Source organism: Salarias fasciatus, chromosome 18 (genome assembly GCF_902148845.1).
Source record: "Salarias fasciatus chromosome 18, fSalaFa1.1, whole genome shotgun sequence".
In the NCBI taxonomy this organism is placed as follows: Eukaryota; Metazoa; Chordata; class Actinopteri; order Blenniiformes; family Blenniidae; genus Salarias; species Salarias fasciatus.
Window position 1 is genome coordinate 29,291,065 of NC_043762.1, and position 288,358 is coordinate 29,579,422.

The 288,358-nt window shown below is 45.9% G+C and overlaps 11 protein-coding genes across 15 annotated transcripts; 7 read left to right on the forward strand and 4 right to left on the reverse strand.

The window, feature by feature from the left end:
- Window positions 1–590: 590 nt before the first annotated feature.
- si:dkeyp-68b7.12 (rho GTPase-activating protein 30) lies at window positions 591–10,019 on the forward strand. Of its 3 annotated transcripts, none has more exons than XM_030115831.1 (15): window positions 591–614; window positions 1,181–1,546; window positions 2,476–2,578; window positions 2,668–2,812; window positions 2,902–2,984; window positions 3,294–3,401; window positions 3,632–3,750; window positions 3,862–4,033; window positions 4,137–4,234; window positions 4,641–4,712; window positions 4,798–5,547; window positions 6,501–6,694; window positions 6,779–7,299; window positions 8,071–8,227; window positions 8,324–10,019. In XM_030115831.1, exons 2-15 carry the CDS (start codon window positions 1,459–1,461, stop codon window positions 9,344–9,346), a joined length of 3,633 nt encoding a protein of 1,210 aa, XP_029971691.1. In that variant the 5' UTR covers window positions 591–614; window positions 1,181–1,458; the 3' UTR covers window positions 9,347–10,019. The 3 variants fall into 3 exon arrangements, with proteins under 3 accessions (XP_029971691.1, XP_029971690.1, XP_029971689.1); XM_030115830.1 differs by having other exon boundaries at window positions 8,071–8,155; window positions 8,204–10,019; XM_030115829.1 differs by having other exon boundaries at window positions 8,071–10,019.
- Window positions 10,020–10,730: 711 nt separating this feature from the next.
- LOC115406141 (tripartite motif-containing protein 16-like) lies at window positions 10,731–12,407 on the reverse strand. Its single transcript, XM_030116044.1, has one exon. The coding sequence runs from the start codon at window positions 12,405–12,407 to the stop codon at window positions 10,731–10,733; it is 1,677 nt and encodes a 558-aa protein (XP_029971904.1).
- Window positions 12,408–12,769: 362 nt separating this feature from the next.
- retreg1 (reticulophagy regulator 1) lies at window positions 12,770–30,154 on the reverse strand. Of its 3 annotated transcripts, none has more exons than XM_030115925.1 (9): window positions 29,977–30,154; window positions 29,376–29,482; window positions 28,796–28,826; window positions 17,878–17,995; window positions 16,825–16,909; window positions 16,419–16,541; window positions 16,093–16,163; window positions 15,825–15,948; window positions 12,770–15,715 (listed from the first exon to the last, which is right to left on the reverse strand). In XM_030115925.1, the coding sequence occupies exons 1-9, from the start codon at window positions 30,123–30,125 to the stop codon at window positions 15,237–15,239; spliced, it is 1,287 nt and encodes a 428-aa protein (XP_029971785.1). In that variant the 5' UTR covers window positions 30,126–30,154; the 3' UTR covers window positions 12,770–15,236. The 3 variants fall into 3 exon arrangements, with proteins under 3 accessions (XP_029971785.1, XP_029971784.1, XP_029971786.1); XM_030115924.1 differs by having other exon boundaries at window positions 28,796–28,829; XM_030115926.1 differs by lacking the exons at window positions 28,796–28,826; window positions 29,376–29,482; window positions 29,977–30,154 and adding an exon at window positions 22,223–22,532.
- Window positions 30,155–45,041: 14,887 nt separating this feature from the next.
- rnf182 (ring finger protein 182) lies at window positions 45,042–46,004 on the forward strand. Its single transcript, XM_030115493.1, has 2 exons — window positions 45,042–45,577; window positions 45,611–46,004. The coding sequence occupies exons 1-2, from the start codon at window positions 45,150–45,152 to the stop codon at window positions 46,002–46,004; spliced, it is 822 nt and encodes a 273-aa protein (XP_029971353.1). The 5' UTR covers window positions 45,042–45,149.
- Window positions 46,005–51,448: 5,444 nt separating this feature from the next.
- Window positions 51,449–74,162, forward strand: ranbp9 (RAN binding protein 9). The gene is made up of 14 exons (XM_030115097.1): window positions 51,449–52,092; window positions 54,624–54,735; window positions 56,148–56,200; window positions 60,192–60,359; window positions 62,273–62,295; window positions 64,832–65,016; window positions 66,508–66,620; window positions 67,067–67,175; window positions 69,184–69,338; window positions 69,470–69,620; window positions 70,323–70,444; window positions 70,827–70,978; window positions 71,065–71,176; window positions 71,254–74,162. The coding sequence occupies exons 1-14, from the start codon at window positions 51,876–51,878 to the stop codon at window positions 71,382–71,384; spliced, it is 1,803 nt and encodes a 600-aa protein (XP_029970957.1). The 5' UTR covers window positions 51,449–51,875; the 3' UTR covers window positions 71,385–74,162.
- A 1,253-nt stretch (window positions 74,163–75,415) lies between these two features.
- On the reverse strand, window positions 75,416–78,163 carry nol7 (nucleolar protein 7). The gene is made up of 8 exons (XM_030115266.1): window positions 77,388–78,163; window positions 77,165–77,225; window positions 77,013–77,068; window positions 76,890–76,915; window positions 76,712–76,793; window positions 76,454–76,572; window positions 76,053–76,130; window positions 75,416–75,622 (listed from the first exon to the last, which is right to left on the reverse strand). Exons 1-8 carry the CDS (start codon window positions 77,561–77,563, stop codon window positions 75,549–75,551), a joined length of 672 nt encoding a protein of 223 aa, XP_029971126.1. The 5' UTR covers window positions 77,564–78,163; the 3' UTR covers window positions 75,416–75,548.
- Window positions 78,164–88,028: 9,865 nt separating this feature from the next.
- On the forward strand, window positions 88,029–90,781 carry epdr1 (ependymin related 1). Its single transcript, XM_030114825.1, has 3 exons — window positions 88,029–88,337; window positions 89,249–89,457; window positions 89,632–90,781. The coding sequence occupies exons 1-3, from the start codon at window positions 88,099–88,101 to the stop codon at window positions 89,823–89,825; spliced, it is 642 nt and encodes a 213-aa protein (XP_029970685.1). The 5' UTR covers window positions 88,029–88,098; the 3' UTR covers window positions 89,826–90,781.
- Window positions 90,782–91,267: 486 nt separating this feature from the next.
- Window positions 91,268–98,048, forward strand: znf622 (zinc finger protein 622). Its single transcript, XM_030115825.1, has 7 exons — window positions 91,268–91,380; window positions 92,514–93,098; window positions 93,840–94,127; window positions 94,375–94,537; window positions 95,379–95,494; window positions 97,395–97,538; window positions 97,626–98,048. The coding sequence occupies exons 2-7, from the start codon at window positions 92,543–92,545 to the stop codon at window positions 97,754–97,756; spliced, it is 1,398 nt and encodes a 465-aa protein (XP_029971685.1). The 5' UTR covers window positions 91,268–91,380; window positions 92,514–92,542; the 3' UTR covers window positions 97,757–98,048.
- A 5,405-nt stretch (window positions 98,049–103,453) lies between these two features.
- marchf11 (membrane-associated ring finger (C3HC4) 11) lies at window positions 103,454–123,491 on the forward strand. The gene is made up of 4 exons (XM_030115189.1): window positions 103,454–104,173; window positions 109,460–109,615; window positions 122,892–123,084; window positions 123,169–123,491. Exons 1-4 carry the CDS (start codon window positions 103,790–103,792, stop codon window positions 123,489–123,491), a joined length of 1,056 nt encoding a protein of 351 aa, XP_029971049.1. The 5' UTR covers window positions 103,454–103,789.
- A 2,022-nt stretch (window positions 123,492–125,513) lies between these two features.
- Window positions 125,514–213,872, reverse strand: myo10 (myosin X). Its single transcript, XM_030114890.1, is given in 44 exon segments — window positions 125,514–127,826; window positions 128,415–128,443; window positions 128,446–128,481; window positions 128,484–128,535; window positions 128,537–128,602; window positions 128,675–129,154; window positions 129,231–129,351; window positions 129,434–129,570; window positions 129,779–129,989; window positions 130,072–130,369; window positions 131,276–131,399; window positions 131,467–131,624; window positions 131,719–131,910; window positions 132,118–132,260; window positions 132,563–132,618; window positions 133,160–133,253; window positions 133,404–133,499; window positions 133,694–133,937; window positions 134,203–134,323; window positions 134,405–135,367; window positions 135,857–135,896; window positions 136,348–136,551; window positions 136,632–136,738; window positions 141,609–141,723; window positions 141,923–142,047; window positions 151,240–151,320; window positions 152,134–152,242; window positions 152,486–152,568; window positions 152,736–152,804; window positions 153,613–153,705; window positions 154,577–154,643; window positions 155,347–155,447; window positions 155,946–156,092; window positions 157,055–157,173; window positions 157,674–157,803; window positions 158,149–158,252; window positions 158,362–158,446; window positions 158,587–158,600; window positions 159,023–159,147; window positions 159,225–159,359; window positions 168,539–168,726; window positions 180,335–180,493; window positions 187,262–187,360; window positions 213,468–213,872. Coding segments are annotated over 44 exon segments (6,252 nt in total). The 5' UTR covers window positions 213,489–213,872; the 3' UTR covers window positions 125,514–127,715.
- A 10,171-nt stretch (window positions 213,873–224,043) lies between these two features.
- On the forward strand, window positions 224,044–260,045 carry basp1 (brain abundant, membrane attached signal protein 1). The gene is made up of 2 exons (XM_030114757.1): window positions 224,044–224,192; window positions 257,924–260,045. Exon 2 carries the CDS (start codon window positions 257,940–257,942, stop codon window positions 258,576–258,578), a length of 639 nt encoding a protein of 212 aa, XP_029970617.1. The 5' UTR covers window positions 224,044–224,192; window positions 257,924–257,939; the 3' UTR covers window positions 258,579–260,045.
- Window positions 260,046–288,358: the final 28,313 nt, after the last annotated feature.

A 288,358-nucleotide genomic window follows, 5' to 3' on the forward strand; every position in this document is an offset into this window, starting at 1 on the left:
CCTTTCTCAGTGGTGACTGACAACTTAAAGCCTCTTCAGACTTTCGGATGTAGTTTATGTTTATGTGGTTCCTTCATTGCTGTCCATGCCTACTGGCTGTGGGACAAGCTTATGTGAGCTCATCTGGTGCTGTGATTTGAAGTAGCTTTTATTCCAGGTGTGATTTGTTTGTTTTTTGATCCTCAGCACACTATACATTACTACACACTACTTGCTTGGTTTTGGAATCTGTGAGGCAGATTGTAGTTTTTAGTGATACTTCTAAGGTAATAACAGGGATCATGTGTGTTACTGTGGAATGTAGCGTTGATGTGAAACTGTCAAAAGAAATCAGATGAAATTTGCTCCCTTTGCCCTAAAGATCAACGTCCTCCCATCACATCAGACGCTGCTCACTCCACAGAGAGTACAAAGCACATGAAGTAAAATGAATGCGGCGTACAGACACAGTGAACTGATTTCCCTGCTCAATCAGCAGAGGCGGAGAAACTGTGGGCCACGCATACAGATGAACACACGAGAAGGAGAGACACTCAGGAAGTTAACAGGGGAAGTTTAGTGGTTACTTGCGTCATCATTTTATGCTGCTACTTGTGTGTCGATGCAGAGTGAAGGTAGGAACAACTGGTTTGAGCTTTTTAACGTATTTCTTACCCCTTCACACCTCAACTTTTCCTCAACAGTGTTAAAAGAGGAAGGTATGGCGGGTAGAGAGGGAGCAGCGGCAGGTGTAGGGAAGATGGAGAGGGTGGAGAGAGAGTTTGAATGTTTCTGTGAGGCTGTACGTGCAGACTTCAACAGCGCTTGACTTCCGCTGCACTGACAACGGGGCTGAAATGGCCATGGCGTGCGGCAGGCAGGACGAAGCGGGCCTGCGGCGAGCTGTCCTCAGGACGGGAGCAGAGACTGGAGGATACATTGTGTCGGCCACCTGTGGGGAACATAATGTGTGATCGGAGCGCAACATTTAAGAGGCTCCTCTGTCTGAATAGTGAAGCATAGGGGCAAGGGTGTGGCCTTTCATTCGAAAATAAAGTCAGTGCATCAGGGGGAAGTGGTGAGCCGCTCGTGCACAGAGAGAGGATTCAGTGCAGCCTGCTTCATATTGGGGGGAAATTGTTGCATGCAATATGTAGCTGCAGTTTCCACAAAGAAACATTTGTCGTTTCTGGTTTCGCAGGGTGGAAGACACAGCAGAGTATGTCCCAATACCGCAGCTTTTAAAGACCAACCCCGGTGCAACACTTCCTACAGAGGAAACATCCTGCACCCAGCAACATGCACTAAAGCCAAGGAAACCGAAGCAACACATCTCTGAAATGGGCAGCGCGTCTGTGACGCCAAAGTCACATTAACCTGCTTGGTCGGCACGGCAGAACAGACAAGACGGTCTGTCTGCGGCAAACGAAACAGAACGGACCGGTACGGATGTGAGGTGGAAAGAGCAGACAGGAAGAGATGCGCAGGGTTCGACGAAAGGGCGGAAACAAGGAGAAGGTGTTTGGATGTGACCTGCTGGAGCACCTCAACGCCTCCTCTCAACAGAGTAAGTGTGGTGTCTTCACTCCAAAGCACACTCTCTGGTCCAGGAGCTCGTTCCTGTCGTATTCCCATCCCTGCAAGCAGCGCAACATCCTGTGAATACAGTTGAAACAATCACATTCTAACTATCATACAAAATGTGTAAATCTGAGCCAGTGTGTCTGAAAAAAATAAAGCTAACATGCATCTTCTCACAAGTATCTTTTGTAACATTCAGCAGCAATTAATACAGATGACAGGAGCATGCCTCATGTTTTAAAATGACTTGGTTTCTCTTTGGGTCGTTCTAATTGCAACTTTGATTCAAGTCTGGTTTGGGCCTGGAGACCAGTGCAAGCCCTGCGTACAAGCTTATCCCTCCTGGAGCGGCGCTTTTCCTCCCTGATCCCAGAAAGCTACTGTACAGTGTGTTTGAGATGAAACACACTAACACACCCGGCTGTAGCGAACGACTTGTCAGGTTTTCTGTGATCATTTTGGAAGAAGGGCTTGTTTCAGGGTGGCATCTTGAACGGGCCCTTTATAGAAAAAACAGCATGGATGACAGCGACTGCATTCATGCTTATGGTCATTTGCCCTTTGATGGACTGGTGCTTATTGACCTCGCTCATATTTGTTCGTTTTGTATTTGAATGGCAGCAATGTTTCTCAAAAAAACTTGAGACAGGAAGCTTTGGTGGTGATCGGTAGGTGGATGCTTGTCCACTTTAGACTGCAGGTGGAGGGGAACACTCCGGAAACACCAACATAATAAGATAAATACACTAAGTGCCTGTTACTAGCGCTGTTTTGATTCTACATGCACTTGATTGACGCAAATGAACTTCCACATCTCCACAAAATAAAAGAAGAGGTGGTAACAGCAAAATGAGAGCAAGGCTGATTCTTAGGAAACAAAAACTAAAAGTTGGTGATCACTTTTCATTCCCACAGTTCCCCAGGTTTTGCGGTGCTGCAGCGAGTTTGTTGAGCACAATGGGATTGTGGATGGAATCTACAGATTATCTGGGGTCTCTTCCAACATACAGAAGCTGAGGTGCGTCTTGTCTTGTGTGATGTGATTCGATGGCTTTAATAATGATTTCACCGCTGTCTCAAGTCAACGGTGTGTTTGCATCAAATCAGGGGCGAGTTTGAAAGCGACGGCGGTCCAGATCTCAACAAAGATGTGTACCTGCAGGACATCCACTGCGTCAGCTCTCTGTGCAAAGCTTATTTCAGAGAGCTGCCAAACCCCCTGCTCACATACCAGCTGTATGACAAGTTCGCGGTGAGTAACCCAGACTCAAAGCAGAAACAATAACTCCTATTTTTTTGGAAAGGGAAACAAAAAAACAAAGATAAACTGTCGTCCTCCAGGAGGCGGTGGCCATCCAGCTGGAGGAGGAGAGGCTGGTGAAGATCCGAGATGTGCTGAAAGAACTGCCAGAGCCACATTACAGGTTACAGGACTGTTACTTTGAGTAGAGAACCCGTACAGATGAGACAGAACGAGAGGAAAGACCCTCCTTACACATTTGTTTGAAGATCCTTGCTTATTATACAGTTATAAAGGATATAGTGACCATGTCTACGGCTCAGATCCGGGTAGGGATTGGGCTCCTTTATGTGTAGTTTGCATGTTCTCCTTCTCCCATATTCAGTTGGGCTCCAACAACAGAATCTGTATTGTCGGAATCTGCTCTCTGGTTTTGTTTTCTTTGGTTTCTACAACCTGGAGCGTAGCAGGTGACGATATGTCTGTGCTGCAGGACTCTGGAGTTTCTGATGCGTCATCTTGTCAGAATGGCTTCGTTTTCCTCGCAGACCAACATGCACTCCAGGAACCTGGCCATCGTCTGGGCGCCCAACCTGCTCAGGTGAGATCATTCCTGACGCCATTCACAAGATCACGTTTTCTCCATTTACTTTTCACTGACATTCTTACTTTTGTGAGATGCACCTGCAGTGATGCAGAATTTTTAATCTTTATGTTCAAAACCACAAACTTCCCCCCTTTTGCCACTTTCTTTCCATGTAACCTTTTCATTCCCTCCATTTATTCTCTCCTTTTCTACTAACATAGCTAATCCCTCCGTCTTTCTATCAGGTCAAAGGACATCGAGGCGTCGGGCTTCAACGGCACAGCAGCTTTCATGGAGGTGAGGGTCCAGTCCATCGTGGTGGAGTTCATCCTCACACACGTCCCGCAGCTGTTTCCCGAACAAGGTAAAGACACTCAGACGTAAACGCTGGTCTCCTTTCAGGAAAAAGCCAAGTGACGCTTGGCATTCAGGTAAGACCAACCTTTGCCTCATCTCTTGGCTCTCCCTCGCCCAGGTGTGTCAAACCAGAGGCGGAAGTCCCTCCCCTCGCCGTCAGCGACGCCCACTCAGGAAGGCTTGTTTAATCCGGTGCCCACTCCGTGTGCCGCCAGCTTCGGGAACATCAGTCCTGGAGACGGCCCTCTAGCTATGAGACCCTACCATGCCATCATTGAAGGCACAGACAAGTGAGTCAGGCGTCCTCACCTTTTGAAAAACCAGTTGGTTTGGATATGAATATTAATTATAATTCCATTTTGTTGTTGTTGTTGTTTTATCTGCTGACCACAGGAGAAAAGGCTCTCTCAAAGGGAGGAAGTGGATGTCCATCTTCAACATCGGGGGCCGGTTCCATGACCAGCGCCGGAGGCACAAACACTCAGCCAAAGGTGCAGAATGTTTACACAGAAATTAGTTCTTAGTTGGAGTCGATTCAGTACAAAGACTGATGCCTTTACTGCACCTTAAGGCTTTTTCTTTGTTTTTTGATTCCACACTCTCATGCGCTACACTAACCTGACTACAATAGAACCCTCATTATGAAGCCGTCTCTCTGTTACAGCCTCATATTTGGAAAAATTGTTTTCAGACCTAAATTGTTTCAAAGGAGACTTGAATTTCGCAGCTGTTGTTAATGTTAATACTCAGTGTTTTCCTCATAGAGACCTCAAGCATTGTTGATTGTGCTCCAGCTATCGCTGCACTCTGCTCCGGTTCCTCCTGCTGCTCCCATAATGTGTCGTCCTCACCGTTATCACGGTATTGTCTTTTTGACAGTATTTCATTTCATTTCAGAGAAAGAAAGGTCTGCTTTGAGACCTGCCAGGAGCATGGACTCCCTCAGCACGCCGTCCTACCCCAGCGAAGGTGCCGTCCTCTCAAACACTTCACAGTTCGTAGATGTTTCTAGTTCCTTCACTGAGACGGAACGGTTCCCTCTCTTGTATTTCAGGTGCGAGGGTCCCTGCTCAGCGGCCCCCCTCCACTCACACGCCCCCCGCCCCTGCCCCCACGCCCCCGTCCGGCTCAGACGCCGCAGCGTCCACCGGCACCATCGGGGCCAGCGAATACGCCGTGACCTACCGCCGGGGCACGGGCTTGGTCAGCGGCGGCGGAGGCACCCAGGGTACCTACACCCCTCTGGATCCAGAGGGCCTGTCGGGGAGCGAGGCTCTTCAGTCCAGATCCCCGGGAGTCTCTACCAAAGTCGGCCGGAGAGCAGCCATGCACATCACCGGCCCCACCATGGTGACCGTGCCTCTGCACATCACCTCCACCCTGGCTGTGGGCGTGCTGAAGGGGGGCGACAGGGTCATCCACCGCGGCAGAGACAAGGACGGAGGGCAGAGGGCGGAGCTGAAGGAAGGAGGTGCGAAGGTAGAGAAGAAGCAAATCAATGAAATACAGCCGAAAGTGGAAGAAGGCGGAAAGGCGGAGGGGAAGAGCGACGGCCATGAGGAGAAAAACAGACGAGAAGCCGTAGAGCTGGAACGCAGCGCAGCGGATCAGGAAGACACTGACGGAACGGGCGTGGCCACAGAGGAAGACCAGGATGAAGAGGCGCCAAGAAATTCAGAGCAGGGGCCAGTGATGAGTTCTGAAAGTGAGACGGCAGAGCCAGGAGAAGACAGCCTCAGTTCAAACTCTGAAGACGACCAGGACCAGAATGAAGAAGACGCTGATACTAACAGCGACTACATAGGTAACGCCCTCTTTTTTATTCAAAAAGATTCAATGTATTCAAATACCTCGGTTTCTAGGAATGATTGCACTATTATTTTTTGTCTTTTGAGCAGCTTGTGTCTTAAATCATTCTTCAGCTTGAGTTCAGACTGAACTCTATTTCTCTCAGGAACTACTTTAAAATTTGCACATTTTATTTAGTCACGTGACAGTGACTGGAAAGACTTAGCTGATCAAGAAATTCACTTCACATTTTTACGGTGGACATGACCTGATCCCACTACTTTGTTCCATGTTCCTCACTTCTAGACCCCGATAGATCAAAAATATGGTCACTGTGATGTTCAAGCTTTGCCTTTGGTGATGAAATAGTTAATTTTTAGGAAAAAAAAAATCAAAATTTTTACAGCTTTCTTTATAATAGTCAGGAGAATAAAGCAAACAAATGACATGAATTTGGTATTGTTCACAATGTAGGCATTCCAATATACCGCCATATGGTTCAGGTTAGGGTTAGGGTTAGGGTTCAGGTTAGGGTTCAGGTTAGGGTTAGGGTTAGGGTTAGCCCAAGCACAAACCAGTCGTCCGGAACCTGAAGCACTGAATTGACTCATGGCGTCACAAGGAGTTATTATAAATATATTAACGTCACAATTGAGGCTTGGACCAGACTGTTCCACTATTCCACATGAAATACTGCAGAATATCGGGAAAATCAAAGGTTTCATGGCCCTGGTCTTAAAAGCAGAGTTTAAAAAGCAAAACTAGTGTTTTCTTATTACTTTTAACACGTGCAACCAGGAAAAACACTTTTATCCCAGGAGCAGAGACAGGTTGAAATTTTCCTATTAGCTGTGAGCTTTACTCTTCTCTTTTTTTTCTTGTCTCAGTTTAAGGTTTAAGGGTTTTGCGGCCAATAAAATGTCATGTCACCAACCTTAACCCATCTCTGAACTTCAATGTTGTGTGTAGTGATGAGCGCAGCGGAGCGTTACCATCCTGAGCAGCGAGGCGACGGCTGGCCGGAGCCTCCTGACCTCCTCAGCTCCACCGGGCTGGAGGAGGACGACCAGGCGTTGTCCGGCTACGTTCAGGATAACTTTGACTTCCTGGACCAGATGGACTGCAGCGGCCTGGAGCACATGGACTGCAGCGCTCCCTATCAGGTGTGTGTTGTCTCTCACACTGAGGCCCTGTGAGCCGGGGGCTGTTCTGCACTCCATTTTATCATCTTTCTCTTCAATTTTCAGGTGACCGAGTTCTCAGTTGAGCCTCCTGGTCACTCTGACGAGGAGTACGAGATGATGCACCCGTCCTCCCAGCAGCCCGGCCCTGAAACACACACCGAGCCGAAGCCGCACAGGCCGCTCAGCCTCGACTTACACAGTCGACACACTAAATCCCTCAGCCTGCCCCAGATGGTGTCTCCCTGCCACGGGCCGGACGAGCCCAGCTCCGAGGACGACAGCGACGCCACGGAGTCCAGCTTCGAGGACGACGAGGGCATGTTTGTCAAAAGCCTCCCGGCGGATTACTTCCTGAACTCTCTGAGCGGGTTCGAACAGGACGCCGACACAGAGGACAGTCCTGTCGGAGGTCCTGCTCGTCCCCTGCTCGTCCCCTCCGGTCCAACAGAGAGCCAGTCAGCAAACCGTGGACTTCCTGTCTGCATAGGAGGCAAAGACAAAGATCGACCTGAAGAGAAGGCAACAGGAAAAGATGAAGAGGACGACCAAGTTTACCAAGAAGAGCCGGACAACAACGCACAGAGGTGAGAATTTTCCCCTTCCTCAGTTCAGCCTTTCAAACGGCCTGTTCCTGTGTGATTCTGGTCAGTTTTATAGTGAAAACTGGGCGTATTAAGATGTTGATTTAAATCCAAGAAGTGACAAAAATTCTCTCGTCAAATAGAAATCTGCATTTACCAATTGACTCCTGTCCTCTTCTTCTTTTCCTAACTACTCATTACTGCTGAGTATCTCACAATATAACACTTCTTTTTAGTCCCTTTTTAAATATAGCGCTAAACACAATACAGTCACTTCAGGCACTTTTACAGAGAAAACCCAACAGTTCCACATGAGCGAGCAAAAGCAGCTGTGGAAAGGAAAAACTCGATTCTTTTACATTACAGGCGAAATATTAATATGATGATGGCTCAAATTTCTCATGACATTATTGGCAAATCATTGCATTATTTGCTTTGTCACCTTATTGGCTGTTAAACACATTCAAGTGAAAAAGTCAAGAATAGACTTACTGGAGACGGTGGACTGTTTCCCCCTCTCTCTGGAATACTCCAAAAAATAGAATATCAGTTAAAAAATTCAGTGTCTTTGTCAGTGAATTCCTCAGTTTAATTTCTACACTCACAACTCATTATTCATTTAAAGATTCAGTCTTTTTTTTTTTTATTTAGATTGTGAAATTGTGGATATACTTTTATTTAAATATTTGGATATTGTCAAGTTTCATCAGGTTTTCTCAGTGTAACCCGCCTACTGGCTCTACGGGGGTTTAACCTGGCTCTTTCAATTCACAGTCAAACAACAGAGGAGGATTCAAAGTCCGTGACTGATGCTGGAGGTGCAGAGCCTCTGTCTGCAGAGACGGCGCCCTGCGGCGAGGACCTCCCACCGCCCTGCGATGAGGACCTCCCACCGCCCTGCGGCGAGGACCTCCCACCGCCCTGCGGTGAGGACCTCCCACCGCCCTGCGGCCAGGACCTCCCACCGCCCTGCGGCGAGGACCTCCCACCGCCCTGCGATGAGGACCTCCCACCGCCCTGCGGCGAGGACTTCCCTCTGCCCAGCGGCGAGGACCTCCCACCGCCCTGCGGCGAGGACAGTGTGGAGGAGAATCTTCACCACGGATCCACACGCGCTGCAGAGGAAGGCACGTCTGTTACATTAACAGAGCATCAGAGTGACGTTAGAGAGGATCCACCAGACAGAGGCGGCCACCAGAGAGAGGACGCCCGTCACCAGTTTGTTCCGGTGTCAGAGAACAACAGTGAGAACATGTGTGAGGAACCCGTCCAGAGGATGAGTGAAGCTGACGGAGCTCATGGGTGGGACGGTGCGGCTGTCTGGGATGAGCGAGAGGATGCAGAGGTGGAAACTGAGGATAGAGCTGAGGCCTCAGGGGCGAGAGCGCAAGAAACAGAGCAAGGAAGGAAAAACAAAACGGGGAGGAAGAAGGGAGGAAACCCCACTGAGCCAGAGGCGCAGAGAGACTTTGTAAAACAAGAGGCAGATTCAGCAAAGAGGTGTGAGTTTGAGAAGGGAAGCCAAAAGGAGACCGCCATCAGCAGAGAGGTGCAGGATCCCAGCAGAGGAGAAGTTACAAAACAGCCGGAGAAGCAGAACCAGGCGCCTCCGGTCCCGTCGGGTTCAGGTGAAAAGCTAAAAGAGGCGAGGGAGTCAGCGGAGGGCAGGCGGGCCGGCGTGAGTCCGAGCAGGGCGGAGGGCGTCGGGAGAAAGCTGGTGGTCACCAAACACCCCAGGGTGTACCAGGTCAGAGCCGTGCCGGTGGTTCCCCCGAAGCCGCACCACTGCAGAATCACCGCCCTGACCCTGCGGCAGCAGGAGCGAGAGAGGAAGGACGCCGACCGAGGCAGGGAGAAGGCGGGCGACGCCCCGGCCGACCGGGACGCCGCCGGCGAGGACGACGGCGCCGACAGGAGAGAGATCAGGAGGAGGGATGTCCCCGACAGGAACAGCCCGCTCAGCATGTGCTTCGACGAGGCCGTCGCCATAGCAACCATGAGGCGAGAAAAAGAGAGGCGGGAAGGAGAGGCAGAGGCCGAGGGAAAGTAAACTCATTTAAACTGGACTTTCTGTACATCGTTGCATAAAATGCTACATAAGGCTCTTTTTTCTTACATAGGTAGAATATTTCTTTCAACATAAAGTAAAACGGTGTCGTCTGTCTAAAAAGGAAGGTTTCTAGGAGGTAGATCTTTATTGTTATTCTGTTTGAGTTGTAGAGAGCTGACATCAAATGGATCGACAGCTGAAGTCTGGATGCTTCTGCATTCATGTGTCTGAAAACCGGGGTTTCTTCGTCAGATAAAGATGTATGCTATTCTGGGATCAATATTGAGTTTACTAAAACTGAAACACTGGGAGTGAAGATGACAAATCATCTTATGTGGAAAGGCATGATTGGTCTGTTAAAATACAGAGTGAGCTCAAAGATTTGACTTCAGTCTTGCTTACAAACACTGGTAATATACCAAACAGTTTTTTTTTTTTCCATTTTCAAACGTCATGCCAGTCAACTGAATAAAGTATAGTTCTTTTAACATGCAGGTGAAAAGATGAATGAAACATGAGGCGAGTGTGGAAAAGACTGGCAAAACAGTAGTGCTGTCAATTTTAATCGCGATTAATCCACTGAGGTCTGCCAATTGGGTCAAAGAAAAGAACTAGAGGATAATAGTGTTTTTTCCTGACATTGGGACTGATTTATGAGGATTAGATTCTTCATTGCAATTAATCTCAACTTTAAAAAAGTTAATTGTTGACAGTTCTCCATGAATTAATCACGATTAATTGCGATCAATGCGATTAAATTGCGATCAATGCGATTAAAATTGACAGCACTACAAAACAGATCAATGGCTGAATGGATAATGTTCGTCTTAGTTTGAGGGATTATGTGAATAAAAAAAGTTTTAATAATTGTCTTTGTCTAATTTTTTTCCTCTGGCCAACAATAACAGCAATCTTTCAATGACTGTTTTTCCAAACTTTATTGTCGCACATATAATCCAACAGAGACACACTGAAGAGAAGCAGGAAGTGCAGGTGAGGTATAAAACCAGAGAGAATCCCATCTTAATAAACCCAACTGAAAACCCACACCAGATTAAGACTAACCACAAAACTAAAGCTCAAATTAAAAACACAAGTTGACCATCCATTCCAGTTGGACATAATCTGAACATTTTACCGATATTCATCCACACCATCCAATTAAGAGCCGCTAATCCTATTAGCTTGCAAACGAATGAGTATAATCACAGCTGAAGACATGGAACCAGTTTCTCTACAGATATGAACATTGTTATTCCTTATAGTTTCTGTTTAAGCATCATATAAACTCCATTTTAAATTTCCAGAGAAGACGAACTGTGAGCACAACGCAAAGAAACGCAGCTACTCTGCCGTTTTAAACCAGAACCAGAGTCACTCTGGTCTATTCCAGTTTGCGGATCTCAGCAGTTCCTGACCGCAGCTGGCCGTGAAGCCCGAGCCCAGCGAGCAGCGGCGGAGGGAATCTGGCATGGACCCTGTGGAGGAGGGTCATGGAGTCCGAGATGTGGAAGAAAGACAGAGCGCCCGCTCGCTGATCCAGGTACACTCCTACTTTGAAGGCAGGAAAACGAGAAACCTCGGTTTTGATGCTGTTGTACCAGAAGAAACAGCCACTGTAGCCACAATATAAAGCCCAGGATTTGTCGTTCCAGCCAAAGTTGCACTTTTCTTCGCTTCCCACTCGGTCAGCGTTCTTGCTCGCCACTGCGACCGAGACGTTCTGCCCTCTGCACTCCACCTCCCAGTAACAACGCTCGCCTAAACGCTCTCTGCTCAGGACCTGGGGGCTCTCAGTGAACCGCTCTGCACTGAGAGGATGTAGCTGGAGAAGCTTAGCGGTGACCTTCCGGTTGCTGTTCGATAGCATCAGGTTGTTGTGCGCAGTGTTCACGTCCAGCGTGATTTCACATGAGTATTTTAAGAAGTCCTCTCTGGTCACCGGCGCTGGAGGCGACAGCAGAACGTCCACTTCAGCCACCGTCCCCGAGGTGATGGTGCAGTCCTCACTGACCAGGGCCTGGAGGTGATCTCTGAGCCCCGACACGGCGGCCGTCACGGCCTCAAAGTACCTGAGAGGCCGCGGTTTGAAGCCGGGGGATGGCGGGGACTGGCCAAGTGGCGGCGGTGAGGGGTAGCTTCGTAGAAACTGGGTGTGGTCCTCCATGTGCGTGAGCCGCTCCAGCTCAGCGTCTTTGCCTCTGAGCTCGGAGATCTCCTGCTTCAGCTTCTCCTGCAGCTCTCTGGCTCGATTCACTTCCGTCTCCTGCTGGGATCGGACGAGCCGCCGCACGTCGCCGCTTTTCCTCTGGATGACTTGGATCAGCTCGCTGAAGATCCTCTCACTGCTCTCCACCGTCTGGTCGGCAGAGCGATCGATGGCCTCCATCTCCCGCTGGAGCAGATCCACATGGTCCTCCCTGCTCTGGATTCTCTCCTTTACTTCCTCTCGACTCGCCCAGAGCTGCTCCTGCCTCTCAGTCCATTCCGCTTCGGCCGAGACGGCGTCGTGGCGTCTGTGTTTATCCACGAAGCAGAGGTAGCAGATACACACCCGGTCAGTCCGACAGAACATCTTGATGAGCTCGTTGTGCCGGGAGCAGACGTTCTCCTGCAGCGTCTTGGAGGGCTCCACCAGCTTGTGTTTCTGCAGCGGAGCCACGTCGTGGTGAGGCCGGAGGTGTTTCTCGCAGTACGAGGCCAGACAGGACAAACAGGACTTGAAGGCTTTCAGTTTCCTCCCAGTGCAGAAGTCACAGGTAACATCTTCCGGTCCGGCGAGGCAGCCGTCGGCAGAGGCAGCCAGCACTGCAGCTTTCCTCAGCTCGTCCATGAACACGGCCAGCAGGCTGTTCTTCACCAGGACAGGCCTCTGGGCGAAGGTCTGGCGGCACTGAGGGCAGCTGCAGGCTCTGTCCTCACCTTCTTCCTCCCAGAAGCCTCTGATGCAGGCCATGCAGTAACTGTGTCCGCAGGGAATGGAGACAGGATCCTTCAGCAGATCCAGGCAGACCGGACAGGAGAAGGTCTCCGAGTCCAGATGAAGTCCTCTGCTCTCCATGTCAGCTCTCAGCACCACACACTCTGCAACTGCAGCCTTCCCAGGAGACTAACGAGCTTGACCTCTGACCTATAAATGCTGTGTCTTCTTCTTCTTCCGATTGGATTTCGGCAGGATGCATGCAAGGAAGCGTAACGCTGCCCTCCACAGGCGGGAGGGCCATTCATTACTTAAATTAAACTCATTAAATTGCTTCAGACCTTGAGTTAGTGTGTCCCCAGAAACACTCCTCATTTCTAACGGCTGAAGATGAACGTCAGACACTTTATAGATCAGCTCGCTGCAGAAACAATCCCGGTACCACTGAGCTGGAGGACAGTGCATGTTCACAGCTGCAGACCAAATAAATTAAAGGCTGCTTTGCAACATTTTATTGACATCGATTTTACATAAAATTACATATTTAAAATGCTTAATGGTTCTGACCCTTAACATGTTTTTGCACCAGCTGTTGAAAGGCTTTCTCACCTTCATGCATCTGCACAGAGACAACCATAACGCACATCAGGAAAATGACAAAGACGGAAAAAACCTGAATAAATATCTTTACAGCACTTTATTTAGTGAAGCCTAAAACTGCCTCAGAACATTCATTCTCTTATGATTATTGTCATTACATTAGAGCTAAAATTACGGTCACTTCAAACTCCTCTTAGGCACAGATGAACAGATATTTCCATCGTCTTACAATAAAATGTCTCATATGATTAATTCAAGAAGGTACATCATACATTGCAATGTGTCTTCATTATAAGATCAAGTACAGGCTAATTTATATGTGTCCACCCAGTAAACGCCTCTATGTAGGCAAAAAGACAGCCTGACCTTCCTTCAGTGTATTAAAATCAAATATTGCGTTCGGAGTCCGACCATCTTCCAGCGTGAAGGGCTGAATGTGAGCTGCAGACTGGCTGCAGCATGAGAACCGGCGTGGGTCTTCACTGAGACTTTTAATGAATTTAGCTTAAAATGAACAGAAAATAAGAGAAATACTTTATTTGATGAGAGATATTCTGGAAATATTAGAGGTTTTTATCCATAGATGTTTTGTCCTCACATTTCAGTAGCTGTCAGCAACGAAGTCGTCAGTGTTTGTGTTAAAGGGGCTTCTCACAGTAACCCTTTTACTTAATTATCAGAAAGAAATGTTTTGATTGCAGGATGCTGATGTATTTATTCACAGAGAGCTGGAGGAGAGGGCTCTGCTGGATGTGCTGTAACGAAAAACAGATGAATGTTTATGGGATTATGATTTCCTTGACAGGGACTGTTTGGAGTGTAGGACGGGAACTTTTCACCCTCTAGTGGTTACAATCTGTGGTTTTGGTATCTATCAAATTCATATTAAAGTAAAAAAAAAAAAACTTGCAAATTTACAGGGAAACAGAGTGAACCATTAAAAAATGCTATTTAAAAACACGAATGAGCGTCATTTTAAGTGACTGCAGCAGTGACACCAGTCCAGAGTTTCTGCTGATCAGACCTGCACAACGTCCAGGAGGGATTTTAAATCGTTCAAATTACAGCAAATTTGCTGACTGTGCATAACTGGAGACTGATCAATACTCTTCCAGATGACTTTATAACACCTCTGTGAATGCAATGGTTTGTATCTCAGATCGCGTTACCATTCACATCAGAGCCCTGCAGAACTAGAACATTTCAAGAGGTTTAAAATCTTTCTTTTGCGTCGTAGCTCCACATATCAGTAACTGCAATTTTAATCATGAAACAAACCTCAGAAGAATAAATTGTTTTTCCAAGTTTGACCTGGTACTGGATGATCCAGATGTGAACTCACCAACTTACCTGTGACCCTCAAGTCCACAATGAGAGAAAAGAAAATATTCAGATTTACCATATTTATGTCTCATAATTTAGATTTCCAGTCAGGATACTCTGAGACGCATGATGAAATAAAATAAAACTCAATCAACTAGGCTACATGAATGTTTAATGAAAAAAAAAAACAAGTGCATAAAAAACTGAACAAAAAAGAAAAAATTAAAAAAAATGAAAAGAAAAGAGGTTTCCTTTTAAATAATTAAAGTCTACAAAGCAACCATAAGCGGTTTTTAAGCGTTGAAGTTGATTTGATTGCCTTCTGGATGTCATTTGATTCAATGCCTGCTGAATTCTGGGTACTGTAATAAGAAGTGGCATCGAGGTGAGTGTTAGCTGTTTGTGTTGCAGAGTTTTGCAGTTATAGTGGATTATTAATGCGTAACAGTCAGTTTAACAGATTTTACTGCAGTAATGTGCTCTCAAAGAAGCAATATAAATATGCATACGTTCACGTTTCTTCACGTGTTTCTGACTCGCTGATACGTTCCAGAATTTGTGGAACGTTGAGCCATTTATCATTGTTTTGCACAGTGATTGGAAAACCATAATTTCAACCTCTTTTTGCCATTGATCAAGGTTCAATGGTTTATAACAAATGATAATTTTGCTATAAAATGATTAAAAAAGATGCAAATGTTTAAGTATGCTCATTTTCAAAGAACTAAACATTTTAATTGTTTATATGATGCTATAAACAGTAAATGAGCCTGTGAGCATGTCAGATGGAACCACGGAAACCGGTTAAAATTAATCAGTCGTCAGCTTTTTTTTTGCAGAGATCAGACAAAACTGTAACTCCCGGCTGATCTCGGCATTAATCTGAGCTGATGAACTCCCATTTCTCTTCTTTCAGATCAGTCAGGTACTGCAGCTAACCGGGAAAAGAATGAACCGAAAACACGACTTCCTCGAACCCCAACGCTCCTGCCGGCCCTCCACATGTCCCCGACCAGCCCTCTGCTTCCCCCGCCGGACTCTTCGTCATCAGTGGCGTCTGAGGAGTTTGGAGAAGAACCCCGACGACCCCGGCTTGTCGCTCTGGGCGTCCTTCCCCTTGCCTGTGTCTCCTCCCAGCCCCAGCTCCCCCTCCAGCTGTTCCAACTCCGACTGGTCCAGCAGCTCGAAGTCCTCCGCCTCGCTGTCGGACTCCTCGGCCAGCTCCAGCAGCCCGGCCGCCCCCGGCACGCCGCTCGGCGCCGCCAAGCCCACCGCCGCCTCTATCCTCTCCTGGATGGCGGCGGTGACGGCGGCGGTGATGACGTCGCCCGCCATCTGGTTCACCAGCTCCAGGGCTCTGTCGGCGGGCGGGGCTCTGTGCGCGGCCGGCTTCTGGGGCTGAGGAGGAGGAGGAGGAAGGCCGAGGCTGAGGTCGTCGTCGTCGTCATCGCCGTTGGTCGTCGCGCCGTTGTCAAGAGAAGGGAACTCTGGGAGGCCGCCGGCAAAGACCTCTTCTCTGTCCAGGTCTGGAAACAAAAACCTCCATGAGTATCCAAGACACGAACGAACTGCTTCCTGCTTCCATACACTCTCGGTTTTCGCTGAATCGACACAGTGCGGAGGTGACCAACGCACCGTCGGAGTTCTCCGTCTGCGGCGTGTGTCCCTCCGACAGGTTGAACGTCCCGTTGTCCGTCCACGTCACGTCAGACACCTCCGTGTCGGACACCGACATCTCTTTACACGCCGCAGAGTCGAGCTGAGGGAGGGAAACACAGGAGGCGTCAGACACACTGACAGGTGGCAGAAACAGAAAGATGGACGGTTCGGATCTCGATGCTGATGTGGACCACATGTGCTGAGCGTCAGTCGATGAAGGTGTAGTTAGAGGAGAGATGCCAACCTTGGGGAACATGGAGGAGAGGTCTGACTCGATGCCCTCTTTCTCCATCTGAGACTGAATGATTCTCCTCTCTGGATGAAAACAAACATCCACGTGAGACAAATTCAGTTTCCTAATGCAGCATAGAACTAAAAAGACGACAACTCTCAACTGATAAAACAAGCTTCAGCTGTGAGTCTTTGATGTTACTATATACACATAAAAACACATTTTGTGAACAGATTTGTAAATCTGTGCAATCAGCACACGACTCCTAACATCTCATAACTCACATCCGCCTTCAATGGTCACCTGGAGTTGAATGTTTCTCTCTGCGTTCCACTCACCGTGGTTCTCTCTGACCTTCTGAAGGAAACCTCCGATGCCAAAGTCCAGCTTCTGCAGAACTGGCTTCAGCCACAAACCAACCTCATGGGAGGATACCAAAGGCCACAGGAAGACGCTGAGCACTGCAGAGACCAGCCAAGGGTTTATATGAGGATCCATTACAGACAATAACCTACCGGCTGAAGTAGTACACCAAGTAATGTCACCTGCATTTACACAGTCATGTGTATCAAAGTCATATCTCTGCAGATCTACAGTAATGGTAAAAATGTAGAACTATACTGATGACACACACCTGTATATTTAAATCAGCTACGTCTCGTAAACCGGTTTACATATCATGGAAACAGGCTGAGAGAAGGCCAGTTCTCCGATTGAAATGATGCAAAAAGAGTGTTTTCCTACCTAAAACATACGAGATAACGATCCCTGGAATGTAGCGTCCCAAGACGGCGAAGAAAGTGCACAAACTGCAAACCAGCAAGCAAAACTGCAGAAGACAGAATGCAACAAGAAAAATATGATTAGCTACTGTCTTCATAATCTCAATTACAAATATTCCTCTTAAGCCAGTTCACTGTCCCAGAACCACACAAAAAGTTGTTTCATTCATTTCATTAAAAAAAAAACAATGAAAATAAGAAAAAAGCAAACATTTCCCCAAAATATTGATTTGTTTAATACATAAATGCATTAATAAAGTATGAGTAATGCATTATGTCCAAATCTTTTATTACTCCTAAAGGTGCATTAAGGAGTTTTTCAACTTTAAAAATACTTATTTTCCACCATAAATATGTTACACATTTTTAATGATGTGTACAATGTGCCCTGACATATTCATTACCAGAACCTCTAACAGCGCTAAACTGTCACTTGAAAGTCACAGTGCCGGTCCGGCACCACAATTTTTTTTGGGGAGAATTTGAAAGGAATGACGTAATGCGCGCTCCGGCTGGTTAGGTTTCGTTTTGTCCGCCATTACTCCGCCAGATGCTTAGTGAGCAACAACTGAGCAGGATCTTCCAGAAAGTCAGAACAGACTGGCTTCTAGCACTGCCACAGCTCCACACAGACCCACCAGGGAGAAGAAACTTAAATCTTACTGGAGCGCTACTAAACGAGCGAGGAAGGAGTCCCCCTCTTCCGTGCATGCGAGCCACAGGGACGAGTTTTTCACTAAGCTGCATTACGCCCAAGGCCTGCAGGGGGCGCTGTTTCGCATAAAACGTGCAAACTCCTTAATGCACCTTTAAAACAAAGTTTTCCAGAAATCTTTGAGTAAATTCAGTATAATTCATATCAAACGCTTCCAGATGTTCCACCTACAGATTATTCTCTAAAATAAATTTTTACAGCAGAAAAAACAGTCGCCATAACATCTGCTCTGGTCTGAAGCTACATATGTGTTGAACTCTGAATAAATTAAAAGTCACCGGCCGGCTTCCTCTTGCTCACCTTTCCGGGGTTTTGCTGTTTAAAAGCCGACGTCTCCTGCAGGAAAACTCTGAGGGAGTCGCTGAGCTGAAGTCCAGGACCAGACCGGCCGCTCTGGCCCGAGTCAATGATCTCCCAGCTGCAGGAAAACACACACACAGGCACACGCACGCACACACACACACACACACACACACACACACACACACACACACAGCATTAGTCTAATCTGCACCGTGAATCCTCGATTCTGTTCTGTCCGCTGATGACAGAAGAAACCAGAAGACCATCATAATTAAAATAAAGAATTCATATCTACTTTCACATTCAAAGAGGTTCCAGTGCAAGACTAGCCCAAATGATCAGTCTCTCAATCAACCTTTGTGGCCATAGCCTCTTCTAAACAATAAGATATGACTGAAGTGCTTCACATGGACGAGCCAAAAACACTACAAGTAAAAACACACAGAAAGAGTTATCCTGCTGCAAATGGCTTTGGGCTGAAACTGATGAGATTCAGTGTATATTTGTGTTTTGACTTAAGCATTAAGAACAAAATTTTCCTTTTGAATCTTTTACATATATTCACACACACTCGCACACTCAGGTGTAAGTCTATGTAAGGTATCGATCACCAGAAACTTGACATAAATACAGTATAGAATGATTAGTAGAGATATGTTCTCAAAAATAATTGAAACAATAATCATAAAAATCATAAAAAAATAATCATTTCTTCTTTAGGTCCTGAGGGACACGAAACTTTCAAATGTAAAGCTTTAAAACCGGACGTGTCTTTGTCCAGCAGGCTGGCCTGACAGACAGCTGGCCACCTTGTAATCACTGACATAATAAACAGTGAGTCTGCATTAAAAATAGGATCAACATTTCAGTACTTGGTGGAAGGTCTTTGATAAAATTAATCCGCACAAGTACACACAAGTACACACTCCAGCGCAAATGTCATCCGTCTAAATTAAGAGGCCCGCAGGAAGAGTGGCCAGATGACTAAACAGACAGGTGTGGGATGGGAATAGGGGGGTGAGAGTACTCTGAATACTATGGCACTGCTGGAAATACTGGGTCACCTGACGAGACACCACACTTTCCCCCACAGCGAACGCAGGGGCTTCCCAAACACCAGCATCTTCTCCGCGCCGCCTTCAGCCGTGCGTGTCCTCTCACATGAAGCCCGAGGCTCATGTGACGGGGTGTATCGATGGAAGCATGAAGTCAGAACCCCTCTCTGAGATACTTGACAGGATCAGCAGATTGTTTTTGCCAGTTTCTTCTTGTAATTTGAGGATTTTGTTGTTGAAAATGAATTCCAATACCTGCTGGACAAACTCCATTCACCCATTCATCCATCCATCCGACCATTAATCCCTCCATCCATTCATCCACATGCCTTTTGATTCTGTAATCAAGGAACCTGGAGAAACTCCACACACGCAGGGAAAACATGCAAACTTTGTCTTTTCATGGAGGAGAGTGCCACCCATTACCCGAGTTAAAAGAGTTTATACAACAACAGACCCTTCTACTACCATGTGGAGCCTTAACGTACAGTATGTCACAATTGGCATCATAAATATGTCATTTCTGTATTTAACTGCACTCTGTTTTGGTTTTGGGAAACAAACTAAGAAAGAGAATCAAGGTGTTTTCTGGAAACACGCTGCAAACACTGAGCTTCATATGCTAGAACAACTAATGAGAGAAGAGGCACATGAGCAACAACAGATACGGAAAATCAATGGAGTGCAGGGAAAAAACAGGAAGAAGGGGAAATGCAATAAAGAACAAATCATGAGCTGAAAGAAAAAAAAACAATGTCTGTCTCATATAGGAAAAACTAACGGCCTCATCAGGGTTTGTGACATTAAATGACAATATACTAAAATTAAATCCAGCTGAGGATGGAAACACACACCCTGTGAACGCAGCTGTCCTGGAAACAAGCGGTGTGAAGATCAGTTTACCACAACAGCAAGCAGGTCGCTTCCAGCCCGCCCGCCAGGCTTTTCCATTATCACAACATCCTGTACGATCACACACATCTATGGCAGGACAGCTGAAGCCGTATTGTTCTGTTTTTAACGATGGTGCAGTCTTCAGTATAGAGTCACGGAGCAGCTATTTCAATCAGTGTGTGTGATGCTTCGGCATCTTTCAACCTGTTACGGCCTGAAAAGTGACTGCAGGCTAAAACAGGCTTCATTAGATTCCTCTGGAGGAATCAAAGCAAAGACCACATCAACTGATTACGACACAGATGTAGAAATGCTTCAGAGTTCAGGCTTCTCATGCATTGTGAAAGGATTATACATTATATGTGAACTTCTTCATGATAAAGAAAAATGCCTGAGATCAGACTGTGTTGAACGCGGCTCCAAAAGTCAATATTTAGTCCTGTAAAGTAACATACTCGTAATTATGACCCAACCAAGCAGTGACCGTTTGGGAATGTAGTGAAAAAAAATGTTTTTAAAACTATGAGAATGAAAATTCAGTCTGTCACTTTTTTGTTATTCTCTGTCCAAGTATTTCATTTCTACTTTGTCTTTTTTTAAATCTTTTTTAATAAATAATCAATGTGTAGGTGAACAGAAACTGACTTGCAGATTTCGCTCTGTGCTATTTTGTACGTTATCAAAACAAGTATTACTGCATTTCCAGGAAGAGTTGTGTGTTGTGTGTTGTGTGTTGTGTGTTGTGTGTGTTGTTCCTGACACACTCCAGATTTAATCCCTGTCACTGGCAGGTCCTCAAGCTGAGATCTGGCAGCTAAAACGCTGCAAACAGGCATTTGTTGGCAGCTGCGAGTGGCTGGACTCCCTGCTATGCTTCGTCCTGATTCCTCCATGTCACAAAACTTCAGATGGAGCTGCTCCGTCAGCCACAACATTACAACCACCTGCCTGATATGGTGTAACTCTGTCTTTGTTCTGAGCTTTTGAGGCACAGTCTTCACTTTTTACGCAGTAACGTTATAAACTAAATTGCTCACTGATTTTTCCTTCCATCTACGCTCCATCTTCGCTTTCACAGCAGCCAGACTTTCCTCCCATGACGTCTGGTGTCAGCTGAGCGGCTGGCTGGAGAGGCCGCCAGAAGCTACAGTATCTCTTATACGCCCGCCTGACCTAAACATCCGGCCGCTCTGACGAACCGCCATATGACGACAGATCAGGTGTCTGTCCCCCTCTCCACTTCCAGGCACATGCCCGGGAGCAGGGCTGCTTTCCAGAGAACATGGACGGGCCGGACATGTGACAGCGATACCGTGAAGCAATAATAGCAGCAGCGCGGGACGGAGACAGTAAGCAACCTGTTCCCCGAAACGCCGGCGTCTCCCCGAGAAGTGATGCAAGTCTTCCTGCGTGACAGACTGAGGCTTCATGGCGTTCACGTCTCAGTCTGTTGTGTAATTCACACAGGCTGCCGGTGACCGTCACCGTCAGTCAGGAAACAATACCGTCAGCACTCAAACTGAAACACGTCCCAGTATCGACAGAGCCCGACGACTCGGCCGAGGGCCGGAGCGGGGGTCGACGGAGGGAGCGGACCACCGGCAGCTGTCGGAGGGACGTCACTTTTTACCCAATCGGTAATCTCTGAGACAACACAGGGAGCGGCGCGTCTGAGCCTCTAACGAGGCCGGGGACGGCGCCGTAAAAATAGAGCGAGACAAACAATGCAAGGAATGGCGGCAAACATGTCCCGGCTCTTCACTTGTGATCAGGAAGGAGGGGTCAGGGGGCAAATATGTTTACCCACCTGTCTGAGTGAGTATCTGCCGCAAAGACGTTGAACCTGAAGTGACTAATGCCTGTTTATGTTCTGCTAACAGACACATGGACTGCGACGGCGAGGGAGCAGAACCCAACAGTCTATAGAAAGGCCTGCTGGCGCGCGTGTGTGTGTGTGTGTGTGCGCGCGCCAGCCAGGAGCCTATAAGTAGAATAAGACACAATGTATGAAATGGGCGTGGGCAGACGGGGTTACAGGGCTCAGATGTGCCAAACCTTCATTACAGCAGCATGAACAAACTTTCCACATCAAACTCAAATCAAGCCCTTCAACAACAAAAGAAGGCTGAAATATATGAAAACATACAAATCTGTGAACTGCTTGAACTGCAAGTATTAAGCCAAAATTAAACATGTCATGTATATTGATGCTAATTCTCAGGTTATACTTTTAAAACACAGAAACATTTTCTATTTGACTCTGTCATCAATCAGTATGAAAAAAGAGCAAACTGTTACAAAACATAAAGCAACGGGATAAACAAACCCCAGACTAAAGCATCCGTCATGAAGCCTTTCTATCCCAGCATCCTCCCCGGGACACACCGCCGTACCTCAGTCCTGCCCCATGATCTTCAGGTGACATCTCCAGAGCTCCAGGTACCTTCAGAGAGGCGTGACGGCGCGACTACCGGCGGCCGAAAACAGATGACAAGTCAGGGGAGGACTTTGAAGATGGAAGAAAGGAGCAGGTAAAAAGTGAGTGTTAAAAAAAACAAAACAAAACAAAGACAACCCAGGCTTCAGTCAAACTCAGGTTTATCAGGGACGCACTGTTTGTGAGGCGCTTGTGTTTATCCACACCAAGCCCCGGCCCGAGTATTTCAAGAGGCCTGGTCTAAAAATAGCCGGGTCACACTACATTCCACCCAGCAGCCACCAGGAGCACAGAGGAGCGGGGCTGGAGGTGGTGAGGGCAGAGAGAGCCCCCCCAGCGCCCCCACCCATCCCACCCCAACACCTGACACCAGCAGCCTCCCGAACACACCCCGCCTCTGCCAGAGACATGGACGGACAGGCGAGACAGACATGTGCATCTGGAGCCGACTCACCGACGTTCACATGGCTGCTGGTACGGCCATGACATGATCTGAATAGTTATCAAGCATTGTAGCAAAAATAATAATAAAAAATATATATATAATAATCTAGTGATAAAAAGGTCACACGTTTGTCTTGGCCATCGTATCCCACAAGCTGACAGCCATCCTGAAACATTCAAATCAAGCCACCAGCACTCATCAGACGGTCATTCTGGAGGATGACTCAGCCTAAAGATCAACTGAAGCTTTCAGAAAAAAAAATCTGCCTGTACAGTCAGTCGCATCTTCCCAAGATTCATTTCACCTGGACAAAAAACAGAAGCTTTCTTCAAGATCGAAACTGTAATTTCCATATTCTACAAAGACTTTTAGTGCCTCGCATGGTTGCATCACAATGACACAACGACTTTCTTGGAAGCTGCACAGATCCTGTTTCTGGACTGCCACACAGAGTGTGTAGGATTAGTTTTATGATCACGAAGACGTCCAGGACAGCGGAGAATGTTGTGCTGAAATAATGATGAATATTTACATGCTTTGTTTTTGCCATCAGTGCCGCTGATGATTCAGTTGTTGATCACGAAAATTCAAAATCTCTGTTTGCAACAGTGACGCCTGTCTCAGAGTAACCTTGACAAATATGTATTATAATAAACATTTATCTTGTTCAGTTGACAAACATAGAGAATTAGATATGACACTTATCCAAAGAGTTGGCTTAAATTTCATTTAATTTCATGAACCGTCACTTAATCAGTTACCAATACTAGTGTTAGTCAGACTGCATGTATGAAAAGTGGCAGTTCAATCAGTTGATTTATTTTTGTTACCAACGATGAAAAGGACAGAAGTGGAATTTCTTTGTGTTATCCCCATATTTAAATTAGGTTGTGGAGAAACAGCTCTGTGGCCTGATGCCGGGCGCTGACCTGTGAGATCCGGCACATAGCGCCGACATTTCCAGTCGCTTCCTTTGTTAGTATTCACAGAGTCATTACTCAGTGTTCAGTCATACACACTAGTGAACGCACTCTAATTAAACTTTGTTATATTGTCAACAAAAAGGATCTAAAAGGAACAGAATTGATCTTATTGCCGGTCCTGACATTGATTCAGTGGTTCCAGATTATTAGAAACCCTTCATGTAAATGAGTTTCTAGTTTGTTTCATATAACTGTGAAATTTTCAGCAAGGTTGTGGAAGTTCTACAACGTGAAAATATTAAAAACACTGTCATATATTCTGGCACAACTTCAAAAATATTGGCTGTACCTGGTAAACGTGAGATAAAGACAAACTACATGACATCCATGATCGGTGGAAAACCCATAAACACTTCAGGTTTTGACGGGATGGAGTCAGATGCTCTGCTGAGACGCTGCTCGCTGCTCCGCTGTCTTGTTTTCCTCACAGACCAATCTGGGGTCACGCTGATCCACACCCCCCGAGTCAAAGGATGCCATTGGCTCCTCTGCTTCGAGAGGAAAGAGCTGAGTCACACACACACACACACACACACACACACACACACACACACACACACACACACACACACACACACACACACACACACACACACACACACACACACACACACACACACACACACACACACACACACACACACACACACACACACACACACACACACACACACACACACACGCTCAGTCTTGTATTTCTATCCTTGTGGGGACCGTCCATTGACTCCCATTCATGTCTAGCCCCTAACCCTGACCCTTACCCTAACCCTAACCCACACCACAACAAAGCCTAACCCTAAAGAAATGTTTTTGCACTTTTACTTTTTTCAGTAACAACAACATGGTCAAGAAAACACCGTTTCTCCTACTTAGGACCGGAAAAAGGTCCCCACAAGGCACGTCGTTCCACGTTTTGCTATCCTTGTGGGGACATTTGGCCCCGACAAGGATAGAAATACGAGAACACACACACACACACACACACACACACACACTCAGGTTTCACAACTCTGAAGACACTTGGTGTTTGTTGTGGGAACGCGGTCGTACACACAGCCAGCTTTTCCTGGGAGCCAACCAGTCATGTGACGTTTGTCCATTTTCACTTCGATCAATCATTTGAAGGAAAACATTTAATTTTTTTGTAATGCATACACACCATACATACTATGAGAATCACAGCAACAAATGTAATTGTGTGTTGACATTACAGGACATTAGCTGGACAGCTGACACTTAAAGGGTCTATGATGTAATCTACTTTCACAATTAAATATATGAGCTTTGTTGGAAAAATGCGTATTCATTGATTCACAAAACCATATCTGAGTATGGTTTCTTTTTTTTAAAAAGAAATATATTCAGCTCTGTTTTTTTTAAACTAATATACAGCATCCAGCATGGGAGGTGAACTTCAGAGTTTTGAAAACATTTATTAATCTTTGCTGATTATCTTCCATCTGTTTGGGCTTACTGCCACTGCTTAATATGGGCTTGAGATGAACGTGACACATTTTCATACAAAGCTCTCACTGATTAAAATCAGTAACTGTTTAATACTGTTTAATATACTTCCCAAAAAATACAAACACAAGTATTTTCTCTTGACATGAAACATAATGTCAGCTGTGTTAAAGGTGAACTTCATCATAGAGAAGAAAATTAAGATTTATCATCCCAAAGCTGTTGCAATAATAGAGTCAACACAGACCATCACCCACAAACGTGTGTATACAGAGAGCGCAGGTGTGTGTTCAGGCTGTAGTGCGAACACTACGTCACTCTGCTCCTAAAAACAAGCGTAGAGAATCCATAGAGACGGGCCCGAGCTGCTCCTGGGTGGCCGAGCACGCTCTCTTTACGAGTGCGTGGAGTTTCTATGGGGTCTCATATTTCCCACCAAAGTCCTGAAACACGTGTTGAGGGCCAGGTGTTGACTCTCAGTTACTGTGTGTGTGAATTCCTGTCCCTTGATGATGGACTGGTGAACTACCCAGACTGCAACCTGCCTTCACCTGTACCGCAGTCAGCTCGGACTCAGGTGAACTGCACCGGCCCAAAAACCCCAGAGGGTTAGGAAAAGGAACAGAAGATGGAGAGAAATGGTTCTTTATCAGACTCAGAACTAAACACACCTGCAGAAGAAGGTGTGAAAATAACAACAGCGGATGTGACTGTCATCCTGATGGTCACCAAAATGTACATTCCACGAAGAGACTCTTGCTTTTTGGTGAGATTCAGAAAAAATGTTCCGGCCACACCGTCATCCAGACTCAACCATGATTCAGGTATAGACTCTCCATCCATCCATTTAATCCTCGAACAAAAACAGCTTTTCTTGGGACTTTCACCTGCTAAACATATTTTTTCATGTAAATATCACTAATCATGCACACATCTGTCATGTGTGTGGAAGTTTTAGCAGAACACACCAGCAGCCTCCATAATGTGACTTGCCATGTTGATACTGCTGATTCAAACTTGCCATCTTCTTGGTGCTGCCCCCAAGTGGCCAAAGCCAGCATCCAGGAAAAAACAGCACCGTCATCGTAAAACATATCATCCATCCTTCTTCTAAGCTTCTTCATATAGTCCAGGTGTCTACAGGTGAAATATACCGGTAAAAAGAAAAATCTAATAGTTATTTCACTGCTGTGTTGTAGACAACACACACACACAGGCATACATACACACACACACACACACACACTAACTGGACAGCTGGCTCAAGCGCCCAGCTGTCAGCTCGCATTTTGGGTCAGCAGTTAATCTCCTGCAAGCCTTTACTTCAGACTTGCTCTTACACACAAGACACCTCGGACAGACAACAGCAGGTGGCAACAACACAATCCCACACCGCCGGCCAAATGTCACACACACACACACACACACACACACACACACACACACACACACACACACACACACACACACACACAGGGAGCCGGCGGAAGACAGATGGCGAAAGCAGACACTCAGGGGCGCTACACACGCACGTTTAGACACATGGAAAAAGTAATGGCACGCACATTTTTACAATTTACAGGTTTTGGTTCTCACTACAGGCGACGACTCGTACGACGCCAGCACGATGTTGGGCTCGTTGAAGACTGCAGGAGTAGCACGTAACTCACTTTCAGTTCGAGCCATTTGTCAGTAGTTTGTTCAGCTCAATGCATATTTGTGAAACTTGTATCCGCTTTCCTGTGCATTTCCAAAACATAAGTCCTAAAAAGCATAAAGCAGAACTCCTATGGTTCAGGTCTCCTGCTGTGAATCGCCCCTGACCCCGACTCACCCAGCTACCAGTTATATAACTCCGATGTGTTGCATCCAGCCTGGCGCCCACAAATCCCTGTCACCTCTTCTGAATCCCAGCGATCCTTCACAACTGGCCGCAGCGTCAGGTGACGGTCCACAGCCACTCCTCACACCAACACACACACATACACACACGTACACATCACAACAGAGCACACAGTCGCTTCCAAAATGAGGGCAGGAGTGCCAACGAGTCGACCAATGCGACTCCCCGACAAAGCAGGCCGAGTCAGCCAAATGGGTCACAGCGCTCGACATTAGGAAGCATAAAGGTATTACGCTGTGGAGACTGGAAGTCTGAGACCACAAGTCCAAACACTTCTGCTAAATATTTGTGTTGAGCTTTCCTTTCATGGCTGCTTCAACACATTCCGCTTTAACAACAGCGTACAGCTGAACTGGATTGAGTTTGTTTTGTCTGAACAAGAAATAATAATCAGAAATGAATTTTCTGGACACAAACTAATCCACCATTTCTAAGGTTTTTGATTTGGGACACAAGGTGAGTCAGCACTCATGATTTTAGTGATGCAGAAACTGCATGATTCCTGCTCACAGGGGCGATATGAGCTGGAGGATTAGATTATCTTAGATTAGTCATAAGTGACCAATCAGCTCTTCAGGGCCATGGCCAAGACTCCGGAAGAGATCCTGCTTGTTTACAAAGTTTGTGTGAGCATGTCATTGTGTTCGATTTGTTTGTGTGTAATACAGTTTGTGTAAAGGCCCTGTGTTTGATGAACTTACATTATATAGATTCATGTATATAGAGGGTTTTGTTACCCTCAGCGTGGGCTTGCAGGCTTTTGTTGAGCTAATTCCTATCAAGTTTCTCTAATATAATGTTAAGTTTGTAAACGCTGAACTATATCTTTGCTGAACTGCTACTACAGCAAAGAAGACAAGAAACAACAAAAGCCTGACGACAGTACGCCTGCCAGTCCACTCTGAGGGCAAATGAACCTGCAGCGACTGACGGATCTCTGTCATGACAGTAGAGAAAAGTCCGTGAAATGAATCTGGCCGAGAGGCCTGTGTGTAGTGGAGGTGAAGACAGAGATATTTACAGGTCTCATTCTGCACATACCCAAAATATAACTCACACACAAACGATGATATGAACATAATAATCTGTGTAATCTGTGTCTTTGCCATGTTGAGTTCTGTGTGTTGTTAGGCTGCAGCTGTCTAAAAATATCTGAAAGAAAATCGTGGCATGTTGTGTACATATTCAAACACGAAACTGTGCTACTTTCACACAGCGATTATAAGAGGCGCACTGGAGGACTCCTGTGAAAGAGCTGTCTGTCCTCAGCCAGGGACTTACAGAAGAGCCACTCTACGGCCGAGCAAACGCTAATGGACCAGACTGTTTCCTCTCCAGATGATCACGTAAAATCAATTCCTGGAGTCTTGTGCTTCCTCTTCAACATTTCTCATGTGAGAGAAGCATTTTGAATCAGTACCTTTGAGATTTGAGCCAAGTAGCCTGGAAAACCACTGAAAGGTTGGTGAAAAGGTCAGATTGTCTCTTTCCCTATTTTTTTTTTTACTTTACTGTTTTCACATACATTGAGGTCAAATAAAATATCATGGGTTTCATGAAAAAGCTTTATTTTTACATTCTTTTTCAGAAGGCTTGTACCAAATTTGAGCTTTCCCAGGAAATGAAATTAATTATTAAATTTTGATTTAAAACCAAAACCTCATGTCTGCACATGGCACTCATCAGTAAAAACAAACAGCAGAAACCCACGTCACGTGCATGATAGCTTCCTACCTTGTTGTCATGCTGCGCCATAAATTCAGTCCTGCTGGGAAAGAAATGTTGTTCATCACCATCCAGCCAGTGGCACCAGCAAAAACCATCCGGGAAAATGAATGGAAAAAAAGAAAAGGCTTTAATTTTGACTTATATTAATCTAGGTCACAAACAAGTTCACTTTGAAATATTTAATAAAACAGAAACATGCCTGTCAGCCACCAAGCAACACATCTGATAGTTTTCAAAGGAAAAACTCCTGCGACACTTTAAACAAGATCAAAATCCTCACGTATCACTTCATGTTTAGCAAAAACTTAATTACTTCTTAAAATTGTGCTCGGAAACTGTGTGATATGTTGTGTGAGATGTTTCAAAAGTACCAAAAGACCAGTGGACACTGGCAAAGAGAAGCAATAAAAATCCCCCAAAATAACATTATAAATTATATTTAAGGGAAAAATCAATGGTGAGGACCAGCTGCTGGAAACTGTGCTCTGCAGAGCTTTATCTGAGACAGAATGCCATCTTTACATGTATTAGATATACTGTTGATTACTGTTAGAGTAGCAGATGATATTCGGTGGCTGAGGGTTACCTGCTGATCTGGACCGAATGATTTCTCTGGCAGTGGCAGTGACGACCAGCAGAGCCATCAGGATGGACAGGAGGCTGTAGATCCGAAGAGAGCCGGAGGCAACAAACCTGCAGGAAAACAGTTTGTCACGACACACACCACAGCCTCACAGTCAAGCTCAGATACAGCGTGATCAGACACTTATCATTTTTACTCACTAATTTCACTACAAACACTTTGGAAAGCCTCTTCATCAGCTGCTCTATGTTCTGTCTGAACATCTCAAAGAAATCAGTATGCTCGGCGGTTTGCATGGTTCATGCTCAGTATTTATGCATGTTTTATCTAATAATAACGAATCAAGTTGTGATAAACAAACTGAACACGTGCTGTTGACATGCACCCCCTGGGGGGTCAGGGCCTGATGTGGTCCTCAGGCTGGACAAGATCCTGAGCACTGTCTGCAAATCACCACCAACTGCAAATATTTAACACAAACGCACAGATCTCTACATTTCCAGCCTGGAAGTAATTGTTCCTTCATGTTAAACTGCAGAGGGCAGCCTGCAGGGAGGCCGGCCGGGCAGAGGTGTGATTCCCTGCGTCATGCTGCCGTGCTCACCACCACACGGCGTTGGCTGCAGCGAACAGCGCTGAAGTCCTGCACGGCCTCCGCCTCCAGCTGACCAGGCTCCCCGTCCCCTCCCCGCCGCCCGGGCGGCCGGCCGCCTCCCCGCAGCCCGCGGCTCCTGCGTCCCGGATCCCCGGCATCGGAAAGTGAGCGGGGTCCCTCCGCTCCGGCGCTCCGCTCCTGCGGCTCAGCGGGCGGTCAAGGCGGCGCAGCTGCTCCCGCCACTGCTTCCGGTGTGGGGTTTACAAAACACATCAACAGCAACAAGTCCCAACACCGCGCTGTCACCTTCTCACTGTTTCACACTCCTGGTGATTGATAACCAATATATGTTGGGTTCACCAGTTTCAGGACTGCGGGAGGAAATCTGGAGAACCCCGAGGAAATCAACACACAGGGAGAATGTGCAAACTCCACACTCCACACACCCGGCCAGTAGCTGAGGCAGAAGCCCAAACCAACACGCCACCAAACAGTTCCTCAATCAATCCAATTTGTATAATAAATGGCAGTCAAATCAGAAATGAAGTTTAGTAAAACAAACACAACTGCTTAGAAACAGAACACTGCAGGGACAGTACATATGTTTTATTGGTGACTGTTGACAAACCCTGCATTCAATGATCCATGCATATCAAATGAAAAAAAAACAAACTGAAAGCAACATGTGATTGAAAAAACCCTTTTTCCTAAACGAAGATACATATTTTGTCAAATAAATGTGAATATACACACGTAGCCTAAAGCCTTCATTTCTTTATGTCTAACTGTGTAATCAGTTCACTAGAAAGTTTTCAGCATCTGAAATAAAATAATCTCTTTAATTTTGACGACTTCAGTATGTTGTTTTTAATTTTTTTCTCAGTGGAGGAACTACTATTTTGAAAGGCAGACTCTCCAGACTTCCTGTCTGAATTGAAGCAGCTTCACTCCACTGCTGCTCCTGCTGCCGCCTGTGCTACTCAGTGACGTCAGTGTGTGTGTGTGTGTGTGTGTGTGTGTGTGTGTGTGTGTGTGTGTGTGTGTGTGTGTGTGTGTGTGTGTGTGTGTGTGTGTGTGTGTGTGTGTGTGTGTGTGTGTGTGTGTGTGTGTGTGTGTGTGTGTTACCTGGCTTTAACCTGTTTCCCTGGAGAGATTAAAGGTTAAAGGTTAGGCTACCTGTCATGGAGCTACTTGTAAAATTGGATGTTTAACCTTTTTGGATTTTTGTTTCACTTAAACAGAAAAGAAAACAACAAAAAGTTTAATAATACCTCTAAATATGAAGCCAATCTCCGAAAACCTTTAAAAAGTTCCACTTTTGAAACACTACTGAGTGCTTCAGCCTAAATTTATTTATTTATTTATTTATTTATTCACTTATGTTACTTATGTATTTATTCACTCATTTATTCAATGTATGTTTAAAAAAAGTGCATTCTGTACTGTGTTGTGACTGTTGGGTCAGTGTACTGAGTAGGCTCTTTGACACAGTCAAGGTCCTTAATGTTAAATTTGCAACCCTGCAACTACATGCTATGCTGATAGACACAATGGAAAAAAAAGAGTCAGAATGGGGTGAAGAAATTCAAATATTTAGTAGGTGGAGATAAATTTTGTTCAAAGCATACTGTGGGCAAGGCAAACAGAGAAACAGATGGTCAATTAAGGATGCCAACTGGATTTCACTTCGTTATATTCACTCATTCATACACCAATGCACGACACTCAGTCTATCCGTGAAAGCAATTTGGGGTGCAGAATCTTGCAGAAAGACACTTTAACAGAAGGACAGAGGGGAGCAGGACTCGTAGCCACCAGAGCACACGGATGAACCCACACACAGGAAAAACATGTATACTGAACTCAGGAAGCCTGAACTTGAAAATGGCGATCTCCTTACTATGAAGCAACCACTGCTATTTATAATCTTCTATATCAATGTTGGCTTTGTCAAATTCAAGAAGTTCAAGTAATCACACATAACTGGCAAATCATCCTGAGTTCAATAACGACTTAACCCAGTGCAGCCATTTGTACATTTCTACTAAGAAACTTGCGTTCAAAAACACTGGAAAGTACTCACAACTTTAACACAAACATGCAGAGATAAAAAAAAAAAAAAAAGTTGATTCTGGTGTTTCAGATCATTTCATAAGACTTGTGTGACTTTTAATGGGCAGTTGCTGTTATTGCTGCCACTCGTCACACATGACAGAAACAGAAAGAAGCCGACTTGGGGAGCAGCGAGGGAAAACTCCCAACTACAAAGAGATGATGACCCATTTTGCACTGCTGCCCTCGCGCCGCTCTGGCCATGCATCAATATCCCAGCTCTCTGCCAAACCGTGATCCCCAACAATGACGTGCTCTACTTTTCGTTTCTGGGATCACTGCTTATGTCACACCAGTTCACCAACCGCTGCTAAATTTACATCAGTGGGCCACTGCTCAGGTCAAATTCTGAGCCAAGGTATAAACATTTTTGTTATTTTTGAAAATGCTGTGCTGACTTTGGGTTCGCGCAGAGACCTGTTGGCTAATTCCATTTTCATCAGTGTAACAATGACTGACAAATGCATGACTCAGTGGCTTAGCAGAGCTGCAGATTCAGCTGCTAATCCTGCTCAGGAACAAGGCCCGGAGTGGCTGACCGGCGGGCGTGGAGGACCCAGAGCTGGAGTTTCTTCAATAGAAAAATCAATCACAATGCACACCAGCAACCAGGAATGTTTACAAAGGAAACTCTGTAGCCGATGTATCCCCATGATGATCCACCATGGACATGTGACAAAATAAATACCGTATTGGCCCGAATATAGGACAATGTTTTTTTTTAGAGAAATTGAATTCTCCAAAATGGGGTCTTACTATCATCGAGGACTAGATTGTTGTTACACATCAGCGCCGCTAAATGGAGCCAAAGTACCAGTGACCAGGACGCAAATGGAAAGTTACACAGTGATCTGATGAAAAATGGAGGAAGGTGACCATCTGGAACGAAGGAGCTGGAACGCAACAAGTGAGCAAACAACAGAGGAGAAGTTTAAACTGATGGTTCAACACAGCAGAGTCAACAAACAACTGCCAAGCAGCCAAGATATATTAGACTGAATTATTAATGCTCATGAAGTTGAATAGAACTTGAATTTGATGCTTATAAAGTTATTTACATCATTAATGCAGTTGTTGAACCTTTGAGGTTCTTATTTGTTGCTTATTCACTGAGTCACAGCCTCAGATTCTGAGAAAGAGAATGTAGTTTATTTAATACTGCAGTAACATTTCTTGCTCTTAAATCACATGAAATGTTTTATCTGTTGTGAGTTTTACTAGAATAATTGTACAATAAACACAATAAAAAAAATTATGAGTAACCTTATTGTCTTCAACATATTTTTATTTTCACAAAATGATATTTGAAAAATCGGGGTTGTCTTATAATCAGAGTCGTACTATAATCAGGCCAATACGGTGCTCTCACTCAAGACTTTGGAACTTGTAAAACATATTTGGAAGGCAAAATGGAGGAAGTGTGTGTGTGTGTGTGTGTGTGTGTGTGTGTGTGTGTGTGTGTGTGTGTGTGTTATGTCAATGACCAATATATTTTATGAGAAAGGCTTTAAGCCTCACAAAACTCATTGTGTAAAAACAGGTGGAGACACATTTGTGGATGAGTTGCTTTTGTTTGACGCTCATTTACAAATAAAATGTCACTACACCATCACTCAAGGCAACTTGTTAGAAACTGTTTCTTCCAGCTGCGCAGTGTTGCTGAGCTCAGACCCATGGTGTCAAAGAACGAGCTTGAAATGATCCTTCATGCGTTCATATCCTCACGGCTGGACGACTGCAGCAGCCTGTTCACTGCCTCAACCAGAAAGAGCTGCTCGTCTTCAGTACGTCCAAAACTCAGCTGCCAGGCTGCTGACCAGCGCCAACAGGAGGTCCCACATCACGCCTGTTTGAAAATCTCTCCACTGGCTCCCTGTTATTCCACAATGCATTAACAGACACATCTTCATCACTTCATCTGGCTTCATCCCTGTAGAAAAAGAGAAATGTGTTGTGAGCAACTGAGCTTCACAATTCGACAGCCACACAATGAAAGACCAACAATGCCAGTGTAGGGTCATTCCATTAAGAATGAGCCAAAACTCTATCAAGAGATGGACACACATCTGTCCAGAATTGTTCCCAACAAACTGATACTGAACTACAAAATGACATGAACATTGGACTGATTGCAGGACTGCTGTAATATCCTATAGTTTCAGCTCATAAGCTATGACATACAATCTAAAACACAGAACGACAGAAACGTTTGAGCAACTTACTACAACAATGTTGACTCGGTCAACGTGGCAGCATCTGCAGGGTCAGAGGTAGAGTCCAGATGTTTGGAAGCTGCTGCTGAAGAGCTGTCCTCTAATGGATCATCGCCCTGCTCCAGATCCTCCTCCAGGTCCACAACACATCTCTCTGAAGGTCTCTTTACTGCTGCTGCTGAGGAATACAAAAGCTCTGCAGCGGATGGCCCAACACTAAATCCTTGCAGGACGCCGTGGCCTGGACACCTGTAAGCAGATAGAATCTTCACTACAGAAAGTCCACCCATGTGACACACAAAGACAGCCATAAAGTACACTGCAAGTGAAAAGTATTACAACACAAAAATGATTCCAAATGATTCCACTTCATCACAAATAACTGTAGTCAGGGTGGCTCCAGACCTGCTCCTCTCAGATGAGGCTGAAGAATCCTCAAGGATAGCTGTGTGCTCACAGAGGGGGTCTGCAGGGGGCCGATCTGCCATGAAACATCCCTGGATGCTGGAAACTGTGTGGATGCACCGCTTCGGCTGGCCTACAAAGACAGGACAGAGCTGACACCAACATCTTCTCAAATATGGACTCACAACAGCTACCAGAAGTGCAAAAATTATGAAAACAAACAGACACAATTGTAAAAAGTGAAGGGTTACAAAGACTGTTTCACTCCCAGTGTAAATTATATTGTAACATAGCCAAAGCTTGTTCATCCAATAAACGTCACCAGTGCAAAATGTGTATTGTATCAACCTTCCACTTATTTGCTGCTGTGACCTATAGGTGAGACTCCAAAGCCCTATTCACACGGCAGTATGAATACCTCAGGACCAATGATGATTTGTAAGCATTGAGAAAGATGTTTGTGATCTTGAGCCCAATGCGCAAAGTGTGTCATTTGTAAAGTCAAAACACCGTAAATGACCTGTCATATTTCACCAAACACCACCGTGAGAATGTGCGTATCAGTGATTGGGACTGGTCGTTGCCGCTGTTTGACAGCAGAAATAATGAAGCACACAAACAAAGTTGTCTTGAAGTCCCGCTGATATTATTTAGTGTTGAGTATTACACTTTTTCTCCAGTGGTTTGGCTCATTTCTTGAAACAGAAATTACTTTCTCAAAACAAAATGGATAAATCTCCAAACTAACACAGTATAATGAAGCAATGCTAGCAACAGTAGCTAACATTAGCTGCCATGCTAAAAGCACATTGAACAGGCTAAGGTGCTGGAAAGCTGCCAAATTTGCCTTTTTTTTTTTCATGGACCTCGATCGTTGTGAATAATAACAATAAAATGAAAAACACACATGATGTATAACAAGTGCCTTTCTATTTCATCCCTACTGACCGCCAGAGGCGGTGCTTAAAGCACTGGAATGTTCCCTTCGCGCATGCATAGTTCGAGTATGTATACTAACAAAGTCACTCGTGACCCCTGGGTGACCCAGGAACTGTATAAGTTCAGGGCTCCACCCACAATCGTCTCCTATTTCTCTTCTCGTGTTCAGTTCGTGTACACCTGACGGGACGAGCCTGTATGGCGTCGTGATGCACCGTCACTGGGAGCCTTGTGACCTTCGAGGTCGGAGCTGCTTTATGCCCTCCAAAGGCTGTGATGTGTTGTGGTCCCGTTCATCTGATTCTGCGGCGCTGCGCGTCGCCTGCGGTGAGAGATTCATTCATACCTCCGGCAGACGGTAAGGTTGCTGAATCTACTATTCCTCATGTTGAGTGCATGTTTACATGACGACCGCGGCCGTTGCGACGTGGTCGGTGGTAACTTGGGGCGCAGGGACGCTGCTCGCGTTCCTCGCCTGGCTTCAGGGAGCGATTTGGCTGGTGTGATGCTGTGCTTCTGACTGTTGTGGAGCCGCATTGAGCCCCCCGCCGTGCGGGGCTCGCCAAGACCGCTGGCTTGGCTTCTGATTGCACCGATGAGCGCGGCTGCAGCATGCGGGGTGCCCCCGCCCCCGCCGCCGCGGAGCACGGCACTAGCTCGGCTAGGCAGCTAGTCAGTGAGGTGTGTTGTATGTCGGAGGATCAGCCTCCTCTCCCACCGGCTGCTGCGTTCTTTCTGATTGTTACGTATCAGCTGCTCAGGCAGGTGACGCCGCTGCTAGCAGGCGGGTGGGGCCCGCCGTTCCCGCTGCCACTGCGGTGGCCTCGGGGATAGCATGCGGCCGCAAGCGTGTCTCGGCTGAGCGGCCAGTCAGTGTTGTGTGTGGCGGGCAGAAGGCACAGCCATACCCCAGCTACTACATGCTCTGGGTATCACGTGCACCCCCGCTCTGGCGGGGGACGCCGCCGCTAGCAGGCGGAGGGAGTCGCTGCACTCCTTCTCGTAGCATTCTCTTTCATCTTCATTGTAGTGCGCTGTAGCGGTGCTTACGCTGGTTGCGATGTTTCCGCTGTTGCTGCGTTATGCTGGTTGCGGTGGTTCCGCTGTTGCGGCACGTATGCTGGTTGCGGTGGTTCCGCTCTTGCAGCGCTTACACCGGTTGCGGTGGTTCTGCTGTTGCGGCGCTCACACTGGTTTCCGCTGTTGCGGTGCTTATGCAACGCCAGGTTGCGGTGTTTCCGCTGTTGCGGCGCTTACGCAACGTCAGGTTACGGTGTTTCCACCAGGTTGTGGTGTTTCTGCAACGCCAGGTTACGGTGTTTCCACCAGGTTGCGGTGTTTCCGCAACGCCAGGTTACGGTGTTTCCACCAGGTTGCGGTGTTTCCGCAACGCCAGGTTACGGAGTTTCCGCAACGCCAGGTTACGGTGTTTCCGCAACGCCAGGTTACAGTGTTTCCGCAACGCCAGGTTGAGGTGATTCCACTGGATTGCTTTGTCTCCGCCAGTTGCAGCATCTCCGCTAGTGAGGTGTTACGCTATTGCACTGTCTGCACTCTTTGTGCAGTGAACCGCTCCGTGTTCTGCGCGAGCGGCGGCATAGCCTTCTGTTGTTTGTGCTAAGTAGCGGACATTGCTGTGCAACCGGTGTTCCGGCCTGCTGCCCTGTCCTTTTCCCCACACCTGTTGCTCGGTGTGTGGAGCCGCTCCCGCGGGAGCAGTAGGGTGATTGTTTTCCCCCCCGCACCCACTTGGTTTGCCATGCAGGCTGCGTATATGACCCTTCCCTCGGCTTACCGCACCACCGTCCCGGGCACCTGATACTCTGATTGATGGCACCACTGCGGAGCAGTGAGGAGCAGGTGTCCCTGGTCAACTGTTTTTTTCCATTGTGGTGCTGCCCGTCTGCTAGCTTAAAGCTAGAGTCGACGATCTTGGAAAACTAGCATGTAGCACGAATGTAGCATCTCCCCAAGGCTCCGCCCAGCTCCCACCCCATTGGAGGAGCTCCCGTTGGCAGCGAACGCACTGGACGCGGAAGTGCCGAACGCGCGCGCGGAAGCGCCACGCGCATGGAGTTTGTGATCACCTCCAATGATCGCCTCCAATGTTACGCCTCCTTTCTGATTGCCCGCACACAACGCGCACAGGAGCGCAGCGCGCCTGCTCCGCTTCGTTCTATTTTTCACGCGAGCTGCGAGCGCCAAGAGTGCCTTGGTAGCGCGCACGCACGCTCTGAACCAGAGCCAGTGCACGCCATTGAAATGAACGCGCAGGGGGCTGGTAGAACGGCGAAGGGATTTGATTGGTTTCTTAAGATCGGTTCGTGCGATACGATTGGTCAGAGTTTTTACACTCCTGTGGCCGCTACAGTGGTCAGATTTTTTCTGCACCTTTTTCCGTCCACATAATGTATTGACTTCTCCCAGGGGGCAAGGAGCATTTCACTCAGTATGACAAAAAATGCTTTTGGACAACATCGTCTACCCTAACTTTAACACTCTGCGTTTGCCGTGCAGGCAGCATATGCCCCCTTCCCTTGGCTTACCACGCTAGGATCTCCTACTCCGGGCGCCCGGTCCTCCGATGGGCTCAGCTGCAGTGGCTGTGCAGTCAGCTTCTGCGCTGCTATTATTTTGACTGGCTGCATGCGCGTGGCACTGCGATCAGGCAGGAGGAGAGAGAGCAGCCGCCTGGTGGCCGCTCTCTCTGCTGGTCATGGATGGTGTCTGGTTTGGTTGTGCAGGCGGCGTGCGCCCCCTTCCCTCAACCTCCATGGACAGGATGTGATATGAGGTGGGAGAGCCGCGTGTTTGGCGATGGATGGCTCTCAGCGCGGGGTTGCCTGGGGAGCCCCCCCCTACAGGCGGATGATGGCCGCGACCACTGTCCCAGTTGTCTTGGTCCTGTTCACCTCAGGGAGGCGCTGTTGTACAACCTCTGCATGGCCAGTGGCTACATGCAATGGGCGCAGCGGGCTGGCTGGCTGGCGCTGGTCTCTTCTGCTGCTGGGGGTGCCCCCCCGCTCTCCCCCCTTCTGAGGGCTTGGGGGTGTACTTTGGCTGCTGTGCCTGGTGCGCCTGCGGCCGGCCTGGAGCATATGCCAGATGTGGGGCCGGCTATAGCGTCCCTCAGCTGATCACACTACCATTGTTCTGGGCTACTGCACGCACCCACCCTGGCTGTCGGGTGGCGTGGTGGCAGACGGTGGAAGGAGCTGTCGAGCTTCCCGTCCTGGATGGCCTGGTATTCTGCGTTGCTTCGCAGGCGGCATACCCCCCCTTCCCTGCAGTTTCCCCCCTTCACTATTGGTGGCGGGTGTGCGATGCACGCCCCCGCTTCTGTTGGGTGGTGCCACTTTGGAGGCTGTTGAAGGAAGGAGCTTCTGGGCAGCCGTTCCCTCTCCTTGACGTGGCCTTAGCTGGGACCTTGGCCGGTGGTTAGCATTTGCTCTGCAGGCGGAGTGGGCTGCCTTCCCTCAGCTTACTGCATCTTTGTTGTCCTACTGCCTTCTGGGTGCTGTTTGCACACACACCCCCCTCGCCCCTGGCAGTGGACCTAGTAGCAGCTGATGGAGGGGGGCTGCCGGGGGCAGCCGTCCCTCTCCGGGATGTGACTCTGCCGGCTTGCTGGCCGGTGATTGAGGTTGATTGTGCAGGTGACACACTCCTCCTCCCTGTGCTTCTTGTATGCTGCTGTTTCTTCTGGTACCGCTCTAACAGCACAGCAGCGGGGGTGACGCTGCGCAGCTGTCCCCTCTCCAATGTTCATGGGCTTGATCACACGGCGTCTGCTGTGCAGGCGGCGTCCGCCCCTCCCCCAGCGTGTCACACTACCGTTGTATCGACTTGTTGGGTGCACCCACCGTTCCCGGCGGGTGGCACCGCGGGGCAGGCAGACGGTGCAGGCGGCTGCTAAGCACTCTGCCTGGGTTGGCTCTCTGAGCTGCTAGCCCAGTGATTTGCGCTGCTCCCCCGCTCTATTGGGTGGCGCTACTGTGGGGGCTGATGGAGGAGGGGGCTGCTGAGCAGCCGGTCCCCCTCCTGGATGGAGCTCTGTTCATGCGCGCCTCGCTTGGCTTGTCGGCATGATCTTTGCTGATTGTGGTAGGGCTAGCGTTGGCTGGCTCTCAGTTATGGGCCGCATGTGCTGCTTCCCCTGCGATAGGACCCCGCGGTGGCGGTCACCACACGATGAGTGTTGGTATGGGTGTTGCCAGTGGAAGTGCTGTTGTATTCTTCTGGCTTATTGGTGCCTGCTTTGGAACATTGCACCTCTGGCGAGGGGGCAGGAGGGACAGGGCACTGCTGTGCCACCGTTCCCTCCCTTGAGCGTAGTGCAGCTACCCCTTGTTGGCCTTGCTGTTGTGCACCGGCTGGGTAGGCGGCGTATGCCCCCTTCTTCAGCATATTGCACAAACCTTGTCTCCTGACCCTCTGACCGACACTGTGGGTGTTGGTTCGGTTGTATCCGCCCCTGCCTCATTCCCAGCAAGTGCCGTCTGGTGAGACAGAGGGGAGTGGGGGCCGCCATGCGGCCGCTCCCTCTCCCAGATGTGGCTCCGCTACTTTGCTGACGTGGTGATGTTGCATCGACTGTGCGGGTGGCGTGCGCCCCCTTCCTGCAGCTTCTTGCCCTGGCCCCGTCTTGTCCTACCGAGCCGCACTCCTGGTGTCGGCCCAGAGCCTCTAGCTGGTGACGGCAGTGCTTCGCCCAGCTTAGGGCGGGCACTGCAGCCACCGCCCTAAGCTGGCCTCGTAACACTACAAGCAGGGTCTGTAGAAGCCTAGGAAAAGGCTGGGTCCATTCCTCTACTGGGCATAGCATCAGCCAGGCTTCGTGGGCAGGCCCGTCTGGTGATGGCAGACCTCCCAGTGGCGTTGTGGACAGTTGGCATCCTGTCTGGTCGGCCTGGAGGTCGTGTACCTGCAGGGGCCTCAACGCGTTGACGGACTCCCTCTCCTGTTGGAATCCTCCACCAGGGGGGTGGGGCCTCCATGGCGGATATGTGCACTGGGTGCTTGGGAGGTAGCCACTTTCCTCCTAACCCCCCAAGAGCCGCTGGCCTCTGGGCCACTAAGCGCTCGCGCACTCTTGGCCACAAGTCCTTCGGTGGACGTTCCCGCCGGCCCCTCTCCTTGGACGACGCCCATCAGGGTGCTTCAGAGGGGCACACACCCACACACACACACGGCCCCCTACTGGCCAGCGCGAGCTTGGCTTCCTCTGCTCCGCCGGTTGTTCCGCGGCAGACCATGGCGCCTTCTCAGCAGGACGGTTCTGCTGTCTCAGCGCGGTGGCTGGGTGGGGCACCCCCGTCCTCACCGTCTCTGTCTTGCGACTGAGGGGCCCGACTCGCTGCTGAGCAGCTGGTCGGAGCCTGTCGGGTGAGTCGCCTCGGGTGCTAGGGCGGCCTCTACCGGCGGCTGTAGGATAGTGGTGGAGGTTGGTTGCACGGTGGTGCAACAACCATGGGGAGGACCCGGTGCCCTGCTCGGTCCCCCGTGGTCCTGGACTTTTGTAGTCTTTGGACATAGCCCTGTCCCCGTTCACCCTGGGGGTGTGTGTGGCGGCAGGCCAGCCCACCATGCATGGTTGCAGGTGGGGCGATTGGGGACCACACTCTGGTGTGGGCTTTCCTCAGGGGGGCTCTGAGGTCCACCCCCCCGGAGCCTGCGGGCACCCACCTCGGATCTATATCTGGTGCTGGAGAGCTTGTGTCAGCCTCCCTTTGAACCTCTGGCAGCAGCAGAGCTGCAGTAGGTGTTATCTAAGACGGCGTTTAAGCTGGCCATTACCACAACGTAGCGTGTGGCTGCGCGCTCTGTCTATTCGCCCGGCATGCCTCCGGTGGTGCCCAGATGGGGCGGGCGGCGCGCCGGCCAGAGCTCTTGTGTCCAGTCGGAGCTCTGAGAAGCTACATGGTTGCTGCGGCAGATGTGCGGACATCTGACCAGCCTGTTGTCCACTACAAAGGCCCTAGTCGGGGCTCTGCTCTTTCTAGGCAGTGCCTGTCCCAGTGGGTTGTGGACACCATTTGCATTCCTATCAGGCCGCAGGGCGGCCTCTGCCTGAGGGTGTGCATTGCCACTCCACCTGGGCGGTGTCCATGCCATGGGTCGCCCTGAAGGGGGTGCCCCTGGGCAAGCTAGGGGCTGTCGCCATTGGGATGATGCCTGACACCTTTTCCAGGTCCTACAGGTTGGCCATTGTGCCTCTGCATCCACTGCGGTTGGTACTGGATCCTGCAGAGGCTTTTCAGTGGGATTGGTCTCTGGGATTCCTCGTGACCAAGTTGGCATATATCATTCCAGTGCTTTAAACACCGCCTCTGGCGGTCAGTAGGGATGAAATAGAACGAAAGTTACGAATGTAACTATGGTTCTATGAATCCCGGATGACCGCCAGAGCACTCTGTCAGTCGGAATCCTCGTGGTAACGCGAGAAGATTCCGTAGGAGACGATTGTGGGTGGAGCCCTGAACTTATACAGTTCCTGGGTCACCCAGGGGTCACGAGTGACTTTGTTGGTATACATTTTTTTGTTTTGGTTTTTAGTTGCATGTTTGTTGTAGACATTGCTACAGAAGACAGTGTAGTTTAAAAAACAGGATGGTGTAAAGAATGTGTGTAAAATTAGCCCCCGCAGAGTAGCTCTGTGGTCCTACAGTGGTTCATGTGTGTCGCCATCGTGTTGCAGTGGATCAGTGTCTATGCTAATGCGGGAACCAAACTCGCTACCCTGCAGTCCCAGGCCTGTGTTGCTAACCCCAAGGCTACACTGCGGGGGCCCAGTAGAACAACGACAAAGTGCGTATTTAAGCCTGCTTACGTCACGAGGATGCGTTAGCCTCCAGTGCGCATGCGCCAAATCCCAGTTCATTTGAACATACTGTTTGCTGCATAAAACTCCATGTTCAGCTTAATATAAAAACACACCGAAAACCAACTAACAAATGTCACCTACAGTTTCAGAGCAGAAATAACTAAAACATCCCTGAAAAAGGGCCCAATCCTTTGCTCTCATTTCTCTGTGCCACCCCACTGGGATCCTCTCCTCGTCTCTGCAGACATAACTAATCAGTTGGGAGTGGCTTTTCACAGGCTCAACAGGTAGATGGCAGATAAAGTCCAGTATTATTGCAGGAAGGGCAAACCAGGCATTTGCCTGGGGCCCCCTAGCTGACAGACCGGGTGCTAATCCATGTACTGCACAGAAACGTCAAGAATGGGCATTTACGATGCAATTATGAAACCACGAGGTAGCAAACCCCCATACTTTCAGCACTCTCTGCGTCAATCAGCGCGAGCCGTGAGGTTTTTTTGTATAATAGAATTATTGATAAGCAGGGCTTTCATGGACTTCTGTTGACCCTGGACCTCACTTTGAGAACCCCTAATCTCTTCTTTTAGATTAGGGGTTCTCAAAGTGTTTCAGTATACATGTCAAATGTCCCAGAAATTGTTTGCAAATAAAGATTTTTTTTGGGGGGGTTGCACGGATGGGGTGGGGGCCGATGAATTTATTGCTGAGAGCCCACAAGGACCCTTGCCTCGCCACTGATTTTCTACCACTTTGTTGTGCAACCGCAAGTCTGATTTGTGTGACTGAGTCACCACTGATGCCGGGTTCGGTGTACCTGCTCCATCTGAAACACGTCCTGGAAATACTCGATGGTTTAATCATCTCATAAACAAAGTGGCAGCGGCCAGAGCACGGCTCAGGTGCTTTTTAATGTTAAAGGGTTGGCCAGGTTTCTTTGAAAAACAGATGGTAGTGTTATGAGGAAAAAACATTCTTTATTTTCTAAATCTAATATTTTTATTTCATTTTTAAGGTTTGGGCATCTGTTAACACATATTTGAAATATAGATGATTAAAAAAGATGTGTTGTATAATATGTTGATGCACTTGTGTTGAAATAAATTTGCATTATAGCAACCCTTACTTGAAATTAATTTGAAATGTTTTAGAAAAGGCTTTACAGAACATTGGTGTTGTAGATTTAACATGTAAGATTATAATCACATGATTTCAGTAGGAGGGATCTAAAGTAGGCCAGTCTGAGGTCTGAAACTCCAGGGCTGAAAATGAGACCCACTCCAGCCCTGTCAGGGACCACACCTGTTAGATATGATTTAATAAAACCAATTAGTTTTGAGAAAACAAATAATCAAATGCAATCAGTTATTTACTCTGAAAACTATTTTTTAAGCAATATTTTGTTGTGTGCATGCTTTTGAACAGACCCCAAACAGGGACTGTATGCAATCTGTATACATTCATGAAAGAGCACATGAAAATTTTAACTATGTGATGCAGATACACTCTGGTGTAATTTTACTCATTTTAATCACATTCCACTGTCAGAGCAGGCTGGTTTTGGTGAATTTCCTCAGTCACCTGCTCCGTTTGGTCTTCTGAGAGGCTGCATGAGATGACTTTATCTCTGAAGTCAGGAGTGTGTCACAAAAAGTGCACAAACATATCAGTTTTATTTGTGGCTCTACAGTCCTGTCCATCACACAGAAGAGCTGTGAAGAGAATTCAGACAGTCAGCTCTGGCTGTGAAACGACCGCTGAGTGGTCAACTGAGAGGCGAACATTCTTACTACTGAATGCCAATCTAGAGGCTTTCAGTTATATATGGTTGATTGCAAATGTCTTGGTGTGAATGAAAACTGCTGTTTCATTGATGAAAACTGATTATGGATAGTTTTGGTTTGTTTCTTCCTTTCTTTTTTTGTGCTTTCATTCCTTTAAGAAGCATTTTATCATTTTTGTGTCTTGTTTAAGCCCTCTCTCTCTGAGAGAGAGAGAGAGAGAGAGAGAGAGAGAGAGAGAGAGAGTGTGTGTGTGTGTGTGTGTGTGTGTGTGTGTGTGTGTGTGTGTGTGTGTGTGTGTGTGTGTGCGTGCACACATCAGCTGCTAATTGGACTGAATTTCACTGAGCAACAAAAGATCAGACTCGAAAATTCCAGCTCTGGTTTGTACAGGCTCTGCTTTGTTGTCCTTTTGCCTCTGTGTGCTGTGTTAACAGTTATCCCTCTCTCCCTCACTCTCTTCTGTTGGTCTATTTTTCTGTCTCCCTCACTTTTTCCCTTTTTTTTTCATGCACAGAACATGAAAGGTTTTTTTTTTTTTTTTTGCCCCAAACGAAGCAGAGTCACCCCAACTGCTAAGTAGCAGGCAAGCTCAGAGGCCAGAATTTGCGAGTCGCTTCCCTTAATCTCTCTCTCTCTCTTTCTCTCTCTCTCTCTCCCTCTCTCTCTCTCCGTCACTGTCACACACGCACACACACATACACAGAAACACACACACGGTCACATACACTGGGCAGGAGCGGGTTGGACAGCCACAATGATCTCTAGACCCTCAGCAGAGCAGATCTTTGTTTCCATCTCCATCTGCAGGACTTCAGTGGTGTCCCTCAATGCCAAGCCTGGACTTATTTTTTCTTTCTTTTTTAATGATTTTTCTGTTGATCTCTTAGAGGTATAAAGTTTGCGAACAGGATGATGCTGGAGCTGCAGAGCTCCGATGACTGCAGCAGCTGTGGTGGTTGTAGTCGTGTAGACATACAGAGCACTGAAGAGCTGGAGTGTAAGATCTGCTACTGCAGCTACAACCTGGCCAGTCGGAGGCCCAAAGTGCTGGAGTGCTGCCACCGCCTGTGTTCCAAATGCCTGACCAAGATCCTGGACCTGGGTGAGTCGCCTCCCAATGTGCTGGTGTGCCCGTTCTGCCGTTACGTCACCACGCTGCCGGGAGAGGCCGTGAGCAACCTGCCGGACGACTGCAACCTGGTTTCATCGCTGGCCCTCCAAAGCCGAAACCAGAGGAACCTCCAGTTCCACCAGGATGCTCCAGCCGAGCTCCTGCTCAGCCCCAGGCGCCTCAGCTCCATCGTGAGCACCAACTCACCGGTGACGCCCTCCTCGGCGTCTTCCCCCACCGCTTACTCCACCATCCGCAGCTCGCCCAACTTTGTGGTCATCACCATCATGGAGCCTCCTCCTGCAGCCACGCCCAGCCGCGACCTTCGTCCCCAGCGCCAGCCACACGTCTCTCACGCGTCAGACAGGAGCTACCGCTCGTCCAGTCTGGACTCCATGGCATCCATGACGCAGAGGTGGACGGTGTGGAACTGCGCAGCCCTCCTGTGCCAGACCTCGGCCCGGGTCCTGGTGTGGGTGCTGGGGCTCCTGTACTTCAGCTCGCTGCCGATGGGAGTGTACCTGCTCATCATGCAGAGGACCACCGTCGGGGTGCTGCTTGTGAGCCTGGTTCCGGCCAGTCTGGTCATGATCATGGTGTACGGTTTCTGCCAGTGTGTCTGCCATGAGTTGTGGGACTGCATGCCATCATAATGGGACCAAGTGAATCTGCTTTGGTAGATGTCCAGAATCACCTAAAGGCCGTGTTACTGTGGAACTAACCATGTGAACAGAAACGTGATGGCAGAACAATTCCCCTTTACGTTTCTGGAGAGGAGCGGAAGAATACTACTTAGATTAGAGGTGAAGCTCTTTGTTGAAGTTTTTCAATATACATGTTCATTTGTGGATTTCGTACGGTTGATATCCAACTAATAATGCAAGTGTAAGTTAGACTTATGATTAAATGTTGCTTCTAGATGAATCAGCTAAATTTGATGTGTAGCTTTGCTGCAGGAAAAAAACTGAGAAAACTATCGGGAGTAAATGATCACTGTCATTTGTGGGTTTGTTATGAAGTGTCATTGTCAAACTTTTCTGATTGTGTCTCTGCTATAGATGCATCACAACTGAACAGAAACATCACCTGTGAGTTTTTTTATATTTTAATTTTCACAAGCAAAAGGATACTGCAAAAGGCCTCATATAGTTACAGCGAAATATGAATGTTTTCTCACAGAACAGTAATCAAATGGAAAATATTAGACAGGAGACTGACAGAAATAAAACACTTTAAATTACAGAGTTATTGTATAACAGAGGATTTTTATTTCTGTACAGAAAAGAGAATGCTTCAGTTCAAACTCAGGCTTAGGGTGTGGTATGCTGGATGGAGAGAGAGTGTAACCTGGACAGGTTGCCAGTTCATCACATGAGAAATACTAAGTGATAGACAGTCACACTCACACACACTCTCACATTCACACCCACAGATTCACCTGTTCAGTACAAGAGTATGTTTTCGAGTGGGAGGAAGCCAAAATACCTGGACAACACTCATGCAGAGTGAGCAACTACCTTCAAACGTATACTTTTGGACTGTGGGAGCTTGTGGCACAAACTCAAACATGCACAGGGAGAACATGCAAATTCCACAAAGACAGACCCCGAAGCCTGGAGTCAGCCATATGAAGGCCTGTTAGGTGAGAGAGCTTACTACAATAAAACTGTTCCCCCACTGAGTGAAAACACAGGAGAGTTTGACCCTTTTGGAAAAGGAATCAGTGATGTGTGCTGGTTCTGTTGTAGGACTGCTTTTATATAACAAAGGGAAAAAACAGACATGTGAATGTATTGAAATTAATTGTAAAATTGTATGTTAAAAAAAAACAGATAAAAACAACAAATAGAGATGTAAAAGATGAGAGTAGAAACATAAAACAAATCTGTACCAGATAGAAGAAAGTCAGAGAGGAACAGGGACAGTTAAATGATCTCTGCACTGCTCACTAGAGGGTGCTGTGACTGTCAGTCCTTCCCTGCTGAGAAAACACTGGTTTAACAACAACAGCCAAAATCTGGTGAGTCTCACAAGCTCTGAATGAACTTTAGGCCTTTACATGTCAGACAGCGTTCCTGTTTCTTGATGGATGGACCTGAACCAAAGGCTGCACGAGTGTTGAGAGAGTTCATCTGAAAATCAGATGAAATTACACAGACTGTCTCACAAATGAGCAGAGCATTTTGTTGATAATTGGTCTTGATCTAAGGAGAGCAAAATCAGAAAATTGTAATGATGAAAGATGTTTATACTCATCAAACCAAGATTTCCATTGCAAAACCATCAAGCCTTGAGACTGGAGACACATCGAACATATATAAATACAGAAGCAAAGCTGCAATCACATTATGATTGATATACACAGATTGATATACACATTACTCATTACAGAAGTCTAGAATAAACGTCTAATAAAATCTCATCTGAGCTTGACCATTAACAATGCTAGAGGTTTACAGACAAATGTTGGACTCGTTATCAGCTGTATTAATTGCAGTGGTGTTATCTACACCATGCTTCTTTAGTTAAATCTTTTAGAGTCAAAGCCCTGGGGTGGTATCAGCCTGTTGAGCCTGACGAGCATTCCATAGGGCCCCCATCTGGTGGTCATTGGGGCCCTGTGCAACTGCATTGGTTGCATATTTGTTCTTGTTTTTTAGCCTCACAGAGTTGATGGTAGTGACGCCCGGTCTGCTAAAGTCTCACCTCTCAGGTTCTTCTGTCAAGACCCCCGGCTACAGACACTCTGCATTCCGTAGTCTGAAGGTGAGACCCCCTGCCTTCCACAGCGATCACCGTCAGCTCACTCTGATGGACAGAACTCCAGCTTCGACAGCACTGACCAGCTGGTGTCTGGTTCTGAAAGTGGTAAGTTCGTAATTACTTTATTATTTTGAATGACTTTTAAATTCAAATGATGCTAATGATACAGATTAATGTACGGCTTCATTCCTCATCTCACAGAGTCAGCAGGAGTGAAACCCGTCATCCCAGACTCGACCGCCACGTCTCTGGACCTTCCAGACTCTGCAGTGGAGACACCCTGCTTTGCAGACTCGACAGTAGACACTCCCAGCCTCAGAGCCTGCAGCTCTGACACCCAGCCTCCCACTTCGGTCACCATCCGCTCACTTTGATCAGCAGTACTACAGTTTGGACACCACTGACCAGCTGGTGTCTGTCTGTGACATAAACACTGTCTAAAGAAGTCAACCATCTTCACTGAATGATGTGTGGATTATAGGCACCGATCGTATCGGACTGCATTGAAGACAGCGAGGCTGGGGATTTGAGGGGAGGTACGAGCAGCCTGCTTGCAGTATCATGGACCCCTCCCTCACTGAGCAGTGTGATCATCATCACAGCCATCCTATTGGATGAGTCCCATGCCGTCCCTTCAGGGTGGGCACTGTGATAATTACCTGTTTTCCTGTTTTGTGGATGGACTCCTGTGAATGATCCACAAGTTGAATAAAGTTGGATTTTTTTTTTTTTTTGGCAGATCTTGAACAGTTTGATCTCTGCAACTGAGCCTCTGATCTGCGTTCATCATCATAGTATTGTCTTCAATGCAGCTTCTGGAAGTCATGATGTCTCAAAGAGTCCCAGCTGAGTGAGGCGGGGTACACCCTGTACAGGTCGCTAGTCTATCAATGGGCACACACACACACACACACACACACACACACACACACACACACACACACACACACACACACATCACAGGGCAATTTAGGATCCTCACTGTCAGAGGAAAGCCATGGGGAGAACATGCAGCTCCACACAGAAAGGCCCAGCCAGTATTTGAACCCACGACAATCTTGCTGTGAGGACAGAGCAAACCACTGCTCCACTGTGTGGCAGGCTTGTTCTCAGGGATTGACAAAGTGCTCAAACTGTTTTTAAATACAAGTAAAAGCTCTGAAGGGAAAAAATAATACTTAAAAACAATTCACAATATCAATAACTTTAGACTGGATTTAAATGCATCACTGATAGCAGGATTTCATGTCAATTCGTTTGTATACAATATAATATGTTCAAAGCACATTTCTCAAGCAACCAATTAAGTATTTATATAAAAATCACCCAATAAGTCTTTGGTTTGTATGGAAATGCAAATGTGAAGTAAGCACTTTCTTCCACATCAAAAGGTATTTCAGTAAAAACTGGGTGTACTCAGAGGTGAATTCAGGTTGTTTTCAGATGATTTTAGAATCAGTTAAGCAAATTTGTAAATTGTACTCTAAGCACAAGAACTGCAAGTAAGTTTATATCATTACAAAACAGAAAAAAACTGAAAATCGCAAGTGCCCCAAAATTCACTATCAAAGAATTTATTCCCCCCACACCAAGGACTCATTTTTAACCATTTTCTTGTTTACCACCGAGTGAAGAGCAGCCATATTTCACTTTGTCTTTTCAAATCAAATTATCATCATTTGAATGAGATTTAGCCTATAAGTACATATCTGTTCAATGCACACATTTAATGTTCACAAATGTAAAGAAAGAACTCCTCACTGTTTAAAACAAGCATATCTGCCAACATCTTCTCATTCATTCATTATTCCAACACACAGACACACACACATGGGTGTGACTGATCTTGTCCTGAAATGAATCCACTGCAGTTATTACAGCGTCCTGTTCTATCACTGTCACGGTTGTCACGTGGTTTCCTAATTGGGGAATAAACCAAACATTCAGAAACTGTTCTTACTACAATTTGCCCCTGACCCTCCTCTGAAACACTCATCTTACTGATGAAAAGCAGTCCAGGCCTTCCACTGTTTGTCTCTTCCAGTCGCCTTGATGTGAAACTGAGGAAGTGCTTCCCAACAGGGAGTATAACATCGTTTCAGATTCCTTTTCACTGATGCAATAAACATTCCCACATGCTCGCGTGAGGAACATCCACAGGCCAAACTAAAAAAAAAACACACCAAAAACAACAAGAAAACTTCTGCTTCAGCTTGCGCTTCACTTCATAGCTTTCATCAGAGCTGTAGGAAACTGAAACAACGTTCCGACCCAGTTAGAATTAGAAGACTACAATAAGAAAACTCCAATAATGTGACAAAGTGCATGTGACAGTTACCCCGACAGTATGTTTCAGAGAGCTCTCATGTCTTCAGACTCCTGGTGGGCTTGAGCTGGAGCTGAAACTTCAGATATTTTAAAAAATATTAGATATGGAATCAAAATGAAGTGAGTTTACCAGATTCCTGCAACCTGTGGGTCATGTATATATACGACTAGCAAGACACAACTGTGTTTTTTTGTTTTCTGTCTTCGGCATGCTTTCACAAACTGTAGTACTAAAACATGAGACACACGACTGACTTTCAGTCACTTGGCTACCCTTGAAGTCCCACGGTCCAGAAAACATGTTTGTGAGGTTCATTGGTGGCCTTAAATTGTTTCTAGGTTTGAATGTGTGTGTGTGTGTGTGGTTGTCTGTCTCTTTGTGTTTGCAGGGGCAGAACCTGATCCAGCCTTCAGGAATGACGGCTTTGTGAACACACCTGCACAATTCAACATTACTATTTGACTTAACAAGTAGGTCTTTAGATTGAACCCATGCAGGAGGGGAGAACATGCAAACTCTACACAGTCAAACTTGGATCACCTTTGTGTGAAGCGACTGTGATCATTCAAGATCACCCGATGCTGGTGAAACAGTATCACTGAATTGTAAAGTCATGAAAAATACGTGAATTATATTGAGGGATCTCAGAGGCAAAACTACACAAGCTGCACTGAACTGAACTGAACAAATACTGAAATTCAACGTTTGGCATAATTTTAAAAAACTGAAATGTATCTTGAAAAATTAAACTAGGGGAGGACAGGAAATTTAATATATAACCGTCAGTGGATATTCATTTTGAAGCTGGAGAGTAGCAACTCCCAGAATGGATGATTGGGATGTGATGGTGATTGTCAATTCACTATCTGACTACTTCTATACAGTTAAAGGACTGATTACTTAGTTTTCCAATCCACTTTCTGTGCTCTCACTGCTCATTCTGTTTATTCGCATTCCCATAGGAAGTGAGTGGACCTGCTCTCAGCCAATCAGATCTGCGGATGAAGCTCCGACAACAAACAAAAGATCGAGGCTAGCCGAGCTCGTTATACTTTGTCCCATCGTCTCGCCTAACGTTTCTACTTAGTTTTCTCTCTACGCCGACCGGCTCGTCTGCCTTTTAACTACTTTCATTGGATCTCGAGCGATAAATAGCGTCCCCGCTAGTGTCTCTATTTATGGATTTGTGTCAGCTAATGTCAACCTGAGCCATTTCGCCGAGCGCTTCGCCTTTGCTGGCCGAGCTAAACGCGTTAGCCAGGCTAGCTGCTCGGGGAACCAGCTCTGGCTGCTTCTCAAACAACCAGCGAAGCCAGTTAGCTTAGCCTGCTAGCTAGCTTTGCTAACACCCTTAAAAACCAGACACTGACGGGCACCAGTGGCTTTGGCTTGTTGTTAACAAGCCATTCCCCCCAAAACTCGTGCCGTAGCCATGTCTGGACAGTCTTCGGGCTGTGGGTTTCTGATGTCGGTTGTTGTACACGGAGACTCGGCTCTCAACGAGCAGGAAAAGGAGCTCAACCAGCGACTCCGACGGCTCTATCCAGCCGTTAACGAAAACGAGACGCCACTTCCTCGGTCCTGGAGCCCGAAGGACAAGTTCAGCTATATCGGGCTATCGCAGAACAATCTCCGTGTACACTATAAAGGTATGACAAAAAGTCACACTCGAGTTCAGCACTTTTATTCGCCGATGCTAACGACAAGTTTGCTAATGTTAGCTTAGTTTCATGGTTAGGGGATCAAAGCCAGCTGCCGTTGTGGCTAAAAACAAAGTAGGCTAGGCTAGTCGCTTCATCAACAACAAGGCAGAGGACATCTTGCAACCCGACCAGCTGGCGAGGTGTATCCACAGCCAAAACTGACCTACTAGCTCGTTAGCTCCCCTTGTTCCCGTGTTAACCAGGTTTTCAGCCCCCCGAGCTGTTTTCCTGAAGCTTTCAGGGAACAACTTGACATGCTATCCTTCTCAATATATCAAATCGTACATATAGTTCTGAAAATCAAGCAAAACTGTGGCTGACTTGACTCGATTTGATTCTCCAAATTAGACCGTGCAACGTTAGCCAAAAGGACTGAGGTTAGATCTACCCCCGGGTAGGCTAATGTAGCATTATTAAGCATTTTAATGGCAGGAAAGACACTGGTCAAAAATCAGAATTGGCCTGAGCTACTCATAGAATTGGGCTTCCAGTGAAGTAGCTGGCGATGGCAGGAGAGACAAAGATATAGTATCATCAGCTTGGTTTTTGATATTTAGTGTCTTGTTGAACTGGAGGGATTTTGGTGTGGAGGCCTTCTAGAAAAAGCGAGTGTTAAAAAGGTGTCACTGTGCTTCCTGGGTGTGTTCTATTATTCTGGGTTTCACTGGCCCTCTGCACCCTCTCTTCCTTGTTGTAACTACAATGTTTCGTCTTTGTACTTCATATTCATCTGAATCTGGCCTGGCTGAGTATGCAGATGCCTTTTGAACTTTAACAATCCAACGCCACTGCAACGAGATTCTCTCGTATCCAGCCGGTTGTAAGCTGTATGTAAGATGCAGGTCGTGTGAGTAAGCAGGCTTAGCCAGGGAAAGTGCTACAGTGTGTGCGTGCTAACCAGTCTGACTCAGATCTTGTCATCCACATAACCTGTGCCTTTTTTTCTTCTTAGTATCAGATGGTTAATGTTGATCCTGAAAAGAATCATCCATTGTTACTACACTATAAGTAAATATTACTGTTTAACCCTCCTATTGGAGAAACTCTCTGGGCTTTCAGCATATTACTCATTTGTACAATGCTGAAAAGGAGTTGAAGGTACAAGCATATCATTAAGTGCTGGTTTTTAAATACATCAGTGCTAAAAACAGAGATAAGATTGAATTTAGGACTATTGACACACAAAATTAAATGTACTTAATGACTACCTATCAGATCTTTTCAGACAGTAAAGTATCATAGCCATTGTCCATGTTTCCAGAAATGGGTAAATATTTTATTTAGTCTCTAAATAGAAAATATTTTCTTCTCATTTCAGCTTGAAATAGGACCATTTCTATGAAAATATTGGGTTGTTTTTTAGTGAGATGACTCATCCTAAGTTTGATTGGTGGCTACTGGTACCACATACGAATATTATAAATCTGACCTTCAAGGCTGGACTTCACTTTTTGACCAATATTGCAACTCATATTTATTCTGTAATAATTAATTGTAGATTAAGCACCTTCCAGATATTGAAGTCTGCAGAGGTTTCTTTCTATCTGGAAATAAACGTAGTTCTCTTTCATTTCAGCTCCTTTTTTTCTTCTCCGTTGCCTGACATTAGATAGCATTTCCAATTATACTTGTGTGTAGAGATTTGTTGATAAACCCAGCCCTGTGATTCACATGTTGTCGCTTATTCACTGCTGTCGGGGAACGTTCAAGCATGTCTGGTACATGACTCCTGATAATGCTGTGAGCAGCTTTGCGCTATAGCTGCATGACCTCATGCTGGTTTTAAGGTCTGACTGGATGAACCTGGAGGACGAGAATCTAAGTACTTAAGTTTCTATTTAACCGTTGATTAAATGTATGTGTATACATACATTTAATCAACGGTTAAAAAGAAACTTCAGTGCCTATAACTGTGGCAGTTATATGCACTTTCTGAAGAAGCTGTTCTTTTTTTTTCTTTTAAATTTACTGGAAATACGGGTCAGTATCAGCTTTTTACCAAATTCATCAGGGAAATAAGTCATATTTCACATGACCGATTCCTGTCAAATGTGACAAATAACGGTGATACATTGAAATGTATCCAGTTTTATTGTTTTGCATTATCTGCCATACTATTGTCTTCGAAGACAAATGCATTTGCAGAGTCTCCATGATGCGCCGTTTCTGATGGAATTTGATGCTCATTTTGACGTGATTTTCTCATAATAGTGTTCTTTTTATTAAGGGATTCACCTGCTTAGTATGAATGATGTTCCTTCTTGATTTAAACATTTGGCCACAGAATCTGTCCTCGTGTTATCTGTATTATCTACTTAACTGGATTGCAAATCAAAGTTAGATACAAGGTCATCAGCATAAGAAGCTGCGTGAATGTCTCTGTCCTCACACTCAGCACTTTTCTCCCATTTGTGATGATATAAAGATCCATAATCTTCGATACTTATCACTTTCTTTTTTTTTTACCCTACTTCAAGGTCATGGCAAAACCCCTAAAGATGCAGCATCTGTGCGGGCCACACACCCCATCCCGGCTGCCTGTGGAGTCTACTACTTCGAGGTGAAGATCATCAGTAAAGGCCGAGATGGGTAAGAACACAGCGCAGCACTTCAGCTTCAGAACAAACTCGATAAGCATCACCTCTTGGTAAAGGATGACCGTTTCAGAGGGCCTTTTATCCATTAACTTGATTGCTTAAGCGTGCTGTACTGTATTGTTTTATATCATTAAATTGATTGGCTACATAGTAAGTGAAAGTTTTCATTAGTATAAGGGACCAGGGTTTGGATCCAACATAAGAAAACTAGCCAACCCTGCAGTTTAAGGGTGTGGTGAGTTGCTGTGAATGTAAAAGAGAGCATCTAAATACATCATCGATATGATTGCATGTGATCGTGTTGATGTATCAGTGTTAATATTCAAATTGACACCAGTGGTCCTGATAACAAACACACACTATAGTTAAAACCCCTGAGGTGTTGGGGGGTGTGGGGGGGACTTCTTTCTGGTGTATCATAAATGTAATCCTCAGGGGGACTGTTGCAGTCATCAATCATATGAACAGCCTTCAAACTCAATTATCATAACTAATAAGAAGCTTGTGTTTTTCCTGAGGTGGTGGGGGTATTGAAAGTATAAAGTCCAGGGGACTGACGACTCTAATCTGGATTTACATGCACTGTAATCCGCCAGCGTTTTGAATCTCATTGCCGTTCTTGTTATATAGGACCGTCGTGCATCATGATTTCACCAGCAGTGTTCAGTACTATTAATTTTGTTCTAACTGATCAAATTTACTTTTTGTTCTAGTGGAGAAAGCAGTTTCTTCTACAGTTGTATTCTAGTGGAGTTTTGAGTATTCTTGATTGAGATTTGTCTGAAGCTGATTTAATGTCTTTTTTATTAATACTGGTATTTCAAAGTGCAGATCACTATCAATGAAATTGTCATCTGTTTTGCTTCGTCAAATTTAGTATGAATAGCCCCTGGTGGGGCGGTTCTCACAAGACCGCTTTCCACAACAAAGTCGAGTAAACGTAAGCACAGCGCAAATCTTCATGGGGCTTGAGGCCAATTCATAATCCAGTTTATAGAGTTTAATTTTATAAAAAGCCTCAATTTACAGTGAAGGAGTCACAAGTCGCATGACTTCAGGAGTTGTGTTTTAACCAGTTGACCCTCTTTGACCAAAGATGATGAAATGTTTTTGAATGTTTTTTCATGGATTGTTTAACTCTTACTTGACTTTGTTGTGCTAGCCTGCGTCAGTCAGAAGCCAAAAAATGTTGAGGTGAAGTAAACAAAACTATACAAAATCAGCCTGACAGCAGTTGTGCCACAAGATAAGAAATTCAGTTTAGTTAAAATGTAAAAGCTCATGTAACCGTGGCACGGACTGATACACAAAAGCCAACGTCTTTGGCTTGGAGCCGTGATAGATCGGAGACATTGTGACATGTAATGTGATCGCAGTTTTTCTTTGTTTCACGCCTCCCCACAGGTACATGGGCATCGGCCTCTCAGCTCAGGGTGTGAACATGAACAGACTCCCTGGTAAGATGACACACTATTTGATCACTTTACAGTGTCTGTCAGTGCTTTCTTTGGGTGTGGTGGGAAGAATTTGTCTGTTGGCGTCTGACATCGTCTCCATCTTGTCTATCGTCAGAACTCTTTTGTGTTGTATGTTTGAGAGTGTCATTTTGCCCATGAGATGATTTACAATCTGGAATAACCAGGCTTTAGACAAAGAAATATCTGTTGCTGTGTCTATCTTCAAAAAAAGTTCAAGTACAGGATTATTGCAGGTTTGATTACTATATTAACCATTGATTGATTTTCTGAATTACATTATAGTTATCACAATTTTGTATTGTAAATGAAAGTCTTAGCTGTTTATGCTACAGCTACTGCCTAATGGCTGAGCCAGATACAGGTCAGGACCATGCAGTGATGATCGGTGATCATCCCGGCAGGGCGACAGGCCGGCTACAGGGACTGGACCTTGTTGTAAGCAATGCACTCAAAGGCTTTCAGATGCTGCATCTCAGACATTTTTGATGGCGTGAAGGACGATATGGGAGCCTTGGAAAGAGCATACAGAACAGGAGTATGAGATGAGTGCAGCCCGCACAGCAGGAGATTAGAAATAAATAGCCTTTCAAAATCAGGTTTGGTGTGATAGAACCTTTTAAACAAATATGAGAGTCATTTTCGAGATGATCTTAAATTCAGACCAATGTGATGTTGAAAAAAAGTTTTCACTTTTTGTTTAGCCTTTAATTTATACCTCTTTCCACTTAATGTTGACAACTTAAAAAGCAAATTCTCTGACATATATTTATAGTTTTGGAAAGCCTTTGCATTCATACATCGTTACAGGTTCAGAGTTGTGCCTAAAAACCTCTTTGGTGATTGCACTGCACTAACTCATCAGCTTTCACATGAATGATGCCGCTTCATGTTGGAAAGAAACTGCAAACACTAATAACACAAGCTAATAGTCAATAAATGTTCATCTTGTCATTAACATTTCCTTAGCGGTCTGTTAAGTTTCGGTGCTCAAACTGTGATTTCCTAATATAAGGATGCAGTTTTCTACCACGGGGTCTTTACCATGGCGGGGCCATCAGTGTGGAAAGACGTCATCGCCGCTGCTCCTTTTCAAGGTTATCAGGCCAAACAGGAGCTGTGACACTCCTCCACATGTCTCAGAAGTGGACCCACCCAGGAGCTTCACTCTCCTCGTGTAAAGATAACAGGAGGCTGCGAGTAAACTGCAGAGTCTAAGCTGATGGAGAGATGCTAATGAAAATTCACTAATTGGGAAGAACTATTGCCAGACTGCTGCAGAGTTGAGTGCTACGTGCCAGTGATGAATGTGGCAGTGGCAGGATTCATTCTGCAGCTCAGCAGTAACTCACAGGATCCTGCCACTTGCTTTTTAACGTTAAAACAGCCCCGGGGCTGCTGGTGGTGCAGTGGAGGCATCCCCTCGTTCTCCGTGAAAAACACACACAAAAAGCACAAATGGTCTCTGCACTCATGCAAGATTTCAAAGTATTTTTAAAGCACAGTTTGGTTTAATAATGAAAACTCATCATGCTTGTTTATTTTAAGGATATCCCAACATATGAAAGGATAATAATCAAAAATAGAAATTCATGAATAAACAGTCAAAGTTCAAAACAAAGCAAAAGAAAAAAGAAAAACAGGATTCTGGGAGGATATCCAGCTTCCTGCCAAAAGTGAGTGTGCCATGTAGGGTTGGGCGGTAATAAGGTAATAAGGTATACCGGCGGTGTCTTTCAAAAGCAACGGTATCAGTTTCAATACTGTCATTGAAAGAAATGGCAACGCACTTATATAGAAGATAAGGATTAAATATAAAATATCATTTATTCAATGCCTAAAAATGATTCTTTGTCCAGCAGCACTTATATGTGGTTGAATTTTCAGTTTTACTTCCACAGTAGTTTAATTTTGGAGACGTTTGATGAAGTTTTTGAACATGACGTCATCATCATGACGTGAGAGAGCGGGAGCGAGAGACGGAGGGAGAGAGAGCGGGAGAAAGATGGCGAGTCACGCACCGAGTGACCTGGTCCCAAAGAAGACCAGGACTGCAGCGGACCGGCAGTATTTTGGTTCAGAGCTAACGAGAAGGGAGAGCGGTATACTGACGAGGCAGTTTGTAAATTGTGCAATACGAAGGTGATTGAATTTAATTGATGTGTGCGCGGCGCATTCTGCGCAACAGCTGCTCTGGATGGTCAGGTTAGTTTAACTGTTTGACTGTTGTATTTACACCTTTTTAAAAGCTGCTCTTTTTTGTTATTCAAAGTTGTTCAGGTTGTGATTTTAATTTAATTGATGTGTGCGCGGCGCATTCTGCGCAAAAACTCTTCTGGATGGTTATGCTGATTGTTGTATTTGCACTTTTTAAGCTGTTGCTAATAAGTTGTTAATATTTTGCACATTATGTTGTTATTGTTTCATTATTAGTGTTTGGTATTCAGCTTCTGAACGGTGTAGGGACAAGACAACAGTTTGGTGATGCTGTCTGAGCCTTGAGTTGTATTTTTTTAATTAGTTATGGTAATACCGTATACCGGGGTAAAATGTGGAGACAGTATGACGGTATCAAAATTTGGATACCGCCCAACCCTAGTGCCCTGTCATTGAAATGTTTTTAAAGCAGAACTATACAACTTTTTTACCTCAATAAATGTGTTTCAGAATCCCTGTGGGGGTAAACAAAGACTTGTCTCGGTGATTGGCCGGTCCCTCCACTCCCCCCGGGGTCTGTGTCCTGAAAACAGCGCTTGCAATTTCAGAGGATCGACCCGACTACATCTGAGAGAACAAACCTGCTTTACAGCACTCTTATGGGATTACAAGTATAAAAGCTGTTGGAGTGCGAGATCTGTCGTTGTGTTGCAATAGACGATCTTTGCATGATGTGTTGATTGGTTCTAATTTCTGTTTGGTAACTGAAAAATAAGGAGGAGTGGCACCTCCTCTGGTAGAAGTGAGCGTGAGTGAGTTCGCTGCACTGAGCTGAAAGCAGCATGTCTGAGTGTGTTTGTTTTCCAATAAGTTTGAGTGTGCGAGGCAGGCATGTCTACGACAGAGGGAGAACCGGAGGAAGTTCCCAGGCAGAGCGAGGAACTGCCGCTGCAGAAGATTTACCAAAAGCGCGTAAAACAAACATGAAACCCTCGCTAGCGTTAGCAACGCCACCCTGAGGTGCTCACGGATGATAGAACCAAAAAGACAGAAAAAACTTTGTCTAACGAGAGAAAAAAAGGAATGCTCTCTGGGGGCGGGGTGGGAGAGGGGGGGTGATACGAAGGACGTTTATGACAGTGAGCTTTCACAGGAGACCAGTATGGGGAGCGCTAAAGCAAATCTTGCATAGTTCTCCTATAAGTAATTGAAAAGACTGTGCCGCTGTTTTTTTTTTCTTGCGTCAGTTGTCCTAGAACTGTATTTTAGCGAAGCCCCCAAAGGTTTCTGCATCCCAGATTAACAGTGGAATGAGGATGTGGTTATATTCATGGTACCACAAAAGTGATGATCGATGGAAGTATTTAATACTTTGGGGGGAAAAAAAATCCTTTTCATCTGTCCCTCATAACTGTAGTAGGACCAAAGGGGTCATCAAACTAAGAATTTCAGAGTTTAAGCTTCTAAAAACTCTGCATAAGGGAACCTCATGGAGAGAACTTAATTTTGATAGTTTTCAGTGTAGGTTTGTCTTGATACAACTCTGAAAAGGGGTTGAAGCTGTACTTCAGGATTTATTTTACTCCCGTGCTTTAATGGTTGAGCTGAAGCGTTTGTCCTCCTGAGCAGCCTAAACGTATTGAAACATCTGAGTTGCTTGACTTTGTGTGTTTTGCTGTTTTTTCACTGAAGTTGAGCCGGCAAAGGCAAACCGGTGTCCATCGTGCTGTATTGCCTTTGTGGTGATGTTTTTTTTTTTTCTAATCGCTTCGCTGCTCTTCCCTCATGGTTGTGCACTGTCATTCACATCTCTTAGGCTGGGACAAACACTCATATGGTTACCATGGAGACGACGGGCACTCCTTCTGCTCATCTGGCACTGGCCAACCGTACGGACCTACGTTTACAACCGGCGATGTGATTGGCTGCTGCGTCAACCTCATCAACAACACTTGTTTCTACACAAAGAACGGCCACAGCTTAGGTAAGCACCTGTGCAGCTGAAGTGATGTTACAGTGCACACAGTGTATGGCAGGAACGTCAAACTTCGATCTCTATGGGGAACAAGAAAATTTAGTTATTAAATTGGCCAAATTGTGACTGAGTACATCTGTGACAAAGATTTAACTGAATTATAATCATTAATTTAGTGAAAACAACTGCTTGTAGCTCCAATTCTATTAAAAAGCTTGTATTTTATGTTTTTATCCTGAAATAAACTCAGTAATCTGCTTAAAAAGACCACCATCTTACCATTACCCATGATGCCGATCATTTTGTAATTTAGAGAAACTGGCTGTCGAGTCACAAAGTAGGAGTTCTTGTGCGTTAAAAGCACAAGAAAAGCAGCCTTTGCAGTCCTATGCGCGCAGGCGTTGTGGACTCAGTGACACGCTGTTTTATAGCGGCTCGTTTTCATGAGCAGTGGAGTTCCTTGTATTGCTGAACCCCTAACCTGCTGGATTTCCTTAAAAAATGTCCTGTTAGACTCTTTTTTTAAAAAAACTACGTCAGTCTTGGGTGTCCTGGTGGAACATTCAGAGCATGCTTTCAGATAAAATACATCAACCAGCGTCATTTTCACCCCGACACAGCAGGCTGTCCTCAGGTGCAGTCCTCCACGTCACACCCACACACTCACAACTGTCACACACACACTGCGGTTTACCAAGTAAGAATGAAGATACTTTCTCAAGAAATTACAGGCTGAAGCACAACATTAAGAGTGACGACAGAGCAGCTACTTGGCCTCAAGCTAAGTAGAAGCTAACTGGCAAATAGTCCCCAAAAATTTAAGCGTTGATGTTTAACAAACACTCTTAAACTCTTCATTTGTGTCTTTGTTAGATTTTAATCAACTTAAAGGAATACTCCGAAGATTTTGGAGCCACGCCCTATCCCTATCATTTACAAAGTGAGATACGCTCATAAATATCTTTTTTGTGTCTGTGCGTCCAGTGGCTGGATCCCAGCTGTTAGCATCGTAGTTAGCTTAGCTCAACTGCTGGAGGTGAAGAGGAGACAGAGCCGGACTGACAAAAGTGGACAAGATAGTCCTTCCAGTGGTCCAGGGGACGGCATATTAGCACGTGGAGTAAATCCGAATTGTTATAAAACATTTTAAAAGACGTGTTTTCTTTTCAATCCGTTAAAATAACGTTTTGATACACAGATCTGCACAAGCATAGTGCTCCGCGGAAGGATATACCGGAGCACAGCGGCTGAGTCTCTGGCTGCTACTGCTGTGCTCCGGTATATCCTTCCGCGGAGCACTGCGCATGTGCAGATCTGTGTATCAAAACGTTATTTTAACGGATTGAAAAGAAAACACATCTTTTAAAATGTTTCATAACCATTCAGATTTACTTCACGTGCTAATACGCCATCCCCTGGACCACTGGAAGGACTATCTTGTCCACTTTTGTCAGTCCGGCTCTGTCTCCTCTTCACCTCCAGCAGCTGAGCTAAGCTAACTACGATGCTAACAGCTGGGATCCAGCCACTGGACGCACAGACACAAAAAAGATATTTATGAGCTTATCTCACTTTGTAAATGATAGGGATATGGCATGGGTCCAAAATCTTCGGAGTATTCCTTTAACAAGTTGTTGTTTGTGACAGGGCTACAGCAAATGTACTTTAGTCTGATTATGATGCTAGCTTTCAACTAGCATTGAGATTTTTCCTTGCTATGTCCCCTGTAAACATTAGGACTTAAATTTCCTTAGGGACGCTGTCTGTCTTGTTTTGTTATACTTCTGATTGAGGCTGCAGCAGAAATGTGATATTTACCAGATAATCTCAGCATATATAAACAGACTGGGTTCTCCTGTGTAAATAGAAATAGAAATAATTCCTCGCCTTCACACTGATCTTTTTTTCCTCTTCATCTGTAGGTATTGCCTTCACAGACTTACCAGTAAGTATCTGCATTTTTCCTACTTTTGCACCATAAGGTAATCTTTCTAGTTTCTGTAATTATGTGCTTAGTAACTCAAGACTATTAATAGATTTTTTTATTTATTTAGTTTTTTTAATTTTTGATAGCTGAAGTTGACATTATCCAGCTGGTTTCTGAATATGAGAGTTATTGCCACAGTGAAATGATATAAAACTGGAGGAGTCTCTTGTTGAAATCTCATGTCAGTTTTTTCTTGAAAATTCCAGAAACATTGCAGCTTGCTTCTAGTAAACTGTTAGAACTCATTGTGGCTCACGTTACCATATCCACTGTCGGACCAAACCTTTGAAACCGCTACAAGAATGTCACTCTGTCAGTGAGGAGCAATATTTTTCTATGAAATGTCTTACCATAACGTCAAACAAGACATACGTTGAATTGGAGGAGCCATTTTGGGTACTTGTTACCTGGTTAATAATACTGCTATTACTAACAGGTTCACTGTGAAATGCATGTCCAAAGCCCTGGAATGGAATTCCTAGTTTGTTTGGAGCAGCCAGTTAAAAGTCTGGCTTGTGTAACGGTTTAGTGTTTTTCAGTGTCTTTGAACAAGGATAGCGGCCTTCACAATCCAGACAGTTCATTTGAACTTAAACTATGATACATATCACTCCACATGGTTTACTACATTGTGATCTCCATTTTTGCCATATCACACAGCCTGAGCTGTAATTCAATCATATGACTGATATATAATAGTCATATTCTTGTTGGCATGCACGTCCAGCTGTTCTCTAGGAAGAACTTGAGTCTTCGCCACAACAACAATCCATTGAGTAAGAAAACAGACTTGGCTGTGAGCCAGACGTTCATGTTCCTCCAGAGTCGTGTTGTGAAGTGCGTCACCTCGGCACAGCTGACCTTTCTGGTTATTGGACTATGACAAAGACGACTGTGAGACACAGACACTCACGGCTTTGTGGCTCTGTTCTTAATCAGCTGTGTTTATTCCCTCTTCCTTCACCTAATCTTAGCTGTAATTTAAATAAGTTTTGTTACTCTGAAGTATTGCTGGCCTTTATTCCCAGCTAAGCCCGTTCTTCTTTGTTGCCTCTGAATCTTAATTCCTGCCCCACTTCATTGTATGGGAACTATTTTGAAGCATCAAATTGTGGAAGGAGGATTTTGAAATTTCACTTTGAGGATGTGTGTCCAAATCCAAGCACATTGCAGGTGTAATTCCTCTTTCCAGGCCACATCCTAACAGTTACAGCATTCTGTTCATTTACTTTCATCAGTGTGTTTATCTTCTCACCCCGTCATCGCCCATGTCGTCATCAGCGGGGACTAAAAAAACAGGCCTTTCAGAGCTGACGCACTCCTAACCTTTTGACATTGTCATGCAACATATCAACAACTTGCATGATAACGTAGCAGGTCACTAATTCCAGTCTCATCCGTGCGCCTAGTTTTGCTGGAGCTGTCTGCACGCGTGTCCAAGTCCAAAGAAAGGGGAAAGAAAGACTATTGAATTCTAAATTAATTGTGTGAACAGTCATTTGAATTTTACCTGCTGTACAGGCCTATTAATTACCTAAAGCCTTTAAAACCTGAAAACAAACACATCCACCTTTACCTTTGACCCAGATCAGAGTGTTTTCTGAGTGATGCTGATAAGTCAGTGAGAGGCGTGTAGATAAGTTGGAGCCACAGCATCGAGTATAGAGAAAGGGCATCTGTCAGCTGAAAGAGCTGAAAGGGATGAGAGGTGTTGTGATTTGACTTGTGAAGCTCTCAGCAGGGACTGTCAAAACAACAGCGGAGAGCTGCAACGTTTCAGCAAATAAGTAGGGACATAAAACAAAAATCAAGACTTGTGTTCCATTGTCTTTTTTTAGTGTGGCTGGCTAAACATTTTGATGATTTCCCTTAACTGGATTCACTTAAAAGAAGAGACTATAACCACTCTGTATGTTCTGTCTTCAACATGTAAATCCACCATGTTTCCATTTTACTTGACTCTTCGGTCTGTAGCTGTAAACCAACCTGGAGTTTCTTCTGATTGAACATCTGATCCTCTTGGTTCTGTAAGAGAGGAAAGTGCAGTAATAGTGTTACCTTAAAACAGTAGATTGTAAGGTGGAGTGCCAGAGCTGGAAAGAATTGATTTAGAGTGTAAGATTTTAGTATCTAATGACACACTCACCCAGTCATGAGCTGTGATGAGCAGAAGCGTCGGTGTGAGCGATGCCTTCAGGCCCGGTGGGGCAGTAAAAGCTGACGTCACGTCCTCCCAATGCCACAGGAGCTTGAACCTCGGCTCGTCCCGTTAAAGATGCCACATTAGCCTGCTAGTCGGCGGTTTTGTTTTAAGTGTTGTTGGCCCGTACAATACTTCTTTAAAGAGCTAATTGGAGATAGAGGTTTGTTTCCTGAGGATCTCAGTTTTCCTGTTTGCTCCCATTATTTCCTGTTTTGATTTATTGTCCAGATTACATTCCAAGCCCGGTTTCCTCCATCGCCTCCCTTAACTCTGTCTCTGCCTGTTCCGCAGCCTAACTTGTACCCGACCGTGGGCCTTCAGACTCCAGGGGAAGTGGTTGACGCCAACTTCGGCCAGCACCCGTTTGTGTTCGACATCGAGGATTACATGCGGGAATGGAGGACGAAGATTCAGGCCCAAATTGACCGCTTCCCCATCGGAGAGCGCGAGGGCGAGTGGCAGTCCATGATCCAGAAGTAAGAGGATTTGGAGGCTGAATTCTTCCTGTTTAAACTGCTATGCTGAAGGCGCACAGAGGGGGTGGTGAAGTGTGGATGTGAGTCCAAGCAGGGTTTTGGTGACTGATGTTTTGTTTCACTCACATTTCAGACATTGGATAAGTTAACAGTTTAGTTTGGTTTTATCTGAAGAAGTTGAGGGTTTTAAAAGAGAATTTCTGTGTTTAGCACAAGGAATATTGGAAGTGTGAAATATTGTAGGCAGGACATGAGCATGAAGAGGATCAAGGCCCAGATGGACGACTTCCTCATCAAAGAGCCGAAGCCATGATCCAGAAGTAAAAGCCGTGGAGCTGGGTTTCTCTTTATGCCATGCCCTGATGGGATTAGCTCTCTGTTGCTATGATTACTTGTCCTGAATGGATTTATCTTCATTTGATGGGGATTTGGAGGAGAGGGTGGGGTTGAATGGAGCCATCGCCAGTATATGGAAAAGTCTCACAGCTTGAGATGAAAACAGGAAGTCTTTAAGCTCACACCACAGCGATTACACCCAGATAGCCCCCCCCTTTTTTTTTAAAAATAAAAGTAATATAGCGATGAAGTGGTGAGAGGCCTCCTACTAATTTTTCTGTTTACGGTATTCACAACTTCACAAGTTGATTTTGTGAAAGAAGTGAGTCTAGACTAAAATAAGAAAATGCTGCTATCATCAATGTAACACTGAAGGTGGTGAGGCCTCATCTAAAGTCTCAACAAACTTTGTAAACTTTTGTTTTTACACGTAATTTTGTATTGCCAACAATAAACCTTCATATTTACGAATACAAGTATGAGAAGCTTAAAGTTATCCTCCAACATAATATTGGTTCATTCTTGGCAGAATCAAATAAACAACTTACTGTTGTGAAGGAAGTGGCTTTTAGCTTTTGCTCATGTCAGTCTGTGCACTTCAGCAGTCTTAGGTTTTGCAACTGGCAGTCTCAAAGTCGTATAAACCCTCATTAACTCCTCAGCTGAGTCGAGGGTTCTCCAGTCTGATCCTGGTCAAATGACGCTCTCATCCATATTTGTTTGGGCATGAAAATTTAAATCAGACCTGTTAGCTTCAGTTTGACTCAAACAAACCATTTGTTAGATGATTTGCTTACATCATTTGGTTTCTAAAGTATGGCTTTTCTCATTGCGGGGAAAAAGAACAAAGGTGTTAATATAGATTTTGGACTGATTTATTGTTGGTAATTATTTAAGTACTATTATTTAAGTAGTATTATTTAAGTTTTACGTTTTCTTTCATCACCTTTTGCTACAACACCAATATCTGTGTTTTACCCATGTTTTTACAGAATCAGATGCATGCCTGATGAAGTTAGTTTCATTGTTAAAAAAGGTAGTAAAATACAGACAAATGAACTGTTTTTGTAATTTTGCTTTTGTGTGAGGTTGTGTTTGATGTAATTTCACCTGCTGCAGCCTCCTACTAGCTGTTTTTTTTCCTTGTCTCGTTAGAATGGTGGCTTCTTACTTGGTGCACCACAGTTACTGTGCCACAGCCGAAGCGTTTGCCAAATCCACTGATCAGGCTGTGCACGAGGAGCTGGCTTCTATCAAAAACCGACAGAGTGAGTTTCCGTGTGTGCGTTTTGTTTGTGATCGATTTTAAAAAAGGGAACCTGTCTGTTTTTTGTGGGAATGAATCGGGCCACAGTCTAAATTCGAGCCACTATGAACAGAGGGACGTCGGAGTTGGTCTGTCAGTGTATGTTGGTTTCAGTGCACTAACTGCATTAAGTGAACACTGATTGTTTTCTAACACACATGAGGGGAGCAGCTGGGTTTTTTTTCTTGACATTGCGATTCATATATTTTCTATGAGTGGCTCCAAAGAGGGTTGACTGATGAAGTTGGGTTATCTTTGGTATATTTATAGTAAATGTCCTATTTGTACAACCCAGTTAAAGTAGTTTGCTCTTTTAAAACATAAGTAAATATTAAAGTATTTAGCATAAATCATGTTAAATAGCAGCAAAGGAATGTTGGTCATCGACTTGTTGCTGTGGGCCTGCAGAGATCCAGAAGCTGGTGTTGTCAGGCAGAATGGGCGAAGCCATTGAGACCACCCAGCAGCTCTACCCCAACCTCCTGGAGAGGAACCCGGACCTTCTATTCATGCTCAAGTAAGACTGTGGAGTCTCAAACCCATCACAGACTCCGAATGAGGACGTAATGTAACGGATGTCTCGGGCCCAATCTGTCGTAATACTTGAGTGTTTTTTCCTAACCAATGGTTTTCCTTTAGTTGATTCTAGAGGTGTCCCCGACTAAGAATTTCCATAGTCGAATCTGAAGTGTCGGTAACTCTAAACATCAAACAAATGAAGTATAGTTCAAATGACCAGAACCAAACCCACTTCTAACAAACGGGCTGAAGCATGTTATTTATTTATATCTATAAGCTCTGCAGATAAGCTCACATTTTTTGGCTAAACAGTTTCTCACATTATCTGCTCAAATTAAATGAAATGCTTAATTGCACTGTGTCGGTCCGTTTCGCAGCACAACATCCACGCAAAAACAAACACTAAATTAAATAGAATGAGCCTTTTAGATAAATAAAAATAATAATATAATAATAACCTAAAATATTACAATTAAATGAAATAAAAGTCAGCATTAAAAATGAGAATTGAGTAACAGAACCGTCTTTTAATAGCCCAATTATCTGGCTACTGACCCGTTTAAGGTGGAAAGCCATGTTGTTGTGAAGTGATATGAAAGGACACAATTTGCATTTGACTTTTTTTGGATCATCTTTGACTTGGTCTGAAGTTCTGTTTTTTTCCGACATTGTAAGACTTTTAAAGTTCAGCCAAATCACCACCGAGATGCTGCTCTGTGACGGAGCTCTGCGCAAAATGGGATTGTGCCACTCACCATGGTGGTTGATTCACAGACACTAAATAGATAGAATATTGAATAAAACTACAAGTTAAGTAAATTTTTCCACAGTATATTTGATAGGCTAACATGTATATCAAATAGGCTTTATATCATGTTTATTTGGGGAAAAAAAGCAAGCAATTCTATGTAAAATCAGTCATTCAGCACCCCCATACAGCTGTAATGGAATGGTCCTCGTTTAATAATCACATTTTTTCGATGCTTCGACTGCGTGATTGGCAGTCGAATCAGGCCCCTTCGAACGAATCGTCGAATCGTCGACTATCTGAGGACACCCCTAGTTCCATCCATCCATCCATCCATTTTCTACCGCTTATCCGGGGCCGGGTCGCGGGGGCAGCAGTCTCAGCAGGGATGCCCAGACTTCCCTGTCCCCAGACACTTCCTCCAGCTCCTCTGGGAGGATCCCAAGGCGTTCCCAGGCCAGCCGAGAGACATAGTCTCTCCAGCGTGTCCTGGGTCTTCCCCGGGGTCTCCTCCCAGTGGGACATGCCCGGAACACCTCCCTAGGGAGGCGTCCAGGAGGCATCCTAAACAGATGTCCGAGCCACCTCAGCTGGTTCCTCTCGATGTGGAGGAGTAGCGGCTCTACTCCGAGCTCCTCCCTGGTGACTGAGCTCCTCACCCTAGCTCTAAGGGAGCGCCCAGCCACCCTACGGAGGAAGCTCATTTCGGCCGCTTGTATCCGGGATCTTGTCCTTTCGGTCATGACCCAAAGCTCATGACCATAGGTGAGGGTGGGAACGTAGATTGACCGGTAAATCGAGAGCTTCGCCTTTCGGCTCAGCTCCTTCTTCACCACGACGGACCGATACAACGACCGCATCACTGCAGCCGCTGCACCGATCCGCCTGTCAATCTCACGCTCCATCCGTCCCCCACTCGTGAGCAAGACCCCAAGATACTTGAACTCCTCCACTTGGGCTAGGGTCTCTCCACCAACCTGGAGGGGGCAAGCCACCTTCCTCCGGTCGAGGACCATGGCCTCGGATTTGGAGGTGCTGATCCTCATCCCTGCCGCTTCACACTCGGCTGCGAACCGCCCCAGTGCATGCTGTAGGTCCGGGTTCGATGAAGCCAACAGGACAACATCATCTGCAAAAAGCAGAGATGAAATCCTGTGGTTCCCGAGCCTAGTTGATTCTCTTATTTCGTCTTGGCGCGGTTTCTAGTTTTGGTCTCGTGTTGTTCTTGTTCTTCACATCTGGCCGCCGCTGTCCTCAGGGTGAGACAGTTCATCGAGATGGTGAACGGGACGGACAGTGAGGTGCGGTGTTTGGGAGGCCGCAGCCCGAAGTCTCAGGACAGCTACCCCGGCTCCCCCCGGCCCTTCAGCAGCCCCAGCCACAAAGCCAGCAGCTCCCAGCCCTACCTCACAGGTACGCCCCGGCTGTGCTGCTTACATCCCGACGGCCAGCAGGGAGCACCGGAACGCACCAGTATGTGTCTGTTTCGGGATGTCATGGTTTCTTTTCTCTCTCGTAAACGATAGTCTGTTGCTCCCTTGCAGGGTTCGACAGCAACTGCTGTAACGGTGTGACATCCAATAAGAGCCACAGCTCCCCTCACAGTCACAAGCCGTGTCCTCCAGGCTCTGCCTCCATTCTCCCAGCATCGGACGTCAGTCTCAACGGGAGCCGCAGCCAGCAGCCCGTCACCAGGTACCCAGGAGCGCCTCCGCATGTCGCTCAGGATCAGCCTAAAGACACCTTTTAATGAATTTATTTCAAGGAAGGCTTTTCACTTCACGTGGACAATTCCTACTCTGAGCAGTGTGAGGGGAAAGAGTGTTGTGGAGAAGAAAATGAGGTCAAATGACTCACATGGACATTCTCTGTTCTTTCTTATTTTTATGAATAGCATCACTATTTAGTAATTAGTCCGTTTGTCATCTTGCATGATATCAGTTTCTCTCTTGATTTGAGGCCAACATAGAAACTGGAATTAAAAACAGTCAAAGAAACAAAATCGGACTTCACGTCAGCTGTTGGACCGGCTGTCAACTGTTGAATTCTCAGCCCACGAGAAATGAACACTTGCCTGATTGTTGAATTTCTGGAGTGTGGTTGTTTTCTGTAAGTGGGAGCACACAGGTCTGGTTTGCCTGAAGATCACAGAGAGCTTCACTTAGTCTTTTCATCACACAGTCGTCCTACGTCTCGTCACAGAGGGCAATAGATAACTGAGGGAAACACTCGAACAGTTTTAGAATGCTGGACGATGTTATACTAAAGAGCTGTGAATTGTGCAAAGCAAGTTTCCAACTGGATTATAGAGTTATAAAAGAAAGTGTATTTTACTCATGTTGATTGAAAATCAGATTTTTGACCACTCAGTTGCATTTCCCTCTTGTCTTTCCGCAGTAATGACGTGGATATGGAGGTCGACCACGTCAGCAATGGAGTCACAGAATCATCCTCCAATGGTTTCCTCAACGGCACCTCCAAACATGCCCCAGAGCCCGAGGACTGCGACGCAGAGATGGGTGGGTACAGCCAGTGACGTCGGTGTGCGTTAGTGCCTCACTTAAAGCCGAATGCAGCAGCTGCTGGGTGTGTTTTACCAGTCTGAAGGTGAATCTCTGAATAATGCACTATAAGTCACATCTGTAGAAAAATGCAGCTTTGGCCAGGCTTTGAGCCCATGATTCGCCTGCTTTGACAAACTTGTGAGATGCTGGTCAAATGACTAAGAAGTGGAGGTTTTAGTGTGGAAACTACAGTAGTTCAGTTTCATGTGCCAGGAAGAAAAGGCCTTGTTTGATAAGTTTAATTTTTATTCTGCTGTGACGTTGATATTCTCGATGAGCACTGCTAATGCCTCGGCGTTTGGAGCCAGTCTGTAAGAAGCTGCTGCTGTGCCTGCAGAGGTGGAGTCGGCCCAGTCCAAGAGGCAGCTGTGCGGCGGGAGCCAGGCGGCCATCGAGAGGATGATCCATTTTGGCAGGGAGCTCCAGAGCATGAGCGAACACCTCCGCCGCGAGTGCGGCAAGAACTCCGCCAACAAGAAGATGCTCAAGGTAAGACCAAAAGCAGCTCGCTCCCGCAGCGTGCCGCATTAAAGCGCGCAGTGATGTGACGAGCGTGGGCCTGTCTCCCGCTGCAGGACGCGTTCAGCCTGCTGGCCTACTCAGACCCCTGGAACAGCCCGGTCGGCTACCAGCTGGACGCCATCCAGAGAGAACCCGTCTGCTCCACTCTCAACAGTGCAATATTAGGTGGGTCTGGAGCAGAGAGCATGTTTTAGGAGAGCTCTTGACCCTAACTCTTCCTTTCTCTTCGTCTGCCCCTCCAGAGACTCACAACCTGCCCAAGCAGCCCCCCCTGGCCCAGGCGGTGGGCCAGGCCGCCCAGTGCCTCGCCATCATGGCTCGAACTGGCAGCGGCTCCTGCGCCTTCGCCTCTGTGGACGATTACCTGCACTAGCCCCACGTGCACGCGTGCACACACACCCGCACCCTGACGGGCGGTCCAGAAACGCCTCCCTGCACGTCCTCAATCAGTGTAGTCGTATATTAGCTGAGGGGACGCTCCTCCGCACAAAGTAATGAAAGTTAACCATCTCACTCGCTTCCTGTTCTGCTTCTACTGATCGGCACCGACACCGCTGAGGGCCGGGAGCCGTTTCTGGACCCATCTTCAGAGCGCAGCCGCATATATTCAACCCCTACTTTTCCATGGTAAATAAGAAATGATCCTCTACCTTGGTAGCTCCTGCTCCCCCCCCCCCCCCCCCCTCCAGCCCCCCACCCCCCTCCAGGGCTCTTCTGCATCTTCCTGGCAGTGTGGAGGGGCGGCCAAGAACTGCCGACAGGAAAATACTTCGCAAGTCAAACTTGTGTGGACACACAATAAATACTAAGCCCCCGATTACCTGGGACCTGAGGCCAGGGCGGGCAGACTGACGGAAGAGAAGCAGCCCCGCCCTCCAGCCCTGCTCAGACAGATGGGATAGTCGGGGGTGGGGGGCGGCCCAGACGAGGCCCCCGGTGGCTGACCACCACCTGACGTGGTCCCTGGAACCTGCTTTACCAGGCATATGTGCACTCACACATAAACGCACCTGGACCCAGTCCCCAGACCGAGTCCCTCCGGCGTGAGGCTCCGTTATGGACAACCTGATCCCCCCCCACCGCCGCCTCCCCCGCCTCCCACGTCTCTCCATCAGCCAAGAACTCTGTGACGCATGTGGACCGGAGCCTCTGAGGAAAACCAGAGACAATCTGCAGTTTCGACTCAATGTTCCCTGTTTTTAATCTTCTGTTCACTTTTTGTTTTCCTCGGGTAAACTGTGGGGCGGGCGGGGGGCGTGTTTCCTTGGCTCTTGTTTCATTTTAAATTTTTTTTTGTTTTTTTTAGTTTTTTTCCCAGGTTTACAAGGCATGGTGCAGAAGATGACAATTATTAATAAATATTCTAATTATCGTTAATTATTGTTACTTGCATTCACATTACGTTTGTTGAGCCCCAGCAAGAGCGAGTTCCACCAACTTACTATAATAAAAATCCCAGTTTCACCGACCCCAGTGAAGAGCGTGTGTACATGTTAACGTTTGTATAAGAATTTAACCAAATGAAGTTATATCAATAGAGCAAGTTATTTAGTTATCAAATGAAAGGAAGTCAATGGGGGGGGTGGAAATCCTTTACTGTTTTTCTATTGATGCTAGTGACCCCTGGAGTGTGCTGGTTGTTATTTAGCCTGTACAAATATTTCTGTTTGCTGTTTGGCACCAGGGTTCCTACACAGGGGAAATGTGAGAAACCTGTCCTGAAGTTGAATTAGGCTTGTCCAAGAACTTGTGTGTTTTTACGGCTCTTACTGCACCAAAGCTGGATTGAAAACTGTGTAGGAACCCTGCAGTGAACTCTGATCCCGTTTTATTTGTTAACCCCCCCCCCCCCCCTCCCCCCCCCAGGAACAAAAACAACAAAAAAACTGAAAAACAGAAAATGAAAAACTCCCACCGGCGCAGCGAGTTTGATGCAAACATTGAAACTTTAGTCTTTATTTTTGTAACACTGTCTATGCTAATCTTTATTTCACAAAGAACTCAGGAGCCAAAATGAAGTCCCTCAGTTCATCCCTGTTGGTTTGGCACAGTCAGGTCCTCGCAGGAAGCCGACGGCCCCCCCTGACCCCTGACCCCCCTCCCGCCCCGCCTTGCCTCAGACCAGACAGTGGAGCTGGTGTGAAGTCGGCCTTTCGACAAACTCAGCAGCTGGTTTGAAGTCGAGCTGCAGTTTGAATCACTGGAGTGAAACTTTATTCGACCCCAAAACACGTTCTGACAGCGGATGCCAACGTGTCCTCTGCTAAATCCAGCTGGAGTTCTAGAAAAGTGAGCAAGTTATGGCTGCATGTGAGCAGAGTTCCATCAGCAGAAGAGAACTTAAGACATTTCAGACGGCACTACTTGACAATCTAACTTTAACCTCCTTGCTTGGATCTCTTCAGTCGTATCTACCGGCATGTTTCGTATTTCTGGAGAAATAAAAATGTCTGACAGGCACGCTATGTTGGAGCGACAAATGTTCGCTCAACATTCAAATTCCAGCTCGACTTTTACGTCGGGTAGCAGAGAAAAGACTTTCCTGTCCATCTTTTCAAAGCCTGGACTCCAGATTCATCTTCTGTAGAGCTTTGCTGATCTTTTGAACCTGGTTTCCCTCTCGCTGGAGCTCCCTCCTCTGGCATTAAACTGAGAAAAGCAGAAATGGTGCAAAAAAAAAAAAAAGTAAAGGTCTGAGAAAGCGACAGAAAGCATCCAGTATTGAGCGACCACACCGCTGCTCCTGTCTGCTCGCCCTCATCACTTCAACACAAACGTTGAGGCATCTTCTTTTTTTTAAACCCCTGTAGTTTTTCCCTCCAAGCGTCAGGAAATGACTTTTATCCTCACGGTGGAACCAAGCTTTTCTGTACCTTTTTTTTTTTATTTTTTTAATTTGTTTTCCCTTTCTTGGCAGGTTGCGAGCAGTCACGGCATCATTTAGAAAACTTCTTAGACAAAGTGTCTGTTGTCTCTTTCTGAGTAAGGTCTGAAACCTATGCATGCCATAGTAAAGTGGTGGTAAGATCAAGTTAGATGTCTTTTGATTTTTGGTTTTCCTTTCTCCTTCTTTTAGCCAGTTCAGTGTATAAGGAAGATGTCAACCAGTAAGCTGTCCACTGCTGACTGTGTGTCCATTTGGAGAAAAAAAAAAAAAGATGTGCAATTTGTGTGAGGGTGAAAAGATTTATATTAAAAATGACAAATGCTGATAGACCTTGTGTGGCTGCTGCATGACGCCGGGAGCCGAAGAGTGTGTCCTGCTTCACAGTGAACCTGTGGGCTCAGTTTGATTGGATTGCTTGCCTTCAAAATTATGTAATAATTTGAACAGATTAGAACCAATGCAAATTTTAAATAATGGAAAGAAAAACATTTGATAAGGTTTAAAACTTGTTAAAACATAATTTGAGTTTGTATAATTTTACAAAGGTTATGCTCTGAATTGGGGATTTTGGGGAGAGATGATGTTAATGGATTATCTGAATCTTTACCTGTGTTTTGCTCTGAGACACAATGTTCGTGATCAGCCTTCACTAGTTTACTGTAACCGAGGAGGATTGAAAGAGAATTTGAGAACAAGCAAGCATTTCTTTGGATAATTGAAGGAACCCTGGGAAAAATAACGCCATGCGCACCACCCCACACTAGAGTCAACTTTTAATCAACTCTATGGGTTCCTTTCCATTTTCCCCCCTACTTGTGTTTAAGAAATGCCAGACCCCACAACCACACACACAAAGAACTAAATGATTCATTGCAATTCTTTATTTTAAAAAATGAACATCTGTTTGAACCTTTGTGCTGGGTACGCTATAGTGATTTTATATTTACATGTATAAAATATGATTAAGATAACCTCAAAGACAAAGCCTCGAGCGCCCCCTGTGAATTCTGGCACCGGTTAACACAACTGCTACTAACTGTACTGCCAACGTGTTTAGAGATCGAAAGAAAGTGACTTCAATAATACACTGCTGGTAATTTGTAAGAGAAGTACAGTAACCACCAGAAACAGACTTTAAAAACAGTTTAGATTCAAAACTGTTTGCTGGTATCTGGTCAAACCTGGAATAAGCTAATAGAACACAAAGATCTCTACAGATGGTATAAGTAGCTTTATTCCCTGAGGACGTGCGGACAGGGGACGTTAGTCCCTCGTCATACCGTCCCGTGTGGCAGTGCGGACACACACTGCCTCTACACTCTGGCGTTTCCACGCCCGATTGGTGAAGTCTGAACGTGAGTCGGCTTCCATACAGCTCGATAAACAGATGTCATGAGGCCCGTTGGCTTTTTATTCAATGTTTCAAATACATCTTGATCTTATGCTCACATATCAAGTGTTCCACTTAACAAAAAAAAAGCAGCCTTGTACTTAAACTTGACAAAGATCCTGTCCTGTGGGTGTTGCTTCACTCAGTCTTGGTGAAGACCTGAAGAGTCCAGGCTGCAGCAGCGTTCTCATTAAGTCCGCTCCTCCATTATGACGGCTCCGTTCAGCACTCTGATCAAAGTGTTCATGACGTTGTTCTGGTCAACAGGTGGCAAGCTTCTGTTTGTGGATCCACCTCTTCTTCTCCTTCTCTGCTTTGGCTTTTTGTTTACAGGCTGGAGGAAAAGGAAAGACACCATGAGAACCTTTTTCACATCAGGAGTGTGTTGAGCTCTGCTTTATCAGTCTGTCTCACAGCGGTCCACAGGGCAGAGCTGCTGCTGCTGGCTTCAGACTGATTGATTTGCAGAAAAGCCCTGATGTAAAACACTGATATTATAGTGTTAATTTAAGTAGTGGGGGTTAAAACTAACAGTTCACCTGTGCTGATTCTCATGTGACTGTGGGCTGTTTGAAATACCTTTGAAGAATATGTTCTTTCCTTTAGTTGATATGAGCAGCTTTCATTTCTAACCCACCTTCTGCAACCACTTGTGAGACAAACACGTGTTTGAATTTGCTTTCAGAGGAAACTCATATTTGCTCTGAGTGTGGCAGTGAGCTCAGATAAAATCCACTGGTCTGGACCGGTCTTGCTGAACATACCCCAGTCCTTCTTGACAAACTGCACCGCGGCAGTTTTGTTCGGCGCCTTCTTGTTCTGGAGGGAGAGCATCTCGTTATCTGCGGCAGAGAGACGATGTGTTAAAGCGGAGCTGCAGATCAGGGTGAAAGCTGCAGGTGTTGCCACCGTCCTCCCAGCAGGACGCCCGGGACAGCGGGCGCCTCCACGGGACAAGATGGACTGTCACTGTAGCAAAGCTCAAATTGAGGCAGATCAGAGTCTTTTCAGACTATCGCCACAGAGTGTAGCTTGCAGTTGTTGAGACCCTGTACATATGAGGTAGGTTTGAGAACTGGTTTAGATGAACGGTATTTGGAAAAACTTTCTGCTCACTAAGCAGGGAAGCGTCACTGTGTAAACAGATCTGTGCTGCAGTTCTTACTCGTAGTCCGGCAGCTTCCTGGTCCGTACAGTCGGGACTGGATGAAGTCTGCAGCCGCCTGCTGCTGGAATGACGTCGTTTGTGCCTTTGTTGTCGTCACTGTGTAGCTTCCTTTAAGACTGAAAAACAAAATGAAACAAGAGTCAGGAGCTGCTCAACTGCTTTCCAGTGCTGCTCCATTAATATATATCTGAAGCAAGTAATTGCAGATCCATAAGATAAAATCATGAAAAATAATATAAAGTATATAAAGCATACTTTCTGGAATGTGGACTTTTCCTCTTTTTTTTCTTCCTTCGCTGTTCTGTCTCCTCTCCAGCCTCCTGCTGCTTCTCTTCAGCTGAAACCATATCAATCAAGTCAGAAATATCTCAACACCACTCGGATGAAAATCACCTGAATGTTTAAAAATCACACACAGACATATTTTCTTTACCTTCACTTCCAGAGGCTTTGTGTTTCCTGGAAAACAACCCAGTTTTAAACCTCGACAGAACAAAGCTGGAGGCGAACATATGAAATCAACAAGCCGCAGTGAGAATCAGACAGGCGGACTAACTTTGAGGGAGACGAGTCAATTTCTTCCAGCACATCAGCAGGCAGCAGTTTTCTTTTCTGTGGGGAAAATAATGCGCAGCTAAATCAAAGACTTCAGATTTAAGGACCTGTATTTGTAACATAAACAGGCGTTTAGAGGAAACATGCACACACCTTTTGCTCCTGGAACAGCTCCTGCCTTTTCCTCCTCTTTTCCTTGAGCAGCTCTTTCTCTCTGTAGAAACGAACAGGCTTTACTGACTACCTGCTATCTCACTCACCAGATCAACACATGATCAAAGCAAAACGTACTAAATCTTAAGATGTGATGAATGCTTCTATTTTAATCATTAGCGGTAAAACGTGTGTTAGCTCGTGGGCTAGCTGCATTAGCTACCTCCGGACTGTTTCTATGGCCCTCGCCATGCTCCGTAAGGCCTGAGCCTTGGAGTCTTCGAAGGTGACCTCGTCCGGCGCCTCCTCGTCACTGGAATCGTTGAAATGTGCAGCGTGTTCTTCGCGGTCCATGTTTTTCGGGGACGAATCTGTCTTACCACGTTGCTTCTTCACCATGTTGGCTTGCGTAATGACGTGATGACGCACGGGTTAGGTGAGCAGTGATTGGCTGTCCGCGATAGGGACGGAGCCATTCTTCTTCTTCTGTGCTGTTTAACGGCGGATGGCACCATTTCAACAGGCGCACTACCGCCTCCTATCGCTGAAGAGTGGGATCAGAGAACAATCTAAATTCTATTTACAGTAACCAGGTATGAGATTAATAAATTCCGACTATAATCAAAAAGTATTTATGGAGAACTCATGAATTCCTTCTCTACTTAACTCCTCTTTTAAAATTGACCTTTCATTATAGTAATGAGAGCAATTAAAAAAACATGCAAAACAGTTTCTTGAGAATTATTGTTGCATTTCTCACAAAACCCAGTCACGTGCTTTCCGATTAGATGCAGACTACTATTTAAATAAATGTGACCCAACATTATTCGATTGACTACTGTTTGCTCTGTTCTTGTTCTTCCTATGCTTGGAACTGATTTTAACACACTGTTGATAATAGTGAATAGAAGTCTTCCCCGAGTTTCTCTCCTCCATCTAATTTGCCATTGTTCCATAACCTTGGACCATATCAGTGATTTCCCCTCGTTCTTACATAGAGATAAATTTACATCAATGTTGTTCTTAAAAAGAGCGCCCGTTGTCACCCTATTTTGTAATTCATTTCCGATGAAGCCCATATGACCTGGAACCCACGTGAATGTCACAGACATCCCTCACTGAACAAGAAAAGTATATAACTGTAGAGCTTTAAACAAAATATCTTGCCTTGCAGATTTATCAGAAAGGCTTTTTAGGACTGACACAGAGTCTGAACATATTAAAAAGGCAGTTTGTCTGGCTTTGCTAGCCCATTTTAAAGCTTTCACAAAAGCTAATAACTCAACTGTATATACAGACAAATAGTCTGTAGCTCTGGGACCCTCTGAATATTTATACTCTACAGCGAAACTGGACCTCTGCTTATCAGGGTCTTTGGATCCATCAGTAATTTGCACACAGTCGGAATACATTAGCTCAACCCTTGAAGAGAAAGCAGTCAACAAATCTGTTTCCCCTTGCCTTAAAGCTTTAAATCTAATAAATAGAGATCCACAAAAGGAGATTTCATTGCCCATGGTGGCATTTCTGGTATCGTAACAGCTGGGCAAAAACTTATAAGACTTATAAGACTAATACCCAAATTTTGTGCATATTCTGTACTATAGGTCCCAAATCTGTTAACTTGTCACGCTTCCTCCCAATATGGCTCAAATACAGATATTGCTGGATGTTGTTCACTGTGATCCTTCAAATTTATTCAGTTGTTAGCCACAAGTTGCATTCTTCTCAGATCAAGGTACAATTCTTTGGCCAAAACTAGGAGAGCTGGAATAGTAAGTTGTAAGTAACATCATGTAGGTTCCCGGATGTGTCCCTCCCACTGGCACTGCCACAACTCCAGCACAGACCCCACCAGGGCAAAAGAAACTTACATTTTACACGAGCGCTACTTATAAAGAACGAGGAGGGAGTCCCCCTCTTCCGTGTATGGCACGAGTGTTTCAAGGCCTGCAGGGGGCGCTGTGTCGCATAAAACGTGCAAACTCCTTAATACACCTTTAAGTAAATATTTCTTACACAACAAAGTTTCTTTGCTTGTTATAAGCAAATTTTCTTACATTTTGGACTATTTTTCTAGTTTTAAGACACATTATGGTCTTAAAGTGGCTAGATTTATAGTCTAGTTTTAATAATTCTAGCCAAGTAAATTTTGCTTACCCCATTGGCAGATTGTTTTGCTCAAAACAAGAAAATTTGCCCAGATTTAAGAATATTTAGATTTAAAAATATTTTATTGGATAATCAAGAACAGAGAACGTCTCTATGCACCCGGTTGGCAGCTGGCATGGCTAAAATTGTGGATAGAACAGCACACGTTGTGACATCACATGCATTTACCTTGGGGAGCCCGAGACAAAGCAGGATCCTTAAAACTCTAACATCTCCAAACATTCAATACTCACATGAGGGAATAAACATGGCAGACCAAGCGTTGGAGGGACCTCCACACAACTGTGTACAGAAGTCTGAAGAGGATAACCAGGTGTCAGGGAAGTTGAAAAAGGGACAGTTGCAGGGACAGGATGTTGAGCAACTATTCACTGATGGTTGTTGTTTCAGGGACGACAAGGGATGGCTTCAATCTGCATGGGCAGTGGTGAGACGAGTTGGTGATACTTTTGTGCCCGTATATAGTGGGAAATTGCATGGGAAACAATCAGCTCAAATGGCCGAGATGACGGCTATGATAAAAGCATTAGAATGGGCTGAGGGGGAGAGAGTGAACATTTACACTGACTCAGCCTATGTGGTTTCTGTTGAACATACTGAACTTGCTCAATGGGTGTGAACTGGATTTTTAACAACTGCCAAGACTACAATCAAGCATGAAGACGAAGCAAAAAAGCTTCTCCTGGCACTCCAACTGCCTGAAGAAGTCACTGTAAATAAAGTACCAGGTCATGCTAAAGCACAGACAATGGAGGCGAGAGGAAACGCAGCAGCAGATGAAGCAGCAAAGAGAGCAGCCGGATACCTACCGACAATGATGATTCAAACAGAGGACAACGGGAATCCGGAAAGAAAGACTGAACCGATGAGACTGAGGCACCAGACGGAAGTGTCTACTGAAGAATTGGATCGGCTGGTGAAAGAAGCCCATTCCCCTGCTCATGTAAATAAGAAGGAGGTGCTGCAAAGATTAAAGAGGTATTGGCATCCCCAGAAGAGGGACATTAGAAATGCAGTTGTAAATAAATGTGAAATTTGTGCTGGATGGAACCAAGGAGTAACACAATGATGTTCTCCTGGACAGTTTAAACCTCACCTGGGACCAGGTGATGAAGTGGTAATTGATTTTACTGACATGGGAGAGAAAGTTGGAGGTAAAAGATACCTACTGGTCATGGTGGATGCATACACCAGATGGCCAGAAGCGTATCCATGTGCTAAGGAGGATGCAGTTTCAGTGATTAAACATCTAGTGAACCATTACATCCCGACACATGGCTTTCCCAAACTGATTAAATCAGATAATGGGTCTCATTTTCAAAATAAACATCTACAAGAGGTGGAGAGAATGTTGGGGCTAACTCATAAATTTGGCTCAATTTACCATCCTCAGCCTCAAGGGAAGGTTGAAAGGATGAATGGAAATATCAAACAAAAGATTGCAAAAACTCAACAACATCAACAGTGCACTTGGTTGACAGCTTTGCCCATAGCTTTGCTTAACATCAGATCTGCAGTTTGTCAACCTACAGGACTGACCGCGTTCGAAGCAGAGAGCGGGAGACCATTTCCAGGACCGTGGGGAGCTATGTCTTCGGAGGGAAAAATCAACCGGAACACTGAGATCAGACAGAAGGTAAGTGCATATGTAAATAACCTGTCTTTTGATATTCCCCCAGAGGTTGATCCTAAACGCCCTGAACCTGAACATCCGGAGGAGGACGTGAATCCAGGATTTGTGGATCTACGCAGACTCAAGAGGGGGTGGACAGAGCCACGCTGGGATGGACCGTTCCAAGTGACAGCCCGGACGACCCATGCTGTCAGACTGAAGGAGAAAGGACCAAAGTGGTATCACATTTCTCACACACACCTCTCCAGGTTGAAGAGCTCCAATCCTGGTAGGAGAGGAGGAGGGGATCCACCTGCCCCCTAACCTGAAGAGAGCACGATACACCAGGAAGACATCAGGACTGTGGGAACTGAGCTGTCCATAGAGGCAGTTGAGTATCAACACTCCAGAACATTTTCTCCACAGAGACTCACTGTTTTATAGACATTAGTTTAAAAGACTCTGCATTAATTGACCATTGGCCATTAGCGGAATACGGCGTGGTCTGGGACATCAGACGTTTAAGGTGCATAGGGGGCAATTCACGGGTTCCCTAGAGAGCAACGGCAACAGTTGGACCAACAATGGGGGACGAGGAGACTCCTGTGAAAGACAGGGACAAAGGGAAGTGTTCGTTTATTCGTTTCTTAATTTCCTTTATTCTTGTTATCTCTTGTGCCTGTTGGATGTGGGAAGGACAGGGGTTAACAGGAGCTATAAATGGTGACCACAGACTCACCGGAGACGGGACCCGACTTTTGACTTTGACAAAACGACAGATTGCATACATGAGGATTTCCTCATGGTTGTTGGACAAAAACCCTGAGACTAGGTTTCACACTAATCTCTGGTACAGGTATGCTGTATGGATGGCAAAATCGGAGAACAAGAGTAATTGTTACGTGTGTACAAAAATGCCGACATCTGCTGGACATTCCGGGGGGAAGGTGATGGGTGTCCGAAATGACTCTGACCTTTGGCCTGACATACTTGTCTCGCGGACTAACGAGTGTGCCCCCTGTCAGAAGACGAATGCGGGTTATAATAGGAGTATGGAAAGGGTGCCAGCTTGGAATGGACGTAACGTCACCAAATACATGCCCCTTAATTGGACATCAAACAATGTTGTTATGTCCGGAGTACCCATTCCACACGATGCTGATTTGACATGCTATTCCACTAAGGTGTCACTCTCCCGGAGCAGGACAACCATGGGATTCATTCCTCTAAGATTCTGTAATCGAGTGTTGTCCCCGTGTTTTAAGTTGGCCAATGGATCATACAACACATCCCAAGCCGGGTACAACACCACGTGTATCTCCCTTTGTCAGGGACCAGATTTTTTGGGAACACTAGCTCAGTCTGATTTTTATTGGCTCTGTGGTCACACGGTCTTTGTCAATTTGCCGGTTAACTGGGAGGGCCGATGTGCACCGGTCACCCTGTCCGAAAACTCGTACGTTGTGACTGGGGTGCCCCGGCCTCCCTCTACTTCGAGTAGGCGGAAAAGAACCCTCAAAATACCTCCACATGACTCGGTGTGGGGCACCGATGTCCCCGATCAATTTAAGATTTGGTCCGGGGGACAGAAGGTAACTCTATCGCTGTTCCCGTGGTTGGGGGTTGGTAAAGTTATGCTAAGGATGGAAACCATGGACTACAGGATGTCGCTGTTTGTTAACTCTACCGTGTCTGCAGTGTCTGGACTGACAGAAGAAGTAAATGCCTTGAGACTGATGGAGTTACAAGACCGGATGGTGTTGGATCTGATTACAGCTCCACAGGGTGGAGTTTGTGCTATTGTTGGTGATTCCTGTTGTACCTGTATCCCAGACAACACAGGGGATGAAGGGATGGTAACCCAGGCAGTCCAGAACCTAACGGCTCTGGCCACGGCTTGGTCCACTGATTTTAGACATAACGATCCTGCATGGGATCTGTTCTCTTGGTTCACTTCAGGAGCTTGGTGGCAGATCTTAATGAAGTGTTTGATGCCGGTGGTAGCAACGCTGTTGATATTTTGTGTTTTCATGGGTTGTGTTTTGCCGTGCTTGAGGTCTATGGTGGTTAGGATGATTTCGGGACAGGTGAAATAGACTATGCTTCAGAAGGCTGGCCCATCGACTGATGACCCTGAACGACAGGACTGCGACTATGACCCGGATATGTTTTCAGGCTATGCAGAAATGTATGTTTTGCAGGAATATTAACATTGTTGGCCTAAAATTTGTTTTAGGCCAAGAGGGGGAATTGTGGGAATTTATTTTAGTTTCAATATTCTTATTCTAATACTTGTTTGCTCACATATGATACTCAGGGAAAAATATTACAATATAATATGCATTTAACTTTGTTTTGCAGCTGCTTATGTATTTCTTAATGATTTGTAACCTTAACCATGAAAAAAGCACAGGAGGTCCCGGGAAGTTTTTCTCGTCTGAGCTCTTGCAGGTAACACTTGAGGGAGTGAAGGACGGAGACTGTCGGGGCGACATAACCCGGGATGCGAAACCTGGGAGATCCACGTGCCTGGGAGAGAGGACGATGGAAAACTACCGAGAACCACTGTTTGAGAACCCCGCCTGCGAGCGAGGGATCAGAAATACAAACACACACAGATAGACATCGCTTTTTGCCTGCTGGACGCTACTTACGGGTAGACCAGGGACTCACAGACTAGAATTCCTTGTCAGGGAAACAACATCTTTCTGTAATAAATTCACACACTAAACAGCCAGAAGTTGTCAGGTCCTTATGGGAATGGCTAGTGTGACGTCACACGTCACTTCCGGGTCCAAGGCTTCTAGCGCGCAATGTAAACACAATGGCTGTTGCCAAAGAACCGGTCACTTTTTTCATGGTAACAGTGAATTTTGCTGACTTTCCAAAGTCAGTGAAGAGGGGTTTAAATCCTTACAACTCAAACCGAGTTGTAATTGTTTCTGTGGTGACAGGTGGAAGTCTGAAATGGAAAGTACAGGCTTCAATGAAAAACAACATTTACGAGGTTGAGGTGAGTGATTAAGGGGCTAGCTAGCATTAACACGAGGGTGTCAGTCGTCGCATCAAGCTGTGTAACTTAACTATTAATTAATTATCTATGTTAGAATCGGGTACTGTCTGTCTGCGGTTTGTGGACAACTTACAGTTTATTCATCCAGGGAAATAATTTTAAACCAAACCTCAAACACGCCATAAAGCAGAAGCAGCACACATTCAGTACAGGTTAAAAAGTAAAATAATAACAATAATAATAATAATAATAATAAAAAAGCCCTTACAGAATATCTAATAATATCTCCCCTTGTGGGATTAATAAAGGATTAATAACTTTGGATAACTCCGCTGGTCCATCCTGCCGGAGAGGAGGCAGTTTTAACAGTGAGAGAAGACACACAGCTGCTGCAGAGCAGCTTCAGATCCAGCGGGGGGCGCTGCTGTTCAGCCCTGAAAAGATGTGGGATTTTATTTTGTCCTGTGCTGTTTTACACCATATTGTTGTGGCCGATAGAGTTACTTTTGATGCGCCGGCGCCACGAGAGGAGCTGATGTGGGAACCAGCAGGACCTGAAGAACCGCGACTGACATGTAAATAAACTGTAAAGTTTAGCAAATGATTTATTTAATCAGTGATGTGATGCCAGCAGCCTAGAAAATAATATCAGCTAAAGGGAGATTAAATACAGACAGAGGACGTTTAGCCAAAAATTTTATTTAGACTTCTATAAATTGTCTTTAATTAATTTAAGCAGCACCGGGAACGCGCCGCCCTCGTGGACTGAGTCCCGATCCGCTCCGTCCTGTGTCCTGCTCGGTCCGGGGTCCTGCTCAGGACCGGGTCCGGTGCTGGGTGTGTGTGTCTCGGTGGGACCGTCCCGCTGTGGGGAGGAGACCTGGCGGCGGTGCCGCTGCTGTCTGGCTCAGAGACATAATTAAATGAAACAATAAAAATCTGATCTATATAACGTGAGTCTGCCTCATTATTTGTAATATCAGTAAAAAAATTATAATGATGTAATATCAGAGGAAAGCAGTAGTAGGATATGGTTTTGTTGACATCGTTCCTGTTGTTACAACACGGGACACAGCACTGCACCATCGCACCTTTGGACACGGAAGTGACGTATTCAGCTTCGATGACGTAGCTACTAGCCATCCCCATTGTACACCTTGGTATTGGGATCCAAAAAGGCTCTGTGGGATCGAGGCGTGATTGGAGGGGAAGCCTCGGCTGGAGCGGCCTCATGGAGACGGGCTGAAGATTCTACACCTCGACAGAATCCATTAAATTTTGGTGTTGATCCGGATCACTGTCTGGATCCAGGATTTTTTTAAAGGATTCTTTATCATTGAGAGATAGGGAGTCTTTCACATGGTTGGGCAGGCCCGCCGACAGGGGGGACAAACGCCTGGTTCACAGGACGCGCCGCTTCCGACGCGGAAGTGGAAAGCGCCGCGCACCGACTGTCAGATCGGCGCCCCTGTTAACCTATCTGACGGTTCATACAGGAGGCGTGGGACAGCGCCGTGTGCGTAGCGGCTCGCGCCGTGGACCGTGGCACTCCGCTCCTCTCTATTTTCTCCGCGAGCTGCGCGCTGTGGACCGCCAGTTGTAAAGCTGGACAGAGCAGATCGCACCACACAGGAAGTCGGGAACGGAAAATACGAGAGAATCCGGTCAATTTTCAAATTAAAATGAAGTAAAATAACATAAATTATGTTGCTTTTCAGTTTTCCTTTTCAGATAAACACACACACAGGGAGAGAGGGCGACAGGGCGACAGACAGAGGCACCGCACGCTGCGGCGCTCTGCTCCGATCACACCCCGATCACAATGTTGTGTGATTATATCTGGTGTTCTTATGGTTGTTGGTGACTGATTTGAGCTGTGGCGGAGGTCTGCGCTGTTGACTAATTTATCAGTTTCAATCCCAATCCTTCAGCAGTAAAAGGATGTTCATGCTTGAACCTCTGAACATTCATACTTCTGTCAGAAACAGAACAACAGGGACAGCAGAAGGTTCAGTTTCATGATAATGGCAAGATACACAACTGGGAACATGCCAGATAATCTGCACCAAGAAAAATAACATCTGACAAATGAACATCTTGGTAAGGTACTCACGTTAACTGGAATTCTGGGAAATTACGTAGCTTGTGTATTTGGCCTGCTTTAGCCGTAGTGTTCTTTACATACTCTTGATTTATGAAACTCTGTCACACAGCAACAAAGTGTTGTACATGGGAATTATGATTTACAGTTTTTCTCCATTGGTTTGGCTCATTTCTTGAAACCGAATTTACTTTCTCAAAACAACATTGACAAATCTCCAAACTACGCTGTAACTGCTCTCAACAGAACGGTATTTCTCATTCATTTCATCACATTGGAAATGTCTTAGTACATGTCTCAGTGTCTCAGATCACCTTTGCAAATGAATAAGCACAATAAGGAAAGATTTAGTACAATTTCCAAGTGAATATGTCATGTTGATCTAAACCGATTGATCGATTCTCAGTCTAATGGTTGTTCTCTTTAAAATATATCAGCATAATTTCATTGTATCAGTCACCGACTGAACATAATCAACTGTTCAACTGTCAAAATTAGGCAATAACACACTTCAATACCATGAATACCAGGCATGAATCTGTTTACAAGAGAGTGAGGAGGGGGACCAGTGAAGAAGGGAGCTGTCAAACTCCAGCTTCATTTACAGCGCATACAATTTTCCTTTTTTGTTGTGTTTTTGTGTTTATTTTACATTATATTGAACTCTGATGGATGGAAGTGACTTTGTGAGTGAATAAAAATTACAACAGTTTCCTTGGAAATATGAGAGCAATCAAAACTTGAAGGTTCTTCTTACTGTAAAAGGCATTTTTTTTTGTTCATTTTATTATACAATATGTTTTCTGTTAGCTAAACAACCCAAAGGAGAAAATAGAAACTATCACAGGAACCATTATGAATGAAGGACTGGGCTCAGACAGAATGGTAGATTGGGAATATTTCAATGGTCTTCTGCCCTTAATGAATAAACACCAAACATTTTGACTTGCAGTGCTCACACGATGCCAAAAGGACAAAGCACTTTGAGGAAACTGACCATTTTTTTGAGGAAGAAATTAAGTTTTGCCACCTCAGTGAACTGTTTTGGAAGAGATCTGAGCTTTGACAGGTGAACTGTGGTTCTGCTGAACCGTCCAGGTGGTTTTTGACAAGAGAACAAACAGATTGAGAACGTCCGGTCTGTTTCGAGAAATGAGCCGAAGCTGTTGAGAAGGATCTTTACATTTTGGAGGCTCTGACTGTTTCTATGGGAAAAAAATGTAGCTTTGAAACATGTGTGAACAGTTGTGGGAGAGAGATGAGCTTTTGCAAGTGAACTATGGTGTTGAACTGAACTGTAAGACCCATTTTGCTAAATGATCTTAGAGTTTTAAAAATGTAATTTTGTTTTCAAGAAATGAGCCAAACTAATGGAGAAAAACTGTTAAACATTAGGAATAGCACAAAACAAAATTTGTTTCCATCACATCAGGGCCAATCAGGAGCTGGAGAAGTTTGCAGGTTTGAATTCCACAGTGAACATGTCACCATAGTAGGTCCCTGAGCATGACCCTTGACCCCTACTGCCAGTGGTATCTAGAAATAGGATAGGTCAATGTGGAGAAAGGAATTTCCCCAAAGGGGTTACGAATGTATGTTCACTTTAGTTTAAATCCTCCTCTGCCTCATTTATGTATAGAGGGATAATTCACAAATATGTTGGCGAGTTGACAAATGAAGAGGTATGAGAGAATTCCGGAATAAACTAATATTTAGAATGAGGGGAAAAATGTAACACACAACTACCAATACTTGCAGGTGATGTGAGCAACAACAACAACAAAAACAGACAAAACAAGAGTGTTCTGTAAGTTTTGAATAATTATCAGTCTTTGTGAGCGGAGAGGCGCAGAGGAGCAGCTGGCCTGCCCTCTAGTGGCGGACAGAAAAACGACATGGACACGCCTTTCAAAAAGTAGGCAGGCTTTTATTTTGAACTGTGAACAGGAAGCCGCTTCCGGTCGTCATTGCCGTGTGCTGCTCATCGCGCGGAGCAGGTGTGCATCAGTAACGGGCCCGCAGCCTCCAGAGGAAACATGTACCGCCTGCTCATCGTGCTCGTGGCCGCGGCCGGGGCGTCCGTGCTCGGCTTCCCGGGGCAGGGCGGCTCCCGGGCGGCGGCCGGGCCGTGCGTCGCCCCGCTGCAGTGGGAGGGTCGCTGGGTGATGTACGACCACAGCACCGGCAGGAACAGCCGCGCCGCGGTGTCCTACGACGGCCTGAACCAGAGGGTCCGAGTCCTGCAGCAGCACAAGAAGCACACCCCGTGCCAGAGGTACGCTGCGAGCATCTGCTCCATATTTCAGAGGAATAACCAGTGTTTTCCCACTCATGCTTTTATTTGTTCCGTTATAAACGCAGGTGTTTAATAATAACCTGCTGTGCACACGCAGCACATCCACCGAGACTCTGGACTGAAATCTGCAGTGTGGAAATATTTTCTGGCCGGTAAACAAGGTCACAGCCTGGTAATCTCAGCTGGCCTGTTCACTTTGGATTTAACTCGATCCCGCTGTACAGAAAGCAGAATAAATGACCTGGCAACATTATACAGACGCCACTGCCCTCTGACTCAGATTCAGTGAAAAGATTCAACAAAGACCAAACTTGTTTGTGAAAGCAGAATTAACGGGGATAGAGTGTGTGGTTGTATTGAAACATGATTTCTTTGTGCCTGTTCAATCCAGTTCATACTTAACTTCTGCTGAGAGCACTGGGGATCTGCAGGGGTCAAGGGTCGTGCTCAGAGACTCAGTGTGTCCACCTAAAAATAATCAAAAAAGAAAAGATAAAAACTCACTCATTTTATTATCTTTTAAACCGCCTGATAAGAACGAAGCAAAGTTCCCGGGTCATGGTGCAGAAGGTAAAGTAAATAAACAGAGATAGGATAAAATAAATACTAAAGAGGTAGAATAAACTCAGCTCATTTATAAATAGAATAAATGAAGATATGATCACATGTGCTATATACAGTATTACAATCCCACAGCTGCAACAGCAGCTTAAACATATATGTGGCGGTATATTATGTGTTTTCTGTCCAGATAGGTCATGTCAATAATGATCAATAATCCAAGATTACCCACTCAGGGGAGCTTCAGTCACATCAGAAGACCTCCACTGCTCGTCTTTAAAGTCAGCCTTTAACCTGCCGGCCCTGCTGCCCTCTGCTCTCTGCTTCAGGTTTTATGAGTACATTTACCTGTACCAGAGCATGGTGATGTTCCAGATCGACCAGAAGACCAAAGACTGCTCGAAGCTGGCTCTGACCGACTCCTTCGACCCCTTCGACATCCCGGACAACTCCACCTTCGAGGACCAGTACTTCATCGGAGGCCCTGACGACAACGTGGAGGTTCAGGAGTGGTCGGACAGGAAGCCGGCACGTCAGCGTGAGTCCGATCGTCTGTAAAAACTTTAGAAAATGATGATAAGAGGACGTGCTTCTCTGCACAGTGTTCTGTTAATGCTTCTTCGTGACTTTCAAATATGAAAACAAGTTGAATTTGTTCAAACCATCGTCTTTTCCTCTGAGCCGCTGTACCGTCTTCACGCCTGTCCTGCAGATGAGACCTGGGTGGGGGTTTACACCAAGAAGGACTGCTACCCGGTGCAGGAGACCTACACCAAGAACAGCAGCGTGACCACCTCCACCCGCTTCTTCAACCTCCAGCTGGGCATCAGCGACCCCGACATCTTCAGCCCGCCCAGCACCTGCCAGTCCGCCCGCCTGGAGAGGATGGCTGAGACTGTCTGCTGAAGTCCTGCCACGGCTCAGTCTCACTCATTCACCTCACTCTGATTGAAAATGTCTTCCTCACTGATGACTGAACACTCAGTGTGGGAAGAAGATTAGGCTTGAGCAGCGGTAGAAGAAGTCGCTTTTGTGTAACTAGAAGTCTCCTAAAGTTAAAAAACACATTCTTCACTGTCTGTGTGGATGACTAGTATATGGCTGATACAGTTTCCACCAGTAATAACTCTCCTTTACATCACTTCTATATGTGTATCAGTGCTTAAATGCAAGAAAAAAAACATTATTCATATTATTATCCTTTCTGTTCAGAAATAAAAGCTAATAATGATAATAAAATAAAATGTTTGCTGAGGCTGCTCATCTACAATATGTGTCAAAATCTAAATGTCATTAACCAATCAAAGCACTACAAGAGAAAATGGAGAGTTTTGCTTTTCCAGAATGTTTCATAGGAACATAATGGTGTGCACAGTGGTACTTTTGTTTGTGTAAAAGTGCACTACTATATACTGTAACATTTAACCTCCAAACAGAATCCACACAGAGGGTGAAGTGAGTGGAGACTGATTGAAACCAGTCATTTTGAACTCAGTTTACATAACTTAGTTTTTCCTTTTCTTTCTATTTACACAGCTAAAAACATCTCGGACCAATTCGCGCTGCTCTCTTTAAACTCATAAATAACAGCACCAAAGGGTTGTTTCTCAGTTTCAAGCTAAAATGACACTAAATTTATTTTTGCTTAAATCAGGTAACTTTAACATGTAATTATTCCATAACACAAATAAAGTGCCTCACATAAATGATCTTTGCACATGTAATGATCCGTTTGAGGTTGTCCTCTCAGTTATAACGCTGCGGGTTTCTCAGTCTTTGTTGAAATGCCACAATGACTTCACACATTGTTTGGACATTACAGATTGTTTCAGTAATAAACCAACTGTTTGGGACTGTTAAAATGACTGCATTTCACTTCTTTCATCAAGTTCTCTGAATAGGTCTTTATGCCACTGTAAATAACTCTTTGTGAAGCGTTTTTTTTTTTCTGCTGAATTGGAGTTTCTCTGAAAACATAAAGATGACATCCTTGAAGGAAACATTCCCACATCACAAAGACGATTTGTCAGTATATTAGTAATCAGTTAGGTCGACTGACTGCTCAACCGAGCAGTGTTGTAGGGTTTTTTTTTTTTACATTTACCAGTAACATTATTTGAATTGACTTCAGCCCTACCAAAGGTTAAATTGTTGTGCGTCTGCTAATGCTGTTATTGAGTTAAATTGTTTTCATGCATTTGAGTATTTGCAACATTTTTTTCCCAATACGCAATACGTGTATTCCTAGATGAATAAAGAATTCGAGTTCGGCTTGGAGCCAAATAAATACCATCCAAAGCCACAGGTAGCAGCAGAGCGTTAGATACACGTCGCAGCTGCCGCGAATCCACCCACGAAGAAGACGCGGGTCAAAGTTGACCCTCGTGTGTTGTGCTCGAGCAGGAGGTCCGGCAAAAACAGGAGCGAACTCAGTTTTACAAGAAGTCAGTTTTCTGAAAAGGTGAGTGGCCGTGTGAGGGAGATGTTGGGTTATGCTGAAGGTTTTTTAATTCGTAAATACGATTGAAGGGTTGTCGTTTCTATCCTGTAACTGGCGGTGTTTACACCGGTGTTTAGGATGAAGTGGTTTCCCTGTTAACTGGTGACTGGCTCTTGTTGCCTGGTCGTTGCCGCACTTATCAGTGGCAGATGTCGAAAATGACTGTTAAAATGGTTCTAGACTTATTGTAAATGCGGTTATTATGACAGATACGGATTTCAGACGACATTTAACATCTGCTTTAAACGCAGCAGCACCGGACGTTGCAGGAAGTCGGTCACCAGTTGACAGGGAAACGAGTTGTTCGGAAACACCGGAGTGTTAGCCGGGTGCTATCAGCTCACGGCAGTGTTGTGGCGCAGCTCACGATTAATCAGGTTACAGTTTGATTCTGAGACTTTACACAATAACTCTGAACATTGGTTACAACCTAGTCTGCAACTAGCTTAGCTACACTGTTTGTGATCTTTTATTTCACACTTAAATGATTTTGAAGTTATGTAACAGTGACATTTACACTTTTTACTGTCACTGACATACTAGGCTATAATCAGATCAGTATCACACGAAAGGAGCAATCATGGTTTTGTTTTATTGGATTCTTTTTAAACTCAAAATGTCAAGTTCTGGAATTGTTTTTCTAAATAAATGGGTTCATATGTTCATGATTTCGAGGCAGTGTGATCAAGACATCAGTGGTAACCCCAGTCAAGTATCAGATTATTTTATTTAAGATGCCCTACATTAATCTTGTGTTAACGTTAATAAAACTTTATTTTCATTTAGAATCAATTGCCATTCGGTGCTGTCCTCTCCTAGACATACAGCTAGACTGGATCGTTTTCTTCAGATGCTAATTTCCTCATCTATATGCTCCGTTTATTTCAGGTTTATACAATCACTCATTGCAGTAAATCTTTAGACAGACTTTAAATTTGAAGGCAGGTGTGTCTTTGTTCACCTTATGGGCAATAAAACTGACTCGGGATCAGATTTATAGCTGAAACTTGTAAGAAAAAATCTTTTCATATCAGCAGCTGAGTGGAATAGCTGTGTCATTGTGATATCTTTCATTTTTCTGCCGTTTTCTCTAGATATCCTGTTTTCATCCTTTAAAGCCACAATGGCCTCCTACACGTGCATCAGTTGCCGCGTGGCATTTGCAGACGGTGAGGTGCAGCGAGCGCACTACAAGACCGACTGGCACCGTTACAACCTGAAGCGTAAGGTGGCCGACATGCCTCCCGTCACTGCCGAGAACTTCCAGGAGCGCGTCCTGGCCCAGAGGGCCGCCGCCGAGAAGCAGCTCTCCGACGCCGCCACCGTGGAGGGATGCTCCGCCTGCAACAAGAAGTTCTCCAGCGTCAACGCCTATCAGAACCACCTGCAGTCCCACAAACACCAGCAGGCAGAGAAGCAGGCCCTGCTGGTCGCCCAGAGGAAGGTGGAGAAGATGAACGAGAAGAATCTGGAGAAGGGGCTCGGCGATGAGAAACCAGACCACGACGCGAGAAACGAGGCCCTGCAGCAGGCACTGAGAGAGCAGCAGAGGCCGAGTCCCGCCAAGCCGGGAGGCAGCCAGACACCACAGCAGAGGGCGGAGAAGCCACCCAGGATGATGTGGCTGGAGGAGCAGGCCCGCCGGCGAGAGAGAGAGGAGGGCGCCGGAGATGAAGAAGGTACATGGTTCAGCTCAGTGCGTTTCAAAGGTAGTTTAGATTTCTGGTTTTCAAAGCAAAGCAAGATCAGCAAGAACCTCCTGGTTCCTCTCCTCCCAATTTTCCTGCATGTCTGACGCCAAGTAGTTGTTTTTGGTAGAATAGTGGAATGTAAATGTTTTCCCAGTGATGGCGTCCATACGCACTAAAAGCAAAACCCTGTTCCAGGTACATTCACACTGGTTTCATTTAGTCTCGGACTGTTTTCACAGTTAATCTCTCAGTCTTTGATTCTAATTCATCTTCTCCTCTGAATAAATTCTTTTCTAAAAATGATTATTGTGCTGACGTAGGTAATAATTTTCTCCTCTATTTATTCCTTTTCATGATAATATGTTTTTAAATTATGAGAAGAAAATTATTCTGGGGAAAGAAACCTCACTGATTGGAGAGTGATCCAGCTGAGTCAGTCCCTCCTGGGGGGGAACTGGCGCACAGATTAAGACAATTTAGCAACATCTTATGATTTTTAAATGCCTTTTGAAATGTAGGTCACAACTCCTCCAGCGGGACGTAATGTTCTGTATGAATATATAAAGAAATCTGAATTAATATGTGTGATTATTAGAGCTGTGTCCTGTATCATTGAGATATACATTTATAAAATAAATGTATATGTTTGTCTAGTTCAGACTTGACTGATGTATTAAAAGAAAAAATATGTGTTAGTTTGTTGTAATGTTTCCCATGAAAATCTTGCAGAAGAATGGGAGGACTTCGATCAGGATGAAGATGACGACGACGACGACGACATGGACGAAGATGCTGATGAGGAGGAGTCCGTGGACCCGGAGGACGGCAGCGCGGCCGGCCTCCCAGACTCGCACGCCGCCGCCCTGCCTGGCTCCATCCCCGTCACCGACTGCCTGTTCTGCTCGCACCACTCCAGGTCGCTCCTGAAGAACGTCGCCCACATGACCAAAGTCCACAGCTTCTTCATTCCTGACGTGGAGTTCCTGGTCGACCTCAAGGGCTTCGTTCAGTATCTGGGTGAGTCGGCGCCACGACTTCAATCTTCTGTCTCTTTCAAATTACTGTGGAGTTGAGACACACCCTGTCCTCTTTCTACCGTTTTATTAAACGATGGAGTTGAATTGGAGTCGGTGTGAAATGAAATCAAGACTTGTTTTTGAGGATGTCAGGCAACAAGGATTGGACCGCGTGGAAACATTGTCTAAAAACGTGTTTGTCGTTTCTGTGATCCTGACTGACATCTTGTGTGTGTTTCTTGTTACAGGTGAAAAAGTCGGTGCTGGAAACGTGTGTCTGTGGTGTAACGAGAAGGGACGCTCGTTTTACTCCACAGAGGCAGTACAGAGTCACATGACCGACAAAAGCCACTGTAAACTCTTCACGGACGGCGACGCCGCCCTGGAATTTGCAGACTTCTACGACTTCAGGTAAATGATGACTGAATGAAACTTATCTTTTGCTTTGAGGGCAGTATTAGAAGCTGTATGAAAGCAAACATAGCTGGGAACTTTAACTCTAGGTATGTTTGTTAAAGAGCTGTAATTTATATGAGCCCAGTGTTTCCTCTGGAGTAGGACTAGTTTTTGCCAGATCTATTTATAAAATTCAGGTTGGTAACCATTCTCACTCGGGGCGACGACCAAATAATGGAAAAAGCTCTGTCAGAATTGAGGGTTAATGCGGTCAGATGAATACAGGGAACTCTAAAGGGTTTTGAGTGTGGAATTGATTTCCTGTGGATCTGTGGTCTCGTCTGAGAATGTGTGCTTCTCCAAAACACTCTGAGAAGATCCTCACTGACGTGGCCGGAGTGCCGGTTTGATGGAGAAGTTTGGCGGAGCGATGCGTCATGAAGCGTCGGCCTCAGCCTGTAATGAGAGACACTCCTTTGATATTTCTGGGGCCTGAGAAATGGCGTAACATTGGTCTAATTGAGTTATGGCTTTCTAAGTAGAGTCGGTTTTTCCTGTCGGAATTGTTTTCTCACAGCCACAATAGCAGATTATCTCCAACCTAATATGTGCTTTTAAAGTTTCCTGAAGCAGTGAGGCCGATGTATCTGGTGTTCTGTTCTGGCCTGCAAAGAAATCGATCTGACCAGACACGAAGCTCACAGAGTCTTCGTTTGATCATAGACATAAAACTCCATGTGCAGATTTAGAAAAATGAACCATCTGAGGGGGTGAGGAGTCGTTTAAAGTCAGCAGCTGCTGTGACGGTTCTGAATTCATGCACAGCCGCTGATGGAACCTGATCTGATGAACACAGGAGCAGCTACCCCGACAGGAAGGAGGGAGAAGACGCCGTCATGGACGACGACGAGCTGCCCGACGACAAGGCCCTGGAGTACGACGACGACACGCTGGAGCTCACCCTGCCTTCAGGTGGGTTGATTCTAGGAGCTGCTCGCGTGAGTCGAATGTGTGAGCTGTAGGAAACAGACGAGTCGGGATGCAGCAACTCATCTTCATTCAGACAGCCACAACAAGCGCCTTAAGCCCGCCACACACTACAGGATTTTTTCAATCTTCCCCGATTCAGACACCACACACTACAAGACAGCAGAGGACAGATCGCACCCGATCTTCCTCTCCTGATCGTCTAGTGTGCGGTGTCACTCCGGAGCAGACCACACACTAGCAGATTCTTCAGCCGAGAATCGGCTCCTCACTCCTCCAAATCTCACGTCGTCCGACGTGACTTCGTGCTGTTTCCCTTCATTGCTGTTTTTACATTCATCTCCACTTTCAATAATAAGTGGAGAACTCATTCGTTCCCTCAGTTCATTCATTCACATTGGTATCGCTCCTTCAGTGCAGACCCCCACCCGCCGTGCGCACGGAGCACGGACTGTCAGCACCTTGTTAGAAAATTTAAATGTTCCAGTACAGAAGAGGGAAACATAGTTTCAGATCATTTTATTAGAATTTACATTTAATAATAATTCAGCTTATTAGCTAATCTGTTTGTATGTTTTTTTTGTTTTTCTTTTTTACTTTTGAGTCTCGAGTGCAGCAGTAGAATAAAGTTATTAGCAGACCGTGTCAAATAAAAGCTACTTTTTTAAATCTTTTTTAAATCATCAAATATCTTAAATCATTCTTTATGTCCACAGATTTGATAGTTTAAATCAGAGTAAAAATACGTTGATTAGGAAAGTTTCATTATAGTCCGCTCTGTCTCTGAGGGCACGGAATCAGTGGAAAGTTTTTTTTTTCTTTTATTATTATTTTTTTCTTCCCCATTCTTCCGTGATGGTAATAACGGAGATTAATTAAAACATTGGGATTATTGCAGGACTGGCGGAGATGCAGATATTAGATCGGAGTTTGGGTCTGAATGGAGGATCCAGTTCATCCAGGAGCGACAGGATTAACCATCACTTTCTGCACAGCTGAGTTTAGGAGCTCTGGCTTTTCTGTTTCACTGTCATATAGTGAATATATTTCACAGATATATATTCATCATCCAGCTCTGACAGCTGTGAGTGGATGTTTTTAATCAGCGGCACCTTGGTGAGACGGAGCTGTTCATCCAATCAGAGAGCTTTATTTCGAGGGTGTGGACAGCTCTACTCAGAGCTGATCGGCGCCTCTCGGAGCTCCACACACTACAGGATTTGCAATCGGAAATATTGAACATGTTCATTATCTCCGATCTCCCCTTCCGACGCCTCCCGAGAGGCTCCGACCGGAAAAAATCTCTCGGAACACACCGCACACTACACGAAGATCGGACCCGAACTCATTTGCATACTCCCGACAATCGGACCCTGTCGGCCTCGATCGGGAGGAGAAGATCGGGGCAAAATTCGGCCCGATTATCCTGTAGTGTGTGGAGGCCCTTACTGTGTTACTGTGAAACGCTGTTCAGGACCAAGGACAGCGCCGCATTTTTTACACTTTGGTAGAAAAAAAATCCTTTCTATTTGGGAAAAAAAGAAAAACCAAATGAAACTTTTATTAGTTTTATTTAAATTTTCTTTGGATTGTTTCGTCACAAACTTCATTTTCAACTCGATACTTCAGGTTTGTCAAAAGGAAATATTTAAACATTTCGCACTCTCTATATAAAAATGATTGACTGTGTTTTTATATGAAATAATTACTCAGATTTTGGATCAAAGATGTTAAAGATGAGAATCCAGAATCTTTTTGAAAAATATTTAACAGACAAAACCAAGAAAGAAAGTGCCGAACATTAAATAGATCTGAGTTCCCCTAAAGTCACAAAACGATGAGCTAACACCATGGATGGACGATAAAGTACGGCGTCTTTCTTCAGGTGCAAAGATTGGCCACCGCTCCCTCATGAGGTACTACAAGCAGCGGTTTGGAGCCGAGCGGGCCGTGGCGCTCTCCCACAACAGGAACGCCGTCGGCCGAGTCCTCCGGCAGTACAAAGCCCTGGGCTGGGGAGGAGACGCCGGTAAGGCCGATTTCAGATCCCGGACCGTCGGAATCCTCCTCAGCAACGTTCATCTCAACTCGCCCGTGTTTCCTGGTCCTCTCTCAGGCGACGGCTCCCTGCAGAAGCAGAAGGACATGAAGTACGTGCAGCTGATGAAGTCCAAGTGGGCGCTGAAGATGGGCATGAACCACAACGCCACCAGGCAGAAGCACTTCAGATGCCAGGTCATGTTCTGAGCCGGGAGGGAGGAGTGGCCACGGATCCTGAACGCTGACTCACACCAAGCGAGTGTTCTTCATTCATGGACGGTGGTGAATTTGGTGTTCAAGTAATTCAGCTTTATTTGGTTGTTGCTGAAAATCTGCAGCGAAACGCTCTCTGTCTGCAGACAAATGATTTATTTTACAGATGTTTCATCTGCTTGTGATAAATATCTCGAGGGAAGCTCTGATGGAATTTGCTGCATTATAAAAAGCTCAAGGGAAAGAATTCCATTCTTAAAATCATTAAAATTCTGTATAAACCCTATTCAGATGGGTACCAGTTTTCTTTATCTTTACGTCAACCTTTCCTCGTTTTCTAACCAGATTGCTCCATCTCCAATAAACGTTTGATATTTATTTGGCACATGCTGATGTTTCTTTGAATTCTACAGAATGAAAGCTTCAAACTGCCCGGGTTTCATTTTGGTTTTGTGGCTGGACGGTTTTTTTTCTTACTAATGAACAAAAGAAATAGATGTTAAGAAGGTCAGCCTCAGGTCTGATCTCGGACTCTGGGTCAAACGTGTAGAGCTGCAGGGTTTTCCATCCGTCCGCCTCGTTCTCCCACAGATCTGGCTGCTTGAAACGGGAATATCAGTGTTTTGCTTCCACTGGGAAACAGAAGGAAGAGGGTGTGGCAAGCAGCTCTAAAATGATGAAACCTGAAGAGTGCCTGTAGAGACGGGGTGGAAGTGATGCTGCTGGTGTTTTTCCTTTGTGCTTTGTCTCAAAAACAATCTGCTAACATTTTTATCAGACACACTCCCCCAAAACACAACACTGTCACTTTATTTTGGAAGATTTCTGCGTCTTGATACTGAGTGAGGCTGTTGTTTTTACTTTACTCTGATTAATGGAGTTCACTTCGTAATGAGACTTTCCCATTGATGCATTGACGCCAGGGGAAAGGCGTCTTCCTGATGCTGTGGGTGTTTTCGTGTACGTCAGATTTGTCAATGACTCCGAGGCTGCTGCGGATGATGTCATGGAAAGCCGATCGGCCTCCGGCAGGATGCTGACCCACCGCGCCGCGCCGCCGCATTAATGAGCTCAGTTACTCCATTTGTTTGTGGTCCTCCACTTTATCTCTGGCAGGCTCTCTACTTCCCTTCGCCGGCCCGGAGAGTGTTTGTGGCGCGATGGTTTCAGGGGTTCAGGGCACTCTGCCCGTGTTTCACGCTGCCGTTTGACGGAGAGGAGGAGGGGTCATGCAGACAGGCCGACGGCGAGCAGGAGACTAATTGATCAGGACGACTTGGAGAGAGAGGGAGAGGGAGAGAGAGAGGGCGAGTCGCTGAGAGGCATTAGGACTGAGGAAGTTACTGGAGGAGGTGATAGTTTTAGCTCAGCAGCTCGTCTGATGGTTGCTTTTCGCAGCTCGCTCTGGTCATTTAAACACAAGCTCACCGTTCATACAACAAGCTTTCATTCACTGCCGCTTCAACTCGCACTAACCAGTGAGTATGGGATAAACTGACAAACATTGCTTTCAGGACAGTGAAGAATACTACTGAAATGAAGTGAGAAGCTCTGTTTGGAGACTATGAATGATGAACTCTGAATGGGGAAAGATGTGAGACTTTACTGCAGGTCCCAGCAGAGTTTCGGTGGATGGAATCGGCAACAAAATATTGTATTCTGACTTTAAATGAGTCACAGGAGTATGGAGATAAAACAGGAAGTCAAATATCAGGAAACAACACATTTCACTGCTGATATACTACAATGAAAAGCTGTTTGTTCTCACAGAAAAAACCAGAACAATAAAAAGCCTTTTTCCATCTTTTTTTTGGAGGTCAAATCAGTTACCTCAAAATGATTATTTTTAGAAGAACTGACAATCCAAATCTTTCTCTCAGTTGGCCCCGTGGTTTATTAGTGTTTTCTATTCATATCGTGGCTGTAACAGGAGCAGACGTGAGAGGCAGACTGGGACAAGACAACCTGAGGACTGCCTTTCACCAGGCTGCTCCTGAGCTTTGTGCTGGGCCTTTCCTCTTCTTATGATTGCCGCTCGTTCCCTTGACGTCTCTTTGGATTGCCCTTTTGCAACTTCACTGCACAACATATTTCAAAATCCATCTTTCATTTATGTGAACTTCATGCATATCACAAAAGACTGAACTGCAATAGACTGTTGCTCTGCTGTGTGCATCCATGCCCTGCATGCCGAGACGAGCCGAAACACTGCGGCCTGCATGTTGAAGCGTTGGTCCAGCGACGCCTGCTCACTGTTTAGACGTGAGAGACTGAACAGAGCCTCGGGTCAGAGATCACACAGGGTGGCCACAGGGAGGAACTCAGAGGCACAAAACACAGAAACCAAGCACAAGTGAAACACAACTGCAAATCCAACAAACCGCTCTGCTTGTGAAGCCTTGCTCATGGGAGCGGCAAGTAAACATAAAGAAAAACACGACCCAGCCACGGCTGGTGACATTTCGGAGCAGGAGAAACGTAACAAAACATTGTATGGCTCAAAAACATCCACAGCCGCTCATGAAAGCTGAGAATCAGCAGCTGCAGACAGAATTCCACCGTCTGAGAAACAGTGAAAGAACAAAGATTCAGAGAAACTTTTTCATGCATTTATATTCAGTCGGCTGGATTGTTTTAATATGTGTTTACATGTATAAATTTAAGATTCTGTTAAGCAGCTGCAGCTCATCCAGTCTGACCCAACACAAAGAGGGTGGAGCACGTCATACCTGAGCTCCAGCCGCTCCCTGGCAGCCTGTGGGTCAAAGGACTGAATTCGGTGTTTCATAAGGCTGTGGATGGTCTCAGGCTGAAATCCATCTCAGACTGACCCTCCAGACCGCCGAGGCCCTCTGGGAGAGGTTTACTAGATGTTCCAGAGTCGGGAGCAGAGAAGGTGAAGCAGCTTTTAATTCCGACTCTCTTCACCTGTGGAGAGAAAAAAACCTCCTTCCTGAGGACGGCTGACGAACTCACTTCTTCTAAATCAACCCTGAAGACATTATTATCTGCTCAGACAGTAGATTTAACCTATTCTGTTGCCTTCATCTGAATAAAGCCTTTGCTTTGCTGACCCTCCTGTCTTGTTTGCGTCGTGCTGATGTGGTTCTTCTGTAGTGAAGCTCTGAGTCTGCCTGCCTCGTGAACGACGTGGCGAACACATCGCTCCAGTGTGGCGAAGTCCGAACGTGTAAACTGCTGTCGTGTCTGTGGAGCCTCGTCTCCTACCAGCTCCTGCACCGTTCGTATTACACGGCATCTATAAGTCAACCCTGAGAGACTGCTGTCGACTTGTCAAACATTCTTACTTTTAAACAAATCCACCCTGCTTTCAGACAGAAGTAAAACCCCAAATATAAATCCAGAGACAGCCTCACTGCCCTCCATTCCAGAAGCAGTGCGCTCGGCCCTCCCTGCTCTCAGCATGAGCCCGGTCTCCCTGCGAGCCCTGGGGACCTGCTATTGATCGGTGCCTCATAGGTAGTGATTGGACATGAGTGGATAATTTCCTTTGCTGCATTAGAGTCCATTACTGGCCCGCTCCCCGGAAAGCGATAGACATCCTCAAAAGAAAAAAAGAAAAAGAAAAAGGGAGAAGATTCTTCTTGGGAAAGCGTTGTGCTCCGACCAGCCGAGGCTCCTCCAGCGTTATCCTCAGCTCCATCTGCAGAACGACCAGCAGATACCGAGGAACAGCAAATGAATGACCTCGTCGAAACTGAGACGCTTTCAGTCCTTTTCTGATGCCAGGAAGAGGAAGACATGTTGGTGAAGTTGTGCTGTAATGAACACAGACTGTCTGACGGATGAACTTTTGGTCAGAAACGCTGATCCTCTGCTTCATTTACACCTTTCAGCGAGTTCCCTGCTGAGATTCTCCCTCTGCAGTCTGACTCCTCTTCCCTCTGGGACCAGGCTGCACTATTCGTGGCTTCAGGTTCCTTTTCCCAACACCTCAGAGGGTTTGTTTTGACGGGCTAGTCGTTACTCATGACCCCTGGAAGAGGCCTGGGACACTTTTATGTTTTCTTTTTAAGCACAAGCAAAGCTTTACTCAGATAAAAAATGAGAGGTTTGAGAAAACATTGAAAATGTGCGCACATAAAGAGACTCGGGGCTGAGGTAAAGACATAAAAAAACACAGTTATTCTCCATCACAGCACATTAAAGTATAATTACTATCATTTATTTGGATCATTAAAGGCTCTTTTTGGGAGCCTCTGCATTTTCAGATTTTTTTAAGTGCTTCTATTAAACTTCTATTTATACATAAAATGTCTGATATTTCAGATGATCTATAAGCACTGCAAAAACAGATATTATTTCCTTTCATATCTGTAAATAAAGCTGATAGAAACAAACCATTTTCAGTTGGAATCTTCTTTAAAAGCCTTCTGCTCTCACAATATTATTGTTTAAATGTGATGGTAATGTTGTGGAGCTTCAAAAATGAAAGCCAAGCCTATTTATAAAGCCTATAATGGCCTATAAGATTAAAAAAAAAGCATAAATAAATAAAGTAGGACAAGATATCATATGAATGTCAGCTTCTCACTCAGTACAAACCCACTTTTCAGAAGGTCGGGATGACGTGTGAATGTAATGAAGCATACAAGCCCATGCTTTAGTTCCAGTAAAACACAACACACACGTCTAAAAGAAGAAGTATTCACCAGTTCAGTAAAAGCCTTGGCTCACTGGCAGTGACTCATCACAAGAACAGTTGGGACAGGGCCATTTTTCACGTTTGGTGGCATGTTTGTTTCTTATCACAGCAGCTCTACTGCTCACTGCCTGCACTAAAGAAATGAGCTTTTTAAGCATATTCCTCTTTCTGTCATTTCAGAAGTTTTAATTCTGATATTGACTGTTTTTCCTCAAAACACTACAGAAAAGACAATCCTCAACAGCGAACTTATGAGTTTTCTTCAACGTGTTGCAGCTTTGCTATAATCTCCAGTCAGCAGAATAATGTCAGTATAAGAATTAAACACTGTGAGGACACTTCTATCATGCACATCTTTGCCTGTTTAACTGATTCATGGTTGCTGGAGCCAATCCCATTTACCAATGGGCCATGAGGTATATTTTAAGACAAGCTATCACCCACACAGAGAGGGAGAACATGCAAACTCCACAGAAAAAGGTCCATCGTGGACTGGAAGTCATGACATTTTCACCTAGCTGCATCCTGGTGCAGCATCAGGTGCTTCAGTGTTCAGGATCATTCATAGGCTGAGGCTGGGCATTAAAACTCTCCACCCCTGATACTCTGCAGCCCATCAGGTGACCTGTTCAGCTCTTCTGGAGGACCGGAGGACCGGAGGACCGGAGGACAGACTGCTGCTGAGAGCAGGACGCTCGGCTCTGGCTCTGCGGCTCTGCTGAAGTGCCTGCGGGCCTGGAAAGTTATCTCCTCCATCATATTAATGGGATAATAATGTGATTGATTGGCCATCTCTCCGGGGAAATGAGCTTTACTGTTTCCTGAGAGTGCACGACTCACAGGAGGAGCTGCAGCCGCCCCGGGTTTGGATTTTGGCTCAAGAGAACCTCAGCAGGGGGGAGACTGGACCACACCGGGAGCGCCTTGATCCCAGTATCAGCAGTAGTCTGATCTGTGGGAACTAAAGACGGAGGCGGAGTGGGAGGAGGTGGAGGAGGAGGAAGCTGGGAAGAGGAAGAGGGGGATTTGGGCGCTTGAGGACGGCTGAATCCCGTTGCGATGCATGGAGGCTGCTGGGAAACGCTCCCCGGGGCTCCGGAGCGCATGAGGCGGATCCAGCCCACCGACGGTCCTCAGCACCGGGGGCTTCCGGCCGCTCGTCTGCAGCTCTGCCCAGCGGTCAGTCAGTAGGTTCGGCTTCAGGAGCGCGGCTCGGTTCGGGAACCACGGCGCGGGGAGATCTCCGCCGACAGCGCCGCGATCCGACAGCCTGAAGCTTCATCACGTCCCCGCGTCGGTAGATCCTGCGTCTGCCCAGCGGCCGGCATCTATGCAATTTTATTTCGACTTTTCTTTTTATTATGAGCACAGAGGAGGGAGAGGCTGGTCCAGTTTATGGGGAGGCTCGGGGAGACACCGCCATCACCCAGCGCCACACCTGGGAGGAGGAAGCGGAGCCGCACGGCGCCCAAGGACGTCCGCGCCCCGGCGAGGAGGACGAGGGACCGCGGGGGGGACAGCGGGACGAGGAGGCGGAGGACTGCCGGGAGGGCCGGAGCTGCGGGGATGCGTGCGAGGGGGGAACAGAGACATTCACGGAGGAGAACAGCGGGGGGAACATTTCCAGTGAGGACGGGGCGGTCGGGGGCAGGTCCTGCAAGGCGCCGGCGATGCATTCCAACTGCAGCAGCGAGACCTGCATCCCCACTCCCAGCTGCCGGATCTGCTTCCAGGGCGCAGAGCAGGTACGGGAAAACACTGCACCCACACAAAGACGTCCGGGATTCCCTTCACAGACCTCCTATGAGATCGGAAGGGCCAGTTTTGTGAATGAGCTGAATAATAAGCTGGAGGTGAGGACGCTGGCAGACGACTCCTCTGGCGGAAAGTTGCTGAGCGGAGGCTTCAGAGCTACTGATCAGCGTGACTGGACAGTTTGTAGATCTTAAGCAGCAGACAGTCAGCCAAACTCAAACAAAAAAAGGGCAAATCAAAGCCTAAAGTATGATTCGTTAAAGGGAAAACTGCTGTATTTCTGCCTGCACGCCCAGCAGTCCGCCGTGCGCTGTCCGTGGTGCTGAAGCAGGACAGCGCTGCCTGTCAGCAGGTGGAGAGCTCACCGAGCCCCTCACGGTCCCCTCAGGGGCGCTCAAAGATCATTTTTAGAAGAGGATCATCAATATGTTGTAGTTTTAAAGTTAAATAGCCTGAAATTAACTTTTATTTTAACATTCTCATGGGTTTGACAGCTGGTTCCCAAACTTATAGTTATCTCAGAAAGTTTACAACATTGTTTTAAATACTCCAGAGGCTCCTGGGCTTGCTTTAGAAGCTGAACTTGTAATGCATCAGTAACTGCATCAGTTAAAGTCAAAAGTTGTAGCATTGAGGCCCAAAGTGAACAGCACTTTCACTGTAACAACCTGAACATCAAAAGGCAGTATAATATATATGGTTCTATTTGACTGTTAGAATAGCAACGTTTACATTTTGTTTGAACGTTTCTAAAGATTTAGGATTCATTTTTAGGTTTAATTCCAACCAATATGCACCACTAAGCGTAGTTTATACAGAAAGTCAATTGTTCCAACATTATGAGTTCAGATAAGCGAATGTGTCAACACATTTAGTGATGCTCAAAGCAGCTGCAGTTGTTTTCAAAAACTGAAAGTTGTGCATTGTTTTTAAAACTGAAAGCTTCCATACCAATGCACAACCACATGCCATGTGAGGTGATACATTTTCAGATGCTGCCTGTTTACTGAAACACTTCCCAGAGATTTTATGTGATGACATTGAATTATTCTTCCTTTTGCTGATGACCATCTGTTTCCATGTGAAGGATCCTTGGGGATCCCAAATCTCACAGCGAGTACTGCTGACAGAAGGCATACATTTATGAGTTGTGCTGCAGGAAAACAAACAAAATAACCCATTAAAGAATGAATTTATTACATAACATTAAACATAGTCTGCTTCATTCAATTCTCACAATGTAAAGACGCACTGCAGCTCTAAAAGCATATTTTTAAAAAGTTTCTCTGACAATATTAGTCAGTTTGAGACGGTTATTATTTCTCTCATAGGCTACTTCTGTTTTAGAGTAGTTTCCTTAATTATATTTCTATTTTTAATAGAACTCTGATCGATGTACCTCATCACTATGATTGAAATATGATCACATAATGCTAACTTCTTCTATTTATTTGACCAATTTGATCAGTTGGAGTTAAGATAAGACAATATATATGGTAATACATGGGAGCCAAACACACTGGGAGCTCTTTGTTTTGACAGCAGATCTCAGGCCTTCTTCATAAAAACAAATTTGTCCTTTAAAGTAATGTGTGGGCATCAACAATCTGTCATGGACTTTATTGCATTCTAACTCAGTATTTGTCAGTGCTTCGTCATGTTTTTGTAAACACCAGTCATTTAAAACCGTATTTCGGAGCATGTTTTTATCACGAGCTGGAGTGTAAAAAGGTTTACTGATGGATTTATTTTGTGGAATAAACAGCAGAGTGAGAGACGGCCAATTTCACATGCCAAATAACTGTCGGGGTCATTTTGACTAAGTGGTAAACATGTAGAAAAACACCAAATCTGGAAAATGAGCAAGTCTATTTTGTTGTACAATTCAAGCCAAGGATTTTTCTAAAAAATGTTTCCACACATAAACAAAACATAAGAATTTGCAGATTATATTTCTGACAGTTTATAGCATCAGAAAATAAAACACAGAAAATAAATGTGATATCGTCCAGAGCAGCTCTAAGGATTCTAATGATCTCATTTCAGTGATACTGAATAAAATAGAATAAAGACAGAAGTGGTGTTTATTTAAAGAATTGTCACGTTCACCATTCCTCAGCTGGATAACAGGGACTGGACCATGATCCATTCATTATAAATGTAGTCGCTGTGAGTGAGTGGAACTGTCTGCAGGTCTTCCTGGAGGTGGATGGACAGATATGGACCTGCAGGGGACAAATGGGATCTCTGTCCCTCCATCTCTGAAATCTGACACTATGCAGGTCCGTTTGGCCTGTGACAGAAGAGAGAGAGAGAGGGAGAGGGAGAGAGAGAGAGAGAGAGAGAGAGAGAGAGAGAGAGAGAGAGAGAGAGAGAGAGAGGGAGGCAGTAAATGCCTAAGTGAATATCCTGTCTTCTGAACGTGGGCTACAGCCTATTAGCAGAGATAATCCAATGACTCTGCCTCCGGGTCCAGACTGATATTTGATTTTGATGAAATGCCGCAGGCTGGGCAGGCCGACTGGTTATCAAAATGCTCACGAATGCATAATATATGAGTGTCAGAGAATGCACACTGTGACAGTGTTGTTGAAAATAAAAAAAAGGCAGAATTATGCTTCAGTGGATTGCCATCTTTATTTTCAGTGGAGCATGTTTTAAATCTGGACCCATGATGTTTTTTTACAGCCCTGCTGTAAAAAAATAGCTCGTTTTGAGTTCTTACTTTTGGAAAGACAAAAAAAGAAGCTAATTTTAAAGTCCAATTTCACACTTCTTTTTTGGCAGAAAATACAACGAATGGGCTTCATCCTTTATCAGACCTAATGGGCTTTGTAGTGGAGAAACTGTGTTTTATTGTCATTTTCAGTACTTTGGAGAAATGGCTGATCTGTTTGTTTCTCACTGGTGCTTGACAGTTTATCTGAAATGATTCCTCCATGGACAGAGTGTGTTAAATGAGCTCACAGCTCACTGAACAGGTCATTCATCACACGACGGTCACCAGCCAGTGAAGGAGCTGAAAGCCCTTGAAAGGATAGTGGACCAACTTTCTAAATGTTGCTATTTCTGACATTTCTTCAGCAAAAATAATTTAACATAAGGCTCGTTTACATATTTTAACAGGAAGCTTCGCTGCAATGTTAGCTTTGATATTTTATCCTTGATTATAACCAGTCATAAACAGTACCTCTACCGAATTCTCTGGACTTTGCATTGTTAACACATCACTGGGGTTTGAGACCAAAGTTTCTGATATTACATTAGTTTTACATTTGCCTGCATCTTTGGAAGTTTGACCTGTTTGTTTATTGTATTTTTAAAAGAAAGCATGTGATACACTAGTAAAAAACAAACAAATCCAACATCGTTGTGGTAGTTTGAAACATTTTTATTCTTAGAAACAGCCAACATCTAACTCCTCAACTTACTGTCAGTGTCTAATAACTGATGAAATGAGGTCAACTTGCTCGCTGTACTGCCACGTCAAGCACCTTTAAAAACCATGACAGGTTAATGAGAATGAAAGGGAAAACTGGTTCGTTATTACTATTTTTTCACTGAATAATGTCAACATCAGCAAGTCTTCCACAAAATAATGTTAATTTTTATGTAAAGCTCCCGTGGGCGCTATGATACGATGCATTTATATACCCTGTAAACCAATCTACTACTCAGGTTAGCGTTTAGTGTTGGTTATGCTGTTTCCCTCCTTGTTATTCTCATCTCAAATCAACTTAAGAATATAAGACAGCTGAAGGGTCAGGGTGGTGCAGTGGTTAGCACTGTCAGCTGCTGCACATTCAGATTTCAGCCTCTTTTTGGTTAGATGTCATGTTCCACCCCGGGATTCTGTCAGCCTGCTGTCCTTCCTCTAGTGAAATACTTGCATGTTAGGTTTGCGCTTCGTACTTGCGTCTCTGTGTCTCTGTGTTCTCCCACTGAGGGGCTGCTCAGGTCTTACCTGTCGTTCAGGAGTTCATGCTCTCATCAAAAGCCTCGTTTACCATCACAGGCTCTTGAGGCACTGGAAATAAAAAGGCGTTGCCTTTCTCAGAGTTCCCTTTGGGGTTTCAGAGACACATTAAAATTGTCCTTGATGTTGGCTTTTATCAGACACCTCTTTTGTGGATAACTGACCTGCCTCACGTTTGTTCAAGCGAAAGCCTCCAAGGTCCTTTCAAACCCACAAGGTTAATATGACATGATGAAAAACGAGCTCCCTGACCACTGACCTTAATATACTATTAATATGCCACTCACAGGCGGGCCTGCAGGCCAGAGCTGCAGTAATGGCTGCTGAGGAATGCCTCCACAAAGAAAAAACAAAAACCATCTGGACAAATAGATACGGCTGTAATGATTAATGACAGGCTGCATCCTGCCATGCAGCGAGAAATGATCATTGATCTCAGGGATGCTGGGAATGAGGCCCTCTGGTGAACGGGTTGAGTTTATACTGGATGTATCACCTGCTGGTGGAGAAGACCAAACAGACGGTGGAAAACAAGGATTTCTGTGAAAATGTGTCCTTAGAGTCAGACCTAAGATTAAAAGTGGACCCAAAAGTGAAAAGGATTGTAATCCATCATGGTGAACATGTGGAGTGGTCAAAACAAGAACGAGGTTCAACAGGATGAAGTGACTCGTGGATTTTTCATAAATGATCAGAGTCCTGAGTGAGACGAGTTTTGTTTATTTTTTGTAGTTTCTGTTTCTTAAACGCGAGATCGAACCAAACGTTCATTCAGCTCGTCCTGGCTCCTGATATATTTGGATTGCTGCTCGAAATGCAAAACTGATCCACCTGTGGACCTTGTTCATACGTCAAAGACACCAAACTGACCATGTTGCTCCAGATGGAGGTTGAACACCTCCCTCTGTGTTTCACACACTGTTTTTAACTGTGCCTTCCTTTTTACTTTGGTAAAACTCCACCTGAGTGACTCTGAACTTCATGAAACATAATCGTTGCCAAATCAGGGAAATTAGCTGAAATTTTATCGAAGCAATTAGGCATCAATGATCAATCCATCCATCATCTCTCCTACTGATTTTCTGCGTTGGGACTAAGTAAAGCAGCTCTTCATGTGGAGGACTATCGGCTCTAATTCAAACCTCTTCTGAGCTGAAAGCGGAGGACTCTGGCCGTTCTGTTTTAGCTTTAGCTTTTAGAATATTGTTGTTTGACCTTTCAGTGATTCTCTCTCTTCCCTGTTTCCCTCCTGGAATGGCTCCTCTCCCCGTCCTGACCTTTGCCCCCCCCGGGCGTGCAGGGCGACTTGCTGAACCCGTGCCGGTGCGACGGCTCGGTGCGCTACACCCACCAGCACTGCCTGCTGAAGTGGATCAGCGAGCGCGGCTGCTGGACCTGCGAGCTCTGCTGCTACCGCTTCCAGGTCATCGCCATCAACATGAAGAGGCCGTGGCAGGTACACACACACACACACACACACACACACACACACGCCACACACTCCGCTCCGTTCTGGCTCCAAGCTAAAGCTGATGTTCTCTGGCTAGTTTCTCTTTTGTTGGTGAGTTTACTGTTTATCTCTGTGATGGAGATCGATACTGCCCATTATCCAAGGCAGAAATACTGACGGAAATGAGTTAAAAGTCAGACATAACAGACGCTGATTGAACATAGAACATGTTTCATGGTATTCTGACGAAAGGAACAGTCTTCTCTGTCTCTGTGATGAAAGTTGTTCTGAATCTACTTGTATTGAAAATGACAGGAGATGGAGTAAAGGCTTCAGGATCAACAACCAGCGAGCTGAAAAGTCTGATAAGGACAGATGACGTACTGGTTGTAATCAATGTTCTGTTTCTAAGGAAGCAGTTTGCAGATTTCTAGTTTGAAGAGTCTGAAAAGTGAAGTGACCTTAGCAGGGATTATGGTCTTCACTCTGGCCTTTCCTTCTCTAAACTCCGCTGCTCTCCAGAGCGATAAACCTCTGAGGTTTCAGTGTGCTCCCATCAGGCATTGCTCTCTGAGTCATTATGAAGGCATTAACAGGGGATTGTTTTTACGCTCGCTGATGTATCGACCCTCTTGTTAAATTCATGCCCAGAAATGTTCGCAGCTTCTCAGCTGGAGAAAAACAGACACGCAGAGCTAAACTGGTCAAAGGCAGTTCCACTGGCAGAGCCGCCGATAAATAAAGCCACCTGCGTCTGCCTCTCGCAGAATGAGCAAAGTCAAGCTCAGTTTTGATTTGATGTTGTAAGTTTGTCTCCTGTAACCCTTATCTTCAGGCGTCAAATTCACTGACATGATGATGGTTATTTTAGTTCCTTTGAGGCAGACGGGGAGTTAAGAGTGAACCTGCCGAGTGATTCTGTTTCCTCCTCACGTCCCTGCTGTCAGGGTGGAGCGGGAGGATTCCTCCAGCCCTCCTTCCCTCCGAAGCGCAGCAGAGGATTGGCTGGATTAAAATATCTGCGTTCTGGATCGTTTCTCTCAATGAGGAACATTCAGGCCCTTTCGTATCTGCTCTCTCCAGATGGGAGTTGAGTCACTAGCAGACTGTATAAACACACAACTGGGGCTCAGCAGAGATTTAGTTTCTGTCCACAAAGCCTGCCTGAAGTCTGTATTTCTGAAACATGCATCATGCAGCATCAATCATTCACTTTGGTGTTGTTTTCATCAGCTTTATTGCTGTCTGCTCTCCACTCTGCTCCAGCCTATTCTGCCGTTATTGATCTGACTCTGGCATAAAGCTTTCTTATCTTTGACGCTGTTGCTTCCTCTTGTCCTCCTTTTTTAAGCTGTTCATGGCCTTTTTCCACTTCTGCATGGCCTCTGCCTTCTCCCGTTTGGAGATTCGGCCATCCTTGTAGCAGGCTTCCACAGCAGAGATGAACTGTTGGTTGGCGATGCTGTACTGCTCCTGTCTGGAGTAGCCTGCTCTGCCGTTGAGGCTTTTCTCCACTTGGTAAAACTTTTCCTTTGTCAGGCTGGCGGCTGACTGTAGGACAGCGGAGAGAACGCTCTCGTTTTTGACCTCTTTATATGCAGCAGCGTTCAGGTGTTCTGGTGTGAATTTGCTCACCTCGTTCATCCTGCAGAGGGCCATCTTCATGGCTCGATACCACTCCTTCCTCATCTTGATACTCAGGGATTGCACCTGCAGAAATACAGGGATGAGGGGCGTGGCGAGCAGCAGCATGTGAGGACGTGTCGCGTCGTCGCTCTGCAGTCGAACTTAACTTTCTCATAAAAATCCCGTTTTGTCTGACATTTGTACTATTTACCATCATTTAAGACCTCCGTGAAATCATCGGCACCCCGTGAGACTCAATTTTCATCATGTCTGGAGTCAAGGTACCAGAAAAACTCTGCAGCCGAAGGCACGAAAGCACTGCTCCGCCTACCGACACTGCTATGCTAATGGATGCTATTTCAAACTTGGAGAAGAATGTCGTAACAAGTATTACTAGAGGCAAACTGGAGGCAAAAATTGAATCTAAGTGTCAAACGCTTCATGACACGATTGACTCTCTACGCATCCACTTTAAAGAGCAACTGGAAGAAGTACGGACGGACTTTAGGCTTTACACCGATCATATCGGCTATATCGGATCGGCCGATATTTGGCATTTTTTGTAATGATCAGGATCAGGCGTCATGTCATAAATCACCGATCGATTAATGACGTCATGGTCGTGTTGAATTTTTTTTAATCTGTCTCATTTACCCCTAACTAGTTCACAGCATCGACTTTTTAATTTGCTTGTATCCGAGAACTAATCATTCATGATTTAAAAAAAATCATTTTCGTCTTCGTGCCTCTTCCTGTTTTGAGAACTGTCGCTATGTGACGGACAATAAAGTTTCTTTCAATCTTCAGCAACATCAAGATGTCGGAGGTGTGGAAGTTTTTAACAGTGAGGGAAACAGACATAGCACAAGCTATCTGCAATATTTGCAACGCTACAGTACCTCGCGGGGGAACATCGGCAAAAAATTTCAACACGACAAATTTAATCAGGCACTTGGAAAAGATGCATCCGGAGGAGCACGTCGAGTTCAAGAAACGCAGCGCGGAGAAAGAAAAAGAAAAGCAAACTCCGAAGCGGATGCTAAAGCAAACAACTTTGGACAGTGCTGCTCGTCCGTACAGTCGGGACAGTGAGAAGGCAAGGGGTGGCACAAGGAGGGTGCTGGAGTTTATTGTGATGTCTGACCTGCCGTTTAACATTGTGGAGAACCCTGCATTTCAACGGCTGCTAACTTACTTTGATCCACGCTACCGCCTCCCAGGGCACACATATTGCGGTGAGACAGGTCTGAGTGAGCTACACCGGGACGTCTGTTCACGTGTAGAGAGCCTTCTGATGGAAAGCAGTTCTTCTATCAGTTTAACTACAGACATTTGGTCCTCAGACGTCAGCCCAATGTCACTACTGAGTTTAACGGCCCAGTGGATTGACCCAAACTTTAAACTCCGAGCTGCGGTCCTACACGCACAGGAATTTCGCGAGTCACATTCTGCTGCAGCGTTGGTGACAAAATACGAGAACATGCTCCAGACATGGCAGATTCCCAGAGAGAGAGTCCACGTCGTACTACGGGATAATGCTGCAAACATGGCAAAAGCCATGCGTGAAGGAGGATTGCCGACTTTGCCATGCATGGCGCACACGCTTCAACTAGCGATCCACTACGGATTATTGGCACAACGCATGATAACGGACATCCTTGCGACGGGGAGACGCATCATCGGGCACTTTAAACGCTCTCCTCAAGCATATTGTGCATTTCATGATGTGCAACAACAGCTGGGCCAGAATGTTAAAAAGTTCCAGCAAGACGTCACCACCCGGTGGAACAGCAGCTTTTATATGCTCCAAAGCCTGCTGGAGCAAAAACGCGCATTGGCTGCTTATGGAGCTGAGCATGAAGTTCCTGCTTCCTTCAGTGCCAACCAGTGGGGTCTGATCGAACACATCATAACAATTCTGGAACCATTCGAGGAGCTCACAAGAGCAATAAGCTCATCCACTGCATCAGCTGCAGACGTGATTCCATCAGTGTTGGCGTTAAAACGGTTCCTGAGCAGAGATGCCCCTTCAGATCGTGGTGTGATGACTGCGAAAGCTGAGCTACTGAGAGCTGTAACCAGGAGATTCGATGGGATTGAAGATGAACCCCTCTACAGTTTGGCAACTCTGTTAGACCCAAGGTGAGGAAAAAAACATTAAAAACTAAGATAATCTGCAAAATATAATTAAAATTAATATGCAGTAATAAAATTGTCATTGAGAATAGCCTTACAACCTGATTCAGAATATCAAACGTTCTGTTAATTGGATACAATTTATTTTATCTAGCTTATATATTTGCTTTTACACAAATGCCTCAGTGTCAACTTAACTCAAGTGTACAAGTGAAATCAAACAGACCTTTTAGTTACAGTCAGTCTGATTCAAAGTTGCTCTAAAAGAACAAATGCTAAGTTAAATTAATGCAATATCTTTTTGTTATGTTTTACCAAAGGTACAAGGATCGATGCTATTCTGCAGAGCTCAAGGCACACACACGGGAGCAGCTTTTGGAGCTGCTGGATGCACAGAGTGTCGCCGATGAAGTACAAAGACCTGAAGCCAGCAACGCAGATGAGCCAGCTGAGAAGAAAGCACGACTCGGTTCCTTGTCATCGATGTTGGGTGAGATCATGCAAGAAGAACGGCCACAGAAAGCCACTACAGCAATGTCACAGCTGAATCTCTACCTGTCAGAGCCTGTCATCCTTCAGGATGCTGACCCCCTGGCTTACTGGAGAGCCAATCAGGATCGCTTTTCTGCCCTCACCACTGCTGCAAGAGCTTACCTGTCTGCACCCTGCACTAGTGTGGACAGTGAGCACCTATTCAGCACTGCATCCAACATCCTGGATGCTCAAAGAAGCAGGCTTTCGGCCAGGAAAGTTGAAATGCTCCTCTTTGTTAGGAAGAATCTGCCATTGATGCTTGAAAAGGCATAAGCATTTGGCCTAAGTAATGGCAAGTTTACAATCCCCCATCCCCTTTTGAATTTTATTTTACTTGTACTGTGAATTTAATTTTACTTGTACTACCTGGCTGCTATTTATTTTATTTATTGGAAATACAGGTGGCCTGGGTGCCATATTTTCTGTTGACCTGGGTGTCATTATTTATTATTTATTTTTTAGTTAAAATGGGAGCCAGTAGCCAGTGTTCTGGGGCAGCATTACTAATACTGCCCTTGTGCCCTTTATTTGCACAAGTGTGACTGTTAATGTTTTGAGAAATCATTACTGCCTTTTATTTGCACAAGTGTGTAAGTGTTAATTTCGTGGATGTATGTGAATATTTTGAGGCAGCCTTCGTTCCATTTGCACCAGAGTTACAGTCTGTGACTGTTAATTTCATTAATATGCTGCAGTACGTTTGAGGCAGGATTACTGTCCTTAATTTGCAGCATTTACTTGTTACAGGAAAGTAATTCATTACAATAAAGTAATTTAATGACAATGAGTTGTGCTGATTATTTTGTCTTGGGTTATATTATTGATTGTTCAGACTGAACTTAACTGAACTTGTCAATCCTTTAATGCCCCCTAGAGGTCATTGATGTTTAACCCTTGTATCTCAGTCAGATTGGGGCATGGCAAGATTGATACTCAGGAAACAGCACATACGCTAAGTATGTAAGTACATAAACAAGTAGTTTAACTATTGCTCCTCACATGATCGGATCGGTGATCGGTTATCGGTTTATTTAAACTCACTGATCGGTGATCGGCGATCGGCCCAAAAATCGTGATCATGTAAAGCCTAACGGACTTATGCGCTAAATTTGACCCGCTAGCCGCTAGCCTTGCCGATCACGAGTCCCGGCTGACGAGCTTGGAAGGAGCCACCAACACGTACTCCGACAAGGTTGTGGACCTGGAAAGAGAGGTACAGTTCCTGAAAGAAAGAGTGACAGCCCTGACAGATAAAACAGAAGACTGAGAGGGCAGACAACGCCGCTGCAACGTCCGGATACTTGGCCTAAAAGAACACTTTGAGGCTGGTGCGCGGCCCGTCGTGTCTGTGGCTAAGCTACTACAGGAGCTATTGTGCATGGATAAGGCTCCCATACTGGACCGGGCTCATCGTAGCCTGCAGCCGGCCCCGGCGAGAGGACAGCGACCAAGACCACTAATTGTAAAATTCCACTATTACCAAGAGAAGGTGGAGGTGCTTCGCTTGGCAGCGATGAAAGCCCCCCTGCGGGGATAAGATTCTCATCTTTCCTGATCTGCCATCAACGGCAGCAAACAGAAGAGGAACCTTTAAAGATGTAAAAGAGATGCTCCGCAGGAGTCGAGACGTGACACACAGCATGTCGTATCCAGCGAAGCTGAGGATCTCTTCGCTCCTGGGGGAAAAGGTCTTCACAGATCCAGAAGCCGCCAAAGACTACACTGTTAAACATCTGATGAAGAATGGCCAACAAGATGAAGGATGAAAAATACTGAGGTGTCAAATGACTTGTTTATTTGACAACACTAGTGTCAAGTGCTGTTCACAACATGAACGGTTAATTTTTCTGTTGCGTTTAGATTTACATTTAACAAGGTTATTAGTCAGACAAACAGGTTTTTGTGTTACTTTAAGTGTTCCCTGCTGTAGGCGACTTTAGTTTATTGGTGTGACAATAAGAGTTATTGCTTACATGTTACAAACAAGCTCTTTTGGGGGGGGGGGGGGGGGGGGGGGGGGGGGCGGGGAGAGTGTCTCGTCTTTTGTGGGAAGAGAAGACACTATGGATGTTTTGGGGTTGTATGTTTTACTCCTAATGTGTTTTTTCTCATGTTGGTTTATCTGGCTGCAGTTGCCTATTTCTTACTGATGCTCCTTTCGACCCTCCATGACTGTACCCACAAAAGGTGAATATGGCGTCCTCTTCTAGTTTTACACTAACAGGTGGGCCTCGTTCTACAACATTTGTTTCATGGAATGTCAAAGGACTGAATAATTTGATCAAACGTAAAAGGATTTTTGCCCACCTTCAGACCTTCCAACCGGACATTGTCTTTTTACAGGAGACACATCTGCGTTCATTTGACATTAAGAAATGATTGCATAATCATTTTACACATGTGTTCCATTCGGGATTTGACTCTAAGGCCCGAGGTGTTGCTATTCTTGTGAAGACAAACTTGCCTTTTCTTTGTTCAGATGTTAAAAATGATGTCAATGGTCGTTTTGTGATGGTTACAGGCAAATTATACAACACTCCGATCATTCTGTTAAATGTTTATGCCCCGAACTGGGATAATCCTAATTTTTTTAAGAGACTGATTAGTCTACTGCCTGATCTTAACAGCCACTATCTTATAATGGGGTGGAGACTTTAATCTTGTACTTGACCCAGCACTTGACCGATCCAGGACACGTCAGTCTGCTGAGATCTCAAAATCTTCCCCGGTAATTAAATCTTTTCTTCAAAATTATGGTATCTCTGATCCACTGCGTGTAACTGCGCCCTTATCAAAATGCTACTCATTCTTCTCCCCAGTTCATCATTCGTACTCGAGGATAGATTATTTTCTCCTAGATAATTTTCTTATTCCAAAAGTTACTATTTGTAAATATATTCGATTGTTATTTCGGATCATGCACCAGTGCAAATCACTCTTATTTCCAGGGGTTTGTGTCAGGCAGCGGGTGTGGAGATTTGACTCCACTCTACTGTCTGATGAAGAATTTCACAAATTTTTATCATCTCAAATAGATTTCTTTCTGGAAATCAATGATACCTCAGACGTTTCGAAATTCATATTGTGGGAGTCACTAAAGGCTTTTCTACGAGGCCAGATAATCTCGTTTACTGTACAAAAAAACAAGAAACGCTATAAGCGGCTGAGAGAACGAACAGAGCTTATAGGTAAAATTGACTCACAATATGCTACTAACCCTTCTCTGGATTTGCATAAACAAAAATTTCTACTACAGACTGAATTTGACACAATTTCAATTAAAGATACTGAAAAACTTTTGCTCAGGACGAGACAAAAGACATATGAACATGGCGAGAGAGCAGGCAAGCTTCTCTCACATCAGCTACGGCAAGCAGTCTCAAGTACTTTAATACCAGAAATAAAAGCAGACAATGGACAATCTACAACAGACCCTGAAGAGATCAACGCAGTCTTTAAGAAATTCTATCAAAATCTTTATACTAGTAAGACCTCATGTACACAAAATGTTATAGATTCATTCTTAGACAAGCTATCTATTCCGACAATAAGTGCAGAACAACAAGAGCTACTTGAAAGACCTACGTATATACTGCTGACATTTTACAGGCGATCAGTTCTCTGCAGACTGGAAAAGCACCTGGCCGGACGGGTTCTTGCTGTTTTTTCAAGGCTATCTCAAACAAGCTTGCACCCTTACTTTGTAATGTGTTTTTAGAAACCCATTCTTTTGACAAGCTACCTCAGACCTTGTCTCAAGCTGTAATATCTGTTATACTCAAGAAAGGAAAGGACCCTTTAAAATGTGAATCGTATCGGCCAATCAGCCTACTAAATGTAGACTACAAAATTCTAACAAAAATTATTGCGCTTCTCCTTGAAAAAATTGCTCCTACGATAATTCATGAAGATCAGACTGGATTTAATGCAAATCGACAATCTTACTCTAACACTCGATGCTTGCTTAACATTTTGTACTCTGACCACTCCACAGATCTGCCCGAGGTAATTATCTCTCTTGATGCCGAGAAGGCTTTTGATTGTGTGGAGTGGCCATATCTGCTGACTGTTTTGAGCAAGTTTGGTTTTGGTCCCAGATTTATATCATGGATTAAGATCTTATACTCGGTGCCACTGTCTTCGGTCCGGACAAATAATATTATTTCTGATTATTTTCAACTTCACAGAGGCACTCGCCAGGGTTGCCCTTTGAGTCTCTCGCTTTTTGATATCGCAATAGAACCGCTGGCAGTGGCACTGCGCTCAGATGAAGGAGTTAAAGGGATTAATAGGGGAGGAATAATTCATAAACTGTCTCTGTATGCGGACGACCTAATTTTATATGTGGCAGACCCAGCAGAATCTGTCCCGAAATTACTGGTACTGCTCGAGTCCTATGGTCACCTGTCTGGATATAAATTGAACCTGGGCAAAAGTATACTTTTTCCTATTAACCAACTTGCTAAAGATTGTAATTATCCTAACATTCCATTCAAAACTGGGTAAGACTCATTTACATATCTGGGTGTAGAAATTTCTAGTACATACAGCGATCTATTCAGGTGTAACTTCATCCCACTTCTTGACAAAACCAAAGAAGACTTGTCGCAGTGGTCGACCTTACCTATCTCCCTTGCTGAACGAATTAACACTATCAAAATGATGATTTTGCCCAAATTTCTATATCTTTTTCAGATGGTGCCCCTATATCTTCCTAAAACATTTTTCCAAAAAATAGACACTATTGTAACTTCATTTATATGGAATCAGAAATGTCCAAGGATTCGGAGAGCCACACTACAATGCTCAAAATCTGAAGGTGGCCTCGTTTTTCCTAATTTCCTGTTTTATTACTGGTCAGCTAATATCATAAAATTATCCATTTGGCTACGCTCATTTAAGGAGGGAAATGGTCCACTATGGTCAATTATGGAACTGAGGTCTGACACTTATGCTATACCCATAGCGCTGTTATGTTCTTCCTTGCTAACTAATGTGAAAATCAATTTTAGAAATCCTTTGGTTAAAAACTCACTTAAGATCTGGTTTCAATGTCATCACCATTTTGACTTTGAACAGGCACTTGTCTACGCTCCAATCACTGCTAATCCCTTTTTTTTTACCAGCTTTAAATGAACCCGGGTTCAAAATTTGGCACGAAAAAGGTATTGTGTTTTTTGTTGACATGTTTGCTAATGGGTCGTTCATGTCATTTGATAACCTAGTTAAGGACTTTGACATTCCCAGATCCCACTTTTTTAGATATCTGCAGGCCCGTAGCTTTGCATCAAAATATATCTCCACTTATCGATCCCAACCGTGTCTTTGTCCTCTGGAAAAATGTTTACAACCACAACTAACCTTCAGGGGGCAGATTTCCAAAATATATGATGCGTTGCATCAAATAGATCCTATGTCCTTGGTAAAAGTGAAAGCCTGTTGGGAAGAAGATCTTAATATCCAAATTCCTGATGATACCTGGGAGTTAAGTATTAAACAAATACACTCTTCATCCATCTGCATACGGCACCGCTTAATACAATTCAACATTTTTCATCGCGCCTATCTTACGAAGGCCAGACTTGCTAAAATCTATAACACCTCGGATGATACATGTCCAAGATGTAATCTCTCACCTGCAACCATGTCTCACATGTTCTGGTCTTGTATGAGTTTGGGAAGGTTCTGGGACTCCATATTTGATGTATTTTCATATGTGTGTGGCAGGACGACTGACCCGATAACAGCAGTGTTTGGAGTTGTCCCAGATAGACACGATCTGACTAGTCATCAAACTAGAGCTGTTGCACTTTCATCCCTCTTGGCCCGCAGACTGATTTTAACAAAGTGGAAAGACGCACAACCTCCCTGTTTCATTCAATGGGTTAGGGATGTAATGAGGTGTCTGCAGATTGAATACTTCAGGTATAGCTTACAGGGCTCTATAAATAAGTTCATAAGACTTGGTCACCTTTCATTAAATTTGTGGAAACCTCGCCTTTTACTTGAGTAGGAGGTATGAATATAATTTCTAAAGCAGAATCTGTAACAAGAAGGGGGATGTGGGGACTACAGCCTTTTGTGTTTATGTTCAGAGCTCATTCTTCGTATTCAAACTGTACAATTTCTGTTTGACATCCTTTTCTCATTGTTGTAACTGTTGTTTGGATTAGGGAGGTAATGTGCTTGCAAAGTGAATATTTGAGGTGTAACTCATAGGGCCCCATAAATAAGTTCTAAAAGACTTGGTCGCCCTTCATTAAACCGACACTAAGGAACTTTTCAACCTTAATAAAACATTTTAATATCTTTTGTGATGATACATCGACTTACAACTAGTTGAATGACCCCTCTGTCACGGCCTGAGGGCGTCAGTATTGCTTTCACTTGGACTAAGCAGCTGTGAGGAGGGTGGTAGGAACCCTGCACACTAAAAAACTCCAAATGTGCGAACTGCTTTACGGCATGCGTCACATCATGATATAGCATTGTTTAGCCACCATTAGATTCATTACCGCTTCATTATCCGTCCTTCACACAGCCACTGGAAACAAATGAAGGCAAGTTCAGTCCGACAGCATGCCACCAGGAGCAGCATTTTACCACGCCACGCGCTAGTCCTCATGGGAACTGTAGTATTCATTCAGGCAAAACACTACCGCTTTTGTCCACTGGCGCCGCCAAAATCAACGAAAACTGAAAGTTCCTTAGTGTTGCTTTAAATCTGTGGAAGGCTCGCCTTTCACTTTAGTGGGAGATATAATCTTCAGAATTCCTAATAAGATGGGGAGGTAGGTACTGCAGCCTTTTCTGGTTTGTGTTCATCGTTCATGATTTGTTTTAACTGTATAATTCTCTGATCGAGATTTTTTTTATTCCTTCTTCTGTTGCTTTTGTAATTGTTGTTTTTTTACCTTTGTGGAAAAAACGCTCTTGTGCCACTGGTCGGCACTTTTTTTTTGGGGGGGGGGGGGGGGGGGCTAGTACGTGTTTGGTACTTTGTAATGTGTTAATGTGTTATTTGTGTAAAATGAGAATCTATAAATAAAACTTTTCAAAAATAAAAAAGAAATACAGGAATGACTGCAGATTTATCACATTTTCAATCAACTCAGATTCATCAAAAAAACCAAATAAATTGTTTTTCACTTCAAATGTCATTGCAAGAAAAGCAGGTGAAAAAGTCACATAACTCCAACTTTTAAATAAAAACAATAAAAAAATGCATAGGCTACAGTGTTTTTTTAAATCAATATAGACATGAGACGTGAAAAATGTGAATCAAACAAATGATGTGAACCACAGTAACACTCTAAACACGTATAGATGAGGTGTGTCCGTGACTGGCTCAGAAGACTTGTTCAAGTTTGCTGCTGCTGAATGAAAATCAAGGGAAACCCTGATTTCCAAGATCTGGAGCAATTGGCTCAACAATATACAGCAATAAATCGAAATTTCATCTATCCCTGAACACTTCACCGCAGTTGCATTTTTTAAAAAGCGACTTTAAAAAGCCTTTCGATTTAAATGTGGACCGATTTGTGAGTTTATATTTCGCCTCAGACTTACTTTGCTTAGACTTTCCTCTCTTCAGTCCTCCGAACTCCGTCTTCCCCTCAGCGACTCGCAGTCTGTTTGTTCAGGATCTTCAGGAAAACGAAGCTTCTTCAGGAAAACGCGTCTGACGCTCCGAGGCTTTAACGAAAACTCCCCAACGGCTCCGGCTGGTCGAACAAACACCCTCACATGGCTCTCAAGCTCGGTATCATAAAAAAATAACAATAAAATTTAAAAAAAAATTATCAAGGCCGTGAACGGAAAAATGTATTGTCCAATAAGCTATAATTTAACAGTAATAGAAGTTTTCATTGTGACTTTAAATATATATTAAGCGCTAGTAAACCGAATACCTCTTTTGTTTTTTTAAATAGTGTTTCAAATATCCGTAAAATGAATTAAAATTGTTTGTTTCAACATCTGCAATTTAGAAAAAAAAAGCTTGTGAATTATATTCTGTCTTAGAATAAAAAAATAACACACTGCCCGTTACAGCTCTGCTAATAGAAGGACACACTGCTGTGTTTTCACACTTGACAGAAACAAACTGGGGAGATGAAGTGCATTTTATATTCAAAGTCCATAAGAGAGGATCTTTCCAGGTCTGGCAGCAGACCCCTGCTGCTGCTGCTTCAGGCCCAGTGGGAACACTGAACACCTCCAGGGTCCAGAAAGACTCTGAAGCTGCACATGACAGGTTTATTCTAGCAGGGATGAACATAGATTGTTCTCTGAAAATCGTTCAATGAAAAAACACCCTGATCAATGTAATCTAGCTCAGATCATAAATCCACCTGCAAGGATCAAAACGTGTTGAGAGGGTTCAGTGGGAAAACCACAAATCAACATCTGAATCGAATCAAGTTGAGAATATTTTTTTTAATTGAGGTTAATGATCAAACTTCTTGAAATGAAAAACAACTTCACTACATACTATCAGGACAAAGAGAAAACTGTCTGTAAAGAGATGTTTGATAAGAACTCCTCATGTTTTTTAAACCTGTTAAAAAAGATGGAATTGTTAATTACTTAGCAAATAAGCTCTAATACACCTTGTGAAAAAGCTAAATCAGTAGTCAGACGGTTTTGTGGTTTGTTTCATTTGTGATTTGCAGAATGTGTTGTTCTGCTGGTTGCTGCTTCAGCTCCGCTGCAGTGGCTGCTGGGCCCATGCTGTTCAGGGTGACTTCATATTTCCTAATGAAACTTTAACAGACTGCTGTCATACAACTGATTCATGCTGAGAATGGTCGGTGCCGAGTCTCAGCTCCTCCAAGCCGACCGTAAATAACTCATCTCACGTCTAGAAAAGGCTGCAGGTCGTCACAGTAAACAGAACCTCACCCGCTTTTTGCTACAAAAACTCTGATTTCTGTTGAAATTCTCCAGTTGTTGCTCTTTCTGATCGAGGGTCTCGGTTCTGTTGCAGTGGCAGTCCATCACCATCACGCTGGTGGAGAAGGTGCAGATCATCGCCGTGTTCCTGGGCTCGCTCTTCCTGGTGGCCAGCATTTCGTGGCTGCTGTGGTCGGCCCTCAGCCCGCAGGCCATCTGGCAGCGCCGAGACGTCCTCTTCCAGATCTGCTACGGCATGTACGGCTTCATGGACCTGGTCTGCGTAGGTGAGCCTGAGAAAAGCAGAACGCCCGGACCGTGTTCCGCTGGAGGCGCTGCTGTTGTTAATGTGTCCGTTGTTATCATGTCAGGTTTGATCGTCCACGAAGGAGCGGCGGTGTACAACGTCTTCATGCGATGGCGGGCGGTGAACCTCCACTGGGACGTTCAGAGCTACGATAAGGCCAAGGACATGGAGGAGGCGAGCGCCGGCCACTCCGCGCTGGCCCCCAGGACTCTGTGGCTGCCGCTGGCCACCCTGGGCCCCGGCGGCCCCCTGCACCCCACCCAGCTGCGGGCGCCGCCCTGGACCTGCCTCTGCTTGGCGCCCTTCTGCCCCGGCCTGCTGCCCCGGAACAACCCGGGCCCGGACGGCGACTCGGGAGAGGTCGTCATCCGTGTCACGTCAGTGTAAATCCGGCCGGTATTTGTACAGGAGCAAAGCATCTGACGGGCGGCGCGCCGGTCTGACAGTTTCTACTCATACGGTCCGTTTTTCCAAGGTTTGTCTGGAACTCCGTGTTTTTCTAAAGTCTCGATGCTCGTTTCTCTCTGGGGCTGGTCCTCACACCAATCTCCACATATGAACTAACAGCCAGTTGATTAGTTGATTTCCTGGGTTACTTTAGTGACGGACAGGCGTGTTTCTGCCATACTGGAGCAACAGGAAGTGGAAGATTGTAAAAAGCACATGGTCACTCATTTCAACATGGCTCAGCGCTGATGCACAGCAGCCAACTCCCTGTAATCCAGCTTTAACCTCTCCGACGTATTCATGCCGTACCTTCACTGACTTCAGCTGTCAATTCCTGTTTCCTTTCTATCAACCTTCTTTTCTTAAAACTTTCACATTACGTGGAAACATGTGGAGTTTCCAGCTGGAAGTGAGTGATTACAGAGATTTGACCACATAGCATGAACACAGCGTTTAGGCTGAAGCTGGGATGTTGTTCTTTTAAACAAATGGAGTCAGACGCAGCTGAAGAGGGAGGGACGCTCTTTCAAACAGCTTTGATTTGGTAGAAATGACGAGTTCAGAATAGCTCTGATCGAGGCTTCACGCTGATATCCACACTGCACACTCAAACCTATTCAGAAATTGTATTTTGTACTTTTTTAAAAACCTTAAATCATGACTAAATTATAAGAAGCACAGGAGCTTGAATGCCTTGTTCAGGCATGAAAAACACACAGGTAAAAAGACAGAATTGAAAAATGATTCAGCAGTTCAGATGAATTTCCAATGAGCACAAAGTGGAGTCAGAACTTATTCATGTTTAAAGTCAGAAATCGACAGATTCAGTGTCGCCGCCAGAGGTTGTGTTTCCTGTGGCTGTATAATCTGACATATCAGCGCTCCTCCAGCACAGGAAGCTTCTCTCAGCCGCCGCTGAAGGACGACCCTCAGATGGTTTGTGCCGGTATAAATACAGCTCTTGAAAATCGTGCTTTTCCGTCTGTACCCATTCTGTTGAGCTTCCAGGAGCCCTGTGGGTGTTTGGCTCGTAGGTTTTTCTTTGGGGGGGGTTTGGTTTGAGACACTGTTCTTGACCCAGGTTCTTTGGGTCGTTTGGTTTTTTTGTGCCTTAGGAGGCCGGATGTCGACGCCGCAGAGCGCAGCACAGACATGACTTGAATGTGACTTTTGCTGTTGGCTGTATTTCTATTTCTTTTGAATGTAACATGGATGTAATGTATAAAGAATATTTATATATATACAGAGGGCAGTGTGAGTCACTCCATTTGTGTGTATTGATTTACTCCCAGGTAAGACTCCACAGCAGCAGGATGGCCACGTCCGACCAGAAAAGGAAGATCAAACTCAGACTTCGTAAATGGGGAGATTTCACACTTTCAGATCATCTGACAGCACCATCGATTCAAATGTCCAATATATTTGAAATAGGAAGTCTTTCAGTGATTATTGAAGGTAATCCAGCACTCTCAAAAGTCTGATTAAAATCAGCTTCTGTGATCTTCACTGTAAACCCGACATGTCCTCAAAGACACTAAAACAGCCAATGACTCGTTTCTCTGAAGGTAAGAATCAGTCAGCTGTCTTCACCTGTAAGAATCACAGTAAAATGCTGCTGGAAAAACAAGTACTTGAGTAAAGTACAAATACCTTAACTACTGATAAATATTCATCTACTGATGTCTGAGCAGCTATTGCTGAGTGAACTGAAAAAATGTCTATTAATCTGGTAAATCCAACTTTAAACATCCCTTATTGACTCCATAATGTAAAATTAAAGGGTAGCAGATATTGGGTGATAAAGGTAGTATTTTCATGAGAAGTAATTAAGATCTAATTCATCATTATGGTCAAATGACTGCTGCTAATTAGTTCACTGAAATCTAGATTAAAAAAACCAAATAAATAAAAGTATCCGATTCATCTTCAGAACATATATGTTTTTTTATTGTTAGATTCATCAATTCAAAACACAACACAAAAAAAAGAAAAAAAAACAGGATAGTAGTTACTGTGTCAAAGGTCCACTGTCAGCTGGATAGTTACAAGGGGGAAAATGGAAGATTAAACACCTTAGGAGAAAAAAAAGACTATTATACAGGACAATAGGCAAAAAAAAAAACCCTTACAATATAAAATGTACAGCCACATGATTATATAATATACATATAACATTGCACATTATACCACCAAAAAAACAAAACAAAAACAAACAAACCACGCATGGAAAACAAAATAAGTGTACATAATATACAAGAAGGCACTGTGGAATAGTCCTGCACACGCATCTTTGGATGGATCTGCCGCCCGCGGAGCTCCAGTGAAATGATGTGGAAATGTTGGGCCCAGCTGAACAAGTCAGTCAAGATAAAACCAGATTCACCCGATCCGCTGCGGATCCTTCCTCTACACACCGCTGCGGATCCGTTTATTTCAGTGGGCGTTATGTTGCAGCTTCAGCTGCAAATCATTTACCCTCCTTAGAAAGAAAAAGCCAAACATGTTCAACTGTTGACATCATGTTGTAGTTCACACTTTCCACCAGCAGGGGGCGTCAGGCACTGAAGGGCCTCTCTATACCTGCTTACAAATCTAGTTTGTAATAATAATACAGCTGAATTTAAAGAAAAATAACCCGTGTTCAACAGGACCTTACCTGGTCGATAGCACGTTCACTAAACACAGGTCTTATCAGGATGCAATTTGTTTCAAAACATTGTTTCTTATTAGAGAATATTTAATGAAATATTCTATATATTTTTTTGGTTAACAGAAGAAAGAACTTAACATTTTCATTCATTATTACCAGGTAATATTAACAGGTTTACACAACCAGAAATAGAACATTTTTTTAATGTAATGTGTAAAATATTGCAAAAAAAAAAAAAAAATGTCTAAAGCCTGTTCTAGCAGATAGTCAGCGATCCAGCTTCAGTATATTTCACACCGTTATCGTTCCGTTTAATATCTTGAATGACTTGTACGGCTGCCCCGATCTGGTCAGAATCCGAATCGACCGGCAGGTAAGAGGGAAGCTGGGAGCACCGTTTAAATCCTGGCTGCACGGAGAGGAGCGGCACCGATGGGACTGAACCTGACTCCAGCTCATCTGCTTCAGCTCCAACAGGCACTTGTGACCTTTGTGTCCTCAGCAAATCAAAATAATCACAAATCTGAAATGCTTAAGACGTGTTGCAGTATATATTATTTACAGTGAACACATCATCCTGGAGAAGGTCAAATCCCAGAGTTGGTCAGAGCAGAGGAAAAAGGCTTGGAGGCTTCAGTTATTGTCCTTTCAAACATCTTCTCTGCTTTAAAAAAAACAACAGAAAAACAAAAACAAAAAACACTTTACATTCAGCCTGTAGAAACTATTTTCTTCTCTCACACACACACACGGTCACACTAACAAATCCACAACAACAACAGCTACAGTCCTTGTTGTGCCACAGTGTGTTAGCATCGGGAGTAAATTGATAGTTTCCTCAGAACGGGACACCTCCACCTCTGAATCCTGGACTCTGACTGAACGACAACTCAGGACAAACCTGTCCTCCAGTCAGGATTCTTTGGTCTCGAGAAAATTAGGGACAATAGTAAGGATTGTTTTTTAATTATCCTTTTAACAACTTAAACAGTCAAGCCAACTTCAGTGCAGCTTTATTTAAATCTTAGGCTGAAAGACTTATTTTTATATATTTATTACTAATTATTTTTCCATACTATTCATTTGAACTAAACATATGAAGACTTTTTATTTATGGGATAAGAGCAGGCCGAGTAGGAATGATTGCAATATTTAAAGTCAACATGAAGGAAAACAGCTGCTGCTGGAATCCAGGGCAAGCCGCCTCATTCTGATTGAGTTAACTGGCTCTGAGATTCTCCTCTGGCCCTCAGCGTCTCTCCGCCTCCTCAGGACCGATCCGGGTTCAGTCAGAACGGTCCAGTCTCAGAATCCGTCCGGAGTGGGCGTGTCCCGCTCTGCAGCCAAACTCATCCAAACACCTCCGGCTGCTTTACATTAAGAGCTTTACGGTTTGTCTCCAGCATTTAAAGTCGGCGTGACATCGGTCTGCACGAGCCGCCGTCTCCAGAGAGCGGGCGGCAGGCGTCCACGCCCCGCACTCCCATTGCACCCTGGGAAATCAGCGGCGGCGCTCACCAGGCGCTGCACTGGCTGCCGTGGCTGCTGACAGACTGGCAGTTGCTGTAGCGCTTCTTGACGATCATGCTGATGTACGCCTTCATCAGCTTGGCGATGTCCATGACCTGCAGGGGACGGGAGGAGGAAGAGGAGGAGGAGGAGGAGGAGGAGGAGGAGGAAGAGGAGGAGGAGGAGGAGGAGGAGGAGGAGGAAGAAGAGGAAGAGGAGGAGGATGAAGAGGAGGAGGAAGAGGAGGAGGAGGAGGAGGAAGAGGAGGAGGAGGAGGAGGAGGAAGAGGAGGAAGAGGAGGAGGAGGAGGAGGAGGAGGAGGAGGAGGAAGAGGAGGAGGAGGAGGAGGAGGAGGAGGAGGAGGAGGAGGAAGAGGAGGAGGAGGAAGAGGAGGAGGAGGAGGAGGAGGAAGAGGAGGAGGAGGAGGAGGAGGAGGAGGGAGGAGGAGGAGGAGGAGAGGGAGGAAGAGGAGGAGGAGAGGAGGAGGAGGAGGAAGAGGAGGAGGAGGAGGAGGAGGAGGAGGAGGAGGAGGAGGAAGAGGAGGAGGAGGAGGAGGAGGAGGAGGAGGAGAGGAGGAGGGAGGAGGAGGTAGGAGGAGGAGGAGGAGGAGGAGGAGGAGGAGGAGGAAGAGGACATGTTTATTTTTCAAAGCCATGTTTTCATTCAGGCATGTGTTCAGGACGGCTGCTGCGCTGAAACGAAACCATTGGGTTTTCGAACAGCAGCTCTCGGCCTCCACGGCGATCTTGTAGGCGTTGGGCAGCGGCGCTCGAAGGAGAGGATCTGCTCGTACGGGAAACCCTCCAGAGGCAACGGCTCGCCGCGCCTTGTACAGCGAGACGGCCTGGCGGCTCACGCCCAGCACAGCTCGGCGGGGAAGGCTCGTCCGGCACTGGGGACAGACAGCAGGCGTGAGGCCGGGCTCGTCCTTCCCCCGGCGGCCGAGCCCGTCCCAGTCCCTCACCTCCACGTTGAACAGCGTGGAGCCGTAGCCCTTCCACTCCTTCACCAGCGCCATGTACTTGACCATGGCCTGCTCCTGGCTCATGCCCTGCAGCTTCCTCCACTTGTCCGTCACGCTGGTCCTGACGGCGGCCGTCTCCTCCCGCAGCCAGGCCTCCAGGCTGTTCTCCTCCTCCAGCTTCTGCCGGCTCAGCGAGCCGCTCCTGAAGCTGCGCCTCAGCGTTCCCTCCAGGAAGCTGGAGCGCTTCCTCTCGGCCGTGCCGCCGCGCTCGGCCGCCGCCGCCGCGCCGCCCGGGTTGAAGGTCTTGGCGGAGTTCTGCACGCGCGCCCGCAGCCGCGCCACGGGGAAGACCTGGGACATCTCGGGGACGGCGGCCTGGGGGGCGTGGTCCCCCAGGAGGTACTGCAGTCTGAGGGCGGCCAGGAACTGCAGGGTCTCCTCCGGGGCGGGGTACTGACCTCGGATGACGGCTTCGTGGGCCTGGAGGGGGAGACGCGGCGGAAATGTAGGAAACCGTCCGGATTTTCACTGTTCGGCAGAAGACGCAGTCTGGTACCTGCTCGAACATGAAGGCGAACTCCACGCTGTCTTTGGGAACGTTCTCCGTGTCCAAGAAGCAGTACAGCTTGAAGTAGAACTTCCAGCCGGTGCTGCACTCGTCCGGGCTCGCCGAAAGCCTGGACACCGAGAGGTCAGAGGTCAGAGGTCAGGCAGACTGAGACCTTTCAGAGTGAAAGGCGGACCGGCCGCGGCGCTCACCTCTCGAACTTGGCCAGCACGTCGGCCACCACCATGCGGCTCTCGATGGCCTTCTCCGTGGAGTCGTTGTGCTCGAACAGAGCGAACATGTTCCTGCTGTCCTCCATGGCCAGACCGCGGATCAGCTTCTCCACCACCTGCAGCAGACACTCCGCAGCCTCAGTGGATCGCTTCGCTCGTCACCGACTCTCACGGCCGCTCAGAGCGCAGTGAGAGTCGCAAAAGAAAAGCTGAAGGCGTGAGATATTTCCTCCGAGATGATGAAGTGTGTGGAATATGCACATGTTTGGATATATCTCTGTTTGGCCCTGATGGAAGCAGGCGCTCCGGTGTGAGCAGACGCACCTCCCCAGCCGTGGTGTGGGAGTTGATGGTGATCTTGCAGGAGCCGCCGCCGTGGCAGTGAACGGTGGTGCTCATCTCCTGCCGAGCCACGATGGAGCGGATCTCCTCCTGCGACGGCACGTTCTCCCGGGTCCGGGTCTTCCTCAGGGCGTCGAGGGTGAAGGCGGGCAGTACCGGTCCATCTCCGACCCGGGGGAACAGCTCTCGGGTCCTGGAGCACGTGTGAAGCGGGTCAAAAACACACAAACGACACGAAGCCGTCACCTTCTGCACCGGCTCGGCCGGCGCCTCACCTCTTCAGGTGGAACTTGAGGTATCTGAGGACGCTCCTGGTGGGGACGAAGGTGCAGGACATGCAGGACAGGATCTTCCAGCTGCACAGGTTCGCGGGGCTGCCGGGCTGCGGCGGCCGCGCCGTCTGCTTGATCAGCTGGCAGTACAGCTCGTCGCGCAGCGGTTTGAGCTCCTGCCCCGTCTGGAGGATGCCCTGGATGACGGGCACCGGGTCGGCCACGCCCTCCAGCTGCTGCAGGGAGCCGAACACCTTCAGGGCTTCGTCCTGCAGCGTGGTGTAGAGCCTGCTCCTGGGAGCTGAGGAAGGGAGAGCAACGTGAACCGACGGAGGAGCTCAAAACAAAAAGATGTGATGAAAGGATGAAGTGTGGGGTTTAGTCAGTGGAGGGAACGCTGCTCTGACTCTGCAGTGTCTCCACTTTTCCCCATAACGTTTTAACCTGTTCAGGTAAATGAAAAAGGTAAAAGCTGGTAACAAATCAGCATCGTGAAATGCCCTTGAAAACCAGGTTTTAACTACATCTAGTCTGGTCTGCAGGCTCAAGTTCAAGGCAACATTCACTATAATTCCTTCCATAATTGTAAAAACATAACATGAACATGGTACAAACAGTGATGACATCTGCGTTTGATCCTTTACTGTACTTACTGGGGATGCATGTATGTGCGGGTGTGTGTACATGTACACATACATATACGGGTGTGTGTATGTGGGTATAAATACATATGTATATAATCTTCATTGCATATAATTTTCTGCTTAAATTACAAATGCATTTTTTTTTTTTTTTTGCTTTCTACTGATGCTGCTGCAGCATCGGAATTTCCCAGTTTGGGATTAATAAAGTAACTCTCTACTCTCTCCTCTACTTTAACAATATAACAGAAATCCATTATGAATTAGTGACACTATCTTGAATGCATAATATGCAATAAGAAAAAACCCCCACTGAAGTTTGTTTTAAAAAACATTTAAATTGTATTTCAGCCAAAACCTGTTGCAAACACAATAAATCCACTTGATTCGTATAGACAGGTGTAGCTTCTGTGTGCATAGCTTGCGTTAAACAATGTTAGGTTAAAATACATACAAAACTAATTAATTTTTGTCGCTATGATGTTCAGAGCATTTAGGACAGTAGTGGCTAGAGCTTCACAGAGACTTTGGGTGTCCGCCCCTGTTTTAGACCATCTGTGACTCACAGGTGAGGTGGATGTCTCCGTAGGGCAGCGGCAGCAGCGGGGAGTGCAGCGGGTGGTGGCTGTACCGGAGGATGGGGTTCCTCTTGTAGATCTGCTCCACCACCTCCGAGTTGAGGCAGTTCTCCTGCAGAGAGGGAGAACATCACCGTCCTGTCCTGCTCCTCGGCGTCTCCTGCTCGGCGTGTCTTTACCTTGATGTCCTGGATGAGCTGCTGGGTCGGCGTGTCGATGGGCGCCTTGGTGTCGATGACGTTCTGGATGGAGTTGGCCCAACGCGTGGCTTCGTTCAGCAGCTTGCAGTACAGGCGATAGGAGTGCTTCCGGCCGTACACGATCACGCTCCAGTATCCTGTCGGGACGGCGGCCAAACGACAGGAGCTGAAAACCACCGTCCGAGTCCATTCAGCTCTGAAGCACCGATGGAGGACTCTGGAAACTCTCACCCGTCTCTTTGAAGACCTTGTCATCCGGCTGGACCACTGAGCAGAGGCTGTTGAGCACCAGCGTTCCCAGCTTCAGGGCGTTGCGCTCCGAGCTCTTGTAGTAGTCCAGAGAGTTGTGGGTGAGCAGGAACCAGCGCTTCTTCAGCTTCAGAGAGGCCTTGGTGCTGTTCTTCATCTCTTTGTGCAACCAGCCTGGGTGAAACACATAAAAAAATACATACTTTGCTAGTTCAAATCCCTCTCGACAGGAAACACTGGATGGCTGAGCAACAGCCTTGAAACCTCAAAAGCTACACGGCGGCGACGATGAAAAGCCACAGCAGAGACTCATTATTTCCCTCTTTTGAACAGAGCAATCGATGTTGGTGTGGCGAGGAGGTCACGGCGGAGAAGCGTCACCTCGGATGATGAACTCCTGCCCGTCGACGCGGGTGTCTCCCTTGGAGCGCTGCAGCAGCGTGATCCAGTGGTGCATCTCCTCGGGCGTGTCGGCGTTGCAGTGCAGCACACGGTTTGCAGTGATCATGACAAAGGAGTTGGGCCTGCGAGCGTTCACACCGTCATTTACCTTCCAACAGCTGATCACCCAGCCATCTGGCTGACATCAGAAAACTGAAATCACAAATGTCTTGAACTGTCTGAGGATGAAATAAATTAAAGAAGGCGGCTATAACCAGCATCAGGATGCTTTCGTCTCTGCTACTTTCCTCTGACTGAAATGTATTTTGGTGCAGTTTCAATGAAACAACCTGGAAGATCAAAGTAGAACTGATCTGACAGAAGCTCCAGACTTTGTGAAGGAAAAGCCAGATAACCACGCTGTGATGTGTGGTGGAGCCCTCACCTCTCTGGATTATCCGACGCACAAACCGAATCGATCATCCCCACATCCAACGTTCCCTGAAGAGAGAGAGACACACACACACACACACACACACACACACACACACACACACACACAGATAAAGAAAGGTCCAGTCGAGGTGCTCGGAGTGTGGATAATGACTTTGACCTTCCCCTGCCCCGTGGAAACCAATTATCGCACGCACGCACGCACGCACGCCACTGAAGATATGGTATAAAGCAGTGTGTTCTGTCGTTTAAAAAGACAGCACACAAAAAATACTGATGAAACCTAAAAAATGGAGTTTGTAAAGCTGTACAAAAAGCAACTAATGGCAATTTTGAAAGGTTTGCACAAATCCAGTTGAATCAGGGGGGAAAAAGAAGAATAGTTTTGAAATAAAGAAAGAACTACTTATAAACACCAGCCTCGGGCCTGGAAGGCGACCGGCCCCAGAATGAGCCACAGCCGCCCCATGAACAGATATCACACTGTAGTGCAAAACTTATTTTGCTATTTCTTTAAACCCATGAATTCAGTGACAGCTGAATCACCCTCTCTCCTTCACGAAGAGCTGCGTCTCGCCGCCGTACTCACCACGGCGTTCTGAGGGTTGGCCTGCTCGTCGTGCATCTCTCTGATCTCCTGCTCGGTGGAGCTGTGGACTTGACTGAGGACGCTGAACCAATGACTGCAGCCGAGGAGAGACCAGCATCAGCACGGTGAGGGGGAATGCCAACAGACTGCAGTTTAAACTTTAACTTCCCCTCCCAGCGTGAGAACGCTGCTGTGTGATTACGTTACCCTCTGGAAGCATCTTCTTGATGCTGGGTAAACTCACCTTGCATCCTCAGCAGACTCGGCGATCAGATGGTACGTCCTCTCTGGCATCACGATGTCAATTCCATTCTCCTTGTTGGTATTATCGATTATTTCTCTATAAATCAGAAAAAAAGAAAAATATCAATTGAAATTTTCTGAAAAAACAGTGACTTTTGTAACTTATTCTCTCAAACTTGTCTATGAATCAAATAAGAGTTTCACTGCTATAAAATAAGAGGAGGGATCCACTGAGCAGTTGAAGGTTGGATTCCCCCGCCTTGCTGTAAAGGAATGTCTCTCTGCTCTTACTTGGCGCTGTGCATGTCCAGCACTCCCTTCATCTTCTCCTCGCTGTCGTTCTCGAAGTACATGAGCTTGCTCTGCCGCAGCACGAACCAGCGGCGCTTCCAGTTGCGGCGGGACAGCGTGGACGAGCCGCCGCCCTTCTTGTGCAGCCAGCCCTGCTTCAGAGCCTCCTGCTTGGCCCGGAACCACAGGAAGGTCTCGTCTTTCAGCACGCACCAGCGCCGCTTCCACGTGTTCATCAGGCCGCCTGAGGAGGGGAAACATTCGTCTTTCTTCAGTTGTTATGTTCGCTCCGCTCGATGGGCAGGTTCTGTGCAGGAGGACCGACTTTAATTTCAAAAGTTGCATGATGCAATAAATCATGTGGAGGGAGGAAGTGAGAACAAGCAACAGAAATCCAACCATAATCTACAAGTCTGAAATGTGTAAATTTCTGTGTCCATCTTGCTGGGCAGGTAAAAAAAGGAGGATTCTAACAGAAAATCCCTCCCGGGGGTCTGAGACGGACTGACCTTTGATGTAGAGGAAGCTGTGGAAGTAGGGCAGCGTGACGCAGCTGTAGACCGAGTCCCGGCGGTAGGACAGCTCGTCGTCTGTGTCCAACCGGTCAAAGTCGTCTTCGCTGTCTTCAAACTGGAACAAGAGCCACAAGATCAGGTCATGATGTTCAGAGGAAGCAAACTCCAGCAGTGTGAACGCGTCGATGCGACCCACCGAGGACTGCGCCCCCTCCGAGCTGAAGCGGTACGCCCCCGAGCTGTTGTAGGTGCCCAGGGAGCCCCGGTAATCGGGGGACCACTGTCCGCTGCGGGGGTTGGAGAAGGCCGTGCTGCCGCTGGACACGATGGCGCCCTCGTCGTAGTCGTCCTGGTCGTAGTCCGAGTCCTCGTCGGGCGGGATCAGCTCCACCAGGTCGTCGGAGGCGGCCTGGGGGCGGCAGTAGGCCGAGTCGGCGCTGGACGCGGCGCTGCGGCAGGCGGCCGGCACCGGCGGCAGCGGCAGCGCCTGGTGGAGCAGGGCGGCGGGCGGCAGCGGCGGGACCACGCCGTCGTTGGCGTACGGGTCTTCCTCGGACGAGTCGTCGCTGGTGCGGATGCCGCTGGTGCGCTGGCCGTCCGAGTGGCCGTGCTCGCTCGGGTTGGGAGAGTCTTTGAAAGCCTCGTCGTCGGCGCCGAAGCCCTCGTCCACCTCCTCCTCGTCGCCGCCCCTCCTCCGGCCGCCCTCCTTGTCCTCGTCGTCTTCGCCCACTCCCAGAGAGCTCTCGATGTTCCTCACGCACTCGTCGATCTCGTCGAAGTTGAGCGAGTCGAGGAACTGCTGCGCCGCCCTGCAGGCCTCGTCCTCCAGCCGCCGCAGCTCCTGGTCCCGGAGCAGCTGCAGGCGGTTCAGCGACGCCTCGGTCAGCGACAGCTCCTGCCGCTCCTTCTGCCGCTGCAGGGCCTGGATCTCCCGCTCCAGCCGCAGGATCTCCTCCACCTGGGAGGCCTCCTGCGGACGGATGGCCTCCTCCTCCTCCTCCTCCTCCTCCTCCTCCTCCTCCGGGGTGTCTCTGGAGTCCTGCTCCTCCGTGGCGCCCGGCGGTCCTGCTGCTTCCTCTGCCGGTCGACACTCGGACAGAACCAGAGAGACCAGCTGCTCGGCACGGCGCTCCTCCTCCAGCCGCTCGGCTTCTTCAGCCTGAACACAGGAAAATCTCAGATGTAAGACTTTTATTTTGTAGTAGTGGAATCAGTTTCTGGAGTTTCTTCACAAAAACTCTGTGAGTTCAGAACACAGTGACACTTTTCCACTGCTCCAGGGCTTTAGAACTCAAGATTCTTCTGGTGTCGCTGAGCGCAGGCAATTAACGCCCCGCCCGGCTGGGCGGGTTTCCTGAGGGCAGATTCAGGGCTGCTGCAGGGACTCGGCTCCGTCTCCAACCTCGGAGTCGGCAGTGTGACACGTTGCCGTAAACACTGTTTTAATGTTGCTTTTACTTCACACAGAATTTTTTCACAATAATTATTTGCTTTTTGACTCACAACAAGACGTGCACATTCAAACAGTGAAAAATACCTTTTTTCTCTCAATAGAATAAAGTTGGGGACCAAAATAAAGCTTCAGCTGCTTTGTTAAAAGTTAAAGTTAGAATTTAAAATTTCAATAATGAGCATCGTTTCATCGTACCTCTCTGGTGAGTCTCTCAGCTTCCAGAATCCGTCTCTCCCTGCAGGGACAAACCAACACAGAGACATCAGCTGACCAATCAGACCACCAGGGACAGAATGGAAAAAAATAATACAAGTAACTGGATTTCCTGCATTTTCCTACAGACGTTCGTTTCCAAAGTACAGAAAAAACACTAAATCCTTGAAAACATGAACAAAAGTACCTGTAATTAAAAAGGATGCTAGTAAAGACCAGTGATCTGTGCTAATTAGGATATTTACCTGCAACACCGTTCATCACATTCATCCATTCACACACACATTCCCAACAGGTGCACAGGGGGCGCTGTAAACCTTTTCTTCCATATTTAACCTATTCATGCAGCTTTAATGACTGATCTTTATATTCTCAAAGGCATTTCTGTCAATACATCGATGATCTCTGCATATCTTAAAAAAACGATCCCATTCAACAGTTTTCAAAGTTTCTGTATCTGACATCCTGCCCACCTCTCCTCCTCCTCCTCCTCCTCCCTCCGCCGCCGCCGCTCCTCCAGCAGCCGGCTGTAGGCGCGACGGGCCAGCTGGCCTCGGAGGCGCTTCTGGAAGGTGAGCGCTGCCCAGCGGGTGAGCAGGAACCTCCTCCGCCAGTAAACGGCCCGATAGTTCTTCTGGATGACCACGATGCACTGCAGCATCTTCCTGTACTGCTTCCTGTGATGGAGAAACCGCAGAGAATCAGACGTGGCGTTTCCAGGAAGGGTTGAGACGCCGCCGACAGGCTGGAGCCACACCTGGCCACGTAGCCCATGACGTGAGCCTGGATGATCATGGCCGCCTTCAGCACCTCCACCTCCCTCTGCCTCTCCAGGCGGAGCTCCAGAGACTCCCGCAGGAAGACCTGACGGAAAGAGAAGCAGGGAGGTGAGACGAGGGAAACAAAGGCCGGGGAAAACATCGTGTCTTCATCCGTCGCTGCTATAGGTAAAACTACATCTTTGCACCATTATGACAGGTGAACATGACATAATGTCCAATTTTCGCTCCACGCTGAATAAAACAACTCCTTCATATTCAGAAGTGGCCACTACCTCAGCAAAGGGAGCTGCAGAGGAATCCATGGCGGTTCACTGCTTTGCACTTTTGTTTTATAGCTATCAAACCACCAGTTCAAGTCTAGTTTGTTGCCTTTCTGTTTGCATGTTCTCCCTGTGCATGCATGGATTTCAACCAACATGTCAAAACAAGTACAGACTCGAAATTGCCTGCAGCGTGACAGCTTTTCAATTATTTGTTTCTAAATATATTAACCACTCACAAATTTCTAAAATTCACTTAAAAAAATTAAGAAGGCTTCAAAAGTATTCTGTTTTTCTCACTGACTAAAAAAGAGGGAATTCTTGTTAAAGCAACAAAGAGTCCGCTTAACACAGTGCGCCCGTTACATGTGCAGCATTACAAGCACATTATGAATAAAAGATTTACAAGTGGACAGAATTAAAAAGACACGGCTTGTTTCTTCTTTCTATAGCATCATTATTTAACAGACACTCCTTTCCAGAAGAACAGCGGAGCCCAACAAAGCCGGCGACACAAATCAAATCCGGATCCTCCTCCCCTTTTGTTCACGCCGCTAAAGACGGCAGATTACCGCCGTGAGTGATTTCGCCCACATCTCGGTGTGAAAAGACCCGTCTTACAGGCACTGAGTGCAGCTGCCTGCTGCAGGAGCCGAGCTGCGAGCCACGAGGGCCGCCGGGGGTTAATCCGATTAGGGCAGGGAGGAAAATGAGATATGGGCTGCGTGCTCGGGCGGCTGAGGCGGCGGGGAATATCACCGAGCTGTGGGGGTTAAGAGCACACATTCCCTTCCTCCTGTTAAATGATGTGTTGTGCATGGGTGTGTGTGTGCTCGTGGAGCTCTAAGGAGATTTTAGGGGGAAACGTAAAGTCGTGTGTGTGATTCAGACATTTGAAAGCAGGTTAATTAAGCAGGAAAAGCCAATCAAATGCACGCACACACAACATAGGCAGGTCGTTCACTTTAGGATTAAAGGTCGCTCTTTAACTTTTAAATGGAATTACACTTCTATGATGAGCGTCTTTAGAGCAATCTTATCCTTATTCATTTCAATTCAGATACAAATACAGCACCATAAAAGTGCAATAAAATCTGGAGAGGAGCAGGAAATAATGCCGATGCACACTGGCACGCTGGTGAGAGGCATGAATCTCACCTTCACTTCATCAAACAACTCTGAACGAGGCTTCTGCACACTGGAGAAGTGCAGCCTCGTGTTCCAGTGCACACATTTGCATCCCAATGAATTGAACGCCTAATCCTTTCCAATCATTACTATGCTAATTAGTGCAACAAAGGCCTTGCTAAGCCCGGCGTCGTTCTGATTCTCGCCGCCGGGGCCTTGAGGGAGCGCCGCCCGCCGTCCCGGGTCAGGCCCGCCGAGACGTCAGAACCCCGGGAGGAGCGGGCGGCACCGCATCACTTCCAGGAAATTAAGTCTGAGGCTTTAAGAGAAACACAAAGCAAAAACTCCAAGACAAAAGCGCGGACATGTGCCAAATGAAAGGCCGCCGGAGGCTACAGATGTAAATCTCACTGCGAGAGGCAGCGGGACAAAGCCAGCGTCCCTCTGAGGGACAGTCATTGATTAAAAAGTTTACAAGCAGCAGCAGCGGCGGCTCCGTGGTTCAGGACGGGTTTTCATATCGACTGTTTCAGAAAGCTCTGAAAACTCATTTTGCTCCAGTCATATAATTACTGGTCCAAGGAAAACAATGAAGACGGACCAGCTTTCTATTTTTTTTAGGAATATCCTGGAAACTAATCACGGTTATGAGCTCAAAAGGACCTGGAAGTGCACTTGAAGAGCACTTCTGGAGCAAGTTTATTCAGCTCTGTTAAACTTCTTCACAGTAAAACACTTTGAGGGATTTAAACAGAGCTCAGCGCTGAAGGAGTATCATCATGCTGATAAATGGTCGAACAGCTGAGTGATACTCTTTAGGGTTTTTCAGATTCATCTGGGGTGTTTAGAGGTCTGTTATCTCTTTGAAGTGACACTTTGTAAATGTAAATCCTGACATTGTTCGCTGCAGAGGAGAAGTTGGGTCATGTTAACAAAGTCAAAGCCAAAGTCTACACTTTGGCTCGCAGCCTGGTCTCTCGTCTCTGGTTGGACCTGGTCCAGACTGGAACCAGTCGGTAAATAAACCAGTTCATCACAGCCTCTTTCCATTCTTGTGTGTCTCCTCCTCTTCTTTTGAGCTTTTGATTTGGTAGATTCACTCAGATTCATTCATATGAGACGACATCAGGACTGTTGTATTATTTCTGAATTCTGTAGATTAATTCTGACTCATGCACATCTTGCACGAAGCACCTTTTAATCAGAGGTTTGTTACCCAGTCTCCATTATTATTTGCACTGGGGTGGTCTACTGATCTGAAGACAACTGAGCCAAATGCATACATGGAAAACAATCCTGGAACTACAGTATACTGTCATGAAAACAAGAGGCCTGCCCTGTGCGCCTGCTGTGGTTTCTTAATGTTTGACCCTGCAGCCTGAGAGGTCAGAGACATGTTGTGATACAATAAAAATCTCCTGCAAATCACAGAAGTGATTATAATATGAAATTCTGTGCCCACGTGATGTAAATTAAAACAATTCATTTAATTAGATTTGTTTTAAATCTTATTTTTAAGTAGCTTTTATTAGTCCTTTATTTTCTCCAATGTTTCAGGGCTAAATTGCTACAGCTAAGAACAGAATTACAAGCCCTGCTACAGACGAGTGTTGGATTTTTCCTGGTTCCTGCAGTGAGTCTAAAAACAAGCATGTGAGGTAAAGAGGTGGATCTGATTTACCAACAAGTGTTTTCTTTCCTGTCAGTCAGACGTTTGATCTGTGTTTACTGAATCACAATTTCATTTTCCATGTTGTGTTTTCTCAAGGGACGCAGACACAAAACTCCTGGGGTTTCTGTGACAGTTCAGATTTTTTTTAAATCATCATTTTCCAGATATGACAAACCGCTGCTGCATACAGAAAACCGAATTAAACCCAGTAATGAGGCTCACGTTCTCTACGGAGCAGGGGCCGTCAGCCTCTGCCGGAGGTGTTTCTGTGGCCAGTTCTCCATTCTGGCATTTCACGTGCAGAGAGATTAAGGAAAGAAATCCAAAATGAAAACTACAATCTTTTTTCCCATCATGCTTTATAATTAGCCTGACACCTCGGCGCCCTGCTGCCCACAGGTAATTCAGTTTCTGGTGCTATTGTTGGTGCTGCACAAACGAGGTACACATACTAATGACCACTCATCCGTCCATCCACCCGCCCCCCCACCCCACCACCACACACACACACACTCATATTCTCCACTGGTACCGCTGTCACCTCCTGTAGCATCACACAGTCATGCTGTGATGAGGGATCTATATCCCCCATCTGTCATTTTCCCCTAGGCAAGTACACACACACACACACACACACACACACACACACACACACACACACACACACACACACACACACACACACACACACACACACACACACACACACACACACACACACACACACACACACACACACACACACACACACACACACACACACACACACACACACACACACACACACACACACACACACACACACACACACACACCTCTTGATCTGATGTAGTAGAAGCAGAGAGCGACAGACCGAAAACACACGCAAGAGTGGATCCAATAACTGTTGGAGGCCATACGTTGGGTGCTCTGGACCGCCATTATTCGCACACGCACGCACACGCGCACACGCACACACAGGTAGAGGCTTGACTCTGGATTTGCCGAGCAGAATTTGTAAGATGCATCAGGGCAAACGAAGCCCTGAGGGGAGGAGAGCGCGGCCAGAACGGATTGGCAGTCCCAGCGGTGGAGTCTGCGTCCAATCACATCCTGAGTTGACAGGAAGAACACAGATCCAGCAGAGCCAGAGGCAGAGGACGGCCGGGCGCTCAGGAGCTCCCGGTCTGACAGGAAAAAGTCAATTATACTGAATGAAACCGAGCCAGAGGGATGTGTTTCACTGCTGACTGACAGGAAATGCAAATCTCTCAGGAAAGGCTCTAAGAATTCTCCGTCTTCAGCAGTTTTTAAATCATAAAAAAAAAAAAAACATACTGTGAGGTAGATTTCTGAATTTGTTCAAAATATTTTATCTCATGACTTTCTGCAAGTGCTTCGAGCTGAGTGCGGTAATTCATTTACTGCATAGAGCAATGCATTCATAGGACTCATGTTTATCATTTTTATAATTTATTTGTCAAGTCTTTGTTTGATTAATAGCTTGTTCTTTATTTTACCCTGTCAAGCTTCAACATCACAGCACACAACCCTACAGTCAGTCCCTCAAACTATTCTTATCCAGTATTGTGCGTCTAGTTCATACGACAAACTCATCAAATGTAATTAAAGGTAATGAGAGCAGTAAGTGCTGCGGGTCCATGTTGAGTCCACTAGAAGAAAGATGCCAGCAGACAGATCGAAGTCAAGACATGATGCTATACATAGAACAGAAATTGAATCCCTTCAGTCTGGCTTCGCCCTTTAATCAACTTCTATTTGCTGGAAATCAGCTTTTTGCATCTCTGAGGTCAAAAGGAAAGTAGGCAGACTGGCAAAGATTAGAAAAACAGGAAAAAACAGAAGTGATCAATAGTGAGTGTGTCTATAAAACCAAGGAAGGCGTCTCTCACCTTGGTCTTCCCCATCTGCCACTCTGCACTGCTGCTGTCAAACATCTGCAGCAGCTGGAGGCAGCTGCTCCGGGGGTCACCTGGCACCAGGACGCCGCGCATCAGCACCTTGTATCTGAGGAGGACATGCAGGAGGAAGGATGAGCGGCCGAGGAAGCGTCAACACGTTTTTCTGTTTGTTTCAGGGCGACGTGTGAGATTCCGGGAATACCATTCATGTTTTTATGAACTTTTAAGAAGAGGAGCCCATAATCTGTACATTGGCTTGAGGAATTCTCAAAACGTTTGTCAGTGGATGTGAGAGCAGCACAAACCTGACGCAGAACTCCTGGAAAGGTCTTCGAACCGGGAAGCCTGTGCGTCGAATTTTCACCGTCTCCAACATGCCAGAGTACCTGAGCTGGTTCAGAACCACCGTCTGGTCAAAGTGGTCAGGCATCTGAAACACAGCAAAAACTCACATTAAAGCCAACTAACGCCCAATTCAAGTCAAAACATAAATTAAAGAAATAAATCATCTTATTTTACTGTGTTAAACAGTTCATTTGCTGAGCTGCAGAGGATAAAGCAGAAGCACAGTTTCTGGTGGACGGTGTTTCCTCAGCTGAGGCTGAACAGATAAAGAAGGCTTCCTCTTCCTGCCTCTTTATTTCATCCCAAAGTAAGAACAAGATTATATGTTTAAACACAAAGTCAGTGTGGCTCATCTGTAAACTTGAGCCCAAAATGAGCTCTTCTTGTAAAATGAGCTGCAAGTGAATTTTATTTATTTATTTTCCTTTTCCCACAGCTGGAACATTAAACTGCCACAGGGGGAAAACATGCTGAAGGAAGCTAAACTGTCAGCAAAAAGAGCATCTCACCACATGCTGACGTCTGTACGTAAAGCACATGAAGCTGCGGCTCTTTAAAGCCCCCCCCCCCCCCCCCCCCCCCCCCCCCCCCCCACACACACACACACTGCTTACCACTCATTCACATCTGTCAGCTCGGTGAGGGAAATACGTGGAGCGGCAGCGTCCAGCGACAAATCAAAGCCCCTCCCTCAAAAACCATACTGGAGCGACCGTTATCAGTGACGGAGTGCATTCAGCAGCGTCTCACCCCGTGACCCCGGTGGGCGGTACGGGGTGCTCAAAATAAGAGGGTGCTTTCATGCTCGGGAGTAATGCCCCCTTTATTCGCCGTCCGTTGCCCCCGATCGCCCGCTGATGGCCAATCTGAACTGGCGAGATGAAGGGAGGCCGATTCACCAGCAGATCTCCACCGACTGATTGAATGGCGCCCTTTAACTGCCAGAGTTCCTCGCCATTAGCATAACTCCCATTTGCATACGGCCGGCCAGCGCCATACAAAGCCGAGCGGTGTCAGAAGCCCAGCTTCCCTCTGCCTCCTGGCTTTGTCTCCGCCCCCTCTCCCCCCCCCCATCCCTGTCGTTTGCTCTTTTCGCTCGGTTCTTGGCCGCCTCTGGGAAGCCAGACACCAGGAGAAGCCTCCAAAGTCCACACAGTTCCCTGATCAACTTCCTGAATGAAGCTGCTACTCTCCTGTCTGAGTCTCACACTGTGTCAATGCGCCGCCGCCGCCGCCGCTCTTTTCTCTGGTCAGCTTAAAAACATCTGCAGACAAAGAGTCATTTACTCCGAGCATGACACTTTCCCCTTTAGAAAATGTTCGTTTTGTCTTTTATGCTCAGTGGGTTTAGTGCTGAAAGAAATAAATCAGCAGAAAAGGAGAGTGAAGGTGAAGAACTGAACTGCCCCCTGGCAGAGAGAAAGGCATCATGGGTGACTGGCAGGAAGCAGAAGGAAGTGACACATGAAATCAGCTCTCACAGAGGAGGGGCATTTTTCATTTTACATAAAAAAATAAACCACATCGTCAAAGTATGGGTATGTTTTAAAGATTATTTTTGAATTCATTTTTTCATGTGTGTTAAAGTTCCAATGGGGAAAAGAAAAACAAGTGATTATCAAATAAAATTTAACATTTTAGTTGAGTGTTTGACTCGAGGAGATCACAAAGCTGGAAACAACAAATGCTCCAGACATACAATGACTAGAGTCTAAATGCATTTATTCTGAGCGACCATGCGGTATCGTGGCTTCTGCAGGCAGATAAAGCTTATCACGCCTCCTCAGGCGCAGGGCAGCAGTTTGAGGGGTAAACTGGATGATTTGGCTCCAGTGGAGCGAGCGGAGCGCCCCCCTGCAGCGATGTGTGTGTGGAGGTGTCAGAACGCCGCTGCAAGACCAAGTCCTGCCAACTTCAACACTCCTCAGTCCACACGGAGGCGGCCATGCAGGGCCAGGTGGGGCAGGTTTGGCTCGTTCTCCTTCCCATCCTGCTGATTGAACAACAGATCGCCACAAAGCCACACATCAACGGTTTGATTTTTTTTTTTTCTTTTACTTTGTGAGGTTGAGTTCTGTTGTCACAAAAACTAATTCTGGTTCAGTCTCTTCTGCTGGGATTCTCTTCCATACAGCCAAACACACTGCCCACATTTCAATGAATGGAGGCCTGTCAATTTTCACTGCATTGCCCGATTCGGTGTGAATGCGGCCTAAAGACCGGGAGCCCGGAGCATTCAGCGGGACAAACGGGGGCGTGACGGCTCGCCCCCGAGGGGATTGGGAAGCGGCAGGAGTTGAAAAGGCAAACACGGAAAGACAACCGAGCACAGAAAGAGCCGTCCCTCCTTTCAGCACCAGGGATTCGCAGTGTGCATGACGCAACTGTTTCTGCTCCTTAAAGTCACGCATTGGACGCACATTTTTAATGTTGGGGATTAAAAAAAAGGTTCCAATCTTGTACAGATCTCTAGAACCACATGGAATCCTCTAAACATTCTTCCAGCTTCTGAAACTCAACCCCTGCTAGTCTTTCCTGATCGATACTTCATTTAACAGCAGTCATTTCCACAAAAAGTACCAAGTCAGTGTTTAACCTAAAGAAACCCCCAAAAACCCCTGCACACACTGGAAGACTTTCCATCAATGTAAGGATCAACATTCCAGCTGCTCTAACCAGGACTGAGTGATTGGGATCCTCAGTGCCTCTTTGTCAGGACTCCTGTTGCTTCGGAGCGTCCGCCTGCCGGGGCGACCCAGCGGGGATTACCACTCTCCGCTCAGCTGGAGCTCCTCCGCACAGTCTTCAAGGATCCTAGCGATAATGTTTCTGCTCATAGGTGGACATAAATCCAAGCTAAATCCCCGACCGCTGGATTTAGAGCTGAGCCAGGCTGAAGAGGGGTTCCTGTGGGTTTGGATTAGTTGGAGAGATCAATGGCACACTGGGAGAACTGCAGAGGTGGTGCAGCTCAGCTCAGAAAACACATCTTCTGAGCAATCATATGTCAAAATATCAGATCTAAATGAAAAATCAGGAAGAAAACTTGTCATTTCCATTAAATATTTTGTTTATCGTCATGTCATTATCTCAGTGTATTCACTGTTCATTCAAACTCAAAGCATCAAGCACCCATAAAGCAGTGTTCCACCTTAAGCATCATATTTCCTCCCTTTGGTACTGAAAGCTTTTAGCTGCAATAGTGTGATAATAGAAATATCACAGAGACTTTACATTCATCTCGCACTCACAATTCTAGAGATATATAGAAACAAAAAGAAAAAAGCATGACTAATATTGCTTCAGATTGCTCTTGATCACTTCTAAAGCAGTCAGGTTTGATAATACGATGATTTAAAATGTTTAGATGTTAAAACATTCGTGCATAAATCTTCTTACTTTTTTTGCAAATAAATTTCATTGTGTCTGACAGTTTTCCACTAAAAAGTAATTTGACTTTCGTCTGCAAAAGAGAAATTTAAAACAAAACCAAACCTAAATGCTTGCAGACAAAGCTGCTACTAAAACAAAACTCTGCTCCTCTCCTGACGCCACAGTGGTGAAAACCACTGGACTTTAAATCCATGAGCAACAAGCGTGCACTCGCCGACGCCGCCTTCCATTCAAAACACACGCATCAGGTCTCACCTTGCATTAGAGACGCCCGCTCCGGACCCTCCCTGGGTTTATTCAGATCCGAGGCCGGTGAAAGAAAACTTCCATACAAAGATGATAAAAAGCGCGATGTGTCTCAGAGCGTCTCCCTCCGCGACACACTGCCCATCTCGGAAGACACACACTCGCACACACACTCCGCCAACCACAGCGTCAAACAAAGGCTTTCAAACCCAGAACTCCACTCCCCTTTCTGCGCCGGGAGGGAGGGCCGCGGTTGCCATGGCGATGCATCTCCTGCTGAGGCTAATTTGTGCGGGCCACTTGTAGGGCCTGGCGGAGCGTGTGTGAAAGGGAGCCGGCTGTTTACATTCAAACGCCGCGTTGACTTCTCAGTCCGCTCGACGGAGCGCCGCCTCAAACCGGCGCAGCTGGACTGAAGGTGGAGAACAGCGACGCGAAACGACACCAGAGACACGAACATCACAGTCCGAGGCCGAGGCTTCGGACCTCGGTTTATCTTAACAATGGAGCTGAGAAAATTCACATTTAGGGATTGTTTAGGCCAAAACTGGAGTGTGGCGCTGATGCATTCATCTTGCTGCATCGTGTGGCTATTCTAGACTTTGCTGCGTAAACAAGTATTTCCCTTCCTTCACGCATGCAATACGCAGGAAAATGTAACTGAATATGTATGCCGTCTGATCACTTTTATACTTGGTGTATATTTGATTTTTCCTCAGATTTATTTGCCAAATTTGCAAATTAAACATTTGCTGTTATTGCATTTCCATTTGGGTGCATTAACATGACCGAAAGCCAAGTTCTAAAATTAGTGTAAGGCAACACTTTTGAGTGATTTGCATCTATTAAAATCTTGGTCAATATCTTTTCACATTTTAATCCAGAATTTCCACATACATAGCTAATCATAGTTTCATGTATGATTTCATGTTGAGGGATTTGCCTCTATATTTGCCCTGTGCAGATTAACACTGTCCTCCCCAGCTCACAGCACACAAAGATGCTTTGAGTGATCACTTTCAGAAGACCGAGAGACAGCCGATCCCAAGAAATCAGACACAACTACTGACTTTAAGACATTTCAGCGTTTAGACTGAGCTCCGACAACAACCAGAGATACTGTGGATCATGTTCGTTTTGACAGTGGCATAGAAACACATATTTAACCAATCCAGGAGCATTCTGGATGAAAAGAAAAAATCAATAAACTCAATAAAGTGTCTGCGGCCTCCACTATCAGCTGTTAATACAGTCAAAACACAAACAGGAGCTCGCTCTCCATCGTGCCGCCTGCAGATGAGTGAGGCTGCTGCGGCGACGCGTGACCGAGTCTGATGAGTGTAAATGATGAGGAAGACGGCATTTCATGAGCGACCGAGTGTGAAATGCAGACGGACGAAGACGGAAGATGCGTGTAAAAAGCTCCCTTCGTCCCACTGTTGACTACCATCAGCTCAGGAGGCAATCTTACAAACCATAAAAACATGGGTGAAAGATGTGTGTTTTGACTTTATATACTTTAGGGGTAAGACTGAAAGACCTGGCAGCTCAGTCCATTCATGAAAACAGAGACGGCTGAAGTGTCGTCCTGCTGGCCGGTGTTGGCTGCTCCCCTCTGAGGCTGACACGGCGGCCCATCTGCACCCGTCCCACCACTTCCTGAACCGTTTCCAAACCCTCCTTCACTCCGAGCATGATTTCCCCCCCGAGGTCTTCCACTTCTCCTCCTCCATCTTCAACATTTGTTCTCCGCTATCTCTCCTCAGCACATGTCCAGTCTCGTCTGGGCTTTATCTCTACCGAGCTCCACCCGATCGCTTCATTTCTAATCCTGTCCGTCCTGCTCTCTGCCAGGGACAATCTCAGCATCTTCATCGCTGCCTCCTCCAGCTCGGCCTCCTGTCTCTGAGACGCTGCCAGTCTCTCCGAACTCGACATCAGAGCAGGCGTCACCACGCTCCTGTAAACCGGAACTCTCATTCCTGCTGCTTTCCTTCTGTCGGTCCGCCGTGACGCTCGCCCCTGCTCACTTCACTCAATCCACACAAAACACTGAGAGGATATATTTGGATTTATCTAACTTAGGAGACAAATATACTTTCTTGGGAGACACGAGACTATGATTTAAAATCTCAAGGATATTTGGGAAGTCAGTCCCCATCTCTGTAACTAACACGGTGACTGTAATTCCAGAGTAAAAGCCGCTGGAGCAAAATCAGGTCCATGACCTAAAAGAACTGGGTGACTTTGATCAATATGGTCCCAAAAGCTACGGCGTGCAAGTGAACTTCAGCCCAAGGGATCGTGGCATCCATCAGTGAACCAGGAGCAGATAATGTGTAAACGCAAATCAATGTGATTGAAAATAAAACGAGCACCGTGGCAGGATTACTGAATATCTGAATACTCTGAACGCGTCTAAACATCGTATTACAGTCAGTGATTTCACAGTACGGCTGCTGCGTCTGAGGCATGTGTCCGATCAGACACAGTACACTACAAACACGTGTGTGTGTGTGTGTGTGTGTGTGTGTGTGTGTGTGTGTGTGTGTGTGTGTTTACGTACATCCTGGCAGCAATCAAAGTGAACAGCACATGCTATTATGTAGTATTTTCAATATATTGATATTTCCACAGTGACTCCACTTACCCGCAGCAGCCCCATGAGCTTTTTAAACACAACGTTATATCAGAGGACTTAAAAATAGCTCTGAGTTAACCCGTCATTCAGTCACCTCAACGATTCAAACACTGAAATCCAGCAGATTTTAGACACAAACCCACCCTGTGTTTGCAGAAGCAAACATTCCTTGTTTTACAGGTTTAATTTGCACCGCCGTGCACACGAAGGCTCATCCAGCCTCACAAGCCTGCCCTCTCATCTGACACCTGCTCAGTCAAACAGGCAGATGACAGGGACGCCTCTCGGGGGCTTTTAGGGGCCACGTGCGGTGTCCCCCGGGGACGCCTCCCCGCCGTCCCCCCGACTACATTAAGCTCCACTCAGAAGTCATCAGGCAGCCTTGTTTAACACTGGATATGAAGAGCAGAGCAGCCGGAGGCGTTTCGCCCCATAAAGACACGCTGGCTGTCCAGCTGGTCTCCCAGAGGACGTCCATCCCTACATCCACGCATCCATTCAACACCGGCCCTGTCTTTCAGGCTTCCTCCCTAAAAGCTTCACTTGAAGAACTATCAGTGACTGTCCTGAAGCCTCTGATCTGCTCATGTTCCCTTTAACCACACATCTCGATCAACCTGCCTCTTCAGAAAGTTTTGTTTATTTAAACAAAGTATGCCCGTTTGAGAAAACCACACTGGATATCTATGTATGTCCACAAATCTGTACTTTGCTGTAAAATTCGGCAAAATACTGATAACATGATAACTAACAAGGCAGACTGGACAAATATACAACCTTGACTATTTAAGATAAATCTCTAACACTGAAGAACACACTGAAAACATTAGACATAGAGAATATGACTGTTTTACAATTTAGGCACTTATTTACGACTTGTTGTCCAATCTGGGCACGAAAAGAAGGAAAATTCAAAATATCCATCTTTCATTTTCTTCAATGATCAGTGACAGAAAGGCTTTTTCCCAATCTCACTTCTATGAAATATGTGAAGGTTGTTTTTTTGTCTCAAACCACTGCTGAGTAAAATGTGGTCAAAAACAAGAGAACAGGAGAAAAAGACTCCTGACAGCTCGGGAAGAAATCTGTTCAAATAAGAAGGTTCTAATCTTAGGAAAAAAATGATTCACAAACACATGCAAAGCTTTAGACATTCAAACTTCTGAAGTGCAAATAGAAGACACCACACCCTCTTTATACCCGGGGAAACGCACACACACACACACACACACACACACACACACACAGTGTGTGTCAAACAGAGGGGCCCTCTGTCTGTGAGTGTGCATCCTGGACCACGGACCTCCTCACAGTGACGGCAGAGACGTGTTGGACCTGCGTCACAGAGTCCACAGCTGTCCACGCCAGAGGTGGACAGAAAAAGCGTTTGCATCAGAGCGCGGCCGCCGCCGCCGCCATCGGAGTGAACGTAACGACCAGAGTTAATGGCCTCCTCCACTCACAGCGCCTCACTGGCATGAAACTCAAACTGCAGTGTTGATGTGGCCCTGGCAGGACTGCATGCAGCGGTGCAGAGGGTAGAAGGCAGAGATATCTATTCACAGATTGCTGGACTGTTCAGCGGCAGCTTCGTGGATCGTTTTCTGTTCCGTCACACAGCGGATGCAGCCGCTGGAGCTCCCAGCTTCTTTTATGTCCAAATAAATGTGATATTATTGAATAAACACACACATCCATACAAAATACTGCCGGTACTCTGAGAGCAATTTATTGTAAACCTCATGTGGAGGCGAAATACGCCATCTACCTATGATGATTTTCACTTTTTTTCCTTTGACTTCTTATTTTTATGATGATTAAAGGCACTGAGAAAAAAACTGGATCAGTGTGGATTTTGAGGCAGCAGCTTGTTGGTACGTTAAATTTCTAATATAGCCCTAAAATTTCAGGTGAAATTTACAGATCAGCCATGATTGATGACCTTATTTAACTCATGTCAGCTCCTTAAAGGGGTTATAGCTTCACTTTAATCCTGTCAGCCACCTTCTGTGTGTGGAGAATATTTCACGGTGTATAAAACATAATGCATGTCTGCTGGGCTGAAAGAATTAGAGGCTGAAACAATACTGAAAATATGAAAAGTCATTAATATTCCAGAGTAGTATATATACAGTGTATTATATATTCTGTAGAAAATATAGAAAATATACTCAGAAAAAGGGAAATTAATTGGAATCATTGATTGTTTTCTGTGTTACCAAACGCAGAACATCCCCAGTGAGCTGCTGCCAACCAGAATGATAACCCATCGGTCAGTTTCTGCCTCACAGCCGACTAACAGGAAGATTTTCTTATGTAAAAAACCATCAATACGTCCTGACATCAGCAATCAATGTTCTGGCTTCAGCCTCAGCCGGACGGCAACCACCCAGCACGGCGATCAGGCTCGTCCTGACAGAGACACGAAGGGGGAATCGCCCGCAAACGAGTCTGTCAATACGAGAGCAGCGCGAGGAGAGCGTGGCCCATCGCCACGCCTCGACGGTGGAAAGCTGGCCTCACAGCGGGGGGTGCAGGACGGAGAAGGAGGGGGGCAAAGAGGCAGACAGCTGACCTGGTTTGTGATCTGAGAAATCAGTGTGAGAAACCCAACGACCAGTTAACGTGCTGCCGGTCCGAGTCGGCGCCGCTTCATTTCCAGGATGACCGCGGTTCACGCCTCCCTCTGTAACGAGTGAAATCTGAGCGCGTTCATGTAAAGCTGCTGTTCTTTCATTAAAACGGAGTCACGGTGGAATTCGTGAGCCCACCCATCATCATTTGTGTACATCAGCCTGGCATTCTCCGCTACAGCAGCCTGTTGCTAGGCAACCCAGGGTGAAAGGTCAACGGAGGGTTGAGACACTTCTCATTCCTGTCTGCCGCTGCTTGGTGGGGGAGGACTGTTTGATTACTAAATGAGGAACAGTCCACAGAAGCTGTGCCGGCGCAGGCCGGACCCCGGTCCGGCGGAGGGCTCCAGGGATCGGCGCTCACCTTGTGTGTGTTTGGCTTGATGCAGCGGATGAAGAACGGGTTGGAGGTGCTGAGAGTCGCCATCAGGGAGTGCAGAGAGCCCTGCAAGAGAGCAAAAGAAGATGCAAACACCTCCATCACGCTTCTTTAAATTCTGCTCTGGGCTTTGCTTTTATCAGTCGCTGCTCGCTTTGCCAGAATTACTCACATCCTGCAGAAAGTACTACCATATGGAGGGAAGGAACTGAAGGTTCCACCTAAAACTGTTTCTGTTAAAGCAACCATTGAAACGACGACATTATCATGCAAACTGTATGAGCATAAGCTCTTCTACCACCTGTATTCAACTTTCATCATGTCTACTAGTGATTCTACTCCTTCTGCTCATACTCATTTTTAATTTAATCACATTTATCTACCTTAATTTCTTCCTGATCACATTTTTCTGACTTTTTCCACATCTTATTTGCTGCATTTTTGACATTATGGGTTGATGTGGTGCTGGCTGTGTTTGTTTTGGATATTATTATTAATGATAGTAATTTGCTTATGCTTTATCTAAAAAAAACCCTACAATAACTACAAAAGCCATTATTAAAATTGCATCCTTCTGATATGTAATACAGCCTGTTACCATTAATAATTCAGCAGGAACTCCGGCTACGACTCACACTGCAGCCTTTAAATGCTAATAAAAACAAAACCTCTACCCTTTACTTACAGTACCGAGGCAGCTGTTATGAACCGTTTTCTGCCTTTCGGGAAATGATCTAATCCAACAGCTAATATAACAACGCCTCTACTGCTTTCAGAGAAGTCTCTGACTCGCTGCTATATTGGTGTATTGCTTCTTCACTTAGCATAAATGGAAAGTGTGAGCGTGGACGGTAAATCCCAGGTTTACTCGGGGCTTACCTTGAACTGCGAGCTGACGGTGGGCCGTCGGTGCTTGGACGTGCTCTTCAGCGTGTCCTGCTTGTTGCGGCTCAACACGTGTTCGAACAGATCATAGACGAAGTCCAGCCTGCCGAACACGACACCCGGAAAAAACTCAGTGCCTGAACATCAAACTGGATAAAGCAGCTTTCAGAACTGATGCTTCTGATATATAAGTTCATATGCATGGGCTTAAAAAAGGAATAAAGAAGTGAGTGTAAGTAAGTGTGGAATGTCTGAGCTAAAGCTGTCTTTTCAGACCATGGAAATGTTTTGTGGTGTGTGATCAGAAGTGTTCTCAGTGAACACCACCCATGGGACTGGCTGCTACCTGCTCTCCCTCAGCATGTTGAGGATGTCGTCTCTGAAAGTGTCTCTGTTCTTCTCCAGCATCCCCCGAACGTCGTACACTACCTGCAACAAGCCACAAGGGCGCGTCAGAGAGGCGAGCACAACAATGCAGAGCAGGCAGCACCTGGAAGTGATTTCACTGGGAGGCGTCTATAAATAGATCTGCTCCTGTGAATAAAACAGCACTTCTCAACAAAAGAACCGTGCACGTGAACGCAGACAGCTCTTACCTCTCCTGCATAGTGCCTGACGCCGAAGTAGTGCACAGCAACACGCGGCTTCACATAGAAAGGGTTTTTCTGCAGCACAGAAAGTCAGATGCTCAGTACTCATTTGAATGTTACCAAACAAACATGAACTTTAAAACAATATGATGAGAACTCACAACCCGGAACAAGAAGCAAGCTGATGGAAATATGACGTGTTGTCAAAAATTCAAAATATTGAGCCGCCATTACTCCATTCACTGCATTCAAAGATGCAGTAGAAAGAAAAGCAGTGCTTGTAGTTACAGAAATGTAATTCTTCCACATTGAAATCATTCCAAGCTATTTGTCTCAATAAAAACGGCGAGAGCGATTCAGGGATGTCGGCCAGAAAGACTTTGTGAACAGAATCAATCCTCTGCTGGACGCTACACTTCAATCACTGATCATCTTTGATGAAGCATACTCCCATCATCTGGGTACAGAGAGAGTCAGTGTGTTTTTAATAGAGGTCAAAGGTCACAGGTCCCTGTCACCCTAATATTTCATAATACAGATCTCCAGTCGAGGTCCAGTAATGCTGGAAAAGCAAGAAATGCTATCAAACACTATCAAGAGGAGGCTCCAGGTGCTTCAGTCTCTGTGAAATCATGTGAATGTTTGATTAATATCAGATTAAATGAAAAAAGATGGACACATCAGGAACACGCAGGGTTACCTGACTCACTAGAGAAGCTGATTGTTGATTTATCAGTCTGAGCCTGGACTGAAAACAACTCTGCATTCGATCCAGTCCGTTCTCCCTTTCAGCTCATTGATAACATATTTCACTCATTCTGACACCAGGCAGATTCTAACAGCTTCACACAGCACAAGTCCGAAGGCGATGAAGGCTTCGTACCGAGTGCTGGCTGTGCAGCTTCTCCAGCAGGGTGCCGTCGGTGGCTTTGGGGAAGTGGCTCTCCTCGTTCATCAGTGCCAGGAGACCCAGTTTCTGTGAAAACACAGACATGTTGAGCATCGACACAGCTACTGCGATGAGAGACGCCCTCCTCGCCACCCGACTTCACACTACTCAAATGAAAAACCAGAGATTTATATCGTGTTCTTTCTACTATGTGTGAAAAGTTTCATATAAATATTTCAAAATATATGAGGAAGATGGTAACCATGGGAACGCAGCGCAACCATCACTCAAGAAGCATCAATCGAAATCTCTTTTTCTTTTTTTTTTAAAGCTAGGGTAGGCGATGTTGTCCAGCTTGTTCTTCAAGCCCTTCTTGTCATCCTGAGTGAAATGCTCCTTCCCCCTGGGAGAAGTCAATACATTATGTGGACGGAAAAAATCTGACCACTGTAGCGGCCACAGGAGTGTAAAAACTCCGACCAATCGTAAGGCGCGGACCGCTCTTCAGGAACCAATCAAATCCCTTCGCCGTTCTACCAGCCCCCTGCGAGTACATGTCAATGGCGTGCGCTGGCCCTGGTTCAGAGCGCGTTGCCAAGGCGCTCTCGGCGCTCGCGGCTCGCGTGAAAAATAGAAGGAAGTGGAGCGGCGCGCTGCGCTGCTATGTGCGTTGTGTGCGGCAGTCAGAAAGGTTAATAACATTGGAGGTGATCACAAACTCCGTGCGTGCGGCGCTTCAGCATCCAGTGCGTTCGCTGCCAACGGGAGCTCCTCCAATGGGGTGGGAGCTGGGCGGAGCCTTGGGGAGATGCTACATTCCAATACATGCTAGTTTTCCAAGATGGTCGACCCTCGCTTTAATGTATCCCACAGTAGTATTTCTGAAGTCTACCTACGACAGCATGAACTGTTGTTCTGACCATAATGAGAAGCAGCAGGAATCAAACCGTCTGCATACCTTCTCTATCAGATCCAGACACTCTCCATTGTCCATCCAGTCGATATCGACCCAAACCAGGCCTTCTCTGGAACAAGCAGTGGGGAAAAAGGAGAATTAGGAAGAGAAAACAAAGAATGAAAAGCAACTAAACAATCTTAAAATGGCCTGAAAGCAGAGTTTCATCAAAGGAGAACATGCTGCACTCATGAATTCCTCTAGAACGCTCCACTGAACACAATCACATTGTTATCGTGATACAAATGAGCATTTCATGTCTGCAGGCACGTTTCATTTCTCCGTGTTGTTTTTGGAGGCATGTTCACAGGAGCAGTGCAATCCGGACTTCCAGGTTAGCAGGTCCACACACATGGCACTGTTTTACTGTTTAACCCAGAAAACAAACCCAGAGGACAAACACAGACTCACAGGCTTCAGAAGGACACATTTCAAACGGTTTGTGTAACGTGAAGGGTCAGTGTGACGGCCTCAGTCTTCTGTCTTTTAATTCAGGATATGAAATCACATTTTGAACAAACAAACCAAAGCCTGGAATAACACAAACACTAGTGCTCTCATTTCAGTTTCTCCTAGATCATGTTGAAATAATAAGTCCATAAAATTTAAATAATTGTATTTATCTGAACCACTATTTTCCAGGAAAGCCCAAAAATTTGAAAAAACCAAACTGTTACTCTCCTTATTTCAAAGCAAAGTTGAGAAAAAGCAAAGCGTATTAAAAACCCGGCACCGCGGCAGAGTGGTGGGAGAACAAAACAACCTCCACCTACTTGTTGTATTCAAGCTGCTCCAGGGAGAAGATGTGCTTGTTAAAATATTCCTGAAGCTTCTCGTTTGCATAGTTGATGTTGAACTGCTCGAAGCGGTTGACCTGTGGGGAGCGAAATTAGGCAGATATTAGTCACAGAAAACACAGACACAGAGTTAATGAAGTGAAAAGCAATGAAGCCCCGGGGCCTAAACGCCGCCTCGCTATTAACAATTAAAATGTGATTAAAATACAAGGGAAAGGGGGAACACAAAGTCGTGCTTCTGAGTTCATCTGAGTGCTTCAGAGGGGGAAATCAGTTGGATTTATTTGATTTTTTTAAAAATATAAATTGCTACAAAGACAATTATTCAGTCTTGGTTTCCATGCTGGGGCACTGAGTCATGCTCTCGCCTCACGGTCAGAATATTCTCAGTTGAAGTTCTGGCTTGGGGGCGTTAGTGCAGAGATTTGCATGTTCTCTCAGTGTACCTGTGAGTTTTCTTTTCCAGGTATTTACTCACACCGTCTAAATGTGTGTGTGTCTTGCTACATTCACAATAACAACTGGTAATAGATGTTCTTCAGCGTTCAAAATCTTCTGGAGTAAATAAAACACACCTCGAAGTTCTCGAAGCCGAAGATGTCTAAGATGCTGATGGATTTGAAGTCCTCCTTGCCCCTGATGCGGTTGTTGAGCTTGCGGATGATCCAGTTGAAACACTGAGAATAAAGTGCCATGGCCATGGAGTCTCTGGAGTCCACCGCCTGCAGAGGACAGGAGCATCAGGGCTGACTTACAGAACACAGAAATGAGCAGAAATGCATGACTGGTTGCATGTTTTAGCCTCACTGTGGCCCGTTTTAATGGCTTCTTAACGTAAAATGTCCTTAATTTAAAACACAGACACGTTATGTCGTCTTGAATCCAGTTACCTACAGACTGAGGGAAGTTCCTGAAGCCTCATTCGCTGCACGGCAACAGCAGCGGCGGGCGAGGAAGCCGGGTTTGTTTTGTTCCAACAATAACGTCCACAAACAGGCCTTTGTTGGTGCTAAAATTAGACTGATTGTTCCCTCTGTGATGAATCTGAACTGAAGCCAAAAGCACCTTTCGCTCGTCGTGCACAACATCCGACGGTCTAAAACACGGGAAACGTTACATCGGGGGGTTTGGAGCTCCAGTATGAGAGGATCTCAACCCCACTGCCGGGAAGATTTCACTTCACCTTCACATGAGCCTCCGAGTCCCCGACCAACAGAGAAAGTAACGCTCTGCACAGCAGCTCCTTCCAGACTGTTGGAGGCTGAGCTCCTCCTGACCCCTGACCCTAGCACACTGCTTTTTAACAAAAAAAACCCACCTCAGCCGTTTTGCACACCGAGCAGAACCCAGTCCATCTGTGCTGCTTCTGCCTGCTGCTCCTCTCCAGCGTCGTCTTTGCATTACACTCCTGGCACTTTTACATTTCTATATTTTCATTTGGTGTGAGGTGAGAGAGAAACGGCTTTCCTGCTGTATGTCCTGAACTCACACTGACCAAGCAATGGATTTTCATGTTTCCTAACTACATTTGACATGTTTTGTAATTCCACTAAATAGAGCTGGGCACAGGAACAGGAGCTCAGCAGTGAGAGAACGATAAAAACACCGAAGAGCTTTTCAACAGCAACGTTGCTGCAGTTTGAGCTGATCTGAGCTGCTCTGCAGGAGAGGAGAACGGGCTCACCTGTTCCACGGTGAGCGGGGTGGAGATCTCCTCGCCCCGGAGGATCATGGAGCGGTGGGTCAGAACCTCGGCCAGCTGATCGGAGTTCAGCCCCAGGAGCTCAGCGGTGCGGGTGAGAGCTGAACACATCGAGAACACAACCTGATTGTCCAGCGTTTCACAGATGACACGGTTTCTTCAGGCACGTTTTCGAACATGAGGATATTTTGCTATTACTGACTCTCATTTCAGCCCTAAATGAATTTACTGGATCAACAGTAGTTTGACGATGGTGTTTTTCGTCCTTCGTTCTGCTCCGATAAGCAGCTGCTCTCATTCACGTCACGGTCTACGAAGCGTGACCTTTGGCCCTCACGCAACATTTGCATCTGATGGTAAAGCGACCTTGACGTCCGGATGAAACACAAAGCGAAGCATCCCAGGAGAATATTAATGTGGACCTGGATCTCTGGCCTGCTGTGAACACCTCACTGAGAAACAACAGAACTCAACTGTGAACCAAGCGGCCAAACCCAGGCAGTCTGGGAGACTTCACCAGCTCTTCGTTCTCCATAACCAACAGCTAAAACAGTCTTTGACCAGAAGGAAAACAAACGGGTGTGACGGGAACCTCTCTCACCTGATTTGGAGGAGACCTGCGCCCCCCCGGCCGTCATGAACTCGATGTTTCCTGTGTGGAGAATGCCGGCCAGGAGGCGCAGGATCTCGCCGATGTTCTCCTCCGTGAACTGCATTGTTCGCATGGCGTTCTGGAAACAAGAACATGAAGGAAAACAGTCAGAGGTGGCAAGAAAGATGGCACTTTTATGCTGCTGCTGTTTTTCTGTTCTTTAATGTCCGTTCTTTACCTGAATATTCATTTTGAAAACATTTTTCGCCTTCCCTCTACATATTAAAACACAATTAACTGGATTTTCAAGTTGTTTCCTTACTTCTATGGAGAAAGACTCAGACCTAAAATTCCCAACCAAAGGGAAATCCTCACTTTACGGCTCCAGTAATTTAGATTTGCATTCAAACAGATAAACCAGAAAATGCACCGCCTGCGTTTATGAATGTAAAGTATATTTTTACACCCTCGGCATGGTGCGTACCAGAACATCGTGAAAAGTGGCGTTGTCGTTGATTGTCTTGTCGGCGCTGCAGCTGGACTGCCTCAGGTAGTGATAGCTGTCAGGATGAGTTAACCCAAACGCCTCTGCAGGACAAACATTCACACATAATCACAACCTTGAACAACTATCCTGCAGACCCTGAGATCACAATACTGACGGATCGGTTTTAAACACGGGTGATATGTTCCTGACCTTTCTGCTGGTTGTTGCTTCCTGCTAGGATGGCGTAGAAGATGTGGTAGTTTCTCTCTCCGGGGTTCTGTCGGACCACTCGGTTCTGAAAACAAGGAGGAGAATCAGTCAAACATGCACATTCACATCAAAACAATCAGGCTCATGCTCAACGTTACATGCCAAGGATGCATTAAAAAAGGTTTGAACAGAGGTAGAAGTTTAAAGAGGAGAAATTCTGCTCACCTTTTCTAAGAGGTCTGTGATCAGGAAGGTGTTTGTCAAGGAACACAACGGTTCTGGCAGCATAAAATCACAGCAACGAAAAACTATGAACAAAAAGATCCTCTTTTGAACAAACAGCTATAAGACTTCCAGAGCAGGAAGCCATCGACGAGCTTAGAATGAATGGAACAAGAAAAAAACTTAAATATTTTGACCAAAGCATTAAAAAGTCGAACATTTTAAGCAACTATTTTGCTTTTTAAGGGACGTTTGCTTCTAATCATGAGTGTGGGGCTTTAACCGTTTCTTACTTTCTCACATTGTTCTGCACATATTTCCCCTTCAAAGCAGTTTTTCCGACCCTTCAAACGTCTTTCTACTTGGAAATAACCCTCAGAATAAAAGCCACAGGTCCAGAAAGCCTCGGCCGCCTCACACCGAGTGTTTCAGAGGATACAGTCAACGATCCGGCCTCCCTCGATGTTCCCCTTCTGGCTGAAATGCAGCTGGACAAACTTCCCGAAGCGGCTGGAGTTGTTGTTGTAGACAGTCTTGGCGTTTCCAAAGGCCTCCATGATGGGGCTGCGGAGCGAGGACGGACGGTGATCACCGGGCTCACAGCTTTACCGTTAAAACGCTGACCGACAGCGAGCCGTCACCTGCTCTCCAGCAGCGCCTCCTCCACGTGCGACGTCTTGTCCCTGGACGAGATCTCCAGCGAGTGCTGGCTCATGGCTGACAGGAACCTCAGGATCAGCTTGGTGCTTTCCGTTTTGCCAGCTCCACTCTCCCCGCTGAGGCAGACAGAAATAAAACCAGGAGATCAATGGGAAATCTGAAGAACGGCCCAACAGGAGGGCATCACACTCAAGCTGTCATTACTGACATTTTTTTTGCATGAAATTTGAAGTTGTTGAATAAAGTGCGACTCGGTTTGTCCTCTGCTGACCGGTCCAGGCTGCACCCGGCCCTCAGCAGCTGGAACTGGCTCCAGTCCCTCAAACGCACCGTCAGATGAAGTGGTCAAAAAGATGGATGAATACGCCTACTAAATATGTTTTAACCTTGGAAATCCTTTCTGCAGAAATTATCAGTCCAAATCAGGCTGGCTAATTTATTCTCTGGCAGCACAGTTCAGGTTATTAGTTAGAACAAATGTCTGCTGCATATTTAATGCCCATCTCCGGAATGAGTCACATTTGGCACAGACTCAGCTGAAAGCAGATACTGTGGATAAATGTGCTTCACCTGATCCACTAGATGGCAGACTGGAGACAGTCAGAGGAGGCTGAACACCACCAGCAGACACTCAGCATCTTTAACAGAACCCAAATGAGAACCAACACCAGGTCCAAGAATCCAGAGTAATGTGTTGGAACAAGAATGTATGCCTGAAACATGTAAGGCACTTCATCAGAAAGGAATAAGACCTCTTCATTGTAAAGGCAGCATCACGAGGCCGTCGCTACACGCTCCACAACACACACACATTCACTCACTGCAGTGACGGCTGCGATTTTGGATTTCGAACCACTTGACAAGCTTCAGCAGTTAAATCCGCAATTATGGGTTTCCTGCATCACATGCTTTGTTTACACGCTGGATCTGAGGCGCTTTAACTCTGGAGAGTGTTTACCGTGCTGAGAGCTTCACGCAGGATGCTGAGCCTTCAAACAGGCTTTCCGTCAAATCTCTCAAATACTTGAAATGTGGCCTTGATTAGGTTTGCCTCACCTACCGAGATGAACATAGAACATCAGAGTTTGAGAGGCTTAAGATCTTACTGTGTACTTGGAATTTGAAAGAATTGACAAGAATCTAAAGGTCATTCGATTGTGAGATTTATCCAAGAAGTATGTAAAATTTCCACAGCACACGTTTCCCTGCCTGACTGAAACTGACCAACCGAGGCCTGAGGCCCGAAGACCCCCCCAGCCCCCCCCCCCCCCCCCCCCCCCCCCCCCCCCCACACACACACACACACACGCACACACACCTCTCAGTGACATTTAGCATGAACCTGGCAACGCAGCAGGCACAGTGTGAGTCTCAGGTAGGTCATGTTAATTATCAACCAGGAGCACCACGACCAAAACACCACTAAACATCGACTGGTACGAATAAAACAGGCCACAAAAAGAAAAACAGCCAAAACATCAGCTTTGAGCATTTTTGGACAAATTAATATTGATAAAGTACTTTAAAAACGTCTCTCCTGCCATAAGCAGGTTCAGTTTTGTCGTTTTCCTTGAGCAGACTCGTGTCTGTCGGCTGGTTTTTCTAATCCAGCGTCCAGGATACACTGCAGCATGTTCTAACATCCTGCAGGTGGTGCTTTAATTGTCGGGTCTTGTTCACAGATGTCAACATCTTCTGAAGGTACATGCGATTTAATTCAGGAGCAAAGCTCCTCATTTGGATAATGGCTGGGTGGATCGTCTGAGGGTTATCCCACTGTTTCATCTCCCGATGCCAGCTCCTCGATACGTCAGACGCACAAGGTGCTCTGGAGATGGAAATACTGTCAGACGCCCGGAGGGTCTCAAAACTCCTTATTCTGATGCAAAGAGAAAAAGTGACGCTTCTCATTTGACAAAAATAAAAAAGGCGGAACATAAAAAAACAGTGAAAAAAAAAACAAAAAAAACCCTGCACCAATAAGCTCCAAGCACACCCAAGTATGAAGGTGCTGGTTTAAATCAAACTGATGGCATTTCAATTTAGAGAGTGCAATGATTCCAGGAATTTGAAAAGAAGAACCAAAACACACACATTCTGAAGCTGAACGGGAAGCAGGGCTGCAGGGTGAGGAGCTGCTCTGAAGGCGGGGCTCGCTCTGCACAGGTCAAACACACTCACCCTCACACCTAAAGGCCGTTAAGAGTCAACAAGCCTGAGAGAAGAGAAACCTCTTCACACACAGGAAGGCGTGGGGACATGCTCACTGGAGGTGAGAGCTCTGGGAAAACCAAAACCAAAGTCTGCAGCTTGAGGCCTTCAAGGCCTCGAATTTTGAAGTTTTTTAAATTTCTTCTTAGCTTGAATTAACATGTTGCTGTTTCTACAAAAAGACCTACTAGTAAACATAATGATCCGTACATGAGAGCTAAAGCAGACCCCCCCCATCTGGCTTTAGGAAGCGCCGCTTGTTTTCGTCCACTTGTATAAATAAAGCTGAACTTGACGGCCAGGCGTCCTCCATGCCGTGTGAGAGGTTACGTCCCGGGTCCTGATGGACAGACACCAGGACTGCAGATAAAGTAAACTCTGGGGACGCCTGGCCGCGGCCTGAGACGCGAGCGTGAGGACAGATACGACGGCGTGTTGGTCTGAGGTGTAAACATCCACACAGGAAAAGGAAATCAGAGGAAGCGCAGAACAGCCACTCGAGGCTGAAGTGACCGGCTTCCTGAAAGCTGCCGTTTGGAGCATTGCTGATGTATTTATGCAGGTAAACCCACCAGGAGGCTGAAAATGCTTTTCATTAGTCCCTCCAGGCTGCCGGCGCTGAAAAGTCACTGTTGTGGGTCTCTGAGCACGACCTCTGACCCCCGGCGTCTCAGGTTGCTTCAGGAAAGGCATCCGGTGTGAAACTTGTGCCAAATCAGATTTACAGGCCACATTATCTACTGTGGCGACCCCGCAAGGGAGCACTCAAAACACAATCGCTCAGTGTCTCGGCCAATCAGCGACCTGGAAAAAGACGTGCACGGCGGCAGAGGCGGGCAGGCTCGTCCCAGGAAGGACGGCGACCGCAGACGCACAGACTGCCGTCACGGTGCAGTGCATGACAGTTCAACGATGAGCCTCTTTCAAAAAGTCACAAACATTAAATATCAATCATCTGCCTGAATGTTTCTGAGGACGTGTGTTTGCATGTTGAGTCTCTGTTTCAGATTCAGCTCACAGTAACACACGATGACCAGCTTCCTGACTCCAACTTTGGACAATAAATCGATTCAAAGGAAGCAACACAGCTCACTGGTGCTTTGGATCTTTAAAGGATTTCAGCTGTGTGGCTCATTTGAAAAGTTTAGACGATAAAGAACAACAAATCTGAAAGGACGTGTTCAATGTAACTCATTTAAAGGAGAAAGAGCGAGAGAGACGGAGCTAAATAAGAGCAGTGCAGCAGCTTTGTATTAATCGCTGGCTCTGAGCATGCTACTGCCACCCAGGGTAGAGAAAGAAAGAGGGGGAGAAAAAAAAGCTCAACAGGCAGAAAGGAAGGAGTGGAGTGATTGAACGTGTTGGATGAAGCGCCGCTCCGCTCTGGACCTCACCCAGGCCCTTTGTGCAGGAACAGAAAGCAGCAGAAGCTGAGAGAAAACCCTGAGCAGAGGAGAAACCGAGGCTACAAGAGAAACTCAGAGACAGAGAGTAAATCCATCAGCTTATCATTTTATGGGCTCAAAGCTGAGAACTTTGTCACTGTGTTTAAAGATTACACCGAACTACCAGTGAAGACATTTAAACTAGCAATAAAGCAGATTTCTAATTGTATGAATGCATGCTTGAAGTCTACAAAGCCTTTCTGCAGCAACAATGCAGAGTAAAGATGTTCCTTCAACTATGAGCGTGAGCTTTGATTGAACCTTTGTCTTTAAAATGGCGCTGTGGGTCTTTGATGAAGATATGCAAGATAAACATTGTACAAAAAGTAGACAAATCTGTGTGTTTGCAAAATTTTCTTTAGTGTAATGACACAATCGAGTAATTTTCTCTTGTTTGAAATCCTCTGAAAGTCCGTGGAAAGTTAAATAACGGAGCTTAATGTATTCATTTCACAATCAGAGTCTTGTTGAAAACCTACATCCAACTCTAGCAGTCCGGTCACTTCCACATTCACAGCCAAGAAACATTAACACAAGGAAACATTCCATCATCTTGTGGTTATTTATATGTTTATGGAATAAAATTCCACGTTTTAATTGATTTAAAGAGCACTCTAGTCTTCCAGGTTCCTCTGCCAGCTTCACAGTCCTTTCAGATGGGTCAGTAACCTGAGGAAAGGGCTGAAAAACTGAACAATGACCAGGAAAATAAGACGATTCACAGAGTGATGATGAATCAAAACAGATGTTAACACATGATACAATGATAAACAGTCACACATTCGACAGTCGCCTTTAAAAACTGCTCAGAAGCAGCATTAGGCACAGTTCACACACTCTTTACTCTGCTTGATCGAAAGCTTTTTTCATCACAGCCTGAATCTGCTCCTGAAAATACATCCGACCCCTGAAAACCTCTCCGGCATGTTTTTCCAAGGCTCTGCTGCGCGGCTGGTCTGACCCCCAGATGCCTGAGTAATTAACAGGGCTGGAGACTATTGGGTTTGACCCCGCCCCCCTCTGGAGTCAGGGGGTCAGGGACACTGCTGGGTTCTGCCTACATCCTAAAGACCTGGAAGATCAACTGAACTTTCTACACAACATTAACCAGGTAACCTACAACCACCGGCTGTAAAACCTGAACCGTCAGAGACAAACTCTCACACAAGGTCAGGGATCCGCCGGGGCCGCTGGAGACGGGAGCGCTCGGTCTGCTCAGCAGGTAAACCGAGGATGAGACAAACCGTTGACTCAAAGCTTCAGGAACGCTGTTCTCTGAAGCGGCACTGCGTACAGTTGAAATGGGCCCTTCAATAGAATTAATGAGCTTCTAAAAAAACATGAAAAACGGTCTGTGCAGGTTTTTAGGTAATAAAATGTGAATTAGACGTCCAAGTCCTCCGTTTATTGCTTTATTATCCACCTTAAAACCTGCCATGGTGGCATTCTGCTGAACGTAGAACAGGTCTGGACGCCTTCCAGGACTTTCTTCGTTGGCGGTTCAGACCAGCTTCTTGCTGCAATTTGTAGCAGAAAGCGCGGCGGGGCGCCGCCATTAAAGGCCCGGGCTGGACGCAGGCAGGTATCCGCATCAGCGGAAAAGCCAAGTGGCATTCATGAGCATTAATGAGCAGATGGCCTGGTGCTCCGGCCGGTTCTTGCGTCTCCTCGTCTATTGCACCAGCTCCCGTCTCATTCGCCTCCCTCTGCCTGGATCTGATTACCCACAATCCCCAAACCCGACAAGAACGCTTCCTGCCTGGCCCAAAAGTGCCAGCTTGCAATTTATAGGTCTTCTTCTCTCACAATCACACCGTGAAGGGGTCCTTTCTGTGTGTGGGTGGGAGCGCCGCCATGCTGTGTGTTTTACGAGGGTCCGCCGCTTTGACTCTGGTGTTTTTTGGGGGGGGGACCCCCACAGGGGGGGTGTCAGACATCATTGTGAACCGGACCACGCACTGCAGCAGCTGGGCGGAATTTAGGACTCAACGCTGAAACAATCCTCCACCTATCGCTTAACGCCGGATATCGAGAGCACAAGCGTGAAACCGGGCGGTGAAGGTTCTGAGCTCTCCGGCGTGGAGGGCCTCGACGGCGTGAGCCTCGACGGCGTGAGCCCCGACGGCGTGAGCCCCGACGGCGTGAGCCTCGACGGCGTGAGCCCCGACGGCGTGAGCCCCGACGGCGTGAGCCCCGACGGCGTGAGCCCCGACCGCGATCGGGTTTCAACGCAGGTATCGGAATTACACTCAAATACAGCTCAGTCCTGTTTTGACTCAGTCTTACCGCTGAGACTTTAATCACACTGAAAACAGCGGTTAACGTCGAGCTCAGTTTCCTCACTGCACGCTGGAGGCAGCGGGATGAAACGCATTCAGCGTGAGAGCTGATCAGTCACACAGCGGAGACATGAGCGACCAAATAATCTGACTGACAGGTCAAGGAGAGGAGCGCTTCGTAGACAGACGCCGAATTCAAGATATTTTGTTTCATCGTCAACAGAAAAGCATATATTTGATACACAAAGCTATCAGAAGTGATCAAGAATCTGGTTTTCATTTTGAGCAACTGCATTGGACGACAAGTTCTTTATCTCTGAGTTTTCTGTCATCAAAGGTTTGACGGAATCCTGGATTTTGCACGTCACCTTGTTCATTGTAACCTGTGGAGATTAACAATGACTTAAAATAAGAAAACATCCAGAATGGAGTTTCAGTTCAGGAGGATCAGTTGTTCTACAGTCCTTTAGTCTTAAACTGATGTGATGCTGAGGCATTTCTACTGTTGTTTCCCAAACACTAACCGTGTTTTGGGTGTGCTGCTTCATTCTGGCGCCTGCAGACTCTCCAACAGCCTCCAGCCTGACGCTCACCGGGTCGCCGGCCCACACAGCCGAGCGGCCGCCCTGAACACAAACTCTTGGCGGTAAGCTTGAAGATTATTGCTCCTTACAGGAATTACTCACAGGCTCACACATCCGTCACTCAGAGCGGCGGAGCAGCAGTACTCCACAGCAGCGCCTTCACCGCTCACATGACTCACCAGTCAGATCTGTGGAGCCGACTGCGCTGCAGAAATACTGTTTTCATGGTTTTTTTATCAGAAGATCTGAGAATTATAGCTGCATTTAAATGAAAGTGAATCTCGACAATGTTTCAAACCACGTAGAAATGCATGTTTTTATTTCCACTCACATGCTGCACCGCCGCCGCTGCAGCTGCAGCTTCGGGGCAACAATTACCAGCTGATTAACAGCAGTAAAGGAAGCCGTAAAACAGGCACAGAAAGTAAAAGCCGCTCTGCTTGAGGAGGCTGTTTGCTGTCAAACCACAACATGACTGATGCTCCAGTCTTTTATTGTGTTAATACACTTCAGAAAAATGACTGAAAACAGTTTGAGGGAATTTTAGAGAGACACATTATTTGAATCATCACCAAAACTGCTGGATTTTCAGGATATGAATGCAAGTGTTGCTTTTTGTTGCTATGCGTTCAATATTTGATGACCTCTTAACTATCAAATACTATTTTCAGCTGAAATACCAGCAAAACAACCCAAAAAATGCAAAACACCACAAAAATTCTGCAGTGTGCAAAGATCACATTTAGCTGGTGGAATGAAAGACGACAGCGTTCGCCTTGGCGAGCGCAGGACGTCATTTCACTCATTGTAATAGATAAAACACAGGGTAGTGCCCGAGTTGAAACAGCAGTTAAAGGTCAGGCTGCAGCCTGTGGTCTCCTCTCTCCGGCTTTACGGTGTTTTACAGTAATCTTACAACCAAACTCTACATTAAATTCAACTCTACTTCCATAGTCAGATTGTTTTAGCTTTGTCCGTCAGCATTGGTTCTATGGTTTGCGGCCTGGTTTGGAAAATACGCAGTTAGACACAATCACGTCTTCAGGAGCAAGATGTTGAGCTTGTACTGCGGGGACTTTGGTTTCTACAGCAGCTAAAACAGGGAATCGGCTGCATCAGGACGAACGCAGAGCAGACCCACAGCAGAACGGCAGCACTGTGCCGCTCCGGCGGCAACACGACATGTTTGTGTTTACGCCTCGCTCTGCACTGTGGAGGATATTCTTCCCACCGACCAACATCCTGCCACACAAAAGACGTTTTGTGCGCTCAGAAGACAGACAAAAGGAAATCGCAGTCGAGAGCGGCTGAAGGAACACGAGGTGAGAGAGGACTCACACAGCTGCTGATTTCACACATTTCACTTCCAACTGACAGCAGTTATTTTACACTAAACACCAGATCTTTGCTGGAACAAAGACATTCCTGCCATTGTTCCTTTGTTTAAATTTTGAGCCGTCTTGTCTCCTCAGCTGGAAAATACACTACTTCATCGTTCTAAGACCACGGCTCTGTTCAGGAAGTCGAGTATCTTTGCTCTAAATGTCCTGACAATGATGTGCAAGAAATCCAAAGCGCAGAGCGGCGATCTAAACTGATGGAAGCACATGAGGAATTCTGATAAACATCGCTTTGCCATCGATAACAACAGTAAAACATCCCGGGTACATTTTTTTGCTTTCCTCAAAAACGTGAGCCAGCTGCTCTATACGGGGCATGTGAGTCTCATTATCCCCGCCGCCAGTGAAACAGGGAAAACAGGCCGTAAACTACTGCTGGTTGATCGTAAGGAAACTCCGGCAGTCATGCCTGAAGCAGCCTCGCCAGCACACCTCTCATCTCCCAAGCTGGAGGCTGAAAATCCCCCACAGCTGCTGAATGAATATATGGAAGTATATGTCCATCTACCACCAATCAGAAGCTTATTTCTGAACAGATCTAAAAGAATTTCATATTGTTCATAATCTGAGGTTTTACATCGTTCTGAGAAGAAAATAGAGATAGATCAGAATCCACTGAAGATGCCAACAATCCAAAACACTGCTCCAATACGCTTGCAAACACACGCACACACACAGCCTTCTTGTAATTCACATTCTCCCGAGAGTCCGTCTTTGGCAGAGCAGCAACACTTTGTTGCCACACAGGAAGAAATTAAATCTCCAGGCCGCGTCTTCAGGACAGCCTGATGACGGCAAGCAGCACTTCCCACATGGCTGTAAACACCAACCTCTCAGGTACGCGCCGACGGCTAAATATTGACGCTGCCCGCATTTAAAAATAACCGTTTCTGAAGTCAGTTGGAAGAAAAACGTCTGTTTCGTCTGATAACAATGGAGCGGCAGCGGACGTGAAAGTTGTCCAACTAAAATGAAAAGGGAAGGATGTGAGGAAGGACAGCAGAACGCGCGCGCGTGTGTGTGTGTGTGTGTGTGTGTGTGTGTGTGTGTGCAGGGGCATGTAATGCCTGGTTCTTCTCAGAGGTGCAGCCAAAAGTGCACAGGAGGCTTGAGCCTCCATCAAAGTGTTTGGCACCAGAACCTCAGTCTGATGAGACAAACGTTTATTCAAAGGCCGATCAGATGCCTGGAAATAGACTCCGACAAGAAAGCGGCGGATGTCCTGAATGCAAAACACTCCAGAGAATAAGGACCAACAAGCCTTTTGCAGCAGCGAAATAACTGAATAAAAACAACTGTCAACCGCTTGGAAAAGACGTGTGTCAAATCATTTACAATAAATGAATCCTGACTGAAAGTCGGGTCGGGTCGCCCACCTGATGAGGACACACTGGTTCTGCAGCCTCTTCCACAGGGAGCGGTAGCACTCGTTGGCCACGGCGAAGATGTGTGGCGAGATTTCCCCGAGGTGGTGCCGGCTGTAGAGCTCCACCGCCGGCCGGTCGTACAGGCCGGCCAGCGGCTGGTAGGGGTTCACCGCCGCCAGGATGGAGCCGATGTAAGTCTGAGAACCAGGAAGAGGAACATACGTAAGAAGCATTATAAAGATGTCAAATATACAAGACAAAGTGCAACATCTGGTGAATAATGATCCCTGCAGCCGCTTCATCGCCTGCAGCTCAATACGTGACCGTCCACCGCTGCTCAGCTAGCAGGACAAAAGGCGGCACACAATCCAGTTTGTGGGTACAAGAACTGAGTCATGAAATCCTTCTAGACTCCAAGAAGTTGGACAAATATACAGCGAGCCACGCACGTGAGCGCGGTAGTACACAAGCACCACCAGATCCATCCAGGAAAACAGCCTTCATGTGCTTTGACCCTCCGTCTCCCTGAACTTCACCTTCCCACCAAAAACTGCAATTTTCCAAACCAGTTCCAGATTTTTCGAAGCAAAACAAACATAAATGCTAAAATAAATGCTTGTGAAGCCAGGAAAGGTCTCGGCTGTTGGCTTGGTGCAGCGGCGGTGACTAATGGATGCTTGGCAGGCTTTGGAGAGAAAAGCAGCACATCAGCAAGTATCAGCGAGGAAACTGGGTTGTATTTACTGCTGGTCTCGGTTTGAGGGGTTAGAACTGGTGGCTCTTGCTGGTTTCAGCTGCTCAGACTGAAGACAGAAACACGATGCTGTCATTCTCACTGCGGTACATGAGGCAAGAAGCAAAACGAGGCGATGGAGGGAGAGAAGAAATGCACGAGGAAGAACGAGACGAGATTTTCTCTGCTTAGTTTCATATCACTACCTGTAACACAGCGAGTCAAAGCAAAAATTAAAGCTTATTTTATTAAGGTAATCCCCAGAAGGGCTTTGAAATCAAAAACAGAACTTTTTACTAGCTGTGGAAGTCACTCAGAAGAAGTTTCCAAATGCCTTTAAAAAAAGCTGCATTGTTCATTCAGCGCATTACCATGCCGGAGGTGAAGTCATGCTCACTGCGCTGAAGTCAAGCACTCAAATTACAACCATAATAGCAACAATTAGGTTAATGGGCATGCCGATGTAGAGGGAATGGAACCACCAGCAGCAACAACATCACACAGGCAACCCCGGTCTCGGTGAAACTGTGGGTGTTAATGGCCATGAGAACTGCTGCTGCATGGAAATGGAAACACTGCTGCGTCTTTCCGGGATTCCGAAAAACAGAAAAACAACCCCTCTGTCGTCCCGATGGGGAATTTTCCAGAGATCAATGATCATGAACGACAGACAGGAGCAGACACCTGAGCAGTGGCCGCGGCTATGCAGCCTCATTCCTGCTATTAAATCAGGTCCTAAATGGAAAGGAAACATTTCAGGTGTGCAGAAATAAAAAACAAACACACCCACTGAGAGGTTTGGACCAGATGTAACTTTAAGTAGAAGTAGTGACGTCCCCCGCCCGCAATATTTACACGGCATTAGTTTGCATTGAGAAATGAAAACACCTCCGTCTGCGTTATCCATCACCTGTCTTGAAGGCTGAGGAAAACAAATACAAAACTTTGCTCAGCTTCAGCCACAATGCAGTGAGACGCCATGTGGCACGGTGCTGCCTTGCTCACTAACATCACATTTCATTACAAAGCAGTATTTCAGCTCAGGTTGCCTCTCAAGCGCTGCAACGAGCATTATGATCCATTTCCCGCTGCTGTGAAGTCCTGTGTCACAGTAACGTAAACCTCTGGTGTCGGAGTTTAGCGGCGCTGTACGCTGGACGCCTGCAGGGCGAGCGGCCACGCAGGCAGCTGCGGGGTGAACGGCGAGTGTTTATTTGATAACTGAGTGTTTGTTACCAGAACACGATCCAGTCAGCTCGTAACACCTGTCCACCAAAACTACACTCACTTCTCATTCAACACTTCCACTCCAAAAGCACTGAAGGTCATTTCATAACCTCTGGAGATCCACCCCACACCCTATGATTAAACACTCGTAAACCTCACATCAAGTCATCTTTTTATAAACCTACTCATGCTCAGTGTGCTTTATCTGTTGCAAACACAAAATTCTAACTGTTCAGGATTTTCTGGCTTTCTTTCATCACATATAGTGTCCTGAAGGTGTTTACGTATAAAATATATCATTATTATTAACAAACAGGTTACACAATAGGCAAACTTCACTGTTCCAAAATCTATTGGATTTTGTAAGAATGTGTTTTTCAAAAGCTGAAACTCACCCTTACAGCATGCTCATTCTGTGTTAAAGAACACTGTAATATTAAAAAACATGGGAGGACAAAACAAAGCCAGAATAAACATCGATTCCACAAGAGAAATGTTTCATCTTTTCTCTTCTACCACAGATATCAGCCTCAATCGTGCATTGCACTAAAGCAGCTGGGGACTATAACTTGTCTAAATCATTAATAAAGCAAGAAGAAAGAGCAAATTAAAAGTCAATTTAATTACTGACAGCAGGTCACTGCATGTCTGAAAAACTCTGATCTCACTGGACTACCCGGAGTTTCCAAAATATCTGAAAATTTCAAAGAGACTCACGAATGTGTGTATCTTTGGTTTTTTTCTTTGTGTTCATCTCAAATCTGTCTAAGTTTATTTCCCATCAAGTAGAAAGTGTCAGAAAAGAGAAATGAGCCTTCAGCATGTCAGTCTACACAGCAGACCCTCATCCCGTTCCTGTAGGGTTTTCATGCGAGGCTCCGTGTTCACATGTTCCAGATTTCACAATTGTTCCACAGAGCTGTTGCACAGAATTCTTGTGTGTATTGCATATTATTGACAATTGCCAAAAATGTGCAGTTTTATCTTGGGAATGTCGTAAAGCTCCAGCGAGGGTTGCACCACATGCATGTGAACTTAGCAGAAAACGGTCACGTTTTGTCACGCCAGAGCGTCTGCAGTGACCGACGATCAAATGTCTCAAATGTCTGAGTATCCAGCAGCTATTTCTCCTGGCTCTGTGAACACAATTCTCTAAAACTCTGCTTCAACGTCTCTTCAGAACCGAGTCAAGGCGACGGCGGGGATGAATCTGCTGCTGACCGCTGGACGTTCCTCTGGGATAAACATCTCAGCACCTTCACCACGGCGGCGCTCATTAACGCCCCGACACTGATCTCACACTCACCATTCAGCCGGCCCACTGACTGACTGACCCACATTCAGCCCGGAGGCACGCGCACACACACACACACACACACACCTGAGTGGCGGTCGAGGTGACCGTATTTACATGGCAGACACTGGCTGCGGCCTGTGTTGCTATAGCGACGCGCGGCGGGCCATAGCTCATGGTGTGTGTTATTCCTCAGTGTAAACAGAGCGCGGCGGCCCGCCGCTCAGGTGAGGGAGTCCGCAGGAAGGAGTAAACAGTTTACAGCTCGGCCCACGTGCAGCGCTCGACTTATCGTGTGAAGGTCTGAGGGAATGTTCCGGATTTTCACTCATTCCCTTGTTTACAGCAGGAGGAAGTAGGGCAAGAGAGGAAAACAGCCTTTCCACCACGTGAGACCTGTGAGAGTCTATAAAGAGGTCAAAAGCTCCAGGCCTGCTCTGTTCGGTGCAGAAACTTCTGCTTTCTACGACATGCTACAGAAGCAAACAGTACATGTTTTAAATATCTCTCGATTTTATTTTATAGTTATGATGCTTTCTACTCCATGAAGTATGTGCACTTTATGAACTGGGAAACTGGTTTTACTTTAAACAAAAGTAGAATAAATAGTGATGTAGACAGTGATGCATTTAAGGTCCAAGTTAACAGTCTGGAGATGTGGCCTTAACTCAGGAAATGGAGAAGCTGGAAGTAAAACAGTTTGAACATAATAAAGTTGTCGGTTTATTGCAGACAGCCAGCTACTGCTTCACGGAGCAATTCATCAGTTTAATGGAGCTTTGTTTGAGCAAAATGTCAAACATGCAGATAACTTGGTTTACTCAGAACTATATTGAATTATCAGAAATTACGCTGTGTTTAACAAAGAAGGAATTCCATATTGACGCATTTTCTAGACGGTTTTTCATCAGTTGAGGAGATAAAATAAAGGTGCTTTCCTGAACCTGTTTAGATTTGGACATGAACAAACGGTCTCACTAGTCTAAACAGAGTAAAGTGAAAAGCGTGAGGCTCAAAGTCTTCATGGAAATTCAACTATAAACTCATCTATTTGAGGAGAAAAGCATTAGTGGAGAAACACTCTGACCTATTTCTCATGAACCTGCCTCCATGTAGAACCATCAGAAGTCACGTTTTCCTGTCGGGGGGCGCTCACATGAAACGGCGCGTTGCTGAGAGTGAAGAGTCGTGTCTGGCCTTAACGTGATGAATTACAAGCATTTGGACTAAATTAACCCCCACCCCCCCACCCCCCCGGGCTGCCAGCTAAAAGGCTGCGCTGCTTGTCAGAAGGCCGATGTGATGACCTCCGACCCCTCGCGCTCCCCGTGGTGTCGGACGCTCTCGGCCATACCGCAGCAGTGAGGCGAGACACGCGATATCTGCTGCTCAGGGTCTGCCGGTGATGTTTCACCTGTGGAATTCATCACCGCACACACTTCCACTGGATTCAGGCGTGCATGCCTCTACCAAGCTCAGAGAGCGGCTAGAGAGAATCTGTGAAGGTAGAAACTGCATTTAGCATTATCACTCCAAACGCAGATTCTCTGTTCGGTCGCTGAAGCTGCAGCGACTGTGTCTACAGAGAGGCGTCAGCCGCTGCTGATGGAGTAACGGTCGAGGCGAGGGAGGCATGCAGCAGCGGTACGCGTCCAAAAAGTGAGACCCGCGAAGACAGGGCAGGATCAACGCACTGCGAGGGAAATGAAGACCAGATGGAGAGAAAAACACAAGCGGATCAGAGGAAAATGGCTGGCTGGCCTGACTGACGGACGGCAGGAAATGTAGGGGGGGGGGGGGGGGGGGGGGGGGTACGCTGCCGTCTGAGTTACTGTGTCACCGGGACACATTCCTGCACATTTGTTATACTTGGAAAAAAACCCATCTTGATCTGCAGCTGGGTTTTAGTTTCACTGGAGCTGGACATGAATGAAAGTCACACAGTTTATTTTCCTCGGGAGTTCTGCTCGGTTTTTTTAAGCATAACGCATCGGAAAGTTTAAGTGAAGGATATTCTGGCTCCAATTTGAACCCAAAACAAATATAGTGGAACCTTAAGTTTGTATGATTGAGATCTTTAAGAGTTGTACCACAGGAATCTGTCTCTTACTGATATATTAGCACAAACCCTTTACAATATCAGGCTTCAGTTGATCATATTTGTGTTTTTTAGAAGTTTTGGTGAAGTGTGACGCTCGGCCGGCTGAAATACTGTTCCCTTACATCTGACAGTGATCAGGACTGGGAGCTGAATGAACGTTTTGGTTAAAACCTCCTAAAACTAAATGCGTACTGCTTCTAATAAGACCTGAAGCAGGTTTGTGTTTCAGATAATAATGTATTATAATAATGTATGAAGTGATTCCAAAACCAGCTGCAGGAAAACATTGATCTACTCAAACTAAACAACTTCTGAAAGACGAGAATCCCTTCACGTTCCACGTCGTCTCAAACATCCCCTTCTTCCTAAGACTAAAGAATTCACACAAAAGTGGATCAACCGACGCGATCAGCAGGTTGAACGTTTCTACTGGTTTTGAGCAGGCCGCTCTCCACCGGCCTGGCGGTGGAGAGCGGAGCAGCAGCCGCCGTGGCGGTCAGTCAGCGCCGGCGGCCGGCGGCCGACGCCAGGAGCTGTTAAAATGAGCCGAGCGAGTCACGAGACGGGCTCCGCTCCGCTCTGCCCCAGCTGGACGGTCTTTGATCACACAGGCGAAGAGGAAGATGAGGAACCGAACACTGGATGTCTGTTATTCGGTGAAACATGAGCCCGTGCTGTCTTGCTGCTATATATGCTGCGTTGTTCTCTTTATTCGTGGGAGTTTTACCCCAAGCGGCTGGTGAGGTTTGCTCAGCGCCTCAGCATGCGCCCCGTGGTTAAAATAAGTTCAGCAAAACCATTCAGCTGACACCAGACTTAAACGCTCAAACTACCAGCATGAAAAAAGAAGAACAATCTGTGTTTTAAGAGACTGAGCTTCAGTCGGTAAACTCCATATCTGACTTATAATTTGTCATTATATGTTCATCCACACAAACCAACACCTATCTGAAGTAGATAAGGGACTCAGAGGGGGCTAAGCTTGCTGCAGAGCAGCAGCGATCAGGACTCGGGGTCTCGCTGGGAACCGTTTCTTCAGGATAATATGAGCAGCGAGAGCCTGAACGTCCAGCTTTGGGAAAGTTTAACAATAAAATGTCAAAACGATAAAGAGCTTCTGGGGAATTCAGTCACGGGGAAAGAAATTCAATCTAGAAGTAATTAAATTGGGGCTTTTTCATGAACTTAATGTGCGACAGTTGAAATGTGGGTCGAGGTCTGACAGGAAGTGAGCTGGAAATCCTGAGTATCCAGAGTCGGCTCCAGAGATTCAGTAGAGCTGCGATGTTACTGATGTGTCTGCCATCAGACGTCATTCTGGACACACATCGCTCCCGGTGGTGAGCAGGGAGCACCTCTGTCCCAGCAGGAGCTTGGTGGAGTCTGCATGTTCTCCCTGTGCATGATGGACTGGAGCGAGAGAGAAATAAACATAAGATGAGACGTGTCTGAGTGCATGAGAGGCGCAGATCAGCAGATTCCTGAGTGAGACACGGTGAAAATGAGGGGAGCGTGTGTGTGTGTGTGTGTGTGTGTATACATCCAGTGGAATCTGAAGAGGAGATGAGTGAGGAGACTAGTCGACACCACAGCTGGTTACAATCACAGCAGCTAAAGGACACACACACGCACGCACGCACGCACGCACGCACACAGAGTCTGGTAGCCTGGGGCTGAATTCCCCGCTCATCTCTGTAATGCTAACACCAAAGCAAAATATCTGCGATGCCGTTTGGCGGGAGCAGAAATCCCTTCCCAGCATTCCCAGCAAAACAGTCGCAGTCGGGCCAAATTAAACAGGATACTCGAATTCTTCACGTTCAGTTTGTGTTTCCCACAAAAAAATGAAATGAAATAAAATTAAATCTGTCGATCATCCAGAAGCAACAAAGCATTTTTCTTGCTGCATCATCAGAATTATTATTATTATTTTATTTTATGTTTGTGGACTCAGAATTTCTACAAACATCACTGGAACATTATCAGCCTCCACAGAGGCTATTTCAGTCATTCAGACCAATGCTTTTATTGGCTTCTTTCATTTACAATATCATATTTACACTTTGAGCTAATAGTTAGCTGATAGTGTGTGAAGAAAAAAGTTTTGCAACATCCAATGTTGACGTAGTTTGAACCCATAAAAACACAGAAACCAGTAAACAAACCGATCGCTGCTTACTGAGTCAAACTGTCTCGCATATCGTTGTAATAAGAAGTCGAAAAAAAAGTTGGAATGAAGTGTAAAGCAAACAATATCAAAATGGCAACAAGTCTGGTTGTCTCTGTTCGTCTCCCTCAGAAGTCAGCAGGGTGCTTGTAGGAATCCGGGGCCCTGACCTGAGATCCCTACAGGCCCCTGGCAGAGAGGATCTGGGTTCAGGCGCTCGCCTGTCACCTCATCTTTTTAACCTCAGTGACATTTCCAAGAAGCAAAACCTAAAATATGAGTATTAACCTGCACTTCACCCTCAGCCAGAGAGAAGAGGAATTAGATGAACTGATCTGTTAACACGTCTTTATTTTTCCATTAACAGACGAGGCTTCGCTTCCACTCAAGAGTGTGTTTTCTTGCCCTCCTGGAAACTTTTAATAATTCTGTCCTGACAAAACTGTCACTTCACACATGCTTCTAATTAGAAAGACCAACAGGTTTTCCTTGAGTCAGTGCGAGCGATGGCTTATTTAACACTATTCTGGAAGCTGTGCTCGGTCCACATGCAGGCAGCACCGTCACCGGGACACCGCTTTAATCCTGCAGAGACAACGTCCTGCGACTGGACGCATCGTTCGTGCAATAATACTGATGATGCTGAGGTTTGTACATTAATGTGACACTCGAGAATTATTCTCATGGACAAATGCTGCTTCATGCTATAAGGAGCCGTTTCTGGCCTGATGCACCTCAGTAGAACTCAGTGCATTATTCTGGTCCACACAGGAAGAAACCACTCAGTCAAGCCTTCGCAGCCATAAGAGAATATATTCCATCATTAACATCACTGAAGAAAAAAGAGAATAAGCTGTAGCACTTTCAAAACTGAGTGCTATACATATATATATATATATATATATATATATATATATATATATATATATATATATATATATATATATATATATATAATTTTTGTCACTATATGATTTTCTTCCCTCTGAAACTCAAAGTAACGGCGCTCCCTTCAACCTGCCTCGAGGCTCCCCGGTTCCGCCGTGTTTCCAGCCACTCCCTCCAGCTCGCCACGGCCCACGCCACCAAAACCTCTCCTCTCATTTTCCACTCTTTACTTCTCCTGGCTCATAAAGAAGAAGAAAAGAAAAAAAAAAAAGGAAAATAAAGGAAAATGCTCCACCGGGGTGGAGACTGGGCGGCTGGGAGCTGATTCCACCATACGGGAGTGATTGAAGTGGCGGGATGGCGTTTGTCAGAGGCGACTGCGGTACAAGGCGGCCTTTGTTAGCAGCTAGCTTTGTTGCAGAAAGTGCTGGGTCAGTTTTGTTCATTAATTCATAAGAGCAGCGGCAGAGAGCTATTTGCCCCAGATACTTTCAGTTCAGTGGGCTCCCCAAAAAGTGCTGGCAGCAACAGAGCTGCTCTGTTTGCTGCTTGAAGCAAGACGGTGCTGAATTATTCTGATCGTACTGCTCCTGGCACAACAACACGGCTCGGCTGTAGACATTTCAGGAGAATTATTAACATGAACGTATCATTTCCATGAGGAAAACCCCTGATCTCTACTGGAGATAGTAACCAGCAGCATTAACATGTTTTTAATCGGTTTTTGAACATTTGGGGGGGTTGGTGGCTTCAGTCCAGTTTCAGTCTCCACTGATCTTCACTTCACTGCCTCAGGTTGTGTTGATAAAAAAACTTTACATTATAAAACAGTCATTTCACAGATTGAAAAACCGGGTCATACACTGAACACGACATTGAGGAAAAAGCCTGAAAAAAAAAAATCCATACGTCCATTACTCCATAAATCCATAACTAATTTACCTAAAAGTTGAACAAATCTTAAAAAGAACTCACAAACAATGAAGGCATGATGACTGTAACTCGTACGCTGCAGGGCTCTAAACTTCAGTTCACCCCAAACCATAATGACTTTTAATACGCAAATCAACCAGTTGTTCCTCAACTCAAACAAACCATAAATACCTTTAATATGTACTCAGAACCAACTGTTTTAACCAAAACACAAATGATTTTATGTTCAACTGTGGCTTTAAGAAGATTTCAAAGGACAATTAAATTATTCAATTTTGTCAACATGAGCCTCAAGCTGCTTTTACATTACAAAAGTTAGATGGAAACGACTTTGTTTGATATTTTTTACTCCAGAAAAGGTCAGACGGTGATGTTTGACAATGATGGATGGACACATAAATATGTAAACATTCAAGCTATTTTCAACTGTCTTCATTGAATCGTTCAGTTTCTCATGTCTGCAGAATATCACGTGATCCGGATGATTCTGTGGCTTTGCGGGAGAAGCTGTGTTTACGTGGAAACAGAGACCGGTGCGTTTCGGAAAGCTTTCTCCATAAAGTGATGTTTTGAGGAACTCTGAACGCCGCTGGTGTGTAAACGAGTTTAAATAGCCGTTTTCACTGGAAGCTGCGTGGCAAACAGAGCTCTGGATCACAGGACAGCCTCTGCGGTCAGACCTATTGTTCTTTTCATCACAGGACCGGAGGGGTGGGGGTCTGAGGTCAGTCTGCGGCGGATTCCAAACATGTAAAGCAGCTCGTGCTAAAAGCAACTGTATGAGAAGTGGTTCATGAATGAACTGATTAAGAGGAAAGATTCAAAGCTGATCTTTTCTCTCAGACACCGACTCCCACAGCTTGGACTGATTCATCACTATCAGAGCCAAACGCTCAGACCAAACTCCAAATGCAGCCAGAACCAGAACCTAAAACCAGCCACTGGGCAAAAAAAAGGAAAAAGACCTTTAATGGTATCTGGCAACCTGCTGCTCTTGGCCTCCAAACAAGGGGCTTCGTTAAGGTTCAAACAAGCTCCGATTCAAAAGGACTCGGACCGAGTTTGATCACCTGCGCTTTTCATCCCCCGGTCGACACTGCAGCCGCAAAGAAACAAGAAACAAGAAACAAGAAACAAGAAACAAGAACGGCGCATCCCAAGAAAACACAGGAGGACTGTGGAGTGTGTGAAACTTCATGCTAATAAATCCGCTTATTTCTTTCTCTCTGCTGAGAATAGATTCTGTTTATGAGGCCAGATCTACTCTTCATTTGATGCTGCTTTGTCTCTGTGTCTTCACATTATTCACGACAGATTCTGAACGCTGCAGAGGAAATGCAGGCAGGTCTAAAACACTGCAATTTATATTTATAGACGAACACTTTAGAATGGAAAAGGAAAAACTAATCGAAAATGAACATCCTGTCTTGAATGAATTGAATGAATGAATGCCAGCTTATAGTTCTCATGCCACAGATTAACAGTGCCTGGAAAGTAGCTCAGCCGTTAGCATGGCTGTGCTAACGTGGAGGAATGTGAGAAAATGATGGTTTTTAGGGCGCTGACTTGTGTCTGAGCTGGGAAATGGGACAGGCTTACATATAGAACAATAGATGCAGATGTTCCTGCACCACGGTCCAGAGAGCCCATCCTATTTTCTTTTTTTAAAAAAAACAATACTTGAATATATTCCTCACAGGCTTTTGTCGTTAATATTAATTTTTCTACTTTCAAGTTTTGGCTCTGATCCATATTTTGATTTGACCTATTGCTGTAGAGAAAATAATTTATATGGGATTCACACTGCAACACACACACAAAGAATGAGTCTTCTGGGTTTATATTCCCTGAAACCACTCATGCAGAACCTCCGTTGCCTGTGCATGTGTTTCCAGTACGTTGAGTATATTCAGCCCAGCACAGTTCAACATACCTTCCAATCACTTCTAACACGAGTCTTTCACATGAGCGCAGCTCAAACTGATGTTTGCAATAACTCAGAGACAAAAAATCTACATTTTTCTGACAACAACTCCGCAGGGAACGTCAGTGCTCTCGTCCCACGCCGCAAACGTCTGTCAGAAAGTCTTATTCTCACATCCAGAGTGGTAAGAAAGCCCCACTGTTCAGTTCCGCCCTTCGGGACTGCATCAACGCTTTCAGAAAAAAAGACGTGACAGCTGTCTGACATGGTCGTCTACTTCACTCTGCGCTCTGCATCGAGATAGATATCGCTCTTATTACATAATGACGGGCTGTATCAGTCATTCCTGTGGAGATCAGATCAGAAATCTGTGAAATGAAGGCAGCTCACCCTGAAAAGATGAGCTCCTAAAGTAAAACATACAAGTTCAGGTGGTATTGAGTTGACCTTTTTTCAAATTTTATGTTAAGAGGTTTAAACTGAACCCGTTTCAGTTATTTCCTTGGAGTAATGGTCATTATTTCTGCAGGAAACTCACATAGATGTTTCTCTGCTGGTATCGCAGGAAGAGGTTGTGCATGATGGCGCCGTCGTGAAGGTCCTCCAGGGCGGCCATGTCCTCCACGCCGGCGACGCTGCTCTGGTGCATGGGCTGCACCTTCTGCCTGGTGAGAGCGTTCTGCTTGTAGGTGTAGACCTGCGACAGGAAACGGAAAAAAACATTTCACCTGACTGATTCATTGACTCCATCTGTCAGTGGTAGAGATTGCGTTGATGAACTGTACGGTGTTGAAACTCTGACAGTCATCATGAATTCAGTTATTTAATCATCTCGTTTCCGAGGTTTGGCCTGGTTCCATCAGGCAGGGCGTTTGATGATCAAATATACAAATACACAGACGAAGCTTCGCTTGGAGAACTTTGTAGCCACTGCTTCAACATTCATACTAACATTTCTTTTGATAGATTTGTCCTTCTAGAGTAAAGGCGAAGGACAGATTACAGATTGCAGCTCCGCTTCAGTCAAAGCTGTTGTGCTGAAGTCAAAACACAAACTAGGGGTGAACAGAGACCAGAGCACAGAGGTATCAACAACATTTCACATCACACTGATTCATAACCCACTTTTCAACCAGCACAGTGAAGCTTTATATTTTATATTTCAGTCTGCAAATCAGCCTCCATCCTCCAGCTTTTGATGGTTCAGGAAAACACCGATACCTGCCTCAGCACAGTAATGAACGACAATTATCTCAAAGTACAACACTGCCAAGAATCTATTCACAATTCACACAAAGAGGCGATTCTTCAATCCTGCTTCCTACAGCCGCCACAGCGCCAACAGTTCAGACCGCAACACACTCCAGCTGTTAAAAGAGGCTAATTCAGACCAGATCTGAAATGATCACAGCTCTGCAGGGGGTCTGGGCCCTGCAGGATCACCGAGGGGGGGATCCATCACTGCAGGGTGGTCTGCAGAGGCAGCAGCTCCGGTCGCTCCCCAGACTGATGTTCGTTTCCCTCGTCTTCATTCTGAGCTCCGTGATGACGTCTGACTTGGTAAGACTTTCAAGAGAACAGTAACTCAAACCTGGTGCTGTCTCAGCTTTTTTCTAACACACAACGCCACAGAGAACACTCAGTCAGGAGCAGAGGTTGACGTCATTGTGACAAAGAGCAGAAATAAAATGGAGAGAAGAAGAAGAAAGAAGAGGAAACTTGCTGAATGTATTTGCAGACAAACGTACGGACAACACACAGGCCTGTGTGTGGCTGCTCGGCGGCCGACCACCGCCGGGGGCCACGGGGACTCAAAGCCGGTCTCTGTCCGGGGAGTCGGTCCATTCTGAACCCCCCCACACACACACACACCACGTTAACGCCCGGGACGCTCCCAGCATCCGGCTTCATTTCCCACGTTCCTCCCTGGACGTCACACGGCGTGGCCGGGTCGCTCCCAGAGGCGTGGCCAGCGGTGCGTTCACAGCCCGTCCGTCCAGGTGACAGCAGCATTCTAATTGAAGTAGCACAAGTAAAACTAAAGGCGGGAGGTCAGGAGATTGGTTTTTTCAGACAGTTACATGAGAAGTTGTAAAATCTTCTCAGATCAGTTGCGAAACTCGTCCTGCAACACTTTCTAAACCAAACAAACCACGCCGGCACTTCATCGATGAGGCCAGAGGAGTTTCTCAACACAGAAGTTGGAGAAAAGACAAATACTCCATCAGGTTTTGTAACAAAGCCGTAAACACGAACTGGAGGGCAGATCCGAAGCCTCTACAGTAACAGATGCGTTCACGCCTCCTCCCCTCCAGACACCGACGTGTTGGCAGCGTCCGAACTCCACAGGTTGTTCTCACTCTGAACTAATCAGCTTCCTAATGGCTCCAGTTGTCTTCGTGGTGATGTGGGTCCAAACAAAGCCGCGAGGCCGGCCGCTAAGCCCGGCGACAGATGCTACGAGGAGTAAATCTCTCTGAAACAAAGCCATTAGACAGCGTCACCGACAGGATCCCTTTCTGGATCAGTCCGGATGACCTCGGCTGTTTTTACTTATGTGGAGGAAGGAAAGTGGTTTCAGACCTGCTCAGGCTCTGTGAGAGGAATTAACATTAAGAGACGTCTTTTTTTCTGCATATATCGCATCTATCTGCTACAGTGTCTTTAGCCGTGAGAAATATAAACATTCTGTATTTTCACTTTGTGAAGCAAGGCCACAGCCTGCAAGCAGCGCAGTGGTTTTCAAACCTGTAGTGTTTCATCACATTCATTATTTACAGGATTTATTAAATATTGTAGGAATTGTCAGAATATCAGCTCTTTTCCTGAAATTGTGAAAGTCAGGATTTGTCATTTAAAACATGGTCTAACGAGGGATGGCTCAAGATTGAGGAGAGTTTTTAAAGTTTGATCAAATTTAATTTCCTCATAATATTAAAATATAACAGTAGATACGGGATGATTCATTTCATTATGTTATGTTACAACAGTTTTTTTTAACTTTACAGATTTTTTTTTTTTTTTTTGCTCTTTTAGTTTGAAAACTATAAATACAGAGCCCTGAAAATAAAATCCCAACAAAATAACATTTTTAAGCTTGATGATCTAGAATGATTAATGGTTAAATAAATAATTTGTCTGGATTTAAAATTTTATCTACCGTTAGAGATAAAAACATTTATACATTTATTCTTCATGTGTTCACAAATTGTGAGTGAAAAACTGCTGAGTCTCTAGATAAAGTCATAAATGTCTTTAAACAGCGTTTCACTGGAACAGTTCGGATTTAAAGGCTAAAAGTCTCAAAGTGCGGAGACAGAAAAGCCAGTGAAGCCATCAGACGGAGACCCCCCTCCTAATCTCCTGGGGGTCACGGGGTCACGGCCATATGAATGGATTACCAGCCCTGTGCACCTGAGGTTCAGCCCCAAACCCAGACTGAGGTGGATCCAGAGAGCCAGAAGGCTGCAGGCGGCGAATTGCTTCAGTAACATTTAATAATCACTCCAACTTCCAGCCTGTAGTCGGTTTGTCACACGAGGAGGAATCAAACTGTTCATTATGAGTGGTTAGGAGGGAAAAGCGATACCTCCCACCCCCGCAGCGCCCCTCGCCCTCCCTGCTGGAGAGCCCCACAGGTAGCCTCACCCCCCTCCAGCCCATCATCTTCAAAAGCAGCAGCTGCTCCCTGAAGCACCATTCATCTCCTGCTGCATTGTCCTGCAGTCAGAGGGAGGAGGAGACTGTCTGCTCCGGCACAACACTGAAACACGAGCGAGACGGGAGACATCCATCATACACACACACACACCGCAGACACACACACACACTCCGACCAGTAATGTATAGAACACACCACAGTGTTCGAGGGTTATTTATTTACTGGATTACTTTACCTGTCTTTAAAGATTCAGAATGATATCTGGAGTTAATACACAGTCACGCTTTGGAACACAGCGTCGACTTCAAAAACTTTTTCTAACCTCTCTTGTGAGATCCCTTGTTTGATTCTAGGTCTGTGGGTTTATATGTTTTATTCTGTTCTGCTCAAAGCGATCATGGCGATGGGAGGATGTATGGACAGATGGGATGTGAGGCGTTAAAATAACAAGTGAAGCATTGATCCATCAGTGACAGTATTTTAGTTTCAAAAACTCTTCACAAAGATAAGAAAAGAAGAGAATCCTAAATTCTTGCAATAAGATATGAATTATCAACACTCAAAAGAAAAACTGAAGTGCGAGCAGACAGAAACTGTAGTTTGCTATAAATATATTAGAAATGATGAGTTTTTAGGTCATATATTCAACATATAAGGAATCAGCTTGAATGCCTGTTACAAGTACATAACCAGGTCTATTCTGAACATGACTTTCTGCATTTCAACTTCATAGACTTTAAATTTATTATGAGAAACATGTCTAGTCTGAAGCAACACTATATAATATGTTAACCAACGTGTCATATTTCCATCAGTATGATGTGAACAACCTTTGAGTTTTACACTGCTTTTCTAATGCAGGCTGTAACTCTGTGCACACAGAAAAAGACATACTGTGAGTAACCTGTAAAAAGATGCATTGTATGCGAGTGTGCATGAAAACGCACATCTATCTTGAAGAAAAAGAGTAGAAAACTGTAGAGTGTTTTGCACTCCCTGCTGTAGTTTTGCTGCTGAACACAGTTTGACTGCTCCGCTGTGTGGAACAGAAGACGGCAGCTACAGGGATCATTGTTGAGTTTTATTCAGGCGGCTCTCTGGCCGCTCAGCACCGACTTCTCCCACAAAGAGCAACATCTGCTCCGTCGCTGCCCGACAGGTGAAGTCCTTCTCCTGTTACACACGACAGGTGACCGGCAGCCAGACGCTGACAGGCTCACACACATCCACACATGCAAACAACAGCGCGTGCACACGCACAGACGACAAGAAGCTCATCCGTCACGTGACCACGGACAGGATGTTATTTGCATTAGTTCAACCGTCTCCTCGTGAGACTCGCAGGAGGAGTGGAGCTCGAGGGGAATCCAAACTTCCCCCATGAGGCTTCAGACCTGCTGCGTCTCCACAACACACCCAGGAGTCAGGTCAAAAACAGACAAGTCTCGTGCTGCCGTCATTTCTCAAGTCAGCTGAGTTAATTCAAACCTTTCTGCACATGATCCGTAATGTTGTTTACAGCAACGGACCGTGACATTCAATTGAAACGTGAAGTACATCACATTAAAAGTTAAAAGTAGGTGTTTTCCTGTTGTTTCTCCTTTCTGGACTCATTGGGTTTTGCACCTGTGTGAACACAAAGTCCTCATTGGCCACTGTGTGAGCCGAGTTTCACATAATGTACAAGTTTAGGCACATTATTACAGCAACAACAAATGTAGTAAAATGCTGTAATTAAAGGGAAGGGTTAGGCAAATCTAACCAAAACAGGTCTCGAGGTTTCGGGTCTGACCAGTCGATCACAGATAAAAGGGAGACAGAAGGAAACGAAACGGCTGAGAAACAAAAAGAACCAAAAAGAAAAAGTTATTCAAGAGAACCAGAGTCAAAACAGCCAGAAACACAAGGAGACAAAGAACAAACAAACACTGGATAAAATGAAAAACAAAAATCAAAAGAGCAGCAAAAAAGAAGCAAGAAACAAGATAGGCTGATGGAGTGAAAAATACAAGTAAATGTGGAATAACATTAAGATTTACAACAAAGGAGTCAAGATATTAACGACTGAGAAAAAAGAGACTTCGATGATGAAACACCAGAAGAACAAAGGTGAAATATTCAAAGGTATAGAAAAATTAATAATAGGACCAACAGAACTGACAAAAACAGATAAAGAAAAACAAAGGCAACGAACTAGACTGAGGTGAAAACCATTCACCAAGACTCAAGAGAGCTGAACGCACAGAAAAGACACTGAAGACTAGATCAGACATAAAAAGATGTGAAGACAAAAAGATACAAAGGAGAAGAAAAGGAAAACAGCAGTGAGAAGAAGAATACATTTACAGTTTTACTGACTTCAATCTGTGAGCAGTGAGAAAAACACTGTTATCGTCGGCATACAGGCACTGACACCAGCTGTGTTCTCAGCATCACAAACCAACCCAGCTTCGACTGAAAATAAAAAATAACGTTTACAGCAGTTTGCACAGAAAGCCCACGTGCTGGTGCTCAGAGTTTGCATGTTCTCTCTGTTTTCAGTGGGTCCTCCCTCATCACCACGCTCAGCCAGAGCCACAGTATTTCAGCTCCAGCATCCAGTCACGCTAAGCTGCCTCAGGCTGGATGGAGACAGGTGGAAGCTGGCCGTTATCATCGGGGCAGAAAATGCTGATAAATGGAATTCGCGCCGTCCTCCTGTTGAGGCTTCAGACTGTGAAGTGTGCGTTGGAGGGTCATTAGCTTCGGTGGCCGGCAGGTCCCGCAGACTGCCCGGGTGAATAGAGGCTCGGAGATAAGAATGCCTTAATCTGCCGGTAAATCTTCAGGACAATACGCCAGCTCAACATGACCCTAAATCCCTCGGCGCTCACATTGCAGGAAAGCCTCTGGTGGAGACCCTCGGCTACTCGCCGGCTACACAGGAAGTCTTTGTTAAAGCTGTCAGCAAAGGAAGGCACTGGAGAGTAAATCCACCCAAACAACTTACACAGGTTATTGCTGCTGCGCTCAGGTTGTTGGCTTTGGATACCCAGGTGGAAACAGGGCACTTTGAACTCTGTACTGATATTCGAAACATTAAAGGCAGTAAAGTTGTACTGCCTTTAATGTGCAGCGAGATAGCAGGACACGCACCAATGTTTTTCTGGATTTGATTGTTTTTCAGTTTAGTTTCACTTATCTCTAGTGTCTCTATTCTGCTTTACAGTTGGGAGTCACAACATGACGATAGATTCCCCATAGAGGAAAGATTTTCAAACGCAAAAACACAGAAGAAACTGAGGCTCGTCAAGCTAAAGCACAAAATCTGCTGAACAGACGGATTCATTTAGAGTCTTGATAATCAACCCAAACACACCTCGGCTCAGAGCGACCCCTCTCCCAGCCGTCCTTGAACCTTCCTTTGTCTGCTGTTTTGACAACACATGGATCAGAGACGTGGGGCAGAACCATCTGGGGTTTACAGGGATTTGCTGCATCTTGAGCTGATCCCAAATTATGAGTAGATCTGTGTAAGCCGCTGCTCTCTTGGAGGTGTCAGAGTGAGGTGTGGGAATGAAGAGCATTATTCCTACAAGGAGATCCGAAGGGTCGGACCTATAAAGGTTTTACGGTCAGCTGAGGAGGAAGAAAACAGCTCTGAAACCATGTGGGTTGGAGAAAATGTGAACCTCTGTCATTAAACCCGGAGACCATAGAAATGCTGTTGATAATGGAATTACTGATAATAAAGAATTACCACAAAAGCATGTGTGTGATTTTAGACAGTCATAATCCACAAGAGAAAACCAGAGCATTTCTCACCTGCCCATAGTCAGTGGCAAAGACGACGACCCCGCCGGAGCAGGAGGACACGGTGCTGGGGAGACACTGCTCGTCCTCCCGGAGCCACACCCGGTCACCCTGTGGACAGAGGACACAGCACCGTCAGGTAGACTGGAACGGACCGGGGTTATTAAACATCTCGAGCAACAGGTCCCCAAACAAGCAGGAAATGTTTCCTTCAGTGGACACTGCACACGTGCAAACCACTCAGCACTTCATTCATATTTATTCTAAGGATTTCAGTCATTTACAGGCCTAAAGTAGAGGTGGCAGGCTACAGAATGAGTGAAATCAAGGAGAATTTTCAGGCATCAACACTTTCTGTATGGATACTGATCTGTGTTACACTGAAAGGAACCAAGCTGAACTGGTTAAATTTGACATTTCCTGTTTCTAAGTCATTCTAAAAGAAACGGACTCAAGATTGACTTAATTATCTTTTCTATGATTAATTCCTACAAATAATCCATAAATACACCCATGTTGTTTTTAGAAGTAGATCTTTTTATAAATCCAATAACAATGAAACAGGTTTTTAGGACAAAGGACGGCGAATCCACAGCAGTGTGTCACTGACAAGTACAGCTCCTTTAAACCTCAAGCGGTTTAAGATTCACTTCTTTTCCGATGACAAAGCAAAAAGCAGGAGCAGAAGCTACTTTGACCTTTCTCTGACCATCAGGAGGGTTTCCGCTCACATGAAAGCGGCGCAGTGTGGAGTTTCAGGCGTTTGAACCTGCGGCCGGGCTGCCGTCGCCCGAGAGGCCCGTAAACCTGCATGTTTACTGAAGCGTTTTACTGAGCAATACCTGCTGGCCCGTCGGGTTTACAGCTCCTGTTCGCTGCAGGGCTTCCAGCAGGCCAACAGCTGGATCCTGAATCACCTCCATCATCCTCACACTCTCAGTTTGAGGAAAAAGAGGAAGAAACTCTCAGACGATGCAGATCAGCAACTGATGCACTTTATAGCCTTCAACGGAGAGCACCGTGAAAACACACTCCGCGCTCCAAACTGCTGAGGAGGAGGATCCAGGGACCCTCCAGCAGTACAGCTCCCTGCTAATCGCATAGCCACATGTGCCGCTGTTCATTAGCGTGACAGGCTAATGCTAATGGGAAAAACAACCGCTGCGTCTTTGTGGGACGCGCACCCCCCACCCCCCTCTGAACCAAGCATATGAATGACCTCTGACCTACAAGCCCTCATTCAGGCAGAGCCGTCCCGGCGTGGTCCGAGGAGGCACCTGGGTGGGAAAAGTTAGCAGATGAATGGAGAACAGGACGAGCACATGCACACAGAGCAAAGCCGGGGTCTGCAGCGTCAGCAGTGATCGGGGGGGAGCCGAGCTGTTCTAAGCCGCCGGCCTCCCTCTGCAGAGGGATTCAGGAGGGCTCTCCTCGGGAAATATTAAACATGGCGCTCAGAGGAAGCTCGTAAAACACTTCTCGTTTCATCTAGACTCTGTCGCATGATGCTGCAGGAACATGAACAGGAAAAAAGTTGATCCACCAGTCAAAAATTGATGATGAAAGTCATTTGTTTTCATTTTTGTGCACATATTTTCTGTATTTTCTTATGCAGAATAAGAGGGAAAAAGGAGAGACAACAAGAATGTAGTAAAATCCATATGTTAAAAAGAAAGTTCTGATTACAATTACTGTTTGTTTATACTCAAGACTGTACTTATGAATCATGCAAAAACCCAGGATATCCCAATGATTTCCAGAAGTGTTGCCACTGTAGATGAACTACATATTGTAGATGCAATTAATCTTTAATTTGGACACTGTAGGCAGAAACAGAACGGCCTCGGGAGGCGGTGGTTGGCGTCGGGCTCTTTGAAGCTTCCAATAGGAGCCACACAAAGGAAGATGCTCCATTGTGACGTGCACAAAGAGGAGACGTGTGCTGTTTGGCTGCAGAGGCCATGCGGACATTCCTGCTGTGCACCACCAAAGGCATCTCATGCTCCCATCAGCGCCGGGCGCAGAAAAAGAGAGGGGTCCCCCTCCTCCCATCGGCACACTTTTCAAGACTCTTTTACCACCAGAGACCCCCGACACACACACACAGACACACACACACACACACACACACACACACGCTTGCTGGCAGCGTGTGTCCCCCACCTTCCCTCTGCTGTGGGAAGAGAAAGAGGCTTCGACAGCAGCACACTATCTTATTGTGCTTTCTCTCCCTCTCTTAATCTACTCTGTCCCGCCTTGCCTGTCTTCTACACACACACACACACACACACACACACACACACTGACACACAGAGCTACTGGCCCATTTCTAAACTCGGGCTCGGAGCCAGAAGCGTTTGCTTCACCTCCTCTCCGTCATTCATCACCGCTGATTGCCTGAACTCTGAACATCAAAGGTCTGGCTTGTATCAGAGGAGCGTCTCAGTTAATGGACGAAAAATACACTTCTGTTCTAATGAAGACAAGCTGACGAAGCCGGACAGCACTCAACTCATAAAGCACACCAACAAATGGATGCGAAGGAAACTTGAATCCTAAAGTGGACAAAAAACTGGCACATTAAAGGAAAACGCTCTATAAAATGATTTGCAGTCACTTCAGTTTGGGTCTACACATCAAATCTAAAAGCACATGTCCAAAGTTCCCATACAACATCAGGAACATATGTTCAGGCAAAAACGTCAGGGCAGAGACTCTTTGGTTCCTGCTGAAAACTATGCATGCATAATCAGATATACGTGCATGACTGTGCATTGATCGATTGAAATCCCTCTCCGCTCAGGGTCTAAATCTGATGCATCCCACGTTTAGGGGAAGAAAAGAAACTGGGAGCTCTGTCAAAAGAATCAGACAATATAACCCGATATTCCTGACATATTTTCATAACCAGACACAGCTTCCTGACAAGGCCACTTTAAAGCCTTTTTTGTTAAATAAAACAAGAGAAAAAAGTATCTGCATCTGCATTTTTGTTTCCCCCCCCCGACGATCACCTTGACATGAAAGGAAGTGCGGCCTTGGAGCAGCTAATGTCAACATGCGGGCCGGGAGACGCTGAAGGGTCTTGCCTGGGACTGGGCCCGGCGGATCAAGGCCCAGCTGTTGCACCACAGACCTCTGAGCCCCTCGGTCCTGCTAAACCTGGGTAAACCCTCCCTCACACAGCAGAGTCCGAGGCGTCAGCGCCGGACACATCCAGATATCAAAGATGGGAAAGGAGGCGCCGGAGAGCTAGGCTAATCTCTCCTGCCTTCTGATGGTGAAAAACAACAAACAAGAGTCAGAAAGGTTTCAACAGAGGCTTAATGAAAACACCATTTTAAATGATCTGCACTACTGAACCCTTTTCACTCTGATCTTGTTACCGCTGATAGGATTTGACATTTGTATGAGCCAGGATCATAACTCCCAGACCTTTTATACTTAGAAGTTCAGAAAATTACCAGGAAGTGAATAAAATTGGCTTTCATAGCTTTATTAAAAACGTCAGTAGCACCATGTTTCTTCCATCTAATCACAAACAAGACTCAGAGTGTCTAAACTTTTATCACAGATAAAAACCACTGACTGCTTTGGTGAATGTCTGACACCATACGCCTTCCTTTGTGAAGATGTGTCGATTACCCGGGAAGAAGCTCGTCTCGGGGTGTTATCTGCAGCCTGACGCTTCCTCCCAGCCAGAACCAAAACACCAACACAAGCCTCGCGCCCCGGAGCCTGGGGAGTGAAGCCGGAGCGGTGACCCGTCCCCGGCGTGCATTTTCCCTGCGTAACCTCGACATGTGTGGCTAATGCTCGCTCTGCGGGGCGCTGGGGGGGCGGCTGGGAGGACGGGGGGCCGTTGTGCTGGGAGCGTTCGTACGCCATCGGGGTCGGGAATGAGCAGCTGTCTTGTTCGGGAGATTCCGCTTCCTCTGCTTTAACAAACCCGGTCTTGTCCTCGGCCGCAGCCTTCCCCTCCATCACACCGTTCAATGAGAGCGCCTGTCGAGTCCCCCCCCTCCTGGGACTCCTGCCACTGCTGGTATGTCCCCTGAAGAATTACACTCTCTTACAAACAATTGGGAGCATTTGATGCATTCTGAATTTTTCCACTGCTGGTGCTTTAAACTCCACACAGAGGTCTGTAATGGATGAAAACTCTGCCTTTACAGAGCATACGGAGCCACGGCGTGCCGCCCTCCCTCCAGCAAGGCTCTGAGCACCACGTTGTGATGAACTTTCACCTCATCCGCACCAGTTGTGCCGTAAAACAGGCACATCTCCAGCAGCTGCAGCGCTGCAGGAACCCCGAGGCTGGCGAGAGTCCGCAGGCTGAAGGCAGTCGTTTTATGAGGCAAGATTATGAGCGGGCAAAGGAAAAGACAGCAAAGCTATCCAAATTTAAAGGATTTCATTTATGAAACGGATCAAAAACCCTGAAACATGCTGGAAAGAAGTTAAAATAAAAACAATCTAAATTTCTGAAATCGAAGCAGGAGCGTCCCAGCAGACAGTGCAGCAGGCTACCAGCGTCTTGTTTATACGAGCCCCACATGATCGTCACGCTGGAAACCTCAAACACCAGGCAGACAAAAAACGTTGTGTGTGAAAAGAAAAAAAAACACTGTTGATTTCTGAAAGAGCCGTTTGATCCTTCAAGGAGGCACGAAGACAAACATCAGTTTATCTGATGTCTGAAAGGTTTCTGCTCCAGCTGCGATCTGGACCGTCTGGGGACAGGTGTGCTTGGTGCTTCTACTTCTGCTGATTCCTGAATCCTCTTCCTCCTTCTGCATGTTCAGTTCCCAGACACACACTCCTCACAGGCGCAGCAGTCACACAAAATCACTGCTAAATGTCAAGAATAAAGCTCCTCGTTCATTCCAGACAGACAACGGCGACATTTCAGGGCATTAATTCTGCAAGTCAACGCAGCATTTTGAATTCTTTAAAGTTGGAATTGGTTTTATATTAAAAGTTAACTGTGCTGGAATTATTTTGTTGAAAATCAGGTGGATTTTATGAACGTCAGAGAGTGGACATCATTTAAAAGCAAAAAGCTGAAACCTGTGCAGAAGCTGAAGCTTCTATAAGGCAGTAGTAAAAACAGCCTCCAGAGAACATCAGATGAAGGCCCGTCCAGACCAGATGATTAGCCGTTACCTCATGGAGGCCAGACACACTTCATGGTGTGTGTGTTCTGCAGGTACTGGTGTTTTCCTGCAGGTAGCGGTCGGCGCTGTGCGCCGGAGCAACACTTCGGTTCTGTTTTTCTTCATGAGATAAATTCCAACCGACTGACTGGCTGAAGTAATCATTAACTTTTTCGGAGGGAAGCCTTTTACGAGCGAGGTTAAAGTGACTAACCGTTCACTCTCGTATTTGAAAACGTCCAGCCAATAGGAAGCGAGGAGACAGACGTGTTTCTGGTTTAAGAGCATTTTTGTGTCAGACTGAGAATTTTTCTGAAAATGTTCACGTTTGAATTACCCGATGACAGTTCTGGAGTCTTTAGAGAAACTTCACGGCGTCCACAGTCTGCCGAGTCCCTGAATAACATGTGATACGTTCATCTTTTCATTTAGGACTAAATTTTACATCCAATTGTTGGAGAGATTTCGCAAGAATAGCAAAAGAATTTGGATTTTAAAAGAGAAAGGAGAAAAGTAAACACGGTGAATGCGCTCCCCTGTGACGGTGGTGACTGACAGCACAATAGGAACAATGAACACACTGCGTTTAGTGGGAAACGGCCGTCTGGAGGAAGTGCACGAGCGCACGTTGACCTTGAACCTTTGCCAGCATGTGGGCGCAGACCAATCACCTCACCGATCAACTCGACTTCAGCAGCACAAAGTATTTAGATTTGAAAGCCCGGACACACAGGGTGCAGGCAGGGGATTGTGGGAACTGGTTATCTTGCCGTGTTGACTTTTGAGTCTGGGAAAGCTCGTCTTTTACACACGCACCCACACATGCACACACACACACACACACACACAAAGCAAACACGAGGATAATAAAGTATGAATAAACTGAAGTACACAAACAAATATTCAGAGAAGTGAAGCCATTCATGTGTTCATCTGACACAGTTAAAGCAACATGCTCACAATGCAGCGGAAAAAAAACAGGAACCCGTATGAGAATGAGCAACAATCCTGGAGCGACTCAAACTCACCAATCCTGGAATTAAATGACGTTTATATCATTATGGTTTGATATAAAGACTGTTCTTAAAAATGCTGATTTATTTTTTTCTTGCTCTGAACTTGCAGGATCTGCTTTTCCTACCAGGAGCGCCTCAGCGATTTGCTGACCGAGTCGTTTTTGGTCATTTGTTTCTGATTTCTGTTCAACTGCCACTAGAGAAGAAATAAAGACGCCTGCTGATAAACACGTGAAAACTACTTATTCGCACAATTTTTGTGAATCGCTTGTGAAAGCTTGGATGGAATTTGGACAAAAGCAATAATTTCATTCATATTGAGGTATTAACAGTCATCACTCAGATGTAAAGAAAGCTGAGATTTAAAGATTCACTCTGTCCTGATTATACAGGTGTTCACCGAGGTGTCCATATGAAGGGAAGCACGCTGGTCATTTAGAATCAAATGTGCAGCTCCCAGAGCTTTAATGTGAACCTACTCTTGGAGCTCCTCCAGTAAATGACGTCTACTGGCGGCTCAGTCCGCGGCGATTTCACCTCATCTGTCATCATAGCATTTATTTACCATCTGCCTTTACTTCAGCTCACACTTATTGAAATTCCAGCCCTTAATGCACCTTAATTGGAAGTTGCATACCACTTAACCACCTACTGCCGCCAGCACTGCCATGCATTATCCTCTGCAGAGCGCTGGAGTTCATGCTACACGACATGTAATTACCTCAGAGGGTAAAGGAAGATTTTCCAAACTGTAACGTAAAGGGAGTGTGAGCGGTGGAGACGTTTTGTCAAAAACCCAGCAAACAGCTGCAGATTCATGGTCCACGTGATCGTTCTGTTAAAGCGCTATCTAATAAAGTTGCAAAGACTGAATAAGGAAGGCATGCTGTTGCAGCATTTTCTCACCGGTCAGATTTAGAACTTTTATATTGCCAATCCTGGGAGTGGAACCAAATCCTCCGACTTCCCACACAGACTCAAAAACCCTGCCGCTACAGTGAGTGCAGCACGTTAGCCTGACGTAAAGGCCACGGGGTCGTAAAAAACACAAAGAGAGAAGATTTATTCTTCAATCTAACATGGAGATAATGTGTCCCAGCAGCCACTCCGCCTCCTGGGTGAAGCTCCTTGTTCTGGCTGCAGTACAAAAGAATCAAATCACGGTCTAATCACACACACGGAGAAACGGGGGAAATAAAACAGCTTTTCTGATGGAAAGTTTAATGTGAAACACGGCTGTTCGGTATTTCAGTGTTGAGTGAAGCCATGTGTCTAACAGAGGCTCCGCATCCGGGTTATTCTGAGCATTCTGTTTAACTCCAGGAGATATTTCTGTTGCATCAAAGCCTGACTGCGATCAAGTTTCAGTCCGTTTTATTAATGAAACTTCAAGAAGTCAAATCAATTTCATTTCAGTTGTTTTTTAAGAGAAAGAAGAGGCACTTCCGTAGCACACAGACACACACGCTGCAGGGACTGATCACAGCAGCCAATCAGACGCTGTGGGAAGTCGCTGACTCGACTGACATCAAATGAAGTGGTGATTCGTTTCATGGGCTCCGATAATGTGACTACAGGTTTTCTTCCTTCCCTGTCAGTCTGTGGATTTTCTCACCGTCCAATAATCTTTTTGCAAACACACCCTAGTTTACACGCAACATGACTTATGATGATTTGCTAACATTACTGTAAAGCCAATATTTTATTTTCCCTTCTCTTCGCCTGCATGCTAAAGTAATGTGTTTGTACACAAGACAGCCAAAGTTACAACACTGACAATATTGCATACATAAAAGCTACAACTTCCATAAAACAAACATGCACAATGTTATATAATTGTGCTGCATGTATAATGGTCTTTTTGCAGTTCCACAGCAGCAAGAATGGAATTAGGTCTTCCTTTTTATTAATTATGTGCTAAATAACTACAGAACACTGAGAATATATATTATTCCCTGTCATCAAGTTTAATTGAAAGCACATTTTTTCATGACCCTGTACTGTCACAGCTCACACTCCCCGCTCAGCCTCAGCTCATCCTGAGGTGACTTCAGATGGTCTGCAGAGCTTTGGTGCTCAAATGGCTTTCTAACTATAGAATCTATGATAAATGTTTTTTTTATTTGACATACACTTTGACCAAATTGTACTCAAAGAGACTCAATATGCTATCAAAGCGAGGGCAGGGCCCAGGACTGCAGGACCTCCGGACCAGATCCAAGAGGGGTCACTGCTGAAACGCCTCTGTCTGAATTCATTTGCTCAGCTGCTGTGGGCCGCCGCCGCCGCCAGAAAGCTGAGCCACGATGCCAGGAAATGTGACATTAAAATAACATTATGCTGAGAACCAACGTCTCATTCCAAACCCACAAAAAAACACACTTCGGTTACTGTTTTCATACGACAACATTTCTCTCAATACCGTAGTTTTTGACTCTGCAGTGAATGAGACGGCGAGCTCTGCTGTGTGAATCCATATGAACCACTCCCATCCAGACACATCCAGAACCAACAACCTCAAGCTTTTAACGCCTCCTGACACCAACAACGGATGAACCCAGTGCAGAGAGTTCTGCAGGCTGACTGTTCAGCCTGTTTTCACTCAGAACCATCAGCTCAGTGAGAAACCTCAACCTCCATCCTCCACTGACCACAGGCTCCGCCTCCAGCGAGCCTCTCCTCTCCTACACCTACTGCACCAGGATGACGACACCGCCGGGCTGGCGGCTCCGCGGTTGGAATATTTTTAGAGTCCAGACTCGGCGTGGAGATGGCCGGTGTTTACAGAGCGGGTGTGCGGTTTGAATTTTCTTTGTCTCTGTCCGCTGAGGCGGGGGTGAGTGGGAGTTCACCCAGGGACAGTCGACTCGGACCGAGTCTTCCCAGCCAGAAACCAGCGGCTTTTCAACACACCAGCAACTTATTGCAAAGAGCGGTCAAAAATGAAACTTTCTTTCCCCCTCTGTATATATAGGGTGTCTCTCCTATCCACACCCACTTTTCAAACTGCTCCTGCAGTCCACCAGAATCCCGCCGACAGGTCACAACGCCCTGATATGTGAGACAATACACAGTCATTATGGGCAGGTTGCAAAATGTTTAAAATGTCAACTCAGAAGTATTGTAATATTCCCAGAATTGTAATAAAACCCAAACATATTTGTCAAAAATGTCAACTCGCAGTTCTACAACTTCTTGTTCTCTCAGTATTTTTCCAGTTTGGATTGCTGAAGCACAGCATGTCCTCCTCCACCAGCAGCTCCAGCTCCAGCCTCCTCCTCCTCTACTGGCAGTATAAAACTGAAGTTGACCAGTCCGACACGAGCGGTGCCACTCATGCACTCATTTTTAACCCTCTCACTCCCAGTGAAGCAAAGCTACGATACAAACCTGTGAGACTTACTGACCACGTTTTCCCGTTTCCACATTTCTGTATTCTGTTTCACTCTGATCTATTTTCTGCTGGGTTCACTGTCTGCCACGACATTAAAAACCCTCAGCAGGATATCAGGATATGATTCCAGTTTTAGTATTTTACCTCAGGCAGCTCTGTGAAATACAAAATCAATATGAAACAACAGCCAAGGACCCAAAGAACAATGAAAAGCAGCGTGGAAAACAACGTAATGGAAGAGAAACCCTTCACAGGTTTCAATGACTTCACAGCAGTTTCCATCAGGCTGATTAGCACCTCATAAACGTCATGAGTCGATGCAATTAAAGATAAACAAGAGCTCAGATGGAGAGCAGCCACACACACCACCTGCTGGAAGTGAATTATTAACAGGGTAGCGGTGCGAGAGGTCAGAGGTCAGACGAGGCTCGCTCTGGGAGTGAGCAGAGGCGTTGACTGGAGGCCGCAGAGGAAGCAGCTGCTCTTCAGCGCGCCGGCCTCCTGCCGCCGCTCAGGTTATCGGGAGATACGGAGGAAGAGCGAAGACAGAGCGAGCGACTCCAACAGCTGACGGAGCTGTTCGCTCAGAGGACCAGCGCAGACTGAAACCGTTTTCATCCCCAAACAAGAGCTCGGATGAAATGTTCCCACACCACACACAAAACCTGAGAGAGCAGCGTTCTGGAGCTCTCGGCCCGCTCAGCTGCTGAGCGGATAATTAAAAGGCATGTCAGTGAAGATCTGGACAGCAGCTGGAGGGCGGATCCTCAGCTCGCAGCTGAGAGGCCTGGAAGCTCTTCTGGTCCAAAGATGATCAAACCGCTCTCAAGACTGCTTCCAGAGCCGAGGGCAAGACCTGGTCACGGACCGGGCCGGGCGCCGGAAATCAGAGAGGGCCAGAGACGTTCACTGGAATGCAAGGCTTCTTCTTATGACTGATGCAAACACGCATTGTAGAGGCCGAAGCTTTAAACATGTCTGGGAAGCTGTCAGTCCAGTGCTAGGGAAGCTAGCCTCTGTTTGGAAGTTTGCAGGTTCAAATCCCAGTGCCTCACGTTTACCACTGAGCACCTGACGGCTCTGGCTAAAGGGGCGCTCGGTGTTCCTGGCGTTTCTTCCTCGCCTGAAGGAAAGACCCGTCACACACAAGTAAATCCTGGTTTTGCTTTGTTTGCAGTGAAAGAAGGAGGCCTGACGGATTACAGACTGAAAGAGGAGAAGTGGCTGCAGCTCAGACAACAGCTGAAGTCCGACATTAATCAGCCGTACAACATTTACTGCCTCCTCACTGCCACGCCGACAGAGCTGCAGCATGATAACTTCAAATGCATTCTATACAGTTATCTAGACATGAGTTTCAACTAATATTTCACCGAGAAATCAATCTGCTTCCAGGCTGGCGTTCTCACTTTCACATGTTCAGCTGACGTCCAAACCAAATGAGGCGGAAAGGAATTCTGTCAACTCATCACTGTCAAACAACAATAATAATAATAATACCGCCAGCTTTCTGTCACTCTTTCTCCCAGTAACTCCGGTCACTCGTTCATCCATGAAGTTCGCCCACGGCCACCGAGATGTCTCAACACGTTTGGCTGAAGTCTTCCAGGAAGGATTTGTAAGATTCGGGCTGACTCAGCAGGGCGTGAGAGGGTTTACCGTCTGAAGGAGGAAGCCACAACCATCCCACCTCGTCAGGATGAGAACGAAGAAGAGACTTCAGCTTTTTGTTATTACTGACCGACTGAGAGGGGTTCTGTTTATGTTCCCAGAGCATCTTCCTATAATTCACACTCTTCATTCTAATACTACTGAGACGAGCATAAACATGCATTATGGGCTTCCTGAAGCTGAATTTACGAGCATCGCTCTACAAACGACTTCTGACTAAAACCGTTTGAGTCTTTCTGTGTGAAAATGACAATAACAGTGTCTCAACAGAGCACTCTGGATTTGATTCATATTATGTAAATAATACCTATGAAACACTAATTTATGAGCGAAACTTCAAGCTCAGATCTTCTTTCTATTCTTGGATACCAGTGAAGAAGCAATCGCACCATAAACCCAGCATGAAACGAACCTGACCCGTTTTTCATTCTGAGCTGCCGTCATGTAGAGCGACTTGATAACCGGTGAGCAAACATTTACCGTCTCCACGTCGATCAGCAAACAAACCTTGAAATGTCCATCTATTAGAGTCCATTCATGAAAACTTGATGACAGAAAGCGTTTGTTTGCTTCCACTTCCTGTTTGCTGCTGATGAGGATTTGAGTCACGGCTCCTCATTAACCGGTCGGCCGCCCTCATTGTGTTATTCTGGTAACTAACATGGATTCACGTCTGTGACGTTGCGCATTGAAGAGACGGCTGTTTGTGACTCATCCGTTCAGTATTCATGTTGAACTGCAGACTAAGAACGTTCTCGTGGCACGCCGCTGCCTTCACGGTGCCCCATATACAAGCAGGGAATCCTGACATGCGTAAATTCGTTTGGAATGCTTTTTACGTCCCATGCTGGGAAAGAAGAAAGCACAGAACTGCACAGTGATGATTCACTTGGTCACTGGATTTATACTGAGAAGCTCCGAGCATATCAAATCAAAATGAATGAAATATCGTGTGGACTGCATATACAACTCACAATAATAATAAAATGTCACACCATAAATCCAATCAAGGAGTTAAAGAAAAAGAGGAAATATGTTTTTAAGGTCAGAAATGTTGGAATGCATCGTCTCCTCCAGAGCACTGGATGGAGGTGGGTGAGTTCGTGTTCGACTGATGGACAAAACAGGTGTTTTTACTGTGGTTTTTCCACAGGAAGCGCCGTTAAAGGCTACTTCCTGTCGGGCTCCGGCTCCTCGGCCAACTGCAAAACAGCAGACGAGCAGTTCAGGCACTCAGTGTGGAGCACTAAAGGTTACTACACGACTTCCATCCATCCATCCTCCACAGGATCCAACAGTATCCAGGGCTGCTGGTCTCAATCCCAGCTCACTATGAGCAAAAGCAAAGCACAGCGCTGACAGGTTCAATGACAGAAAACACACACACACACACACACACACCACACACACACACCCAAGGGTGGTTTATAGTAAATAACTAACCTAAAACCCATATTTTGGATTGGAGAAGGAACCCAAAGTACCTTGACCAAACCCACAGACAGACAAGGAAAACACACAATCGTATCACACAACAAACACTAAACCGGAGATCTGTCATTCACTGACCATCAGCGGCCATTTCTCCACAATGAATGTTGTTTTCAAATTATGAAAAAGAATGAGCAGCTGTTGAAGAAAGACAAAATAATCCAGCAAACTGGAGTCCGAGGCCACCGGAATGGGGACGGACCTAACTGAGGGACCAACCTGGTCCGCTATCTGTGAAGAGAGAGACCTTCCTCATTCATCCACAGTGTCCCAGTCTTGGTTCTTGCACCACTCTGTAATCCTTCAACTTCAGCTGTGGCTTTTCTAATTGTTTGCAGACGCGGCACACATCTCCACGCTGTGCTGTGGCACCGCTGATCACTTCCCTGTTTTACCACCAGCTACAGAGAAACTATCAAGTTTTTTTGCAGCTCTCCTGTGCGAGGCTGTGGATTTGTCCTCTCTGGTCCTCATGATCTTGGACGTCAGGAGTGACCACCTCTGTTTGGATATACTCGGATTCCAGTGTGCTGAGAGCACTCGGCAGTGTTTTCCTTCCAGCAGGCCGTGAGGCCACCTGCACGCCGCCATTTCTGCACATTCACTTTTTCTTTGAGCCCGGCTCGCCATTTACCGCCAGCACCTGGTCACTGGCGCTGCTACAGAGCACTGAGAAAACACGCCCGTTTCAGTGCAGCCACATGAAACAACAAGGAGGCTGCAAAAAAGAAAAAGCCTGGGATCTGAGACACTTTTAACCCCCCTGCTAGAACATAAACACACTTATCCTGTGCAGGCAAAAAAAGGATGAGTTCAAAGGAGAGTTGGAGAAGGCCTTTGAAAAGCAGCAACTTTGAAGTGAAGAAATTTGCACTTGATTTTCCTGTTTGGACTCATGTCTTTGTCAGCCGTCTTCCTGGGAATATTTTTAATCTGGCAGCGGCCATGTTGGGTCGCTGTCGGGAAGGCAGACGTGGTGAGAGGGTCCGTCGTGTGTTCACGTTGAGTGACGGGTTCCAGGTAGCGTTTCAACATTCTGCCAGTCAAACACTCTGCCCAGGTAAAAATGCACTCTCTCTCTCGCTCTTGTTCCTGAATGAGGAGGCCGTTTCGGGCAGTTTTTGGTTTCCAGAACAAAGGGACTGCGAATCCCACAAGCACAAGCTGTAATCTCAGTTATGCTTGCAGGGCAGCTTCCTTGTTTTCTCCTGGCCGAGTCGAACGTGCAGCATCCACAGAAAAAGGCAATGGGGTTTTGTCTGCCACTTCTGGTCGGGCATTTGTGGAGGCCCTGTGTCATCCAAAAAGCCCCAAAGTGGATTATTTGCTGTTTTGTTGATGAGAGAATGACTGTTGTTCCTGTTGTGTTTGTGTCTCTGTCGCTGTCGCTCCTCTAACGTTTAACCAATCAGGTGGAAACATGCAGTCCAGTAAATTACCTTACACAGGTCGTGATATTGAATCATTTTCATCTGTGATTTTTTTTGTTTTTTAGACATCACAAATGATGCTGAGAGTACATTTATTTACTGTAGAGATGCAAACAACAGCTGGTCATTTCTCTGACGGATCTATTTTTCTGCCAGCTGCATCTCTGTGGATCGTCCTCAGTGACCAGCGTTACCTGGGTTCTCTTTCACACCCATCATGTCAGTGGGAAAGGCTATTTTGGGGACTGCTACTATCCAGTATTAGTTTCCAGACCTTAAATAGGCTCAGAGCTCTCCTGGTTCCATCATCAGCGCAAAAAACTGAAGAACGGCAGCATAAATACATGAAAGGAGTACTTTAGGATGACTACAAATGAATCTTTTCAGGATGAAGCATGCAGTCCCAGAGTTCCACACGCCGTGAGCTCAAGCCAAAAGTTAAATGAACTCACTTTCGGATTTTGAAGGAGTCTGGCAGCCGGCTCACCGTGTTTTATTCCAAACTGTAACAACTGAGCAGCGCTCTGATTAACGTCTGCGCCTGGCTTCGTCTCCAGAGCGCTGGCAGCCGCTGCAAAGCCGCGGATTCTGGACGACTCAGACATTGTGAAATGGAGCATTATTGAATTGTAGAAGGTGGAAGAAAACAGCAAACAAAAACTAAACAACTGTTGTTCAGAAACAAGTGAAACTCCTGAGTGATTTTGAGTCAGAAATCAAAATGTTCAGTCGTGTTATCTGCAGCAGGCTCGCCCTAATAACCACGTCCTCCCAGCGCTGCTGTACCAACATGACCGTGTTTATCCCGCTGCAAAGACTGAACATCACCTCCACTTATGCATTGTCTCGCTCTGTTTAGAACCAAGCAGATTTCACAAAGTCAGCCCAGACCGCAGGAAACTCAGCTTTTTATTGAATAAAGCTGTTTTTTCCCCTCTCTTTAAGAGGTATTGGCTGAATGATGATCAGAAACAGCCTGTGTGGGCCGTGAAATGAAATGTACATTTTTCTTAATGGAAAAAGTTTAAAAGAAAGAAAATGCAAGATAGAGCAGATATAGTGGCGTTTAGAAGGAAGTTAAATCATGAAACGTGACTCTAAAGTCACGATCTGAACCGAATGCAGTGAAGCTGTGGCGGAATGAAAGCCTGGTCTGTGACTCATTAGTCCCCACAAACACGCATGCAGGGCGATTCGTCTCCACGGCTTCAACAAGCAAACAAGGCGACTCAAACTCACGTGAGGGGAGCGACTCTCAGCTCAAAGAGCCACGCTCCGGAGCGCTCTGCAGATCAGCAGTGACCCCATGCTGAACCGACGGGTGGAGACGGAGGGAACGGACAGACTTCAGTAAAAGCCCACCTGACCTACTTTCTGCTCTGTGTGTGTGTGTGTGTGTGTGCGCGCGCGTTAGGGAGAGAGCATGAGAGGGTAATTTGTGCACGTTTGAGGCCCTGTTTGTACAACTGTGTGAAAGTGAGTCCGTTGAAGAAAAGTTTGCACGTATGCAATTACACGCTTTTAAAAGTGTGCTTCCAGAGAGTGAACATCAGTGTGTGTGTGTGTGTGTGTGTGTGTGTGTGCGTGTGCGTGCGGCTGGCATTTGGCTCCCTGTTGCCATGTGCTGCCCAGCTGTGGTGGCCTGGCGCTGGGTTTGCAGACGGGCTGCAGTGGGAACGGTCAGAATATAAATACTGTCTTCGCCTCGCAGTCTTTCTTCTGGGACAAACAACAGACGCCTTGTTACACAGGGGAAAAAAAAGCATAGTTTACTCTCAGAAACATACAGAAGTTAAGGTTACGCGGCCTGAGAACATCTGCAGACACTTAAAGCGGGAATACATTCAGGAAAGAACGGTGTAGATAGATTTTAATGCACTTTTTAAACTGATGCAGGATGATTACAGGAGTCTGTTCAGGACTGAAAAGATAACGCAGCTTTGGGAGCCTGGTTCCTTCTTTGACTTCATTGTTTTGTTTTCCTGAAACAACAATGAAAAATTCAATGACTGTCTGAGGACAGACGGACAACAACAACTGCTGACTGAACATCTAACGTCTCTTCAGTCATTTTCACTTTCATTCTTTGTGTGGGCATCAAATTAATATTTCATCCAAACAGGATTTTCTTTTCAGAGTAACAAGTATTAGTTTAACATATGATTTACTTTAACACGGGATTTTAGGACACAGACCCTGATCATGAGCTTTAAAGTCCAAATGTTGTAGTCGGCAAAGCAGAAGACTGTAAAGAACTTTGTCCCCAGGCCACTGACTGTCCTGGGAAGACAGTCATGTGCCGAGGACGACAAAGACGGCGCTGTTCCAGGCCAGGAATCACTGGAAAGCTACAACCGTGTGAAAATTAACTTTAAACTCCCAGCGTGTCGAAAACAAATCCCAAAAACAGGCCGGAGGAACACCCGCCTGATGACGGCTAACGAGAAACAGCAGCTCCGGAAAGAAACCCTCAAAAGTGAAACTCTGTTTCTTTGTATTTGGATTTAAAAGCGGAGCTGAGAGGTTCTTCGATCCAGTAAAGACTACTATGAAGGTTTAATCTCTGAATTGCTACCCATGTTACACTGTGAAGCCAAACAACATTTGGTGTTAAGATCACGTGCACTCTGAGAGGAAGGTCAGGGGATCCGCCGGGATCTGGTCACCAGACCAGAACCTCATTCACAGCAAACTTTAGGGAACATAACAGATCTCGTGGATATGTTCTCAACATAAATGATAAAATATAGTTTATGTCCACTCTGCAACTTTTTGTAAACTTCTCTGGTACGGTGCACTAAAACCTCAACGGCTACAAACCATTTAATCACGGCGTATTTCTGTTTTTGTGCAGCGAACAGAAACAGTGAAGCGTGAACGCTTTTCCCTGGTTGCTGTTTCTTGCAGGGTTACTTTCTGTGCGTTAATTACATGAACTGACAGTGAAGCTCAGCATCCAGACCGCCTGCTGTGTTTACATGTCAGAGGACGTCGAGCAGGCAGGAAACACTGTCCTGAACAGGCTGCTTGGTGTCGTTTCTCTTTAACCTTCTCCCTTGCAGACGTCAGCTTTCGCTATCAAAATGAAGCGTTCAAGACGTTCAGCCGGGTCCAGCTTCCACAACAGGACCTCAGAGTGGACGGCTCACAGACGGCAATTTCAACTTCATAACAATGTAAGTCTGCATTAAAGGAAGCACTAAATTAATCAATATGCTTCGACTTGAACATAAAGAAATGGAGAGTACCGAGAGAGGAGTTAAACTCTGCCACTTGAATAAACACAGGATAAACTTTATCTGCCTGCTGATAAAGACTTCCAGAAGAAACAATAACTCTGATCTGGACTCTAATCTGAAATAACATTTCTTAAAGACATTCTGCTGCTAATCTTTACTCGGGGTTTAAAATTGTGTCACCATGTAATTCTAATGAACTTAACCTTGAAGCTGTCAAACATCTCAAACAGTAAACACATTATAGATCAGCAGGAGAACTCCGCATGGACCTCTACCATCCTGACTGAAACCGGATGGGCTGCACTGAAAAGAAAAGAGAAATCAATCAGCCACATTAAATCAGACCGTTCATGAGGCGACTCCTCAGCCTTCACTCAGACCTGCACTACAAATACTCCGATGGGTGTAAGTCCAGACAGTCGTCCTCCGAGTGGAGTCCAGCCTCACAAGGTAGCAGGGTCGCATGAGAAGGAGCTAATTACTGGAAATGGGATGTTTAGCTTTTTGGGTTGTGCCGAAGCTGTGCTTGTGTTGCGTTCTGCTGTGTGTGTATGTGTGTGTGTGTGTGTGTGTGTGTGTGTGTGTGTGTGTGTGTGTGTGGACAGGGTTTCCAGGAAGCCGTGTTCAGCTCAGTGTAGGATCAGATAACCTTCCTCCTACTCGTCTCTCTCAGATGTGATCAGAATCGGGGCTGTGTTTCTGAAGCATGCAGGATAAAACCTCCTCCCGTTATTTAAACCACAGTCTTAACGCCGTATCTTAACCCCGTGCTTTGTTCCGGCGCCTCTCACTCAGAGTGTGGACTAAACACCGGCTCAGCTCGACCAGCCTGAGAACATGTGACCCGGTCCGATCTGCCGGAGCTTCTGAATCTGAAGCAGATCCCGAGGGCTCCGGCTGTCAGCCTCACACGGGGAACAGGTCTGAAGTCTTCCAGCCCCGGTTGCTGGACTGAAGCGAGAACAGGTCAACAACTCACCAAAACTATTGCTACATTCCAGTTATTAGGCATTATGCTTCACTTAAAATAAAAACTGGTCTCTGAAGTCAGACTCTGTCTCTTCAATATTTTATTACAAGAATCCCAAAATATTATCCTCACGTTAAAAAGGAAAAGCTCCGCAGGTGTAAAGCTGCCTTTCATCATGGATGAATTATAAACTGCAAAAACAAAAACCATTAAAAGCAACAAGACAATCGCAGAACGTCGAGTTGATCCCTCTTTTGTCTTCGTTTGACCGGCTTGGTGAGAATAAACTGGAAAACAGATCCTGACTTGCCCCGAGAGAAACCAGCTGATGGTTCAGATTATTGCTATCACACTTTTCCCCTGAGTTTTTTCTGTTAATCAGATAAAGATGATAAATACTATTTTCCAGGTAAATTGACCATCTTATTCAGAAAAGGAAAAAAGAAATCCTTTTGCCAACATCACTCCTTTCACATTGTTTTTAGTCTAAATATGTCGATAAACTAATCTTGAATTTTGTGTTATTTACAGTGAAGAGTTTTTAATAAGAATGAAATTAATTCAAAATTTGAAAAAATATACATTAAACAATCTCTTTAATGAACGACTGAAATGTTCTGACAGAGAAAACTGGATGACTTTGCAGGGATGTTTATCTCAGCATGTTGTGAAACGTCTCGTCAGTGATCCTCCAACGCGGGTCAGACCTGGAACTTTCTGCTTTTTTAATTGAGCATTTCCTCAGCGGGGAGCTGCGACTCGGCGGGACGCCGACGGATTAGCGTCGCACTGGAAAACCTGCCTGGCTGGATTCTGAGACATCATCTCTGCAGCCGTCCAACCAGAACCGACCCCTCTGCACAGGTACGCCGTCACCGCCGCCGTGTGCACGGCCCAGCGACTCCCAGGGAAAACATGCAGACACACCAGAGGACTGACGGCTTTTCACATTACTATAATAGAGTTCTGCTTTACTGCACACAGACGGGGTCATGAAGGGGTCAGAGCACTGCAAAGGCCACAGAAAGAAAGAAAAATACCATCTCCATCTTTGGAAACGCAAGCTAGCCGTTCAGATACAGCTTAGAATTTGTACTTAACTCTTTACATGTAAATGTGATATTGATATTTGATTATATTGTAAAGTAATCCCCTCCAGGCACAACACCGCCCACCAGGCACAGGGGTTTGTCCTGATTTTTTTGAGTAAAGATGCATGTTTTTTTTGTAATTTTTAAAAAATATTTTCTCATTTATTCCTCGATGGCTGCGTCTCAGCAGTTTCTGCCTATCGCGCATTCTTAATGAGACTTCTGCAAATCAGCACACACACCGACACACACACACACACAGAGTTGGACAGAGTGAGAGGTTAGGAAGTGTGAGGATCCAAAGGAATGCATCAGACAGGAAGTCTGAACTTAATAAAAGCCAGAAAGGGGAGGAAGACGGAGATGAAGAGACAGTGAAGATAAAGAGTTATGGATGAGAGCATGAAAGGTCGAACGGCAAGCATGAAAAAGAAACGAGTAATCATCCACTACCACTGAAGCATCAGGGTTGTCTACAACTTACTGATCTTAATAAAAAATCGTGACACAGTGAGGTTTTTTTGTTCTTCTCATTTTGTGGGGATGTTCAGAGCCTCAGTGGTTTCAGTTTGTTTTCACGTCGTCACAACGTGCACTTTCATTTTCAAGAGTTGATGTCAAACATGAGATTGAGGTCCTTTTATTTAAAGCAATAATCCAAGTCTCATTAATAACGGCAGCTTGTATGAATTTCAACATTCATATTTTCTTAAATAAAATCATTTTCACCTAGATTTATGGGACTCTGCCATTATCTGGGTTCTTTAGTAAGATGCCACTGCCAGACTTTCCAGAAAAAAGAGCTTATGATCTTATTTTCTGCTTTCAACTTTGTTAAATCTCATTGTGAAACACTTTGAGACTTCAGTCACTGTGGTTATTCACGAATCAATACAGCAAAGGAAAGACTTCAGAATCTCAAAGCCATAATGCCAAATTCAATTGATATCTATTGCATTTGCACCTCTGTTGTGCAAAACAAAAAAAGCCAAAGCCGTGAGCGAGCGAGGAGAGGTTAAGGAGATTGGACGTGTTAGGAAATCAAATGACAAACCAAATAAAAGACGATTTTAATTCTAATCCTTAAATTCTAATCCTCAGACTGATGTTTGGAAACATATGTGAGCTCCGCCGTCTCCTCGGCTCGTCTGAGCCACACAAAGGCCGACCTGCAGCCTCACGGCACAGAAGCATAGATTAACCTAAAAACCACGGCAAGAAGCAGACGTGACAACAAAAAAAATACAGGACAGCGCAGTGGAGATCAAGTCCAAACCATCCCATCGGCACTGAGGGCTTCCTGTCAGCCATGTTGGTTTCTGCTCAACCGTTTTTGGGTGTTCAAGGCTTTCAGATTCTCCTTGCTCCAAAATAACTCAGACATTTCTCAGCTGAAGGCACATATTTTAAGGCTAATTCCACAAAATTCCCTGAATCTTTTTCTTAGAATAGCTATGCTCACCTCCAGCAACTGCTTAAAGATCCTTTTCCTGCAGCTTTGTGCTCGTTTAACAACCGCCGAGAAGGAAACTGAACGCTGCTGCACGCGGGCCAGGTGTCAGATTCTCTGCTGACGTGTGGAGCTCCAGGACAGCGAAAAGTGACGATCTTCAGACGAAGCCTGGCCAGGACAGACACTCTCCTCTCAGATATCTCAGGACTGGTTCTCCCGGCGAGCTGCTCATTAAGATGATGAATTTAAGCAGCCGGTGGAGGGAATAAAAATAAACAGGTTTCCTGTCTGGAACTGCAGGCCCGGGACTTTGTTTGATTTCCCACAGTCACAGTTGCCCCTCTGCCCTATATACAGTCCGTCTAGCGCAGGGAAACCAGTCTGAGCAGTGCAGGCGGCTCTGGCTGGCGTCCAGAGTGTTTGCCTCCTTGAGTAAGTGTTATTTTAGCAGCGGCATAAAAAAAAGCAAAAGGCGAAGCGAGCCAGCGGGCTCGGCTGGAGCAGCAGGATGTTAGAATGATGCAGCCCTTCTCTCTGCGACAGAGATGCTGCTTTAAGATTGAGCCAAAAGATGATGTTACGATCTAAACCTGTTTTCTGAGCGTGGGTGCAGGAAACAGACACTGCGTGTATTTATGTCTCAGATTCCGACCAGTCAAGGTGACCTGAAGACACTCTTCAGCTCCGTCTGCAGGAATCCAGGCTGTGCGTTCTCAGCAGTTGTCTGGCAGGACAACAGGCAGCGGGGGCCGTGTGGAGACCACAAAACGACAAATCTGCAAGCGGTTTAAATTCCTCCCCGCTCCTTCTGGCCGCCTCGCAGGTGTCAAGTTTCAGCTCCGAAACCGGCTGAGGAGAAACAGAGGGAGCGGGGAGCCAATCGGCCCGACTCCCCAGTTTGAAATGGTCGTTACAGCCCAGAAACATAAAATGGGGAGGGCCTCCGTTATGTGCGGCGAGCCAATTAATGTCTGTGATTGGGCGGTTAGGCTTTATGGGTTTAATGGGAAAAGCAGGCGGCTGAAGCTTATGGCCGAAGAAGCAAAGAAAAAAAAAAAACCTTTTTAAGTAAAACTGCTTCATAGCAGCCAAGATCACATCCTGGTGGGATTATCCTGAAAGAAAAACTCATTTCCAACCATCATCCACCAGGTGAAACCACAGATACAACCGTCCTACTGGTTCACGCTCCAAGATCATTTGTCTTGGATGGTTTATTTTAAATAAATGCAATAAAAGTAATAAACGCAACACGGCTCTTCAAACTTCGGCGAGAATAAACTTAGTTTTTAACAAAAGCATACAGACTTCCACTGTCCTGGGTCGGTATATACATCATCCTAACTGAAGCCATGGCTCGTTTCCATGAGGCCGTCAAACTGATACCAGAAGCTGCGAAATTCCGAGCTGGAGAACAAAGGAAGAATGTTTTAGAACAGCGTTTATGTTAACCACAAACAAGTGTAGTCACACCTTCCAGCGTATGCAGATGACTGAACAGCTGTAGTAATCCGAGGTCTCTCCCAGGCAGTGAGGCAGAAATAATGTGCAGATTAATACGATTATCAGCGGAGAAAGTCCAGAGGGTTGTGACTGCAGTTGTGTTAATAACACCAAGTGAAATGGAAGCAGTGTTAAGTTTATGCTGAGTGATAAGAGTAAGAGAAGTTCTGGAAAATTCACAGTGAACTCTGACGCATGGCTTATTTAGATTCCAATAGTTTCTTTTTAAAAATCTACTCAACTTAAAGGAAAGAAAAAAAGATTATTGTCAAGCGTTGACACGAAGAAGGAGCGTTTATCGTGTTTAAAAATAAAAGTGATCCAGGCTTAATGTGGTTTTTCATTTTACAGGCCGTGTTCAGAAGCAACCTGCTAAACGTGTCTGCTCCAACGCTTCTTCCTGGCGTGGCTCTCCAACGCTGCTGCTGCTAAATAAATTTACACACTGAACACACACACCTCGAGGCAGAGCCGCCGCCGATTGGCGGACAGGTGAATCCGAGCGCAGCGCACACCCACTATATCAAATAAAAACAAAGCCTTAACGTCTCGGGCTGAACCGGCTGACTCGGCTGTGTCAACACACGCGAGCTCACGCTCCGCCTCCGTCCTGCTGCCTCGGAGGGCAAACAGTCCTCCGCCGACTGCTGATTGGCTGTCATAAAGCTGAAGACCGGCCAATCGCAGGCAGACTGACGGGGATTCTGTTCGGCCTGCAGGGCGTCTGCTGGTGAAACCTGAACAGAGACCTGTCCCGTCCTGACTTCAGGACGCCGACGGCGCTTTGTGACAACCTGTGATCATCAGCTCTATTCCAGAATCAGCCAGAAACAGAACTATGAAATCAGACAGGAGGCATGTCAACGGAGGACAGATTCAGAAACCCCTCGTTCACCCATACACAGGTCTCCCCTGTCTAAACTGAAGCACAGTTCCACATCTTTTTGTTTTTTAGTTGACATCCCATCAGGATGTAGAACGGCTGACGACTGATAGTCGTTGCAGAGGAAGAGAGATTCACGTTTCAAGAAAATGACCAAGTGATGAAAATCAGCCTGGATTTGGAGGCTCCTCTGTATTTATAGTCTCTGGGCTGGTCGAGGTCCAGACCGTCACTGTTATGGCTGCAGCTCGGTAATTAGAGAGGAGAAAGCCCCTGCTGGAGGACGGTTCACCGTCAGCACATCGCCGGAGCTGCAACAGTCCAGGCCTTTGTGTTTCCTCGGCTCGGCTCAGAGCAGGGAGACGACCCTGCTGGAGGCTTGAAATGCAAAAATAGGGATGAAATGAGACAGCTGTAATAACTAACGACAGGTTAAAAGCAGAGCGTTAACACTTCAGCTCCCCGCCACAGCTGGTTCAGCCACGACAGACGTGCTGAAAATAACACACTCCTTAAGGCCGCTGCATTTGGCCAGTCTCTAGGTCAGTGTGTCAACGAAACATTCCCTCTGAACCCCAGGAACTCTCCAACCGAGCTCTCCTTCATCTTCAGGAAATCCATGATTCACCAAATTACTCCTGAGAAAGTCACACCTATTGGAGGGAGGATGTTTGAACACCATTCCTTCATTAAAACTACCGAGTCATGAATGAAAGGATAAATAATATGGGAGCCTGCTGATGTAGAGCAGCAGGGAAACTCATTGTAGTTCAGAGGCTACATAAAGACCCAAAGTCATCCGGGGTGGGCTGTACTGCTGAACCAGCAGCTTAATAATCTTTAAATTTAAACTTTAACATTCTTCTTTGTTGCCGTGTAAGTAGAAGCTTTTAAAAAAAGTCTGTTTTTTGCAAAATGTTTAATCCAGAAAAGGCCTACTTTCACAACATAAAGCTGAGTTTAATTATACTTTCTGGTGCAAAATTCAGTGAAATGCCCAAAAACTTTGTAACACTGCTGCATTTTGCATACATGTTTTTACACATTTATCCAAATATGGAAATAGAAAAAGTAGGCCTGATGCTTTGTGAGTAATTTGCATCAATAAACCTTGTCCATACAGTCAGACTAAACCTAAAGAACCTTTTTGTTAAAACCTTGGTGGCCTTCATTAGCACGTTGCTTCTGCCTCCATCCTTTCATCCAGCAGCTCTCGGTGCTTCATCTTAACTGCCTTCAGGACAACACGAAGCCCGCCGATTTCCGTCCCGGCTCGCATTCCTCTCTGCTCACTCTGCTGAAGCCGCTCGACGTTCCTGTCGAATGCCCTTTTCTTTAAAGACTGGGCTCTTTGTCTCAGCTGCGATTAGCTGGCAGATATAAAGCCGGCAGGCTGATATTTGAGACTATTGTGCTCGCCTGCCGGCTTCTGGCACCGAGACTTATTCCCTTTCTTCAGCGGGAGCCGAGCCGAGCCGAGCCGAGCCGAGCCGCCAGATGTACGGCGCACTCGTCATGAGACCAGCAGCAGGAAGCACTGCTGCAGCTCCGTGTTTGTGTTGGTCAGGCTGAACGCTCACGAGCGCAGCGAGCGTCCTGACCTCTTCCTCCACTGATCCTCAACATGCATGAGCACCAGGGAGATATCTGGCTAACCCTTCAGCGTCAGGCTCCTCTGTGGAACTGCTCACCGCTCAAACTGGTTTTGAATGGCTTTCAACCAGCTCATTTTCTTCTTCCCTGAGCCGATCTGTCAGTGAAACTTCAGCTCCAGTGATGACAGGGACTCCTGAAGACCAGCGGCTCCAACAGAAGGGAAACACTGGAGGGAGACTCAGGTGCTGCTGCTACCTGGCCGCCGCCGCCGCCGCCGAGGCGTGGGTACTGCTGTCGAAACGCCACCACGCTTTGCTCATGAGCCATGAGTCAGTGGAGGATTTACACAGCCGGGTGCTTCACACATGCTGTACTTTATCATAGTGCTGCTTCACCCAGGAAACACACACACACACACACACACACACACACACACACACACACACACACACACACACACACACACACACACACACACACACACCTCAAAAACACATTCATACCTGGAGTTCCTTCCAGGCTCATGAAACATGATATAAGTAACTTGATTTTTCTCTTTTTTTTTTTTAATTAATCGATGAAAGGCTTCAGGTGGACAAGCCTTTAAATTCCTGTTTTATCTTCATTTCTTTGATGGTCCCACAGAATCATTGGTTTAAACTCTGGGTAAAGTGAAGTAGGTTTGCCCACACAATAGTTTAAAAACTAGAAAAATGTCATCATGAGGACAAAACAAAACGACCAAGTATGATTAAAACACACTGACAGGACTATGATTAATTCCACACCTGAATGAAATAAGTTGAAGCAAACTTTCACTGAGTGAAGCCACAGCAGGACCAGGGCCTGGAGTCCACAGCCTCATGAATTAACTGAAAGTGACTGAAGAGAAGATCAGAAGGGAAAATCCCCCAGAGCGCCTCAGATCGCTCACCCTTCAGCAGGGACTGTCTGCCTCTGGCAGAGACTCGCGTTCAAACTTCTATTAATAGCTTTTCGGGATTTATTTGTGGAGGAAACCAGAAAAAGAGGTGCGGAAATACCAGAGACCCACTGGGACCGAGTCCAGCCCCCATCAGACCAGAACAGACCTGACGACTCCAGCACGCGCTCACAGCACAGGACGCCTCATGAATGGATGAATGGATGAATGGACCCATCACTGAGTTTATGTTGGACCCGAGGAGCAAACTTCATTTACAAACAACAGTTTAACTCATAATCATCACATGAGTGATTAAGATGATTTCAGCTGAAGAAAGTAAACAATCAACCAGACTGAAGACGATCCAGAGGGTGAGAAAGGAGCAGGTTTTACAATTTACCTCTGTGAAGAAGTTATCCATCGCCTCGTTACTTTAATCCCCGGGGATTCACTGTCCAGTCACTCCGACTCATGTGTTGTTCGTGGGATTCCCAGCAGAAAACAACAAAACAAAACAATACATAAAAATAAGAAGAGGAGGAGAGGCGCTGCGGACCCGGGGTTTCAGTGCATCCTCTCCGGCTGGCTCTTCTCTCTTTTGTTGCATGAGTTACTCCTGCAGGAGAATCTCAGTAAAACCCGGCCGGTTCTCCTCCAGGAGCCCGGGACACCGGGACCCGGGCCGGTTCCGTCTGACCCGCTCTCCGCCGAACCGGAGGAAAGCTGGAGAGGAGCGAAGCGACAGGAGAGGACGGGAGGACGGGAGGACGCCGGGCAAAGTTTAGAGACGCTCACTTCACTTCAGTCACACCGGCGGACAACAATCCCGAAGCTCCGCCCCCTGTCCTCCTCCCCTCCTCCTCCTCCCCTCCTCCTCCTCCTCCTCCTCTTCCTCCTCCTCCTCCCCTCCTCCTCCTCCTCCTCCTCCCCTCCTCCTCCTCCTCCTCCTCTTCCTCCTCCTCCTCCCCTCCTCCTCCTCCTCCTCCTCCCCTCCTCCCCTCCTCCTCCTCCTCCTCCCCTCCCCCTCCCCCTCCTCCTCCTCCTCCTCCTCCTCCTCCTCCTCAGCCTCCTGTCTCTCTGCCTCCTCCTGCTGTCAGCACTGAGGGATGTCAAACATACGGCCCGCGGAACACAATCAGCCTGCAAGATCTGCTTCCCTATCACAAGGAAAAAGAAGAAGAAGAAGAAGAAGAAGAAGAAGAAGAAGAAGAAGAAGAAGAAGAAGAAGAAGAAGAAGAGGAAGAAGAAGAAGAAGAAGAAGAGGAAGAAGAGGAAGAAGAGGAAGAAGAAGAAAAAACTCTTCCTTATTAAAGGTTCCCAACTTTTCCCCTTCACTGAATCAGTCACTCAGTTCCTTCACCTGACTCTAGAAAAACTGAAACAGACTGAAGACATTAGATCGACTATCATACTCTGATAACGCCGCATTACAAGCCCTGTTTACACGACGATGCTTTCAAGTGAAAACTGTAAAAAATAAAAAATAAAAAAAAACATGCATTTTGGGCGTCGGTTTACGAAACGATGGCGCGTGAAGGTGACTGAAACCTCATCTTGAAATGCTTGAACTGAAAAAGGGGAAAATCACAGCTTTTTTTTAAACTGCTGCTACAGCACAAGGCACGACTGCAGAAGTAAATAGTTTTGCTCATGTGTTAGTAGGTCAGTCATGCTAACAGCCACCTGCAGAGTTTGATTACCTCTGGATCACTCTGACATACAGCTGAGAGTCACTCAGAACAGCAATTCAATCTTGTACTCTGTAGTCCCTGCCGTTGTTCATGTTTATGGTGTTGCATTACAAAAACAAGCAACAGCACCCACTAGTGGCCATAAAACCATGATTTCAGTATTCCTGCTTTTCACTGTTAAATGTTTTCAAAATATTGCTGTAACAGTGAAACTTTTCTAAAATGAAAACACAGAAACGACATATTTTCTTTTGAAGAGTTGCCCTGTAAACATGTCCTCTGTTCATATAGCCTTAACTCTGACCCTCCTCTGACCCTCCTCTGAACCCCGACATGACCAGGACTCCAGGGACGTCCATCCACCGCCTGTCTCTCCTGTTCAGGCCAGTGGACCAAACTGCTCAGCAGCAATGGAGCCAGTGCCTTTACAAACCTGACTCTGAACAATTAAAGATAATAATCAGGAGCTCAAACTGATGGTTTACTGTAAACATTGTGGATCGACTCTTGAGGTGTGAAGCTGTTAGATCTCCACTGATCACTGTTGAGATCGGAGATGTTGGACTCCAACTGGAAACCTCCCAATGCTGACCAGCTTAGAGCACTCAGTGCAAGGTGTAATGTAATCTGTGCTATGAAAATAATATGGACGTATGAAGGGACAGGTTAAATGATGCTCCAATCCACAATTTAACCCATTTTAGAAAGAAGAAAATCACTGTGGCAGACGGGATTTGGACATTGCACTTTTTTTTTTTAGATTTCAGTTTGTTCATTATTTTCTTTTTTAAAAAGTAGATGAAATGGTTTGTTAAACTTTCAAGTTTTTGTGTACTTTTGGACTAATTTGTATTTTCTTTAATCCATCTGAAGTAAAATTAGCGAGACACCACTGGTTTAGAAGTACAAACTGACAGATCCAACAAACACAGTTAGAAAATGTTCAAGCAGCAACAAAATCAATCAGTAACATCTTAGCCATTTTTAAAGTTGCCAGTAAATCTTGATTCACTGTTTTCACTGAAAACGCAAAAAGCAACCTCAAAACGTTGAACCGTCAAATGCATTAACGCTCGCAGCATATCTGCTTCCCGTTTTTTGTTATTTACACCATATCATGATCCACAGCGCTACTTCAACACTTGCACAGCAAACCCATCAATCTGTACACAACTTCTCCTGATCATCATGTGAAATAGCTAAAAGTGCAAAAAGTTAGAAAGTGAACTGCTGATTAGCTCTCTCCCCTCACAGTGGGGATATTCCTGGGTTTTTTTCTTTTTCTTTTTATATTCCTGGTTCATTGATAGACCTGGGTTCTTTTTGTTGTGTGGATTTTATGGAACGTCCTTCTGCAGCAGAGCTGCTTCTTCCTCCCACAGTCCAAAGACATGCATGTTAGGTGAACTGGTGTTCCAAACTGACCAGAGGTGTGTGTGTGTATGTGTGTGTGTGTGTGTGTGCGTGTGTGTGTGTGTGTTCTTGTATTTCTATCCTTGTTGGGGCCAAATTTCCCCACAAGGATAGCAAAACGTGGAACGACGTGCCTTGTGGGGACCTTTTTCCGGTCCTAAGTAGGAGAAACAGTGTTTTCTTGACCATGTTGTTGTTACTGAAAAAAGTAAAAGTGCAAAAACATTTCTTTAGGGTTAGGCTTTGTTGTGGTGTGGGTTAGGGTTAGGGTAAGGGTCAGGGTTAGGGGCTAGACATGAATGGGAGTCAATGGACGGTCCCCACAAGGATAGAAATACAAGACTGAGCGTGCATGTGTGTGTGTGTGTGTGTGTGTGTGTGTGTGTGTGTGTGTGCGTGCATGCGTGTGTGGTTGTCGGTCTCTGTACTGTGATTGGCTGGCGACCCGTCCAGGGTTAATCTCACCTTTCACCTGTAATCAACGGAGGTCGGCTCCAGCGCCCGGTGCTCTTTTTTTGGACAAATCTGTGTTGAAACTGGACAGATGAATGTTTTGTAAAGCAAAAACGAAACAAAAAAAGTGCTTTTTGAAAAAGTTTATTTGTGTAAAGGAATGTGATGGCATACTTTCCTGTGATTATCCAGTTCCATTTGTATTGATCTAGGCATGCTCCAGGGCCGCAATAATTCAAACATCTTCATGCCTGTTTATCTTGAAAGAGTTTGTGGGATTAGATGTTTGGGTTTGGGAACATTTTAACAATCGATCAAACTTCCATGAGTTCCGGTGCTTTCATTTCTGATTTCACTGTTGTGTCAAAGCCTAAAGACTATTTTCAAGTTGCTTTTTCACAATTGCAAGATTCATTTCTCTGACATGTTTTGCACTGTGTGCTGAAAAATCACTTTATGCAGATGATGTTGCTGTATTTATCACATTAATGTCAGATCCAATTTTAATATGGAAAAACAATCTTGATTACTTTTATTCTTTGGTATGTTAAATAGAGTTTTTTCTAACTTTTACTACCAAAATAGGTATTTTTTTGTTTTAAAAACACTTAATAGCTCAAAAGTGTTTGTCTTTTTTAAATTCGCAGTGACACAAAACATAACAAGTGAAACATGTAAGAAAAACATGTCAGTAATGAAAGACTGACAGAATCAGTGTTCTTTTTGTGTTTCTGTTTGTGGCTGGCGGGGAGCTTGTTGAGGAGCTTGTTGAGGAGCTTGTTGAGGAGCTTGTTGAGGAGCTTGTTGAGGAGCTTGTTGAGTTTCTGAGACTCGGTGCGGAGCAGCAGTGTGTATAATTTGATAATGAGCTACGTGGTTAAGCATTAACATTCCAGCCATAGGTTAACAACACCAAGCCCTCACATCTGCTTGCATGCATGTTTGTGTCTGGGTTTCCCCTCAACTTACTCAGCACACCAAGCGACCTTTGACCCCTGCTGGCTCGAGCCTGGAGGCTGTGCCATTCAGAACTCATTCATTCAAGGAAAAGTGCTACCGCCTTGCAGCTAGTGGGGGTCATTTGGTTCTCAAAAACACAATAATTCTAGATCTGTTTCTGTGTTTCTGTGGAATGCCTTCTCTTGCTGAGCGCAGCTCAGATGAGAGGAGAAGCTCTCAGATATATCTGGATAAACCATGTTGGTGCATTTTTTTCCCTGTAAGCCTGGTTACTACACCCTCATGAGGCGCAGGAGGCCTTCGAGGAGCTTGATGTTTTCACTGTGGAGCCTTTGTCTGGGACGCTCCTCTGGGCTCCTTGTGAAGTGCCGCGAAGCCAGAACCACAGATCTGCATGTGGCGGTCAGTCCTGTGACTCTCAGCAGCTTTTTAAAGAGAGGAACAGTCAGAGCCAGCCGCGATGAGGAGAACAAAATCATGGAGGTTTCACGTTTAACATCTTATCCTGGGAGCGCTGCGAGGTTTAGACGGCTGACCTGCTGACAGCGGCTTCTCTCCGTGCATGTTTAGGCTGCAGGTCCATTAAGGCAGCTCGCTGTTCGGGGATATTTGCAGCAGAGCTCCGCTGTGCCGGGCGTGTTGGTTTGCAGCAGCTGCCAGATGTGAGAGGTTTGGAAGGGGCTGACTCACTCTCCAGAACCCAGACGAAGAGCTGATCCCCATCCAGCCTGGAAATAAATTAAACCTTATATTAAAAAAAAAATAGTAATTCATCCTTGGCTGAATATGCACCACTTCCAGCCAGTTTTGGACATAGATCATTTACAAACCCAGACTTCATCTCCATGTACAATTTGTTCTTTGAAAACATCCCAACACACCCCAGACTTTTTTTTTTTTTCATTTCACAGACAGAGCTGAAAAGGAGCATTTGTTCGGTCTAAATTGAGAGGACAAATTATTGTATGTTGAGTCTGATTCAGTTTGGATGAATGGATTAATTTCTGCACAGTCGTATTGAACATGGACCGACCCTTTCATCAAACGTCCCTCTGAAAACCATCTTCATAAGACATGAAAACAAAAATACCAACAGTACAAAGAAAAGAAATAAAGAGACACTTTTCCAATCTACAGCAGGGCTGTGAAACAGTTTTAATTCGGAAAACTCATGTTTTTCTTTTTCTTGTGTGTGTCCATCAATGTCTGATCGCACTGTGAAGTTATCAGATCAGAGTCCTGGTGGATAATCTGAGGGTTCATCCCACGAGACAGGCCCGAGGCCCGGTTTCAAACATGAGCCGTCCATTATACTGCAGTCTCAAAACGTTCAACGTCATGATAGTCATGATGATGTTGATGTAGAACCCGTGTCATACTCATTCCTTTATTTGAATGAATTTTATTCTATTTCATGTGATGTTGAGCTGATCAGTCCGCGGCCGGGCGTGAAGCAACAGGCTTGTTTTCCTTTCGTCTTGTTTCTTTTTAATCCTCATGTAACCTCTGTCAGTGTATCCTCAGGGCTGTGCTCTCCGGATTTACAAACTCTTCTGACTCATTTACTTCACACTCTTTCACACACCGTCCTCAGCTCACCTGTCTGCACAGAATCCGCTCGGCGACCCTTGACCTCTGACCTGCGGCTGGCTCAGGTTAAGTGACGCTCGTCTTTAAGCCCCCCGAGTCTCAGTCCGGGTCAGACTGCTTGGTGAGAGTAGCGAGCTCCGCCCACCTCTGAAAGGTGTCATTAACCTGAGCGCGGCTCCGCCTCTGCCGGTGACCCCGGCGTCAGAGCGTTTCAGGAGCTGACCTCTAGGTGTTGGTTTGGAGTGAAAGGTGGATCCTCCTCCTGAGTGGCGAGGAGCGGCCGGACCTCTCCGCTCTTACATAACCTCCACGTGTTCCAGCTAGTTGCCTGAAAATGAGACTTTCTTTGTTCCACATGTTTTTGTTTTAGAAAACATGATGTCTGAACATCACAAATAAGGACACGTGCACTATTTGTTGATCTCAGAAAATGTGAAGAATGTTGCTTTTTAATGTGGTGCTAGTAACAGAATGACACTAAATAGGACCATGTCACCTTTTGTTCCCCTCCCTGGGCATCTCCAGCTCTGGCAAATAAAAAAAGAGCCGTTTGAATTCTTTCCAACATCTCTGAGCTTTGAAATGCCTCCAAACAGGATGAGGAAGAGAAATATTTCCTGTGACTCCTTTCGAAGATGAGAGATATCAGGACTGTGGTGACTTTTCTCTCCCTGCCGGGACGCCGGTCCGTGGTGAAGCCAGAACACTCAGCTTCCACCCAGCGCCTCGCCGCGGAGGGCAGGCTGGAGGCTGGGAAGAGACGAGAGGAGGAAGATGCAGAGTCGGATAGAGCAAGTCTTCAAGGGCAGTGGGGAGTTCAGTTCAGTGCTATGTGGAAAACAGCAGTTTTGTAGAACTACACACCGTCCTCAGGTCTGTTTCTCCGATCCCGGCTGAAGGCAGGACTCATTTGGACAGAATGCCACTCCATCAGGGCAAACACCTCGATTCACCTCTATTTCAGAGGCATCTCAGAAGCAGGTTTTTGGATTGTTGAAAGCTAGAGTACCTCGAGAGAACCCACATTCAGAGGGAGAACTCTGAAGAAGCCTCAGGGGCCAGCCTGCAGCTGGGATGTTCCCTCCGTGAGGTGAGAGCACTAACTGTGGTCCTGTCATAGAAAACCTCGCTACTTTATCTCGTCTGATGAGGGCCTCTCCCAGTTTCTGACTCTTGTCTCGTGAGGAGGACGACCAGCTTTAGCGTCGCCACATTTTACTCAGAGCTTTAACTCTTCGTCCATCCTGCTGTGGTCATTTAATTCTTCAGTAGATTCACCTCTGAATGAAGACTGACTGAGAACATTTCAGGTGAAAACGTATAAAGGTAAGCTCTGTGGTCTCCTGTGAGCTCAAACTGCTTCCTTTTGATCTGAAATAAAAGGTTTGTATGATCCACTCTGCAGCTCGAACCTCAGCGACTCCCTCTAATAACCTCTGAACACCAGACCTCTGGACTGCACTGCTTTCTGGAGGGGGGAGGTAGAAGACACACGGCCTCTGATAATTACTGGCAGTCAAGCTTGTCTGCAACTCCCTGTGATTAGGAAGGGCTGAATACTAATCTCAACCAATTACCCACAAATGATGACGCATCGCAGTGTTTTAACTTGGCCAGAAAATGACAAGTACTTGTATTCCTATTAAACTCTTGATTAAATTCAGAGAAATACAACACAAACACTTGCAAAAGATAAATTCACTTCCTTTTCTACTTTCCAGTATGGCAGATGATTCTTTGTGGTCATCCAGAAACCAAATGAAATCAAATCTAACTCACACAAAATTCAGAAATGATCCCCTGTTTCTCTTTAGAGCTAGAAAATGATTTAATTGATGTGATTTCTGTCTTCAAACTGTGACACGATTTTGTGTGTGTGTGTGTGTGTGTGTGTGTGTGTGTGTGTGTGTGTGGCCTTGTCACATGCATGTATGTGCATGTGACTTTTAACACGGTGTATTTTTCACTTGGTTATCTGCAGTCTGGGGGTGTGAATATTGGCTCTGTACATGACAGAAACTGCAGCACCTAAAAGAGAGCAGCTCTGAAAGCAAAGAAAGACTGAAAACTATCCTGAAGTGTGTCACTACAACAAATCCTGTCACCATCAGCATCAGTAACAGAAATCCTTAAAATGATGGAACTGCTATAGTTCCAAAATATGCATGGAATTCTCATTCTCGTGTTTTTGCACCATAGAAATGTAAAATAAACCACAAACTGTCTTGGAAATGGTTCAGTTTCAGTAAAACCTGAACTTGAACAATGGTCATTTTGGCCTGCCCCACACTAAAGAAACACTGAGGACATTGGAGAGTGCAGTGATTGCTTGAATAACGCCTTCCGTCTGAAATGTGCTTTGTCACGGCTTGTTTTCTCCACAGCAGCGTTTCCATCCTCTGTTGAACTCCACCCAGACGCTTCAGCCTCAGGCTGCATCCTCACTTCAGTGCATCCCTCAGTTCGCGGCTCTTCGTCTCTACGTGGTAATGAAACGTGCTGAAGTGCTCCTAACTGGATGATCCAGCAGCAAATGAAAAGCGTGCAGAGGAAGAAAAACATTGTCTAATCACCACATCCATCCTCATTCACCACACGCCAGCTTACATTCTGCAGTAAGAGAGGGAAAAGGGATGAACGATGCTGATGATTTCTGTTTTCCCCTTGACTTGGGTCTTCTGTGGACGTGTTCGCTGGGATGTTTTTTAACTTATTGGGCTACTTATTTGTAGTAATTTGACATGTTAGGCTGAGGTGGTCTGTATTCTCCCCTTCAATTAAAAACACATGGTTTCATTGAGTGAATAATAAGGAAGTCATTTGTTTCTCTAAAGAAAACAGGCACTTTGTTGGGTATTTCTCACCTTATGCTTTGAAGCAGATACAATAAACACCACAAAGTGTTTGGAAATATTCAAAACTGAGATTCAGCTGCCATTATTATCTGTACAGATACTTCTGTCAGAAGATAACAAGCCTTTGTGCCTGATATCGATGAACCCAGACAGTGAGTGATGCTGCCTGATGCAGAATCTTTTTGTTGGATTTGAGGATTGAAGACATGAGAAATAACATTTATTGAGTATTGACATTTTAAGGAAGTTATTCATTTAACACCCAACAGTGTATAGAAGAACCACACAGACTGGCAAAAACAACACGCCCAAGCTGATCCCCTGGTACTCAGTGGAGTTCTGGTCAGTTCTATCCCCTCCACTTAAATCTTCTCTTTGCATTACATTTTCATTATAGAGCAAAAGAAATCCCACAGGAGCAGCCGGATGCGATGTCGCTGTCAGTGATGACAGTGCTGGACGAACTAACCCTGCAGATAAACATTTCAGAGGCTTGTGTGGCCTTGTTAGTGGTGTGTGTTTACTGCTGTGGGGTTTATCTCCTGATGTTTGACAGCGCGATAAGCCGTGGCACCTGAGGGGTCACTTTCAGTTCATGGGCGGCGTGTTGTGGCGGGATCGCCTCAGAGGAGGGAGGATTTATCAGCGGCTCGGTGTGGAGGTCAGGTACAGCCGGCCCGTCAGGTCGCAGCCTCCTCCAGAGCAAACTGACCCCCGTCTGATCCCCACACGCTTCCTGCTGGACGGAGAGGACGGACACTCAGCCCGTCTTCACCGTGAGAACCAGCTGGGATGCTGAGAACAAACCGTTTAGTTTCGGTCTGATACTGTGGAGGAAGCAAAGCCAGCACTGGCCTTCATCAGCGGATAACCAGTCAGAGTATGTATATAAAAAAAGAAAAAAAAAAACCTGAACTTCTTGCTCTATTGTTCGTGAATACTGACATCTAGTGGTGAAAGCTAGTTAATGCAGCAAAGCGATAAATCATTGAAGATCCAGCATCACTCATTTATTTGAATTGATGAAGAACATTACTGACATAGTCCTGATATAATTATCTGTCAAACAACCACATATCCCCAAACGTTTTCAAATGCATTTCAAAGAAACAAATCTGTACTTATTTTTAATTACTTATTTTTTTCAAAGATTTTTAGGGGAAATTAAAGATGAATTGAAGTTCACTTAACAGTTATATTGCATTGGTTCAAAAACACACGGATACATAATTTATAAAAGTAAGGAGTCTCTTTGCAGATATATTTGCAGTCCTATAATCTAAAATCAATAAGCCATACATTTACTGATGAGATAATGAGTTTTCATCAAATTAGGAATATGCCATGGCAGCCAGGCGGGGCGCCAACAGGTGGATCCAGCTCACCAACAGGTCTCCTCAGGGCCAAACCACAGACGCTGATGGAACAGGGATTGGCAGGGGGCGCGCGGACGCAAGGAAACGACAAAAAGCCACAGGAGGGAAATTTCCACCAAACAAGCGCACCCAAAAAAATGAAATGTGCGTGTCCGACCAGTGGGGTTAAACAACACCTGGATTAATATTTTCTTAAACAAAATGTTTTCTGTGCGGGAAACATTTAAGTTAGAATAATTAAAAAAGAAAGTAAGACAGAGAGAGAGAGAGAGAGAGAGAGAGAGAGAGAGAGAGAGAGAGAGAGAGAGAGAGAGAGAGAGAGAGAGAGAAATTTGTCTTTTCGTGCAATTTCCTTATATGAAGACATTAAGTGTCCTGTTATAAATACCTCGATAAAATTTCTCCAAAATACTGCAGGTGCTGCAGCTTTATCACCGAATATCACCACAAAGCTCCATGTTCATCATCTGCCAGACATTATCACAGAGAAATTAATAAGCAGAAACACGAACGCACCGCAAGAATCAATCAAACAAACAAAAAATAAAGGTTCAAAGGTTCAATCACATGTATTTCCCCAACGAGGAGAAATTAGACCGCGCTTCTGCTTTACATGCACGGTGCTCGCGCGTGCACGTGCGCGTCGGTGCGTGTGCGCGCAGGCGGAGGATCGCCGAGCCGAGCCGTTCCGTGCAGCAGGCACAAGCCGCCAGGCGCGCAGGAGGAGCCGCGAAACACTCAGCAGCCGCGACTTGAACCGAGGAGCTTCGGAACTTCACCGTCCGCGGTAAGAACGGGACCCTGGCCCCACACGGCCGCTTTTCCCCCCATGAAAAAGCTCCTAGATGCTTTTCAAATGCGTTTTTCTTCCCCCTTTTGTCTTTTTCATCTCTCAATTTGGAGATCCGCCGCGCGCGCTGCGTGCATGTGAATTGGAGATGAGACAAAGGAATTTTGATTGGGTGGAAAGAAAAACAGACGATACGGAGAATTAAAGAACTGAGAAGGAAAACAGAAAGGAAAAAGAAAAGATATCCATGATTATTATGTCCTTTTTTTTCTCGGTGACAAGACGTGCACGAGCTTAAAAAAGGGGTGTGTACAGTCTGAAGGAACACGCGCTCAGGCAGATTGTCTTTTTTTATTATTATTATTTATGATTCCACTTGAGCTTGTTGGGGAAGCGCCTCGCCGCTCACACACTCATCACCGATATTCTTTATGATTATATAATATCAACAGCTTGTTCGGCGCCGCTTTCGGACGGGGTATATGAGGCGTTAGTGCGCGTGATTGGTGGTTTGTGCGCGCGCGTGTGTGTGTGGGGAGTGATTCCCCCCCACCTCTAATAGTTTACAGCAGTAAACAGCGGGACCTGGAGGAATCAGGAGTCCTGTCGCCCCACCTCTTTGTCTGCGTGCAGGTGTCACACCATTTGGCTGCGTGCATTTTTTGCGCTCACGCGCGCCGGTTGCCGCGCGCATTCAGCGTCTCTAACCACATTATGTCACGACTTGCATGAATTATTGATCCCGAATTTCACCGAGAAGAAATAGCGGGAGGATGGAGGGGGGGTGGGGGGGGGGGTGTAGGATGAGGGGGCGAGGGGAGAAAAATGTTGGTGCACGTCCGTTTTCTGCACACACGCGCGAGGCTGACCCGTTTGACGGCTCCTGCCGGTGCTGCTCCGGTATCGTCGTTATTTGTGCCGCGAGCCAAACTTCATTAGCCTCTTCTGTCGGGTAATTGCCTGGTCCTTTGTTTGCCGCGGCGCGCATGCGCAGTGGCGACAGGGTGTGGATGGGAGACGTGCCACCTTGCGTATGAAGAGGACCGCGCGCGGAGGGATGCTCCGAAGCGCCGACCCTGCTCCATCTGCAGTCCAGAGGAAACACAATGCGTTTCCCGGCTTCAGTCAGAGGGCGGTGTGTGAATGTGTGAATTTTAGACATCGTGGTGGTTTTTCTTCCTCCGTCTCGTGATGTGGCGGTATAGTGTGTGTGTGTGTGTGTGTGTGTGTGTGTGTGTGTGTGTGTGTGTGCGTGCGTGCGTGCGTGTACGTGTGCGTGTGTGAATGGAGCCCCAGAGCGCCGCGTCTGTGTTGGAATTAGCCAGTCAGTGGATCACAGGATGCGGGAAGCGTTTTCACTGCATTGTTCTCATTGGAGGATCTTTAGACTCTTCATGTTTCCGGCTTCAGTCCTCGAATGTGAAATTTTGTTGCATTTCCCTGATTTTTAACCTCTTCATGCAGCGTTGCTCTGGCTTTGCTGGAGACTTTACTCTTTCCAACCAGCCATCAAATGAATGTCACTCATCGGTGAACAGCGATGACCTCGCTGAACACTGAGCTGCGGCCCATCGGTCACCCTCCAAAACGCCACAGTCCATGTCATCTTCACATTCAGCTCTCCACAGTTACACTGAGCACATTAACATTTATCTCTCCTTCTAGAGGTGTGGCTGTAAAAACTTAAACCCCCGTGAGACCTCGTTCTGTGTGAGTTGCTCTTTGACGCCATTCTGAGTCTGATACAGTAAACTTTTAAAGCACGGCGCTGAAGTATTTCACCGAGTACTGCTGGTGCTTTCCATCACATCCAAAAGTTTATTATTCTGATTTTGCAGTCTCTTTTTGAGACGTTAAAACCATGTGGGATAAGGGTAAGCGATGGAGGTGGGGGGGTGGGGGGGGGCAGTATTAAGGTGTCCTGTCTGCCTGCTGATTGGCTGTCATGGATCCATTGTTGACATAATTCATTCATCCTGCTGGAGGGAGACAAACACCAGCCTGATGAGGAGCTACAACGGTGACTCATCCATTACTGCTGCTGTCAGAGGATCTGTGTGTGTGTGTGTGTGTGTGTGTGTGTGTGTGTGTGTGTGTGTGTGTGTGTGTGTGTAAGTGTGAGCTTGGAAAATGTGAGGAATGTGTCTTACCCATGTATTTTAATAATAATAATTATCAATAATATTGACTCCCTAGAGTAAATGGACAAATGATTCATATTCCAACATAAATGTGTGTGTAGTTGTGTTCATTAGAGCAGATATCTTTTGTTTGCTTGGTCACATGACCAACACACCACACAGTCCTGATGGAGCCATCACACTGCACGCGACACGAATGGAGGTTTATTAATTTCAACACAATGAGCAGCAGCTGCTGCTGTTCACTGCACTCAGTCTGTGTAAGTGTGTGTGTGTGTGTGAGAGTGTGTGTGTGTGGGGAGAAGAAAAAGGTGGGGAATGCTGCAGCAGCAGGTTGAGTCACCACTCCTGATACTACTGCCATCGCTGCTGCAACAAGGAAGAAGAAAGTGTGGGTAGTGTTATTAAAATGGGATTATTTTCACCGTCCTCGGTGAAGAGAACAGCGACTCCTCGCTCGTAGAAATAACACATGTTGGAGAAATTATCAAGGTATATCACTGACGATAGACTTTAAGGAACCATCGAGCTGTGAAAATGCTGTAAGAGCCGTTAAGAAGTGCAAGTTCCAGCTTGTGTTGCATTTACGCTTTAAGGAAGAGCAAACTGTGTGAGGAGGTGATGGCCGCCTCCAGCACGCTCGGCCTGATGGGGACTGAGACCAGGAGTGTGTGGCCGTGTGCCTCTGGCTGCTGATAGGAGGAATCGTTGACGCTCTCGCCGGTTAGATCCTGTAATTATGCTCTCATCTGATTATGATTATACGGGTGTTGGTGTTTACAAGATGCTGTTTCTTCTGAGTTAAACTGAGTCGTTAATGATGGCGTCTCCGCTTGAGGAAAGAGGGAGTATTAGGATTACATTACTCAGATCTGTACAGAACACACCCCAATCTAGAGGTGTCTGCGATGTAGAAATATATATGTAAATCTTTGGTAAATACACGGACATTTAAACAAATATAAATCAGTGTTGTTGCTGCCGGGCCGTCGCAGATAAGAGGCAAAGCTGGCTTATTGGATTAAAGTGACACTTGTTGATTTTTTGCACATTTTTGTGCTGCTGTTGCAGCAGCCGGGCGGTCACGGCGGCTGCAGCTGCTGCTCCCGCCTTCCCCTTTCATCCCCGCGGTGTACCGGAGCCATCGGGGCTCTGTTCTCGGCCCGGCGCTGAGCTTTCCTCGTCATACAGCAGCATTTCTGCATATCATAATCCACTCCACGCTGGATACAGCTGGAAGTACTTCTGCAATCCTTTACATGTGTTTCTGTTTTCAGCGCTGCTCAATTTAACGCTGCCACACTGGATTCATCAAATAAATCTTTAATACTCACCATGGAAGCTGTTGTGGGAGGGGCTGTGTTTTTCTTTAACTGAAGGGGGCTGATTGTGTGTTTCCTGGAAAGTAGGCTTCTGTCACGGCGCCGGGAGCCTACAGTGCTCGGTGTCGGCTGAACTGAGCGGCGGTGAGCCTGAACAGGCGACCGCTTCTCACTTGTGGCTTCTGAAGGTGAAGAAACCTGCAGACGGTATTGATAACCCTGCAGCTCGCGGGACTGTCAGGAATGAGGAAGCTGGACGTTTCCATTTCCTGTTACAGGAAGCGCCGCCGTGCAATAAGTGACTGGAAGCATTGAATAAAGTTTAATTTGGGGTGTTTCATGTTAAAGAGTCACAGTAGTGCAAAGGGGTTCACAAAACAGCTGAGCTAAATCTCCAGTAATAGACTGTGAACGTTTTATTGAAAATAGAAGAACATATTCTGCAGTCGAATTTGTGTTTATATCACAGTCATGTTAGTTGATGGTTCAACAGACATGATTGACGTCTAAATACTCCATTAAAGTACACACACCTGAACAGTACACTCAAATGCTGGAGTACTTGCAGCCCCTGAAACGGACAGGCAGCTGATGTGGACACTGGCAGGACGCTGCAGAAGTCCCCTCATGTCTTTGACCCTGGTCCCTTCAGTGTCTCTTGCAGTAATTTAACAGAAGTGGTGGAAAATGGAGGTGGAGGAGGAGGCCGGGCCCTCCTCGGGGTCCCTGCCCTCCCTGGTCCTGTCGGTGTGGCGCAACACGTCCTCGTCCTCGTCCTCGGCGGCTCTTTCACCGTGAGCGCCGTCCGTCACATCCAGCCTCGTCTTCCAGGAAATGACAGCCCGGACTCAAAGCGACGAACGTTGTCTGATAAGGAAGGATCCCAGCAATCCGCTGGCTCCCCGCTGAACCCAAACCTCCCCGCTCCCCGGGCGTCCTCGGGGATGGAGGGAGTTTGGTACGGGCAGGTGAAGGGACGACCTGTCCTCTCTCTGCAGTCCAGACTGATGGCGTCCTGAATGGAAGCAGAGGGGGATAGCTGTTTTACCGCGATGAGTTTTTAATGAACAGTTTAGGTTGAGAGTGGGTGAGATGTGACGTGTGCTGTATGGAGGGATGTGATGAAGCTGCAGCTGAACAGAGCACACCTGTTCCTGGGTCTGTTAAATAATAACTGGGGTTTTCAGTAAAACCACCTGCTTCAGGCTTGTTTACCATCCAGACGCACTCAGGAGGTCCAGAAAGCAGCTCCCGGTTCCACAGTCCTCTGAGCTGATCCAACACTCCTGCTTTAACGGAGGGAATCTCTCTCTTTGTCTAAAAGAGTCAATCATTAACTGCAGGAATGTTGTGAATCAGATATGCGGCGTGAATTATTGATCGTGGTGAGAGTCAGATGTGTCGGCTGGCTGGTGGAGGTGTGCAGCCGCCATTTTGTTTCAGCCCGCCGGTGTGAACACAAGGAGACCCTCACTGTAGCAGGGGTGGCCGGAACACTGTGTGTGTTAGTGTGTGTCAGAGCAGCCGTCAGGAGTCAGAAGAAGGGCTGAAGTTTCTTTGACTGCTTCAACATCGTCTCTTCAGGGTCTTGATTGGCCTTCAGGCTGTCTTTTTTACTGTTTTTTTGTTGCAATAAAACAGGTAGGAGATGGACAAACACATAAAATACTAAATGTTTAGGTGTAGATTCAAAGAACTCTGACTGATCTTGCAGATGTCCACAAATATGTTTTTCGCCATCAGCAGAAAATCAATTTGTGGAATCGGATGCCTTGGATTTATCTGTCTGAGGAAAAATGTCATAAACATTCACAGTTTCACTAATGCTGAACTTGTGTCTTTGACCTGGGTTTTATCTGCCAAAGTCTCTCAGTAAAATCTGAATTTCGATGTTCTGCTGTGTTCACGCTTTCATCTCAGCCTGGTGGCTCCACTCTGTAGACATGCAAGCCAGTTTCATTTAATTGTTGTTGAAAATAACTCAGTGCTGCATTTTTATCCAGTTAGCAACTAAAGTATTAAATGAAGAAAATCCAGTAACATTTGGCTCTAAGAAAAGGATGAGTGAGGATTATAATGAACTGTATCCACTCAGTGAAACGATGAACAGTCTTCAGCAGCCTGGAGCATCTTGTTTCTGGCTGTCTCTTAATGTTTCTGGACTTACCGGGTCTCTGGACTGGTCCTGCTGCTTCTCTCCACGTGAATCTTAAACAGTCCAGAAATAGTTTAAACTGTGAGGTGCTCCGCTTCGTTCCTGCTGCAGTCCCAGTTCTGTCAGCTCCTATCACCAAGGAACGAACCCGTGATGGGGAGAAAATTACAAAAATATCTTTGACCAGATTTGTTTTCCTTCAAGTCTGATGTGCAATCAAGAACCTGTCTAAAACACCGGGCTGCACGTGGAGGTGGGAGCGGTGAGGTGTTGGACGTGTCTGCACTCATTGGCTTCATGCTGTTCAGCTTCCCCTCCTGCTGCTCCTGGGATGAAACTCATTCATTTAAAAAATAAGTTATATTTATTTAATTCATTTTTATATTTTTCATTTGCTTTTTCAGTGTGTTTGATGTCTTAACTCGTGTAAATGTTCTTGTATATCTCTGTCATTTAAAAGAGTGAAACACAATGGGGTCAACCTCAAATCACACATCCATCATCTGCCATTCCATTAAGGATGTGTTTTAATCTCAAACTGAAAATATCCAGTTGAAAATCTTTTGATCACTTGAAGCTGTGATGGTGGTTGATGCTGTGTGTCTGCTGGTACCAGAGAGACGGTTTGGAGGACGGTTTAGGAGACGGGGCGCGTCTCTGGCTGCACTGTGCTGGATGATACTGGTCTCAGCTGCACCCCCCACCCCCCGGCTGGTTTTGGGGTCAGCTGGAGTTTAGAGCCCACTTGGTCCCGTCTCCTCGCCCGGGCCGGGGCCGCTGTGGCGGGGGACAGCGGACGCCCGCCATGTCCCATTTCACTCCTCCGGCGTCCGACCGCGAGCTGCAGACGAGCCGGTGACGGGTCGTTCAGGAACGACGCTGAGAGGGCCGGTTCAGCCCGGTCAGACACACACACACACACACCCACACACACACACACACACACACACACACACACACACGGAGACAGACACAAAGGGAAGAGCCAGTCTGGGCTGTGTGTCTGAGTGTGCAGCTCTGTGTGTGTCAGACGGAGAGGCGACTGCCGGTTGGACGCCCGGAGCTGCGTCTTGTGCGAGGAGAGACCTGCGTCCGACGCCGCTTTAAGGTCACGACCCCAGGTTCCTTTCATGAGTGTCAGCTCCAGGGAAACCAGGCAGACGGTTGTACACAGAAGTCACGTGACCGTCGTGCAGCTCATTCACTAAACACCTCGGGCCACTTATCGGCCCCTCCAGGAGGGACAGTCGCCGCAACCTCGATTCACATGCTGCAATGAAAAAAGACTAAATTACATCTTCGAGCTTTTTGGCCGTAACCTTGCAAAGTGTCTATATGTGATCGCCTGAGAGCCACAAGACGTTAGTGAGCAATAAACAAACATATTAGCCAATAATTTAGGCAGTAGTAAATTTTTGTTGAAGTTTTCTTTGGATATTAATCCTAATAGTATGATAAATGCAAAGCAGATCCAGAAAAATGGCGCTAGCTGGTTTCACGTCCAGCTCACTGCCTCCTTTAAACATTTTGCGGTTGTCTTTAACTCCCCTCATGCCTCAGATTTATGGGAGAATATTAGAGATGACTTCGGTGAGGGTGCTAAACGTTTTCCCGGTGCAGTCAGGTAGAGCCAGGAAAGCAGATCATAAACATCTGAGAAAAGTCCCCAGAAAGCAGCCAGGAGCCACGGCCTCCACGGACCCTCAGGGAGGACGGGGTTTGTCCTTGGTTCTCACTGACTGAAACACGGCGTACGTCTTGTAAAACAGATGTTTGACTGTGTCACATCAACACTAAAGAATCCAGTCATGATCACCGCGGTAGGTTTTTCTTCATCGTTTCATCAATAAAACATGAGTAGAATATTTTTAGCTTTCATCACTTGCAATTTAAAGATAACGTGTTTCTGGTTGAAGGGTGCCAAAAAATAAATGAATAAATAAAATCTAATCTGATGTAGATGGAAACAAAAATGATGGAGCGCTTTGATTTCTTGGATTTGCCACTGAGGGAGTTTAGACGGCCTGAGCCGGAGGCCTCGGCGGCTTTTCCAGGAGTCATTACCAACCCGATTTACCTGCCTGGGAGCGGGAAGACAAAACAGCTTACTGTGAAATGCAATGACTAATGGCAAAATGTCGCAACACAACAGAGGAAAACTGGAGTATTAAAAACAATCTAAGGTGTTGAACTTCAAATTGTCATTTACTATAATGACAGAGAAAACAAATAATTGATTTTAAATTAATAATAATAAGTCAAGCAATTTAGTGATACTGAATTGACAGGCAGTCTTAAAGGTGCTGTAGGCAGGATTTCGCATCTCCGCCATCTTGCTTAGGTTTACCTAAGCAAGATGGCGATTTGACCCATCTAAGATGGCGATTTGAAACCCAGCACAGCCAATCCTGTCCTGTTTTCTCTGACATCACATCCTTACGCAAGTTAAGCCCCTCCCACAAGAACGTGCGATGAACGTCCCTCGACCAATCACGGTTAGAGTCTCAGGGGCTCTTCTGATTGGTCAAAGATACCTGGAGCTGTCGAGATTCCTTTTCAGCTCAGAACAGAGACAGATGGAAACGCTGCGCCTTTGCGGTAGAGCAGTTATGCTACACTCCTAAAGGATTATCAATGGATACTCTAACATTTAATCCAAAGAAAACACAGAAAAATTAGCATTGACTAGCAAAATCCTGCCTACAGCAGCTTTAATGAACTCCGGAGACCTGATGGCGATCTGAGTTCATCCTCCACACAGCTTTTTCAAAAATGCCACTCAGCCCTGATCTGCTGTGAAAAAACCCGTCTCTGCTCAGCCGTGCGGCCCTGCAGCCATATTGATTAATGCCGGGTCCTGTCTGGCTCCGGCTGGGAGCCGGGGTGGGGGTGGGGGGGTTCGGGGGGATTCGGGGACCCGTGCAGACAGATGGAGAGGAGGACAGCGCGGGACACTGGGACAGCAGAGCGGCCATGGGTGGGCTTAAAGCTGCAGCGTTATTGATTGACACAGGAGACAGAGCCAAAGCCGAGCTGAAGGAAAGACGGAGAGAAAGTAATAATGTGCTCCGAAAACAGTCCCTCGTAGACCCAGTGGAGCCTCCAGCCTCCTGTGGAACATGCAGATTACTCGCCGTCGTCTTGCATGAGCTGGACTGTAGAGTAGATCACACACATCCAGACGCCCTGGCATCTTCGCCTGTCACTGAGAAATAGATAATCTACCTTTCCCTCTGGATTCTGATTTCTGCTCATCTCCTGCAGCAGTTATGTCGGCCCGGGACTCTTCACTGTACTGGTTCAGTACCGGATCTGTACGGAAACACTGTTGAACGTGTTCAGATCACAGTTCTGTTCCTCACTCGATAACCACATTAGACGAACACACCAGCGAGCCTTGCTGTTCCTGGTCATATGAGCGGTGTGTGCGCTTAAAACCAGACAGGAAAGAAGGAAAGATATTCCAACACTGCAAAGGAACAACGGTCTGATTCCACCGCTGACACACACACAGCTGGGAACAGAGAGTGTGTATTAACCATGAGCCAGTCCACCTGAGTGGGTAATGTAAGCGTGGCTGTGACCCGGTGCGGCGGGATCCTGCTCTTATTCCTATCTCTCTTCCAGTGCAGATCTGCAGTAATTATTTCTGGGCTGTAGAATGTTCCTGTGCACTTTGTGTACTAATGGTTACACAACAAGCGCACAGTTGATCTGCACATATTGTGGTGTCAGAGGTGAGCAAACAGTCTAATGGTCTGGGTGGTTTTTCCAGTCTGGAGTCAGTCTGCAGCAGCTGGGCGGACGATCCCGCGTTTTCCTCCTAACTTGTTCGGCGCCTGTGATAAAAGACGAGGAGATGAAATTACTTTGAAAGGAGACCGGGGCCGAGCGCTGCAGCGGCGGCGGCGGCGTGCGTTGGGGGGGAGGATTATTGGCAGGAGCCCGTGATGGAGTGGAAGATAGAGCCGGCTGTCACAACAGTTGGAGGAGAGTCGCTTTGAGATGACAGAGACGGCGAATACATCCACCATCTCCAGCTCCTCCCAGCATCCATTTTGGTTTTGTGGTATACGATGCATTTTATTGCAGCTTATCTTGTGTGTACAATGTGAAGGCTTTCTCAAAATGGCCGACAGAGAGAACAGCCAGCCCTTGATCAAATCACTACAGAGCCGTGGATCAAAACCGCAGCAGAGGTTTGGTAGCGACGTTCCTCCTCAGCCGACACTGTGAAAAACAAAGTTCTGCTCTAACAGACACTTGGTGCGTCCGGGCGAACTGAGGACAAGCCGGATCTCACACTTAGCTGAATGATTGATGGAGGTGTGTGAGTTTAGCCGTCGATATTTCCCAGACAGGCCGCTGGCACTGCTTTACGTGCTTTGGTAGCTTGTGTGGAACACTGAAGTGTTGTTCCTACAGGAAACTCGAAGCTCGGATCCTTCCATCCTTCACTGAGTCTTCTGCTCTGCTGTTCATCCAGATTCACATCATGACTGCAGAGCGGCTCCCACTGCCATTAATTAGGACTCAGGCTAATCAAACACTTGATCTGTTATATACAGAGGGTTATCCTGTCTATGCGGATGTAAGCGCTTCATTTATGTTGACTCACTGAGTCACTGTCTGTCACGAGGCACCTTATTCAGCCAAACCTCCTCCTCTGCAAATCCACCAAAGTAGAAAACCCTGTTAGCTGAGTGAAAACAAAAACTCAGACTATGACTGGTTCTGATATGAGAACACAGAATGACTGAATTCATCATTTTATGAGGGAAAGTGTCCTGATATAAGGAAAAAAGCTTGGCAGGAACAGTTTGTAGTTATGAGTTTAGGTACTGACTTCTGCATAAAAACACTAATTATATCTCATAGCCATAAGCTGCACAAGCATCTTTATCAGAGTTGTCAAACATAAGGCCCGTGGGCCAAAAGCGGCCCACCAAACTACCGACAAATGATAAAAATATCAAAGAAAACATTGATTTTTGAACACATTTTTAAGAGTACCGGACACAAATGACACCGAGACCCCAGTGGAGACATCGGTGATGCTGCCACGAAAAATAACTCCCTCACTGCCGTCAAACCCCCCGGCAGGGGACAGAGGATGGAAATTGCCCTAGGCTACAATCCTGCATTTATGTATATTTTGCTTTAATGTACTGTATACTGTGTAAATGCATTGTCCCTTTAAATAAATAAATACAAATAAAACTGGCCTCAAAGCCATTGAAGAAGCATGCATACGCTTCATTAAAATTGACTTTATGTTGAGATTTGTAGTATTTTTTTTTTTAAGGATAGACCAATTATCAGCCTGGCCGATAATATCGGCCGATATTGGGCATTTTTCTAATAATCGGCATCGGCCTTTTTTTCCACCGATAGCCGATAAAATAAATGTATTTAAAAACGTGCTCTTTGGATCATATATACAGCCGTCTCTCTCTGCCTGAAGTCACTGCTCTGGGCTGCGTAACAATGTCCCACCCACAGCTAAATTTTGACGGCAAAATGTTCATTTTTAATGTGCAAATGAATATCGGTTCGACATATCGGTTATCGGGTTTCTGTAAGTACCAATAATCGGCATCGGCCCTAAAAAAGTCATATTGGTTGATCCTTCATTTTTTCAGTAGTATTTGTTTGGTTTTGCAAAAATATCGAGATTTTCATCATGCACAACAACAAATAGAACTTAAAATGTTAAATGTAAAGGTTACTGTGCCTCTGTTTTACCTGTCCAGCCCACTGCAGATGAAACTGGGTTGTGTGTGGCCTCTATGTATAAAAGCATTCCCATCAGTATGAGGGATCAGTGAAAAGCCTATTTGCCATTAAAAAAAGATGACTATTGAAACGGTCAGACAACAGGGAGCTACATTCACGCCACACACTCCATAATGTGAGGATTGTAGCCTGTTGAGTTAAAACAATCAGCTGCTCTCAAATGTTTCTGCCCGAGACTGACAACATCCAATAAGGCTGCCAGAAGCTGCAGCGTGTCGCCTAAAAGCCTTCAAACAGTCAGCGCTGACAAAGGCAACACAGAGCAGCTGATCCATGACACACACACACACACACACACACACACAAACACACACACACACACAGTTTCTGGAATACTGACAGTGCTGGTCGTTGTGTGGGTGTAGACGGCCTTCCGTAAATCACGGAGACAGTGCGCTTTAATAGGAAGTGAGAGCGATTTGTACTGTAAGTATGACTAAGACAGTGAGTCTGCAGTGTGTGGTGGCACACACACACACACACACACACACCTCTGGATGAAAACATACAAAGCCTCCAGACTCAATTCCAGGATTAGTGCTCACAGATAAACTTCTGCTGTAGAACAGTGTGTGAGGAGCTCACTGTGGAGCAAAGATCCTCACTCGTAAACAGTGCTGATGGTTCATAATGCTTAAAAAGTTTACTCAAATCAATGTAAATTCAGTAGAAACAGACACATAGCCATTAAAATTAAGGTTCCACCATATTCCAACGGATATTCGTTACTCCTTCCTTTTTGTAATGCTTTAAGGCACATTATATTTCAAGGAGAGAGTCGATGGTGTTTTTGTCCTTTTAAACTGGGAAACTAAATTAATGGCACCAATTAAAGCAAATTAAATTCACAAGCAAACTGTCGCAATAATGACTGTTATTTCCCTGAAACTGGAACATTTGCATTTTGGTGAATAACCTTCAGGATTTGCTCGTCAGCTCGTCTTTGGTTCCCCTTTTGAAGCCGAGAGACGATATTAATAAATTGGTCTCCTAAATGAATGGCTGTGGCAGATTGGCCGGGATGAAAGCGCCGGGGTGTTTTGGCTACTCTTCGCAGCTCTCCTAATTGAGAGGATTCGGAGTGCCTTTGACAGACCGAGTGGACTGCGGCGCATTGCATGATTTAGTAGACGGAGGGGCCGGGTGCCAGACAGAAAATATTCAGAGGCTTGGCAGCGTCTCGGGCGGCGGGCAGCTCAGCGCTGCAATTATCACGTCTACATGTTTGGTCGTGGCTGATATGTTGCTGCGTGGCTGATGTGTGTGTGCTGAATCACTGATTCCTGAAGTAGTTCGTCTCCGGGTCAGCTGGGAATTGAACATTCTTAACGTTTTCTGTATTGTTTATCTTGTGTTTTCTAAAGGAGACATTTCATCGCCGTGAACAGAGCTGGTTACTGAGTCTGCAGACTGAGTCAAACAGGTTCAGATTTTTGTTTTAGCTTGTTACATTACCGGAAAGAAATGCTGCTAATCAGGCTGCAAAAATGGGAAATAACCAATAATAGATGTGTCAATCACGTGTTTGTTTTATCAGCTGTTCATCACTTGAATGAGAGAGCGTACAGGAAGTGATCTGCAGGAGCACTTCCTGTCCTGTCAGCCAGACGCAGCGAGGCCAGAGCGCCGTCGCCCCGTTTGACAGGCGGAGCAGCCGTCCACAACGAACGCCGCCGTCTCTCCAGGCTGTCTGTGCTCGACTGAAGGTGTCACATCTGTCTGTCTGCTCGGACTCTGTGTGTGTGTGTGTGTGTGTGTGTGAAAGACTTTGGATAAAATCGAAACCACAAGTGGCCCTCTCTGACCTGCTGAGCGATCCGTAGATCAGCTGTTTTTCGTGCTGCTGGCAGCAGAGCGGCTGTTCCTCAGGACGACAGCCGTCCAGCAGAGCTCTGCATACATTCGTTTTTGAATTGGTGGTAATTAGGAGTGTAACGGTATTTGTATTCGAGGGTCACGGGTCGGTACACACAATCACACCACGAATACACGAGTGAGTGAAAAAAAAAAAAAAAAAAAAAGCGAGTCCTGATTACAACCTCAGGTGGCGGTAATGAGCCTAAAAGCTGCCAGCGACCACCATTACCACAGAAGAAGAAGAACAAACAGATCCAAACCTGAACAAACGAAGAAGAAGGTCCAAGCGGAATGAGAGATGCAGCGTGTGGAGCTGGAGGAACCGCCAGTCTCCTGGGAGAGCTTGGGAAAGATGTTCTGGTACATATCATGTGAGCTTTTGTTTCTTTTTCCCCGCTGTACCGAAAAACGTACCGAACCGTGACCCTGACACCGAGGTATGTACCGGACCGTGGCTTTTGTGCACCGTTACACTCCTAGTGGTAATAAACGTGGATCCCACAGCAGAACGATGATTCTGGACTCCGGTTACTGCTCAGAGCACAGAGGTCTGTATGAGGCGGAGGCTTTCAACAACACAATGTGAGTGACAGGTTTGATGTACGGAAATACATGGAACATATTTATTTCGTGATATTTGTCAAATATAAATGAAAGAAATGTGAATATTTGATTTCAGTCTCTTTTTTGCATTAGTAATATCAGTAATACACACATGTAAAGTATACAGTTTCAAATGCAGTAAATCATCCTGAACATTAGTTTCTGCTTTGATAAATCTGGAAATATTCACATTACCTGCTGCAGTGACTCCAGTAACAAAGCAGCACTCTGTGGCGCTAACCTGATCCCGTTATAAGTGATGTATTAACGCAGTACCTCGATGGTTTACTGATATTTGAAGGGATTTCAGAGGAAAGGACTCAGATTAAAACTCGTCAGAGAGATACCGCTACAGCTTACAGGGTTAATTATGTGGTTACTGGAGTTTCCTCTTTTGGAGATAGACTCTGCTGCAGCATTTCGTTTATCTAACTTTAACATAAAGCGATAAAAATCAGCAGGCATCGACCACAGCTGCTGTCATCCTGTCGCTGAAGACATTTCAGTTTAAGTGTGAAGGAATGTCCTCATTGGCTCCTCTCTCTCCTGGAACTTTCATATTAAAAGATTCCAGCCTTCGCCACGCCGTTCCCTGAAGTGTGCTACACACGAAACTCAGCTCCGTTCAGATGTGAAGGTCAGTGATCGTTCTTTCCACTGCGCTTCCTTTAAGGTTAGCGCTCACCTGTTTCCTGGCAGTGGACCTGTTAGTTCGTGCACGGCCGGACGTTCTGCTGCGCCTCTGCTCAACGTGACGCCGCTTTCACCATTTCACACAGAAAGAATCAAAAGTGGTCCAAACTCTGAAGCTAACGCCGTCCGACAGGTGTGTGTGTCCTGGCGGTGTGTGTCCTGGTGGTGTGTGTCCTGGTGGTGTGTGTCCTGGTGGTGTGTGTGTCCCGGCTGGCTGGCGCGGCGTGCCACTCAGCGGGGCAGGAGAAGAGGGATCTCTGGTGAAGCTGCTCACGTTGTCTTGGTCTTGTTTTGAACCACAGAATGAAGCAGCTCAGCAGAGCAGAAGCTCTTTCCACTCTTTACGCTTTATGTGGGGAAACTAAACCCATGATGTGATTCGTATGAGTCAGACTAAGCAGGGATGCTGTATTGTGGTGGTTTTCCCTCAGTATTATACACTTCATACATTTCATTTTAATGTATGTTAAACGTGTGTGTGTAGCTGTCTGGGTTCGCTGGCTGGTGATATTATCTATATTTTCTTGATCCATATGATGCAGTGATGTTTTTGTGAAGTGCATAAAAGTAAGATTTAATCTAAAGGAATAAAATACAAAACGCTCCAGTCATTTGTTTCTTAAAAAAACAAAGAAAAACATCAACGAAACACACAACTTTATATTTATTGCTTTAGTGGAAAACCCGAGGAAACAAGAAAAGATTAAAATGCAATTTAGAGATTTGTTTTCCCTGATCCTGCAGTGCTTACAGCTGATGGTTGTGTTTTCAGGAGGAAGTGTTCTGTTTTGTGGACACACTCCACTTTCCGTCCCCAGAGATCCACGTTTCCCCAAAGGACTCGAGACCCGGCTGCTATTTTCAGAGCGCCGGTTTGAAAACAGGCGTATGAATTTCATTTTATGGTGGATAAATGCTTTACAGCTTGTTTTTATTCAAACTTATGACTTTGACAAGTCAGGGAAACACATTTTAAACACTGTCAGTATATGATCTACTGTTTAAAAGCCTCTAAAAAAACTGGATATATGTTTGATTCAGAGCCAGAGGTGTGAAACATGAGGCCCGTGGGCCAAAGCAGGCCCACAAGAGGTTCCAATCCGGCCTGCCGAACCATCAAGCAAATGATAAATCTTAAATTTAACTATATTCCAGCACTATTTCACCAGTCCAGCTCACTCAGGATGAAATGTGGCCCCGAAACTGAAAGAGTTGACGTCCCTGATTTAAACAGACCTGGTGTCGGCTTTATTTCGTGTTGAGTCGTGTTTGTAGCTCGTTGACTTCGGGGTTGGAGGTTTCGCTGGTCCACATTGGCTTCAGCGGGTAAAGGCTGTACACCTGGTCACCACGAGAACCTGCATGAGCAAGTCGGTTGTGGCGAGTTCTTAGCCTGCTTGCTTTTGGTAGACGCAGCAGCAACTCGTCACAAAACTGTCTCTGAGGTGAGATCAGGAAGGTTTCTTCTCATTTGGCTGGTTTTTGAAGGTCATCTGGGTTTTCAATCAGCTAAAATAATAAGAATAAGATTATTTATTGTCGTGAAAGTGGATTACTTCATTTGTCAAAGTGTGAGAAAGCCTCCCGATTTTGACTTTCCAGAGCCAGGAGTCTGGTACGGAGGTCATCGGGTTCACAGAAGCCCGGACAGGAAGGGAATCCAGCAGTTATGAAGAGCTGCCTGGACCGCATCCAGGATAAATGATGGAAATCAGTTCAGCCAAACAACAGGGCAAAGAAGCAAACACTGAGGATCACTCTCATTCCTCACAAAATGAAACGAAACGAAACCCCGTCTTCCCACTTCTGTGAGAGAAAAGAAAGAATCTGGTGGCAGACAGTCACAACCACAGTGTTTCATGAATTCAGCTGAACAGTCAGCGTCTCTGGAATTCTCACTGCCATCAGAAGTCAGCCAGGATGAAATTTTACCTCACATTTTCACATTTTCCTGCTGCTGCTGTGTTCAGACAGACCCAGAAGAAGGTTGCACCACATTAATGCAGAAACCTCTTTTTTGGTTTTAATTCCCGACCCTGACTGACGTTTCAGCACAAACTGCTTGATGGGTCGTTACCAGGCAGTTCAAGAATCTGTTAAAAATCCAGTATGATTCCCTTTTTCTGAAAAGTAGTGATTTATTCCGGACGGGTGGTCGGTTCAGCGCTAGGAGACGGACAGTAACACACACTCATCGACACCTACAGGCAGTTTCAGTTCACTAATTAACCTGAGATGTGTGTTTTCCTGCTACCTGGATGAAAGCAGCGTCCAGAGAAAACACACACCTGCACGAGAAACCGTTCAGCCAAGCGTCTTCCTCCGTTTCCTCCAGCTCAGCCTCGCTTCTTTGGAAAATGTGGAAAATACAAGAAGTTTTAGTTCAATATCTTTCAGAGCGAGTGGGACATCGTCAGTGAGTCTGTGGTGGGACTGGAGAGGAAGAAAGGGAAAAAGACAGACAGCAAAGACTGCAGTGAGAAAGACGTTTGGCTTTTTTGGACGGTTTAATAAGTGATATTTTGATCCATTTCTTTGTGGTTCCTCGATAAAGGAAAGTGAAGGAATGCTTCATTCCGATGGCAGAGCTTGAGCGAGCCCTCCTGATCTGCTGATGGACGGATCTGCCTCGGACCGGGACGGACGTCAGCCTGAAGGTGTCTGAGACGGCTGGAGGTTCTGAGGCTCCGCTTAATGGGACGGATTGCATAAGACCACTTTAATGAGACAAGGAGACAAGGAGACAAGGAGAAGAGAAGACGAGACTTCGTAAGAGGCTGCAAAGAATCAAATGCTTCTGCTGCAGCGAATAATGCAACCCACAAGACACACAGCGCCGGTCCTGTCACAGCGTTTACGAGGTGAACAATGATGAGAGCGAGGACAGGACAAGCTCGGTCCTCTGTGTGGACGGTGGACTTCCAGAGAAAAACCAAGGACTGCATCAGAACTGAACCATATTTGAACCCTTGTTGTTGTAGCTATAATAGAATAATGATAATAAAGGAAGGCAGTGAATCTTTCATATTGCTGTTAGTATGAAGTCTCGAGCTGCTAGATTAAAGCAATATTTTAGTCAATATGGACTGATTAAGACAATTATCTAAAATCACCCGTCAGTCACTTCTATTGGATTAAATAACTTATCTATAATTTATTTACTGGTACTCTGGTCAGTCCAGGTTTTTCTGTCTAAACAACACTTTTCTCTGACTTTATGTCTCGTTCCAGGAGGAAACGTAAACCTTCACAGCTCTCAGCAGGCCGGTCGTCCTGAATGTTTGGTCGGGTTTACATTTTGAAACTCGGGGCCTCCTCTTGTTTTCTTACCTTCAGACTGACGGATGGTTCTGTGTGTGTGTGTGTGTGTGTGTGTGTGTGTGTGTGTGTGTGTGTGTGTGTGTGTGTGTGTGTGTGTGTGTGTGTTTGGGTGAGAGTAGAGCCGTGAGCCGGTCAGAGTTCACGTGTTTCTCAGACACACTGTCCACATCATTGCTCATTAATAAACTGTGTGTGTGTGTGTGTGTGTGTGTGTGTGTGTGTGTGTGTGTGTGTGTGTGTGGTACGGCATTACACATCAGTCTGATTTGACTGGGTTTGCAGTACAGATGGTCCCAGGCTACTAGTCACATGTGATTTATTGACTTTAAAAGCCACAACATAAGATGATTCTGAATTATTTTGAATTTCAAATTTCTGCCAAACAAACCATCTGATCAGGAGCCCGTTTGGCCAGATGGATTAAACACAAGGCGAGGACATGTAGGTTTATTTCTTCCTCAGTTTTACTAAGTTTGCAGCTTAATTTAGTGTCTAAAATAAGCAGCAGTGCAAGATTACACTTCCTGTATCAAATAATGTAGTTTCTCTGATGTCGCTTCATGCAGCTCATGGATCTGGCTGTGGAGGAGTGGATCCGGGTCCACCACAGGCCAAACACTCGCATTCACAGCTGCAGGCAATTAAGAGCCATGAATCAGCCTCAAACACACGTTTCTGGACTGTGGGAGGACACTGATGTACACGGAGAACAGCGCTCAGGGAGTACATGCAAACTGACAGTTCTGCTTTTTAACCCATGGACTGATGACTGACTGCTGTCCCCACACATTAATAGATTCGAAATAATAGAAATTCAACTGGAAAACTGACTGAATAGATCAGATTATCAAGGTGCCGATAGGTTGACCATTTTAATTACTTACCAATCGCTGAATCCACTTTTACAATGTCCTAGTTACATTTCGTTTTCCTCCCTAAATAACTGGGAAGTCTCACACAGCGACAGTGTTTCAGTCCAGCCGCCTCACACTGACGCTTGTTTTCAGACGTTTCCTCCCAGGTTATCTGTTGCTGTTATTTTTCTACAGTTTGGGTCTTTCAGTTTCTGTCGGTTCAAACCCAAACACTCTCAGCCGCTCTGTTCGCAGCAGCAGGCTGCTGTTATCACAGAATTACTCCACACTGACCAGCTCCAAGCTGACCGCCAGACGAGTCCGGGCTGGACAGAAATCTGTTGTAACTGCAGCTAAAACAAAAAAAGCTTCTTCCATGGGTCAGATATGCAGAAACATCCATACCATAGCATTTCAATGGCCTGGAATGAGTTTAATCACAACATTTAACTCCATTTGTTGTGAACATTATCAAGCTCTGAACCTAAATTAGTTTCTGTCTTCTTTCAGTTTGAACAAATAAACAAATATTCACAAGTGAATATGCTTCTGAACTAAAGCATCGAACTGGAACGCCGAAGCAGAAGTGAAGTCAGATGCTGCTATTTTAGCTTGATGTTTAACAGCTTTTAGAGGAACTTTAAAGTCCTCCGTCATGCTGTTGGTCATCTCTCAGAATCGCACCGCTGTAAATGAGGAGCTGTATTGTGGAAAGCTACAAGCTTCCATTGAAAGTCTGAAAAGACGACATAACACACAACATCTACCTCAGAATGCGTAATTAAAAATGTACTTGAGTGAAATTCAAGTTCTGTTTATCAAAGCTTTCTTTCTAAGCAAACATTTTCAGTCTATCTGTGACTGTAGTTTCTTAACCCCTGATCGGATGTTTTATTGGTGAACCTGTCGAGAGGCGCTCAGGCTTCCAGAGCAGAGCCCAGCTTCACCCGCCATCAGGCAGCGTCCACTTTAACGGGCTCATGCTTCTGTCTTGGATTAACTGCGAGCTGTTTACTTGTCTCGTTTCCAGCCATATATACTGTATTTATTATGTTTATGCTTTTGGCAGAAGCCACACAGGAAACGGACGCTGGCCAAGAGGCTGATTGTTGTATTAAATTAATTCAGACTGCGTCGATGGAGCGGCGCTGGAGCGGCGCTGGAGCGGCGCTGGAGCGGCGCTGGAGCGGCGCTGGGAGCCGGGTCGTGCTCGTCTTGGGGATACTGCATATGTCCAGCCGCATCAAATCTATCAATCAACCTCTCAATCCAGTCCAGTCAGAGTTAATGAACTGTTAGTTTCTTTTTGTGGTAGCAGTTTTCAGAAACAAGGAAGAAAAACAGAAAAACAAAAAAACGAGGAACTGCTGCAGTTTCTTTGCACAAAGAAAGCTGGAAAACAGATTAAAAATAAGACTGATCTGCACGTTATCCTGTAGTTTGCAATATAATTCAGCTCTTTCTGTGTGTCTAGTTTTACTTTTTGTTCGCTGTACATAATTTAATGAAACTCTGGAACATGGACTTTCCCAATAAGTGATTTATTTGCATATTTGCACATGATTTATTCAGACTGATCACTCTGGACTGGATATGCGGTCCCGGCTGCTGAATGATGCTGGAGCAGCTATAGAGGCTGCAAGCATGGAAACAATCTTCCATGCAAATGAGGTGACTGAATAAGCAAAGTTTGTCCAAAATAAAAAGCCGCATTCAATGCATAAAATCAGATTTTTCATGCAAATCTCATGCATATTAAAATGTAGTTGTAGTTGTCTGAAGTTCATGGATATTCACAGTGTGACCGTTGAGCAGAACAGTTTCTCATGAATATCAGATGCTGCGATACGAGCTGTGTTTTCGAGTGTGTGTAATCTGTAGTGAACTCTCCAATCTATGGATATGTGTTTGCAAAATGTCACCTGCTCACAGAGAAACACCCCAAATACAAAAACCTCTTCCAGAAATCTTTGATAAATGCATAGCTGTGTATTTAGAGTCAGTCTGCTGAGATGAACGGGAGGGGAATGCGGTGTTTAGCATGTTGGGCGTGTTTAGGTGTGAAACACTGAGGTGTTTCTCGTCAGGCTGCAGCTCCGACTGTTAATGAGGCGACTCTGCTCTCTCAGACTCTTCATCACTGAGCTTTGTCTAAACTGCTGCTCATCACAGACATGCAGTGTTCTAGAGAATCTCCATGTGGAAAGACTTGACCTGTACGCCACATTCGCAGCAGTTGATCAGTATCAGGGAGCTTTAAAAACGCCATTAAGCGATTTGCTGGGACTCTCAGCTTGAATGGAATAATTCTGCAGTGAGTGTCTCTGCCCGTGGACTCAGGGAGACGGATGGATGTGCTCCACACCGGAGCCACAGGTGCACACTACCGGTCCGGCGATCAAGAGCGGCACCACTTTCTGTTTTCAGCTGACTGCCACGAGCTCATAGCGCCGTTCACTTTACGGCTCTGGTGAGTGACTTACGGTGCAAAAAGAGAATCTGAAAGGAAAAGGTCAGATGGAGGGCTGGATTGATGATCCCGGTCAGGAACACAGGCCGGTGTCGCTCTAGCGTCACAACACTCCTGTTCCTGCTTGTGTTTTTCGTCGTGTTCATGTTGCTCTGACTGTAGTTTTCAGTCAGTGTGTGGTTTAAAGCTCCTTCTTGTGATCGGTTGTGTTTTCCTCCGCCCTCGGTGCTCGCTCTCCTCCCCTCATTACCCCGAGCTACCGCCACCTGCGCCTCGTTTCTCCCAGCCTATAAACGTCCTGGTCTACATCAGTCCTCTGGTTAGTTAATTCGTTCCAACTTTGGTTCTGACTCTGTTTTTTGGGGGGAAACGTTCCCATCTTTTTAGAGATTGCCTTTTTATTGTTTTCTGAATGTGCCGACGTCTGAGTCCCTCTGCCAAAGTCTCTGACGGCAGTGAAAGTCCAGCTTGGAGAGTGGAGGCAGAATGCATGAGAAACAGCAGGCAGAGTACCGACTCTTCTCTGGTTGGCCACATGTACCTCAGGATTAACGGCCGTCGGTCTGTCTGGCCGCTGATGAAATGAAAGTGCGTTGTAATGTAAATTATAATGTTAGTGGGAGGAACCAATACGCTTCCTTACTTCTGCATTCTGCAGAATCCCTGACCTACTTGCTCAACAGGCCAGAGCTCTAGAAATGAATAAGTTACATATTTAGCTGACGTTAATCATTTCCTCCGTGCACGTTGTCTTCTCGTTACTGTACGGTTCAGTGGAGTCGCAGGAAACTCAAATACCTGGACAGGAAATGTTTGCCAAGTCATTCTGAAAAGCTCATAACTCTCTTTGCCTCAGCACGGTCAATATATTTAGGATTATTTTCTTCCTCATGACAGATTGGACTCACGTTGGTTTGTGAAGGCAGCAGGGACTGCTGGGAATAACACCAATGATAAAAGCAATCTGAAATGTTTCTGTGAAGGAGAGATAATGTGATAAAAATGTTTTAGGCTGTGCTGCCAGCGTTATCTAGACCAGCTCTGAAGAGCTGCCACAAAAAGCAGGAACACTCATAACATTCACACTGAAGGGGAAAGTACAGTCACAAATTTACCAGCCATGCAGGTACCGGAGAATTTCAAGGAAAAATACAACATATGCTCAAAAAGAACCTGCAAACCAAACGGAACCGACCAAAGCCTCGGGCCAGCTCCACCTCAGTGAGGCCCGACATCCACTGACGTGAGGAACAGTCTCTGTGTTTCAGAGTTAGTGTATAACCCACAGACAGATGCATTCAGTGAGTCGCTCCTCAGAGGAGCTGCCGGCTGAGCGCCGGGACCCGTCCCTGAGGACCACGGCCTCAGAGGCCGACGCACCTGAGACTCCTGTTATATCACTGATCGAGGGGCGAATGAATCCTTCACGTAGCAACAAATTCAGAGCTGGAAAATGGAATCGCGGCGGTCTGGTTGGTGGCTGGGAACGATGACGGAGAGCTCCTTGGAGGCTGGCCGGCAGACAAAACTGTCTGAGCCCGGCTGCTGTTTTCAGCAGAGGCGGCGCGTTGGAGACCGTGTAAATACCAAACAGGCCTTGGGGTCCGCCGCCTTCGTCCTTGGCCCGAGTCTCGTATCTCTCTGAGAAAACACAGCGAGTGGTGGAGACGGCGAGCGCTTCTGACACGTCCGCTCAGAGGAGCCGCCATCGGCTGCACTCTCCAGGAAGCTCCGTCTGGCTGAACGCTCCTGCTCGCAGACTCAAATGCTCTGATAATCTGGAGACTGCTGCGCAAATTTCCTTCACAAATCACGACCGGAGAGGAATCCCTCATTAAATCAATAATTAAGAATAGAAGCAATACACTGAAAGCTACCAAACTTTATATCTCACGTGTTTCATCCAGTGAATCGGGGCTGTTGTACCAAAGCTATTGCAGCTGTGGTTGTACCTGGTCGTCACTTAGAGAGCCTGAAATGGCTGACCTGGATATGTCAGACGAGAAAAAAAAAGAATCCTATCAACCTTTTACAGGAGGAAGAAGGCCGGAGGCGCTGCTGCATAACACAGAGTGGAACGGCACAGAAGACACTGCTGTTACTACTCCGACAAAAAGAATAGTTTTAATTTTACTTTAACAACTTAAAGCTTTTATGGTATTTAACCTGACAAAATATTTCACAATGAAATGAATATTTACATGTTTTATGTTCATGGACGCCCTCTGGAGGGTGCAGGACATCTCTAATGATAATGAGACCCTGATTGGCTGACCGGTTCGGGTTTGGCTCCACCGGCCGTCGGCTCAGAGTCGTTTCTGGTGTGCAGTGGTTGATGGAGAGGGTGACCGACGGGGCGGGCAGGACCCCCGTCGACCTGCATGCTGGCAAATGACTCTGGAATCTGTGGCGAGAGCAGATAACAGGTGGAACGTGGAGGGGCGGAGAACAAACACTGATCAGACCCACGATGGGGTTACAGAATGGATGCAAAGGAAAAGACTTTTTGAAACTCCGTCCAAGTGGAAACACAACAACAGCACCCACTAGTGACCCTACATGGAAACTACAGCGTTTGTAGCATTTCTGCTGTTAACATATAAACGGACATCGATTTCCAAACATTTCCAAACACAGAAACGATGTTTTCACTTGAAAAGAGGTGGTGAGGATGAAGATGCTAAAACCCTCAGATTATCCTCTGTGGCAACCACCGAAAGAAAAGTCGATGTATTGTAGCCAACAGCTCAAGGTTTTGTTTTTTTCAATTCAAGCCTATAAAATAAAAACCAAACAACACTTCTGGCTCTCATTAGTGTTTTGCATTTGAAAGCCAGAATTTGTTGAGACATGGGCAAACCAGGCCTGCAGGTTGAACTAATGACCTAATTAGACTCTAGTAATGGTGCATGGTCGTTACCGTTCTGCTGCTCATGTGTGTTTGGACTTTTGTTTTGAATTAGCAGAAGACGAGGAGCATATTTCTAGTAAATTGTAACGCTTCCCTTCAGAATAACTCTAAATTGCACACATTGGCAGCAGTGTCAAGAGCTTGACAGCCAGAGATTTTGTGGCGAGCGACTTTCCATCCGGACTAACTTCTGCCTGCTTTGCAAACATGGCGGTCATGTGAGCGTCTGAGGATGAGAGGATTTCACACAGCAAAATGCCACCGAAGCCGCAGAGATGGACCTAATCCGTTTCACTTCTCTGTTCGGTTTTGTCTGGAGCTGGTTTCCCTCTGCTGCCAACAAAGCATTTCAGACAGCTCTGGTGTTGGTGTAAAACGTCTGAAGCGTCTGAATGCGCCTCGCTGGCCTTCATCTCCGCCGGGCGCGTCCTCTGACTCATAAGCAGCAGCTGAACACACACTGGCTCTCTGTGGTCGCTCATCAATACCCACCGCCAGCCCAGAGTCTCCTCAGGCCGCGTCAATTTCAGGATTGATCACCTAAACACCAACGTGTGTGTGTGTGTGTGTGTGTTTACTCATGCCGGGATATGTGTGTTTATCATTAGTTTCAATGCATATGTGAGTGTGTGTGTGTGTGTGTGTGTGTGTGTGTTCAGCCTGAGGCCAGAATAAGCAGTGGGCAGTGTGTTTGTACTCTGGGTAATTGGACTGAGCGATGACTCCTCCTGGATCCTCACCGCTTCGCTCTCTGAGCCAAATGGATCCACTGTCTGCTGAAAGGAGAAATCCAAAACCAGATTTAGCGTCGGCATTGAGGGCGAGTGCTATTTCTTTTAAAAAGTGAGAAATAAATCATAATAAACTTAGAATTTAATCACTGCCATTTTGCCTTTTGCCATAATTCCTTAAATTTAAGATTTCCTGCACGTCCTTTATTTATCATCACGGCAAACTGTAAACGGGTTGTTCACTAGGGAATCAAATGTGCTGTGGAAACAGTGCTCGAGCTTTTCCAGGAATGACTAAACAAACATTTTCATGATCATTACTAGATTTTCGTGCCGATTCACCATCGTGTCACACATTCATCCACCCGGACTGATTTACAAAGGCCCAGTCGGCACAGCGTTTTCACCTGAAAACAAAAGCTTTTGTTGCATTTTGTCTGTTCCTTCACACAACGGCACTCTGAGCTCCTGGAAGTGCTACTTTTGAAAATCGCTCCCAGGGTGGATATTTTTGAAAAATACACCATCTACGTGGAAATGTTAGGAAAACTCAACTTTTCTGAAACACTGCTGTTGCACATTGAAAATTCTTCCTCTGCACACATGGAAACTACGCCATTTTCAGCATTTGCGCAGTTTCCATGTAAGCAGACGTTTTCAAAATGTTGCCGTGTGAACGCGAAATCTTTCTGACATGAAAACGCAACAACAATTTGTTTTCAACTAAAGCTTCTGAGTGCCAAGACGGTTTACACATCGTTTTCCAAGGCCTTAAAAATAGATACAGTCAGTATATACTTGGAAACATGCCTGATTTTTCGTATATGAAGGAAAAGATGCTAAATAAATAGTGTGTTAATGTCAGGCTCAGTATATCAGGTCTACTGTCCTGGAAAAAAATAAAAGATGAATATTAAAGGTTGAAAAATCTGCAGAAGCACTCACTCATTGCACATTTTCAAGTTTTACAGCTAAAATAATGTCTAACGTGAGTTATGTTTTTATCCATCCATCCATCTTCCACCGCTTATCCGGGGCCGGGTCTCAGGGGCAGCAGTCTCAGCAGGGATGCCCAGACTTCCTGTCCCCAGACTCTTCCTCCAGCTCTTCCTGGAGGATCCCAAGGCGTTCCCAGGCCAGCCGAGAGGCATAGTCTCTCCAGCGTGTCCTAGTCTTCCCCGGGGTCTCCTCCCAGTGGGACATGCCTGGAACTCCTCCCAGGGAGGAGTCCAGGAGGCATCCTAACCAGATGCCCGAGCCTCCTCAGCTGCTCCTCTCGATGTGGAGGAGTAGCGGCTCTACTCCGACCTCCTCCCTGGTGACTGAGCTCCTCCCCCTGTCTCTAAGGGAGTTCCGCCCCCCTACGGAGGAAGCTCATTTCGGCCGCTTGTATCCGGGATCTTGTTCTTTCAGTCATGACCCAAAGCTCATGACCATAGGTGAGGGTGGGAACGTAGATTGACCGGTAAATCGAGAGCTTCGCCTTTCGGCTCAGCTTCTTCACCACAACAGACCGATACAACGACCGCATCACTGCGGCCGCTGCACCGATCCGCCTGTCAATCTCACCTCAATCCGTCCCTCACTGTGAACAAGACCCCAAGATACTTAAACTCGTCCACTTGGGCCAGAGTCTCTCCACCTACCTGGAGGGGGCAGACCACCCTCCTCCAGTCGAGGACCATGGCCCCGGATTTGGAGGTGCTGATCCTCATCCCTGTCGCTTCACACTCGGCTGTGAACCGCCCCAGTGCATGCTGTAGGTCCAGGTTCGATGAAGCCAACAGGACAACATCATCTGCAAAAAGCAGAGATGAAATCCTGTGGTTCCCGAACCGGACCCCCTCCGGCCCCTGGTCCCTGAACCGGACCCCCTCCGGCCCCTGGCTGCACCTAGAAATTCTGTCTATAAAGATTATGAACAGAACCGGTGACAAAGTTCAGCCCTGCCGGAGTCCAACATGCACCGGGAACAGGTCCGACTTACTGCCGGCAATGTGGACCAGACTCCTACTCCGGTCATACAGAGACCGGACGGCCCTCAACAAGGGGCTCCGGACTCCGCATTCCCAGAGCCCCCCCACAAGGAACCACGAGAGATGCTGTCGAACGCCTTCTCCAAGTCCACAAAACACATGTGGACTGGTTGAGTGAACTCCCACGAACCCTCGAGCCCCTATGGAGGGTCTAGAGCTGGTCCAGTGTTCCACGACCAGGACGAAAACCACATTGATCCTCCTGAATCCGAGGTTCAACTATCGGTCAGTTATGTTTTTAATCTGAACAAAACCAGACACAGAGCGTGGTCGTCTCATGGGTGTTTTAATTGACACACACATCTCAATACGGTCCAAACATTCACACTTATCCTCCTACCGAGGAAGGTGGCTTCACACAGCTGGAAGCCTCTGCAGCGGGAGAAGTGTTTACTGTTGTCCAGGAATAGCCGAGGCCGCTGGTCCTGCTGCCGGCGCCGGCTCAGGGGACCAGTGCTGATTTTCACAGATGGCAGCTGAGCGAGCTCCACTGAAGCTCACTCAGCTCCAGATATCAGGCCTGAAGTTAACGTGTGGAAGATGCGGCGAAAACGCAGAGAGAGAATTGTTCTGCCTGGTCTCTGGCTCTGATGTGACGCTCGCCAAAGTCCTGATGCTGAATCTTTAAAAGAGCGCGCTGCTGTGGGACAATCAGAGGCAGCAGTGTGAGGACCTGTCCTCTCCAGACCCTCACGGAGTCCGGTCTGTCTCCTCAGCTACTGAACACCTCAGACCGCCTCCTCCGACTGCGCTCTCCCACAATGCTCTCCTCTCCTCCTTACATCTTACTGCAGAGTTCGTTCTTTATTTGTGTGTGTGTGTGTGTGTGTGTGTGTGTGTGTGTGTGATTGGGCCAGATTTTCTGCTCCAGTTTCCCTGGCCGTGCGCTCAGCCCCCCGCTGCACTCGCCTGCTGGAGTTTGGTGAAATCAGCCAGCTGGATGGCGGCGGGACAGAGCGCTCAGGACTGGTATGAGCTGCGGTGTAACAGTCGTCTTCCTATTGGTTCATGAGCCGCCGAAGCCCTTCCTGGTCCTCGGTCACAGTCGGCTGGTCTCAGGCGCAGGACGCCCTGTTGGTCATGCAAATACAAATATCTGGTAAAGCTCTGTGCAAAGACGGAGAATATCCAGCCGCTCCCAGCCCAACATCAGCTTATTTGATCGGATAACTCTGTCTGACGCACACTCTGAGGTATGACGGAGATTAAAACATGAGGATGTGTCTGGAATTTTAGCCTCAGTGGCTTTTATTTCTGGATTTTTTTTTAGTGTTAACTTTTAAAACCATTCCAGCCAGTTATCTACAGCAACTTCCTTTAAAAATTGTGAAAATTACAATATCATTTTATTTCAGGATTTTTGACTTCTTTCTGATCAGATTCATGATTACACTATACTGCCCTCCAGTATAATGTGTTGTTTGCAAAAGGGTGAAATCCCTGACAAGGAGGAACTATTTATTCATGTGTGTTTTACCATTATTACAAACCAGTTTGGAATAAACAGGAGCAAATGCAGAAGTTAATAGAAAAAGAAAAAAAAAAATGTAGGTGAAGCACAAATTCAGTTTCATTTCCTGGTAATACCATCACACACTTCCTGATTTGACTCTTAAACACTTAGATACTAAATTGCGCAACAGATTAATCAGTAGGTTAATATGAATACATTAATGGTCTTCCACAGCCTACACACACACACACACACACACACACACACACACACACACACACACACACACACACACAGTCTTGTATTTCTATCCTTGTGGGGACCGTCCATTGACTCCCATTCATGTCTAGCCCCTAACCCTGACCCTTACCCTAACCCTAACCCACACCACAACAAAGCCTAACCCTAAAGAAATGTTTTTGCACTTTTACTTTTTTCAGTAACAACAACATGGTCAAGAAAACACTGTTTCTCCTACTTAGGACCGGAAAAAGGTCCCCACAAGGCACGTCGTTCCACGTTTTGCTATCCTTGTGGGGACATTTGGCCCCGACAAGGATAGAAATACAAGAACACACACACACACACACACACACACACACACCATAGCTCTAAATGACTTATCTTGCTCCAGGACTGCTGATCGTACCAGAGCACGGCTATTAATCGTGGCGCTAAATGAAGAGCCCATTGAGCCAGCTGGAGCAGGTCTGTGCCAGGAGCTCCTGAGCTGTTTTTTAGAACTGACACACAGCGCAGCGGGTCGCGTTCTTAACTCTTAGCTAAAAGGTTGAGGGTTTCAATCTGGGCCAGGCTCGTCTGCATCATCATGCCTCTAGACTACATTCTCTGCAGTAGTTTCAGTCCATAAACAGCATCCCCTAGTGGCCCTACATGGATACTGCGTCGTTTTCAAAACGTTTCAGTGTAAAGGCGAAGCTTTTCTGAAAACGTCATATAAATGGTTTGTGGTGTGTGTGCGTTCCAGTTTGGGTTTGTGTTGCTTTCTGTGAGTTTACATGTTTCTCAAAACGTAGATGTTGTAATGAAGTCCGTCTCTGGACAGACGGATCTAAATCTTGGTTTTCCTTGTGGATATCCAGTCAGCAGCAGCGGAGGGAACTGACTGACCGAGCTGCAGCAGATCGCTTCAGCAACAGTCGGTTTTAAAATGGAGGTCAGTGTGACACTGGAGCGGAGGGGAGGGGGGGTGTTCAGCCCGGGGCAAGATTCACAATGGAACACAAAATCTGTCGTATCCCAAAAAACAAAAAAGATTTCCTCGATATCAGTTTAGAAAGAATAATGTTGATGAAACTCTACCTATTTTTTTCCAAACGTAAACACAGTTTTCCGATGCATTAAGCCATAACCAAATCATTTCTCGCGATATTGTTCACTGTCCTGTCGTATTGCAGCGCAGCAGACTTCAGCAGCAGGTTATTTTAGAAGCCCAGCAGATCGGAGGCAGGAGCAGTGTGGTCGCTTGGAGCAGCTCACTGATCTGTCAGTTAAATGACAGAGCTGCTTTGTTGCAGTCGATTTATTAAATGCAAAGGGTGGCGGGGCAGTTCTTCCTCCCGCTTTCTGCCGTCGGCTTGATTTCCCAGCAGAATCGGAATCAGAGACGGGCCGAGCGCCGGGCTTCAGCGTGTCATCCGGGATGGCGGCTTCGCAGGACGCCGCAGCTTCGGCTTCGGGGATTTACCGAGACCCCGGCGCCTCCTGCGGTTCTCCATCTGCCCCACCCGAGGGCGGGGACTGCGATCTGACCGGCGCGAACAAACCGACACCGGCAGAGAAGATTTAAAAAGCAGAGAGGCTGTCCGGATGTTTCACACACCTCAGTCCGGGTGACACGGTGGAGCCTGTGGCGCTGGCGGAGCAGGATGAAAGCCCGGGCGTGAACAGGAAGCCAGGCTGGAAATCACAAGAACTGCATGGAGAGAAAAGAGTGGGCGGCAGGTGGTGCACGGCGAGAGGAAGGGGAAACGAGAGGCGTGGGCGGGACCGACGAGTCGCTGGAGACGGCGGCCGCCGAAGGAAGTCAGCCATCTGCTCCAGGGACGTTCACTCGTCCTGACCCACTCTCCCACTGTCCCCCCTCAACGCCACGGCTGCTTTCAGTGTCCCACAGACAGTCTTCTGGCTGAAGGGCGCCGTTGTTGTCGCTGTGGTCCATCTTGTGTTGTGTTGCTGCAGCAGCTCGAGGGGATGAGGGGTCGGAGAGGAGCCGACTGCCGGGAAAAAGTGCAGTGGTGATGTTCTGGGATGCTCCCTGGAAAAATGAAGTATAGACAGATAACGGTTTGCTGTGGAAAGACTGCATAACATGTTTCAAGCATGAGTTTCTACTGGATCTTGAAAAACAGCAGCAGACGATGCTTGTCAGCAGTTTTCTGGACAAAACAGTCAAACAAACCTAGAAGAAGGCAGTCGTTATATGGAATTTCACATTTGTATTGACAACAGGATAAATGGTACAGCAGTCAGCATATTCCCTCCACTGTGAGATGTTTTTCCTTGTCAGGGTTAAAGTTTGTAGTCTTGTTGAAGTGACTTTATGGAAAAGCAGATCAACCGTGGCCAGCAAACATGGAGCCATTTAACTCTCTCTAAATCCTTAATGATGCACTTTAAAGATCAATAAATATTATTTTTAACACTTTATTTGACTTTTGGATCTGATCTCAGCGTTTTGTGGGTGAAGTCAGGGTCCTCTGTCCACCCCGGGGAAAACACACAGAGACGTCAGTGAAAACACAGCCTGAACTCAGAAGGCCTGAACTGAAGTGATGAAACTGTGAGCTGTTCTACTGGCAGTTTTTTTCCCATTCATTTTCATTGTAAAAGTCAATTAATCCACCATTTTTTCCTCATTTTGCACCACTTGGGAAGAGGTACTGGACTATACTATACTTTTTGAAGATCACTGATGCCTTTGTCCACTTGGAGTGATGCTGAGAGTTCATCGCCGGCAGTTCACTCTCGTCTTTGTGCTTCCGACTGCCATTTGCAGGTTAAATTAAGTCTTTTGTGCGCCCGGGGCCTTTTCTCCAGGTTGTCTGGGCCCTGCCCCAGCTCTTCAAACACTGAAACCACACGCCCGGCGGCGAGGAAGCGTGCCTCGGTCTGAATAGCCATTGTCCGCCCAGATGATTGTGACTCATTGTCCTGGCAGCGCAGGCCGGGAGTCAAATGATGTGACGCCGCGGAGAGACCTCCATTGTGGCCCGTGGGACGCGGCGGCAGGAACGGCTGGACCTTCGGAGGAGTCCTGCATGAATAGTGGAGTAATTCAGTCCGCGGCAGCGAGGCCATTAGCATTTTGAGTGGATTCACCGCCGGCCCCGTCCCATTCACTGGGCCAGTCCGTGAGTCGCCGGCAGAACCTCCGCGGTCCGGGTCGTTTGGGAGGAAAAGGTCGCTTTTCGACACACACACACACACACACACACACACACACACACACACACACACACACACACACACACACAGCGCAACACACAGCTGACATCTAGAGAAGAACAATTTGAAGATGGACTAAAGTCAATCATGTGTCTAATATGCTGATTTCACAAGTGAAGTTAATTATTTTCATTTTATCTCTCAGTTTCTCTGGAAAAATGTTCAAACTGAGCATAAAGACAGGATTGAAAAGGACTTAATTTGGTTAAGATAAAGTAGAACAGCTAAATCCAAATACTATTCAGCATTTTTGGTGCACTCTTCTACTGACTAAAGGAAACTGCGTGGCGGTGTCATGATAAGTGAGTCATAATATACAAATATTCATATTTAAAAGGAAAAAAACAACATGCACCAGTCCTGAGCCTGGAATTGTTGTGGTGTTGAAGCGCTCTCCCCCATGAAGTGGACAGATGGTAAAACCCATGAAAAAACCTCCAACTGCAGGAGTGAGCCAGAAATCTGCAGGCGTGTGTGTATGTGTATGTGTGTGTGTGTGTGTGTGTGTGTGTGTGTGTGTGTGTGTGTGTGTGTGTGTGTGTGTGTGTGTGTGTGTGTGTGTGTGTGTGTTTGTGTGTGTGTGCATTTTAAGCTCGTCCTTACTGACTGATGACCTCCGTCATTAGATGTTATCTTGGAGCTCCAGCTCATCGTCTCGTCCCGTTCAGCTAAAACACGTATTTACTGGATATGTCACGTTATTTTTAACTCCGTCTAGATCGGGTCTGTTTGAGCACGGAGCTCATCTAACAGGAAGATCTCTCACACACACACACACACACTCACTCACTCACACACACACACACACACACACACACACACACACACTGTATGTGGCGTTATGGGTCCACCTGTCTGTGGACGGGGAGGAGGCTGGGTAGCACAGAGGGGCTTGGCCTGGACTTGAACCCTTGACGCCCTTCTGGCTGTGAGCTGGGACTGCTCTCCACTACACCACTGCAGGCTTAGTAAATCACAGTAAAGTGATCGTTTGGGTTAATTTATAAAGATTTTTGAGACGCTGACGGGACTCAGACTGATACAACCCTTCCTGTCTACAGTATGTCTGATATTATCTAAGATACTGTTGCTGTCTGGAGGATTTGCGTTTGGCACAATATGCTGAAGTCAACACTGACATGGATTACACTGAATCTCCATATCTCACTTGACAAAGGTTTTGCGTTGCATTTCTAATGACATGTTCCCTATCCGAGAGGTGAAAGGGGGATGTGGAGGCGTAGGTGGTTGAGAATGATGGGATGAATGAGGACAGGTGGACCATATCGTCCACTGTTTGGGTCAGGTTCAGTCCCCGTCCCACCATGTCTCATGGACTCAGGGTTCTTCAGCTGTGAGCGAGCGCTTTGTGAGGTGAATCAGAGTGCTGAAGTGGTGAAACGCTTGATAAAGATCAACGACTATTGTTGCATCCTTCTTGAAATGAGCGCTGCTGATTCTCCATCTTCCATTTACTGTGGAATTTAAACTCAAGATGTCTCACATTAAAAATGAAATGTGTTGGCTGTTGTGGTTGATGGTGAGAGATTGTATTGAAATGAACATCTTTCCATAAATGCACACTTATTGCAGTCATGTGTTTAGTGCAGTTGATCCAAAGACTCAGAGCGACTGTTGTCTCAAACTGAAACGTCGACACACAAAGAAGCCGCTGCCGTCAAAAGCCTTTTTCCATGCATCCTTTGACAAGCTGCTTGATTCATTACTTGAAGACTTTCTTTTGTCGTGACATATCATCAGTTCCTGCCTTTATTCCTGAGCTTTTTGCTCACATTTTGTCCATTGTTCGGTTTATTTATTGGATTTTCGTACTTCCATATGAAATTTCCTTTCATCCCTCAGATAAGTCCCTTGGTGATATTTAATCTAAAAAGATGTATTTTCCTGCTGTTTCAGAGGTCAGAGATCCAAGATGGGAGGCAAGCTCAGCAAAAAGAAGAAGGGATACAATGTAAACGACGACAAGGCCAAAGACAAGGACGCCAAAGCGGAGGGGGCGTCCGCCGAGGAGAGCGAAGCTCCGAAAGACAACAAAGACGAGGCCCCGGCCGCCACCGACGCCAAGGAGGTGGCCAACGACACGGCCGCCAAGGAGGCGCCGGCGGCCGACGCCGCCGCGCCCAAAGAGGAGGAGAAGAACGCCGCCCCCGCTGCTAAAGAGTCCGAGAAGCCGGCCGCCAACGCCGAGCCCAAAGCGGAGGCCCCCAAAAGCGCCGAGCCCCCCAAGGCCGAGGAGAAGCCCCCCGCCCCCGCCCCGGCCAAAGAGTCGGCCGCCGCCGCCAAGGAGCCCGAGGCCAAGGCCGCCGCGCCCGAGAGCAAAGATGAGGCCGACGCCAAAAAGACTGAGGCCCCGGCGGCGCCGGCGGCCAAAGCCGAGGCGGCCCCCGCCGCCTCCCCCGACCCCAAGCCCACGGAGGCGGCGACTCCCGCGCCGCCGAAGGAGGCCGCCGCCGCCGCGCCTAGTTCAACACCAGCTGCCGAGCCTCCCGCCAAGGAGGCCAACGCCACGGAGGCACCAAGCAAGGATCAAACCGTAGCAGTTCAAGATTAATGGACAGCTTCTTTTCGGAAATGAAGAATTAAATTACCTAACTCAACAACGACGAAGATTTAAAAAAAAGAAGAAGATGAAGATGAAATTTACTAGCCCACCCATAATACGATGATAACAATAATAATAATAATTGTAATGATGATAATTGGTTGAACGAGGAGGACTGGAACAACCACTGGAGAAGTTTCCCACCGCTGCAGATGATTATTGCTATTATTATTGTTACATTTTATTCTATTTTTTTCTGCTGTAGTCTTTGAACTTTGATACGAGTCTGTCGGCCATCGCCTCGCCATCCTGCGCCGTCGTTCCCGTCCCCTCCGGCCTGGTGCCTCCAGTGTCTCGGTGATGTGGGCTTGTGGTCGTGGGTTTTGATTTTCTTTATTATTCTTTGCTCTCCAGCTCATCCTCCCTCGGCTTCCTGGTATTGTTGAGTTGTGTTGCGACCCATTTGCCCCTCGTCAGCCCACCCCTGAGCCCCCGGGATGAGAGCTGTCCGCCTTTCTAAGACCGTTCTAAAGCTTGAAAGAGGCTGGCTTTGCAGAACAAAACACATTCTTAGATGTATTTAACAGTGTAGGATTTTTTCACATAAACTTCTACATTTTGTACTGAAACCCTTAGGTATATTGTTAGTAAACTAAGTGGTTTTTTAACATTTGTAATGCCTATAAGTCTGCAAAGCCCTGCTGAAACTAGGATCTTTACAATGCTCTTAGAAAGTTTAGTGCAAACCTCTGATCCTCCACCTAAATCTTGCCCTAAATTAAAGTTAAAATAAGGATCTTACCATTTAAAAGAAACATATCTCTTGCTGACCTCGGGGAGATAGGTGGTACAATCACGTCGTAGAGATTGCTGGAACTTGCTTATCACACCAAGAAGGGGACGTTTACAATTTCATGGGTAGACTTCAGATACTGGAAGACCAGTTGTGTCTTTCCGAAGGTAAAAAAGACTCAACTTCGCTCTCAAACATCCTGCGATTGTCCTTTTCTGAATCCTGTTGTTGGAAAAAGAAGAACAACAAGCAGGCGTGCAGGATAGAAGCTTTCTTAGGAGCAACACGTCCGACTTCGACAAATTCAGCTGTAAAACCAGAATAATGTTGTAATTAAATATTTGAATCTGCCTCAGTCCAGTCGCTCGATCCACTAAGAGCTCCGAAACCTCGTCCTCTTGGTGTGAAAACGTTCCAGATCCAGATCTGTAGCCGCGTTTTGAGTCAGTGTTGCTTTCCGTCAGAAGACCAGGAAAAGGGAGATTTTCGCTAACCATCGGCTCTGTGATGCAAATTCCCAAGGTAACCACAGGCGGCGCTGTCATTATGGGATAGACTCTTTCAAGGGAGCCTCTGATTTTAGTCATTTTCTTCATGCATTTTTTCTTTATTATTACTTTTCAGAAATATATATTACATATATGTGCATCTATGCAGTGATGGAAGAAAAAATAGGTTTGATTAATAAAAAAACTGTAGCAATATGAGAGTGGAAAGAGGCTGAAAGGGCAAAGAAAGGTCTGAGTTATCTCACTTTTTGATGAATTTGTGGCTTTTATGAGCTAAAAACAAGGAACTGTTGGAATGAGGGGAAAAGCCATGAAAAGGGAGACTGAAGAACGACAAATATCTTCTTTTTTAAAAAAATAATAATTAGTAGGATGGTTATGGGAGCTGCTAGTCAGACATGGTGGGGTTGATCGTTCCACTCTCAAACGGATTGGGCTCAACACCATATAGAACCAGGCAGGGAAAATACCAGCAACCCCGAACTGCACTCCACTCCAGCGCTCATTCAGATGAACTTTCTTCTCTCCACCTTTGCATACATGTAGGTGTATGTGTCTATATTTTGTCATCTCAGCCATCCATCCATCCATCCATCCATCCATCCATCCATCCGTCAGCTTTTCGGTTCCATCCATGTGGCGCACGGCGTTTCCCTCCCAGCACTCGTCGAACCGTAGCAGAAAACACACACTGGAGGAGCGCTGTGGGTCACTCGGTACACTTTCTTTCTTTTTCTTATTCCTTTTTTCTTCCCCTCTTGACTCAGTAAAAATTGCATGTCTGTGGTTGGGTGAACCTGTAGTCCTGTCTTTTTGGTCAAGTGGAAAAAAAAACAAAAAAAAAAAACAATGATTTCTCCGTCAGCATCCATGGCAGCCACAGTGGATATTTTCATTCCATGTCTCACCACTGCTACTTCCACAACACATGTTCATCCAAACGAACAAAAAGATGATATGGAAATTGATGCATTCAAAATTATATGTACTTGTATAAATGGTGCAACAGTAATAAAAATGTAAGAAATTGACTTAAACTTGAAAAGTTGTGTAAGTTGGCTTTCTTTTTTCTCTCCAGCCCTGAAACAGTATGCTTAGTATGCCACAATGGTTTATCCACTTCTTTATCCTATGACGGCAGCAAGAGGCTCTATTTAAAGAAAAATAAGTGGAATACTTGCTCAGCAGCTAATGTACACAGAGACACAGACGAGCTGCTGAAGGCTTTGGAAAACGGCCAGATAGTTCCCTCAGGAGCTGGACAACAACGAAAAAACAGCTAAAGGAAATGAAAATGTTGGGTTTGACTGAAGAGGAAACCAAATGGATAATCAGGTTGGTTATCGCTGCTGAAGGTGCAGATCTCTCACCTGTTGTGTGACAGAACATTCATGATTACCTGAAGTGACACCAGGGACACCCTGAAGTGAGTGAGTTCACACAGATGAGACAGAGGATTCTACCAGCTTCCACTGGGGTCACATGATTTCACACCAGCTTATCGCGTAAAAAAACAAAAACAGCAACATACTGATGGGGGTAAACCAGGGAAGAGGGCAAACACGGCGGCACAGAACCCTTCGCCAACAGCTGATGAGTGATGTCTTCATGGGTTCCCGTCCCCCCTCACCCTCCCGCTGCTGCAGGAGCGAGCGGCTGTAAATCAAGGACTTAATCTCCCCGCTGTGATTTACACCTGTTCAGACGGCGTTCCGCAGCCATTACTGCCGCCGTGCCTCTGCTCAGGCCTCTGATCAGAGGTGAACCTGGGCAGGAGTAGGAACTGGATGCGTTTCCTGTGAACGTGACGGGAGTTTTTAACGTGCACATCTGGGAATGGAGCTGCGTGGCGGAGAAGGCAGCTCCCACACGAACGTGTCTTCACAGCTTTGTGCATCTTTTAAATCTTTATCGGGCTGCACAGAAACGGCTTTGCTGTACAGGTTTTAACTCCCTTTAGAATAATCACAAAATAATGTCGCGTAGAGGCAGAGCAGCAACAGGAATGGCAGCTCTGTCCGAAAACAGGAGGCTGAGCTGGAGGCGAGCTTTTTATCTGGAGCGAGGAGACGGGGACACGCTGAGACGCTCGACTGTGGCGACCCCTGATGGGAGGAGCCATATGGCGAAGCACACAGGTGCCTCCGTCTGAACCGGAGGTCCTAAGATAGTTGTAATATGCATTCATGCATTCTGAGAATGAGACGATATTTCCCAGAATGCATTTGCTATTGTTGGAGAAGGAGCTGCCAGCAATTCCAGCGACTGCCAGGTGACGTCAAGAGGAAGAAAAACTGGAGTTTAACGGGAAATGACAGCTTCAGTGACACATTATCGATGGTTTAAAGCCTTAGGAAGACTACCTGAAGGAGAGCGTTCTTGGATTAAGCACAGAATTATGGAAATGAATGCTGTAATTTCAGAGAGAGCCGTTTAGATGTGATGAACGCCTGTACGTTGATGGGAGGGATGCAGGCTGACGTCATTTAACACCGTCCTGTTAGAGTGATTGACGTCCGTTTCAGAGAGGAGAGGCTTTAATCTGCCGTCTAACAGGGGAGAACGTCACGGTGTGAAACCTTCAGATGTCTGTGTGCTTCCAATTAAATGGAACAGAGAGTGTGTATAAGCATGTGTAATGACTACGGAGCGTCCAAGTGGACAGTCTGTAAAGTGGAGGATGTTGTTAAGTGTTTTGGTCCGCTGGCCGCTTCTCTGATAAAACCCAGCTCAGGGTGCAGAGAAGGAAAGTAAAGAAACAAACAACACTGCCCAAGCTGAGATACTGCTGATCCTGACATGAAAGCTAGCTCCCTTGTTGCCATCAGGCTAACCTTAAAGCCATGCTTTATGTGAAATCAGGCTGTTTGTGGCCTCTGAACTAAGACAAATATGACATGAAATGATTTGGGTCAAAACCTTACAGGATACTAAACAGAGGATGTAAGAACACGAGACCTGGAACGTAAAGAGAAACCCGGGACAACACATTTACACAAACGAGTGTGTGGATTTATAGAAGCCAGATCAATACTGAGGGAGCAGAGCGGATAATAAGGAGAGGAGAGTTAAGGCTCATTATGGCAGATACACATATTGATCAGTTGATTGGAATGGTATTGGTAGGCTCGGTGGACTAAAGGAGCACCAACAGTAGCCGCAGACGCTGAGATTAGCAGCAAAATAACCAAAGTTCCAGAAGAACAAAGTTCAACTGCTTCACAGGCCACAGGCCACCTGCAGCAATGCCTTGCTCAGAGTGTAGAGCAGAGCGGCCTCCTGCCATGCTGCTGACGTTCTCCTTCTTCCCAGAGAAGACTTTACTCCTGCTCTTCCAGACACGTGGGAATTCCAACAGTGATGTTTACAGTTTGAAGCGCACATCTCTGCAGCTGCTGTGCACTCGCAGATGATAAATGATGCAAACACTTAACTGGTGATAAAAAAAAAAAAAAAAAAATCACCTGACATCTTTTGACTTTGGATTTGCGGGATGCTACTTCCTGCTAACATCATGTTAGATCGCAGTGACCGACAGAGAAGACTCTGCTTGTAGCTGCGTTACGTTTCATGTTGCACTACCAGCAAGAAGCCCGAGTAAAAGCCTGTGTTGAGGAAATGTGCAGTTTGCAGGAGTTCTGAGCTTCTTGCAGCCGGCGAGGCGTGAAGGCGCTCTTGAAATATTTAGCACTTCCCATGATCTCCCCCATGTTTCCCCCGTCTCCTTCGTTCTTGCATAATCTTACATAATGTGTTGAATATTTGAAGCAGCTTTGGCTCAAGTGCTCATTTGCTGCTGAGGGAACAGGGGACGCTGTTTTTGGATTCACTCAGAAGGAAACAAGCAGTGACGCAAACAGGAAAGACGACGAGTGTTGAAAATAATTGAGGAGTGTGTTGTTTTGTCTTTTAAGATGACTGCAAATCATGAAGCCTGCCTGGTGTTAAAGTATCAACTGGATCGCACTAACAGAGGTTAAATTAATGTCCAGTTTACGCTACTATATATTGATTGTGTAAAATATAATAAATACACTGAACATACGGGCAGCGTGCAATTAAAACAGATTTCACACAGAAACAGAGTCTTGGTCCCCTTGCATGCATTAATGAATGAATCCCTTTGAGAAGTGGCATTACTGTTTTTAGTTCTGTTGTTGAGTCACATTTTTAATAACCTGCATCAAAAAACACAAATGGCCCGAAATGTGGAAAAAGCCAGCAGGGGGTGAAACGGCTGCAGCGTCAAATTCACAGAAATAATGATGGTTTTAATGACTCCCGAAAGCTAAAAATGTGAAGACGCGTCGACGTTAACGACCCGCGACAGAAGATCCCGACGCCACGGCAGCGCAGACAAAAAGCAAGGCGATGGAAATAACTCCAGATACCTGCTTTGATGTCCAACACATAACTGCCCCACTGAGAAATCAGCTGAGAAACCTCCAGGAGGAACCTGAGCGTCGGCCCACAGGCTCCGCGGAGCCGCCTCATTGGTTCAGGCGGGCTTCCTGGAACCGCCGCGATTGGTGGCGGAGGCAGCCATGGCGCCGGCTCTCGCCTAGCAACAGGCGCCAGAGCATCCGCTGCAGAGAGCCTCCCACTCCTGATGGAGGAAGCGTGTGGAGACAGAGAGGAGCGGCGAAGCGGAGGCATGGGATGGCGTGTGCGTTCGAACACACAAACACATGATCACAGGGCTGAATATGCATGCAGCGTGGAGCGCACACGCAGAGGAACATCTTGTTCTGTCTTGGTTAACCCTTCAGCTTCCAGGCTAACGGGGAGCTCCAGCATGGAGGAGCGCATCAATACATTCTATCAGGTTTATTAGAACATTAGGGGACGTCTGCACAGCAATCACTGCTTATATTTATTTAAACCTGATTACAGACACTTAAAGTTAATATATTTAATTTTGGACCATGGTGAAATAGCTCAAAGTTCAGTGAACAATCATGGTCTTGGATGGGAAATTCAGCCCCTTTAGGAATTTAATAAAAATTCTGAAAATAAAGATAAAAACGTGTGATTGGCTGAGAGGCTGAGAGGCTGAGAAGCTTCTGGAGCAGGAGATGCATGAATTCAGAAAACGTTCTCTAAAGGTTTTTAAGGGTTGTGGCTCTTCAAAACGGCTGCTTTGGTCAACTGTGGAGAACGAGAAAATAATTTCAGTTTGCTATGTTATGACCTTTAGAAGCCAAAGAATTATGGGAGAAAAGATAGAAAAACAAGATACCATGCTGGACTGCATTGCTTTGCCCTCTTCTGCTGTTAAGGAGGAACGGAGTTCCTTCCTGTTTGGTGATGGAGGAAGAGGGAAGATAAGGCGGAGGTCTGGATTAAACACAGGTCATACGTCCAGGAGTTCGTGAGTAGGAAGTTAAAATGTAACATCTACTGAGGTAAAATGTGTTGAGACCGCCGGTTCAGACAGGGTGTGAGTTACTGAACCACAGATTGTCGATGTGGCGTGTGCTGGTTTTAGAGTTAAATGTTGCTTCATGATTCCAATCAGAGATTTCTGTCTGTTTATTTACACAAATGATAGGATGATCAGCTGTCTGCTGCAAAAAACTGTGAAAATGTCAGAAACAGCAGAAGATTACAGACTTTTCACACTATGTATTGAATTATTTTACTTGCGTTTACCAGAACAAACCTCTACCTACCTGGTCACGCATCTAAAATATACGTATTCTTAAAATCCTAAAGAGCGACATTTATTTCTAGTGCAGTATCTGATTCACCAGACTTTATCAGTCCTATTTTCCCTCTCTGCCTCCAGAGCTTCTGCAGTTTCCGTCCTCTCAAAGCAAACTAACTCCGTGTTTCCAGCTGTTTGTCAGTAGTTTGCATCTTCTCATTGAGCAATGAGATTTCCGGGATTCCTCCATAATCCAGAAACAATTTGTTAGGTTTTAAATTTCTCGGTCAGTGTATGTTTGACACAACGCTGGGTCCGTGACAAACCACTATAGTCTCCAGTCTGCTGTGTTCCCAGTCTGAAGAAGTGTTTTTAAGTGAAAATGCATCATTTTCTTTAGAAAACTCACTTCAGCATTCCGAAAACAAAGTCTGTTCACATGGAAATGGCAGAAATTCCAAAAACGATGCAATTTTTATGTGGGGCCACTAGTGGGAGCTGTTCTGCAGACAACAACGGGCTTCATATGGACAGACACCAACTGTTATTCCAGATGACTCTGACGTCCCGGAGAACCTGAGCTGAAGATGAGCGGGGAGCCATGACCTCCTCACCGTGTTTAAAGGTAAAGTTCACGTCTCTCAGAACGTCAGATTGACGGCCAGTTTGATCTCTGCTGATTTAGTCATCCATGAAATGTGACTTTCAAATCGAGGAGTGTATTCTGACACCCAGCCTTCGGCTGCCTTTGATGAGAGCTGATGAACCCGCCGTCCTCTCGTTGCTTTCCGGATTTAGACATCGCACGTTCAGCCGACGATTACAGAGCCTGACAGGTCCGAGAGAGCCTCCGCCGCCGTGCAGGCTGATGGGGGATGATGGGTAAGGTATCCAGTAGTGACTTCAGGGCTAATTTCTTTTTTCATTTATAACGTTCACTGTGTTAGTTTGCTTTGTTTTGGCAGCACTGTGCGCCTTCCTGTCACGGATGCATTTGTCAGGACGTGTTTTAGTGACGTTTATGTGAGAGAGATATCTTCACACCGGCAGACATCGGCGCTTCAAGAAGACATGAGCTGTTTTAGCCTCAGTGTGACAGTTTGAGGTGGAGCAATATCAACAGACTAGCAATGTGCCACTTCAAAACATGCATGTACTGTGTCTATTAGGGATGTAACAAAATTTCGCGAAATAAAAAATGACAAAATAAAATTCAATGACGCACGAAATAATTGCACGAAATAAAAAAATTGCACGAAAGGGCGCCGCGCACCATTGAAAATGATGATTTTGACCCTCCTTGCCTACCGTAGCAAACCACTCGTTTTAATATGGCGGAAGACCAAGTTGAATGAGCTGCTAGGCTGTCTCTCCTTCGTCGAATAAATGGGTTGTGTGGACCTATTTTGGCCTTCCATGTGAACGACGAGAGGACGGTGAGAAGATTGCAGATAAAACAAGAACCGTGTGCAAAGTGTCCCGCTACAGTTCGCCGTACACTGAGGGGAGAACAACTACCATGATAACACTACAAGGATAAACACTGAAATTTTTTGTTTCTCAAACAGCATTTTGTGTTGAACTGAAGACAGGCAGCAAGAATGTAGTTATGCCGCAGTTATCCTATTTGTTATAGCAATAAAGCACTTTTTAATTAAGATTTTATGTTTATATTTGCACAGGTTGTGTATTTTTTCAAAGAGAATTTATTTTGTATTGACACAGCATTATTTTTTGAATGTCTGCATAAAGAATAAAATAAAGAAAATATTTTTGCTTGACTTCCTACTGTTGGGGATTTTCTTTAATCTTTATTTCGTGTCGTGAATATTTCGTATTGTGAGACCTGTTTTGTATTTCGCATCATTTTGTGAGTTGACCATTTCGTTACACCTCTAGTATCTATACATATATACACATTCATTTAAAGGAAAAGAGAGTTCAACAGGTTCTCCTGTGGATCTGCAGCGCCCCAGCAGGACGACGTGGACACGTCAAAGACGATCATCAGCCGAGTTTCCTTCAGCTCCCTGCATCCTTTCTTTTTTCTCCATCCGCCCAGCGGGGCGTCTGTTCATCCGTCAGCGTCAGTGGAGGAAACAGCGGGACACAGTCGCGTGATTGTTGTAATTTTCATCTCTTCCCCTTCTATTTCCTTCCCTTCTCTTGTCCGGGGCCACCTGCCTTTTTTTTTTTTTTTCAAGATGTTGATGCCATTTGCTTCGCAGCGGAGTCAGTGGGTTTCACTGTCGTCATGGCAACCATGTACTTGCAAACTGACTGCTCTCTAAGAAGATGCAGGAATGTCTGAGTCACAGTTGTGCCTGTTGACTTGAGAAGCTGATCTAGAAATCTGTTGCACTGCAGCCTCGAACATGCAGTTTTTTTTTAAACAAGTAAACAACAGCTGTGGCTGCTTCAGTCTGTCTCTCCCAACCGTGATAGAAATGTTTCATGTCCCAGCCTTTGTCTTGGTGAATAGCAGCCGTTTCTATGATGCAACGGGACGTCACCGTTCGGATGAGCCAACACCTTGCCTACTTTGCAGTCAAACTTACACTCCGCTGTGGTCGCTGGGAGAACCGGAGCAGAGGAGCAGGCCGACATGCCTGCAGGGTCCTATTTGTGAAGGAAACTACTGGATTGGCTAAAGAATCATTAGTAGAGTAAATAAGTAGTATCTACATTAAAATTATTCTTGACACAAAACAAAAAAATCTTTTTTTTTTTTTTTTTATAAGAGAGAATTAGCGGCACTGCACACTAACAGGCTGCAGTCACACCGTTATACATTGACAGGCTAGGATAATGTTGCTGTGGAAGCCTTTTAGGTTCAGCTGTCGATGTGGCCAGATGACCAGAGGATTATTAAGTTGGAAAAAGCAGTCGTGGATGAATGAGGTGCGTTATCCTGCCAGGAGTATCCACTGGATGATGGACACGAACAGGAGAAATGCTCCTTCTGCCTGTGGCAGGCGGAAAATATTCAATTGGCACTAAGATGAGAATAAATGTGCCTTGAAAATATTCCCCACATCGTCTTTTGACCTCCACCAGGGAGGGATGAGCTGATGCTTCCATGCTATTTGTATGGATGCTGCTTCAGAAGTGGATACTCCTCAGAAAGATCATCAATATCCATGTTCTTAAGGCTGAATCCCATTTCACCCCTCCCCCTCCCCCTTCCCCTTGTTTTGCGCGTTCACATGGAGGGGTAGGGGATCCCGATTGTCATTCTGACGGAGGGGTAGGGCCAAGAAGGAGGGCCAGTCACCCCTCCAAAAGGACGTTCTCCCGAGGCTCACTCCAAACGGAGGGCTATGATCCAGTGGCAGCTGGTGGCGAGGGGCGCTTGTTTCGTCAGCCTACACCCTCAGTGGCGGGCGGGGTTAGTTCACTTCCGCACTGGCGGGAGCGCTCGTTTCCACACCCACGCATTCCAGACGCATTCCAAACACAACAGGTAGACGATTATTTTCAATAAACTGGTTTCTTCAACACCACCCGCCTGGAATGCGCGGGTGGGAAACGAGCGCTCCCGCCAATGCGGAAGTGAACTAACCCCGCCCGCCACTGACGGTGTAGGCGGACAAAACAAGCCCCCCTCGCCACCGGCCACCACAGATTTCCCAGAAAACCTTCCAAGATAGGCAAGATGGCGGCGTCCGCAACGAAAGAAGTTCATAAATGTCAGTATTTTGTCAATAATAAAGTTTTAAAATGTAAGAAAAACATTCTCCTTCGGCAAACAATTGTGGCGTCTGCCTACGTCATCGGCAGCGGCGACTACTGATGACGTACACGATTTTCGGAGGGGTTCACTTTCGGCCCTCCCCCTCCGTTTCATAGGGGGAGGGCTAGAAAGAGAAATGGGACTGGGCCTTAGTCACCTCTCGCTCTCATCCCGACCCTCTGAGGAAGCTCGGTTGGAATTTCAACAGGAAAGATTGAGTTCTTTCTGTTTGTATGAATGAGCAGCTGAAGTACAAATAACCTCTGACAGAAATACAGTAATATACATACACTGGTAATAAAATGAATTTCATTGATGAAGGTTGTAATCAATAGCAATTTAAATCTTACTGATTTAGAAATGACCGTTTTATATGTAAAGTGCCGCTTAGCATAAATGTGGTTATTCATACACTGAGCCAGTGTTTCCAAATCAAAAAAATATATAAGAATGCAGTAAATGCTTTCAGCTGGCACTCTCACAAATTCTCCCTGCTGAGGACGCCCATCAAAACATTTTTAGATCGAGCGAGAGAGAGAGAGAAAGAGAGAGAGAGAGAGAGGGAGAGAGCGAGAGAGAGAGAGAGAGAGAGAGAGAGCATTCATTTTTGGCTCATTGGCCTCAACAAGCTTCAATTTGTCCTTCACTTAGGGACCAATCGAGGCGCTCAGCCCCTCGCCCCTGAGACCCGCCAGCAGTCTGGATTAGGAAATACTAAACGGCGCCCGGCAGTGTGTGAGGTCCGCGGCTGCACGGCCGCTCCGCTGAACCACGGCTCGCGGTAAAATACATATAAAATACATTGTGTTGGCAAGAGACAGTAATAAAACCTACAGTATGGTCATTTATGGACAGAGGTTGATGTTGATTTGTGCCTCTTACAGTTCGGATGAGGAACATGTTGCAGGAATGCGGCTTTTAGAATAAATATTTGGGAGCAAAAGCAAACTTGAAACTTTCAGGATTTTAATGGCACAGTGATAAATTCCTATTTGAGATCCATTTAAACACATCATGACATGAATATAGACCATTAACAAACAATAAAATCATCTCGACCTTTGAAAGGAAGGACAAAAACACCATCCCGCAGTGATTCTGTTCAGTTTTATGTGATGTTCAGCGCCCGCAGTAAAAAGAGGTAATAGAGCGCTGCTGCCAAAACTATAACAAAATAACACACCAGAGAGAAATTCAGCTTCAGCCGCCTTGAAATGAAAACAACTGAGGCAGAATTTAAATGACCTGACGCGGAACCTTCCTAATTTGAAGTGACCCGAGTGACAGATGCATTTATGAGCCAGTGGTTATGAGGAAAATTGTGACACACGAGTAGAGAGAAATTTTCTATGGTTTTCAGAGTTTGAAAGTCGGATTTATAAATTAACATGCAATTATATGAGAGTAAAAAGATTTAATTCAAAACAAGCCACAGTAGCATCTGTGAACAGTTGAAGTCTAAATTAAAAACATCTTTGCATGTTGGCTCATATGGATCTGGCAGTATTTGTGTCTTATGTAAACACCACAAACTCAAAAATGTGAATCTCTTCAATGCTAAGTTCACAGTTAACTTCTACTCACAGAGGAAGTCAGAATAGTCCCAGCTCGTACTGAGGCCGTGGCATGAACCATTTTACTTCTCACTGATGCAAAGAAATACATTGGTGGAAGTAATATCCACAAAGAGAAGAAGCGAACACTTCCTCATCCAACTATCAGTTGACTCTCATAACGCAGGATGTATTGTTCATGTTCATGAACTCTGTATAGCAGCAACATGTCATTTTGCCTAGATGACAAGAGACAGCTCGATGGATCTCTTGTCATCAGCTAAAGACTCATGTCTCCATTTTCAGGGGCATTTTTCATTTGTCACAAGTGTTAGTAACCATTAGGCAGTTTTATTAGCTTTACATAAGAAGTATTGAAGATTAAAGTGCCACTGATGGCTTTCGCTGATGAGCAAAAGAAGTATTTGATTGATGTTGAGCAACTAACTACAGCATTAAAAACACTACCTACAGCAGTGGTTTAAATGTTGTAGTTACAGTATAATTACATGTGTGTTACAGCGTAATGTCATGCATTTTAGAGTGTAATTACATACTTGTCAGTATAATTATATGCACATTACTGTGTAATTACATGCACATTCCAGCATAATCACATGCGTGTCAGAGCATAATCACATGCATTTTAAAGTGTAATTACATGTGTGTCACAGCATAATTACATGCTGGTGATCAGGCTGTGCATACTGGGCACTTGCCCAAAGCGCCGACCTACAGGGGGTGCGGTGAGCACCGTTCTGCGCCGCTGTGACGGCCCGTGTGAGCAGCACACTGCTTGGCATCGCTTGGCATGGCTTGCTCGCCCCCCCCCCCCAGCCCCCAGCTTCCCCCGCTCCCACGGGGCGCTCGTGTCAGGTTCGACCAGGGCACCTGAGAAGCCTGTGCCGGCCCTGGCCCTGCTACTCACATGTATGTCATAGCATAATAACGTGTGTCACAGCATAATCATATACGTTTGAAAGTGTAATTACATGCGCTTACAGTGTAATCACATATGTCACAGCGTAATCACCTGTGTTTTAAAGTGTAATCACATCCATGTCACATGTGTCACAGCGTAATCACGTGTGTCACAGTGTATTCACATGCGTGTCACAGCATAATCACATTTGTGTCACATGCGTATCACAGTTTAATCACATGCGTGTCACAGCATAATCACATGCGTGTCACAGCGTAATCACATGCGTGTCACAGCGTAATCACGTGCATGTTACAGTGTAATCATATGCGTGTCACAGCGTAATCACATGCGTGTCACAATGTAGTCACATGCGTGTCACAGCGTAAGCACGTGCATGTTACAGTGTAATCATATGCATGCTGCAGCGTAATCACATTCGTTTTACAGTGTAATCACATGCATGTCACAGCGTAATCATGTGCGTGTCATAGCGTAATCACATTTGTGTCACAGCGTAATCACATGTGTGTCACAGCGTAATCACATGTGTGTCACAGCGTAATCACATGTGTGTCACAGCGTAATCACATGTGTGTCACAGCGTAATCACATGCGTGTCACAGCGTAATCACATGTGTGTCACAGCGTAATCACGTGTGTCACAGCGTAATCACATGCGTGTCACAGCGTAATCACATGTGTGTCACAGCGTAATCACATGCGTGTCACAGCGTAATCACATGCGTGTCACAGTGTAATCACATGCGTGTCACATGTGTCACAGCGCAATCACATGCGTGTCACAGTGTAATCACATGCGTGTCACATGTGTCACAGCGCAATCACATGCGTGTCACAGCGTAATCACGTGTGTCACAGTGTATTCACATGCGTGTCACAGCATAATCACATTTGTGTCACATGCGTATCACAGTTTAATCACATGCGTGTCACAGCATAATCACATGCGTGTCACAGCGTAATCACATGCGTGTCACAGCGTAATCACGTGCATGTTACAGTGTAATCATATGCGTGTCACAGCGTAATCACATGCGTGTCACAATGTAGTCACATGCGTGTCACAGCGTAAGCACGTGCATGTTACAGTGTAATCATATGCATGCTGCAGCGTAATCACATTCGTTTTACAGTGTAATCACATGCATGTCACAGCGTAATCATGTGCGTGTCACAGCGTAATCACATGCGTGTCACAGCGTAATCACATGCGTGTCACAGCGTAATCACATGCGTGTCACAGCGTAATCACATGCATGTCACATGTGTCACAGCGCAATCACATGCGTGTCACAGCGCAATCACATGCGTGTCACAGCGTAATCACATGCGTGTCACAGCGTAATCACATGCGTGTCACATGTGTCACAGCGCAATCACATGCGTGTCACAGCGCAATCACATGCGTGTCACAGCGTAATCACATGCGTGTCACAGCGTAATCACATGCGTGTCACAGCGTAATCACGTGTCACAGCGTAATCACATGCGTGTCACAGCGTAATCACATGCGTGTCACAGCGTAATCACATGTGTGTCACAGCGTAATCACATGCGTGTCACAGCGTAATCACATGCGTGTCACAGCGTAATCACATGTGTCACAGCGTAATCACATGCGTGTCACAGCGTAATCACATGCGTGTCACAGTGTAATCACATGCGTGTCACATGTGTCACAGCGCAATCACATGCGTGTCACAGCGCAATCACATGCGTGTCACAGCGTAATCACATGTGTCACAGCGTAATCACATGCGTGTCACAGTGTAATCACATGCGTGTCACATGTGTCACAGCGCAATCACATGCGTGTCACATGCGTGTCACAGCGTAATCACATGCGTGTCACAGCATAATCACATTTGTGTCACATGCGTATCACAGTTTAATCACATGCGTGTCACATGTGTCACAGCGCAATCACATGCGTGTCACAGCGTAATCACATGCGTGTCACAGTGTAATCACATGCGTGTCACATGTGTCACAGCGTAATCACATGCGTATCACAGTTTAATCACATGCGTGTCACAGCGTAATCACATGCGTGTCACAGCGTAGTCACATGCGTGTCACAGCGTAATCACATACGTGTCACAGCGTAATCACATGCGTGTCACAGCATAATCACATTTGTGTCACATGCGTATCACAGTTTAATCACATGCGTGTCACAGCATAATCACATGCGTGTCACAGCGTAATCACATGCGTGTCACAGCGTAATCACGTGCATGTTACAGTGTAATCATATGCGTGTCACAGCGTAATCACATGCGTGTCACAGCATAAGCACGTGCATGTTACAGTGTAATCATATGCATGCTGCAGCGTAATCACATTCGTTTTACAGTGTAATCACATGCATGTCACAGCGTAATCATGTGCGTGTCACAGCGTAATCACATGCGTGTCACAGCGTAATCACATGCGTGTCACAGCGTAATCACATGCGTGTCACAGCGTAATCACATGCGTGTCACATGTGTCACAGCGCAATCACATGCGTGTCACAGCGCAATCACATGCGTGTCACAGCGTAATCACATGCGTGTCACAGCGTAATCACATGCGTGTCACATGTGTCACAGCGCAATCACATGCGTGTCACAGCGCAATCACATGCGTGTCACAGCGTAATCACATGCGTGTCACAGCGTAATCACATGCGTGTCACAGCGTAATCACATGTCACAGCGTAATCACATGCGTGTCACAGCGTAATCACATGCGTGTCACAGCGTAATCACATGTGTGTCACAGCGTAATCACATGCGTGTCACAGCGTAATCACATGCGTGTTACAGCGTAATCACATGTGTCACAGCGTAATCACATGCGTGTCACAGCGTAATCACATGCGTGTCACAGTGTAATCACATGCGTGTCACATGTGTCACAGCGCAATCACATGCGTGTCACAGCGTAATCACATGTGTCACAGCGTAATCACATGCGTGTCACAGTGTAATCACATGCGTGTCACATGTGTCACAGCGCAATCACATGCGTGTCACATGCGTATCACAGCGTAATCACATGCGTGTCACAGCATAATCACATTTGTGTCACATGCGTATCACAGTTTAATCACATGCGTGTCACATGTGTCACAGCGCAATCACATGCGTGTCACAGCGTAATCACATGCGTGTCACAGTGTAATCACATGCGTGTCACATGTGTCACAGCGTAATCACATGCGTATCACAGTTTAATCACATGTGTGTCACAGCGTAATCACATGCGTGTCACAGCGTAATCACATGCGTGTCACAGCGTAATCACATACGTGTCACAGCGTAATCACATGTGTCACAGCGTAATCACATGTGTGTCACAGCGTAATCACATGCGTGTCACAGTGTAATCACATGCATGTCACAGCGTAATCATGTGCGTGTCATAGCGTAATCACATTTGTGTCACAGCGTAATCACATGCGTATCACAGTTTAATCACATGCGTGTCACAGAGTAATCACATGTGTGTCACAGCGTAATCACATGTGTGTCACAGCGTAATCACATGTGTGTCACAGCGTAATCACATGTGTGTCACAGCGTAATCACATGTGTGTCACAGCGTAATCACATGCGTGTCACAGCGTAATCACATGTGTGTCACAGCGTAATCACGTGTGTCACAGCGTAATCACATGCGTGTCACAGCGTAATCACATGCGTGTCACAGCGTAATCACATGCGTGTCACAGCGTAATCACATGCGTGTCACAGTGTAATCACATGCGTGTCACATGTGTCACAGCGCAATCACATGCGTGTCACAGTGTAATCACATGCGTGTCACATGTGTCACAGCGCAATCACATGCGTGTCACAGCGTAATCACGTGTGTCACAGTGTATTCACATGCGTGTCACAGCATAATCACATTTGTGTCACATGCGTATCACAGTTTAATCACATGCGTGTCACAGCATAATCACATGCGTGTCACAGCGTAATCACATGCGTGTCACAGCGTAATCACGTGCATGTTACAGTGTAATCATATGCGTGTCACAGCGTAATCACATGCGTGTCACAATGTAGTCACATGCGTGTCACAGCGTAAGCACGTGCATGTTACAGTGTAATCATATGCATGCTGCAGCGTAATCACATTCGTTTTACAGTGTAATCACATGCATGTCACAGCGTAATCATGTGCGTGTCATAGCGTAATCACATTTGTGTCACAGCGTAATCACATGTGTGTCACAGCGTAATCACATGTGTGTCACAGCGTAATCACATGTGTGTCACAGCGTAATCACATGTGTGTCACAGCGTAATCACATGCGTGTCACAGCGTAATCACATGTGTGTCACAGCGTAATCACATGTGTGTCACAGCGTAATCACATGCGTGTCACAGCGTAATCACATGCGTGTCACAGCGTAATCACATGCGTGTCACAGCATAATCACATGCGTGTCACATGTGTCACAGCGCAATCACATGCGTGTCACAGCGCAATCACATGCGTGTCACAGCGTAATCACATGCGTGTCACAGCGTAATCACATGCGTGTCACATGTGTCACAGCGCAATCACATGCGTGTCACAGCGCAATCACATGCGTGTCACAGCGTAATCACATGCGTGTCACAGCGTAATCACGTGTCACAGCGTAATCACATGCGTGTCACAGCGTAATCACATGCGTGTCACAGCGTAATCACATGTGTGTCACAGCGTAATCACATGCGTGTCACAGCGTAATCACATGCGTGTCACAGCGTAATCACATGTGTCACAGCGTAATCACATGCGTGTCACAGCGTAATCACATGCGTGTCACAGTGTAATCACATGCGTGTCACATGTGTCACAGCGCAATCACATGCGTGTCACAGCGCAATCACATGCGTGTCACAGCGTAATCACATGTGTCACAGCGTAATCACATGCGTGTCACAGTGTAATCACATGCGTGTCACATGTGTCACAGCGCAATCACATGCGTGTCACATGCGTATCACAGCGTAATCACATGCGTGTCACAGCATAATCACATTTGTGTCACATGCGTATCACAGTTTAATCACATGCGTGTCACATGTGTCACAGCGCAATCACATGCGTGTCACAGCGTAATCACATGCGTGTCACAGTGTAATCACATGCGTGTCACATGTGTCACAGCGTAATCACATGCGTATCACAGTTTAATCACATGCGTGTCACAGCGTAATCACATGCGTGTCACAGCGTAATCACATGCGTGTCACAGCGTAATCACATACGTGTCACAGCGTAATCACATGTGTCACAGCGTAATCACATGCGTGTCACAGCGTAATCACATGCGTGTCACAGTGTAATCACATGTGTCACAGCGTAATCACATGCGTGTCACAGCGTAATCACATGCGTGTCACAGCGTAATCACATGCGTGTCACATGTGTCACAGCGTAATTACATGCGTATCACAGTTTAATCACATGCGTGTCACAGCGTAATCACATGCGTGTCACAGCGTGATCACATGCGTGTCACAGTGTAATCACATGCGTGTCACATGTGTCACAGCGCAATCACATGCGTGTCACATGCGTATCACAGCGTAATCACATGCGTGTCAAAGCATAATCACATTTATGTCACATGCGTATCACAGTTTAATCACATGCGTGTCACATGTGTCACAGCGCAATCACATGCGTGTCACATGCGTGTCACAGTGTAATCACATGCGTGTCACATGTGTCACAGCGCAATCACATGCGTGTCACAGTGTAATCACATGCGTGTCACATGTGTCACAGCTCAATCACATGCGTGTCACAGCGTAATCACGTGTGTCACAGTGTATTCACATGCGTGTCACAGCATAATCACATTTGTGTCACATGCGTATCACAGTTTAATCACATGCGTGTCACAGCATAATCACATGCGTGTCACAGCGTAATCACATGCGTGTCACAGCGTAATCACGTGCATGTTACAGTGTAATCATATGCGTGTCACAGCGTAATCACATGCGTGTCACAATGTAGTCACATGCGTGTCACAGCGTAATCACATGCGTGTCACAAAGTAGTCACATGCGTGTCACAGCGTAAGCACGTGCATGTCACAGTGTAATCACATGCGTGTCACATGTGTCACAGCGTAATCACATGCGTATCACAGTTTAATCACATGCGTGTCACAGCGTAATCACATGCGTGTCACAGCGTAATCACATGCCTGTCACAGCGTAATCACATACGTGTCACAGCGTAATCACATGTGTCACAGCGTAATCACATGCGTGTCACAGCGTAATCACATGCGTGTCACAGCGTAATCACATGCGTGTCACAGTGTAATCACATGCGTGTCACATGTGTCACAGCGCAATCACATGCGTGTCACATGCGTATCACAGCGTAATCACATGCGTGTCACAGCATAATCACATTTATGTCACATGCGTATCACAGTTTAATCACATGCGTGTCACATGTGTCACAGCGCAATCACATGCGTGTCACATGCGTGTCACAGTGTAATCACATGCGTGTCACATGTGTCACAGCGCAATCACATGCGTGTCACAGTGTAATCACATGCGTGTCACATGTGTCACAGCTCAATCACATGCGTGTCACAGCGTAATCACATGCGTGTCACAGCGTAATCACATGCGTGTCACAGCGTAATCACGTGCATGTTACAGTGTAATCATATGCGTGTCACAGCGTAATCACATGCGTGTCACAATGTAGTCACATGCGTGTCACAGCGTAATCACATGCGTGTCACAATGTAGTCACATGCGTGTCACAGCGTAAGCACGTGCATGTCACAGTGTAATCACATGCGTGTCACATGTGTCACAGCGTAATCACATGCGTATCACAGTTTAATCACATGCGTGTCACAGCGTAATCACATGCGTGTCACAGCGTAATCACATGCGTGTCACAGCGTAATCACATACGTGTCACAGCGTAATCACATGTGTCACAGCGTAATCACATGCGTGTCACAGCGTAATCACATGCGTGTCACAGCGTAATCACATGCGTGTCACAGTGTAATCACATGCGTGTCACATGTGTCACAGCGCAATCACATGCGTGTCACATGCGTATCACAGCGTAATCACATGCGTGTCACAGCATAATCACATTTATGTCACATGCGTATCACAGTTTAATCACATGCGTGTCACATGTGTCACAGCGCAATCACATGCGTGTCACATGCGTGTCACAGTGTAATCACATGCGTGTCACATGTGTCACAGCGCAATCACATGCGTGTCACAGTGTAATCACATGCGTGTCACATGTGTCACAGCTCAATCACATGCGTGTCACAGCGTAATCACGTGTGTCACAGTGTATTCACATGCGTGTCACAGCATAATCACATTTGTGTCACATGCGTATCACAGTTTAATCACATGCGTGTCACAGCATAATCACATGCGTGTCACAGCGTAATCACATGCGTGTCACAGCGTAATCACGTGCATGTTACAGTGTAATCATATGCGTGTCACAGCGTAATCACATGCGTGTCACAATGTAGTCACATGCGTGTCACAGCGTAATCACATGCGTGTCACAATGTAGTCACATGCGTGTCACAGCGTAAGCACGTGCATGTTACAGTGTAATCATATGCATGCTGCAGCGTAATCACATTCGTTTTACAGTGTAATCACATGCATGTCACAGCGTAATCACATGCGTGTCACAGCGTAATCACATGCGTGTCACAGCGTAATCACATGCGTGTCACAGCGTAATCACATGCGTGTCACAGTGTAATCACATGCGTGTCACGTGTAATCACATGCGTGTCACATGTGTCACAGCGCAATCACATGCGTGTCACAGCGCAATCACATGCGTGTCACAGCGTAATCACATGCGTGTCACAGCGTAATCACATGCGTGTCACATGTGTCACAGCGCAATCACATGCGTGTCACAGCGCAATCACATGCGTGTCACAGCGTAATCACATGCGTGTCACAGCGTAATCACATACGTGTCACAGCGTAATCACATGCGTGTCACAGCGTAATCACATGTGTGTCACAGCATAATCACATGCGTGTCGCGTGTCACAGCGTAATCACATGCGTGTCACAGTGTAATCACATGCGTGTCACAGCGCGATCACATGCGTGTCACAGCGTAATCACATGTGTCACAGCGTAATCACATGCGTGTCACAGTGTAATCACATGTGTCACAGCGTAATCACATGCGTGTCACAGCGTAATCACATGCGTGTCACATGTGTCACAGCGTAATCACATGCGTATCACAGTTTAATCACATGCGTGTCACAGCGTAATCACATGCGTGTCACAGCGTAATCACATGCGTGTCACAGCGTAATCACATGCGTGTCACAGCGTAATCACATGTGTCACAGCGTAATCACATGCGTGTCACAGCGTAATCACATACGTGTCACAGCGTAATCACATGCGTGTCACATGTGTCACAGCGCAATCACATGCGTGTCACAGTGTAATCACATGTGTGTCACAGCGTAATCACATGCGTGTCACAGCGTAATCACATGCATGTCACAGCGTAATCACATGCGTGTCACAGTGTAATCACATGCATGTCACAGCGTAATCACATGCGTGTCATAGCGTAATAACATGTGTGTCACAGTGTAATCACATGCATTTCAGTGTGATCACATGCGTGTTACAGCATAATCACATTCGTTTTACAGCGTAATCACATGCATTTTAAAGTGTAATTACATGTGTTTACAGTGTAATCACATGCGTGTCACAGCAAAATCACATGCGTGTCACAGCGTAATTACATGTGTGTCAGAGTGTAATCACATGCGTGTTACAGCGTAATCACATGCACGTCACAGCGTAATCACATTCATTTTACAGTGTAATCATATGCATTTTAAAGTTTAATTACATGTGCTCACAGCGTAATCACATGCATGTCACAGTGTAATCACATGCGTGTCACAGCATGCGTGTCACAGTGTAATCACATGCGTGTCACAGTGTAATCACGTGTGTCACAGCGTAATCACGTGCATGTTACAGTGTAATCACGTGTGTCACAGCGTAATCACGTGCATGTTACAGTGTAATCACATGCGTGTCACATGTGTCCCAGCGTTATCACATGCGTGTCACAGCGTAATCACGTGCGTGTCACAGTGTAACCACATGCATTTTAAAGTGTCACAGGATAATCACATGAGTTTCACAGCGTAATTATGTGCGTTTCACAGCATAATAACATGCATGCTACAGCGTAGGGATGAGCCGAATACTCGTTTTAAACGAGTATTCGTTACGGATAATGCATTTTTTCCGAATCCGAGTACAGCCCGAGCATTGGCTGTCATTATTCGTACTCGTGCTGACGGTAGATCCTCATTGGTCCTTCATTCTGCTCCGTGCTCCACGAGACGACAGGATCCTGGTGAGAGAAGCCAATCGGACCTGATAAATTAAAAATGCGGTATTTTATTTCTTTGTAGCGTGCATTGTGCCTGAGGAAAACCTTATAAGGTTGAACGTCGGGTGATTGTGCATGCTCGGGTTTTTTTTTCGGGGGTTTTTAAGGTTCATTTTCCATGGCGTTTTTTTTTTTTTTTTTTTTTTTTTTTTTTTTTCCTTTTTTCTCTTCTTTTTCATAATAATTTGGGCTTGTGCTCCACTGGGAGGCTGTGATCTGTGGGAGAGAGATGATAACTGGACCGAGGTCCACGTCCCGGTCATGTCCGTGGCACTGCAGCCGCAGACATGACCAGGAAGCTCAGCAGGGGGGATGAGAGGTTTCTCTGGACGCCGGGGAGATTCCGGTGGGGATCACGGGGAGGCATTCATACAAGTAAAATATTCATGTTCTGACTCAAAAAACACTTTTTCTGTAAATAGTTCCTCTACTATTGTGACCAAAAATATTCAAATTTTATTTCTGAGGGTTTTGTGTGAATAAATAATCATTTATATAACTTTAAAAATATTCATGTTCTGACTAAAATAAAAAAAACAAAAATCTGTACATTGTATCATTGAGACTGTTCTGTAAATAGTTTTCAAATGAAGAATCAATATAGCAACTTCTGAGCAATCCATATCAATTTCAGACTTAAAATAGTGCACCAATTTCTGCCCCAGCCCGTTTCCAGTTAAACCACGCCCACTTCCGGATTAGACCACGCCCCCTCCGAGTACAGATACGGATACAGATAATTTGGATGGGTAAACAGATACAGATACAGATACAGATAGTGGTGTACTCGCTCATCCCTACTACAGCGTAACCACATGCGTGTCACAGCATATTTCCATGACTTTCAAAGTGTAACACATATAATTACGCTGTATCATGCATGCAATGTAACCATTAACTACAGCATTAAAACCACTAACGACAGCACAGACAAAGACACATTAACCTCACTTTCAGTCTTTGACTTTTTAGAAGAAAAACAAAACACTGTGTGCCGTGGATTTTGTAAGCCGTTGCCAGATGGGAAGGGATGCTGGGAGTCAGCTGTCTGCTGCCATCCCTGGAGCCATGCTCTCAGTGTGGCTAAAAACACACCAGAAGACAAATACTGAGAAAATCTCTGTTTTGGGATGAGGTGGGGGGGTGGGGGGGTGGGGGGGGGGGGGGGGGCAGACTTGTCACTTTCTGTTAGGTGTCTATTATCTCTGTGTATGTGTGTGTGTGTGTGTGTGTGTGTGTGTGTGTGGTGGGGGTGATGCTTGATGCTCCTTGGATGTGGGTTTAGCCCTGGCGAGCCAAACACTGTCCTCCTGTCAGTCGTCTCCTTCCCCAGGGCCGCTCCGCTAACTCCTGCTCCAGGCTGAGATCGACAATACCTTCGATTCTTTCTTTTTTTTTCTTTTACCAAAATCAAATCAGACTTTTCTAATTCTGCATTTTTTCATTTGTTCAGAGCCATACTTAATTTTTGACAGGAAGATGAAGAGGTTTTCTACACAGCCGACAAGAAGGACCAGAAATAAAAACCCTAGTAGAAATTGCATTTGTAATTCTTTGTTACAGTATAACTGTGACTTTCTCTCCTTGTATTTGAAAAAAAAAATCTGTATTTTCTACTTTCTTAAAAGTAACATGTATGTCCTGAATGGATATTGATGAAAAAAAACAGAAACTGGGTCTCAAGCGGCTCCAATATGGCCGCCGAACTACCAAGCGAACATCTTCATGGAAACACTGTGTGTGGGGTTTTTTTTTTTTTTTGTAACACAAGCAGCTTGATGTCGACATTGCAGTCATTTTTGGTGGTTAACTTTGTTTTTTCTTAACATTTGAACACACTTTCATTGCATATAAAGGGTTTTGTGGTGGCGGTGTTGTACTGGTCTGGCCCACTCAGGATGAAAGTGGGTCACATGGGGCCCCTGAACCAAAATGTGTATTGAGAGTTACAGTGAAAAGATCGATGGTTATGTATCATTACAAATGCATGTTTACACGTATAGCTACTCCTTTCCCCAATCCATTGATTCATTTCAGAACCTGTCCTTTTTTCTTTTACTCTTACAGAAGTCTGAATAAATACTGTGAGTATTTCCAGCAACTCTAAAGTAACGTCTTTGTAAGAGCCATTGTAATATATTCAGTTCGGTGCTTGTTGCATCGTTTAGGTAGTGGACTGATATTATAGTTTAAATGAACATGTAAGTGTGGAGGCAATATTTTATGTTAATCTGGTGTCCTGCCTCTAGCAATCAGCTTGACTTTCCACAGGTTGCTGCCGTCTGCCAGGCCGGCAGAGGGCAAGCTGAAAGCTTATTTGTAGTGGATCTGGAAGGGGGGAGTGCTCTCAGTCGAAAAAAAGTTTTGACCCTGCAACACAAGCTTGGACAGAGAGCTTACCTTAAGGTGATTGTGGATTCAGACCAAGGCATTTTTTTGGATCTGGTAGTGGACCAGTAACATTTTGATTTTTGTAAAGCCTTAAGTTGTTCATTTGGGATCTGAACAAATCTTCTGTCAGACTCATCTCATCTGGATTTTTGGAAGCACGAGTCTAAAAACACGACCCCCGCCCTCTATGTAGCTGTCAACAAGATTTTGGAAAACCTTAGAGAACGGCCGCAACAATCTTATTACAAACACATCTATGAAAATTGAATTATTATTTTTTTAATTTATATTCAGTACGTTTTGGAGATTTCAAAAAACAAGTGAATGTGCTGAAGAGCTGAGAAAATATTTGTTAGCATTGTTTGCTCAGAAATGCTGGGCTGTTCATGAGGTTGATCTTTGACAACGCTCACTCGACTCTGAGGACGTGCTGATGGATTCTGCTCGAAGCACACAGAGTCAATAAAATAGTTCTTTTCGGTCGACTTTGTTGCAGGAAGTGTGAATATAACAGCATCTTCTCACTTCTGTTCATTACACGCTCATTGGTGTAGTGGTTGCTAAGCAACAGGAGCAATTTCTGGGAGTCGGAGGGATGCAGGGAGAAAGTACAGACAGGGTGAGTGGGTTCTGATTAAAAAAAGAATACATCTTTGATCTTTTCTTGCTCAGCTTGGTGGGAACACAAGACTCTCGGTCTCCATGAGAAACGCGTTTCATAAGCAGGAAGGAAGTTTTCTTTTTCTGCCGTATAAAGTAACCTAATAAGCCGTGGCTGTGTGGAAGAGCGTCGGGATCGACGCACGCTGAAAATCTAACACGTCTCTATTGTTCCAGACAGCAGCGCCAGCCTGTCACAACCACGAGCTTCAGCTGATGCCCAACAGGTTTAATGACTGTCAGTCACCTTCACACAGCCATGATGTGCAACAGCTGCAACAGGCAAAGCAACCTTCATTTGTTTTTCATACCGTTTAATTATGATCCACACAAATGCACATTCTGTTCTTCTTTCTCCACTGGGATGGATGGAGTTCTTTGCATCATATCTGACCCTGGATCTGAGTGCCCGCCGTGCTGAGTGCTGTTCCCCCGTCAAGCCGAGCGGCTCTGAGTGGCTTTCCTGATCAGACGGCTCGGACGTTTCTTCAGATGTTGACCGTTTAACAGAGGAGAAAGAAAAAGACTCGGACTTTCCTCACCGTCTGTGTGGAAAGATGAAGATAAAAGAGAGTGTGGACTGTGAGAATGGAGTCCTCCTCTGCCTCGCTCCCATCGCCTTTAGGCCTGGCATTACTGAACACGGAGAGACAAACACACACAGGAGCACTTTACAATCACTAACTAACACAACCTCACACTTGTGAGGAAGCTGGAACATGAAAAGCTAACGAAAAAAGGAAGAAGCAAACTCAACGCAGTGAAGTTCTGTCCTCAGTGCCGGATCTGACTGAACCTCCACGCCACTGTGAAGCTCTCTGAACCACAGACGTCACTGTCTGGGGCTGGAATGAAGCACACCCTCAAGAAAACAACACCCAAACCCTCAGGACTAACTGCCATTCAGCAGTAATAGATGGAAGCGTCATATATTTGGAATACATCATGTCTGAATATGTAGAACCTTCTTGTATTGTAGTTAATTACAGACCTGAGGATGAAACCCTCCTCATGCTGTGGAAATAAGTCTGTTTTTTAAACGGCCCGGTCCATGTGTGACACAGCTCCCCCTGGAGAGAACTCCCTCCCCGTACTGCAGGATGCAGAGCTGTTTCTGTTTTTCACACATTTCTGTTTTCTGGACCGATTTTGTGTTTGTGAGAAGAACAGTTGTAGTCGACTGCCTTTTGTTTCTTTGTATTGTGCTTCTGCATCACAACACAAACAGGTTGGAGGAGTGTGTTTTCACCTCAGAGTTGTTTTGTTTGCTTTAGACCAGGATGAGAAATGTAACAGAATCATAGCTTAGATAAGTTGTAACGTTCTATAAATATAGCATTCTTTCTTTCTGTTTCACGTTAACAGATTGTTCCTATTTTGGTTTTCTTTAATTAACTCTTTTTTCCTTTTTTAAAGATTTCCAACTTGAATATCACGAAACATTAAATGCAGCAAACTGTAAGTCACCATTATGAATGTCATGACAGAATATTGTGCTTGTTTCCAAACTGTTTGTTAAAGATAAGAAGCCAAACAAGAGGAAACAGGATCCTTTGGTTGCACTTCAGCAACATTTTTTCTGGAAAACTTCTTCCATCTTGCAGCCTTTTCAAAAGTCCATCTCCATGTAAAATTGGAGAATGCATCTTTTCCGAATGTGGAGTTCTGCACATGCACATTACGGTCATGGTGAAAAACTTCTGCACATCAGCAATAACAGAGGAGGAATGAAGATTCTGTTTGAATTTACCAGCTCTCCTCCAGTACAGTGTCCATTTACTGCACAACATCTGGACCACATGTGGAAACACACCAGACGCCGAGTGCACCTGTACGATGAACTAAACCTTTTAAAGGCACTTAAATGTTTCTGTGCTTCTGCATCTAACAAACATGCAAAGTATTTAATTTCAATCTATCATTGTTGAGTATCCAGTCGTCAAATCCAGCTTCAAACTGCTCATATGAGGAAAAAACAACCGGACCTCCTCAACAGGTCGTCAGGAAAATATTTGCCCCAGTCCAGGTAGATCTGCTAAATAAGCTTCAGATTCACTGAGATGTAACGTCACTGTTCATCCAGGTCCATCCAGGTCCTGACAACAGTGCTGACAACACTTCACACTGCTTATAAAACTTTATCCAGGTGAGCACAGGTGTGATCACACATGGCTTCCCTAATGAAGACGGTAATGAAACGCTCAGTGATTTGTGGCGTCTTCATACAGTTATCTTAGCTTTTCTGCATTGATCAACCCCAGAATGAGCACTAAGGGAACACACACATCGTGAGCAAATAACCGAACCAGCTCACTGCCATCTGGAAAATATTGCAAGAATTAAAGCCTCTCTGACTGAACAAGATCCGTCTTTACCAGTAGCCTGCTTTATTGCAGCAGTGAGTTTTCATGTTTCAGGTGAGAATCTGTTCCACAGCTGCAGCTCAGAGACTCACCAGCAGAGCGAGGCTGGAGAACCAACACCTGAGTTTCAGCCTCAAGGGTCGACTTCAAAACGAGTCCGAAGAAACAAGACGAAGCAGCTTTTAGTTCCTAAACTTCAACATCTGAGGAACAAACTTCAGCACCTGAGGACTGCTGACACATCCACTTCTTTTAACTCAGGCCTTAAAACGTGATTGGGCTTTATAATAAATGAGATATTTAAACTATTTTGCTATTTTTATGTCATTATATTGTAGCTTTCACTTTATTTTAATGTTTTCATTATATTGATCGCTTAAGATTGTGATTCTTTTTTGTCTTGCTTTACCGTTTTTCTTTTTATTTCATTGTAAAGCACTGTGAATTTGTATATGAATGCTGCTGTAGAAATACATTTGCCTTGCATTTACTCTGATGGAATTGTAGTATTTTCTGTCAGCAAACTCCTGCTTGTCACCATTACAGGACTATTCCCAAAATTCATTATGGCGCTTCACCAGATGTGTCACTTTTTAATGATTTGACATTTTAATCACATACTTTTTCATATGAAAACGTTTATTTTTAATTCCACCCAATTCTGTTTTGCACAGTTATCTGTACTTCTACTTCAACAACAAATTACCTGACTGTCAGTGTGCCTATTGGCAAGGCAGCCACTACACAAGTATAAATCATGTCTTGACTTCAAACCCTTGGAATATTTTTTCCTCGACATTTGAGTCAATATGTGTTTTAATGTCCACCTTTTCCAGATTCTCCACACGTCTTCTTCAAGTATGACTGATGAATTAATATTATTTATGGTGAAACTCTGGCCGCTTTATTGAAAAGCTTAACAAAAGCGACTTGGACTCAAGACCAGTTTAGAGACAAGATTTACTGTCATCCAACACTGTCGAGGGTTTATCTTGAGGTACAACTGTTTGCTTTTATTTTTCGACTTAAAAACTTTATTTTGGACTATTTTTAGTTCTAACAACAGGTCAGTTTATTTAGTTTAAATTCCAGTTTGCGTATGCATTGTAATTCTTCTTCATCCATTCATAAAAACATACTGAAGTGGTTAAAAAAAGACAAGAAGGGAGGAGTGGGAAAGCTGATCTTGAGCATGACGAGCTGATAAAGGATCCAAAATTAAAGACAAAGTCAAAATTCATCGGTTATTTTGAAAAATTTTTGTGTTTTGAAAAACACAAAAAAATGTAGGAACTAATCGTCAATATAATCATAAAATTTAAATCTTCGGCTGAATGGAGGTAAAGTGGCTCGTCCAGTGTCTTCTGCAACCATTGCATGTCCTCCGTGTGTGCGTGTGTGTGTCTTTGTGTATTTGTGGTTGTGTTCCTTCCTCCTCAGATAGATCACTCTTTCTGTCTCAATTCAAACACCTAACGCCAGCCTGTTGCAATCAGTTTTGTTAAAAATAACGTGGAAATGTGAAAACGACTGACAAACAGATGCAGATTCTTAAATCAAGCTACTGAGAGCAAATAACAGTCTGAAATCACTTTTCGCATGAATGTATTTGTGATAGAATGAGTGGAATTAAAGTCATGCATTAATCAATGAGGGGAAGTAAAAAGCCTTGTCGGTGCAGTCTGTAGAAAACATAACGGCTTCAGCAAAGGCTTCACTGCA

Excerpts from the sequence above, each read along its gene's own strand:
- si:dkeyp-68b7.12 (XM_030115829.1), top strand. The coding sequence starts at position 1,459 with ATGCGCAGGGTTCGACGAAAGGGCGGAAACAAGGAGAAGGTGTTTGGA. Across the intron at positions 2,813-2,901 it reads AGCTGTATGACAAGTTCGCG|GAGGCGGTGGCCATCCAGCT; the intron begins GTGAGTAACCCA and ends GTCGTCCTCCAG. Across the intron at positions 4,713-4,797 it reads GCCGTCCTACCCCAGCGAAG|GTGCGAGGGTCCCTGCTCAG; the intron begins GTGCCGTCCTCT and ends CTTGTATTTCAG.
- LOC115406141 (XM_030116044.1), bottom strand. The coding sequence starts at position 12,407 with ATGGAGAGCAGAGGACTTCATCTGGACTCGGAGACCTTCTCCTGTCCG.
- retreg1 (XM_030115924.1), bottom strand. The coding sequence starts at position 30,125 with ATGCCGGGGATCCGGGACGCAGGAGCCGCGGGCTGCGGGGAGGCGGCC. Across the intron at positions 17,996-28,795 it reads TGGCGCAGCATGACAACAAG|CTGGGAGATCATTGACTCGG; the intron begins GTAGGAAGCTAT and ends GTTTTCCTGCAG. Across the intron at positions 16,164-16,418 it reads GAAGGTCAGAGAGAACCACG|AGAGGAGAATCATTCAGTCT; the intron begins GTGAGTGGAACG and ends GTTTTCATCCAG.
- rnf182 (XM_030115493.1), top strand. The coding sequence starts at position 45,150 with ATGATGCTGGAGCTGCAGAGCTCCGATGACTGCAGCAGCTGTGGTGGT. Across the intron at positions 45,578-45,610 it reads CCGGTGACGCCCTCCTCGGC|CTCGCCCAACTTTGTGGTCA; the intron begins GTCTTCCCCCAC and ends CACCATCCGCAG.
- ranbp9 (XM_030115097.1), top strand. The coding sequence starts at position 51,876 with ATGTCTGGACAGTCTTCGGGCTGTGGGTTTCTGATGTCGGTTGTTGTA. Across the intron at positions 52,093-54,623 it reads TCTCCGTGTACACTATAAAG|GTCATGGCAAAACCCCTAAA; the intron begins GTATGACAAAAA and ends CCCTACTTCAAG. Across the intron at positions 54,736-56,147 it reads ATCAGTAAAGGCCGAGATGG|GTACATGGGCATCGGCCTCT; the intron begins GTAAGAACACAG and ends GCCTCCCCACAG.
- nol7 (XM_030115266.1), bottom strand. The coding sequence starts at position 77,563 with ATGGTGAAGAAGCAACGTGGTAAGACAGATTCGTCCCCGAAAAACATG. Across the intron at positions 76,794-76,889 it reads CAAAGCCTCTGGAAGTGAAG|CTGAAGAGAAGCAGCAGGAG; the intron begins GTAAAGAAAATA and ends ATATGGTTTCAG. Across the intron at positions 76,131-76,453 it reads AGGAAGCTGCCGGACTACGA|ATAACGAGATGCTCTCCCTC; the intron begins GTAAGAACTGCA and ends TCTCTGCCGCAG.
- epdr1 (XM_030114825.1), top strand. The coding sequence starts at position 88,099 with ATGTACCGCCTGCTCATCGTGCTCGTGGCCGCGGCCGGGGCGTCCGTG. Across the intron at positions 88,338-89,248 it reads AAGCACACCCCGTGCCAGAG|GTTTTATGAGTACATTTACC; the intron begins GTACGCTGCGAG and ends TCTCTGCTTCAG. Across the intron at positions 89,458-89,631 it reads CAGGAAGCCGGCACGTCAGC|ATGAGACCTGGGTGGGGGTT; the intron begins GTGAGTCCGATC and ends CCTGTCCTGCAG.
- znf622 (XM_030115825.1), top strand. The coding sequence starts at position 92,543 with ATGGCCTCCTACACGTGCATCAGTTGCCGCGTGGCATTTGCAGACGGT. Across the intron at positions 94,128-94,374 it reads GGGCTTCGTTCAGTATCTGG|GTGAAAAAGTCGGTGCTGGA; the intron begins GTGAGTCGGCGC and ends TTCTTGTTACAG. Across the intron at positions 97,539-97,625 it reads GGGCTGGGGAGGAGACGCCG|GCGACGGCTCCCTGCAGAAG; the intron begins GTAAGGCCGATT and ends GTCCTCTCTCAG.
- marchf11 (XM_030115189.1), top strand. The coding sequence starts at position 103,790 with ATGAGCACAGAGGAGGGAGAGGCTGGTCCAGTTTATGGGGAGGCTCGG. Across the intron at positions 104,174-109,459 it reads GCTTCCAGGGCGCAGAGCAG|GGCGACTTGCTGAACCCGTG; the intron begins GTACGGGAAAAC and ends CCGGGCGTGCAG. Across the intron at positions 109,616-122,891 it reads ACATGAAGAGGCCGTGGCAG|TGGCAGTCCATCACCATCAC; the intron begins GTACACACACAC and ends GTTCTGTTGCAG.
- basp1 (XM_030114757.1), top strand. The coding sequence starts at position 257,940 with ATGGGAGGCAAGCTCAGCAAAAAGAAGAAGGGATACAATGTAAACGAC.